Source organism: Helicoverpa armigera, chromosome 10, assembly GCF_030705265.1.
Source record: "Helicoverpa armigera isolate CAAS_96S chromosome 10, ASM3070526v1, whole genome shotgun sequence".
In the NCBI taxonomy this organism is placed as follows: domain Eukaryota; kingdom Metazoa; phylum Arthropoda; class Insecta; order Lepidoptera; family Noctuidae; genus Helicoverpa; species Helicoverpa armigera.
The window spans coordinates 8,093,821-8,382,178 of NC_087129.1; the positions used below are offsets into that span (position 1 = coordinate 8,093,821).

Here is a 288,358-nt window from a genome sequence, read left to right on the forward strand (position 1 = left end):
TTTTTTGTAAAGTATTTTTCATTAATAAATATTGAACATAATTGACTTATTATTCTCTAAAAGCAACTTTGTAATGTTACCAGTAAAACAGGTATGACAAAATCATAGTTATTGTAATTTCTATGGACAAAATTGACTAGATTAGTTCACCTGATGACCTGTTTCTAGTGAAAATTCAAAAGTTCCAGAGGTTTCATATTTGCAAGATCCAGCTGCAACCAGAAATCCTGAGACCTCAGGACAAATCCTAAGATATGGCAACCCTACTTGGATCGCCGATAGGGCTGCCATCTCGAATTTCGCCAAACCCGGACAAACATTTAAAAAAAACCCGGACACTTGGCATAAATCACATTTTTCCCCCGAACGAGAACGATTTTTTTTAAACAAAATAATACCTAATTTGTAATCCATTTACTATTAACATAATTACTTAAATTCAATGAGGTGCTTCCTTGTATGAAAAGTGTCCGGGTTTTCTCCGGACACTTCTTGAAACCCCGCCGGCCCCCGGACGGCCTCCAAACGAGGACAAATCCGGGGAAACCCGACCGGATGGCAGCCCTAATCGTGGATGAAAATCCCGCTTTTTTCTCAATAAGTTCAAAATAGTGGGTATTTTGGCAGAAAAAAAAATTATGTCCGTAACTAATAATTACGTAAATAAATGTGGTATTAATTAATTAATTCATTATTTAATTTCCCTTAACTTAATATGTATATTTGTAATATGTAATTTCTGTCGGGACTGATAATCCGTAGTCGTAGTAATTCAAGCTGCGAGTTTGGAAGTTCCACACTACATGGCTTGTTCTGGCAAAAACATCAACTTCTAACTTCATTCCGGGGGAAATACTTACACCTACTTTTTTTCGACTACCTTAGTCATGCATGCTCATGCATAATGCTCATGCAAGAGCTAGAACTCTTGCTAGCGTAGATAGAACTTAAAACATTCACCTCAATTTTCAATAATTATTAGAATCAATTAAATTAATCAAATTCACAAGCAATGAGCCGTACTAAATTGAATCGACTAATCGATTATAATAGTACTGAATTTAGTTCTGCTGTATTCATTCTCTGGATTTTCTGTCATTGTTTGTCGACATTTCACATCACATCATTCGTTCATGCGTACATCTCTAAAACGTATATTGTGTGGATTGTGTCTTTTTTGTGACTTTTTACTCTTCACTTTGGTTTTAAATAAATTAAATGCATTAGTATTCATAAAAGAAAAGTGAGCATGTTATTATTCTCAATACTGGATAATAATATTTACAAAAAATTGATCTGTAATAACCTTGATCAATAAACGTCAAGAATTCAAGTGAGAATGAATTGGTAAGTAAAATACTTTTTAAGTTGTAATTAAAATAGCTTAAATTCGCAAGTATCTTCATAATTTTTTTTTTATTTGTAATCCCGCCTGTAATAATCTAAATAAATTATGCGAAGCTTCAGGCTTCAGAGTACTTTATTGCAACTTTTAATAGTTGGAACAGATTTTATTTATTATTTAATTAATTAATAACTTCAACAGTGTCTTGGTACATCAGTTAAAGTTTCCAGATAGCGCAAAATTATGAAGTATTTTATGGAGAGCAATTTCCATAAAATAAATCCCTTGGTTTAAAACTAATTAATACAAATAATCTTGTGGGATAATTTCTTGTCATCTTCATCTCATCAAAGGGTTCATGCAATAAACAACCTATTATAAAGTTTTAGCTTTTAGCTATGGGTTCAAAGTAAGATCTTTTTTGAAGTTCTGTCTTAGTTCTGGTACACAAAGAATAAAAATCACAATAAATAAGGGTGATGAAATAAAAGTTTTATAGTAGGTAAAAAAATAAATATTCTGTAGTACCTATTAAGAAAAACATATTGTTTTTGTGAATAGATTCAAATATGAGCAAAAATGTTGGTGCTGTGGTTTAAGAATGGGTGACATGAAATATTCTGAATTAAAATGAATGCTCCAAGTGGGTGTGTCAGCTGCAGTGATGGGTCACAGCAGTTTGATAGCAAACACGATGCTGATTGCTCTGAGGGGGAAGATGCCCAGATCAGACTGGCACCACATGTGCAGGCCTACCTGGCCCGCAACAACCCCACCACCAACTGTTGTGGACTCACCATACCCATCGCTTTTGAGAGGGCAGCTACAGGAACATGGTGGAATCCCAGATTTGATTCAGAGATACTTGAAGGCCAATACAGAAGCAGTTCCTTTAGACAAATAAGATTAAGATTTAGGTAAGTGATCTCACATAAAAATCCCATGTGAGTGTATAGTATTCTGCATGAATGGAACATAAATTGCTTGTCACATTTTATTATTATCAGGTAATCATGTTTGATGTTTTTTATTTTTTCTTTTTTCAGATTTGCACTTTTATACATTTTGATATTTTCTATATCATGGTTTGTCTACTTTGTGGCCCTTGGTTTGAATGGCATAACAGTAAAATGGCCATTTTTATGTTCTATATTTGGTGGGGTTCTATTGATAACATCTGTTATGCTATTTGTGACATTCACAAATATATACAAAGTGTACACATTCAAGCTATCCCTGGTCATGGCACTCGCTCTGTGTACACTCAGCCTGTCACTGGTGACGCTCACCACACGGTTAGACACAGCATTGTCGCAGGCTGCTGACATCAGTCAGTCAGGGCACTTCACCATGTGCATTGAAATATTGCTGATTATATATACACTTACACCACTACCACTGTATGCCTGCGTCATTATTGGAATTTTGTATTCAATTGTGTTTGAAGTACTGAATATTGTGTTGCATTTGTCAGAGCAAGAATGGCAGTGCCCTGGAATGTTTGTGAGAGTTTTACTGCAACTTTGTGTTCATATAATTGGTGTACATATTTACCTAATGACCTTTGTAAGAATGCGTGGCACGTTTATGAAAGTAGGACAGAGCCTGTTAGTAAGAAAGCAATTGGAAATGGAGAAGCAGCTCAAAGAAAAGATGATACATTCTGTAATGCCACCGAAAGTGGCCAGCTGGCTGCTGGAGGAGCAAGTACTTGAAACTGAAACTAATATAAAGACACACAATCCGCTCAAACCTAGACATTCAAATCCCGGCGCATCGGACATCAAGTCGCTATTTAGGCCTTTCAACATGAGCTCAATGGACAATGTCAGTATATTGTTTGCCGATATTGTTGGCTTTACCAAGATGTCAAGTAATAAGGGTGCTGAAGAGTTAGTAAATATATTAAATGATCTATTTGAGAAGTTTGATGAGTTGTGTCAAAATCATGGGTGTGAGAAAATTTCCACTCTCGGTGATTGTTATTATTGCGTATCTGGTTGCCCTGAGCCGAGGCCCGATCATGCTACGTGCTGCGTAGAAATGGGATTGGGTAAGTGATATCGTCGTGGAAAATATTTTATATTAGCAACAGTAGTAGGCAAAATATTTATTTGGAAACAGGAAAATATTCGTATAGGTACTTTTTGATATGAACCATTTTGATATCTGATGGGTTAAATATCAAGTTACTGTCATTGGGCATGTTTATACCACATCTTGCGTTTATACGGACGTAGTACCTATACCGTTTACAGTAAAACCTTAGCGGGACGTAGGCACGGTTTGACCTAAGATATGTATCCAAACAAACACTGTATTGCAAGAAAAGCTTGACTGACGCTTTCAAAGCGTAAAAATAGCATGCACGCATAAACTCGTAAATTATATTTCAGGAATGATAGACGCCATCAAGGAATTCGATAGAGTTCGCGGTGAAGGAATAAATATGCGGGTTGGGGTTCACACTGGTACCGTCCTGTGTGGCATAGTCGGCACACGACGGTTTAAATTCGACGTATGGAGTAACGACGTCAGTTTCGCCAATAAAATGGAATCCACTGGGAAGCCAGGTCGCGTCCACATATCAGAAGAGACTGCTAAATTTCTTGGAGGTTCCTATATCTTAGAAGAGGGCGATGACGTCTTCGGTGAGTGTGTACCTTATAAATAGAAATACGATTGCACCATCGTTTGTATTGTTGACACATTCTAAAACCAATTCTGTTTGTCCAGGTCATAAAACCTATTTTATCGAAGGTCGTCAGCTGTACTCTCCTTATAGCCATGACAATTGTCTCACTCCCTCCAATCCTCTTAACTTACGCCTGATAATATCCCCCGCAGCATCTCCTCAGTCCGTCCTATCCTGCAACCATTCCCCACTACCGATGTCCCCGAGAGCCGATGATAGATTAGACTCCAGAAAAGTAGATACTAGAAATTTCTTATCCCCAAGTGCATTTCACTTCCGAACAAAAGCTAGTTCACTGCCCAGTATATTGGATTCGGACACCGAACTAGACGAAAAGAGAGAAAAAGGATTCCCTGAAACTAACGACAGCTCATCGAAGAGTCCAACCTCTGTAGGTGAGTGTTCATTTTTAATTATTTGGATAGGTACCAGTATCTTGCTGTATTTGAAACGAAACCTAACTTTTGTAAAATTGCTTTCGCTTAGCTAGTAACAGAAGTGTACCAACATTTGTACTTTCTGGAGATAAAACTGGATATTTCTTTCATATTTTAACATAATGTTATTTTTATTCGGGAGAAGCACAATATAGTGAATTGAACCGTGGAAAAGTGTTATTTATCACAAGAATAAGGCACAAGCTGATAAGATACAGAGTGACTTCATCACTTGAAGGTGCTCTTTGTCACTCAGATCACGACATCAGTAGGATGATTTGTGTTAGTCACTCTCGCGGCTATCTTCAATACTCTAGATTCAAATAAAACAGTTACACTGAACCCTAACTCTTAATAGAAGTCTAAACGCATGCAGCACATAAAACTAATCGTCAATACGCATTTGCTATCAGAAATGGCGGTAATATCGAGCAAAATAAACTGTAAACATGTAGCAGAATTCGATTTTATAGTCCAGCAATTAAAGTCGCTATAGATTACTACTGCTTTCATTGCAAACACCTACCTGGTAGGTACTGATTTAAGGAGAACAATGTAAAATGTTGCTGAGCCACTGACATACGAACATATAAATATTTTTAGATAACTCAGAAATTGATCCTCGATCTTCCATTTTGTTATTATATTTTGTTGTCAATATCTTAGCAATTTCCGCCGGCTTTGTTTAAGCCTGTTTTCCTTTGTAGATATATGTATCAATCATCTTGATGTCTCTCGAAATGTTTTTTGTACAAAGGTAATCTACTATGCTACTACTTACGTATTATCTTTCCAAGTTTAGAGATCTTCTCCAACGGTAGCTATTCATTTGTAGATATAAATTGAAAAAATGCTGTAAGGTCTGAAAATGCAATATTATAAAACCAACAAAATATTTCTATCAGACTTTATTTAAAGCTTTCGAAAACAAAAGGACAGTGATGCATATTTTTCCTTGAAGAAGATGAATGATCGCAAAGGCTTCATTTGTTTTTCTTTAAGAACAATTAATTGTTCATGAAGTATTTATAGTAATCACCATATAACTTATGTATTCTATTGGTAATGAAAAGATATCTACGGCATTCGTATTTAAATAAGAAAAACCAATATATTTTAGGAAGCTACGGAAAATATACGACTAAGCTGAAGAATTGGAAAGTGCCTAGATTTTTACGGAAACATTCAGATACGCCGCTTCATGAGATGAAAAAGCAAGAGATGGCTGACAAGTCTATAAATTTCTTGGAGCGGGGGGACGTAGGGGGTGGTGTGCAGTCCAGTAATGGTTACCAGCAAGTGCCTATTGTGATAGAATCTCAAGACAATAAGAGTAGGCCGGCGCAGAGTATCATTAAGCTGAACATACCGCCCCTCAGCCATGACATGGCGTCCTTCGAGAGAGAAATCATCGACATACGATCCTACTTGAGCCAGTCGAGGAGTAACATGTCACCCTTCGCAAGGAGTAGCAGCTATCGTTCGCAGTATGGCAGATCGAACAATATCGAGGTAAATATAAGTTACTAATACATAAACAGCACATAAATCAATATGTTTATTTCGACATGGGTATTCACCGAGACTGAGTAAAAGGTGTTTATGTGTCACACTGAAGTGCTTTGTCTCAAGTCACGGATCTTTACTATCGGCAACGTGTAACGGCGTCGGTCATTGGGACACGTCCAAGTGAATATACTCAGATAATACAGATTCTGATAAGAAACGTTTTAAGAAGATCTGCACGCCGAGGTCGTGTATTATCCGCGCTCCGCTCCGCCATATACAAAATATTAATAGAATCATATTTGAACTACCATCATGTTTGTTTTTTATAGCATCTTATCGCTCAGTTTTATATCTTTGCGAGATTATCAAAAGTTTTGGTTACGAAATATAAACTTTGTAACCTCGTCCTTGACTCTGGAGCAATGTGAGTCTCAAGTTACGTCTCACAGATATTGAAGTTTGCGCAACTCATTTGTAATAATTATTATCTTATTATCCGCTGGACGTCTAATATAATTTGTAGTATGTGGTGCACTCGTAGGTATCTATTTTTATAATCAGTTATTTCCATCATAATAATGATTTGTTGATCAGTCTATGTTTATGATAACAAATGCCAACTGGTTTTATACCTATATGTAGGTAGGAAAATAGCACATGAACTTTCAGTACAAATAAATGTTTATCATTTAAATTAGATTTGTCGTGAACGAGGGACTTGGAAAACTCCCAGTAGTCTATTTACTGTAGAAATACACTGGATAGCATAGAATATCTCACTGACTGTTTAACGAATACGCATGAGATATCCACAACATTTCAGACATATGTACCAATGTTTCTAACAATGTTCATAACGAATGAGACACATAAATAAACATTTTGTTTTAATTGAAGCAATAACTACATTTTTAAAAATTATAAGCCGTATTATAGGCCTGAATATAAAAAGTTATTTGAGGCTTAGCAATAATATGATCGGGCATGAGCCGTGCCGTGCGCGAATTTATTTAATTTCTATAGCACACAATATAAGCGAGAAAACTTGTGTACACATACATTTAACACGTGTTAGCGGGTAATGAGGAGTTGACTAAACACCAACCTATTTTCGATACATTGTTAAAATATGTCTGTCTAAATACATTGTAGGTGCCAGTTTGTCGTGCTCGCAGTTCAACGATCACGACGCAGGATGAGTTCATTCGGCCTAAAGAGCGCAAGTTGAACTTGCCGCTGCCGTCGCCGCAGGTGTCCCGCCCGCCCGATGACGTCATCAGCCTGTGCCCCTCCGTCAACAGCCGCAAGGACTCGGGAATCAGAAGCACCAGCCGCCGCTCCAGCATACAGCAACAGGTCAACTTTGATGTACCTATTTTTACTTATAACGTAAGTAAAACATGCATAAATTAATCCCGCATGTATGTATGTACATCAACCATTTTTTTCCACATAAATAAACTTGACGCAGATTTGAGTTAGTGCGCGAAGATTTTTGAGAAATGGTAACGCATCGTAAACATGCTTTTAATAAATTATAAACATGTTCCCTGTGCTGCAGTCGTAAACCATGCCCGCTATGCCATAGCACTGCAATTTGTAGCAGCTTTCCGCTTTATTTATGTTGACTATGGTTCAAAGCTGCGTGACTACCTTGTTTATGTTACTCTTGTGTATGAAAGCTTAGATTTTCTAGTTCATATTTTTTATTACTTTTGTCATAATTCAAAAATTCAACTTCACATTTCCTTGAAACTGTTATATGTAGTTGGTTATGTATGTGCTACACCCACAAGTCCATTGACGAAGGAGTCGGGTTACAAATCACTTAGGTGGTCGGAGTGGGTGCCAGTTACGTCACTGACGTAACCAGAGCAAATGTCACGTTTACTAGTGTCAGGGATTTTGTGGCGGGACTGACGAAAATAAAGTTTATAGCCAGTGGTAAACTTTAGTATCTATTAATTATCTTGAGGAAAATAATATATTGTTACATTTACCTACTAACTCAATTTTTGAAGTTGATAAGTGTAGTTCATAAGTATTTGGTTAGTGTCATTAAAAACTAGGAGGCTAATTGAAATAACAAAGTATCTGCAGCTGCAAATACTTAAACGTAATTTAAAATGATTTATATTTATTTTAATTATTACGCATGTAATTCGCATGCGCTAATGATAAAAATATTATTGTGGGATTTCAAAACCGCGTGTGAATCATTGTAATTTTACACCAGCGTCAGTCAAATGCGAAATTGTGTAATTCAATAGCTTTAGCAACTGTTGTAAATCGGTACTGACGGAATGTCGCCCTATCTTAAAAGGGGAAACCAGTAAATACTAACCGGACGCGATGCAATAATTCTTGATGTAATCACGCACAAGCTTGTATATTATACTTGCGCTTTCAACTTTCGTAAACACATGCGTCAATGCGCCTCGTCAGCCGCCTCGCCGTGTCACAGCCTTCATTACGTAATAACGGCGATTACACACTCCTTGCGCTTGCGCACCGTCTCTGACTGACCAATTCTTATCCACGCTACCTAAAATGCACTTGCGCACTCTTTGATACTAATAGACTGTCTAGCAATTATTAAAATGTGAGTGTAAAAATTACAGATCTACGCACTAAACCACATAGCGACGTCGCACCCCGACATGATGCAGCACCGCGTGTCGGGCTACTACACCTCGAGCCAGTCGTCACTGAACGAGCTGGCGCGCAGTCGCCTGCCGCCGCCGCTCAACGACGACCAGGTGCAGTCCCTGCAGAAACTGCGCAAGCAGTCCGACCTGCAGCTCATACGCTGCGTGCAGGACAACGCGCGCTCAGGCATCAACTACTTCGTACAACCGCCCCTCAACAGATTCACCCTCTTCTTCAAATCCTCCGAAATAGAACGACACTACAGAGATAAAGCCCACAGGAGCGACGACAGCGAAGACTTCCCTCCCACACTCACCACTTCCAGATTCAACACTGCTTTAGACATTCTAGTCTCAGCCATCATTTTCTTGGCGGTGACGGCTTCAATATTCATATTGTACAGTGACTGGAGATCTTCCATTAGATGGTTTGTCTTTTTTATGTGCATAGAAATTATGGCGATGGCACTCTGTTCCTATAGACATTACCTGAAATGGAAAACGAATCACGAAGCGATTACAGAGTCGATCTCTCGTTCTGTGAGAATATTCAGGAAGCTGTCGAACTGGTTCCCGTGGCACCTGTCGGGCGGGCTGCTCATCAGTTTGCCGATACTTGCAGTGCTCATAAACTTCACTTGTGAGGGCACCACGATGACGATCCTCCGAGGTGAACAGTCGTTCTATGTGTACCTGTTCTGTATAAGTGTAGTGCATTTCTGCAACTTCACACAGATGAACTGGCTAGTGAAAAATACTCTAGTGACGCTTTATGCTGGTTTGTTCCTATTTTTTGCTGTGTTAGGTTGTCACGAAGCTAATACTCAAATGCTGCTGGATGCTGATATTACCTTACGGCTAAGTCCACAAATGTTTGCTCAGAATATTACCGATTACGGGATTGGAAATAGCTCAATGATCGACTGGGATGACATCAACAATGGTACCATAGGCTTCGACAGTCACCAGCATAAGTTGCACTTGACGGAGCTTTATTTAGATATCGCATTATTGTTAATGCTCGTGTGGTTCTTGAACAGAGAATTTGAAATTAGTTACCGATTGAGTTTCTATAGTAATGTAGTGGCGAACCGCGACAAACAGAGAGTGCAGAATATGAGGAATCAGGCGGATTGGTTGCTCCACAATATAATACCGCGTCACGTGGCCGACCAGCTGAAGAATACTGCAAAGTATTCTGAAAATCACAAAGACGTCGCGATCATATTTGCCAGTATAGTGAACTTTAATGAAATGTACGACGAGTCGTATTTGAAAGGGAAAGAATACCTGCGGGTACTTAACGAGTTGATCGCGGACTTCGATGAGCTATTGGAAAGGCCAGAGTTTCAGCACGTGGAGAAGATCAAAACTATAGGCAGCACTTTCATGGCAGCGAGCGGCTTGAATCCCGACCTCAGGCACGAGTCGCGCGGTACATACGACCACCTGTACCAGCTGATGGAGTTCGCGTTAGAGATGCAGAAGGTGGTGGACAACTTCAACCAAGACTTGCTCGAGTTCGACTTTATACTTCGGATCGGGTATAACTTTGGCGACGTGACGGCTGGTGTTATTGGTACTTCGAAGTTGTACTATGACATTTGGGGGGACGCGGTGAACATAGCGTCGCGAATGGACTCGACAGGCGTGGCCAAGAGGATCCAGGTAGGCGAGGCTTGTATCCCGGTGCTGTCGGCGCGGTACGAGTTCGAGCCGAGAGGCAGCGTGTACGTAAAAGGCAAAGATAACATGAATGTTTATCTCGTCGTAGGTAGAAAAGATACGTAGATAAAAAATATTCATAATGAAATATAGAATCTGTGATTTAATTATTTATATTGGAGATGTGAATATATGAAATTCTTATTTATTGTGTGCAGTCTATAAGTGAGATGTAAGAGCTTGACAAAATACTCGGGGTGTTGCACAGGCTATTAATTTATTGTTATTTTAGCTTATATGGATGACATGTGAGAGAGTGTGAGTGAGTGGATATTTAATTTGAATGAGTAATCGAAACTATTAAAATCTCCTTGCCTATACCGAAATATCTGTGACCAGTGTTCTAGTCTTCTAAATTCAATGGGAATGCTCCAGTTTTTATGACGTGTTAGTGTATAGGTTTGTATAGAGCTGACGATATGCTTGATTGGAAAGTGAGCAGTTATTTTGATTGACGGCAGCTGTTTTTAATTTAAAAATTGGATCATTGCCATTTATATGACTTGTATATTCAAATTTACCTTCTTATTATTACGGAGAATAAATTTATATTTGTATATAAAAAGTAAATATTGACCCACTTGGGCTAGTAAATAAAGTTTTATATTTATATAATGTAATTAATGTGTTAGCGTTAAGTAAATGGTACTAATACTTTGTAGTGAGTAGATATGTTTATATTGTGTATGTAGTAACGCATCGCTTACCATTATACAAATCTTTTGTCAATTTTATAGATCGGGTTCCGTAGGAATTAGGGTCCGTTGCAATACATATTCAATATTAATATAATATGATCAAGACTCTTTCATAATTAATAATAAATAAGGTAACACTGCATGTGTTTTAAAATGATAAATTAAGCACTGAATGCGTAACTACTGATCAAATCGAATGATCTAGAATTGATTATCTCGTATGATTGCCACTACCAGATTACGTTGTAATCATTAAGCGAAAGTTTGCGATACGTAATGCTCACAGTACTGCTTCCTAAGGAAAATGCAGCTTGTATGTATACACGACGCGCCGTAGCTATTAGAATACGCGTCGGTTCGCTGCCAATGAATTAGCTATAACAAAACGTAGGCACCATAATTTTTACTCCTGTATATTATAAGTACTTACGGGACCTCTAATACTGTTTGCTCATTACGTGAAATACTTAGCGCGATACCAAAGTTGGTGATTTGATTTTACATAACTTTCGCCATGAATATTTGGCAACCCTTCAGGCGCATCTAGCATTATTAGTGAACTATTTTCCTAATAAATTTGTATTGTCCACGCGCCATATTCTAAATGTCTATACGAGTTTACACAATTCAATATTTGCCATTACAATGTTGAGGTAGTAGGTAATTTTCATACTTATGATGAAAGCCTTAAAAAAAACTATACATTCCACTATGTATTTAATCTATATGCCTTCAAAATGTCTATTTTTTACTTATAAATGGCGTACTAAAGGTTGGCAGTTTTGCAACGAAGTGAATTAGTATATTTACAGAATGTTGGACCAACAGGATACTAGTTAGCCTAAATAGCTCTCTTCGAAATTTACCTCTTCTTGAATACATTTTCAACTATGACGATTATAATAACTTATGTATTTGTGATATTTGTTAGAGGAGTGTTATATGATTATGTATACCTAGACAGATATTATATAATATTTAACATCGATTGTTCTCTCTATAGTGAAGATGTTAGGAGCCGTACAAATATTATTTACATGTGTTTATTTATGTCTTGCCCTGAGTGCAGGTTATATTGAGATAAACCGACTTTGTATATAATAGTAACCGCGTCAGATGAGCCCACTATTGTAAAGCAGGACTAATTCTTTCTGCAAACATGACTATTTAGCGGTCGTCTGATTGGAAAAGCATACTTGATACTCGCAAATGGCAGTCGTATCTAATTTCGGGAACGAAAACAGAATTGTACATTTTCAATACGTAATTAGCTGGTGGTTTCGGACGACCGCAGAAAATCGACATGTTGCGGTCACGGTAATGCCTCGTTGACGAATTGACCGACAAAACTGTATAGAAACATTGATTGTTATGATTTATATTACTTTGTAGTTTGTAGCACAATATTGTGCAAATATAGATAAGAATACATTTATACTACAGTTTGTTTACCTTATGAGTTATTGCATTAACTACTGGTGTGATGATCGATCGGTCGGTGTTTCTATGCGGTTTTATTTTATTTGCAATAATTAGATGAGTAGGTACACGTATTTTTACGTTATCGTCAATGGGGCTACCAATTTTTATATGCCGTCCATTTTGAGTGACGAGGAAATGGCTGGTTTAATTAATTATATTTTCTATTAACTATTTATCTGAATGATTATTTTCGCTGTTGATTGCATCTATTTTTCAATATTTTCACTCTGTCCTTTTTTTTTTGAATGATATTAATTTTCGATTTTCGGCGTTTAGTATTCTTGGTCACTCAAAATGGACAGTGATCCACCAAATAATAAGGCCTATGGCAATATGATGGAATGTTTTATACTTGGTAAACTTATATATTTTGTAATAAAAGCATTATATTTAATAATCGTAAGATCAAAGTGTTCAAGAGTTCCGACTTCAACAAGATTCACTATACCTATAACGGCTTTAGTTTTGAATAAAATAAAACACCTGAAATACAGTCACGTCTATTTATTTTTATACCTTGGACAATATTGGACATATTTCTATAATAACGCCATTTATAACGTTCTATTCTATGGGGACATTGATTAAAATGAACACTGACTAGATACAAGAAAGTTATGGTCTTAAAATATTCATTCTGTACTGAAATACTTTCTGAACAGTACGTTCAGCAACTACTATGAAAAGGTGAATGACCCTGAAGGAGCTATAGTGCATGTATTAAAACAAACAGTACCTACCTGTGTATGACTAATGACTTCTTCAGTTTTATAAAGTAGACTGAAGAATATTTTGTGGTTAGGCTTTTCATAATTAATTATTTATATCTACAACCTAGTACCTACACTACCTACTAATACGTTTGGCACACATATATATTTTTATTAATAATTCATACATAAAATCTAATGAGACAAAGTATTCATAGGGTTGTCACTCCAAGCGAAGTCATCGCTGGAGAACGCGTAGACCATCCAGTAGAACAAGTTGAGAAGAGCGAACGACGCCGGGAACATGACGCGGGCAGCTCGGTCGATGTGAGACACGCTGTTTATGTGGCCGCGGCTGCCTGTAATGAGAAAAAAAAACAAATGTGAGTTAAATAATAAAATATTATCTAAATTCAGCATTAGCTGGTCTTTTCCTCTTAAAATTGACAAGACTTCATAGTTGCGCGATGAAAAGTGAGAGGAACAAAAAAGTTCCGGCTCTCGCTGATTTCAGGGCCTTGGATAAGTTGGGAACAAGCCATCAGTAGGTAACCCGAACTACAAGCACATTTCGCATAGTAAGAAGGTAAGTAACATGAGTGTAGCGGCGCGTTCACACTAGCTTTCCGTGCGTAACGTGTCGCACGAATATGCTAGTTTTTTTCCACGCTGTCCGCTAATGTGAAAGCACTTACTGTTTTACTTTAATTTTAGTAGGAAAGTATGTCTTGTATTAGCATTTATACTATACCTATCACAAAATTTCATGCAGATACATACCAGCTTCCACCTGTCTCTGGCGCCTATATCGATCGTCTCCAGCGAGACAGTAGAGCAACTGACGCCAGCGTGGCACTCGCCTCTCGGTCTGCGTGGTGCGTTCCATCGTCAGACGAACTGCCGTCTGTTCTGCTGGGCCCCCGCTCTCATCTGTTGTGGTGCTTTGAGCGGGGAGAGTGAAGCTCTGCAATTTATTTTTTTACTGAATTAAATCTTAGTTCTACTTAGTATCTCTGACGGTTGTGGTACTCGCAGTGGTGGCGTAACAAGGTGTGCGTGTCATAGGCCCTGGCCTACGGCATCGCACTTTAAGGGACCTGGCGAAGTCCTTTAGACTAAATGGTGGAATAAGAGATACTGATCTACGAATTTAAGCGTGTTTGTTGGGAACTTATAATAAGTGTTTCTGTCCAGTGACCTTTTTTGATCTCTCTGGGTTGGAAACGAAAGGATAGGGGTCCCGTCTACGTCTTGTTTGGTCCAAGTTCTGTTCGCTCAAGCTCAATCAAGTCCTAACTTCTCAGAGTCTTCTAATTTCTCGGGTTAACTCCATTATGACCATAATCAGATCTGCAATAAAATTCACCTCAAAAGCATAGATAATAAATAATTTGAGTAAATTACAAAGTTTGTAGTGGATCGTGCTGAGCTGCGCCGGCGTACCGCGAGTTGTCGCGCGGCAAACGCGTCACCGCCCACTTCTTCAATCAGTTCCTCCCATTCTGCATCATCGATCACGATCTCCCCTGAACCGACCTAAAACACACAACATTGGTAGGAGTTAAAAAAGCGTCTAAAGTTTGATAATACCAACAGTCAGGTCATTTGATACCTTAGTGAAATAATGCACGCCAGCAAACTCCAACAGTGTTGCAATGCAATAGAAGAAACTCATCAGTAAGAACCAGTCGAGAGCGGTTGCATATCTCACTTTAGGCAAGTCCGTGCGAGAATCCAAACTAATAGTGGAAAGGGTCAACACTGTCGTTATACCGAGCCCGACCCGGTCCGAAGTGGCCTGCAAAGTGCAAAGCGAATGTTTACGAGCGATCCATTGTACATTCACCGAATAAATGTACCTAATGTGTTTACATGTTAGGTACCTCGCGATGAATCCAGAATGATACCCAAGAAAGGACCACGATGAGTATGCAGGGCACGTACACTTGTATGAGAAAATAGCCCGTATGTCGCTGAAGGTTGAAGGATACTTGAAGCACTGAGAATTCGCCTGAAAATATTTCAATCTTGAAAAAAATATTGAAATTTCAATGCTAACTGTATGTTATTATATGCTATTTACAGCCTAATAATATAATATACTTTAATCCACGTCTTCAAAAGATAGACAGCAATACGAATGAATACTGAAAAACTACGATCACTTCCGATGTTACATATCTGAAGCCATTTACGCGAATGTAAATTTCTTGGCGCGTAAAAGCCGATTCGTGTCATTGGCGCGACGCGCTACAATTCGTTTGACATTATTTTGTATTTGCCTTCGAGAAGAAATAAGCAAATCATATTTATAAAAAAGCACTTGAGGCCTATTTTGTAAGGCAATTTTAGATAAAATGCTAAAACGCGACATGTTCCGAGCATAGAAATTTTCGGTAAATAAGAAGCGGGTAAAGTCATTTGTGGCTGAGTGAGTTTCCCCTTCGATGTTAGGACACGCGAAATATCATTGGTGTTTTTTTGTGAGTTTGTTCACAGACACATTTACGAATAAATAACGGCGATATTTACTTACTCATTGAACAAATACAATATGCATTTCAGCGAGAGCTGCATAACGGAAGTTTTAATGAATTTCGAGATCTACATGAATATATTATTTATAAAGTTCGGGAGGTGTTTTCCATACCCAAACCCATGTGCGCGGAATCACATTAAGTGGTAAGCGGATAAAGCGTTGGCGGGTCGTGAGAGGTACGCTCCTGGCGTGATGATTAGTGCACATGAGAGCACTGCCATGAGAACCCACGCTCCATCGAGAGCGTCCGCTCAATACCAAAAATATTTATAGTGACATAATTCCTTTATAATAAACACATATCACATTAAAACCTCTTAATTTCCTCCAATATGTCTGATAAAATCAAACGAGGATGTGTCTTTCCGCGTGTAAATACGTTTCTGTTTGTATAGGCTACGTAATAAGGACGGTTATTCTTGTTTGCGTCACACAAACTTTCTTCCTAAATGAGTAGAAGTTCTTTGTACTTAATCCGTGCAGTCATGCGCAATAACTATTATAATGTTCTTATTTTGTGCGAGGAAAGTAACTTGGTAAAAGTGATGCATGACAAAGCGAATACAATCCTTAGGTACCTATGTTTCAGGCAGTACGTTTGTACATATAGTTTGATAAGTACTGCTTACCTTCCCGTCGAGTGAATGTGAAGTTTCTGTAAGGGAAGCTGATGAGGTCGAATTGTGAGAGGGTCATGCCAGGAACAAAGTTGACGCTCTGAGAATTTTGCCATTGGTATACCAGTTGTTGGTTTGAGTATGCATCTGTAAAAACATAAAATGATTAAGTCAAGATGTTAACAAAATATGTATTTTTTATAATTTATATTACCTATAAAGTCATACTTACAGCTGCCTAGAATAAGAGGACATGACTGTCTGTCCATTGGAAAATTGCGGAGTTCCATAGGACATTTTGCTTTGATGGTTAATCTGCAAACACAAGATTCAATTTAATAACAAACTTCCACCATGATGTCCTCCTAGCCGATAATCGGCTACGGCGGCTGTTCTCATGTAAGGAGATTAGCCAACTACGCAGGACATATTATAGTGCACGAGCATTTGCGCAGACACAAGTGCACTCACTATTCCTTCACTCTCATAACCCGATGGGACGGCAATCCGACACGACCGGTAAGAGATCAGGCGCAGGACCGACATTTACGTGCTCTCCGATGCACGGGTGTATCAATCACCAGCTTCCAGGCTCCGGGCTGCTTTGTGAAAGTCTTCTAAAACCCACAAAGCGATTTCGGCCCGACTCGGGAATCGAACCCGAGACCTCGTGCTCAGCAGCCGCACTTGCGACAGCTAGACCAACGAGGCTTCCACCATAAAACTCCACTAAACAAAAATACCGAAACATAGACCAGAGGAGTACAAAAAACTAGAATTTAGTTAGCAATGGTTCACGTATTTGCAAAGTAGATCAGTAAATAGCAGGAACTGTCCAAAACGTCCGAAGTAAGGCGTTTAGATTAACTAAAAGGATCCTCAGCGCCTGTATGTCGTGTTCAACGAAGCAATTCCGCTGCCGAATTTCGTCCGAACTAAACCGATTAACTGGTGACCAGTTGCATATTCTCCAAGTTAAATTAGATCTTATTTATTCAATTTTTTACGTATGATTCTATTTTATCAATTTGAAAATTAAAATACACTCAATTTATTCCATTGTAGGTACAATTAAGCCATTTTTATATTTTTGATCTAATAATATCTTCCTACATTTGGAAGAAGCATGAAAATTCTGCGCTATTTTTCTCCACACTAAGCTTGTCCAAACGCTCCTTTAGAAAAATGTTTGCTTCATCAGTTATCTACTAAACGAACACGACCAGATGATAGTGAAAAAGAATCTTGATAAATCCATACAATATCTCAATGGCACTTATTTAAAAAAACAAGAATTCCCAACGGATTTTACATTCGCTGAAAGCTCTCCTCAGTAATCGGATCAGGGAATATTTTTCACTTTGCCAATTAAAAATGTCGGACGCTTTGGTTGTGTAAAGGGTATGAAATTAATTATTCTCAAAAGTTAATTGGGATTTTCGTATTTGTGGACTCCAGACCAGTAAAGTTTTGTACCGTAGTTGATTGACTGTGACGCTGGCTTTGCCGCTCTATAAATATGTCGTTCCATGGAAAACTAATGCGTGCTCGTAAAAGGCTGGGTTGTGTTGCTCACTCTTGCATTAACGGGTTTAACTTTTTGTATGCTTACACGATTCATTCATAAAATGTATAGACCAGGTCAAAGATGTAATTTAATTGAGTAATAATTATTGTGAATACTTTTTTCGTCACTACACGGATAAGCTGAAAAATTAGCACAAAAAGGTACTTCAAATAAATTTTACCTCATGGAATACAAAATATCTCCATGCTGACTAATCCTGAGCAACTTATTGGGTACGGTGATAGTGTGCACGTAGGAATGTTTCCCGTTATAGAAATACGTGTCTGGCCGCCAAATCCTTTCGAGCATCTTGATAGAAAGTGACAGCGAGCGGATGGGACCCAGGAACGACAGCCGGGTGTCGCGCCAGTACTGCCTGAAGTAGCAGTCCATTGAATAATCCTGTTACGCAAAATATTTGTGTTACATAAAATTATGTGAATATTCATCGATTTATAATTATATACGAAATATGTTTTTGCGTTCTGTTAGGCTAAGCAGTAACATGCGGGAAAAACGCCTGCGTTATATTTGTATAGGACTCATTAATTAAATAAATATGGTTTTCCATAAAGTTATTGAGCATGGAGTATAATGTTTGAATTTATTACGACAATCAAAATACCTAATTGGAATACTCTATAGGTACATAGAGTTAAGAACAATAATGATGTTGTTCACCTACAATTGAGGAACTTGACAAAAAAAACACTGTTCAACTATGCTACATAATATCGAAGCACGCTCGTAGCGATTTCGTAGCATTTTTCGTAGCACGTAGCGTAGTAAGATTCCACAACAAAAATGTGTGCGTATTTTGAATTAAAAAATGAAACTCACCATATCAAGTTCAGATACAGGTCCCATACTTCGTATAAGGATATTGGTTTGGACGACAGTAGGGTAGCCTGTAACAAATCCAATAATTCCTATATTTTCTGCGAGATTTCTGGCGTACAAAAAGTGACACAATTGTGTCTATAAGTCTCGATACTTAGGTTGATTAACATTTTGTCTACTAACGGAAATGTTTGATGTTAGAATGTTCATCAAATAAAACTTTCTATATCACAATCATACATACCTTTACCATGCGTAGGCAACTGTGAATTTTCGTAATTTTTCAACAAGTTTTCGAGGACCAACGTGATATTCTTTGACACGGCGTCATTGATGCTTCTCTTGGCGTTTTGTTTTAGCGTGAACGCGTCAACTTCGTCGTAAGTGCCGTTGATATAATTGGAGAGTAACATTTCAGAGGCATCCCAGTAGTCGTGTTCCCTCTCGGAGGTATTGTGTGAGAGATTTTTAGCGGTCGCAGACAAAATGCCGGGAGTGTGTTGTGGTGTAGCATCGTCTCGGGAGTTCAGGGATGTCAGCGATATTGGAAACGTTCCATTTTTAGTCGTCAAGTAGATTGCTCCTTTCCCGTCAACTTGGAAAATGCTGTACACAGAGATTGAAATGTGATGTTTAATTTTGAAGAACATTATGGATAGCTTGAAAATAGTATACAATTGTGATGAAAAAATAAAGGCCATAAAAATCGATGCAGTCCCAATTAAATATACCGTGACGGTTGTTTAAAATGATTTAAAATGATCTCGTTATTGGTTTATTTATTTTGCTCCCTTCCTATTTCTGTTCATAAACAAAAATATTGAGTCGTTAAAGAAATGATGGACTTTCGAAAACTTCAAAAAACAGTTTATTTTTTTGAATAAAATTCTTTGTTATCAGATACGACCCTTTCAGATATCTAAAGTCGGTGGTTTAATTGCTTGAATATTAAGTAACACGGGCCGTGTCGAGACTCTTCAGGCAACGTCATTTGCTATGGAATACGGGTTTATAAGAACGATATCTTGGCATCCAGCCCGGGTCGCTATTTTTTGTTTCACTTTATGTTAAAAAGGGTTGCCTAAACGTCATGAATCTCAACTTATACAACCGCTATATTTTTCTCGGGTCTTTTGTTTTTATCTGTAGGTATCAGGAATTGATTGAAAGTGTATGATCATAATAAAAAATAAATTGCAGACACATAGTTCTAACACAAAATTAAAGTATCAAGGAAATATATTCATAAGCACGTGTGTGAAGTTAGAAATCCGGTGTTATCCAGGTGTGTAAACGCTATAGGAACACATCTCATTTCCTGGCGTCACTACGTCATTTTCGATACTTAAAAAGTCATCTGCCTAGCCTTTTCCTAAATATTCTGAGGTCACCTTCCAGTCAAACGCATGTAGCTGGCTACCAGTGTTTTACATGGGCAACTCGATACCCTTGGTAATACTGGTTGTCAGACTTTCTGACTGCCTATAACGACTGCTAAAGATGTTCAAATGATAGCTTATAATGATTATAGTTATGAAGTGATAAACAGTATTTCACATATTGGAAGCAATCAATAGCCGAGTATACAGTGACCCAGTCAACTCGGATGTATGTGAGTCTAATTGCAGGCTGACATGCAATGATTGCTCCTTCTCGTGCATGATTTGATTGCTAGTTTGCCGCCTCTATTCCGCAACTAGGATTCCATTCAATGCGAAATATTGTTTGGCTCATCAATATTATGGAACTGACATAACGATATAGTAGCACATAATTTTGAGCTATATATTTTTTTTATAACCTATAGATACTAATATAATAAAAAATAAAAACTTTTTTAGTTCCTTTGTTTCTTTGGCTGTTTTACCCTAAACTACATATTTCACTGTTGATAAGCTACACTTTTTCCGAGTAACATATCTCAGTAGGTACGGGCAATACTTCTCATGGCGGGTAAAACGGCAGGAAAATGCCTAGTCGAAAATATTTTTGTAATAAAAACTTTTTTAAAGTAATCAACGTCTCGCAAATTAGTTTTTGAGTGGAAACCTCATACTCGTATCATTCTGTTTTCCAATTTATTTCCAATCTAGGTACGAACGTTTCTATTTGAATTTATCTGTTTGATTGATGGCAAAAGTTATAATATCGAAATCGTCTTGATGTAATATCTTGTAAGCTTGTAAGTTAATTTCGGAGATTTACACATCTTTCTAATTTATATCGTGTTCTACTTTGAGCAGTTCTACTAGAAGTCATTATTGACTTTAAGAGCGTGTACGCTCGCCGCGCGATGTCAACTTTAGGTAATTCAACGCAAAAAATCGCGCAGACTAGCGTCGTGGCTGTGTGCGTGCCTATCATACTTCACGTATAGTCACACGAACCATTTTGATCCTTTCGAGTGAAATTAGTAGAACAAAAAATATATTATTTAGTAAATAGTTAATAGCGATAAAATAGTGTAAGTCTATGGATGACTAAAATATCAAGGCATGAAAATAAGTCGTTAATACTTACACTCTTTTGCAAAAAAATCTGACTCCTATGAAAATCTTGGTTTTGAGGACTTTCTGTATATTACATACAATTTTCAACAGTACGAAATAGTTGACTGATGATTAATGGCAATGTAAGAGTTTCTGTATTTTAACCGATTTCAAAAAAAGGAGGAGGTTTCAATTAAATTGTTTTGTGATTGTTCTCAATCTGATTGTTCTCGATTTCTCAAAGACGCCTGGACCGATTTGAAAAATTGATTGGTTATATGAATGGTCCAGTCCATCCAGACCGAAAAATTGTGGTCAAATAACAACAATTGCCGGAAAGCCAAATATTGGTGAAGAGCTTGGGTTTACCAAATAAATAAAATTAAAGTTTTAAGTTATCTATCCTATACGCTTCAAAAGTTATTCGGGATCAAAAGTCAAGGGTACATCCAAAATGAACATATAAATAGCTCTGCTCCTATCTAGCCTAAGGAGTCCGCCATATTGGATTAAGACTCGCGACACATTTTTTTGTTGAGTTATTCATATCAAGCCCTTTCATTTGATACCCATATCGTAAGAATGCATTAAAAACATTTTTGTCTCCATCTTGGGTATACCCCCATATTGGATATAGAATCATACATTGTCATTAAAACTGAACTTTCAAACAAAATTTCAACTCAATCGATAAAAAAATATGCTTCAAAATTGAGCTTTAAATAAAATAGTAATGTATCAAGATTTGTTGGTCGCGCTTGAAATGTACTCTATTCTCGGTATCCACGGCAGAGGTTATTCACCCTACGCGATGTGACGGAGCGACACGTCCTCTCTCTGTGAAGCCTTGCGGCGGTCTGGTTTGAGTTGACTCGCGTGCAGCGTTTTATAGTAGTTTTTAAATAATTTATAAAAAAATAAAAACGAGAGATTAAATTATAATGTAAAGTTTATGTTTAAAAAAAAGAGTTATATTACTATAGTAAATAATTGTTATATTAAATTAAGTAACATAGGTAGGCAAAAAAAGCATTTGAAATTCACAATTTTTCACATTGTTAAAATATTTTTTTCTGAAAGATAGAGACCTAAATCAAAAAATGTTTTCAACTAACTATAGGCATGGGGATTTCGTCTATGAGTAAAAAAATAAATATGATTAGATTTGCCACTATTTTCACATGAATTTAAGCTTCGAAATAGACGCTGAACGGGAATTTTATAAATCATCTGTTACGTTATAGGGGTTTTAAGTATTTAAACTACACAAATTGAAATTTATGTTCAATTAACTATATAGACAGTGAAATTAACTTGCGTTATTATAAATTAACATAGTTATAGGATAAGTAGTTAATGAGAAACAGTGGTTTGAAAAGTACCTTTTTAGGCCAAATGGCGCGCGGTTGACGTACACGCTCTTAATATGGAACTAGACGTTATGGGTACACTGAACTTGCGAGATTTTAAAATATAGGTAATAAAATTGTTCTATGAGCAAAATGAGCATTATCAATATTGTTTCCCATTACCCTGAATAGTAGGTAATTTATAATAGTTAGTAGTAGTAGTAGTTCGTGATTAGATAGGACCTTTAAAATAAATAATCAGATTAAAGAAATACCTAAGGTCCTAAGTGCCTGTAAAGTTTTCAAGAAAATTCAAAGAGATCAAACTTTTTAGTTCTGTCAGTTCAAAAATAAAGTTCCAGTGGAACTGTTACGTAAAGGGAGTGGTTTTCTAATATTCTTGCTCATTTCTCCGTCAGGTGACAGTGAGTTCTGAATGGACCGGTAATATTGCGCGGCGCTCTCCGTTCAGCTGCTTGTGGCATTAATGGTAATTAGCTCCTAGTCGAATACCTGAGAGCATTAATGAAGCATTTTTCAAGTATGACGTACCCACTATGGTAGGTACGATGCCGTTATGGTGAATTATGAATAAGCAGGCATATTATAATTGTACTACAGACGAAGATTTTGTGTACTATAAAGATCGTTAAATGCTTTATTTCGTTCTAAGGTCGATTTCAAAAATCGTTTAAAGTGTTATCGATACTGACTAAGATAAAATACCCATTCTAAAAATAGGTGTGACATTATATACTCTTAAGTACATAGGTGATGTTACGGTTTATCACCACTTACAAACAAGCGAGATAAGGGTTGAAAATTCATTTATCGGTCAAAAGGTCGTATTACAAAAGATATTGACCAAAGCTAAGCCTCAAATTGACAAAGCGTTTCATTTTCATCGTATTATGTGGGGTAGAAAATGGTTATTGAGCGACTTTATTATACGACTAGGTATAGGTACCAATGAAAAAGAAACCTTTGAAAATAACTTTCAACATAAAAACCATTTTTGATCATAGAAAACACTACTGCTTTTTAAATTATGAAACGTAAGTTTAACTGAAACTGAAATGTAGGTACTGTGTGAAATAAATAGACTCCTGGAATACCTATATTAACTGTGTTGGATTCGCGTGTTCGTAGTGTTCAAAGGGAGTCGCGTCAAAGGAAGCATCTTATCAATGTAGAGGGCTTGATACTCAACACTTATTGATTGAACCAATCTTAGAAGCTATTAACGCCGCAAAGAAACTATTTATATAGGCATATAGGGACACTGTTACCACATACAGTGTGATTATTTAAGATGCATATGTAATATATATGTTATGGACCATGTGATTAATTCGGGCATTATTTATAATGCCCGAGCATTATGAATAATGTCTAGCTTTATCGGGCCAAGTGATTAATAACTATCTTGACTTCATTATTTATCACATTGCACGGGCATTATTATATTGCTACATGATAGTTGGGCAATTTGATAATAAAGCTATATTTTATGCGGTGCGAGGGTGGCAGTTGTTCTAACAAATAAATCCTGTTACTTGCTACATATTTTATGATTATTGTTTTAAATTATATGTTCTATTTTAATGGGAAATTATAAGTCTAGCCACAAAATTATTAATTGGAAAATTGTCATCTAATTTACTAACTCGGCCTCGTTTTTTTATGGTAGAATTTAATTTGGATTCAAAACATTATATTAAGGCGAGGAAGTGGTCAACAATAATTCCATAACCGGCACGCGCATCTAAGGCGCCAAAAGGGGTCGGAGCGTCTGAGCGGGGCGAGGATAACAATACGCGCGCTAGCTTATAACTAAAAGTCGTAAGCGACAAAATGGTTTTGTAATTTTATTATTTAGAAATGATAATTTGATAAAAAATCCTACTACAATTTTAAAGAGTATGTATATACTCAACTACTAAAAAAGTTAAGAGGCTTTAATCGGTCCCGTTTGCCCATAATATGTGAATCTCTTTTTAAAAAGAGGTATGTTTGATATATTTTTCTCTGTTATAAAAGTTACCTAATCATGTTTCTACAACTAACAAAATAAGGTTTATATCATGAACTTTCAGGTAACCAAGTTGTATTTTGATCCGTTTTGTATTTACTGAGAAAAATTGACATCCTTGGCGCCAAAAATTCCAATTCGTCCTCTTAAAAACTGAACTTAGTGACGAAAACGAATCGCTGCAAAACCGACTCCACGTAGTCTTGTCTGCCCTACCCCTAGAGTGCAATTCAAAACCGCGTAGGCACGGAGGGGCGAGGCGGCCTGCGAGCTGAGGCGCAGGTAGTTGAAGCGCTCGCCGCCGCGGCTGAGGCTGGCCGGCTGGGCCGGCCAGCAAGCCGAAGCTGCGGTGGTGAGCGTGAAAACCATCTGCGACGATAAGCTCGCATGGGACCGCCGGAGCCGTGACAGAAGCCATGCTTGCTGCATGTTGCATGCTTACTTCTATGCTCTGTCAATTGATATGGGATGTGTTATATTTAGTTTATTTTAAGTTAAATGTCAATAACAATAAAAAAATGAAATTAAATATGTTTGTATTACTTTGCCCAAAAGGTCACGGGCAATATGTATAGTGCCCGGTCAATTTGATTGTTTGAATAATTATTATCAAATTGCACTCTCATATTGGGCATTATTCATAACGCCCGGGCATTATGTATACTGCCCAATTTATCACTTGGTCCATAACATATATATGCAAGCAGAAGAAGTTTATGATAAGTTTTTAGTGTCAATTGAGAAATGTTTTACTTTATTGAACGCTGCAGTACCTATAGTATGCATTTCCTCTGCTTAAAAAGTGCCAGGCTAATATCGCAAGGCATTATCACCAAGCCAACATATCAAGCGTCTCTACCATTTTTCTTAAAACCTTCCTCTGAATCCCGTTCCAAGTTCTCAGCCAGTTCTATAATCATAATGTATTGGGTTAAAACTTGTGTGCGGGGTTCTGTAAGATCAAGTTAGGTTGACAGCGATGGCGACCCGCTCTAATAGAAAGCTACGGTAAAAACTATCATTAGGACGAGAAGAGAAAACTTCGTAAGTTTTGTTTTATAACTAAATTCTTTGCACAGTTACAGTACTTAGCGGTATGACTAGGCGTTGGTTACCGGGATTTTTTGCAGCTGTTGTAATTTGTTTCGTTTGGTATAGAATATGATTATATTCGTAGATCCTGAATTTGTCAATCTGTAATGAGCTAAGATGATATATCATTTAGTATATAGGTACCTACTACAATTTGTCGTCCAGGTAAAACTTCCAGGGCTCACAAATGAGTAGGGTTTATTAATAACTTTCAAAAATCAAAGAAGTACTTTACCTACTTAGCTTTCTCATAAAGAAGCTTCAGACGACCTCCAACATAAAAAGGTTAAGTCTAAATAAAATAACGAAGTTGTTTCACATCAAGTGACCTTAATTATATTTTCTTTGTTGCAGCGATAAAAAGTGGTTGCGAGGCGTCATTGGAAGAGTGGAGGGTTCTCGAAGGAAGAAGGACTCTTCGGCTGGTACAAAATGTGCCAAATTGACAACTCAGGCCGCGATCGCACTTCTGATACTGCAGTGAGCGCGCCCTTTGATTTTTATCTGTCGTTACTACGTACTTGATGTATCATTTTTTTTATTCTTTAAAGGTCAAAGTGAATGAGAGAGAGTGTATTCCTGTAAAGTATCAAGAGGTGGATTTTTCCTATGTTGTTTGAAGTTATAAATATTTTAAAATTCATAACTTCACAATGTAAAAATAAAAAGTAGCACGTCAGCCCAAAATGATGAGCTATTATTTGGTCTCACAGATTTTTTGTTCGTATAGGTAATATAATTGCGAGTACTGGATCGTTGTCCAAGACCCAAGATATGAATGCTTCAGCATCGTAAATAAAAGATACAATATAGATCTGTGACTCTCTTATGCACACTCTATGAACTGCCCTATGTTATAAGTTTTGCTTACAAGGGGGAGTTCAAAGAGTGTAGGTAAGGAAATACATAGAGTTCATAAAGACATAGGGGATTTCATAGAGTGTAGGTACATAAGGAAATACAGGACCAGTAGTTCCTGAGATTAGCGCGTTCCAACAAACAAACAAACAATCAAACCCACAAACTCTTCAACTTTATAACAATTTCAAATTAATATTAGTATAGATATTTATCCATTCTATGAGGTTAGTTTTTGAAGTTCTAATATTTCTCTACCCTACATATAACACAACACACATGTCCTTATTCAAGCAGGATTTCTGCGAAGGCCTGTTAGATACTTGTTTCGGCATAGCTCGTTCGACACAAAGCGTTAGATGCTCCGTACATTTGCGATAAGCTTCACTATAAAGCCTCACATCGCTCGCCCTAATGTCTGATACTCCGTCTGCATAAGTAGTACTTCTCTCAATGTTGTTGTCTTCTCTCTTGTTGCCACTAATCTACAATGAATATGAAACCAATAAAATGTTGACTTAATGATATTGGTTATATGACTGTCAAAGTCTTCACCTCAATTATTTCAGGCAAACAATTTTACATATTATGTACCTACCTCGTCAAATTAAAGTTCCTAACAACTGTTAACGATAACTTTATGTAACAACTCACAACTAGGCCTTTCAAAATAAGGGTTCTCTTTATATTAAAAAAATCAAACGATTTCCAGGGAGTTACAAGAATAGGCTTTTAATATATCGGCCTAAGAAACTAGATTCGTTTTATTCGATCTTTGACAGATTGAATATTGGGAACGCCAATATTCATCTCTCTATTGATTGACTTACTTAGTATACTTTTTGATGTTAACCTCATACAAGTAATGTCAAATAACTATCCGTAGTAGAAATTGGGAAAGACCCTGAGACAAAACATAAACACAAGCGGGATAAGGAGCAATTTTTTTTTGTCTAGAAACGATAAGGAGTTGAATAAAACTGAATGAAAACTAAATAATTCATTTTGATTATTTCGACAACGTTCAATTATTTTGGCGGAAAATACTTGTTTGATTTATCTTAACACTTCCTTACTTAATTTACTTTCTGTTTAAGTTCTAAAATCCTTATTAAGTCTACTATAAGTGACAAGCTTCATTGTTGGCAAGTTTGCCCAGCTAGCCCGGAGAAGCAGTTTTAATTTTCTTATGCCAACATTATCACGTAACCAATTAAAATTCTGTTATAATACATAAACCCCTTTAATTAATTACCAGTAGCGAGAGGATTTATTAATTACTTTACAATTAGCGCGGTGCCATGTCCTTCAATGTGAAGCCGAAATCCGTAACAAGTAGTCGTCTAAATGTCTCTAAAACAAATACACTTTGCAAAGACAAGGTTTTTATTTATATTCATAGTTCCACATTAAGTAAACTATTAGTTATATACAGTTTAAAACCTTACCATTCATCCGTTTCATTATTGACTTGATAATCATTGTATTGCATTGTTATTACTACGTCGTAGAGGAAAACGAAGATATTACTTAATAGAAATACTATGTTAATAGTTTGAACGCTGGGTCGAGAGGGCGAGAGAGCGCGAGGGTCTGCCAGGACGAACAGATGTCCTAGCAGCACTACTGCGCTCGGCAGAGGAGGCTCGAAAGTTTCGAACTGTTCCAGAACATATCCTATAGCCATCAAGATGTGACCAATGTATGGCAAATATATTTCAACCACAGACTTGAGGTTAAACATTTGTAAGAGCTTGTGACTACCTGCACGTCATTGTTTGAGTGTTGCGAAGCGTTGTCTTCAACTCCTGGTATTCTCCGATGATGGAGAGTATGTTGGCAATCACGAAGAAACGATTCGCATTAAGACCACGGCGTAATTGTTTGAGGTAGAACACGTCTTCTATGACGGTCCACGCGTCGGATATCATGGCCAGGAAGTGCCCCAAGAGTATGAGCAGACTCGCCATGAGACACGGGTTGTAGTCGTCGCAGTACATCTTGCCGAATAGGTATCCGAGTATAACCAAGCAGTTTCCTACTACGGATAAATAGAAGTTTATTACAGACATGCAACAGTTGATGGCTGACGCTCGACAGTCTCCTATTAAACAGTTGCATTGCGTGAGAAAGTCTTTTCGAATGCAAAGCTTCATATTTTTTGGCCTGCGTCCATAAGCACATCAGACAATGGTACTTATATTGTCGTTACGTTATTTGTTTGGTAGCTTCTGTCCATTGCTCAAACCAGTCATTGTCTACATCTCCACTCTCTTTCAGTGCCCACGTTGCAGGTTTCTTCTTACTTTAGTTCATTTTCTATTATGTGTTCTGGGCTACTACAGAATTTAGTGATAATTTGATGCAAAGTAGGTTATGGATTTTGAAGTTTATTTTGACATTGTCACTGAAACGGTTTCATAAAGAAAATATTCATCTATATATTTCAGCGGAGTCTGACCTTCTAAGAGGATGTTGTATTTTAAATTAATATTTCTGGTAAGTAGACAATTTACAATATTTGGGACACAATATTGAATCTACAATGTAAAAGAATGTCTATGTGGAAAATTGTCCCCGAGACCCGTAGTCATCGTTGGCGAATATTATTAGAATATTATACAGTGGTGGCAAGCAGGTAGACCGGAGCACACAGGTATTTGTTTTTAGTGAGGAAAAGGGTAAATTCCTCGGGGAGGCGAGTGTGTCGAGCGGCTTCAGATATAAAACGCAATGCACACACGCGGCACAGTATTGGTATGTAAAATAAAATTATATTTTAGAGTACAGCTTCTCCAATCTATTCACCATAAACATTCAAAGTATTTATTTGTTCCAATAGCAAGTTTTATATTCAAATAAGTGATGAAGAAACTCTTGGAGGAGTTTAAAATGTCGCGTTCACATTTGGGTATGTTAGCAGTTCAATTTATTTGATAATTATTTTTTGGCTCACATAAAATTCTATTGTGAAGCTGAAGAAAGAAATCTCTAAATTCATTATAGTCCCCAGACACCTTCTATGTAATGAAATTATAAGGGTTGAATTGCAAATAGGCTGAAAATTTGTTTGTGCTTGATGAAATAAAAATATTTTAATATATTTCCAAATTGTTACAGAGATTATGATAGTTTGCAACGTGAAAAAATATGGCTAGATTTCTAAACTAAATCTATTTTTTGTAAATTTTGTAATATATGTAAATTGAGACCAAAGCTATTCAAACGAAGTTAAATAAATAACGTGTAGTGAATGAGTTTCAAACGTTTTCAAAGTTCTGTTATCCTGCAATTTTGAAACCTATTATTTCTAGTATTGGGCGAATTCAATGTTTATATTAAGCAAATAAGTAGATATGTATTTCGAAACAGAGTTTTGTTACTTATGCTTTAAAAAATAAATAATGGAACGAAATTATTATTATCGTTAAACACTATATACTTGTAAGTTGGCAATCAGCCATAAAATAGTGCGGTTTTATAAACTTTCAGCTTTCACCATATTTACGCCAAACGTGGTTACAATTGCGCCATAAATACACCATCATATGTATGTATAACATATTTTAATTAATTTAAAATGGAGAGTAAAGAATTCTTGATGTCTACTGGGCCACAAGAAGGGACCTAATTCAGCATTTTATGCGATAAAAAAAGTTAAAAGAGAACTTAACTGTCTGCATATCTCATAAAGGGTATCTGCCACATTTTCATGTTTGTGAAGACGTAAGTCCATCGCTCATAGCCAGCTAATTTGCAAGTTACTGGCTGTCCCGTCTACTGGTTATGTAGCGTTGACTGATCACTTTACCACTTTACCACTTTCTTGTTCTTCAAGTTTTTGAAGATTTCTTGACGGCTAACTTTCTATCTAATCCGAACTATAAGCTAACCCATTTACTCCCCTGTTGTTTTTTATCAACCAGTGCTGCGGTTTTGAAATTCTATCTTCATTTTCTATAAAGTATTATATTATATTATCCCGTTAAATTTTAAAACTACGTTTAAAAATGTCACTGTTCTTCCACCACTAACCGCTCAACAGGCTGTCTTTTAAACAAAAGGAAAACAAGACATTAATATGACGTTGCTTTGTAAAACATTTTAAAATTCCCGCAGTCTCCTCTTGGCTATGTTCCGGCGTCATTTTACACAATATTACGCTAAACTTTATTTTCTTGACAAAGGACGAAGTGGGTTGTATGAGAAATATGAAAAATGCAGTTGGGGTAGACGAGGGGGGTAAGATTTATTTCCTGCACTTAAATAAGCGGTGCTGCATTCAGGTGGCAGTGAGGTGTGAACGTGCGGGAGTTTCTCAAGAGCAGTTCAACAAGCTTCGCCTCGTTATGGCGCAGCTATCGGATTTACAAGAGATTTTAAAGTCTTCGGATTAAGTATGCTGAATGCTGGGCCGAGGAAAACAGTTGTCTGGCTCATCTGGCTCGAGTTGTCTGGATTTGTATTTACATTTTTAGTACCGTGATTGTGCTGTTGTTATATGAGAAGAGGTCTTTCACTTACTATACAAAGACCCTGAATGCCGAATGCAAGTGACTTAATTAGAGATGAAATAAACAAAATCAAAACTTTACAGTAAGGCCCAAGTCCATAATCGCTGGCGACTTTCAAGTCTGAAAGAAATCTAACCTCAGTTCTATAAATATGTAACCAGTTAAAAGTCAGCTAAGTGATAATGAATCGTTAGTAGTGGCTTTTGACATTGACTAACATCATCTCAGCGGTCGATAGTTGGCAGCCCGTCAAGTTTGCCTCGTTTTGCCCTTGCGATAATAAGTAGGTACTGAGCGCAGCCTCGATAGAGACGTTACCTTTACGAGGACTCATGTTTTCATACATTATCTTGTCATTGGCATATTTTGGACATATATCTTGGTTAGATTGATGAGTAGTCGATTTTAGGGACGGATGTGAAAGATCATATTAAGCTTCCCGTGAAAGTTGTTAAATCTGTTCGGATCTAGGCATATGCTAATTTAAGAAAAAGATAAGAATTAAGCTAGTTACGTTAGGCTATATAATGATGTAGATTGTCGTCACCTATTTAAATCCACTCAACACTCCAATAACAAGTCCATGTTTATTCAAAGAATTGATATTTTAGTGACACCTCGTTTCGTCACCGAGAAGGAAAGGGCTCTCGTAAATCTTCGGTCTCTTAAACATGTAAGTCGCAAGTTGAAAGGACCTTTCGACACGCATCGCCGGTCGCGATAAGCACGGTGGGATGCGATATTTTCACTTACCGCTTACCTATCTGTGACGGGAGATAGAAAGTGCTTTATTGAATCACCATGTAGTGCAATAAGCGTAAGTGACTTGGACATTATTTTTATTCCTTATTGCACGCAAAAATATGTTTCATTACACACGCAATACATAAGTAGTAATGTACAAAGGCGAGCTTAACCCAGAGTTGAGTTCTCACAGAAAACTTTAGAGTGATAGAGAGATTCGATAGGAAATGGTAGGGGATATTACTTATTATATCAACATAATAAGGCAATGAACATCTTTCATAGAAAATAATAAGGCGTTAGACTGATTGATAAACGTTGTAATTTTTCTATAAATATTATTATATTTTTTCAGCAAAAAGAAAATACGTTTATTGTTCACATGCCAGACAAATAATAATCGCTACGATTTGTTTGATTTAACTATCAAATAAATTAGGTAAATGTCTTGTGTCTTGATTTAGTAGACTAGACGTAGTTACATAGTGATTCAGAAGAAAGCCAATTATTATTCTTCTCGTATTTTTTTTTCGACGATGATGAATAGCGAAGTCTGTAAGATTTCTTTTGTCAAGATTTAAATAGAATTTAACAGCATTAGGTTTCAAAGTCTAATGATGGATTTGTACCATTAAAATCAATTGGAGATAGTCTCTCTTACGTGTCAATGTTGAAAAGATAATTGGAGATATCTATTACTTAGGTACCTAACTAAATTTATGAAAACTCTAACAATCTCTTCAAGTAGGTTCGTATTGAAGGTAGGCCCTGTTTGTGAACCGATCAGCTTCTTACATAAGAAGGGTACACTTACGTAGGTTCTTATCCGAAACGACACTGAATCGTTCAAACATGATAACACTTTTTATTCATTGGTTTCCTTGTAAGTTTTCTTACCTGTCTACACCTGAACAACCCTTTTCTGTTACCATCTATATTTAGCATATAGATGTTGTATATTGGACTAAAAACTGAATATTTTTACTTAAATGACCACTGCATTTATAAAAAAAAAAAACAAACACATAAGTCATATTATACCCATCAAAAGATCGTGTAATTTCTTGTAATAACACTATAAACTTTTAAGTTAAGCTAAACTAATAAAATCCTTTTCAAATTCATTTAAAAATCTATTCAGCTTTATAAAGCTAAAAATAAAGTTAAAAACAAATCTATTAGGATTTCCGCTCTATTAATTTTTAAGCCTGCATTTTCCGAGCTCCGGCGAAGGATTGTGGGGATACCTGTGTCCCGCGGCGACGCTCGTACACAAGCCGAGCTATGCAAGTTTAAATCCTGAACCGACTCAGTTTCTAATTCAAACACATTTCCGTTTCTAAAGGCTTTTACTTTATTCTTGTTGTGCGGTTGAATTTATTGTTAGAAAAATAATATGTTCAATGTAAAAAGTCTACTACCTATTACCTATCTATAAGTTAAGGACTACTTTAGAATTTCCAATAACGTTTGAAGCTACATTACATTAAAATCTGCATTAATGGCATCTATAAGTGGCAACATTTTTCAGTCAGTTTTGTATTAGTAAAATGCACAGTATCCTACCATATTATACACGTTTATACGCTACAGATTTTACCACAAAAAAGCTCCAGCTAGACTTTAATGAAATTCGCATGACGACCTCTTCATCCCCACATCATATTTTTAGTACACAACTAAATCCGGCACGAATATCGGGATTTGCGAAGCAATCAACAACAAGTAATGTAATAACAAATTACGTCATAATAAATCACGGACCGACGTATAAGATATACATGGGATGTGAGCTAGTACGTTTGGTAATGTTATTTCCCAATCTATCACCAGTATTGTGTCCGAGGGGGGAGGTACGTAAGGGGTGAGGTGCGGGAGAACGACGGGGTTCAATGAGCGATGTATGACAGAAGTAAGATTTGGGCATATACTTCATTTTACTCATAGACATTTATATATAGGAGATACTTAGGAGAAAAAAAAATAAAACAAAAGAAAATCACAACAATTTGTTCACTTGGACAAATTATAAAAAAAGGTATTTCTTAAAATTCTATAACTTTATACTTATTTAGTAATTTCAATGCAAATATATAATAATAAACCTGAAGGGGGATTTGAATCCAATGAATGAATTAGAATTAGTAATACAAACTTTACATGCAGTGACCTAGCCGCAACCTCGGCGTAATGAATTTCTTTATACAAAATAATTTCTTATACAACTTGTTTATAAGTAGTCTCATCTATTATTGTGATAAGAATGAAGATTAGACAATAATTATAGTATAGAAAATTCCCTATTAGTAATATATAGAGCTTCAAGATTATGATACAATTATGTGGCCACAGAGTTGAGGATTAAGGAGCATCGTTACTAAATTGCTTTGCTAACGGCAAGTAAACGGATTAGGGGGGTCCGTATCATTAAACAGACGCCTAGCATAATGGCTGGTCCGTGCTACTCGGGGTTTAGTCAGACAGAGCGACTGGGAGCGGCTGTATCTATTCGAATGTAGACCTATACACGAGAAACTCCTTGCGCTAAATCTGAGCGACATGTAACTTGTGACCTCTTGAATTGAGAACTGTAATTAAAATAGAGGGTTTTCAAATAAATTGGTCTATGTAATGTAAGACAGATAATCTTATTGCCAATAAATGCATTGGATACTCAAAATAAAGAAAATAATTGCAGATTATCGTATTTCGATTTCATGATCAACTGCTTGAAAATTTTCTATACATATACTATAAAGTAACTTGCTCGTAAAATCGTTTAAAGTGCATCACAAACATAAAGATAACTACAATGTTTATGTAGTTTGAAAGCAAAACATGAATACATTTTTATACGTTAAAATGTGTGGACACATACCGGAGATTGAATCTTCAAAGTAAAGGTTAGCCTTTCATACATTTACATGGCAAAATCTTCATCGTAAACAACCTTATTTTAGGAAAATATGAATCTTTATGTACCTCAAAACCTAGCAGAAAAGACAAAGTACGTAAATCAATTTCTATATAAAAATAATTTAGGCCAAAAGACTGTTAAAAGAACATTAACGAAAAATAAAATATTCTAAATGCGAAAATGATGTTTGCTAATTACATCAAGTTTTTTGGACCAAATATTAATTCAATATTCGTTACATTTTTGGAGAAAATTTTGTGGTAAATTATTGAGAAAATAACGTTGCCTTTAAAATTAGGTTACGTACATACATAAGTTGTCAAAGTATGATGTATGTTGATAGATAACTTCCGAAATGTCGGCTGACCGCAGTTTCGAGCGACATAATTCCGTGGTCAGCAAACAGTAGGTACCACTAACTAATGAAAAATTGACCACCCCAGGTTCGTGATCTGTCTGCGGGTTGTTCGAAAGAGGTACCGCGGCCCTAGCACATAAGGCCTACGACGGAACACGACGGCTTTTAGTCAGTAAGAGTCTGACACTCCCTCACCGCTGCTAACCCACAGCGGGAGGGGTCATTTGATGATTTTTTACGTCGTTAAAGAAAGAAAAAAAAAAAAGGTTCGTGATCTGTAGGTTACACATTTGCTCTAATAAAATTAATGTTTCTTTTCACCAGTTTTCTTTATTAAACGCCGAAGTCTTAAGATTGGAAAGCGTTTCCTTTTTTCGTCTACGGTTTTTCTAGTAACCCAAAGCTTGAATTATTTTTCTTATATCGAGATTGAACGTAGGTGACCGTAGTATAGAAATATGTATATTTCTTCCTCAGTAAAGCTAACAAGTCTTCCTCGTTTGAGAAGAGCCTGTGCCCTGAAAAAGGACAATCTAAATGGCTAATGACGACGAATGTAACAAAAATAATGCTATTTTAACCGATGTACAGATTGGTTAATGTTTGTAATTTATTCAATTAGTGGTTGCAAACATAATGTTTAGCGGTTAAGGGATGCGATAGGGTTACAGGGTCGCGTCCCACAGGCTATCCATTCGGAAACGTGATCATTTAACTCATGATTTTAATTCTAATTTTAGATATTCTTATTTGTTTTATGGTTGACGACAAATTGCTAGCAATCAATATAAAATATGCCTTTATGTACAAATTCATGTTTAATTTAAAGTTTGTAGGTCCAAAGTCTCAAAGTCAAATTGAATTAGTTTTGTTACAAATCTTTTCATTTCTTCAGAAATCTCCATCATCAATAATATAAAGCTGGCAGAAAACTTTCTTACAGACAATATTTTACATACATACATATATGCAAAAAAAAAACTTATATAATAGGCATACTAAGCCGACTTACCTACAACGCTTGAACAAATAAAATAAACATCAAAGAGGGAACTGCTGACTGTTAACAAATAAATAAATACAACGAAACGGGAAATCAAAATCAACCGGTAGACTACCAGATAATGAATCTGCAAACACTTTCAAACATTCTTTTATTTTTGTTTCGGTAAAGTCGGATACAACATATAGGTATTCGTATGTGCTAAGATTTTACCTACTTAGTTTGTTAGCTGTGTTCGTATAAGTACTTAATTGACTTGGAATCTCGAAATAATGGAATATAGGAGGAATAATAAGACTTGCGATAATCTGGTTGAAACAATTAGGAAAAGTAACGCCAAACAATTTTTTGCCAAAGCTTTTGATAAACTACGAAATGTGTCTGTTATGTTTGGTGTTATAGCTAGGACTAGAGAAGTTATGTAATTTGAATTTTAACAAAGTTTTATTGCTCTATAAAAAGTAATACGTTTTTCATTCAATTTCAATAAAATCCGTCGTGGATTTAAAATTGCGTTTTTTGCCTGAAAATTAAAACTAAGTTTCGGTAATTTTTTTCCTGTTTTTTAATCATATTTATTTTCTATTCAGTAATAAGATTTTCAGTAATTACTTGAGGTGAAAGGTTCAAATGGTTTAAGATTAAAAGGCGAAAAGAGTCACGTGTTTAATATTAAAATATATTAACGTAAAGGTTTGAGTTGAAGGGAGCAATTTTAATAACATTCGTGGCGTGTATACATTTTAGAAGATTTTCGCGTATAATATGAGGTGTAGAAAGATCTTTGAACCATCACTATAGCCTCATTTAGCAACGTGCTACAAGAACAACAAAAATACTTATATACAATTTTATACTTATAAAAAGTTTATATTTATATATATAAAAATGTATATATATTTTTGCTGTTTGTAGGAGATACACATCAAACACATAACTCATTTCATTTTTGGTGAACCCAAGATGTTGGTCACGTCCAAATATAAACGTCTTAATGTCGATATTTTTGAAACCTTTAAATCTCAAATACAAGCACGTAGAAACAGTTATGTGTCGAAGATAGAAACGTCACATTATCACGAAGCTTAGGCCTATAGGTTGCAGATCTATAGTAATATAATGAAGACGAAAAAAATCTGTTCGTTTGTACGAGGCTCCAAAACTACTGAACCGATTCGAAAAATTCTTTCACTGTTTGTAAGCTATACTCTTCCCAAGTAACATACGCTATATTTCATGAGGGTACAGGATGAAGTTCTCATGGGACGCGGGTGAAGCCGAAGGAAAACGGCTAATTCATTATAAGGTACATGTGTTTGAAGGTACAGACCTACATCATATCGATTATATTTTCATCTTCGAATATCTTATTCTAATTTCGAATTGAGCAAATAAGTAACAGATTTTCTGATTTGTAATCAAATATTTGTTAGCGATACGTTTCTTTACCAAATTACGACTACCTAAGTATATAGGTATATCATAATGATAAGCGAAGTAAGATGGAATCGTAATATAAACAAGAATATCTCAATAGATCAATATTTTGTACGCGAATACGACAGACAATACATTCAGGAATAGCATACTTAGATATAGTAGGTATGTACCTACATATACACTAAGCGGCACGGAATCTGGCCCAAGCACATTTGAGCCTTATAACCATTATTTAAATGAAAAATCTGAATTTTTATTTTAAATTTGTTTAATTTACTTTTTTACAAAAGAAAATGACTACAAACAACAGAATTGTGAGGATTTACATTGAGTTAGAAAACAGAGTCCTTTACCGCAATAATCACCATAAACTTTTTTAATTCAACATTTTTAACAAAACAGAAAGTTATCGAATTTTAATAATGGGTGTTTCTTTCTCTTGATCTGAAGAGCCTGTATACGATCTGGCATGCTCTGGATGATGTTTTTTATCTCCACCTGAGAGATCTCCTCTCAGGCTGCTACCAGCGCGGTTTTCAGTTCACTAAGAGTCCGTGGTGGGTTAGGACTTGCTTGGACCTGTCTTTTAAGCATGTCCCAGACATGTTCTACAGGATTCATGGCTGGGTTTCTTGCAGGCTAGTCCAATTTTTGAATACCGACCTCGAACAAGTAATCGGTTACGCAAAGAGCTGTGTGAGGTCGAGCATTGTCCTGCATTATACGAAATTCTTCACTTCCTATGAATCCCTGACAGGGTAAAACATGATTTTGAAGGATCTCTTTAATATACCGCACTGTTGTCAGACGACTTTTGACAACCAATAATTCAGTAGGGGCTTCTGAACTTATGCCTCGCCAAACCAAGATGGACCCACCATGAAAACCGACTGTTTGCTTGGTAGTGGTGGGAAGAAACCATTCTTCGCGCTTTCTCCATTCACATTCACGGCCGTCTGGAGCTCTTAAGACGACTCTGCATTCATCGGTCCATAAAATTTTACTCCATTGGTCATGCGTCTAATTTGCATGTTCTCTTGCAAACCTAAGTCTGGCTATGCGATAGTGCGGGAGAAGTTCCGGGCCTCGAGTTGGTCTTCGAGCATGCAGAACCCGTTCCTCCATCCTTCTTCTTATTGTGCGCTTACGGACGTTGACTTCTCTTGCTGTTTGCAAAGGCTGGCGTATCTCTAACGCAGTGAGAAACCGATTTTTCATTATTGCACATACGATAAATCGGTCGTCGTGCGCCGACGAACACCTTACACCCCCACTTTCTGGTCTTCTTGTGTAAAGGCCAGTCTGGTCATACATTTTCTAAGCATATCTTTAACTTGTACCCGGTGCACCTTAAGTTTCAACCATCTTCCGCTGCTTCCGCCCTTGACGTCTTAGCAACACTACTTGAGCAACTTGAGCTGCAGTGAGGGTAATTTTCAGATCAAATTGTGAAAAAAAGAGAAACAAAAAACGATCATAATCATAATTTTTTTTTGGAACGTGCTTAGTACTTCAGCAATTTTTATCTGAATTGAAACTTAACTTTCTGCTTTGTGTTCCAACAACGGAATCTGCTTCTAGTGTTACAAAAGTTAAACAGACACACATTTTTCTGTATTTTAATTAACAATTACGAAAGGACTGACAGTATGTCATATGAAATTAGAATTTACAACAGCTATCTGGGCTGATATCTACTTGTATTTGTTTGGGCCAAATTCTGTGCCGCTGAGTGTAGTCTAGTAGCTAGAAGCAATTTATAAGACAACCTTTATACATTTACGTCATTTATTTTTATTTATAAATAAATTGTGCCGCATTTATGAAAGAAAGTACGGAGGTCGGAGATACAGTAATGCCCTTTGAAAGCATGAAGTCCCGTCAATGTGTAGGTTGATACAAATATTCTAGAAAAGGATTCCAATTGTATAGTTGGCATAGTTAAAAATTGTTTGTTACGCAAACGCTAAAGGATAAAAGGAAATAACTTGCGGGGCGTATAACTGAGGCCGGTATTTCAAATATTTATCATCAATCAAAATTCCTTTGTTCAGAATACCTAAATGAAGAAAAGTTTTTCCCTTTGTAAGTACTTGAAGGAAAAATAACAAAACTAGATTTGGAACCCAAACAAGATTTAAAGTATTATTGTTTATTTAAATAATAGCGATCGTCTCAACAGACTTCTTGCGGGTATAATTTGAATAACTACTGAAATAGTTAGGTAGAATTTCCTTATGAATTTTTCTCACGCTTATGAGTTCATCACTAGCAAACATAAAGACAGACTCAGCAGAGGGATGTTTGGGTTAGGGGGAAACTCGCCCCTGGGCCGCGGCCCAGATTACACGGTATAATAACAGTCGGGAAAACTGGTCCGAATGTGCGGGCCAGATTACTATGTGAAAAAAGTAACGTAGGTAAATCGACCCATTGGGACTTAATTTCATAAAATCCGGTAGTTGTGAAATTTTTCACAGCTCAAAATCGTCAGGAGGCAAAAAGACTTAGATCTTTTTCATAATTTTCATCATAAATATAGTTATCGGCACGAATCTCGAGCTCTGACCTTCACCTGCGCGGAAGTATTTATTGGTATTTATTTGTGGTATGAAGTGAGGCGCTGGCGTTGGGTTTTTTTAACATGCTGTAAGTAAATAAAAATAAATATTATATCCTACTTATACACAAATATTCTAAATATTATGTAAATATCCCACCTAATCTAGATATAAAAAAAGGAAAAATAAAAACTATGTATCAATAGGAACTTCATTATTTAACGAAGTTTATATTAGCTACTAGGAGTCCAGTATTCCAGACAAAGTATTATATTTATGATGACCAATCCCGAGTGACGGCTATGACGCGATGCACTGCGGGCCAATCACCGCTTTAGCCCGCCCCCGCGCCTCACTTCATACCACAAATAAATACCAATAAATACTTCCGCGCAGGTGAAGGTCAGAGCTCGAGATTCGTGCCGATAACTATATTTATGATGAAAATTATGAAAAAGATCTAAGTCTTTTTGCCTCCTGACGATTTTGAGCTGTGAAAAATTTCACAACTACCGGATTTTATGAAATTAAGTCCCAATGGGTCGATTTACCTACGTTACTTTTTTCACATAGTAATCTGGCCCGCACATTCGGACCAGTTTTCCCGACTGTTATTATACCCTGGCGAGAACCCATAACACAGACATATTATGCACAATGCTGCTCAAATTATGATATCCCCATATTTTTAAACAAAAGAAAGCACATTTATTTAAGATCGTTATTTAATTCCACCTTTTTACTGCACGTACAAACTATTAAGTCCTGTACCAGTGCTTCTTATTCAGATGAGTTCAACTACACTGAATTTAGACGAGAATTAAAACGCTGACGCAAATGACTTAAATTAGTTTAAATGTACATATTTAAGGTACGACTAGGCGTAGGTGAAAGAGGGTATTTGAATAAGGGCAAAGAAATTACGCAGCTGTTTTGAAAGTAAAAAAAAAATATTACAATACTTAAAAAAGAACGTTGTTTTATTAGTATACAGAGCTTTTTCAGCAATAGGTATTTGAAACCAGAACCTACCGCTAAGTAAGTTAATTTCCTTAAAATTAATTAATGAATTGATTGCCGCTTGTAATGAAAAATAATACGGCCAACTTCTTCAGTATGTTATTTCGTGAATCTTTTAAGGTTTATTTTGCCTTCTTAATTAATGTTTACCGTGTAATATTTCTCAACATGTTTTTAGGGAGAATTTCATATTAGTTAGCACGTATGAGGTAACTTAGTGAATCTCTCATGACATGATACATTTAATTACCTGCACAAAACTAATCAAATAGTTTTAAACTTACAAACAAACTACTTTCAAATTGATTACAGATTTGTTGGTAATATTGTCAATAACTTGAAAGTTCCCCGGTATTAGGTGCCTACTTAACTATAGTTAGCAAATCCTTAACCGACAAGATAGGCCGTTAATTGTACCAAGAAGCAATTAAAAGTTTTGCCGTCGCTCAGCAAAGCATACCTGCGTTCGCTTGACGACAACTACCGCTCAAATAACTTTAAACATAGTTACGCATACATAGGACTTTGTGTAGTCAAAAGAGGTAATACTTACATTATATTTTAGTCACTTTAATATGGAACGTATATTTTTTGAAAAAAAAAGAAGCCTTAAAAGCGTTTTCAAGTGTCAGTTATTTTATTAACCTACAAGTTTAAAGTTCATAAGTGAGTAATTAAGTTCCATTTACATATTTGATCATTAACAGGTAGGTTATAAGAGATATATAGGAACAATTATTTTGATTTAATTTAGACATTTTTATTTACATTAAAAATAGTATACCTATAAGTCAAGTAGTAAGTAGTAGTAGTGGCAGTCCTAATAAATCAAAACGGTGACTATGTCCAACGAGTAGCTAATTGACTAATAATAATTATGTTATTTTTGATCTAATTATGATCTTGAAAAGTTCATGTTGTCAGTCTATTAATGTATTTAAAGCAGTATAGATTATTTTTGGGTAATTTAAGGCATAGTAATAATAACATTTGCGAAATTAAGTGAAAATTACGTTACATAAGACTTATTTTTGCCGAAGGCGTAGGCAGAGACTTTGGTATGTCATCATCAGTTTTATAAGTTAGAAAACATTGAGTAATAGAGCAAGTAAACAAGGCACGTGAGTTAATTATCTATACATAAAAGAAAATCAAGAAGTATTCTTCTCATCCTCTTCATAAAATCAAACGTAAGAACAAGGATAACACTTGACTTGTATTGTTAATTAAAATTGACGATTCAAAATGGCATTGATTTAATTGAACACTGTTACCATCTACTCTATTAGATTCTGCATTTATTTTTCTGTAGCATATCTGAGTAATGTTGAATAGTTTTAAGGACATGCTTATTTATTGGAATTGAGAAAACATTGATTTATTTGTTAGTGATTCATATGACAAAATAAATAAAAAAGGCGAATTGAAAAACACCATACGTTAAAAAAGTAAACAAAAGAACCAACACCTAATGCAGAAACTTTGTGAACTTATTCTAGAACTTACCTTAATGCAATAACAGCGATACAGGTGATAATCATTGTTGCAGTGTGTTTATATGTGGGCACGATATTCATGAGTATGTTTATACGCGATAATTAGTTGTGTTTGTGCGCGCGGCGTGCGGCAAGCGCGAGCGTTTTGTTGGCGGTTCGCGCGCTCCGCGGGAACGGCAGTCTCCGACAGCCAGCACGCATGCGTACTCGCAACGTAACGTACCAACTACTGACCAAATTACTTTCCAGTTTTTTGGCAATTCCACCATGTTTGAGGTCTGAAGTTTTAGTTTTGAGTGTAGAATATGAGCTTGTTTTAGTTTTCGTCGTACACGGCTTTTTAATTAGTTTAATAAATGGAATTAAATCTGCGAAAGAAACGCGATTTTTTTTCTAGGAGTTTTGAATTTAAACCACAAACAAGTCGTTCCTTAATTTTTACTAGAGCCTCATAACATCTAAACTATAATTGAAATTGAACATAACAATCACACATGTCCAAGATATGATATCTCAATAACATAGGTCGGTCTGATATCTGAAATGCAAAGCGGTCTCCTGCAGAACAATGGAGTCCAAATGGGGTGATCCCTAAGGCGCTGGCTGATTGCTCGACTGCTGGACGGGGAAGCTTCTCTTCCACCTAATAGGATTTCTCAATCCGCTGAGCGATAGCTGGCATTAAGAAAAGCCTTCGTTCGAAATGTGCACTCGAATAGAATATGTTGAAAAATGATTCGTTTGTAAACGTAAGCGGTGTGTGTCGATGTTACAGATAAATGCTTTATTGAATATTTGATGAAACAATTTGGGAATAATGAATTTTAAATGTGTTTTGGGTTTGTTTGAGACTTTTTTTAACGTAACCTAATATATGTTTTGTTTTGTAAATCTAACTAAATGAGATTTTCAATGTGATACCTACTCAGGCACACTGAATTATTTTTGTTGTTTTTTTTTTAAGTTGTTTAGTTAAGTAGTTTAGTGTTTAGACAACTATGTCTAAGTAAACTGTTTTATTACAAAGACATAAATATTTACTTCTACAGCTTAATTTAGTCAAGTCGTAAAATTTCAAAACATTTTACAGTTCACTTAAACAAAGATCCAATTTCATTTCAATTGCGAAGATTGATTGAAACTGAATTTTCATTATATTGTCTCAGTTCCAACGTTTTATTAATTTCATTTTAAAATTTTCGTATGCTCGTGTCCGTACCAAGCACTTACATTATTTTTTTAATAATAAAGCAGATTTAGATGTTAATACTTTCTACTATGACCCTTATAAGACTAACTTTTATGTGCAATAGTGTTAAGCGTATAAAACAAAGTATACAAGTCTCCATAAAAATCAAAATACATATCTCGAAATATTTTCTAAAATACACTTTTATTTTAAACTTAAAAATCTTTATTTGACGTCGTATTATGTTAGAAGCTTTATCTAGAAGTTCCATTAGCGCTAGCTGTCAAACGGCGTCTGTCTTTCGGCTGTTTTTATAAAGATTTATGCTGATCGGTACACTATTACACTATTTACATTCTTATAACAGTGTGTATATAAACCATGTATATTTGTATAACTAAAAGCATTACATGACATAGTTGAGATAAAAATTTAGGTAGTTAAAATATAGTTAACCCTATCGTCGTAGCACCCGTGCTACGAGTTGCTACGAAGTGCTACGCATGTGCTACGAACTATCTTACAATCCAAAAAAAATGGTAAGAAAAATGAACAAGGAAGTTCAATAGACTTACGTACGAACGAAACCTTCTATAAATTGCCATTCATTCGCACTCCATAGCATTTGGCACGGATATATTTATAAGGCCTCGAACCTCAGAGGCATTGCGGATGGCTGAGACGCCTATGGCCCACGTGACCTCAGAAATAACATACAGCGACGGCGATTTGAAACAAAACCAACGCATCTGTGTGTGTAATGTGCGTCAAGGGACCAACTACTAAGGAACATCGAAATATTCTCAATTTTCAATCAAAAGGACTTGTTAGATGAGACGATTAATTAAATCTATAATGTTCGTGTAATAAACGTTTATTGGTAAATTGAGTAATGGGAACTTATTCTGTGTTAACACGATTCTTGTTTGTTTCGTACTTAGAAATAAATTAACGTTTATTATTTTGTTTTTGAGAGTGAAATGTATTTAGAGATCAATATGACATCACATAAACCAAACAGACATCAGTGGTTCGTAATCAATAATATAAGGTTTTACGTCATGTTCCAGATTATATTAGAAGTGTAGTGAAAGCTAGATTTCTCCAAGGGTTGCCAGCTAGTCTGCATAAAACAGAAACTAACCATATGATGAATAAATGAGTTGAGCTTATCAATGCACCGCCGTAAAGCAAACACGTGGTAGCAGCGAGGAAAATTGTGTGATGATGAAGACTTCATATAATATAGATGAAGGTTCATATGTCGTGAAGATTGAGACTCGGAATTATTTCATAGAGCTGGTCAGTGCTTCAAAAGTCATATTAGCATAACAATGTTATAGAGAAGTATACAAACAGCAACTTATTTCATTTCATTGCTAACATTAAAAAATTACAATGTTTTACCCTGCATTTTTTTGGTACTAAATCCGAAATATATTCTAGAACCGCTAGTAGTGGTGAAAAACAGTGTGTATGCGGCACGTCTTCTTTAAATCACCATCATTACGCCGGCCGATCTCGCGGCTCAACAAACCACTACAACTAACATTTTTCAATCCTTGCTAATGGAAGGTACTGCTCATAACTTGGGGTCACGCGTGTGAGAAACTTCTTAGTGAGACACGACCAAAAAACTAACAAAGTATACCTAAAGTATAGAAGTGATATCCTATAGACATAGATGGGAAGCTAATGAGGGGTAAATCAAAACAGGGGATCATTAGAAGTTCGTGTATTTGGCGAAGAACATTTTCGGCAATCGCAGCACTTCGCAGCACTTTGTAGCATCTCGTAGCAACATCGTAGCACTCCTTTTGATTGCTCCACGATTCTGCAGAGGTCGGTCAGAAAACAACACTCATCATTATTATCAACACTCCTCTTGAAAGCAGTTTAAATACAGCGTCAATACTTGAGTCTTCTACATCAATTTCTTTACCATTACCCAAGGATTAGCGATATGAAAACATGTCGGTAACTCAGTCAATCTCTGATATCCCTTATTCGTAAACTTATTCGACTGAAAAAAGATGAGATCAAACGAGATTGGGACACGAATACCTTTAACGTCGATGTAATATGAAAAATACTCGCTGTGTTAATATGAATTTGTATTTGCTTCATAAGCGTTCATGACAATATGGCTGTTGAGACTTTTTGGAGTTATTTAATTTTGTTTTATTATATTGAAAGGATTTTGTAAGAAGAGCTCGCACTTGGAGTTAGATTACTTCTTTGAAGTTATTAGGTATTTCTTACACTGTTTAACCTGATAGAAGTATAAAGAATGAGTTTATTGGCTAAGTGGAAAATAACGATTTTTGAAAAACATACAGCTATTGTGAATTACATCCATCCCACATGACTTCAACATATATACACAATATGATGATGTGACATGCAACGTATAGTGTGACGTCAAAGTGTTTATCGTAGGCTGCGAGGATGGAAGCGTGCGCCGTGTAATCTGCAGGCGGACGCGGCGGCCGGCCTCGCCAAATAACTTCCGCACTCCGTCACCTGTGCCGACACCGTGTGCCACTTTCTGCACCAGGGGTGACGACACACTGTGCCACTTTGTGTACCAGGAGTACCACACGTGTGCCACTTTGTGTACCAGGAGTACCACACGTGTGTGTCGCCCGGTTGTGTGCGCCCGACATAATGCTGCGGATGTTGTGTGCTTGGTGTACGCGTATGTATGCCTGTTTCGGCTTGTGTATTTCGTAGGTCATTATGTGTTAAACATTTTTGGTTGAAATTGAATGTATTGTAATGTGTGATTGAAGGTGAGGTACAGCTAAACGAAAAAATAATCCCATACTGCAGATTTCCATTCACCTTCAATAACTGTGAGGATCACAGAAAACTTGTATGTAAATGACTTGTTAATTAGATGAAATATTGTATTGATGGAAAAAGTTCTTCCCCACATGTCGCAACAAGCCGCTTGTAACGGAAATAGAGAATGGGGAAATACACGCTCCGCGAAACCGAACAGGAGGGTTGCTTCGACAAGCGGGGCAGCAGTACAACCTAAATATACGAAGATGGCAAATACAATAAGCGACAATTATAAGTACATTTTTTTGTACTTTCTTATAGAATAGTTTGTGGCTGTAAGTTGCGAAGTAATTCGCGCCAATAGCGAGTATGTATTCGCGGCGGGTAGCGCACGCGCGACGCCACTCCGCACGCCGCCGCCGCCGCGGCCGCTCACGCCTCACGAATACATCGCAGATCGCGATCGCGATACCTCGCTACTTACGAAACATTGTCGTGCTACAATGCTGGCTCCATGGCCGCTGTGAGACGTGCGAGTGCGAGCGCGGCGCGTGCCGGCCGAGTGCGGTGAGCGCGCGATGCGCGTGCCCGTGCGTGCTCGCGTCCCCGTCGCGCGATGAGCGCGCCCCGCGCCACGCGCTGTTTGCACGCGCAAAAAGTTTTTCTGCTGCTGGTACAAGTTCTACCATTCGCGATTGCACAGTAAGTACCTATTATTTGCAGTTTACGTAGAAGTTTTGATTAAACTTGCTTTAATTTAACTGCCTAAATAATTATGTTCTAATTTAACTTCGGTAAATTAATAACTTATATGTACATACACGATCAATTATTTAAGAAATTAATTATATAATAATTACAACTTATCTTGACACAATTAATTCTTTAAAAGAAAAAAATGTTTTCATTTTAGTTTTAGAGGGTTAATTGATGTTAAAAGTTATAAAAGTTTAGTTATAGATGTAATCCCTGACAGATTTTACTGTAGCGTCATTAGGAGAGCCGCAAATGAGAAAATGATTGACACAAGAGATTCTGCAGCCGTCGGCCGCATGTTCCGACGCTCGATTATTAATATTTACCACTTTCCTTTCTTTGTTTGCGCAAACTAGTAATTGAGTGCTAGTAAACTGGTAACAGTTGCTAAGTTTTTTGGTATGAATGAATGTTCTGTTAGTCATCACAGCCCAAATATTTTTAAGTTAAATAATATTGTACACAAAATACTTACCACATTTTTCTATAGTTTAAAATAGAATACATAATGGAATATATAATACGTACACCATATTTACTTACACGTTTTTTTTAAATATTTTGCAGTAAATCTCCTTCAAAATTAGAACCATTTAATTCACATAAACCAAAAACATAGTTACAGCTCAACTAAAATCAGTTCTTTAGTATTTCTGGTTACGAATTAATTGAATGCGGGGTTGGTCCGACCCCGCTAAATGCCATTTCAGTTGAAACCCTCACAAATCTCATTTAGATTGCCTTAGTGCCCGTAATTTCATGCAGATAGGCAAATGTTTTAGCAATGTAAATATCTGGAAGATGGCAACACCCTTCGTATGGTTTATATGGAAATTAAATAATAATTAAGTTACAAAAATCTACCTTTCGCTACTTGTAATTCATGAAGTTTTTATGAAAATTTATCTTTTGAGGTAATTTTTCCAAGAAAATACCACAATATATTGTTCAGTTACATGAACTTTATGTATCCGAAAATGTGTTTCGCTGAAAATTCAAATAAAAAAAATTTAATTTGAAATTAAAAATTTAAATTGAAAATAATTTAAAAAAAAAGAAAAGGAGAAGATTCTATGAAATAATTTTGTTAACTATATATAATTTTCAAACGAAAAAAAAAACAAATAACCATGAATTCTTTTTCTACATTATAGGTGATTTAGGTGGCAAAATATACTATGGTAATGTGACGGCTGAATGATAGTCTAGTAACTTACAAAATAAATAAATATGTTTTGAAATGTGACTTTATACTAATGAAGATTTGAAATGGGTATAAAGAAGAAAGTAGATGTGCTAGTGTAATTTGCATACATATCTAACTAAAATGATCATTAAATCTTGTTAGTTATACGCAGTAACATTAGTTAGAGATCAGTTTAGCATACCTCTAAACGTTAAAAAGCCATAAAGTCGCCTTGTCCTTTGGGGATGAATACTTTTTTCAGTACGCACAAAATACTCTTCAGTCAGTCATTTCCTTCTGGGTCTCAAAGCGTGATGCTTTATTAAAACAAAGCTGCGTTAGAAATGGATGAATTTGTAATTGTACACTTTTTACATGATAGAAGGAATAGTTGTAGTTTTTATGAACATTTCAGTTAAGAATTGATTTAATCAAACAGTTTATACTTCGAAAGAAAACGTTAAGTTGTGTATGTGCTTTCCTTTCACGTTTTAAAATTGTCTTTCTTTATCTATATTACATTTATCTCTACCAAAAATCCATTTAATTGGACATTCTGATGTCCAGTCTTCCTTGTCCCAATGATGGGCAGGCATGTAATTAACATCTGTTGTTGTGCCAGGCACGAGCGAACCACCATCGACCGCCTGGAGAACGTGACGCACACCGTCACGCGGATACTCGACGGCTACGACATACGACTGCGCCCTAACTTTGGTGGTAAGAATATAAAAGAAATAAATCTGGAAAATTACGAGAATACTACTTAGGGAACCATGTTTAGTAGCACGGAATAAATAGTTATATCTTAAAAGTTATATGACCAACTTGACTCAATCTGCGTGAATCTTAATTTCTCCAATAGATAAACTTATTGAGTGAGAGTGCCTGTGATGTGTTTCGAAAATTACCCGTTTTGATAACTATACCTATTTCTGTCGAAATTCAATCATAACACAAATGGATTCTGACATCAACCACAGCTAGACCAGGGATATATAATATAATAGACTCCAAGCAATAAGGATTATGTGATCACATTTGCGCATTACCTATCTGCAGGCATACATCTTCATCCAATTTGGGACGTGCACTTAATAATATACGTTGTGTGTATAATGCATATGTTATGATGAGGCTGGAGACGTGCTCTCCGACTGCCACATATTACGACAACTGGACCATAATATTGCATATTATATTGAATTCTGCTCCGTAAAGTCGGCCCGGCTCGATTTGTCAGCGGTTCCGTTGCATAAGTGTGTTGCTTCGTTGCATAAATGTTATTGCTTTTCAGGAGACCCGCTGTATGTTGGCATGGATCTCACTATTGCTAGTTTTGATGCAATATCAGAAGTGAATATGGTAAGTTATTTTATTAGAAATTGAAATCAAATGACTGAAATCTGATACCATGAAAACCATTTACTATATTCTGTGTAATTTTGTGCTCATATTTGTTTGTATTGACTTCATGTGTGCATTAAATCTATCAGATGACCAAACACGTGTCAACACACACGCATTTAACTTATGTAAGCCGACGTCAGCAGATTGATTGATAACGCGATCCACTCGAGGATGCTTTACTTGCGGCAGACGTTCACCTCCGACACCACGACCTTGTCTGCACTTCTCCAGATTTGCTGAGGATGTTTTTTGGGTCGTATCAAGGACTTGTCTCTCGAGGAGGTCGTCCATCGTAATTCATTAAGCTTTTAATAGCTGTAGAAAGGGAGCAAGGCCGCGGTCACTTGACACACATCGAGGGTCGCCGGTGAAAGAGGGGCGGAGTGCTGCCTCAGCCAATCGATGCCCGCCTTTACTTTCTACCGCCACTCGCCGCCTGCCGACGCAGAGGTCACCGCCCACTCACCACTATCTTATACATACATCTCACATTTATAATCACATTTTCATAGATAATGATGTCACCAACTCATGTAAATACTACCCTTATATGTTTCGAACAGAAAATACCTACTCATATGATTTCTCAACACTAGTTTTCCTACCAATCATACAACGACATTTCTTCATATCATCTCCGATCATCAAATTATGTGTCTCTTGTTCGTGTCAAGTGGGTCAGGGTTGAATAATCTACAAAGGATTCCCGAACACTTGCAGGATTACACAATAACCCTTTATCTGAATCAATACTGGAAGGATGAAAGGCTGGCCTTCGGTCTTCCGGACGAGGTGTTGACGCTCTCAGGAGATTTCGCCGATAAAATTTGGGTTCCCGATACATTTTTCGCTAATGACAAAAATAGGTAAGAACTGTAATAAGTAAGTACTTATGTTACGTTAGCAACTTTCGCACAGATTGAGATAATTAGTATAAAAATTACTATAAAGCACTTTTTAGGAAAAGTTTCAGCAACTACTTATGATCAAGATTTCTTCTTCAATTTCTGAAATTATTTTTATTTGTAGTTTAAGCTATACGCTTTTTATTCATGAGTCACCTTCATTCATCCCTGAAAGATTAGCATAAAATTATGCAGTCATTGTTTCTAGTACTAGGTCAAGATATCTAGCCGCCATCCACGTTGTCTCCGATGCCTTGACCCAGTCATATTGGGACCACCAAGTTTCTATAGCAGGTTACGACACATTTCCAAAACTTTGAAATGAGTGATAATATGTTTGGGACTATGTTCATATTATATTTATGAATGTAATGTAAACATTACAGACATGTAGGCACACCTAAATTAATGTGTATGAGACATAGGTTCCCCGTACAAACAATATGAGTCATATGAATCGAGAGACTGTAATCTGTCAACCGATTTAATGGGCGCTGTCGGCTTTCGGTGGGTCGTGACGTACGATGATTTCATATTTGTACTAGGTGTTCCCCTCACTTTAACCGCGTCACGTGAAAACTAATAAATGCACGGAACTAAATATAATAAAATCACCTTCAGGGATCTATCTTCTTCATAAATACAATCTAGATATTTATTTAGCCGTTTTACTGCATACAATGCTGTATCCTGAGTAATTTATTGTGACGTATGTTGTCAGTTTCCTGCACGACGTGACGGAGCGCAACAAGCTGGTGCGACTGGGCGGCGACGGCAGCATCACGTACGGCATGCGGTTCACCGCCACGCTGGCCTGCATGATGGACCTCCACTACTACCCGCTCGACAGCCAGAACTGCACCGTCGAGATTGAAAGCTGTGTGACTCATACACTTGTAATACTTCACCAGGCTGAGCTTGCCGCTTCGTGCTCGAACATCTCCGTCCCACATCGTGTCTTGCCGCAGACATTACATTCGTCCATAGACATGCTCGAGCTTTGTACAGCCTGTTGCCACTTTTCATTGAACATTTGTGGGAATGTGCTCTGTAACAGCCAAATTCCTGCCTTGTCCATTCAAATCATGTCCCCTGGCGATGCAGCGCATTATATGTTTACGTTGGCAAAATTGGAATGATCGCATTGGCACGAGAAAAATGAAGCTATTATACGGTTTGGTAACTTCGAATGGTCTGTAGGGAGCTTATCACACCTGTTATATTTTTATAAAGTAAATTCTAATAAAATTGGATTGTTGCATGCAAATCTAACCTATTTGTTATCCGTGTGATAAGTTGCCGTAAGACAGACCAACCCGAGGCAGCATGCTAACATATAATTCTGTATGCAGATGGATACACGGTGTCAGACGTAGTGATGTACTGGAAGGAGACGCCCGTCAGAGGCGTGGAAGACGCTGAGTTGCCTCAGTTTACTATACTAGGACACGAGACTAATGATAGAAAGGTAATATATATGCTCTAAACTTTTGAGATTTATTTGGTTCAAACTTTCATTTGAAAACTTAGTTTAAAATAATTGTGTGCACGAATAAACCACGACACAAACTTCAAACTTAAACAAGTTGTTAGCGCTAGCATCCAGGTATTGGGGAACAATGCCAAACTTGCATTAAGGTAACCATGTAACCGCGAAACTTGGGACATTCCAGGAGAAGTTGGCGACGGGCGTCTACCAACGGTTGTCGCTCAGTTTCAAACTGCGCAGGAATATCGGCTACTTCGTGTTCCAGACGTACCTGCCCAGTATACTTATTGTGATGCTGTCCTGGGTCTCTTTCTGGATTAATCATGAAGCTACGTCTGCTAGAGTGGCATTAGGTAATTTAAAAAAAATATATATTATTAAAAACAAAGAAGTTATATTTTTTGTGGTATGCCTCAATTCTCATTTTATATAATTTTTAGGTATCACAACGGTACTCACAATGACCACCATAAGCACAGGAGTGCGCAGCAGCTTACCCCGCATATCGTACGTGAAGGCCATCGACATCTACCTGGTGATGTGCTTCGTGTTCGTCTTCGCGGCTCTGCTGGAGTATGCAGCTGTCAACTATACGTACTGGGGGGCACGGGCCAGGAAGCGAGCGAAGTTAAAGAACAGGGACCAGATGTCCACTAGCGCCAGTGTTGAGAAGGAATTGAAAAGTTCTGGAGGTAAACAACGTTCTCAGCGATGATGGCAGTATGAAAGAATTGTGAGGATGGCCAAATTGCCGAATCACTTATGAAATAACTACATTCAATTAAAAACTTTAAAAACTATAGAATCACACAAAACTAACGGTTTTAACTATAACTACAAATAAAGATATTGCCAGCCTACTTGTAACGAATGTAAACGAATTTATGCGAAATTAAATTATTAATGGGAGAAAATCTTTTTGGAACGTTTTAAATGCTCACGCACAACAAATACCATTTGGAAAATATACTATATAGTCAATATTATGTAGTTGGAAAAAAAGTATCTTACTGGGTGCAGGTTCGCGTTCCCCTGAAGAGATAATCGCGCTCCGTGAGTGCGCGGCCAGCACGGGGCGCGTGTCACCCCTGCTGGGGCTGCGCTCGAAGCCTCTGCCAGCCGCCACCGGAGCCCCGCCGTCCTTGCGACTACAACGCGACCACACGCAGCTGCGGTATCGGACGAGGCCGCATTCTAGGAACTCCAGAAGTTAGTAACATATTATTATATAGATAGATGTGTATTTATATGGTGTTTAAGTAAAGATGAAGCAAACCCTATGATATCATCAGGGTGATAAAGAGAAAAGCAAACACATTTTTTAAAACAAACTCATCAATTAGTTAGACAGAGGAGTCTTTTATGATCAGAAATTGACTTACAAGCTTGTCTTAAAAGCTTCTAATATATGGCCAGATATTAGTTGTGTATACAACAAGCTTGTTTTTCCTCCTAACGTCCTTCAACGTGACCCTAGTCACGGGTTCCGATACTAGGAACTCTAGATAGTAATAACCTAACCTTGGATGCAATCTCTTGTGATTGTTTAAAATGACGACTTCCTGGACTATAGTGTCAAGTAATCGGTATCTACTGTGCATTGAACTGATGCGACTAGCGCAATTGTTTCCTTATAAACAATGGAAAAAACCTACTTCTTCTTCTATACCTGATAAGCTCGCAAACGCCAAGTTTCAGAATAGCATGTTGAATTCTCATATACCTATAGAAACGAATCAATGGCCATTAAACAAAAAAAAACATGATTGAGAACTGAGAATAAGTCTATTATTATAACCACAATTTAAGTAACAATACAACATAATAAAAACAGTTTTCCCTTGCAGACGGATCAACGGGAAAGCCGAAAGTGATGCACGCCCTCCGGCGCGGAGCCACCGTCATCAAAGCGTCTATGCCCAAGATTCGTGATGTCAACGTCATAGACACGTACTCACGAGTCGTGTTCCCCGTCTGTTTCCTCCTCTTCAACGCCGTCTACTGGGTCTTTTATATTTTCGATTGAATTTTCAAAAAAAGAATGTGTTTTAACTACCAATAAAGATATTGTCACCCTACTTGTAACTAATGTAAACGAATTTATGGGATATGAAGTTATTAATTTTACGTATACGTGGAATTTACTTGTAGAAAAATTATGAGAATGAATGTTAATATTTTTGATGTCAATTATTTTTATTAAGTCCTTTTCTTGATTTGAAGAGAATTATTAAAATGTCATCTGTAGTTTCAGTGTTATATCTAAATGGACTGGCAACAAGCCGGGACTGCGCTAGGAAGAAGAAGAACTCCTAGATCTGAACAATAAATATTTGATGAGCACTGGCGACAAAAACATACCTACATATTGTCCTACTTAACTGCAGATTGATCGGAAATTAATTATACCCCAGCCTGGAAAGCATAGCTGACCTGTGCAATGTCATTGTTCGTTTGTTTTCGTATACTTGTGCGCATATTGACGTGCATCGATTTGAAAATGAATTAAATAGTAGTTTTGAATGTAATTAGAATAGAACGTCTCAATTTATTATAAAGAAACTGCCAATTTATGTCTATAAGAGAAAACTATATGAATTACCGTTGTTTTTATGTGCTTGGAAGACAAAAGTATTAAAGATGGAAAAGCAATATTTTTCCTCCGCCAACTTAACGAACTAAAACATAAATTAAGATAAGTGTCGTTAAAGTATTTCGGTGTCAAATTAGATAAGTCAATAAAAAAAACTTAATTTCCTAATTCAATTCTTTTTAGGATAATAAATGTAAAATAGCCATTTCCGAAATCGTTGTACATAAATTAAATATAGATTAAACGTGGTAAATTATGTAGTAGTAACATTGATGTTTATATTAGAGATATAGCAAATTATAGCTTATATAAGATAATGTTGTAAAATAAATTTATTTAAAAAAGAAACTGAATCTTTTTTTTACTTGAGAGGCCACGTTGAGAGAACCTTGAGGGGTGCATCTCTGTCTTCTGAAAACGAATAAGGACCAAATATCACCCTATGCTATTATCAGTATCAGAGTGAGAAAGGAAAGAAAAATTGTTATAGAATAAAAACCTGCGCAGGTAGGTATTGAGTAGCCAGCCGCTGGAAATTTCCATCAACGGATAATGGAAAAAAAAATCTAAAAAATAAAAAAAGGCTTCATCATAGACAATAAAAAGGTCACTTTCCTTTTTTTGAGAGGCTAAACAAGAATTTTGAATTGAGAAAACTATTTTTCAAATTATTTTTTTTTTGGTACAGACAAAAATCGACGTAAATAATTCTATAAAAAATAAAAAGATATTTTTAAACGTAGACAATGCCTCCGGCTGCACACATATGCCTACAGTACCTCCTTTAAGCTATGTAGTACTAGACTACAGTCAACAGTACTATATAGTGAACACATCATGCCAGCACTTTAAACCAGTGCGGGTATGAAATGTTACTGCCGTATCTGCCGTGAGACACCCAACAGCTGGCCGAAGCTAAGGTGGCAGACATAACGCCATCTCCCTGTATTTTGTAACACAACTAGTAAAACCTTTTAGGTAACACAGGCTTTATACCCCAATCGCCATCTAACGTCGAGCTTTCGAAAGTTTTCGCTAGTTCATAAAGGTCGAGGAAAGCTTTGCTCACAACTTCACAGAGCTTTTCTCTAAGTTTAGAGAAACGCGTTGGATGTCACTACTGTACTTAATACGTATGAAAACCTTCTTTCAATTGAATTTCGAATTAAAGTTTTTTTTTAAACTCAATTTATCAAAAAGGTTAGTACCGTTTGAAACTTTTACAATAGGTACTGGCCGTAAATAATTTGAAAAACGAAAGCAAAGATTTAAAAAAAGAACTTATCTAATGGGCGGCAAAATAAATATATATTAAATTCAAAAGGTACTAAAATACCGCCTTATTTTAGTAAAAATATAAATAATTCTTGTGTACAGAAGAAGAATATACAGTGTTCAAGTAAAAAATGAAAACTTTAAGTGATTGTCAGAGTTGTGGTCAAAGAATACATTTTGCGGACATGGTAAGTTTCGGTGTTGATAGAAATTAAAGACCGATTTCCTTCAGTGTTTCTTCATTATCTATTATTCTAAATATCAGAAACAGAGAGAAATGGTCGAGATTTTAATTAATATTCACTGTTATATAGATTTTCTCATTTGAAAGGCTATTTTGGTAGATGGAGTAGTAATCATAGCTAGTCGTCATACCATGTTACTTATTGTGTCTATTCGAGGAAATGGTTTTGTGTGAAAACAATTGAAGCCTTTTGAATATTACATTAACGCAGTATATTTCTGTTAGCCTTTAACGTTGAGCTAAGATATAAACCCAAAACGGGTTAACAGAAAAACTTTGGCAGTGATGAAATTACCAACTATATTTATAAGCACTTTATTTTCATAGAGCTTTATTCACAGTAGGCGATACAATACAAATGTAGGGGAGCGTTGAAAGAGATTTTATATAGGCAAGGTAGCAAGGGGCGGCGGGTTCCATTCATCGACGAGGCGCAGACTGCGCGGGGCGCCAGCGAGGGGGCGCGGGGAGGGACGAGGCTCCAGATCACCTAGTACCTATCCCAGTCGCGCGACGAGAGCACATCTGCAGGGAGCTCCGCGTATCAAAAGGAAAAATCAAACATTAAAACATTTTAGTGATTCTGGTGTTCACTGTGTTGTGTTAGCGCTGGTGCGGTGCCGATCTAAAGTTTCTGTGACAACTGTGCGTCCACTACTGGGATATGTCACATCCTTGCATGCGTTAAGGTACTAAATTATTTTGATTCTATATTTACGTGTGATAAAACATATGCTTGATGCATAGGATAGTCTAAATAGATGTGTTAATATTGATGTTAAATGGAAAGTCTTCCAAAAGATGAGCTTTCACGGGGACATCGCTGTTATTGTGCTGATATTTTCAATGATACTGATCTGGGCTGGAATATCGAAGGGTTTTCCACAGTATGGTGGAAGATCTGAAGGTTCTACATAGATTTTTCTCATTTGACGTCGTAGCCTGTAGTTTCATGGTCAGACCCGTGGGCGGTTGGAGGTGTTGAGTTTCGAGCTCTCGGAGGGCGCGGGGGGGTGCGCGGCGCGGGGGCGGGCGTGGGCACGAGCCTCCGCGCATTTCACCCCCTCCCTGTATTGATCGCTCAATTTTCAAACGTATTTCCTAAATACTGTCACTATAAAACATTAATATCTCCATGAATTGCAACTGCGCTAGAAAATAGATTCAGTGCTAAAGTTCTGGAAGGTTACATATCAAGAGAGGTGAGTGATACATAGTGTTTATGTGTAGACAGACTTCTTCGTTATATAGAACTGAATATGTAGTCGAGGGCCATGATGGCGTTGTTGTACTTCTACCCAGAATAGACCATATGTCTAAGATTGCTGCATAAAGTTAATCAAACTGTTGTCACCTATAAGCTTCTTAATTTAGGTTCAACTTGTTTAGCGAAATTAATGCGCCACCATGAACGGGATTAAGCGTTCGTTATTAGCGTGTGACAAGGACGTATCAATTCAACCTATTTATAGATCCAAAACGATTTTATGAGTTTGTTTGCAGTAGGTATAAACTTGTAATGAAATCCATTATCCCATATAATTGTTATCAGCCAGTAATATTATAGGGATAGCATTGATTTGGGAGATTGTGAGAATTTGTGAGACTTCTTGAAATGGTCGTTATATTTAAACGTTAATAGGATGTATTAAGAACTAGATCTCAGTATTTAAACATACCATAAGGGAACTGTATACATATACTTAAATTATAATATTAGTATTCATCAAATTCTGATCGAGTATTTCATTATAAAATTCGAAGAAATGGGTGTCAGAAAATAATTTTTCTAGGCTTAAAACAAAGCCCAGGACATCCTAACTGCGTAGAATGCGCGGTTTCGTGCGTCGTGAATGAAAACCAGATCAACAAGTAGCTAGTAACATTGGCTTTCTATAGCGCATGTGTTAGATTTTGATACATAATAGAGCAATTTAATGTATTATTTAATTATTGAAATCCCAAGAATAAGTGTAGAAAGCAAGGAATAAAACATAAAGGTATAAAAAATAAATAAAACATTTTCTATGATCAAAATCAAATCGAAATGAAAAATCATTTATTAAAACTTGGCTGCAAAACAGCACTTTTAGAACGTCAGGATTTTACAATAGACAGCCCCCAAAACGCCCACCCTTCACCACTTCCTATGTGTTTTTGCTGGGAAGAAGAAGTGGTGGAACAAACTCCCCAGCAACACAATTCTGTCTGTATGGTTATAACCCATTAGAACATAAATCATATATATCATAAAGAAATAATTCCATATGGTACCCAATGTAATACACAGTACTGCATAAATATATCTTAAAGACATGTATAAAGCGATAGATCACTATACATTTTAAACATCAGCACAATAATACATAAAACAACAATTACAATAATCACATCACAGTAAGAAAATATAAATCGGGAAGAATACTTAACTTTCGTGTGTTGTCTACACCTCAACGTCCACCAGAAAAGTGCCATGACTATTTTAAAACATTATTTCGAACAGTCATACTATCCCGCCAAAATTGACCAATCACAGACAAGTAAGCTTTATACACAAATAACTAAATTCACAATTGAAATAAACTAATTTAAACACACCAAATCTTATTTAAAACTTATAACGATAATTTTAATATTTATTTTATCATTAAACATGTAAGATTTTAGATATAAAAGGACAATGCTCATGAAGTATGAGAAAAAAACCCAGGCCCGGCGCAAAAGAAATGTAACTCAAAATATAGGTAATAATAAGTAATTAAATATTACATAGGGGGCATTATCGAAATCAGTGGCTATATGTGTGAAATTGCTATTCGAATTTTAACATCTGCGGTACATTGCTACTCAAGATTTTAGAGGTAACATAATGTATTAGTAAAAGGAACAGCAAACAGATACATTTGTGGTTTAAGAGTGTACATAATGACATGTTTATAGCAACTTCTCCACTATTCTACCTATGTACTTTTACAAGATAATAGGATGATAGAACTAAAATAGGATATGAATGTACTTTTCATTTTAATAATAACGCTTAAAAGTCATCGATTCTTTATTTCTAACACGACGAGATCCAAAAATGTTGCGGGATGCGCGAACTGTTCCTCATGTCTAGCCCACCCTAAGTAATGTAAAACGCTCATGACGCGATGACGTGGGCGCTGCAGCCTGTACTTCGGTATTGATTTATCTTTTTGGAGAGGCTTATTACTTGCCATATTACTTGTTTGTTGTTTCAGATAGCACTTTAATTAAACTATAAGCCCCAGCTGCTCATGTTACCCCTTTAAAAAATCAAATAGCAATTTCATACATTTAGCCATTGATTTCGATGATGCCTCCTATGCAGTATTTCATTACTTATTATTACCTATAATTTGAGTTACTTTTCGTTTGCGCCGGGCTTGGGTTTTTTTTGAGCATTGTCCTTTAATGAACATAAAACAATTACATAAAGGTACCCTCGTTTTCATGTGCGTTTACAGAGACAGTAAAAATATTCAATATTTGACATTTAAAGTTCGTTTACAGAGATAGTTAAAATCAAGAAATATACCATAATCTGACACGGCCATACTGACCTGTACTTCGCTCTCGAAGTACCTCTTTATATTATACTGTCTACAAAACATTGGTAATGCTTAAAACTTAAAAACTAATTCAGTTTAACATTGTTACCGCCTCACTTCTCACATTAAGTAGACGAGTAACAGAAACTTAAAAACTAATACAGTTTGTTACCGCCTGACTTCTCACATTAAGTAGACGAATAACAGAAACTTAAAAACTAATACAATTTGTTACCGCCTCACTTCTCACATTAAGTAGACGAATAACAGAAACTTAAAAACTAATACAATTTGTTACCGCCTCACTTCTCACATTAAGTAGACGTATAACAACTACAGCATAACATTGTTACCGCCTCACTTCTCACATTAAGTAGACGAATAACAACTACTGTATAACAATGTTACCGCCTCACTTTTCACATTAAGTAGACGAATAACACCTATAGTATAACATTGTTACCGCCTCACTTTTCACATTAAGTAGACGAATAACACCTATAGTATAACATTGTTACCGCCTCACTTTTCACATTAAGTAGACGAATAACACCTATAGTATAACATTGTTACCGCCTCACTTTTCACATTAAGTAGACGAATAACAACTACAGTATAACAATGTTACCGCCTCACTTTTCACATTAAGTAGACGAATAACACCTATAGTATAACATTGTTACCGCCTCACTTTTCACATTAAGTAGACGAATAACAATACAGTATAACAATGTTACCGCCTCACTTTTCACATTAAGTAGACCAATAACAATTACAGTTTAACATTCCAACCACTCACAGTAACTACACAGTATCTTGTCTACTATTTATTTATGTAATTACAATAAGAATTAAACCACACATTAGTCGTTAATACAATGATTTTATATATAATCGATTTATTCTTAAGCAACTGACAAAATAAACAGCAATCATTACAAACTACTATGCAGACATTATACTATTCAGACATTATACTATTCAGACATTATACTATTCAGACATTATACTATTCAGACATTATACTATTCAGACATTGTACTATTCAGACGCATTATCATCTACCCATTCACCGGTCCATAATCTTAATTAATCCTTAGCAATAATAATATTTCGTGAATTACCTAGACCCCTCAAAATATACCTATCATTAGGAAGAATACAAATTATAGTATATTTACCCCTTAATCTAGGACCGAGTTTGTCATGACGCCTAGATTTTTATTGACATATACCGTATATCCAATCTCAAAATTTATAGTATTTCGCCTATAAGCATCAAAACGATTTTGAAATTTAATGGCCTTCGATTGCAACCGCTGTCGTGCTAATTCTCGATCTACCCTGACATCAATATACTAGGTTCAGAAACATTAACATCATTAAGGCCAGTGAATTGATGGAATTTTGGCATTACAGCCAATAAGTAATCGAATTGGAGTAAAACCTGTTGATTTTTTAACAGTTAAGTCTGAACCTTCTACAAACCGCTTGGCCAGTCTGACAAACCATCACAAGCCGTATTCAACATAAACCACTGTAGACACAACGTTCGATTCAACCAAATCAAAGCAGACCCTTTAAGGGCCTTACCTGCCTTAGCCACTGTTTCTATGCTACTCCAGGTGAGATCCTTGGCGAGCGTTTCAATGTTGTTGCACCATTGGTAGCACCGTTGTCGTTTTTTTTTTTCAGATCAAAGACTGGAAGCGCCACATCATTATGATTGTCTCAGTATCCATCCTGAAACATGGCCATATGTTAAAAAAATATAATTGGAAGCAGGGCATCCCACTTCTGATGTTAGATTTTGATACATAATAGAGCAATTTAATGTATTATTTAATTATTGAAATCCCAAGAATAAGTGTAGAAAGCAAGGAATAAAACATAAAGGTATAAAAAATAAATAAAACATTTTCTATGATCAAAATCAAATCGAAATGAAAAATCATTTATTAAAACTTGGCTGCAAAACAGCACTTTTAGAACGTCAGGATTTTACAATAGACAGCCCCCAAAACGCCCACCCTTCACCACTTCCTATGTGTTTTTGCTGGGAAGAAGAAGTGGTGGAACAAACTCCCCAGCAACACAATTCTGTCTGTATGGTTATAACCCATTAGAACATAAATCATATATATCATAAAGAAATAATTCCATATGGTACCCAATGTAATACACAGTACAGCATAAATATATCTTAAAGACATGTATAAAGCGATAGATCACTATACATTTTAAACATCAGCACAATAATACATAAAACAACAATTACAATAATCACATCACAGTAAGAAAATATAAATCGGGAAGAATACTTAACTTTCGTGTGTTGTCTACACCTCAACGTCCACCAGAAAAGTGCCATGACTATTTTAAAACATTATTTCGAACAGTCATACTATCCCGCCAAAATTGACCAATCACAGACAAGTAAGCTTTATACACAAATAACTAAATTCACAATTGAAATAAACTAATTTAAACACACCAAATCTTATTTAAAACTTATAACGATAATTTTAATATTTATTTTATCATTAAACATGTAAGATTTTAGATATAAAATTTAATGAACATAAAACAATTACATAAAGGTACCCTCGTTTTCATGTGCGTTTACAGAGACAGTAAAAATATTCAATATTTGACATTTAAAGTTCGTTTACAGAGATAGTTAAAATCAAGAAATATACCATAATCTGACACATGCGTCTCATAAAATCTTAACAATTTCCAATATGGCCGCTTTATGGACTATGACTTAATTTTTATAGCAATATGGAATATAAACAGAAATATATCCCTATTTATACATAATCATATGTAATTAAACTATGATTTAAATATAATGACGATAATTAAAGTTTCAATAACGCTACGTGCCTACGTGTTTTCGTAGTTATGTAGTTCGTAGCCATGCTTTCGTAGGCGCTACGCCCTTGTCACAGAGTATGTGTAGGTAAAATAAACTAGTTGACTATCTGCTAAATCTAAGAAGGCTCAAATACAGCTTATACCTACTTACCAACCGAGCTTGTACAGGGTTTGCAATATAAGACTTCCGTAGTCGTAATAAAAACAATACAAGTTGCAAAACCAGAGACTTTCGTTGGAAACCATATTTTAAAGGGTGCATCTAGACATTGACTCTGAAAGAAAACATATTAGGTAATTTTGAATAAAGTTGCACTATCATTTGTAATGTCATTCAAACTGATTGAGGCTTGGCGATATCGTAGATCCCAGTACTTGATCATGTATGTTGTTAAGTCTTCTTAGTTTGGATGGTTTATATAAAATTATTAGTTAATATCTATTTCCAAAAGGGATGTAGTGTCGATATATGTTTCATGTCTGCCACGTTTCACTTAGAAGTTAGGTAGGGTAATAGCTATGTATTTCCAAGCCATTCTTTATATTGCTTATCCTGCTCATTGCTTATCCTACAGTCATTGTGGATATAAGCTTCTTCAGTGAGTTAATGAGTTTCTGAAAACCAAAGAATATGTAAGGTCATAGTGTAAGTTCTCATAAGCGCGTATTGTAATTATAGTTTGTTTTGTTTAATTTATAGTAAAAACTAGCTTTCCGCCCGCGGCTTCGCCCGCGTGGAATTTTCGGTTATATTGCGGTATAAATCACAACTATAAAAAAACTTCTCATTCCCACGGAAAAATCTAAGAAGCGCGATGTAACGCTGGATACGATTAGTTGTTAAACCAAAACTGAATGGTACACTATATTATACGTTTTCCCTTGTGGAGCAAAAACATGCAGATTTTGGGCACTGGAAACCCGGGAACACGCTACATAGAGCTGACCATGCGAAAAACGATTTTTTTCTAAGTGAACTCCAGCAACCCTTAGAGTTTGGCCTTGTGCTTTATTAATGGTCATTGCAAATGAAACCCTTATAGGAAATTGTAGTCTTTTAAATTGAAATGGGAGGTCTGTTGGAATAATCGGAATCCGAGGAATTAGTACACTTTCACCCTTTGCTGCGCCAGTTAAAATAGTGGCTGTAATAATGTTCCGCCCAAGCTGAGTGACACGCAGCCTGGTACCATTACACAGTCTAGGGGCATCAAGATTACGCATGAGCATCACCGGAACACCTACTTTTAGTTTTAATTTATGAGAAGGCACCCCAGATAATTCCAAAGAATTTAAAAACTCCACAGGATATGAGGCACTATGTTCTGTTTCTATCACTGTGTCTACAGATAAATATTCAGTATTTTCTTTCGTTTCGTTTGCAATATATTACCTTGTTTTAAACGACACACAGCGCCATCTACAATCCATCCATCAAGCAAACAATATTTTTGTTTTCCCTCGGGAATATCTATTTTTTTCGGGATAAAAAGTACCCTATTATTTAATCCGGACTTCTAACTTTACGTCTGCAAAATTTCAAAGCAATCGGTTCAGTAGTTACGGCGTGAAAGCGGAACAAACAAACAAACAAACAAACAAACTCACTTTCCGATTTATAATATTAGTAAGGATTAATGTTATTATACCTACTCTAAATTAATCATATAAAAACTAACCACGTGTTTCACTGTGTGCGAGCTTAATTGACTTCTCGTTGATCCTAATGAAAAAAAACTTTTATCTTGATTTGGTTCACAAGGAGGAAAACTAGCTCCACAACACTTCTGTAGCCTAGCTGCAGAGTTCATTGAGCGTAAATATGATAGATATTACCTCTATACATTAATTGTCTTTGAGATAATATGGTTGTGATATCTTTGCGACGCGTTATTTATTATTACAATACACATACATAAATTAAAGTAAGTCGGCTACTACGTACTGGGATTTCCAAGCAGCACCACTGTTTATGTTTTATTACATAAATAAATACATCATTGTGTTGGTCCTAATGGCTATCCTATATAAATAAATAAATCATCATCAGAATTATTTATCATCCCAGTGCTGGGCACAGGCCTCCTCTCACATAGGGATCGGATTGAGCATTAATGACCAAGCTTGCTCAATAAGGGTCGGTATAGAATATAAATACAAATGCATGTACATCTTGAATGAAAATCGGATTCCAGCAACAAATACGATATCAGTATACCGTCCAAAGAGTTATGAAGAAAGTTTCTTCGTTTGTTTGTTGAAATGTAGCTCAACATGCCTCTATAAGAACCTGACGTAATGAAGGAAATTCAGGAATAATGATCATTATCTAAGAGGCCATCATGGTGTTAAAATTTAAAAAAACCCAATTATTAAAAAGTGCGACTCTGGGTATAATTCATTACTTACCTAAGTTGAGTAACCCTTATCTTCTCTTCTAATACAAGAAAAAATATATTTATAAACACAATATAAGACAGAAGTATGTATCTCACAGCTAATCTAGACACACGGCAGTGTGTCCGCCAAGTTCGAGCAAAAAAAGCGACACACCGGCCGTGGGTTATATTACACGAACCATTTCGGGCCAAATTCGACCCCCCTGTAACTCAAAATCTATTTTATTTACGCATATCAAATTTCTAGTATCTGTTGAGACCCCCTCACTTATCTAAAATACAAAATTTCATTAATATACCTATTGTAGGTCTTGAGATATTGACGTCAGAAAATCGCTATTTTTACTATACACTCACTGACTGATTCACTGATTCACTGACTCACTCATCAAAAACCTAGACCACTTCCAATGGTCGTATTGACTTGAAATTTGGCATGGAGGTAGGTCTTTATGTCAAGGTAAAGGGAAAAATCTGAAAATGGCCAAGTGTGAGTCGGTTTCAAAATAATGAAGGTGTTTTATACCCGGTGTAAATTTATACCCCTAAAGAACTAAAACGAACTAAAATCTATATTTATTTATATAATATATCTTCGAATGGTACAAAGGTTTGTATTTAGTCAAAGTAAAGTAAAAATCTGAAAACGGTCAAGTGTGAATCACTTTCGAAAATAACGAATGTGTAACTTTGATCCACGAACATAATATATGATAACATGTCATGTCAGTCAGTTGGTAAATCTAGTCCATTTAGTTAATCTAGTTCATTTCTTTGTAAGAAACATAGTGCATATTAAAAATCTAAAAGATAGTATAAATGAGACATTTCTTTAACTAACTTCATCATAAGAAAAAAATAAAATAAACAACCTTACAAAAATAAATGAAATCCCACCCAAAACAAAAATGTGAAAGACTGCCAAGTTCGATAATATGGGAATGCTTCGCCTATAAAAGAAGTGAGATCTGAATAAGTACCAAGTTCCATACACATACCTCAGTTAGAAATAGTTACTTTTTAATGATGTTACTTGGCAAGTTTTAATAGAAAATTAAATACTTGATTCATTGCGTTTAGTAGGTTTATAACAAGGTGTATGAAAACTTGCCAAGTTAACATCATTAAAAAGTAACTATTTTAACTGAGGTATGTGTATGGAACTTGGTACTTATTCAGATCTCACTTCTTTTATAGGCGAAGCATTCCCATATTATCGAACTTGGCAGTCTTTCACATTTTTGTTTTGGGTGGGATCTTTCTTACTTCACTTTTATCATATTGACCTCACACGTTACGTACTATTTATTTATGTAAACCTGCATTTTACGGACAACATACATACATTTTGTAACAAACATACATAAAATGGCACGAGTTTTCACAAATGAAGACTTTATGCATGTAGGTTATACATATGTAGATATTTTAACTCATCCGCAAAACATGTACAACCTATGTACGCGAACATTAAAACCTGTATCCGAAATTAAACGACCTAGCGACAGCACAAAGGTCAAAAGCTTGCGGTGAGTGAACATGAACATGTGCATTTGTGCGGCAGGGTGAGCACGTTGCGTGGGCTGCGTGTGACACGTCATGGTGGCCCCGTCGCGGGTGACAGGCCGCGCGGCCAACCACGTCACCTAAGCGCCAGGTTACACGCGCCGCCCCCACAGCCATGCCTGCGCCGCTCCTCGTGTACGTCACCTGCATCACCCTCCTCTGGCTATGTGGTATGTAACACCATCATTTCCTACTTATAAACTAGATCCTGCAACATGGTTGATTTACCTGATCATCGTTCGATTATATTCTACTGGCATCGAAATATTTTGGCATTTGCTCCTTCCTGACATCCTGGAACTTTAATCGTCAAAAAAATTCTTTACATGCTTAACCTTATCTTTGAACAGTAGAAGCGGATGATACGTCGCCAGGGTTGGGGCGTGCGCGGCCGGCCAACGGTACTGCGGAGCCGCCCGACCTGCGCTCGCCCATGGGTCGGGTCCCGCCATACCAACCACCAGCTATAGGGCTCGGAATCATACCTCCGCCGATTTATGTGCCCCATAACCCGTATACGCGCGTCGAGACATGGCACCGTAAGTTTTACAAACATAAATAAAATTCAAATAAAATGTCGTTGGAACTTACGAAGGTAATATTGTCCATAGACCGTCCGCCACATAAAAACATGCACAAAGTTTCACCCGCTGGCGAAGATCCTGATATTGATGCTCATCATGAGCATGTCATAGAAGACGGTTGTCACCAGCCATGCCCGAAACAACACTTCTCGTGCCAGGTATGCTGTTATATTAAATACTTTGTGACGAATTAGGATTTACAACACATCTTCAATTAAATTGGTCATAACATGTCAAGAAATTGTTATTCTAACTTTTATATACCTAAACCTGGCCGCTAAGCAACAACGCACAGAAGCTCAGGCAGCGAGTGCTTGAGTGCTAGGCTCGAGGGTAAAGTCAAAATAAACTCTCGTTCTCCTTTTAGACAACGATTTCCTCGCAGATATCATGTACCTGTATACCGATGGACAAACGCTGCGATGGCAAGGCGGAGTGCGCAGGGGCGGAGGACGAGAAGGGATGTGCACCCGCTTGTGACGAGAACCAGAACAGAACGCTCTGCCATAGCACCAGCGTCTGCATCAAGCTGGACTGGTTCTGTGATGGCGATAACGACTGCGGCGACTACTCCGACGAAACCGGCTGCGGTAAGTTAATTAAAGCAAGCATTCGGTGTTTAAATATCTGCTATCTAAATCAAAAAGTGAAACAATACCAGCATGCCCTCCATATCCATGCCATGCCATATCCTGTATGAGGAACGAGTCGATAAACGACATGGTCATAATGTGATAGTCGTCATTTCCATAATTTTTTGACGATTCTACATCTTCGATTCTCAGGATTTAGAGCCGTGGTCGTCGGCTGATACTCTCATACATAGCGTGACCTAAGTCCGGAAATAGGAGAATCCTATAACTATTCTGTCAATTGACACATGTCATCTTAGTAGTATACATTTTGCTAACCGCAAAAAATTGGATTTTGTTTACGTTTACCAGTGTCTACGTTAAAATGTTTATTGCAAAAATATTTAGTATCCCAACTGTTGCATAAAACAACGCAGTTTTGATGGCACAGGTTTTTAAAGTTTTATACGCTTTGGTAGTTCATTTGATTCATATACATGTGCGTTACTGTACTAGGTGGTACAGCGAACTGCTCAGCGCAACAGTTCCAATGTGCCAACGGACTGTGCATTCACAAGGACTGGGTGTGTGATGGCGACAACGACTGCCGAGACAACTCCGATGAAACCAACTGCACTAAGGGCAAGTAAGTAGCAGAACTTTTAGTTGAATACATTTTAGAATATCATTGAAGATTTTGCACGAAACAAGATCCTCCGATATCATCGTTATCTGTTAAGAGGGACATATTATGTAGATGTTCCTATTTAAAAATAAGACGGAATGACTGGTGTACGAGTGAGTTGATAGTATTTTCTTTTGTAAGTAAGTGCAAAATCTAGGGCTCCTACTTTTCTCCTGAATGTACATATTTATGTTTATATCCATAACCACGTCATCCTACTACAAAATTACAACTAACTAATCTGAATAAGCCATCAATGTATCGACGCCATCACTTTGAATCTATAATCCCGTCATTCATAAGTAGATGTAAGATGTTCAGCGTCCCCCATAGAGCTACGGTAGTATACGTCTATGGCGTCCCCCACTGACAGATGACGTCACAGGGTATAAACTGCCAGATTAACTGCGTCATTGTCGTTCACAAAGCTAAGGAGACGTGACTTACTAGAACCACTAGAACTCAGCATTTCAGAAAACTTAGAATTAAATATTTGGGGCGTACCTCCGCAATGATTTTATTTAGTAATTATTACCATTTTATGCAGTAGTACCTAATATCCGAAATAAATAGTGTGAAAAATGATTTCTTACCTTATAAAATAATAAAATACCTTGAATAATAATGTAATCAGCAGGTTTGTAAGTATTCTGCGTTTTTCCGAGACAGTTGAGGTTCCGTGGCGTAGGGTTCATACCTTTTCTGTATGGAATACCGTCCACTAAACTAAGTACTAACAAAACGATACCTTTCGTTATAGTTTCGAAAAGAAAGCAAATGATGTTCTCGCCGAAAAACAAAAACAATAACAGATCTATTTACAAAAGTGTATTTTTAACCTAATTAGGTATCGAGTTAACCGTAGGCGGAAGTTTAGCTAGCTACATAGTATATGCTACTAAAGCTGGAAGGTTGGATCCCATCGCTCCACGGTAGCTATGCGTCCTACGTGCTTATGTATTTATAGCTCGTGATTGGTTTGCAGCCCACACAGGGTGCTACAAAGCTAATGCATTGATGTTGATCGCGGCGGATCGTGGCTTATTGAGATGTTGTATTGCATTCAATGGTTATCAATGGCTATAGTCTTTTAATGTCATTCGAATGTCTAGATTACAAACTATAGTTTCTTGATAAGCACGACTCTTTCTTTGAACTACTCTTCTGAATGGATTTTGGTGAAACTTAGCAGTAAAGTAGCTAATACATCAAGATTTTAGCCACGTGCACGGTTTCCTCGGGAAAGCGGGTAAAACTAGGGGCTTAAGCTAGTCACACCAATATTTGTACAATATTCAGTTCGTTCAGCTCTATCGGGAGATCAAGCCTGCGACTGGCTTATATTTTCGATGCATATGTGAAGCTGTATACAATATCTTATAAACTGAATTTTCTTCAAGACAATTTCCGCACACCTAGGAACATAATATGAATAACTTATTGCCAATGATGTACAGTCTTTAATAATATGTACCAGATTTCTTCAAAAACTCACGCAATAAATTATTTTGCTGGTTCGAGAATATTATGTTACCTACTTAGGTATATACTTTATCTGCGCTTGGTAGGTACCAACCGACTTCCTACGTACTTTTGAATAAACATCCGACTTATCGCTTTATTTTGATACCAATGACATAAATAGGACTCCTACTTATGATTCATAACCTTTCAATCAATAAACAAAAAACATGCCCGTATAGGTATATTTTTAGAACTTATTTTTCTAGATTTTTATAGAAACACTTTAATGTCCATATTTGTTTCTTCCATGGACATTAAGTCTTAAGCAGCATTTCTACAATTGCACTAGGAAAGACTCGAAACTATCATCTAGAATAGTCCCATAGACCATTTAAAAAGTTAAGGCGGGACTTTCAGGATTTTATTTTACAGTGCGCGCTACGGGCTGTAGCGGTCGGTAGATCAATACGTCGGGGCTGGCGGGTAGGGTGCGCGGGGCTCGGGACGCGACGGGGCTGGGAGCAGGTTACCATGGCGACGCCTACGCTCCCTGCGTCCCCTAGAAGGAGACTCGCCCGATATATCCCAGTTCCGTGGGCGGGCTCATTATAGAACAAAATCATCGACGTGATTAACATTACTGGTACACCTACAGCAACTTAGTGACGCTAATGTGACGTATGAACGAGAATAGGTTTTCTTTTTACTGATTGACAACAAAGTAACTGTCTACTTATAATAACCCTAAATGCTATTTATGGTTATCCAGCTTAATAAGCATTTACGAGATAGGTACACATTTTAATATTAGGTACCTAGTATGAAACAAAGTCGGACGTTCATAAAGGTTCTGTTCAGTAATCGCGGAACTTTCTGGATGTTGACACAGTTTCTAAAATTAACCACGTCTTGTCCGATCAAAGGTTTCCTTGTACCCAGGTATAGCTGGCAGTAGTTTAACATCGCTTCCTCCTAAACAATTTTAGGAAGAATGCCTTTTTGCGAATTTGATCTACAACATTAGGAAGATGAAACGCATGGTAGGTATCCATATTTATTTATTTGCGTTTTACCGAAATAATACCGCAGTCTTCTCTCATCTACTTTCAAAGAAAGTAATCTTAGGTCATCTTGATGATGTTTGAATTAATTTAGATGCTCAAAAAAGAATACCCACGTGTTTTATGACTTTTGCATTGTCGTTTGATAGGTCGTACACAACTACTTCATTTATGCACTATCGTTGTATTGCACAGTTTATCTCGTTGTACACAGATGTCGAGACAACCAGTTTATGTGCACGATCGGCGAATGCATTTCGAAGCACTGGCGCTGCGATAAGGAAGCTGACTGTGCTGATAGCTCCGACGAGACTGATTGTCGTGAGTATACGATTTAGTTAAACAATTATGTTTATTTATATTTGACATCTTAGCTAAGAAACGGATAAACCTATGAGATTTTTTTTCGAAAGCTTGTGTAGCTCGCCACGGATTTCAAAAGTTTCTTAGTAACTAAATTCTAATAATAATTTCGAGATTCTCAACTAAGCATATGCTTTTTTAACAGCCGTGGATCTAATCCGGTGTGGCGAGAATGAATTCCAATGTGACAACAAGAAGTGCATTCGTAAGGACTTCCAATGTGACGGTGACAATGACTGCGGGGACTGGACGGACGAAGACTCGTGTCCGATGCTGCCTGGTAGCTGCAATGCTGGGGAGTTCAGGTACACAACTTACAGCATATTGAAGCTTTATTTATGAATAGTAGATAGATATACTTGATTAGGTAAATCAATTTGAAACATGACTAGTTACCTATAAGATCTCCTTCTGTACAACACTTAAGGCAAATAAATTATTATTTTATTTTATTTATTTTTATTTTTACATGTTTGATCTTAGAGCTAATTAAAGAAGGTGACATAATGGGAGGTCTCTTTCAGACAACCTTAGAATTCAAACACATACCACCACAAGAAATAGGTGGCAAAAATTATAACATCAAAGTTATGCGTCACTACTTCTAGCCATTAGCAAAGAAAATAGATTTATTTACTAACAATTGAACTATGATCATTGATAATACAGATGCAGCGACGGCAAATGCATCCCGGATCGTTGGCGCTGTGACACCGAGAGGGACTGTGCGGACAGCGGCGACGAGCTCAACTGCGAACCGAACTCCATGCGAAACTGTACCGATGACGAGTATACATGTGCTGATCGACGATGTATTTTGGTAAGTAGCAAAAGATATAAAGGTATCTAATTAATTATACATGAAACTTATTCGAAGGTATAAGGAAGACACGGAACAAAATCATCTACATACATATAAACTCAATCTAACCCTCACGAATTTATAACAGCAAACCAATAAATTTAAAAAAGGACCGGATCTCTATTCTCTTGATGGAATCTTTTTAAATAATAAATAGGTTGAACAATATATGAGTGCTTTCTTTTACAAACAGAAAACCTGGCTCTGCGATGCTGTCCGCGACTGCACGAACGGTGAAGACGAAATGAACTGCGAAGTACATTGCGAAGAAGATCAATACACTTGCAAAACTCAAGACCACCTGATAAGCAGCGCATTCAGGAGCTGCGTTAACCGCAAGCATGTTTGTGATGGTATGAAAGATTGTCCCGAAGGCGATGATGAAGACAGATGCCCAGTGAAGAGAGCTTGCACTCCGGAAGATAAATGTGACCCTGATATGTGTATAACGACGTATGACGGACATCAAGCTTGCACCTGTCCTTTGGGATTCCTCTTGGACTATAACAATCACACGTAAGTAAACTGAGCAGAAAAATATAATTTGTTTGCTCAAAAAATAACCAGAGATTTGTTTATCTTGCTTTCTGAATTTTCAACACTTATGCACAGGATACATTTATTTACAAATGTTTTCCTCCCCAGTTGCCGCGATATAGATGAATGCATGTACGAACAAGACCCCGTGTGCTCCCAAACTTGCTCGAACACTGTTGGAAGTTTCAAGTGCGGTTGTATGACTGGATATGTTCTGAGGCCTGATGGAAGATCTTGTAAGCCTACCGGGGAATCACCTACGTTGCTCTTCTCAAATCGAGTTGGTATACGACAGGTAAGAAAAATGGAGCTTTGAAATTATAAGTTGAAAATAAGAAAATTTTACATAGATAGTTAAGTGTAAATGATACAAGTATACATCTCTAACTGAATATTTCACAGGTTTGGCTCACAGGAGATAACTACATGCCAGTAGTGAAAGGTCTTCATAACGCCGTCGCTTTGGATTACCATTACGAGAAACAGCTAGTTTTTTGGACTGAAAACAATCTTCGAGTGATCAGAGTGGCTCAAATGAATAACAACAATTTGACGGGTAATCAAACAATTCATAATTAAAAGCATTTAGAATAGAATAATAGATTTCTTTGGAAAGTTCCAGACTCCAGAAGAATATTTTCAATAAAAAACTATTTCTCCATAGATGTTATAAGATGGGGTCTGGAAACACCAAGTGGAGTGGCAGTCGATTGGATACATGATTTGCTTTTCTGGACGGATTCCGGCACTCGAAGAGTCGAAGTCACAACTCTTGAAGGAACTCAGAGAGCTGTCATTGCTGCCAATGATTTGGATAAACCGAGGGCTATTGCAGTTCATCCTGGGGATGCATTGGTGTTTTGGACTGATTGGGGTAAAGATCAACAAATAGAAAATATTTTCTTTCAAATTGTTTCGTATAGACAAACCTAATCTAAAACATAATTTTTTATAATGCTCCATGATTGCAAAATAAATGTATTGAATAATTTCTAGGACCCAATCCGAAGATAGAAAGAGCAGATATGGACGGTAGCAGACGCAAGAGCATTATTGTGGATAAAATCTTCTGGCCTAACGGACTCACTATAGACTACACAGAATCTAAGATATACTGGGCGGATGCTAAACACCATGTTATTGAGAAGTCTTCGTTTGATGGACGAGATCGGAAGAAGGTATGATTGTTATATATTCACTTGCTTTACTTGAATATTTTCGCTGATTACGACAAGTGCTGAGATTTCATTTGAATTGAGATCAATCAATACTGTTTGATGCACAGGATTATCGTTCCAAAGTTCCATTTTTTCATAATATGTCTTCATTATTTAGGTAACCAACAAAGGTCTCCCTCATCCCTTCGCGCTGACTCTGTTTGAAGACGCCATCTACTGGACTGACTGGCACACCAAGAGTATCTCCACTGTCAACAAGAACACCGGCATGGGCATCCAGACTGTTCATGCTGGCTTGAATGTTCCTATGGATATTCATAGGTAGGTTTCTTGTGTATTGCTTCAGTTTAGAACATTCGCTCGTTTGCTTGTTTTGTTATTTGAATCTTGACAACTAAATCTAATAGTTCTGAAAATAACACATCTATTTAGGCAGCCACAATTATGCTTTACTCTACTTCTCAAATGTTTATTATAGCACTTAAAAATATTTGAAATGTTTATGTTTTTCAACAGCTACCACCCACTGAGGCAGATCAAGTCCTACAAGAACCGTTGCGGTACCAACAATGGCGGTTGTTCTCACTTCTGTCTTCCAAACAGCAACGACCACTCCTGCCGATGTCCCGTTGGATTTAACTTGAATTCTGAAGGGTGACTAAATATTCCTTATCTAATATTAGTTTAACAAACGCTCTTGTGCAGGTTCTAATTTTTACATTATTTCTTACAGCCGTATATGTGAACAAACTCCAGAGAAACTTCTCCTGTATGCACGAAAGAAGGATATTAGATTAAAGCAATTGAATCCAAGGAAACAAACCGACTCTTTAGACATGGTAAGTAGTGGAGTCAGTTTTGCAAAACTGATTTCTTATACCACCGTAAATCTGTCATGTATTAACGAGGGCGTGGCCAAAACATGGCGACTTTAAATACTGCGTTTGATATTTACGCTTATTATTTCTATAATGTGCAGTTAGCTGCCTAGTTGCCAATTTCAGTCGTTGCAACACCTGATACTAGTACTGAATGTTATTTTTCTAAATACAGGTGATTCCAGTTGAGTCGATAAAGTCAGCCGTAGCGTTGGACTGGGATCACAACACCAACTCCATATTTTGGACAGATGTGGACAAGGATACAATCAACCATGCTTACTTAAACGGATCACAGCAACGTGTTATCGTGGGGTCTAATTTGAGTAAGTTGATGAAGTTTAAGAAGTTATTCTAGAATTTTGCTTAAGACTTCTACTTATAAAATATTCGTCAAAATTATCGTGACTAAAACTTTTCTTTTTTCACAGTCTGGCCAGCGGGCTTGGCTTATGATTGGCTGACCAACAAGTTGTATTGGACTGATGGTGGTACGAATAGGATTGAAGTGGCCAATGTTGATGGTAGTATGAGAACTTTGTTAGCATGGGATAATATCGACAAGCCGAGGGACATAGTTGTGGATCCTAAAGGTAAGCGAGAATTACCTGTATTTGTGTAAGTGCATTATGACAAATTGTACTGTGCTTATTAGATTCTAATGATAAGTGGGAAGAATTAAAATATTAAAAGGTTTGAATGTTTTGGTTCTAGGTGGTGTGATGTATTGGTCGGACTGGGGAACATCTCCTTGCATCGAACGCGCAGACATGGATGGCGGGAACCGACGCAGGCTTATTTTCGGCAACATGACCTGGCCTAACGGACTGGCTTTAGACCTCAAGAATAGCCGCATCTACTGGACTGATGGAGGGAACCAGACTATTGAGTATGCTAACTTGGATGGAACTGGAAGAACTATTCTGATAGGTAAGATATAAGAATATAAATATTGTATTTATGTGATTGTGTAGTAAGTAAAAACATCAAAAACCCGTAGTACAAGAGCTTTACCAGTATTTTCATAAAATATTACCCTGCATGAATTAGGTATATTAACCAAAATGTCCGTTTCATTCTCATACTGTGTCCTTCAGGTCAACATCTGCCCCACCCATTCGGGCTAGATCTATTCGGTGACGAGGTGTTCTGGACGGACTGGGACACGCAGTCCATACAAGCGGCTAACAAGTACACCGGAAAGAATCGAAGGACCCTCGGAGCAGGTGTGGCTGGTCTGATGGATGTACGCGTCTTCCATAAGGAACGGGTTTCTGGTGTCAACCGGTAAGGTTCTATGAGATATATTTAAACTTTTGTATGTTTAAATATGATTGAAGTATTATTGTGAAGACTTTTGTAATTTATTTAATTTGCCCTTTGAAAAAACAGATGCGGCAAGAACAATGGTGGATGTTCACATCTATGCTTGTTGAAGCCTATGGGAAAATCGTGCGCTTGTCCTATTGGAATCAAAATTGGTGTAAGTAGTATCAAAGACTTAATGGTCCGACAAATATTGCATTTACCATTGATAGAACTTTCCTAAATAAAGTATTTACATTCACAGAAGGACGGTAAAACATGTGCCGACGGACCAGTGAACTACTTGATATTTGCTCATCGCGTGGACATCCGAGTGGTGTCTTTGGATGTTCCCTACCTCATCGATGTGCCATTGCCGCTGCCTATTCTGAAGAATGCCTTTGGAGTTGATGTGGATCATAAGACAAGTTAGTTGTAACATCAAGAATCTATCTAGTGTGGAACAAGAAAAGAGCTGTATCCCTTGAATTATGAAAATAAATAACAATCATGAATCTAATTGCATTTTCAGGCCTTATTTACTGGACGGACACTGGCGAAAGGAAAATTCAACGAGCTAATAGGGCCGGCAAGGATATCGAAACTATCATCGGAAAAGGGTTGCATACAGTTGATGGAATTGTCATTGATTCTACTGGTCGCAAGGTTCGTGATTTTTTTTTAAATTGAAAATACAAATTAACTTAAGTAATAAAAACTGTTTTAGTCTTAAGGAATTTGAATCACAAGAGGTGTATGATTTACAGATCTACTGGACTGATGGCGGTAGGAACAGCGTTGAAGTAGCTGAACTCGATGGCAGTAACCGCAAGGTTCTTGTATGGACCGGTTTAGGTAAATAAATATGTAACTGATCATTAAATATTACCGTTATTTTATGACATGTTATGTACAACAGTTAATAACTAAATGGTATTGCCGCAGACTCTCCTCGCGCCATTGCACTGCACTACGAGTATGGATACATGTTCTGGTCAGATTGGGGAACATCAGCCAAAATTGAACGAGCCGATATGGACGGAAAGAACAGGTAAAACAAGTTTCTCGTAAATAGGTACCTGAAGCTTTATGGAAATACTGGTCTGAGTCAATAACAATAAATCTTATTGCATTTTTAGGCGTGTCATCGTCGACAGCAACATCAAGTGGCCAAACGGTCTTGCTATCGACAAAATCGAAGGTCGTCTCTACTGGAACGATGCTAAAGTCCTATCAATAGAAAGTTCAGACTTCAACGGACATGATCGCCGAACTATACTGAGCAACGTTCCGTATCCTTACGGTATTGTTATTGTGGGACCACATGTGTATTGGACTGACTGGAGGACTCAAGCTTTGCATAGAGCTGATAAAGTCAATGGCAAGAATTCTATTATCATCAGGAAGAATTTGGAAGGACTTATGGATATCCGTGCAGTGCAGGTTGGTACACCAAAAATTTTGATTTGCTTAGTTTTATTATAGACCTTTAGACATCACAGGTTTTGCTATTAGTAGTAGTAAATAAACCTATAAGAATACATGAAGGGGTTTTCTTTTCAGGGCGAAAGGGAACTTGAAAATGCTTGTGGAAATAACAACGGTGGATGTTCTCACTTATGCCTAAGATCCCCTCAAGGCTTCACGTGTGCTTGTCCAACTGGCTTGCTGTTCAATAGCAGCGACCCAAAGACTTGCAGGAAGTATCCGGAAAGTTTCTTATTCTTTGCCACGAAGACCAGCATTGCACTCATTTCATTCGATACACCGGAACAGTGGGATGTGGCTTTCCCAATCAAAGTGCAGAATGCTGTAGCTGTTGATTTCCATTGGGAACGCAAGCTTCTGTTTTATACTGATGTCGATATGGATGTAATCAGGTACATAGGTTTCCAAAATTTTAAAAGTAGGCATGTGCATAATTTAGAAATTAACCTAATGAATAATTTCAGGTCAATAAATATGATGAACATGAGTGAAACGAAGGATGTCATCAAAGGCAATATGGGCATTCCAAACGGGTTGGGAGTAGATTGGATTGCAAATAACATTTATTGGACTGATAACGAGTACAAGGTACCTAAAACATAAGACTGCAAAATTCTGACATGAGTACCGAATAAGAATGGGCATTAAAACCAATGTTTCATTTCAGGTAATTGAGGTTGCACGGTTGGATGGATCTTCTAGGAAAACTTTACTTAGCAATCTAAGTGAACCTAGGGCATTAGCATTATTCCCTGCTAAAGGGTGAGTAGAAATTACTAAATCATAAACCAAAAATATTGTTCAATCTAAAAATATGAGGTTCTTAACCTAATTATTATATTCTCAGATACCTTTACTGGAGCGATTGGGGTCAAACTCCTTGCATTGAACGAGCCTTCCTCGATGGCAGCCAACGGCAAGTTATAGTGATACAAGATGTTGGGTTCCCGAATGGTATAACGATTGATTACAAAGACCGGAGGCTATATTGGACGGACGCTTTGAGGCATAGAATCGATACTTCCGACTTGAATGGACAACATCGAGTGCAGCTCATACCAGAAGCTAAGAATCCGTTCGGAATGACTCAGGTATGGAGAACTTCATCTTCTTTTACGGAATTTGGTCTTATAGTTTCTATTTTTCCTGTACTTAAAGAAAATTTTAATTGCAGTTTAACGACTACATCTACTGGACTGACTGGTACAAGAAGGCTGTAATGCGGGCTGATAAGAAAACTGGGAAGAACGTAACAGCTTTGAGGACTGATTTGGAAATGACAATGGAAATAAAAGCAGTGTCACCTGACAAGCAACATGGTTGGAACCCTTGCAAAGAAGATAATGGCGGATGTTCTCATCTCTGCTTCTTTAGAGAACATGATTACATTTGCGGCTGTCCGGAAGATCCAGATTTAAGGCCTTGTTCAACTGGTAAGAATTTTGGACCCCATGACCTATTACGGGAACATTATGTACTCTTGTTTAGACATCTGAGGTTTCACTTTTTGTGTACATACTACATATTTTTGTTTTTTTTTTCTAGTGCCCAAGATACGTATAAACAACAAAATGCCGGCTCACTACCCCTCGTTCTACGACTACACGGACATACAAGAGGACAACGGTATACCGCCGCTGCCCACTGCTGTACCAGACACCAGCACTGGCGCCATCATCATCATGATCGCCATCATGGCCTTTATTATACTGGGGATTGTGGTCATTGCTTTCGTTTGTGGTAAGTTAAGAGCCAAAATGGTAGATTAGGTAAAATTGATTAACTCTTAGAATTTCAAAAAAGGGAGAGGAGAGATTGTTCTTAAGTTTTATTCTTTCCCTTTGAAGTCCCAACTACAACTATCAGAACAGGAGCTCATACATTATCTTCTTCACAGTAAAAATGAGTCGGGACCGCGACGGGGACCTGAAAGAGAACTACCGCGACTCAGGGGGCCACATATCGTTCCACAACCCCAACTACAGCTGCAACACCGGCGCTAGCGGCGGCAGCGCGGAACAGCTCGAGCGTCGACCCAACCGATTCCAAGGCATCTTCAAATATGACAAGAACCAGGTAACGTATAATATCTAGTCTGTTTTTTGACTCTATTTTAAAATTTGTCAATTTTCACTTTTTTAAATGCCGTCAAGTCTTTATAAGTCGTTTTCTTAACTCAACAACAAATAACTGAACCCCGATGCATATCAATTCGCAACTTACTGTGCATACTTTTTTATGATCCATCGTTATATCTCAGTTTTGCGAGGGAGCATTCCTAGCTCCCTTCCCTCTTCGAATTAGATGTAGTAGGATGAGCAAGTCCATAACACAGAAGTTTATCTCAGGAGCGCGTGACGAACGTGTATATCCCGGAGGGCACGAGCCTGCTGCCGCCGCCGCCGCCCCCTCCGCGCCCCGCCACGCACGACGACTTCGAACCCGTCACCTTACACTCGTACGCTTAAACTGACACCAACTCGCGACGGACTTATTGCGAACACCACTGACTTATGAACAAGATATCATCTGCCAATGTTCAATTTTTACACGGAGACGCGATATTGACACTACAAACTAAATAGCATGCCATTTGGTAGTCGTTTTCTAAACTCACGTTACAGATTGTGCGATGTCGACTTCAGTCGATTTCTGAAGCGAGGGCTTAGAAAATAATGCTAGATGACATTCTAATTCTCGCAAGCCGCATTTATCCGCGTGCCTCCGTTTACAAGTAAGACATTAGACGTATAACGTTAGGTGCGTCAATATCCACATACCATCAGTTTGCGTCATCAGGTTCATCGATTGGATTACGCTATTGGATGAAATATCTCCACGTGAGAATCCTACGCTGTAAATACTGTGGCTGTAGCATTAGAGTGCTAGAACTCTGTACACCTGATGACAGATTGATGGTGTCTTGATTTGTTGCTTTATGTGGTCATCGAACCAAATTATTTGTAGACAAAGACAAAGAAACAGCACAAATAATGACTTTAATGCTCCAAATAGCGCATAATAATGCGCGGATTAACTAATACCCTTGGACGATTTATGCCAAATCTACGAATATGATCTTATTAAATGTTAACATTAGGTTAGGAACATTACCATCATTAACAAAAGTATGTGTGAAAAAGCGATTTAAAAAATCAATATTTTGATTTTTATTCATCATTCTGATATATTTGTCAATTCCAGCTTTTATGAAAGGGATGTCAACTAGGTATTGTAAGATCACTACGTAGACAACTACATTGGGAGCTGATCTTTAAATATAATGATTATATTACGTATCTATATCTACTTAGATTAGATCATAGGTACTAGATGGTACAAGTGTAAAGTTACAATACGTCATGTCAACATTCCAGTCGTTCGATAATTATTCCGTCAAATCACTCATGAATGTTATTTGATAGGGAGTTACACATACTACAATATTTATATGAGATATGATTATTGTTATAGTTGATAGGGATAGGCAAATGTTTAGATGCATAGCAAGTCTGGACGATTTCTTGTCATATGTAAATAGATGTATCTATTTGTAATAAATTAAAGGGAATTTCCCTAGGTAATATATCGCTGGACACCACCCAAAGGGTGTTTGTAAAGTGAAACTGCGGTATCATGCTCCACCTGGCGGTACGGTACAATACTCGCATTTACTCAAAAGGGGTATTGTGTACCGCGGGTAGGATCTAATCTCAGCATGATATTGAAGTGCAAGAGGAAAGATAATAAATTCATTAATATTTATTATTTTTGTACAAGTCGACTGTCGTTCGTTTCCTGCGGCTCACGGGGAAGACCGATAGTGACTTTTATACTATAGAACAAAGTTATATCTAGTTACATCGTAAGGATACATGTACCGAGGTTTGGGATCATGTGCATGTCCATGTTGCTTATAAACGATATCCTAAATTAATGTTTACTCTATTATATATAACGTTTAATTTAATTTGTAACGTATCTTAAGGCACAAGCATACGTTTATAAGTAATAGGACACGACCGAAAGTTTCTTTATAGCGAGGGACTGATTGCTGTAAAGTGGTATCCTGACCTCGATTACGTTGGGTGCAGTTAGCAGTTTGTACTATAATAAATACGTAGTAATAAACACGGGACATTTATACTATCAAATGAACATTCCAATAATCTTTTGAAATCCAGTTCTTATCACGTTTGAATACAATCCGATCTTAGAATAAATTCACCAGGTTTATAATGGTGACAATAAAATATCAGTGTAAATAGTTAGTTTTAATTACCAATTATGTTGACCGACCGAAATGATATTGTAAATAATAGTTTATTTATACTTTGTACGTTACACGAAATGAAGCTGATTTTACGTTGAATGAACGCCTACTGACGCGGGCTCGCCTCACACATGTTCGTCTCATATCAGAGTAATTCATTTAGTACCTAATTAGAATTAATGTTATTGATTAAAAGCTTTTATTTTACTCTCTAATCATTTAACATCGATAATAACGAATATCGAAAGCCAATCTATTTACACGTTTTTATTGAAATTATATTTTATTCCGTTACATAACTGGCAGAATGACGACATACTAACTGGAAAAAGTATAAAGTTTCACAGGGTGTTTTAATCTAAGGTAGAATTAGGACGGACGTCAGCGGATACAAATCCGGTAAAACAAATCTCGATATTGATCTAAAATTCTTTTATCAAATTACTTTTAAAACACCAAATGTGCAAAGGAAAAATATTTTTCCGACTTTCTAAATACCTACATGTTTTTTGTCGATATGAAAATTGCGTATAACGAAAGTTCCTTTTTTTGCAATGATAGCCACAAACAAATGCATTTAAGCAAAAAGACTTTTAGTATCGAGTTTATGTATATTTAATTTGATATATGTATAATATTTATGTACTAATTTATTAAGTATACGTCTGTATGTGTTGTTATAAAATGTCTAAGACTACTCAAACAATAATAAAGTATAGTATGTTTTTATATTGAGGCGCATAACTTTCTTATGGGTACTAACTGCATATAATTGAGATATCATGCAAACAATCCGGCCTGTTTCAAGTTACTAGATTACCTTGTCATACAATGTGAACTACAATAAAATGTTTTTGACTCTTGCAATCCTCTTTTACGTCGGTTAGTTTTTTTAATATTTTATGTAACTATTTCCAATTATGTCTAGATGGAGACGATAAACATCCATTCCAATTCTCGAACGAATTAAAGAGGCTTGAAAGAATTATTTCAGATTCTTCATTCCTAATGTTTCATAATAGTTTTAAGATATATTTTATGTACATTGTTTTGTTACATAGCTTGTAAGGGATGGGAAACTAATATAGTGAGTGCTGTGATACCGGATGCTTTGAAAGTTGTAGTGTGGGTAATCAGCGATGGTTATAATATTATATACATATATAATTATTATTATATATAGATTATTTTATGTTACGATATCCTATCGTTTTATGTCATTGTAATATTATACGGACAACAAGACACCAAAGATAGTCAACAATAAGTGTAATGTCGATCCTCATGGTACAGTCTACCGAGAATTCTAAAAAACAAGTGCTTTGTGTGCCAAAATTTAAAATTTTCAGTATTTTAACAGGCATGATTGGTTCGGAAATTAGTATTATTAAATTAATAGTTAATTAATTAAACAGCTTTTACACCTTTGAAGCCTCCTTTTATAGAGGTGTTAAAACTGTTGTCAAATTTATTATTGTACTGACTTAAAGAATAGAAATTATCCCAATAATGTGTTTTTTATTTACTATACCTGCATGCAAACCTACGCTTAATAACTTTATTACGTACGTACGACAAACTATTTTTAAGAAAAAAAAAATAGGGGAATTTCTAACGCAAATTGAGCGATAATAAAATAGATAATATAAAATACATGTACTAGTTTATTTCATATTAACAGTACAGTTACATACATACTCGTCGTTACACTTAGTTAACAACATGAAATATAACACTTAATAGATATAGACAATAGGTTCACAGGTTACAGAAGAACCTTGTTTGTCTGATGTCACATTAGGTAAGTTTGGGAAGTGTCACAAAAGGTGACAAGCTAGCAACATTATGACATCGGCAAAACAGTGACAGTTCAAAAGGGTGACGTCAGATAAACAAAGTTCTCCACATAAAAAGGTATTAAAAATAGACAGTTTTACATAATACTTTACATGAAGTAGGTACATTATTAAAAAAAAACGCTAAAATATAAATTAGTTTATCATAGATAATAATTAAATTAATTAATGTCATGGCAAATAAAATAAGCAAGTTTTGAACAACACTTATTAATGTGATTTTAAGTCACATCTATTTAATTCAAACTTTCAATTTATCTATCCTAAAATATTTTTGGTAACATAATTCGATAATTAAAATTATTTTTTGTCATGAATTAATATTTACAAATTAATAAGACCTACTCATATCACTTACCAATAAATTCATAATTATTTTTGTCATTCGATATAATCTTACAACTTTTTAAATACTTTATGGTCACACTTTTATACGCATTTTCAAGCAAATAATCAAACCTTTAGCACTGACATTCAGAATGTAAAAGTACAAATACCAACATACATACATCATTATTCAAAGACAAAAAAATCTGGAATTGACGTAGTAAACGTATAAAATCTTAGACCTGTTTGTACCCAACTGCCGAAGAAGGGTAGTAATAGTATTAGTAAACGTATAAATTTAATAGTAGAAAACCTACGGCAAGTGTGTAACAAATAGTTTATGCTATGCGTTGGAAAATATAATGCTAGCACAAAATCAGTTTTAAACTGCTAATATCTATACTAATAATTTTAAATCTATCTACATTTATGTCACTTGGGATTACGTACATTGGAATTTAAATAAAAAATAACGTAGGACTAGAAGAGTGGGAGGTTTTCAAAGCTCCATAAATATGTAAGGGAAGCTAAAGAAAACAAACAACCTTGAAAACACACTTAGAAATTTCAGATCCATGAACCTGACACAAATTAAAACATAGTAATTTTTAAGATTTTCTGTATCAATATTTGAAAAAAGAAATATTGGAAAAACTAGATCATCACGTAGAATTCTAAAATGACGGCATTTATTGACGTTTTCAATGTGATTCCCTATCGAACACGTGAATAGTAGTACCTAACGAAACCTGAATTTAACTAATTATGTTTGTTACAACACCACAACCAATATAAAGTTTTTTTTCACACATAATGGAATGCACAACACAGGGAATGGTAATCCAACCAAGTCGCTGAAAAAATAAGTTCTAAAAGGAATGCCCATAAACATGGAATACAATATGGCAATTATGTGATATTTTCATAAATATACTTCTAAAAAAATGGCATTATGTACATAATGTAAAAAAGTTGTTTTTGAATTGATCACCCAAGTACCTGTACTGGGTATATTAAGAAAATTCAGCGACCCAAGATTCAGGTACATAAAATACGTTTTAAAGATACAGATTTGAAACATCGACATAAGTTTATTTAAGTAGACATTTATAGTTCGATGCATGAACTTATATTACCGCGTTAGACGTGCATTCTTTGGCACAACACTAATAAACAACGTAACATTCACAAAAATATAAACTTTTTTACATTTATCATCATAAATTAGCAATTAGCAGTAAGCTTAATTAATGTAGACTAAACTACAATTTTATAAATAAATCCGAGTATATGTTAGGCAGGTTAAAACTGAAATTCTTTCCTCAGACGTCACTGGTCATTCGAAAGCTGTTGATGTATTAAGCAGAAAGTATAAATAGTTATGAAATAAGAGGGATACAGTAGCGCTATGTTATCTTTACGTTAATCGAGGTATATGGAAAAAACATGAGATCAATACATTATTTCTATCTACTAAACTTACAGTTACTATCCCAATACGTAAGACATTGATCTACCTCTAAATGACCATAAAGACTGGCAATTCATGATTAATTACAAAACTGTATTGTTTAACATGCAACAACATTAAAGAGGCAACATTTTTGAAAGATAATAAAAAAGTTCCATTTTGAGAGTCACTTTTGGCCATGTTTTTATATGTCCTTCAAATAACGTTGTTACATAAAATGTATAATATTAAGAGCAACATTTTCAGATCTGTAAAGTTTAAAATTGGAATCGAGGTTTCAAAAATGGTGATATACGTTTAAAAAAGATATGTGCAGTCATTTCGAAGTATCCAACATGGTAAAGACTTATTCAAAGTTAAAGGAATGCCTCTTGAAGAGTAAAATATCGTATATTTTCGGTGTGGGTCTCCTTTGGATATGATCCCTGTAAGATTATAACTACACTTTGATACATCTATTGTCATGGCTAGTCTTACCTACAGAGTTATTGATAGCGTTTGAGCTCAGGGAACACTTCTAGAAGTACCAGTTCGAACAGCTCCTGAAACGAAAAAGAAAAACAATATATTAAATACTAGCTTCTGCCAGCGGTTTCACCCGCAACCCGTAGGGACCTCTGCGTGAACCCGGATAAAAGTAGCCTATAGACTTCCTCGATAAATGGGCTATCTAACACTGAAAGAATTTTTCAAATCGGACCAGTAGTTTCGGAGATTAGCGCGTTCAAACAAACAAACAAACTCTTCAGCTTTATAATATTAGTATAGATTGTGAGGCTGAAAGATTTGTCTGGCAAAGAGATGAAATTAGTCCGAAATAAGTTTAAAAAAATATGAACAAAACATCTCTTTACACCAATAAACAATTCTTTCAACCTTAATTTGGCGAAAGAAATGTTCAAACATACATAAAAGTCCGTTGTGGACGGGCTACACGCGGTCACCACGTCTTCCGCACACTTGTCGCGTCATTTCACATATATCAACTACAAGCGGCGACATTTTTAGCGTGGAAGGCGCACATTTAGCTACATAATGACACGCCAATAATTTTAGATCGCGCGGTATTTGTATGATACGGAGGCGTTTCGCGTCGGACTGTGGAGTTTATGCCAGTATTATCAGTCGCGGTTTGCAAGCTTGTTGCGGTTAATCTTACCGCTTTGTTTTACGAAATATTAAATCCGAATTTTATATGTGACTTATGAACAGTGAAATACGTTCTTTATTTAACGTGTCTATTAACATTTATATCAGTAGAAATGCCTATAGTATTCAGTGCAGTGAGTTATGACAGGAACATAGTTGCGAACTTTGCGTCCTGCGATGGCAACTTTACGGAGATAGCTGAGTGTGTGCTCTCTAAGTTGCCGCCTTGCAACAATAAGATGACATACTCACATGGAGTATATCTACTGCATTACATTGCTGAAGATAATTATCTGTATTTCTGCATAACAGATAAGGTTAGTACCGATTACCTATTATTACTTGCTTGATGATTAAATGGGCTTCAGCAGCAAAAATGCTGGAATGCTTAAACTGTGGCATGATAAGAATAAACCATTTAGTTTAGAACAATATCTTGAAATGATTGGATTTTTAAACTCCGAATATTATACAATGTCTTTGTTCGATTTTAAGTTTTGTTGTTTAATTTTTTTTTTTTGGATTGCGGGAAAAAGATTCAGGTACGTGCATCTGACAAACATCTGTGAATTATGTACCGTAATTTAAACACTGATTATTTTGACAAGCGGAATAATCAATAAAAGTCAACAATATTTTCGAATAAGTTTGAATTCATAAGATCAGTAATACGTCCGTACATTTTTATTAATGTTGTTTGTCAGCAAACACCCACTCATAATATTATAGACATACTCTATTTAAACGCAGCTCTATTTTCGTAACAGAAATCTCGATTTCACATATAATTTCTGTAATTTATCAATACTTATTTCTTTTTCGAAGCCATTTAATGGTTATTTGCTTCAGTTATTTATTTTTATAGAAAAAAGCTATTTCTGTTTATATTCATTCATCGCGTTGGTTCACGACCTTCCTAAAATAAATACCGTATGGTGAAAATATTTTCTTCTGTTTATGACAACCAAACTAATGTAGGATTGTTGAAACTGTAGAATAGAACAGAAACATTTATATGCCATAAACATGTGTTTACATACATACACACGCAGGTGCATGTATGTAAGATAGTTTAAACATTCTGCTTTACCAATCTTGTATAAAATTTTATTGGTAATAAACGAGCCCTCTTCCATTTAGACCAATCTTATCCAGTACACTTCTTACTCCGAACTCACCCATGATCGTCTCATATTCTACCCAACAAACAAAAAATCCTCTCATAGTGGCTAAAAATGCCAAAAATAAATTTCTTATAAGAGCCGTATTAACGCTAATAAGTGTGCGTTTGGGCACAAATTACAAGAACAATAACCTCAAACCCCCCTTATATTTGCTTTATTGTCAGCTTCTTTTTCTTATATGTACTTTATTATAGCAAGCGATAAGGGAGCCAAACTAATAAAAGCAAAAGGATTTGCTCTTAAAAAGCCAACCAACCTTATACATGTTTTATAATGGCGAGCAACAAGGGAGTAAAACTATTCGCCTTAAAATCAGTGTTTGAGATTCTGCAACAAGTGTTTTGTTGAGTGATTTTTCACAGTTTGGCAGCGTCAACGAGTATTTTAAAGAAAACAAGAACCATGATTAATTTCATTTTTTTTGTGTACCTGAATTCGAGAGTATATTGTGCTTGTTTATTGAGAAAACTGTGTGGGAATTCAAACGTATGATAAAATGTGGTACAAAAGTGTAATTATATCAACGCGCCCTTGAATTTGAGTAGTTTTGACGTAAAAATGTGAATAATTATTAAGGCATGTTTTTTATAACGCTTTTACAAGGGTAATATCATTCTCACAACGTCTATTAGAAATCTATAAGATTATAAGCTCTGTAATGGCAACATTTATTCCATCTGCTATCGCCATTTTATCTATCGTTAGGGTTCCTTTCATCATTCCGTAGCTGTATTAATATTAGCTATATTACATTTTAGATATTATTACAATGGTCGTATTTACGGACGTTGCCAAATTTTTAAAAAGAAGAGAAGATCTGACTGTCCAAAACAAGAGATGGCCATAGAATTTGACACATTTTATCGTACGAAGAAAATGTTTTCATTGCAAATATCAGACTTTGTCAAACATACCTTCACACTTTGTGATTGGTGGAAAAAATAGAAGTTTTGCTACTATTCACTTTCTTGTTTTGTCAAATTGTAAAGAGTATTTGATTTATGATCTTTATTGAAGATGAATGTGAATATTGTAATCCATAATTTTATTACACATTTCTCAATAGTAATCAAAAAATTCAATACCTAGCAATGAAAAATAATTATTACTAGGTAAGTGTAAATAAATAGATATTTTAATATATAGATTAACAAAAAGATTGTAATATTTTTAATAGATCATCCATTTAATACTGTAATATTTTTAATATATCATAGATATTCATCTTATTCAACTCAAATTTAGTTGAAAATTTATGTCTTCTTCACTACCACTAACGTTATATTCTTCTTGACTGATTTCCTTTTTTACTTCATTGTCATATTCCATAAAATCATTGACGGAACCCTCAAGTGATTTGTTGGTATCGGGTTGTCATTTTGTAATATTATACTCGTAGCAGTAGAAGTGGTATAAGAATACTTTAATATGACCATCTAGAGAATAAGACCTTTTTAATGACTATGTAAGTGATTATGGATTGCGTTCATTCTTGTAAAGACCATATAAAATGCAGAATATTGTTTGTTGGGTAGACATCTTATGAAATGCTCCTATGAGTTTAAAAGTATCATAGTTAGCTTATGCATTACTATTATAAGAACAGTTAGCCAAATGAAAAGCTTTTATAAGGTTTTGAATATTATAAGGCTTAAAAGCATTGTAAATGCGCTTATGAGAATAACACATTTTCAATCCTTATTATAATCATGTAATTTGGACTTGTTATGGTTAACCCAACCAAATTATAAGAGTAAAGGTAATATTAGCCAAATCTTCTTATATTGTGCCATAATAAGGAACATTGACATAATGAAAGCGATTTTAAAGCAACTATAAGAAATTAGACCTTAAACGTATAATTTTATAAGAGTAGCTTGTTTGTTGGGTATGAGATAATGAGCGTATCGTACCATGAAAAAGATTGAAAAAAAAAATACTAGGCTCTCTAAGAAAATCAAAATTGATACATCGCATAAGACACCAAAGTAATTAGTAACAGTTTAGACAATATTAATTAGTAGGGACAACAACCCGTGCAGTGGGCTAGTGCCAAATATTTGTTATTGTCTTGTCACTTGTCATTCGCAGTAGTACTAGGATATGGTTGATCTATGAGACAGCTGTCGATTACAGGCTCGGCCGAGCGAATCTTGTGCGGGTCATGTTCACAGATTACTAATTAGTAGGATATGCTTTTGTAACTACCGGTAATACGGAGACCACTTAATATGTGATTGAGAGGAATTCCTTGTTGACAGAAAATAAATTGATTGTAACCGACGGATATCGTAATCTATATTCGACCTTCTTAACCACCCAAAAAATATCGACATTAAGTTCATCCATCATGTTCATTAATATAGTATAAAAAGGGGGTATAGTAAGTTCAACTCAGTTGTGCGCGCGGCCTTATGTGTGGGTAACCCTTGTACATATACAGTAACTTTGTGTGCGTGACAAGAGGTACAGTCGGGTACAATACAGTTATTTAGGGGTTGTATACGGGGGTTTAAAGAAAAACAGTTATTACGTAATTTAATGTTTATTTATTTATAATGATTATGAATCGCTATTTGAAAAATCAAATGATGAATTTTCGGATTCGCTACTCTCCAAGGAGAATTATAAATTCTGACTCCAATGTCAAAATGTCTATAGTATTCTTCTTTTTTCTTTTCTACATGTCGACAAGTATTACGCCACATCCCTTCATGAATTTGAATTAAACGTTCATTTATGAGTTTCATTATTTTGTTATTTTGGTCGACATTATGCGAAGCAATATAACTTTTTAAAATTCCCCACACATTTTGTTTACATTATTATACGAGATTATACCTCTTTTTACATTTTTAGTCCACACTTTTATTTATTGTCCACGTACCCCGAGCTAGAAAATATGTACTTAAGGAGTATTCAATTCTTAGATACTGTCAATGTCAATTTGAAAAGACGTATGAAAAAATAATGAAAAACTATATTTAATAATAAAAAGCTTTGAATGTCGTTTTATTTTTTGAAACGCTTTATCTGACTCCTTAATAATTTCTCCGCGAATAACTAGTATTTTCGTAAACGACTGTACCCATAAGAAAAAGTGATAAGAACACGTCATGCTCGGACGACGTCACTGTCACACGAATGAAAGTTGTATATTTACAAGCCGACGCACACATAGGGCCGCGCGCAAATCTGAGTTGAACTATCTATACCTACATGTTATTCAATCTGCATACTTTCAATATACAGCTATGCCAGCGATCCAGAGCATTTCTGTTCCTCAACGAGATACAACGAAGGTTCATAACAAGCGAGCAAACCAAGGAAGACTTCACGACGGTATTAGCCAACGAAATGTATCGATACAGCGAAGATTACAGCACTATTGTCATAAGAAAAGGGGAGTTGGATGAACTTAATAGTATCGGCGTTGGATGCAGTGGTAAGACCAGTTTAGGCCAGCCTTATTCTAAAACTTAGGTACTTTAATTTGTTTTCTTTAACTGGCCAGATTTTGTTTGATGCTTGTCTAAATGTCCTTAATTACTTTATCGATAATTTGACATCAATGATAAGCCCTTCATTGACAGTATTTCCGCCTTTAGGCTGACCGAGGTCAAGACTATGATTATGTTTTTCAATTCACTTGCATACATTTATGTTTTCCAGAAAGTGTACTTGGAGAGAAGATTTTATACATCAACAATCCAGATATTATCTCATACAGCGTAAGTATTGCATCTTAAACACTAAACCTGTAATAAAATTCTGTTGATCGAATTCTCTATTTTATTATCTGAAGTGAAGAAAACTCAGTTTATACGAAGTTGCAGTCTACACAATCTAATCCTGATCGTTTATATTTTCAGACTGTGACGCACGTGAGCGCTACTCCTGGACTTTTGTCGATATCAGGCGTATGTCCGACTCCAGAAGGAATTAGCGTTGCCAACTCGACTTCACAAAGAATATCTGTAATCAATCCTGACATTTTGACATCAGAAGAAGCATCAGACACAACAAAAGAAGTCAGAACAAGTCTAACAACAGACAGAATATCAACTGCGCCTCTAAGTAATGGAAATACATCTTCATTAAGTCCCCTAACAGAAAATGTACCAGTGATCAGTCCCAGATTATACATAGTAATCATAGGTATGATAATGTTAGTTATAGCTATGTCTGTGTATGCTTTAGGACCAATATCATGTGTAGTTGTTACGGGTATCGGAATATATTCCTTGATACGATCTTATGCTAATTCTAAAGATAAATTGGAATAGATTGGATTTGTATGCGGAAAAATAAAATTGATGAAACTACTGGGTGTAACAAAAGATATGCATTTATTTTTAAGTATGTAGTTTGCACCGCTCAAGTGTTCCTGGAGTTCTTTTAATCATCTGTCTTCCCTGCTATTATGGGCCGTCCCCAATCTAATGTCCAAGAGGTTCTTTCAAAAATTTTTGTTTTGATAAGTTTGTGTCGTGTATTCATTTCAACAATGCTGTCTAAATAGTTTCTAAGCGACATTAAAAAAATGATGTCAACGAAAGGCAGTTTCTGTTTCAACCCTCATCAATAAAAATAATAAACACTGGACCTCATAACTAAACGATCGTACTAAGTGACTAAAAGAAAATAGGAAAGGCAAAAAACTCCAGCAATATTTTCGAAGGCTAGGCTAGAAAATCATAAATACTAAAATCTAAAAAAAATATTTAGAACAGCGAAAGCGACACGGGATGCATGTGAAGTTGCCAAAAGATCTTATTTAAGTCGGTCACTCTAGAGTGATACCTGTCTCTCTAAAAATATGATACCTTTGTAGTCTGACACTTATGAAGATTGATCTTACTCAAAATGTTAGTAGGTACAAAAATTTTGCATGGTAAGTACGTAAGAAAATCATTGCAAATTGCATGCATACAGATTACGCACTGTATGTTAACGTAACTAGTTCAGCTAAAAAAAACATCAACAACTGCATTTTGGAGCAAGTCTTTCATTTTCAGTGCGCTAAATAAAAAACGCATTTGTGTCATTGCGTCGTGCTCTCATTTGTTTTTTAACGATAACTGTTTATTTTTAGTCTTCACTCATAATGAAGGGTTGAGGCTCTTTAAAGAGGTTCACGGGTAAATAACAGTGTCACGGGTCGATAGGGTAAGGTTACGTTTGGATCAGTATAGTTATCGGCACGAATCTTGAGCTCTGACCTACATCTGCGCAGAAGTGATTTATTTACAAAGAACCAATCCCGAGTGACGGCTATGACGCGATGCCCTGCGAGCCAATTACCACTTACCACTTCATAGCACAAAAGGGACCCAACAAATTTATTCTGCGCAGGTGAAGGTCAGAGTTCAAGATTCGTGCCGATAACTATACTCCGATGAGTGACCATCTATGTGATGGCAACAGCAAAAAAGTGTTTGGTGTAGACCTATGTATGGTAAAGTTTGTTAACTGTGTATGAGGATGCATAAAGAAGCTAGACTTAGACGAAGAAAAAGAGGAGATGGAATGAATATATCGGCTGGCAGAAAGGAATAGAAGAGGAAACATATTGCTAGACCCAAAATGAATTGGTCACAAGAAAATTAGAAGAACTTATACGATTTAACACTTACATAGAAGAGCTGCTTGTTGTGCGTGGTGTTCTGCAGCGTGTAGAAGAGCTTGTGCGCGCCGCGCGCCGCCGCCTGCGCGCCCACCAGCGACGACAGCGCGTCCAGCACGCTCTCGCTCAGCTGCTGCAGCGCTAGCGTGCGCGTGTGCTCTGTGATGTAACACTTACATAGAAGAGCTGCTTGTTGTGCGTGGTGTTCTGCAGCGTGTAGAAGAGCTTGTGCGCGCCGCGCGCCGCCGCCTGCGCGCCCACCAGCGACGACAGCGCGTCCAGCACGCTCGCTCAGCTGCTGCAGCGCTAGCGTGTGCTCTGTGATGTAACACTTACATAGAAGAGCTGCTTGTTGTGCGTGGTGTTCTGCAGCGTGTAGAAGAGCTTGTGCGCGCCGCGCGCCGCCGCCTGCGCGCCCACCAGCGACGACAGCGCGTCCAGCACGCTCTCGCTCAGCTGCTGCAGCGCTAGCGTGCGCGTGTGCTCTGTGATGTAACACTTACATAGAAGAGCTGCTTGTTGTGCGTGGTGTTCAGCAGAAGAGCTTGCGCGCCGCGCGCCGCCGCTGCGCGCCCACCAGCGACGACAGCGCGTCCAGCACGCTCGCTCAGCTGCTGCAGCGCTAGCGTGCGCGTGTGCTCTGTGATGTAACACTTACATAGAAGAGCTGCTTGTTGTGCGTGGTGTTCTGCAGCGTGTAGAAGAGCTTGTGCGCGCCGCGCGCCGCCGCCTGCGCGCCCACCAGCGACGACAGCGCGTCCAGCACGCTCTCGCTCAGCTGCTGCAGCGCTAGCGTGCGCGTGTGCTCTGTGATGTAACACTTACATAGAAGAGCTGCTTGTTGTGCGTGGTGTTCTGCAGCGTGTAGAAGAGCTTGTGCGCGCCGCGCGCCGCCGCCTGCGCGCCCACCAGCGACGACAGCGCGTCCAGCACGCTCTCGCTCAGCTGCTGCAGCGCTAGCGTGCGCGTGTGCTCTAAGATATAAACATACAGGATTCAATATCATTTCCAAACTCTAATTAAACCTACATCTGTGAAAGCCTAAAATATTCTCACAAGAAAACTAAAAGAATGCATTTCAGATCTGGAAAATATCGTGCGTGATGTTACGCCTGCCCGATCATTGCGGTTCAATATACCATAGCGCTTACGCGCCAGCGGTTAGCCTCTAGGCGGTTTGTTTCATCGGTCAGCCACGACGAGACCGCGTTCAGCGGTCGAACCGATCGAAAACGGACGCCCTCGAGATATTTTGTGTTACGTATTTTTACTCCCAAAAGCAACGAAAGAAAAATAAAAAAGACAACGCACAAATTAAAAAAAAGACAATACCTTCCTTTCAGAGTTACAACAAAAACTTACAAATAACAAAAAAAAAAAACAGACGCCGTGGTCCATAATATAAACAATCCTCACCTTTATCTTGAAAGTTCCTATTAGAGGTGTTCTCCGACAGGGTCCCGCCCGGCCACCATGACTTCAGCACCACACTTATGTAGTAGTGCAACATTTGTTCAGAGAACAGCCACGTCACTGTCTCTTTGATTTGCCTGAAATATTACACCGGAGTAAAAATCATGTCTCATGAGGTGAGTTTATAAAAATCGATATCGCAATTAATATTCAAAGACACTTTTAAATCGATATTCTACTATCGATATGATCAATAAGTTCCAATAAAGTAGTAGTAGCTTATGGTTTAATTAAATCAAGTTGCTGGTGCTTATCACATTTAATTTTAAACAGCAAATAAGACCATCTACCTAAAATTACAGCACTAACCTAGTGTTGTGTATATGTTTATCGATATTAATGCACTACTTCATTATTTATTTAACCTGTTACGCTATACTGTCGCGTACTTACTTCTGCCTTGTACACTATATCTTAGTATTTATATAAGTAACCTGTTAATAGTCCTGCCGTATGTGATCTGCACGAAGGTGACGAGCGTCTTCCTGAGCCAGCGGAACACGCCGCGCATGTCGAACACTTCGCTCAGTAACGCGTACAGCGGCTCCGCTATACTGTCGCGTACTTACTTCTGCCTTGTACACTATATCTTAGTATTTATATAAGTAACCTGTTAATAGTCCTGCCGTATGTGATCTGCACGAAGGTGACGAGCGTCTTCCTGAGCCAGCGGAACACGCCGCGCATGTCGAACACTTCGCTCAGTAACGCGTACAGCGGCTCCGCTATACTGTCGCGTACTTACTTCTGCCTTGTACACTATATCTTAGTATTTATATAAGTAACCTGTTAATAGTCCTGCCGTATGTGATCTGCACGAAGGTGACGAGCGTCTTCCTGAGCCAGCGGAACACGCCGCGCATGTCGAACACTTCGCTCAGTAACGCGTACAGCGGCTCCGCTATACTGTCGCGTTCCTCCGCTATGGCGCCTGCACCTAACACGTTAAAAAATAAATAACTTTATATGCAGCCCTGGATAAACCCATAACCAAACTAAGCATTTGCTAAAGGGCTAGGCCGGGTCTAGGGTATCCCTACTCCTTATGCACTTCTTCTATATACAACCTTATGTACACCTTATAGACTCCCGTACAGATATACCACACTTATGTACATCCCATATTCGCAATTATGTACTACTCCTACATTCTTCCTTTATGTACTCCTATATACTCCCCCCTTTGTACCTACTCCTCTACCTGAATTTAATAAATGTGAATTTTGCAACCATAGTGGATATGATGGATGTGACCACGACATTTTTTGAGGGCTGGAACCACCCCTGCTTATCATTTAAGTTCACTAAATTCAGAAGTCCTAATTAGAATTTCAACTTCCTAAGTGCTACATCTGTTGACGAAATTAGTCAGTTAAAAAGAAGTATGACTTACCACGCAAAGAGGTAGTCATAGCTTTGCTAGAGTTATCAGCTCCGTTACCATCTAGGTACAGTGATATCTCGTCTTCATCCGCAGACAAATGCGTGAACTGTTCCTTCTCTTGTGAAGATCTAGTCGTCGCCTCACTACTCGTACTGTTGACATTACAATGAGATTGTAGTAATTAGAACAAGAGAAATAGGTACTTAATAATGACGATGTTCAGAATATGGATATACAAAAACACACACACACACACAACACATAAAAGTAGTAGTTTTAGTAGACCCAAACTAATGCTTTGGAGCGAATATGATTGTTAGCTTCTATTCGTGGTTTCGCCAGCTTCCTTGGGGAATTACTTCATTCACGTGGGTTTTTTTTTTTGTTTTGGGTATGAAAAGTTAGTTGAACCAATAAATTGGACCACATTCTTCGTGGAAGTTGATTATAAATCTTATTACCTCTTAAATAAAGTTGAGAATGAAAATTTATTCTTCTTTGGTAAGTCTCCCTGCTTCAGATACTCCGAACTAGGGTTAAGGAATGTGTATAAAGCTTCACTTTGGTTTAGTCTGTCGTCTTCTAAAACAAACTGAAAATAAATCGATTCGATTGTATTCATGTACAGGGAAAAATAATAGTAATCATTTTCTTCATAAAGTGTAAAAGTAAAAAGTGTTGAATAAGTGAAAAACTTACTTCTAAATATTTTTGTATTAAAATCTTCGCTTTTTCTAGAGAGTTCTTGTCGTTCTTTCCAAATAGAAACTTAAACGAATTCGTCGGTAATTCTAAATTCTTCAATTCTGCACACATAGGCCGCAATTTTCGATGTAATTCCTGAACACAAAATATAATATTAAATACATATATCATTTAAAAATAGGATATCTATAGCAATTACTTTTTATCGATATACCGGTCATACATAATTACACAGTATATAACAAAAACAGTAACACAGCTCTGAAAATACCTGAAATTCGTTCAAAGTCCTGAGAAGCACCCATCCTGTAGTAATCTGTTCTGGTCTGTCATCATCATTTGCAGCCTCTTGTTCGGCCATATGTACCACTATGACAAACTGGGGTGGTTTGGACTCATCTATAACCTGGTACAAAAATAAAATAGTATTAAATACATATATGAATTAAAGTACTGTTCAATGTGTGCTACTATCCTCACCTTTTGTGCTGGCTAGAACCAGAAAGGTGAGTTTCGTTTTAGTTTGAAGGAAAAGTTTTTCTAACGCTACTACTACTTATATTAATCGACGTTTAGCAAATTTTATTCGTAATAAGATAATATTTGGCGCTTTTAGACCGTCTACTAAATTGGGAGAAAATTATTTTAATGGTATATTTTGATGCAGAAAATTCTATGAAAAAATATAATCCCAAATGTTTTGTTCTGCATGCAATGGGGACAATCTATGGGGACAATATACTCCAAGGTGTTCGTCACTATTCAAAAATCCCTATACTATGTTTATCGAACTTTATTGGCCTGTTGATCAATCCAGCAATATTTCACAAGCATAAGCGAAAACTTTCTATAAAATTGTCTTACCTCAGCACTATGCACGGAAGCCCGCCACCGCCCGAGATGTTCGGCCCAAGTGTCAGTCCTCGCTAGATGCGCCTCCAACCTCATCTGTTCGCCCGCTAACTTCTCCACTTCATTCGCTAACATGGCCAGAGCTGGGGATTCTGGTTTCAATGATGCTCGGAGAGCTGCTAATGCCTATAGAAAATATGAGGTATAAATCAATTTGTGAATAAATAAGAAATCGATAAAATACTGTAGGGTACAATATCGATAGTTATAATTATCGATTAACCTAATAATTATAGAGATGTCCAAGATAAACTGAATAATTCATTTGTTTTCGGTATAATATGAAACAAAAGTTATCCATGTTCATTGCTGCCGAGAGTTATTAAAAGTAGAGCCGTCCATAGACTATATTATAATAATGTTAATTAAGAATTAAACTTGCGAGTTGTGCCAACAACAAATGTCGATAAAAGTTAGGTACCTAACAACTATACTTCTTGATCAAACGAATGTTGAACTTGGAGCCGATATCAACATAGTTGAAAAAGGCAAGGATGAGGAATTTATGTAGTAACAAAAAAAACATACCTGAATCTTATTATTATGTCGTTCCTGTAACTCATCGAGCTTTCGTCTAGCGTACGTGGAGTGCTCGGTAAGGTGTATGGTGCCGGCCACGCTTTCCGCTGATGACACCGACTCATTTGAAAGCTGTCGGTCTTCTATTGGCGATCTGTCTGATGTTATATCTGAGAAGAGGACAAATGAAGGTAAAAATGGGTCAATTAAGTTGGACGTACCGATAGCAAGGTTATTTTTTTGTTTTACCCATGTATGGTTATGAAGCGGTTGCAGTATGTTATGAAAGTTTTAGTGTAAGCAAAAAATAAGTCTCATTCAAAATCGACATCAAATATATTAATCTACTTGGATAAAGGAAAACTTTTGTTCTAAAAGATTCAAAACATAATTTTGAAACTGCGTTCGACAAGCAAAATTAAGGGGAGTAAACAGCGAGAACTGAAATATATCTTCAATACCTTTATTAGCCTCTTCAGTAGCGAGCTCGGCGATCAACGCAGTATAGTGATCGCTCAGAAGGAAAGAATGATAGTATTTCTCCTGTATGGTGTCCACTACAGTATCTTGAACTTCATAGAACACTTCTGGGCCCTTATCTCCTAGTAGAAATGCTTCCATTCTTTTTCTAGTGTCCTAAAATTACAACAAAAAAAAATCAACCAATAAGGTATTACATATGTATTTTTGTGCCAGTATTTCGCAATCCAATATTTTAAATTAAGAATCTTTTGTCATAAGAAACAAAAGCATACCTTATCAACTTTAATTTCCGCGCTAGGCGATCTAATGTAGGTATAAAATATTTCTGCGCCGAGCTGATGCCAGCTACTCCTGGGGCTGTGCCTCAACTCTTCAACAGCCATCCAGAAGCCAACCAGACCTTGAGAACACATCGTCTCCAGAAACATGGCAAGATATCGCCGACCAGTCACACTCTCCATTATTTTGTGTAAGGGAAGAGTCTGCAAGGGAAATAACGAACATTTCAGTACAAAACTCAAACTTAAATATGAGGTGATTTGATTTTAATGTCTAAGGCAATAAGGTTTAAATTTGTTCATCATTTCGTAAGCCTCGCTTGTTATAATTACGTTGTGCGGTTGGAATGCGAGCAAGTCCTTTACATTGTCAGGTGTAAATATGAATCATCGTCGGCTCTATTACATTGAATACCGCAATTCGCTATATATATCCTAATCAGAAGTATTTTTAATTGTTTATATAATGTAAGAGTAATAAATAGTGTGATACCGTCAGTATACCTTTACCTTGCTATCAGACTCCACGGTCGGAAACGCGCCATCCCAACCAAGCTTCCTAAGGGCAGTTTCACACTCAGCTTTAGCAATAGTCAGCTGATTTATATATCTCTTTAGCTTTTTAGCATCAGCAATTTGTTGCCGACTAACGTTCTGCGAACCGCTTTTTTCTATGACCTCTATGTCGACGCCTTTTGCTCGTTTCACATTTTGTAGAGTAGTAGCTTGCATTATTTGTGTGACGATATCGTAACTGCAATGGAGAATAAAGCTATTTACTACAGAAGCCGGATGAACGCTATCTGCGGTCTAATAAAGTAGGTTAGCTCTCACTATTGGAAACCGTTATCAGAAACAGATTTATTTTTATCTCATATGACGAATGCGGAGATTTGACCCGAATCGTGTTTCTTAAAAGTAAAACTTACATAGCAGATTGTATTTTTTTTAATTGGTGAATACGACTTAATTCGCATTGCAAGATGTAAAGTCATCAGTAAAGAGTAAAAAATTATCGAGCGTAACATATTCAAGTGTTGCGTAATGTAGTCATTATTTTTAAACAATTTCAGATAGCAGACACTTATATGATATTATTTATCTTAATATGTAAATCTATTTTGAATGAGAATCAAAAGCTTCGAAAAAACTACAAAGGTATTTGCACGATGTAATACCTACATTAGCAAATATACTGGTTTTACTTAGCAAAAAATTGAGAATTCGAAAACTAGTTTGGATTTTTTACTTAGGCGGGATAGTCTGCCAGCCGCTCACGAGTTATTTAAATGTTAAACGTGTGTATAATGAAGTTGAATATGCAGAGATAAATAATCAATAAGGAAGTTTAGCTGAAAATTATTATTGTTGTTGGACTCATTTTTAACGATTTAATTAAATGAACGAGCATAATGTATTCAAGAATACTACATAAATCATTATTACTCTTAACATGTGACAAAATAGACAAATAGTTTACGACACTACACAATCAAATCAGATACCATAGATTTTATCAGATCTATGAGTCCTTTGTAAACAAAGTAGTCCTTGACACATATAGTTCATTGGTCAGTGAAAGTAGTAAACATTATAAGTGTTTACTCACCGTAACCGCTTCAGTGTGTCGACATTATTGCAGCTGTTTATTAGACGGATGTAGTCCTCAAATGTTTTAGCGTACTCATGAGTCCGTACATGCATAGCATCAACCTCTTTTTGAGCCTCAAGATACTGGATAATCTTCTGGTTTATGTAGTCTGGTTCAGTGACAAGATCTATTGCTGGCTGTAAAACTAGAATGATAAAAATAATTCGTTTGTATTTCAGTATTCATATTTTTCACGATAGAGGACAAAATCGCCGCTCATAAAAGCTGCAAATGAGTAAAGTGTTTAAAAGGCTTGAGCCTTTTAAAAAGTACCATACTCTTTTTGTCAGAGTATTGTGAATGAAGATTGCATTCATTCATGATGTAGTTATGGGTAGCTTTTAATCTGATAGGCAGAAAGCTTGGTTTATCCTACTAGTTCAGTTGAGTTTTAAGTTTTCTAATGAAACATACCTTTGCAAGCCAGTATCTCTCTCATGAGGTGTGTGGCAGGGGCCAATGAATAGCACCGAGGCATAAGGAACATGATGATCAGTTCACTGATTTGCCTCAAGTAGTGCAGTTCCGTGTCTGCAGCCATCAGGTGCGGGGCCAGAGCAAACACAGGAGGTTGATTCAGTTCTAATCTGTAATATTGTAGTAATACATGGTACGTTATGCTAAAACAGCAACTTTACAAACCAATAGTAACACAAAATCTTCTACTTACGCACAACTCCTGGCAATTCTAATCCTTTCAAAGTGCTGTGTGATCTTAGTCACCATGTCACTGGCCAGCAGTTTCTCAGCATCCACACGTAAAAGTCTCTCGTACAAGTTCTGCACTGCACCCCACACATGCTCCTTGAACTTGTCTATCACTGGCTCAGGTTTGTGAGAAAGCTCTTTCAGCCAACGAGCCACAAAGTCTCGCAGCACATAATCAATTAGAAGCTGTAGCTGACTGTCTACAGTGCGCCCAAATATAACAGGCAAATGCGACTTCTTGGTCGCGTGAGGCCAATTAGACTGGTCTTCCTACATACAAGAAAAAATATTAATTTTTATTCTTAGTTGGATCTAAATAATTAAAATAATTTCACGAATTTTACCTTTAACGTCTCCTCGATTTGACGAACTTCTTTCTCGACTCTTTCCAATAAAAATAGGGAGGTTTGGTGTGGAGAAGATAACGATACATGACCCCAAAATGTAAACGTTACAGCTCCCAACACTAGGAATATTGTAAGAATAAACAAATAGACCAACTTCCATATAGGCGGACAATACCACAACACGCCCACGCACAAAGGTGCTACACAAAGTGAGATCAACCTATACATGATTTTCGCTCAATTTAAGAAAACATTTACGCAAAAAAAGTAAACAACTAATATTTTTCGTTTGCTCGTAATTTACAGTTCACGAAGCTACTGCTTCAATTAGAAAATGATGATCCTACTGCAAACTTTACAATTCATTTTGTAGTTTTATTTTACTTGTAATTCAAACGAGATTTCAATACAGTTTTTTAACAAATATTAACTCGCTTCAATCTCCCTTCCGTTCATTTTGTTATCAGAATTCAGAACTAAGGAAGAGAATCTGTCATTGTCATGCATGAAACTGTCAAAATATTCGATCAATGGGTCTCCCCACTCCCCAGCTGAAGGCGAAAGGGGCGAAGCGGGCGAAGTAACTATAAGGGTAAACTATGGCTGAAGGTTTAACTAGTTTTAGCTTTTGTACTAAAGTCCATTTCACGAAAGAAGTCCGGCGGAAAATTGTGGAACTGTATATTTTTATACGTATGTACATTAGCGCTGCGTCTGCGGGGTTCTGCTTCTTTTGTGAAATGGACTTTAGGATAGTTTTCTTTTTAATTGTAAATATTTGCAGTTCTGTAATTATAACAACATAATGATATAACTATGTATCTTGTACTGTATACTCGTGTTTTACAAATAAACTATCTTTGTCTTATAACTTTTTATTTATGGGTGATTTAATTTCTACGCCTGGTAGCACTCATCTGTCATCTGTCATGCATGTAAATGAAATTGTCAAAATGTCAACTGTACAAAATATTTGGAACCCCCCGTGCTCTTTCCTGCGGGTTTTAATCGCTTTGATTGACTTGAAGTAAAATATTTTATTATCCTGATATTATATTATCAAACGAATGATGAATCAAGAAATAAATAATGTTTAATTCGATTTTAAAATTGTAGCACTGATGCAATAGCATAACCTTAGTTATTGTTGTGAAATCAATCAATAAGAATTTGCAACAAATATGATTTAAATTGCAATCTGAATCATACTAAACTAATCTGTTGCGTCATTACAATCAGTGTATATCTTAACTGGAGCACCAACTGCTGATTTTATAATATCTGCTACAGTTTGTATAATTGAAAATGTCTGAAATCAGTTCTACTTATTTAGTTGTTGGCGGAGGAATTGCCGGTGTAACTTGCGTTGAAACCCTTGCCATTTTACATCCTGAGGAATCACTTACCATAATTACAGCTTCTTCTCTAGTGAAAAACGTAAGCAATGTTAGCTTTTTTGCCAAAACTATAGTAAAATTTGATGTAAATGAAACAGAGGCTAGTTCCCTGATGAAAATTCACCCAAATTTAAGGATTGTGTTTGATTCCCTCAAAAATGTTGACACTGAAAAACAAATTGCTTATACTCATGCAGGTGATAAGATAAGTTACAAAGTGATGTGTATTTGCACTGGTGGTATACCTAGACTAATCAGAGATTCACACAAAAGTCAAAGAATACTTGGAATAAGAGATACTGAATCTGTAAAAGAATTCCAGGAAAAACTGAAAATGGGACGGAGGATGGTTATAGTTGGTAATGGTGGTATTGCATCAGAAATAGTACATGCCACATCGGGAATACAGAAAGTTTGGGTAATCAGAGATGACTACATATCAGCAACATTTCTTGATCCTGGAGCAGCTGAGTTTTTCCAAAACACATTTAGAAATAAGGAATCACAGCCTCAAAAAACAGTTTTAAGACGGCATGTATTCTCAGAAGAAGATCAAGTTGTTTCTTTGAATAAAGATTTGAAATCTGCTGCCCTAGGCCCAGATTGGTATAGAAAGCTGGAAGGCATAAAAGATGACTGTGGTGTTCAGGAACTTGAAATTGTGTACAAAGTTGAAATTGATTCAGTTGAAGAGACAACAGGCAAGGAATATCCTCTTGAAGTAGTGCTATCAAATGGTAGAACTATTGAATGTGATTTTGTAGTATCTGCTACAGGTGTTGAACCAGCTGTAAATTTTGCATGGGATAGAGAGCCAGATAAAGGGCCAGATGGTGGTTTAGCAGTAAATGAATTTCAAGAAACCTCCATCAAAAATGTATATGCAGCTGGTGATGTTGCTCACGCATCATGGAATCATGCACCACATTGGTTCCAACTGAGGCTGTGGACTCAAGCTAGACAAATGGCAGGGATGGCTGCCAAAGCAATGTATGGCAAAATTATAAATGAAGAAGTACTACAAGATTTTTGTTTTGAACTCTTTACCCATTGCACAACATTGTTTGGATATCAAGTCATTTTATTGGGGAAGTATAATGCACAAGGTTTAGGAACAGATTATGAAATTTTGTTACGCATGACACCTAATAAAGAGTATATAAAACTAGTGCTTCAAAATGGAAAATTGCAAGGTGCAATATTAATAGGAGAAACAGATTTAGAAGAGATGTGTGAGAATTTGATTCTAGATCAGTTAGATTTGTCACCACTAGCGGACCAACTGTTGGATCCAGATATTGATATTGATGATTATTTTGATTAAGATTTATGTACTACAATATTTGTTATAGGTAGGATAAGTTTGGATAAGTCATTGATAAGGTTTGCTAATCTGTTAATACTATGATAAGCTAAAGGAACTAGTGAAAAATATTTATATTGAAAAATCTACTTTAAAAAAATATACCTAATTTTACCTAAAATTACTTAATTTTTCTTACCCCCTTAAATACTATAATCAAATTAATTAATGATTAACTTAATTAAAACTTTTTACATGCATGCATGACATTAGACGGTGTTGCCACCTTAAAGAAAATCACCAAGAAAACTGGAATTAAAAATATAGGGACTGTCCTTTTAAAAAACAAATTTTTATTTAGTCAAACTGCTTAGTTTTCTATGGGGATCGTCTAGGTTGCCCCTTTACGCCACCTTCAACTTGCAGGATAATTTTAAATTGTAGGTTGGTAACCCCAAAGTTAAAATTTAATGAGGGTTTTCTAAAATGGCGTCCACCAGGTGGCGCACTGAGTCGTCAGGTCCAGGTAACTGTCAAAGTGCTTATCTTTACTATGAATAGTGAACGATTTTAGTGGTTTTTTTATTTTATAATTAAAGCACTGCATTATTGTTTTACTATTGAGGTTGAGTAAATAAAAAAAACTAAATCATATTGTGTTAACAAATTTTTCAACAAGCTTTTCCTTAGTACCAGTGACTTTTGCACCCTCTCTCTTAGCTCAATTTTTAGTTCGGAAACCTTATTCTGACCGTAGTCCATAATAAAATCAATAACACTTCCAATATAACAGAATTTCAATAAACAATAAGTTCGGCACCTACAATTCCATACTATTTGACAGCTGTTTGGACCAGACGCATACGTGGCGCCACCCGGTGGCAGAAAAAATTTCAAAAACCCTCATTGGTGAGATTTGACGTGTTTCGTTCGTGTTTGATGCGCGCATTGTTTTTTAAAGTAAAAGGACATTTATTCCGTCTTTAACTTCGTTCAGTGGCTGTGTCTTTTGCAAAACCAATATACATTGAAACTAAAACCATTCTTTTTAAATTTATGAATGTATTGTTAAGTGCATAAAAAGTATCATTATATTATTTGTATCGTGTTCTTTGTTTCTTTTACGATTCATCGACGTAATAGTCCAAAATGCCTATATTATTCAGTGTTGTTGCCCGAGGCACAGTGGTTTTAGCGAAATTTGCAACATGTGCGGGAAATTTTACGGAAGTTACGGAACAACTGCTTTCCAAGATACCGCCCCATGATGATAAGTTGACATACTCTCATGGAAATTATCTGTTCCACTACATTGCGGAAAACAAATTGGTTTATTTCTGTATCACCGATGATGTGAGTATAGTTTGTTTATTAATTTACGAGTTCGTATCGTTTAGTTTCCAGTACATTAGTTTAATTACTGGTATAACTTTCCTCAGAAATTCCAACGTTCGAGAGCATTCTTATTCCTCAATGAGATCAAAAGACGATTTACGACGGCGTTCGGTGACACGGCTCAGACAGCTATCCCTTACGCTATGAATGGAGAGTTTGCACGAGTTCTGGAAACAGAGATGAAACATTACAGTGACTCCAAAGATCTTGACACCATATCAAGGGTTCACGGAGAGTTAGATGAACTCAAGAATATCATGGTCAAAAATATAGGTAAGTTTTACTCTACATACATTTGCTTCACAAAGAATGTTTTATAATCTATTGTTTATAATGTGGCATTATCTGATTGTTGTTCTTAAAAGCAATAGTAGGCACAGTTAGTCTGTCATGGTCACTCAATCAGAATGTATGTATTTGACAAGCTCGATACCTCAAAAACTATATTCCACTGTATTCAAAATACCTACAAATCAATGACTAATCCTACAGATGTTAATAACGGTTTAAACCCTCTATAGTTCACTAACACATGGCAGTCCCATTTAATTAATTATATTTGACCTAACAAAGCTAATAGCCCTAATTTATTTGCATGAAAACAATCAATTATTTTTTCTTCTGGTATTGATAACTCATTGTTTCACATAAATATGTTTATCAGCCCTTATCTTTGGTTTGTGCACTGCGTTATGTACCTATATATGTACTACATGTATGTCAATGACTGTTTATGTGTTGTGGCTGTTTATTTTTAAGTCCATACAATGAAAGTATTTTATCTATCCTCATTAGTTTACAGACTTTGTTTATTTACCTTTGTGCAGCTAATGCTAATTTCACCCATACTATCTATGTATGCTAGTATAGTAAAAACAAACTTGTTTGATTGTACCCTAAAGGCTCTGAAGCTACTGAACCAATTTGAAAAAATCCAAAATGAACAATCCCAAAGTAACACTGGCTATATTTACCAAGATAGGTGTGAAAAAGCGGGATAACATGTCTGTGATATATTCAAATTACAATAAACAGATTAAAATGGTCATGAAATGTGATATGATACAGTGACCTACTTTTTCCTGTAAAAGCAAGTAGATTTGTCTAGATTTCTCCTTGTAGATTCAATAGCAATACTTCATTAGAATTCATAGTTGCAAACAGTATTGTGAATTATGTATTTGTATGTTAGTATTGCTACTTTGTGAATGAATAGAGATGCTTCATATGATTGTTATATGTAGACTTAGTGGGAACAGATTTAAAATGTTTTAATCTTTGAAAGGACTGACCTTACAGGGTTTCATTCACATTCCAGGTCAAATCCTTCCCATAAAAAAAATGTTCATTACTCAGGCATAGTACAGCTTACTAACAGTGAAAGAATTATTAAAATTGTTACAGAAGTTTTTGAGTCATTAGGGTAAAAACAATAAAAAAAAGGGTTTCCTCTTTACTATATTAGTAAATATATAGGTATGAAACTTTTGTATCAAACATTACCATAGGTACATTTAAGGGAACAGAATATGAAGCGCATAATTTTATGCATCAATGTTTAACTAAGCATGTAATGCCCAGTAGGTACTTCCCAAGGTTCAACAATAATTACATATAATGATTCACTCAAACCCGAGTTAGGTATGATTAATGTAATCAGTTCTTACTAAAGGCATGATTCTTGTTTCTTCTGCAAACAGTAGAATAACGTCATATTGTCGTGTTATCTGCATTTGATGTTTAGAATGCATCCACTAAAACAATGGATTTGGGGATTGATTGTACAGTCAAATATACTATAGAGAATGCTAGAACAAAAACCATTCATTTGATTGATCTTATCATAATGACTCATAGCTACGTTTATTTCGTAATTAATTAGGATTCCGTATAATAGAAATAACGTGCCATTGAGTTCTTACAAAGTTGTGGTATGCTTTATAATTGGATATTTAAATTACTATTCTTTAATGATAGACAGTTAAACTAATGTCATGGTCATAAATAAATATTGACAAACACGTTTTATTTATTAAAAAACGTTATTAATAAAAGCATCATTAGCTAGATAGTCTTGTTAATATTGCTTTTTTAATAAAAATATTTTTCAAAATAATAATTTAAATTCCTTATGCTGCTATTAAATAACAAGACTAAACAAACTGGTAATTGTAGATACTATTATTTCTAAACAGCAAATGACAAACAAACCTACTTATGCAGATAGAAACTGGTTTTGAAAGGAATTTGAAATAATTAATTGTTCTCTAATTAATTTCAGATAACATGGCAATGCGCGGCGAGAAATTAGAATTACTAGTGAATAAGGCTGACAATTTAGCGACAGGCGTAAGTATTAATACATATTATATTCTAGTATGCAAATTATGGTTGGCCTTCGTTGGAGGGAGGCCCACTTTAGAAGGACTGACATTATGACGATTATCCAAATTATTTACAGACTTCATTTGACTAGGAACTTCGAAATAAATAGTAGTAATTAATTTGAAAAAGATTTGGATAGTCACACAAAAAAAAAATGCATATTCATTATTTTGCTAGAGCAGTAAATGCCCTCTTGAAGTCAATTGCCTCAAGTGAATAAATCTTTCTCTGATAAATTGAAGTTCAAATGAATGTAAATGTGACAAAGACATGTATATATTATATGTAGTTATTAACCGCTAATAATAAACACAAACACAAAGCTTGTATATTATTATACGTTTTCCTGTTCTACTCGTTTTTTATCAGCGTTCTCTAAAATACTATGTATTAAATTGATTTTGTATGGTTTTATTTTCAGTCCGTCTCATACCGAACAACATCAAGAACCCTGCAGAGGTCGCTATTTTGGAAAAACGTGAAGATGTACGTGATAATGGCGGGAGTCGCGGCTGTCGCGGTGTATCTCATCGGCGCCATGGCTTGCGGTGGCCTCAAGTGGAGCAACTGTGTCGCCTAAACAGGCAATTATTACTGCAGATATCAAATATCATCACTGATAAACTTAATACCGTTTTATGAGACAATTTTGACGTATGGATTGTTCTACGCGTGACGGTTCAAGCATCAATGACCATAAATAAATGACTAAACATGGGCGATAATAATACACTTTAGAAGTTTTGATAGGTGATTTAAATTATTTTTTAGTTCATTGATACTTTGGCTACATTTAGTTGTAAAAAAATGACTTGAAAACTTTTTTTATTCATCATTAATTATTCCATGCAAGGTTGCATATTGTTAAATAAAAATCAAGAAATATCACAGGAAAAATGTTTGGAACATGATTTATCAAACTAAAAAGATTTATAATTTTAATTCGAAAACTACATGATCGGTCTTCTAGTGATTTAATAAAATATATTATTTAAAATATTCAAGAATGTCTAAATAGCTGAAACCAGTATACAAAACTGGTTGCTTTTTTAACATTATGTAATATGAACTTCATAGTATCCTTAATATTACATTTTATGTAAAACTGACAGAAATTAAAATAGCTTGTGGGATATGAATTGGATTTACATGACAATTAACATAGTTTAAAATAAATCAAATTGTATCAGATATGAGAGATCTAAAGATAGATTAATACTTTAGTCCTCTTCTGAGCGTTGAAAACTACCTGAGCTGATTATTAGCTCCTTTTTCGCTTCGTAGTGTAAATATTTCGACCAATTAAGGCGTGTTTAAATATTCATTATGTGACATTTAAAACCATACTATCACATAAAACATCTGTTCCAATAATGTATTATTTATTTAAATATATTAAAATAAAAGGTCCCATTTAATACCTGCTTAGCAATTTTCGCGACCAAAATATGCTTTATCATGTCTGTTATCTAGATAAAATTATTTTATTCTTCGCAAAATCTACCTGGACGTCATATTATTTGTCTCATAAACCCTTATTAAGTGACACGTTAAAATAGATTGAAGAAAGTGATTCAAATATCGTTTGCCGTCAGTCGATTCTGAGTTGACTAACTAGCTTTAAAAAATACGTAAAGCAAAAACGAGCTGCAAGATCCAAAGTTTGAATTAGTTCCAATCATGTTGAACTAATTTGATTATAAAATAAACTTTTGGATTGAATTTTGTTGAAAGGGTCGAACTTTTTATTCCGAAATGAAAAATTTCATCGTCATTTAATATCTTTGGCAGTCGTTACGGGTAGACAGAAGCCGGTAAGTCTGACAACCAGTAACTTGGCTGCGGAGATGAGATATAGCAGTCGCTCCCTGTAAAACACTGGTACTCAGCTGCATCTTGTTAGACTGGAAGCCGACCCCAACATAGGCAACATAGTCGGGGCTAGGCAGATGATGACAATTTTAATCGTATTGGAATAAAACTGTGCCAATTGTTAAGATAATTAATTTTCCTGTGCGTTACACTACGTTTCAAATAAAAGGGGTCTTGCAAGTCACTGTTACTTGAATGCACGCCAGTGTTAGAAGTTGAAGTATTAAAATTATATGTTTTTGGGAATTCACGTGTTTCAGAAATCGCTTAAGTAGTGATATTTCGAAATTCACAGACTAGTTTCGGATTCCGGAACTCAGATAATATCGAAACATTTTGTAGATGAAACCTGTCCCTTTAGTAATTTCGAGTTTCACAATCGTTACTTAATAAATAAACAAATAAAAATAGTTTAAATGTTTGATTAATTAGCTACGACATGGGCTTATTTTGTCTCAATTTGTATTTTATTATTTTTATTAATTTACACGTTTGTAGGATAAGATCATACCAAAATACAATAAATCCAGTAATTCAGTTTTAATACCATAATAATATTGGTCAATTGTTTGTTGAAATTTTTAATAGGATTGGAATATTGTGCTTAATTAACTAGATTGAGTATTTGCCGCTTAATTTATCTTAAACATAGGGTTGACAAAATGTTCCAAATTATTTAAAGTAAGTTACACATATTTATTACTTGTTTTATTAAAATGTAGTTAAATAATGAACTTAATTATTATTCACGAGAAAATTATTTGGGACTTAAAACAACCCTAAAAGATTTAGTTCCAACAGAACAATAATTAAAATGACAAAAACGTTACTTGCATCGCATTCAGAACGATGTATCACATGCGTTTAATTAAAATAATATGTAGAAGATCTAATTATAAAGCATGTACTTGTACCTATATAATAGTTTGTAAACTTACCTACGTTCCATATACTTCACCAAACATGTAAACAATTATTGTTTTAATAAAGACTAAAAGTATTGTGATATTGAGTGTATAATTGAATTATGTAAGTATAATCACTTGTTTCATATGTATAGAAAGTATGTTATAAACTTGTATAGGTTACCATAATTGTTTTATTTTGAATATACCCCGCGTTGGCAAGTCGGCCGGCGCTAATCCCATCTAGTTCCTGTTCCGATAATGTAGTGAATGGCACCGTTTCCCGAATATCGTGTCCGGGTGCCTGCGAGATTGATCCCGCGGTGCGAGGGTGCATCCCCCGCCCTTCCCGCGAGCCGCGCTGCGTTCGCTGCGAGCGGCAATCGCGCGCCAACCTCTGCCGCGGGAGGGCGCCGCCGACGCCCGTCGCGTTCCGAACCACGCACGTGCTTACCCTAGTACAACGTTATCGTGTATCGGTGTGAGTGACTGCCCGTTGAATTATTCCGTGTCAATACGCCTCCGCCTCCGCCGGTGCGATGCGTGTCTAGCATACGTATCGCACGATTGGCTGTCGTGTGTAAATGAATATGTTTGTTCTTGGGCATTATTGTTGTTCCCGAGGGATCGGCGGCGATTGATATCGCTCACGGATGTGGTATTAATATTAACAATAAACGTGCCTTATCATTATTATCATTGAATACTGTAAGAACGGCCAACCGTTCGGCGCAAGATTCTTGTTAGAATCTATTATACTTAAAAGCTTTGAAATTGTTATTGTTATCAATATGGTCAGCAGTGCGTATAACAGGCTAAACGAGAGGTCCAAGGATGATTGATATTAATATTTATAATCCGGCTTGAACGTATTTGTTACTAACCCTGTAATTTATTGTAGCACTGACCAAAATAAGAGCTAAGATGTATTCGGTACCGGAGATACATATTCATAACTTACCCGCCATACAAAGCGGCAAGATTTGATTGATAGTACTTTCGGCCGTTTCGGCTGTCGTATAAGTCATTGAAAAGAAGCCGAATGCGAATACGAGTCACCGTTGGGAAGGCTGACGCACACAGATGTGTTAAACAGCATGTGGCGGTGTGCGTCGGTTATTAGTGGCACAGGAAGCGGTGTCGATTTTAGGGAAGGTTACACTAGGAACGGTTCACAGGTCATTGTTCTTTTTACGTCGAACCGGCATTTTAGTGGCGCGACAAGATAAATTGCTATTGTTTGTGTGCGAGCCTTTTTTGTTGCGTCGTAAACATTAGGGAATGTTTTTATTACTTTGAAAGTCCCAACAACTTAGTTTTAATTAATTATTTCCTATATTTAAGTACAGCAATAGTGCCCACGAATAAATTCTAACTTTAATTAAAAGTTCGACGGTCGAAAATGGGTTAATTGAGCTTTGGAAATGTCGCTCAAAGTGAAAGACGGTTCCGATTCTGCCTGACTCTATTCAAGTGAAGGATGAAGGAATAGTGATACGAAAATGGATGACAGTTCACCGGATCTGTCGCTGAAACTGCGACGGGGGTCGAGTGATTCTCGGGAGTCCTTTTATATGGACTTTGCGCAAGGTATCGACTCGGACATCGAAGAGGTGACTACGATAGAGCGCGTGATCCCTGAGCACCCGGGGGGCCGGACGGAGGGCGATGCCGATACACTGGCGACGCCGTCTGGTCTCGAAGAGGCCAAGGAGCTGGGGCAATGGTGCGTTTCTATTTTATATGAATTATTGTGATCCTCCCCTCCGTTTATTTGCCTATCTATATTTTATAGCACAGAGTTAGGGTGTGCAGAGTGTAACTAACTATAGCTGACAGCAAAACATTGATGGATATTTTATGCGTAGCTCTAAGATGCAGAACGAAGAATCATGATTCAATGATCTGATTTGAAATTTGTAGCCGAATTCATGTCTATCCGGAAGAGAATCAAATCCTTGTGCCTAAGATACCTACTATCCGTTTAAGGCTAGGTCACACCACCTACTAAATAGATTTGTTACCACCAGGAAATCTCCTCTGTAACTAATTAAACACCTGTCCTGTATTTTGTTTACACACTTAACACGTCGAGCGATTTGAAGAATGCTGCATAAACGGGATCTATTGGCTTCAAACTGATTAATTGAATGTGTGACTTTAGGACACACTCCATACATCGACTACTTGCAGGTTTAGTCATCAAGTTATATAAGAAGTCACCACATTCAAAGGATTCGGATAGTCACCCATTTGTCATATTCACACATTTGTGTTCACAATACTTTTTTTGCTGACTGTAGATGGTATCTATTACCTGCCTGTCCTATAATGTGTAAATCTCAAAAAGTGACTGTGTTGTTTTGTAATCACTTACCTACAGTCGAGTACCTACATTGGATTCAAATACATAAATAACACTATTTTTTGCCAGCGGTTTCACCCGCGACTACGCGAAGCTACACACGCCGAATTCAAAAGTAGTTTCCTAGATCCGCTATCTGACAATGAAAGGAATTTTAACCAGTCCAAAAGTAATAAAATTGAGCTTTCAAAGAAGAAAACCAGCGTTACAATATTTAAGTAAATTAGTATAAAACGTGACCCTAATTTCCTGAATTTCATGAAACTGTCCCAAACTCTCGACAGCGCAATAACACTGCTATGATCAGTTTGTTACGCACATTTGCATAATTATGAATGACTACCTTCAAGCCCCGTGTTCACACGCACGAATTATCGTAGGTAGCCATTATAGGGTTAAACCTTTATTTCTATTCATGCCCTACCTTTACCCTATTAGGCACTGAGGAAGGTACCTCATTTGTCTTCATCACGGGAGTTAAATTAAATAAAGTGGGTTTCTTATTTTGGTGACTAAGGTGCAATATGAAGTGGGTACCAGAAGCAACAAAAATTTTGTTTTTAAACATTACCATCAACCATTAAAAGCATTATTCTCGGTCTAACTTAGACGCCCAACCAATCTGTCCCCCTATACCGTTGTACGGACTTATAGCAGTTGCATACAGTTGTTTGGGCACTATAAACTTACCTAGATGTCTACTAAATACGCCCTTACGTTAGCAAACAAAGCAGTGCAGTAGGAAACCCGAGACGGTTTGTCTTCAGACGGTTGGTCGGCGTGTCCATTTCGACCGCGCGGCCACCTCATAATTTTTGATGAAACTTTGCCAGGAATTAGTAGTAATTTGTTACTTTTCACTCCTCTTTTCCTGAATTTGTTACAAAAAAAACCAAGACGCTATGACAAAGAACAGTTGGCCGCTAGTACCGCCACTTGCCGTAGTCATCGCCCGTGATTACTCAGAAACTATACAATGTAGATAGACGAATGATACATCAAAAGAAAGGTCTTAATTTGTTAAATTTGTTACAAAAATAAAAAAGGTCAAAACGTAGATAAACAAAAAGTTATGCAATGTTAAGTTTTCAGGTTATGAGTAGGTAAGTATATCACCGTAGGTATCAAATTAATAGAGGCTAATGTGTATAGAAAATTAGTCTTTAATTTGTTACAGCGAAAAAAGACAAAAAAATACTAGAAAGTAGGTTCAATAATATGTTAGAGTCGATTTTAGTTGGCCGCGCGGACGGCAATATGCCTAAAATACAATTTCGTTTTTCTCGTTATTAAAAGTAGGTTTAAGCTTAATTAGAGTACTAATCGATGGGTAACGTAACCTAGTTTGAATAAATATAGCGAATTTAACTGCAGCATTCATATTTTAGGAGATATTTACAAAAATACAGTGGTATGAAACTGTATGAGAGTAGGGTGTCCATGCATTTTTACATATTCGAAATTTTCGTTATTCACGTCTTATTTTTTTAGGGAGAGTGCATACTTTATAAAAATCAAAGTCACAAATAAATTAAAATTTCTTTATTTACAATCAACACAAAGGCAAACAAATCAAGTAATAAAAGACAACCAGTCCTTACGTACAGTTTATTACTTTATACAAGTCATCATAAAATTGAAAAAAAAAAAACTTACCGCAGTCAATTTGGATCCCTCTGCAATACACTTTTTGGTGGTGAGTTCCAACAGACAGTGGGCACAACTGATAACTAAGCACTTGTAGACACTTCTGGATTTATAATGATAATTGTCTCAGTAACTTAGAAGTATGAAAATCACGGGAATTAAATTCGTACGAGTACCTATACACTTCAAAATTCAGCACAGGAATGATATTATTTGCAACAAAAAAATATCGGTTTTTAAACAGCTTGCGACAAATATTTTTAACAATAGATTGAAAACAAAAGATATTATTTTTCTGCAATCGTTCCCATCATAAAACACCTGCGGAAAGTCAATGAAACTAATTTTTTATCAGTAAATGGGTGCTTTAAAGAATTAAGAATAATGGACATCAATATGACCGCAAAACGAACCGCATATTTGTTCAGAATACAAAATTAACAACATGCCTTTGTACTAATGTAATCATGGTACTCTACTTGTATGCACTCTCCCTAAAAAAATAAGACGTGAATAACGAAAATTTCGAATATGTGGAAATGCATGGACACCCTACTATCATACAGTTTCATACCACTGTGTTTTTGTAAATATCTCCTAAAATATGAATGCTGCAGTTAAATTCGCTATATTTATTCGAACTAGGTTACGTTAGCCATCGATTAGTAATTTAATTAAGCTTAAACCTACTTTTAATAACGAGAAAAACGAAATTGTATTTTAGGCATATTGCCGTCCGCGCGGCCAACTAAAATCGACTCTAACATATTATTGAACCTACTTTCTAGTATTTTTTTGTCTTTTTTCGCTGTAACAAATTAAAGACTAATTTTCTATACACATTAGCCTCTATTAATTTGATACCTACGGTGATATACTTACCTACTCATAACCTGAAAACTTAACATTGCATAACTTTTTGTTTATCTACGTTTTGACCTTTTTTATTTTTGTAACAAATTTAACAAATTAAGACCTTTCTTTTGATGTATCATTCGTCTATCTACATTGTATAGTTTCTGAGTAATCACGGGCGATGACTACGGCAAGTGGCGGTACTAGCGGCCAACTGTTCTTTGTCATAGCGTCTTGGTTTTTTTTGTAACAAATTCAGGAAAAGAGGAGTGAAAAGTAACAAATTACTACTAATTCCTGGCAAAGTTTCATCAAAAATTATGAGGTGGCCGCGCGGTCGAAATGGACACTGGTCGGCTACTAACTGCCAAGTCAGACGTCTAGCCTGCAAATGCCGTCTAGTTTAGTTTCCCTCACAATAATTATGAGATTCGCTTAATCTACGGAACGGGAACAATTAATCTAAGTTGAGCTAAACGCTGTCTTAAGTTTCAGGCCTTAATGTCGGCAATTAGAAGAATCACTAAGTAGGTTGAGTTATAAAGCAATTAATTTGTCTTTATCTTGAAGTAAATCTACCTAAAAAGTGTTTTGTAATGAGTAGGTTGACTAAGGTTGATAATATTGCAGATGTTTCGATCTTATCAGATTTCCGAAATCGTCCGTTGAAACCAATTTACGAATGTCAATAATTGGTTTATAATAAGAGGATTTCGTTAGCGTCACAATCAATTAATTCCGCCCATCCAATTTTCATCGTATGATTTTAAGGCCTCGTTTGATTTGCGTTCGCTACATTTGATTGCCATACATTTTTAACTAGGTAGTAACACTCGCTGACACTAGGGAGTATCAATGACGCTCTATTTATTCAAATTGCTGCGAGGGTTACCGTTGTTGGAGTATTACCTATAGGTAGGTACATAGGGTATCTCTGTTAGAGCATATGTACCTACGCATTTGTAGTAGGTACCTATACCCGAATAATATTTGAATGCGTAAGTTATCCTTAACGCCTTTATTAATGTAGGTCATATGTAGGTGTGTGTTTTTCTATTCTGCATTTAAGAATTCATTTCTACTATCGCAGAACAGCAAATAATAAATAAGCAATCAATACATATCACGCATGACGGCATTTAATTAAACTGAATAGCAAAATGTTAATTATGACTTAATAATTGACATTATGCTCTTTGCTGCAGCACTGAACCAAATTAATGACTGCTATTTGCATTGTATACGGTTTATTTTGGAACCAGACAGTATTATAGTCCTACATACCTATATGTTTATTACTGCATTATTGTGCAGAAATGTTCGCCGTCAAGTTTAACTGGTGTAAGAGTGTTTTGTATTGTGTCTTCATAACGATTAATTATGATACTGCTAGGTGCTAACTACGTATAAAGTTAAAGGAATGTACCTATACCCTATAGCGAGGTTGGAGTATTTATAAAACTCACCCAGCAAAATCTTCAGAGTAGTCTCCCTAAACTTGTGCGCAATTGTTGAACATCTACCTACCTAACTACGAGCAAAAAGGGACCGGGATTTCGCGGGTCAAACATTACATGTACGACGCAGTAAAGTACAAAGAAATGAAGCGGAACACAAAATGTGTGTCAACGGGACCCGTCCGACGGGTTACTATGGCTTTCTCTCGAACACCCCGGGGTCAGATAACAGAGACCACATGTCGTGCGGTTGCACCCGGCTGCCTCAGTAATCTGTCAAGCATCGAGTTCTTAGAAACTGGGAAGTAGTTGCACAACTTATAATTATGTAGGTGGCATTGTCTAGTTATTGCTAGATACGTGCCTGTTCTGTGTTTATTGTGACATGTTTGACACATTTTGGGAAGGTTGGCAAGGATGGTGCGATATATGCGTATTGTTTGTTAGAGGACGGTGAGCAGCGATAGGATTTGTTAAAGATGATCAGTGCCTAGAAAGGTAAATCATCGAATCCAAGGTTGAGCTAGAAGGATGTGACAACAAATAGTATTAGGTAGTTTCACAGAAAGAGAATCCTTACTTAGGTAACTTAGTTAACAAGGAAAAAAATCATAGCGAAAAGTATAGAATTCCAAAAGCATCTGAGTCTGATTGGGCCACTTATGTTTGACGTTATATTAAACGGATTGTAGTAACCTATTATGAATGTCTTTTCGATTATGGAATAAACTTTTATGGTCGAATTAGTCTCGGCAGTAAAATGTGATGATCATCTGGCTGTTTCCAGAGTAGGTAAGCTGGCGCGGCGGGTTATATTGGGTATTAGAGGCTTAACCTTGTTATATTTTGAATTTAACTTACAAAACTGTCTTATGATTAGAAAGTCTGATTACTAATAGTAAGTAGCCTATTACTTTCATCTCTTTATTTTTCTTTTCAGGTAAGTAGATATTTTCAGAACCCATGTAAAGTTCTGAAAAGATCGTAATACTTATGTGTTTTCTCATTTATCAGATGTTATGGGCCCCATACAAAAATTGCCGAGTATAGGCACCTATACGAATGAATACGCAAAAGAACTCATAAGTACATTCATATAATGTTCATAAAATGTAACGGTCGGAGGTGGCGCTACCACCAAGTTTGGCATCAAATTACCGTCGTAACGGGAGTAATATACTGCCTTCACGTATGAAGGTGATGATCGGTCGGACATGCCTCATATTAACCCAGTTTTCATTAGATAAGTATCTGAAACATTATATTTTGGAGTTTATCACTCGAAAAAATAAGAACCATGGCGGACAATTTCGCCAAAATGGAACTAAGTAAATATTACAAAATTAGGAGTGGAGAATCAAACAATTTCAACTTCAACTTCTCTTAATAAAATGTAAAGCAATATCTACGTCTCCAATTTGCCAGGAAAATAAAATACAGAAACTGCAATATTAGTTATTCTGACTAACAGCATTGTGCTGTCTCCTTTCCATTTAGACGCTTCGCGCCCGTCGGCTTCCCCCACAGAGCACACTGAATGAAACCACTCCGCGACTCCGCAGTTACAATACTTTTAACACTTCCATTCCCACTTTTCGTACGGAACCGTAATAAAGATACAATGCTCCAAAATAGACAACCGTCGTCGCTGGAATTAAAAAGCGTGAATGCCGTCCTTTAATGACTTTTTTACCGTCGCTCGAACTGAATAATTTTGTCGTTTCGTTCCAATCATTCGAGAAGGGTTTTATTAGGGAGTCATTTCATTTTATTTTCGAGCGGTACCTACATATAACTGCCAATTTACAGTCCTTTTTATATGAAAAAGGGACGAATTTAATGAACAATACTATGTGAAATATCGTCTGTTCAAACCCCTTGTTCGTTCTAGACCGAGTTCAAAGCTAGTTATGCCTTTGTGCTTGCTTGCTTATAGTGCCTTCAGACTGTCATAAATATGTGTAGGTATGATAGTACCTGCTTCCTTTATAGTTTACGCTAAGAACGTTCGAATATTCGCTCAAAACACGGAGCTTCAGTGTTTTCCTTTGACTGATTTTGGTGTTCGACGATGCTTAAAAATTTTCGCAATAACTTATGAAAAGATTTTTCAGAAGTTTCAAGCGATACCCGATAGTCTAACAATAGTCTGCAAAAAAGTTTTAAAATTAATTCTTTTCATGTTTTTGTATAGGTACTTTCGAAAATATATTTTGACGTTATTGAATAAACAAGGATAGTTTCGACAACTTTTGTCCAAGACACACTAGACGCCAGCCAGTTTGACTTTGGGGATAAGGGTGTTACAACTTTTTTCAATGTAAGCTTTGTTAAAATATTGATCAATCAATTCTTTGCAACAGGGGTAGATTTAAACACGTATCGCTAGCCATAAATCATGTCTGTAACGACGAGGGCACGTTCAAGGGAACATGTCTGTTTAGCAGTATGACGACGCACAAATTGTTGTTAATGCGTTTTACATTTCAAAATAGTTCACGAGCCTACACGTGTAAGGATTTCCTCAAGTTTTCTGGGATTTTCAAAAAGTAGCACCAAAAAATTTACAAAACATGATTATTTATTATATAAGCAAACTAAGTGATTCACACATTCGCACTCTGTGGAATATTTGGGCAGTACGTTATTAAAAGTAAAAGTTAAAATACTTTTTATCCCATGAGTTACTTTTAGGTATAAAATATTTTATTAACTCAAAATTAATAAAGTCCAACCGCAATGAAATGGTGTTACAACCACTAAAAGTTGCAAACACGGTGGCTACCACGCACTCGATCATTTCAACCAGCAACGGATCGTAACCACAACACAGCAAACAGTTGTCAGTTACCCCGTCAGTCGTCTGATTCCAGTCATTGACTTTCGAACATCAAGTTTCGCGGCTCTTTTGGTTTGTGTTACACTGTTTAATATGGAAATAGGGGTTTATTTGTTGTCATATATTTAGATAGCTTTGTCCTCCGCAATTGAAACCTAGGGCCATTAAACCATGGTAGACCATTTAGTAAATGGTGTCTTTATGATAGTCAAATGTCCAGAGGGGCCAAGTTATTTGAAGTTTTAATAAAGTATGAAGAAGGACGTGGCTTTGTTATAGTTATAGTAAGTAAATAAAGTACACAATCTGTTATTGGTAACAGTTTTCGATGAAGCCTATTTACAAAGGAAGCAATGGCTAGTGAACAATTGCTTTTGCCTACAGAACTCTGCACGATTATTCGGCCTTTTACAAACTTGTTAGTGACGGGTCGTTACTATTTGTGGTGTACCCCCGACTGCTAGCTAGTTTCAGTTTGTGGCTTCGCCCGCATGAAACTTGTACTTTTTAACTGCCAGTTTATGGTAATTAGTTTACTTACTTACATGCAAATGGTCGACGAAATTCTCGAGCCTATAAAATTGAAGTCGGCGAGGAAAACTTGCATCCGAATTGAGAATTTCTGAGGCAATAATTTGGACTGAGTTTCGTGTTTTCTAAGCAGACTCAGGCACAGAGACATTTAAATTAAAATTTCTTCTTAGAAGCGTGCAGAGCCAGATGTTGGATTTCCTTTTAAATCTAAGCAGGTAAATACTTACATTGCCCTATGAATCTCATGATTAAACAGATTCGAGGAACGAGGAACTACATAGGAGTATTTTTATTTACGATCAACACATGTGGAATTGGAAGTATATTCTTGGGTAGGTTCTTTAATTTTATATAAGTAGAAGTTTATCCAGAACTTTATTAAAAGTAGGTACATTTTCAGAAAGGAATGTTTTATATGTAGTTCAGGAAATTGCAGTCTAAAGGTGGATTTACATGAGACGAGCGAATGCTCATTCTATCCCCACTATGTCAAATTATTTTAGTGTAAACAGGCGTAGAGCATTCTTTCGTTGTTCTGAGTGCGTTCGCAAAGTTTCTATGGAATATTCTAAGAATGCTCGCTCGCTTGATGTAAACGCCGCTAGAGCGCGCGAACAGTTACTTAGAGCGTTCTTGCGTGTTCGAACGTGCTCGCGCCCCTGAGCGGTCTTTTCAAAGCGTTCTTGTGTTCTAGCGAAAGAATGCTCTTGTTCTAGCTCTAGCTCTATGTTCTTTTCATGTAAATCCACCTTTAGGGTGCGTCCACATCTGGCGAATGTGCCGCGAATGAGCAGCTCGCGAGCCGTTTGCGACCTGCCCGCGAGCTGCGCGCGTGCAGTCACTGCAACAGCTTGGTGCGCCTCTTTAGCGCAACTCATGCAAGGCTCGTATAGAGCGCGCGAGCGGCGCGCGAGCGCCGCGCGATCTGCGCGCACTCAGTTCTCGCCCTTACAGTTCCGTTTATTATTTAATAAAGAGCGCGTCGCGCGCCGCCTGCGCGCTGATTGCGTACGGCGCGTAGGTCGCGCGCGAACTGCGCGCGGGCGGCGCAGAAGCGGCGCACGAACAAAAATGCACGCGCGCAGCTCGCGGGCAGGTCGCAAACCGCTCGCGAGCTGCACATTCGCGGCACATTCGCCAGATGTGGACGCACCCTTATGGTGCACATGACAGTATGGCTATTGTTTGTAGGTACCTAGTTAGGCATGATCAACGTAAGCTGTCCCCATTCCTACAAAAGCTTTCATGCTATACTACAACATCCATACAATCAAGTAATTTACAGACATCGGAGACAGACTAAAACGTATTTTTTAATTTTGTTAACCAGTCACCGCTGTGACATATGGGCAGGCACGAGCCTAGGCCTTTGTTTCGCTCGTTGGAAACATGAAACACACTATTTTGTTTGTATGCTTTAGTTCCACCGTAGATAAGGCACAACTGCTTCAAAAGCGCAGGAAAATAAGAATAGCCAACTTTTGGAAATGGAACAGCGCTGCATTCGTTTGTTTGATACAAAGTTTTTAAGTTTCACAATGGAAACGAGAGAATTGAAGAGCAAAAAGCATCCGGATTAAAACATTGTTATAAATGGAGTCACATAATTTCCACTGCATTTTTCGAATAAACGTAACTCAAACAGCGAAAAATTCTGGAAATGTGAAAAGGGCGTAAAGGCCGGTGTCTAAGCTACTTTGTTGGCAGTATATTTTTTAAAGGGAAAATGAGTAGACAAGCCATCGACAGAGGCGTCATGAAAAACTGCCATAAACCAGTTTCTGACATCAGAACATAACAATAACCCGAAATTCGATCTTTATATCCCCAAATATCACTTCTCACCTATCCATTAATTGCCATGTCTACCACAACAAACATCAACAACATCCACCGTTCAATTACCGACACATGTATCCGCCAATAGGCAGAGCATTGTCAATATCCGCGCAAACACTTGAGCGCGTCGTGCGACTAATTTCACGGCGGTCCGCGCCGATGAGAGCGCTTTAAATCACCTCGTTACGGCTGCCGTTTGATATGAGTTACGTGCTAGCTTTAATTAGAGCTGACTTATCATGGGTTAGTAGGCAGTACTTTACTAGGTACTGATTTTAAACCAAAATTGATGATGGCCGGTTTCAAAATTTGGGATTAGCTTTTGAAAAACCCTCTGAAAATTTGTAAGGTCATAGCAAAATTACACTATTTCTTTACACAATATATTCTCAAAATCAAAGGGTCAGTTGGCTCATTATATACGTGCTAAGGATTTCTAAAGATGACGGAATACTTAGCTATACCTATCAACGATATAAATGGCTGGCTATTATTTCCGCAGACTAATAGTTCAAATTAAAATCGAATCCGAACCGTACCATGAAAATTGAGTAATTACAGGGATATCATCTATATACCTACCTTTATATGTACATAGAACAGCCACAGCTATCCGAAAATCCAATGCAATTCTCGCCTATACGCAAGCAATTTGCATCGTCAGCTTTTTCACACCGATCCATTTCACCGTATCGCTGACTAAATTGGAAGGTGAGTACCGAGCTTTATAATCAGTCAGTGGGAGAACAGGTTCATTTACATGACGAGCTAATTCCGCGCTGTGTACACGAATAATTGCTGTAGTCAACTTTAGAACAACTACGGCGCAAAATTTCGTATTGTCGTGGAAGCTTGCAAATTGTTCCTGTATTTTCTTTGTTCGAATTTCCCCTGTTTACGCGACACGCTAGGAAGTAGAGGGGCGGAGGGTGGCGAGGGGAGGCAGGAAGGTTAGACGTTAAAAGAAAGAAGCTCGGGATTGCAGGTGTTTTATTGCGGTCCGGCGCTTGTTATGTGAAACCCTACAGGTTTTCCCTTTGCATTTTTTGCGATACCTTTAGTTACGCATACAATTTCCCTTTCGGTGTCCTCAGGTGCACGTGTCCAGTTACGAGGATCACATAAAACTTTTATTAACTCGAGCTGGACTTTTATAGTTGGAAATAAAAATGTAAATTCCACTAATCCTACTTTTTAAACTTACTGGGGCTTAAACCCCTGCATTTGCATCTTCCACTTACAGAGCCATTAAGAAATCGCGAAACTTCCAAACAACCCTAATTGTCCATACCACAAACTCACCTTCATTAAAAACTGCTGAACCCTACAGAATTACGGCAGCATGAATATTTAGCAGTTATTTGCCTTCCGCACTCTGGACTGCTCAAATTGCACAAATAGTTGCCAACGCCCGCACCGATATTAGCATAAAATGAGCTTTTATTATGAGCATGCTAAGTTAGCAGACGGCCGCGGTAGACCGCCACGTTGCCTCCAACACATTATAAATCCTTACTAATATTATAAATCGGAAAGAGAGTTTGTTTGTTTGTTTGTTTGTTTGTTTGTTTGTTCCGCTTTCACGCCGTAACTACTGAACCGATTGCTTTGAAATTTTGCAGACGTAAAGTTAGAAGTCCGGATTAAATAATAGGGTACTTTTTATCCCGAAAAAAATAGATATTCCCGAGGGAAAACAAAAATATTGTTTGCTTGATGGATGGATTGTAGATGGCGCGGTGTGTCGTTTAAAAAATGATACGATAATGAATCCTCGAAAATGAGGAATTCCCGAGGGATGATGTACAATTTGTTTAATCGTCTAATAAACTGTTTTTTTTACATCTATATATATATATTGCAAACGAATATGAACATATAAATTTAGAAGCTAAATGATACGATAATGAATCTTCGAAAATGAGGAATTCCCGAGGGATGACGTACAATTTGTTTTATCGTCTTAACTGTTTTTTTTACATCTACTTATCCTGAAATAACTATAATTCAACGAATTACTAATTGGTATAAGTATTAGTTAAGTTATTTAGTTCTTGAGGTATGCGATAGATGGCGCTGGGTGTTTTTAAAACGTGGTAACGATGTGTTTTTAAAATACGTAAGAATTGGAATGATAGCTTTTTAAAACGTGGTGACGTTGTTTTTTTTAAGATACGTAAGAAGTGCAATGATATCTCGCGCTTTAACCTGTAGCTCATTGTTCAATCGCGAGCTTCCCGATAGCTCGATAGATGGCGTTGTGCTTTTCTGTATCGCGGTGTTAAGGTTCGCCGCGAATTAGTCTTAAGGTGTTTTGAAATAAATATTTTTTTTTTGTACTCGCTCTAGAAGCAGTGTCTAACACTCATACACTTATTCGGTGCACTTTTCGACTCATTTACTTGCTGTTTTATTTTCGCTTTTTTTGGTTCCTACCATTTTACACTGAATTGTGTATTTTATAGATTTTAGGTTTTAAGCAGTAGCTGTATAATAGTTAGGTTTAGTTAGTTTAGTGCTTTTTTTCTAGGTAGATATCTAAAGTAGTTATTGTTTTTTCGATAGGTTAGGTTAGGTTAGTTTAGTTTTTTTCGTGGTTTAGATTCTTATAGTTTAGTTTGGGATTTTAGTTTAGTTTAGGTTTATAGTTTATACTCATATTTTCACAATGCCTCGCAAACGCAAATCTAATTTGTCGAGCACCTCATCTAAAGCTCGGGCAATGAAAATTGCCCGATCTCAAGAATCGTCTCTCCATGCTGAATTAAGAAGGCGCGAACAAGCAGAGCGTCAGGCTGCTTCGAGAGCTGCTGAGCTACCATCTCAGCGCCAGCAAAGACTTGAGGAGCAAGCCGCTCGCCAAGCTTCTTTGAGGGCTTCTGAGAATGATATTCGTACTCAAGTCCGTTTATCGCAACAGGCTCAACGTCAGACAGCACTAAGGGCGTTAGAGTCACCTCTTCAAACGCAGCTACGTTTGGAAGAGCAAGTAGAAAGACAAGCTGTTTTGAGAGCTAACGAGACGCCCCTTGAAACACAGCTTCGTTTAGAGGAGCAAGCAGAAAGACAAGCCGTTTTGAGAGCTAACGAGACGCCCCATGAAACACAGCTTCGTTTAGAGGAGCAAGCAGAAAGACAAGCCGTTTTGAGAGCTAACGAGACTCCCCTTGAAACACAGCTTCGTTTAGAGGAGCAAACAGAAAGACAAGCTATTTTGAGAGCTAATGAGACGCCTCTTCAAACGCAACAACGTTTAGAGGAGCAAGCTGGGCGACAGGCAGCTTCTAGAATGGCGGAGACTCCAGAAGAGTCTCTGGCGAGAAGAACCGCGCATGCAGAAATGCAAGCAGAACGGCGTCGAGCTTTTATGAAAAATACTTGGTCTGTGTTTAATAATACTGCATTTGAATACGATCCTTTGATCGATTACAAAAACCATTCCTTGGTCGTCATCGGGTTAATGAATAAAAAATGTAGGTTTTGTGATGCCCTTAAATGGAAGGACGAAACGGCAGGTCTCTGTTGTGTCAATGGGAAAGTACGTATTCCTACATTGGATGCACCAGAAGAACCCCTCAAAACTCTTCTTTTATATGACTCCGATGAGTCACGGCGCTTTTTAAATAGGATTCGAAAATATAATTCCTGTTTCCAGATGACATCTTTCGGGGTAGACCGGGAAATAATCATGCCCGGATTTTCACCAACTTTTACTATCCAGGGCCAAGTTTACCACAGGATCGGTTCTATGCTTCCCGCGGCCAATGAACAACATAAATTTCTTCAGATATATTTCATGGGAGATGAAGATAATGAAGCAGATCGGCGATGTCAGTACATTCAAGGAGTTGAGAGGGAAATCGTACTAAAAATCCAAAGAATGTTGCATGAGCACAATCGACTTATTAATACTTTTAAAACGGCGTTAGACCGCATGCCTCACGAACAATACAAATTGGTTATTCACGCAGATCGCACTCCGCATGGAGAACACGAGAGACGATTCAATGCGCCTCTCATCAATGATGTTGCTGCAGTGGTTTGTGGTGACTTTTCTTCATCACGCGACATCGTTCTCCGAGCGCATGATAATACTTTGACACGCGTACCCGATACTCACAAGTTCTATGACGCCCTTCAGTATCCCTTGATTTTCAGCAAAGGCCAAGAAGGTTATCATTTTGAGCTGCCATTAATCAACCCAACTACAGGTCAACCCATGCCTAATAAAAAAGTAACCTGTATGAACTTTTATGCTTATCACATGATGTTACGTGAGAATGATTTTAACTTGCTGCCCCGTTTCAGGCAAATTTTCCATCAGTTTTTAGTGGACATGTGGGTTAAAACAGAGAGCGAGCGCCTCCGTTATATAACTCTTAACCAAAAAAAATTACGAGCTGAACAATACATTCACCTGCAAGATGCAGTAAGTAACGATGCCAATGTAAATCCCAGTGATTTAGGAAAGATGGTTATTCTCCCATCAACTTTTATCAATAGCCCGCGCTACTTACACGAATATACGCAAGATGCTTTTGCATACGTACGCGCTCACGGCCGTCCCGATCTCTTTGTTACATTCACCTGCAACCCATCTTGGAAGGAGATAACCGATGAGTTAATGCCAGGTCAGAAACCAATTGACAGACACGACTTGATAGCGAGAGTATTCAGATTAAAAGTACAGAAACTTATGGGTGTCATTACCAAAGGTAAAGTATTTGGCGACGTGCAATGTTATATGTACTCCATCGAATGGCAGAAAAGGGGGCTGCCACATGTTCATATTTTGATTTGGCTCAAGGAGAAATTGCGACCTACCCACATTGACAATCTGATTAGCGCTGAAATTCCTGATCCTACAGAAGATAAGGAGTTGCACGACACTGTGGTTAAAAACATGATGCATGGTCCCTGTGGCATTCGTAACTCTACGTCACCGTGTATGAAGGAGGGGAAATGCACAAAAAAGTACCCGCGATCACTTATAAAAGACACTATCCACAATGAACAGGGCTATCCGTTATACAGAAGAAGATCACCTGAAGACGGGGGCCGAACGGTTACTATCAAAACCCGCAGCGGAGCTTTTGAAACTATGGACAATAGTTGGATTGTACCGTACTCGCCAATTTTATGTAAAATATTTAATGCCCATATAAATGTGGAGGCCTGCGGTTCCGTGCGCGCTATCAAATATATTTGTAAATATATTAACAAAGGAACCGATCAAGCCGTGTTCAATTTTATACAGGAAGCTGGATCGTCTGTCTTAAACGAAGTGCAAGCTTTCCAACAGGGGCGTTATGTGAGCAGCAATGAGGCAGCATGGCGACTTTTAGGATTCCCATTACATGAAAGGCACCCCACTGTCACTCACTTGGCCGTGCATTTAGAAAACGGAGAGCGTGTGTATTTTAATGAAAGCAATTTTCATGATAGAATGGCGTCTCCGCCAAAGACAACACTGACCGCATTTTTCCATCTTTGCCAAATCGACCCATTTGCAAAAACTCTTTTGTATTCAGAGGTTCCCCGATACTATACATGGAATGCCTCTAGAAAAGAGTGGAAACGTCGCATTCAAGGCACCCCAGTAGAAAACTGGCCCGGGGTAAAATCAGGGGATGCTCTTGGTCGTGTATATACTGTTCACGTGTGCAATTTTGAGTGTTTTTGTTTAAGAATGCTTCTGCACCATGTTCGTGGACCAACTAGCCACAGGGACCTTAAAATTGTGAACGGTCAAGAGTGCGCAACATACAGAGAGGCATGTGAAGTTCTTGGTCTGTTGGAGAATGATAATCATTGGGAGGAAACCATGATAGAAGCAGTTCAATGCAGATCACCTACAAAAATAAGAGAGTTGTTTGCAACCTTGATCTCAACCTGCGGTGTTGCTAATCCTCAACAGCTATGGGAAAAATATAAAAATGATATGGCAGAAGATATTTTAAAAAGATTGCAGATGACACATCCGGACATCACGTACAATGATTTTATTTACAACGAGGCTCTCACTAAAATAGAAAATAAAACTATGGAAATAATCGGTAAAAAATTGAGTGAATTTGGAATGACTAGCCCACAACGATCAGAAGAAAGCGTAAATGACATCGCCAGAGAGCTAGATTATAATGCTACTATACTGCAACAACAAGTAAATGACATGGTCCCACAATTGTTACCCGAGCAAAAAACTGTATTCGACGAAGTAACACGCTACGTAGAGTCAGGGAATGGCGCACTTTTCTTTCTTGATGCTCCGGGGGGTACTGGAAAAACTTTTTTACTGAATCTTCTTCTGGCTCATGTCAGAAAGGATAAAAACATTGCAGTAGCCGTTGCTTCCTCTGGAATTGCTGCCACGCTGCTCACAGGAGGACGAACTGCGCACTCCGTTTTGAAACTGCCTCTAAATCTTGCTCAAGAGGAATCCCCAATCTGTAATTTTAGTAAAAATAGTGGTCGAGCCGCGATGCTGCGCCAGTGTAAGCTGTTAGTTTGGGATGAGTGTACCATGTCGCACAAAGGAGCTATTGAAGCTCTCAATAGGACTTTGCAGGATATAAGGGACTGCAAGAGCATAATGGGAGGATTGGTAGTTTTATTAGCAGGTGACTTCCGGCAAACACTGCCAGTCATACAAAGGGGGACTCCAGCAGATGAAATACAAGCTTGCCTAAAATCTTCCAAGTTGTGGGACCATGTCATAAAGTTTAAATTAACCACAAACATGCGAGTGCGATTATTCAATGACATTCAATCGGGTAATTACGCGGAAACATTGTTAAAAATCGGTGATGGGAAAATGACAGTAGATGCAGAGGGAATGATAACTTTAACGGAAGAGTTTTGTAATGTTGTGGGCAGCGAATCGGAGTTGGTAGCAAAAGTTTATACTGACTTACACGCTCATATAAATGATGATCAATGGCTCTGCGAACGCGCAATATTAGCACCAAAAAATGAAACGGTCACTAAAATAAATGAAAATATTTTGAATGAAGTTATGGGAGAAAATACTGAATATTTATCTGTAGACACAGTGATAGAAACAGAACATAGTGCCTCATATCCTGTGGAGTTTTTAAATTCTTTGGAATTATCTGGGGTGCCTTCTCATAAATTAAAACTAAAAGTAGGTGTTCCGGTGATGCTCATGCGTAATCTCGATGCCCCTAGACTGTGTAATGGTACCAGGCTGCGTGTCACTCAGCTTGGGCGGAACATTATTACAGCCACTATTTTAACTGGCGCAGCAAAGGGTGAAAGTGTACTCATTCCTCGGATTCCGATTATTCCAACAGACCTCCCATTTCAATTTAAAAGACTTCAATTTCCTATAAGGGTTTCATTTGCAATGACCATTAATAAAGCACAAGGCCAAACTCTAAGGGTTGCTGGAGTACACTTAGAAAAACATTGTTTTTCCCATGGTCAACTCTATGTAGCGTGTTCCCGGGTTTCCAGTGCCCAAAATCTGCATGTTTTTGCTCCACAAGGGAAAACGTATAATATAGTGTACCATTCAGTTTTGGTTTAATAACTAATCTTATCCAGCGTTACATCGCGCTTCTTAGATTTTTCCGTGGGAATGAGAAGTTTTCTTATAGTTGTGATTTATACCGCAATATAACCGAATTCCACGCGGGCGAAGCCGCGGGCGGAAAGCTAGTGTGTTTAATATTGTGAAGACACGTTGCCAGGGTTTGGTTTTGATGCACGTCTCGTGTGGTGGCTTCGGGCTTGCAATTGCAATATGATAAACCTAAGGGAAAATAAACGATCGTAAGCTTTTGAAAGCGGTGTCGGTTAACAAAAATATGTAGCCGGCTAATATACTCTTATACCTAAGTACCTATGTAACACTTTCTTTCTTACAAAATAACTTTTTCCCATATCTTTTGTAAGGTAGACTTGACACTGCTAAGCAGGGGCATATTTCTGTGTACGGTCTATTTATTTGGGAGTATAACAAAAACGATTCCCTTGAGCGACTTTTACGATTTGCGTGGGATGAAAAAACCGCTAAAGGTCTGTTCTTTATATCCCAGGTCAGCGAGGAAGGAAGTTATTTACGACGTACAATACTTTAGGACTTCGTTCAATGGTTTTCCGGTGGACCATAAGGATACAATTTAGGAATCTTGTATAATATCTATAGTTACAGAAATAAACGTAATTAGCTTGCAGATTTGAGAAGATTTTTTTGATAAAAAACTAAGTCGAACTAACTGATCCATAAGAGCTTAGAGAAGTTTCCAAAGTAATTCTCAGAAAACAATTTCGAAATCAAGAACACGCTCATGTCCCTTTTTTCCTCACCTTTTCCTTATCCAGCAAAAAGGAAAAGTCCACCAAATGAATCTTAATCATTGAACGATCCGTCGAAACGACGACGAAGTTAACTTAGGGGTGGAAACTTTTGTACAAACTAGACACAACTTCTTGGTCATCGCTCTTGGATTTTCTTACCTTTTCGACGGCGAAAAGTTAGTCAAGAAACTGTACAAAGTCCAATAGTCCCACACTTATAGAATCAAGATGGCGTTTGAAAAAATACACCCATAAACATGACATCAAGTACTTTTTTATTTTGCATGAGAGCCTACTTAAAAGCTGAATAACAAGCGGGAACAAAACAAGAAATTCGTGGAAATGTTCTAACTTTGCTAATAAAGCCAAGTTTGCCAGGAATTGCGTAAACTAAATTTGTTGGAGCACCGTGACCGCATCATATATCTCATTTATTTCATTTGCCACGGTACCCAAATAGCTTGAAGTTCTCAATGTGGTCCTATGGTTGCCTAGGGAAGCGTTGCTTGTTGCGACGGAATAGGATGGTCGTAAAATGTCTGCGTACAGAAGGACCACTTTAATAATTCCACGAATGACCTGAAATCTTGGTAGTGGTTAACTCTGCTTTAGTGGTTTACAGAACAATTTTATGAGTCTGTCTGGAATCTGCTGGGTGCATCAGGTATTCATAATCATTATTGGCAGAACAAGCCTTCAGCTTAATAATTTTCTACGAAGAGATTTATTGCTATTGATTGATCTACTATTTGTGATATAAGGATTTAATGACTCGGTGATAGTGGACCTTCTACATAAATCTTATGCAGTGATATCGTCTTCGCATCTTGCTTGGGGCTCACTGGCGGACGAAGGAACACATCGCAACAGCTGCTACTGCACCGACGTAATATATTATTTACCTTATATTGGACGTTTTATTGGACACCATTAAAAATGAATCGTTTATGTAGCAGATGCCTTTTACTTTCTTTTGAAATGGTGTTTGTTTTATCATTACTCGACTTCCGAGTGTAGAAAGGTTTATAACGACTGAAATATGCGCTTCAAATGTGCATTAAGCAATGTATCTTTATTTACAATTAATACAACTTAATCCTAATCTTGCAGAAAGTATTTAAACCTCTAGCATTATTCCTGGGCCCCGATTCTCCTAAGTTAATAATGTCAAAATCGAATAGAAATCTAATCGCAATATGATCGTAATAGCAGTTTTAACCATATCGGGCATTCTGCTACTAATAAAAGACCAATCGTATTCGATTGACATTTGATTGGTGTGCGATTGGTCTGCTATTTTGATGATTTTGGTCTATGCGGTAGTTTGCTGTACAATCATTTTGCAATCGTAAATCATTTGCAGACAAAATGATTCATTATTGAATGACAGAAAAGGATAAAAACGTTTATTTCAAAGAAAAAATAGCGGAATGCCACATACGCTTCAATCGTAATCGAGTCGGGATTGGATCTCAGTCGAATCGAGTCGAACGTCAATCGAAGGTCGCTTAAGTAAAATTAGGAGAATCGGGCCCCAGAAATTATCATCAATTGTGTTTTAATCCAGTTTCCGTCAAAAGCTTCGAATTAAAAGCAGGATTGTGTGACAAAGGCGCCGTTTATTCAATCTACTCTTACATTAGGATTCCGAGTTGATCTTGGCAGCTTAGCTTACCATAAAGCGATATTCTTGGTCGTCGCTTGCACAGCTGCCGTTGTGATTATTCAAATTTCTTCGGCTTCACGTTTAAGATGCCGCGAATAAATAGATATAAAACCAATGTAGCCTTTACTGGTTATTTTGTTTCGCAATAAATTGTGCATGTTTCCAATTCCTGTTATGCTACGTCTTTTTAGCTTTACTTTTTTGTCTGTTCGCTATTTAATACCCAGATTTTTTTTGTCTTATTATGACGAATTAGATTCTCGTTTATTATATTAAATAGTAATCAGATAACTTCACGATCAGAGCGGTAGGTAGGTATACAAACGATTGAAACATCAAATTGAATGTATACAATTTTAAAATCTCCTACTTATAAGCTTCCATAATCTTCTACTTACCAAAACACACACGTCGTTTCTATTGAAAAGCGATTTGTCTAAATCATTACGTACCTACTACTAAAAGTCACGGCACCAAGAGCCGATAAGAACTACTAAAGAACCTTTTACCAATGGTTATTTACTTAGTCAACTTTGTAAGGTATTAAAACGTTCATCATGACATAGAAAAAAGGTATAGTAAAATAAATTGGAATAAAATCATTCATTCATATTTTCAATCAGGTCTGAATTGTGTTGACTATCATCCATTTTTAGATTTTATTTACGATTCGCGAACTCTGACCTTCTCAGCTTAAAATATTTGTTTTTCGACAGTCGGAAGCTTTGGCTCAACATCTATTTTAAGACAGAGTCTTTAATTTGTCAAGACATCTCTTCTTAACAAGTTATTTACAGATGGGTAATCGGAGATAATTAAATGTTGTTAGAACTGTTTCAGTGATTAAATTTAACGGCTTAGCAACAAAAAAAAATGATGACACATGCTAAGCCAGGAAGGGTGTGAGTAAAAATTTGGATTTCAATGAGTCACCATTGATGAATCATGCCGAATAGAATATTATTATATAATGTATTCACAGCTTTATAGGAAGTGCTAGACCGGACGATGTTCCGTTCGATTAATAAAATTTTGTTTGTATGTTTCTGTAACAAGAAAGTATAATTTATGTCTTGAGCGTTCTACTTTTATTTCCTACAACCAGTATCCGGATTGGTCTTGATTTACTTACATGTGCATACCAAATACAAGTCCTTATTTGTAAAAAATAGATTTGTTTGGAAACTGTCCCCAACTCCGAAGTTGCCTACAATTTGCTCAAACTTTAATGTTGGTCCTTCGACCCGGAAATATCCCAACGATGCATACCCCCAACTATTCCCGATACAGTCAAAAATAATGTAGTTTCACGCTCAAAAATAACTTTTCGTACATCCTCCCCTATCATGTGCCGCCTCCATATTTTAGTCAACAGGCTATCAGCGTCATAAATCAAACATTGTAACGGCGTACCGCAGGGATCTATTTATACCAAGTGACTAGGCAAAACTGTCCCTTGTATGGTAATCCTGACTTCTTTTGAAGCGAGATTCTGTAATTACCGGTAAACACAGAGCGCCCCGGTAATGTCGACTTTGCGCTTTGCGGTTTTAATGACGACACAAATTTATGCCCAAATCAAGGAGGCAATGGATGGAGCGGTGTTTTGCGCTGTTGTACAATCAGTGAGAGAGTACATAAATGTGATGTTGTGTTTAATTGAGTTTTTCGAGATAGATAGACAGTTTGTGAACACTTGAATTGAATTATTGACTGTAGCTTCTTTATAAGCATGTAGATAAACAATAAGTACTAATAAACAATAAAATTCAGTTCTTAAATAAATAAAAAATAAATAAGATAGTCTGAGTAAAATAACAGAAAGATTCGGATATTCTATTGCTTTTCTTCCACTCAAATTGAGGTCGGTGTTATTATTATGAAGCGGATAACATTCGCCGTGTTTATCTGTTATCTTTTCTTCGCTTGAATGAATAATGCATTGCAAACATTGAGAATAAACAATCGTTTCACAAAGACTATAAACCGGCAATCAGCAACTATAGAAAGAAACATTCGTCATAAACCCGCTTCGAAACTTAATTTCGGAACGGAAGTTTTCCAAAATTAAAAGTTCAGAAAACCTGTTTACCTAAAGTTGATTTGCTTACTAGGTAGATTTTTGACAATAGCTATACATGTAATGTTAAATCCCTATCTCTGGTTAGTAAAACAAGTAGTAGATATATTATTGGGATCGGCCATAAATGGATGCAAAGAGTATTTAATCCTATTTATGCCTCACGGTAGCCCGATATTTATTCCACAAATAAAATTATTATATTCCCGTATAACTCTTCGAATCTACTTATCCGGAACCAAATGTTTACGGATAACATAAAGTAGAATGTGGATAATAAAATGTTGCTTTAGGACCAATTTTATGTTATATCAGATGTGGGATACTTACAGGATCATTTTGTGTCAGGGTTTTAGCATACGAGTATTAGCTTTTATGATGATAAATGAAAAGATTAAAAGCTTGCTACTTGTAAATTATAAAACTGGCTAGAAACTAGAAACATAATCACTTTTTTTGGCTTCCAAAAAGGGGAAAGATTCTCAATATTTTTTTTAAATGTAATGTAGTTATCATTACCCACCATGAAACTTTAAGCTAGTAAGCTTATCAAATATTTTGGCCCATGAATGTTGTGTCGTAATGCAACTGCGGTGTCGACTGGTTAACCTGATCATCAAAACCGAATTGATAGACAAAACATATTGACCCAATCGGTTTACCAATTAACTGTGTTGCGCAGTTCCTACTATTGTGTGGTTTTCATAACCATATAGGTAGGATAGGTACTGGATACAATGGACAAAGTACAAGAATTGTATTCGTCTGACCAACATTGTCGAACAAACAGAAATATTGAGGAGGGTGATGTGAAAATCTGACTTGAAGCGACGATAATGAGAATCTAATTCAATTTAATTCCTTAATTCCTTCCCAAATTTCTTCCAAAGCATTCATAAATCTTCAGGACGTATCTTAAAATTTCCCCGTTTTTAACATTCTAGTGACGTTGATGTTTCTTGAGAAAAATTACGAAATTCCTGTCACGTTGTAATATCATTTACATATAAATCTTTCTTGAGAAATGGTTGTCTTTTGAGCAGCGGTAACGTTTATTAGATTTTTCTCGCTTGAAACAAAAGACGACTCGGTATTTTGATATTCCGTTTGATACAGACGCGGACATTGTTTCTTATTCAAGGACTTAGAAACAAAATTGAGGAGATTAATTGGAAAAAAGTTTAATGGAACTCTTTAAATAGAACTAGAAGTCAGTATTTGTTTTTAACTGATACAGTACTCCACTGCTTTAAGTAATAACGAGTATCTGTTTGGTAGAGTCCAATAAAGGTTTTCTTAACTATTTTCTTTTGGCGTCCTTGTTTTAATTTAAGATTTTTATGCTATTTTTAAGGGACCAATGAAATCAATTTGACTCAAAGGTATGTAGAGAATTAACTTAAGGACTAAAAACCGCTGTCCTATTTAAATGCAATTTATATATTTATATTCTATTCAACTAGGTACACAATACAATGAAACAACTATATTATCAAAGTTGCAGACCAACCTCTCTCTTTATACCACTTAGAACAATACCTTAGCGTATAGCGTGGTGTATAATTTAAACTTGGGGGTGGCAACAGTTAGATCTGCATTGTTCACGTCCAGGCCAGGCTATCTCGTTTATGCTAATACTTTCTTAACAGATTAAAGCTTCGGAGAGAATTTGAATAGCGTTTGTATTAACTTTTGGCTGTTCGTGTATTATTTGTGGTTGGGTATTTAGAGGTTTAGGAAGCTGCGTATGTATTTTATTGCGACATATTTTATGATAAATTGGCCATTCCAATTAGTTTCAAGATACCTGTAAGTATATTTAAATGTAAATCAAAATACCGTTCAATTTTGTCACCAAAACAAGTTTAATGTTTAAAATATTTTCAAAGAATTAAAATTTTCTGTTTATTAAAATTCTCCACATAATTGACGTTTCGAACCTCAACATTTTATCACATTTAGAATAGGTAACATTCTTGTGTTAGGGAAGACCTCGCCGATCGATGGAGGCGCCCTCTCGCGGTTTATGTAGCGGAAACCGAGTCGCCCCACGACTTGGCTGTGCTGTGCCGTCAGCTAACATTTGCGTGTAGAAGGACCACAGCTTAAACTTTGTAACAAGCTCAACTGCTTTAAGTCAGTGTAAACCATTTATTTGAACTTGCCAGGAGACGGTTAAGGAAGAATTTCTCTTTTCATAATTTCTTATAGTTTGCTATATGTGGTAACTAATTTCGAGTTGTAATCCCAATTTCATAATTCTATAACAGCTATTTAAATACTTCAAACTAAAATAATGATATACTGTCAATGAAAAGCATGACCAAAAATGGGAGATGAGAAAACCTATTCAACCAAAATATGTGTCTAGTGATTTTCTTCAAAGGTCGTCCGTGACGGTATATTTATTAATAGACTGATACTTCTGTTGTTTTTATTCATTGGGTTCACAAAAGGAATACCCGCAGAGATATAGACAATGTTCTATTGTTGGAACATTGGCTATTTATAAAGAAAAAAGTAGCTTTATTACTTTATGATAAATTTTGTTTACAGGAAAACTTGCCTATTTACATTTTCTTCAGCTTTGATTTTTATGTAACATTTATATTTACTGTGTCGTATTGTATTGAGTTGGATATTTTTTTAAAATAAATCGTTTATTTTATTTAATAACCTCTTTCGATAATTAATCGCGCAAGTAGCTTCTGTTTTTTTTCTCGAATCAGTATACTTATAAATTAATAATGCTTGCACAGCACACTAACTTTTAACAACAATTTCCAATAATAAACAAAAATGTAAAGGTCATTTCAAATAAAATCAAATAATTTCCAAAAGCAATGTAGATCACAGCAAGCAAATACATTTCAAATTGAATTTTCCAATTTGACGAGTACGACAAATTGGTTCGTAACATCCCCCGCTTGAGATGGTTCGGTAGATAAGGTGTCAGAACGACTCACCCCTACACAATGATTGGGTCAATGTTGCTTTACAGTAAAGCCTTTACTTGCTTATCTTCGCTTTCCACGTGACCGGTGGAGATCGATTCAGTCTGCACTTTGATAAGGTTAGGTGCTCTTCGGGTTAAAGGTATCTGAAAGATTGGGTCGTCCAGATTTAAGTTATCTAACTGTGGATCCGTGGTCTTTTGATTAGAGATTAGAATTTGACAACATTAGCTTTATATAAATTGTGTACCTTTATACATCAACTGATGTAATCCGCAGTATGGATGTATGGATGTTCGTTCCTCTTTCGTGCAAAAACTACAAGATGGATTTTTATAAAATTTGCCGATAATGTAGATTAGGTATATAGAATATGACATAGGCTTTTTTATCCTGGTACGGGAAGTAGAAGCGGGTGAAACCGCTGGCAGAAGCTTGACTAATTTCTGTATGAATTTTAAAGCATATATAATGAAAAGGACCAGGATCGTAGGACCAAAGGACCATTTTATACTGACTTCATTAATATGATTGGGTTTGGGTAGACAATTTACATATAAATAGTTCATAAGTCAACAGAGCATTAAATTGGTATCATACCTTCTTGTATGATAATTTTGTTTTAAAATATTCCGATATTTATGAACTAGCCAATGTAAACGAATTAGTTTTACTATGGTTCTTTATAAGCTACCTTTAGGTACATAAATGGGAGGGCCAAAACAAAAATTACAGTGGTCATCGATGAACCAAAAATAAAGTAGTTCGGAATACATTCATAAATGCTATTGACTTGCAATATATCAAAGATAAATTAAAAAGATGTCGCCTCCTCTATTCACGTGAACAAAAGGAATGTAATTAAGAGCACATTCTCATAAGCGCTTAAAGATGCCATTAATTCCTTTGATACTAAATTCCTTAGCATAAGGAGACGGAATAGATGCTGAGATAGTCCGCATTCAAGTAGCGGTCTATAGATTTTAATAATTGACTGCATTGGAGCTATTGAAAGAGTTCTTGAGACATAGTTGATACCTACCTAAGTAGGTATCGATATGAGACGATACGATTTTATTTTTTAACTAGATATTGTCCTATTAGCTATTGTCTTACCTAATAGGTACTACCTAATGTTTTGAACGTACGGATGGTGATAGTGTTGTGTAAAATGTATAGGTGGGTACTAATATTATAAGACTGAAGTGTTTGTTTGTTTGATCGCGCTAATTTCAGGAACTACTGTTTTCTGGTCGTTTATGAAATATATGAAAAATTCTATAAGCTATTTTATTCTGTGCTTAATGGTTCCCACAAGACACGGGTGAAGCTAGTAAATGATTAAAATGTGTAGGTGTATAGACAAACATGAGATGTAGGTGAGTAAAATCTGGGAGGCCATGTGAAGGAATTAGATGTGAACGATATGAGACGTTTGATTTCACGTTCACTGGGCTGGAATCTAGCGAGCTTATGCTTCGGAATATTTTGTCGAAAGGGGAGACTTTCAATTTAAAACATGACTTGAGATGCGCGTAGTATATTTTGATATTTTACTTTGAGTAGTTGCACGCGTGTTAAGCAAAATGAGAGAATTTTGAAAAAAAAACACATAAATACTATTGTTAAAATTGAGTATAAACACCAAAGAACCCCTTTGCAAACGTGTTGTTAGTTAGAATAAGGGCGTGCATTTTTCGGAACAGTCCAATAACAGGTCTGGGCAGACAGACAGACATGGCAAATTATACGTCATGGTATCTTGTTTTACTACCAAAACCAAAAAACTAAGCCTTTGGGATAGCGAACCAACAATATGGAGATTGTTTTTTTCTATATTTTTTGTTGTGACGGCTTGTAATATGTCGCTGGTGAGGATTTGTAAAAGGAATGGTTAATCTCTCGTTTGGATGGTTGTTTTTGAAGTGGGAACAAAAAATCGTGTTACATATGCATTTACTTATTTATCAACACACGGGTTCAGTAGCTGTGTAAGCCAGCGCAGTAATTCCAAGTAGGTAGGTACATACTTTGTTACACAACAGAAAAAAAACAAATGAATGTTACCGTTCCATATTTTGGAAGTTGATAAAGGGATTATAGAGTCAAGCATCTACATAATATAGACCCGCTAATAACCCAGAAATCCGGGGAGTTTAAATTGAAAATTTTGGCCGAGGGACACGAATTTGATGGGACACAGAAGCATTCGTATAATTAACGCCTCGTACTTCATAAAGCGGAGATTTTTTTCCCTTTTTTCACCCTTATCCTGCGTACATGCTAGTGCTTTGAGAGCGTAGTTATATTTTCATACGTTAGTTGAGTGAACATTTTCAAGCGCTTTTAATGTTCATTTGATTTAATGCTTCTAATTCCTTGCTGTAATACCTGACCTTTTGTGCCCATTGATCTGTTCAAGGTACACTATCCATAAATAATGCTTTTAATTTATTTTATTTGAACATAAATTCTGGACATAGGCCTCTCCAAGTGCACGCCACTGAGATCGATTTTAAATTCTGAACATTTCTACTTAATAAAAATTACTTTCATTAGGCTGAATACACCTTTCGGATACAAATTCATCTGCAGTTGACACTTTACAGAACGTTCAGAAACGAATTAACGGACCATTATATTCGATATTCGTTTTTATTTCTTTGACAGCTTTCAACGAGAGAGCAAAGGGCTGACAAATCTAAATAAACAATTAGTTCGACGTGGCATGGGAGTGTTGACACTTTACGTTTACAATCTGTGAGAAATTGAGGGGTGTGAACTTGTGAACTATGGGTTGCTTTTGAAAGTTGATAACTGGTATGCTCCGACTATAAGACCAAAATATTAAAGTCCTACGCAATAATATTAACTGAATACTTAATCTATGATACAAATACAGCATGTAAGTAGGTATTTTAATATAAAAATCATATGAAGATGTGTCGTTAAAAAAAGAAAACTTTTTTCATTTCATCTTTTTTTCTAGTTATTGAGTAAAATGAAGGCTATACAAATATGTTAATGTTAAAAATATCTGTAATACGTACTTTTCAATAAGTGTTACGAGAAGACATTTCTTTTCCTGAATCAAACATCTTACATTCCAGTGCAACCAGCTGCAAGTGTGAATGAATTGGAGCGTCGCATCGTCGTAAATATTTATGGGGTCAGTTAAGATCTCGAAAACTACGCTGTTAGTGGGTTTAAAGTGTTAGTGGCGCAATCAATGTCACTTCACATTACGGCTGATGGCTCTCGACGTGTTTGCGGTCGGACACTGTATTCTGAACTTAATTGGAACTGAAGCAGTGAATAGTGAATGCAGAAAGTATTTTATTGCGTGGGAAATAAGTAAGGTTCTGTAAGATCTATATTTTTAATAGGGTACGCGTATAAGATCCGTTGTGTAGTAGGTGTGTGGTACTTTATTTATTTTACTAGCCGTTTTCCCGCAGTTTCACCCGCGTCCCGTGGGAGCTTCTGCCCGCACCGGGATAAAATATAGCCTATGATACTCGCAGATAATATAGCTTTCTAATGGTCAAAGAATAGTTAAAATCGGTCTAGTAGTTTTTGAGTTTATCCATTATAACCAAACAAACAAAGTTTTCCTCTTTATAATATTAGTATAGATAACTCAGTGCCTACTTTACTAAACATCATGAGTAATCAAATTACCCTGAATTAAAAAGATTGCAAACCATAAAATCTCATCGTACTTTTAACATAAATTAGAAGCAGTAAAGTACAAGAATTTAATTAAAGATACGATCTAAACTTATACAAGTTTGGCTTCGCAAAAACGAAGTGGGAGGAGACCTTTACTAAAGCATTTCCTTAAATTTCCTCGTTTTATCTACAAGATCGCGTTGATTGATTTTCGCGAAAAGTACTTTGTCTTCCAAATCTTGTATAGGCAGGTGCTTTTTAGGGTTCCGTAGCCAAAATGGCAAAAACGGAACCCTTATAGTTTCGTCATGTCCGTCTGTCCGTCTGTCCGTCTGTCCGTCTGTCCGTCTGTCACAGCCGATTTACTCGGAAACTATAAGTACTACAGTGATGAAATTTGATGGGAATATGTGTTGTATGAACCGCTACAAAAATATGACACTAAATAGTAAAAAAAAGAATTGGGGGTGGGGCCCCCCATACATGTAACTGAGGGATGAAATTTTTTTTTTCGATGTACATACCCGTGTGGGGTATCAATGGAAAGGTCTTTTAAAATGATATAAAGTTTTCTAAAAAACATTTTTCTTAAAGTGAACGGTTTTTGAGATATCAGCTCTCAAAGTCGTAAAAAGTATGTCCCCCCCCCTCTATTTTTATAACTACGGGGTATAAAATTCTAAAAAAAATAGAGGTGATGCATGCTAATTAACTCTTTCAACGATTTTTGGTTTGATCAAAGTATCTCTTATAGTTTTTGAGATAGGTTGATTTAACTGTAATTTACGGAACCCTTCGTGCACGAGTCCGACTCGCACTTGGCCGGTTTTTTTTATTACTTGACTCCATTTATCTTGGTCCTTCTGTTATCGGGTCGGTAACTATTACCTAATTGACATTTCGACAAAGGTACACACAGATGTCTTGGCCGTGTCCATGAACCTGATTAATTGTCCGCACATGTGTGTGACAGACCTTCTGTGAGAAAATAGAGAATACTATGTGAGGGATAATATCGTAGGACCAGATTCGAAGCTAGTCTATTTCGGTCCCTGTGATATATTAGCGCCTGTAAAAATAAATCAAGTGAAATACGAGCTACAAATGTAAGGGGTTCTTCCTCCATTTGTTGTTGTGGAAACCACTTTAGAAGCAATATGTTGTGAACAGCGTATCGCTTGAGAGGTTCTTAAGTTACACGTTTTAAATTAATAACGTAAACAGTTTCTCAAGCAGTTTGTTTATTTGATTTTGATGTGGTTTATCGATAGTTTGATTTATGATTTTCTGCACAAATTTAACACATTAAATTATTTTACGATTTATAAAGTTAACATACTTAGGTACAGGAAACCTTGTGAGAATTCGCTGATCAATATTTTTTGTAAACACTGAATAAATTGGTCTTGTATTTTTGTAGAAAGCAAAGTATGTTTATTTTTTACTAAGATCTATTTAATACTTTGACATTAATTTATCACCATACCACATCAACGTGCTAGAAATCACTTAAAACTTTGTAAAAAATGATAAAATATTAATTAAAACACATTTCAACATCGTAATATTTAGGCGTAATGATGCTTCAAAATTAAAATTAATTAATTCCGAAAGATCAGACACACGCGACTCTAATTAGCGCTAAGGCTACACGTAATTAGCTCTCGTAGGTCGTCATTAGTGCGATATATAGAGGTGAGTGTAGACAGTCTGGGTGTCGGGCAGCCATTGTATGGTCGAGGGCCCTGGAGACATCTCGAGCGTCGTGTGTGCTACGCCTTATTGAGTTGTACGGTTGTATGCCGCTAGTTTTGTGGAGTACGTGAGGCGTCTGGCCCACGTTTGGGACATAAATTCCGGATTATGACCCACCACTTCTGTAGATTAGGGCTTTAAAAGGGATGTGTTTGGGTCTTTATTGATAATTTTATAAATTATGAGGGTGACATTGTTTACAAGATATGAATTGATGATGAAGTTTCCATCCTATGTTGGTTTTGAATTTCGAAGACTGGTTGCGACCAAGGAATCCTATTGACTATAAAACGTTGAGGAGGATTTACTCAACATTGATTTCTGGTCAAAGACAAGTACGGAAGTTCATCGCACATCTACACGAGTAGTGGTAATTTGCTGGGACGCCTGAACTGGATAAATCATTATGTAAATATCCACTTGTATTCGTAACGAATACATCCGTCCGTTGCTGCTAAGCGATTTATGGGAACCTCGCAAAATAACCTAAATAGAATAATATCAACCTATACACTGAAGGAATAGGGTTCAGAATACATTAATGGTGGTTCAAAGGATACCCCGTTTGAAGCAGGTCGCTTGTCGCCCTTTGAGGAAGGACTCAAAGTGATAAATACAGCAAAATACCTTCACAAATTCAATATCGAATGTTTTTCTTTGTGTATGTTTCGATATAGTCAACTGTACGCATTGAAGTCAGTTCTATGTGAATATAAATAAATGGAGGAAAAAGGGCATGTACAGTTTTCTTATGAAAGCATAGTAGATAGTTCTTACTGGATGCAAAAATGAGTAGGTGTAGGGGCAGTTAAGATAGAAAGAAGCGAGTGATACCTAGGTTAGCACCTCTTTTCAAACCAACCATAATTCAAAATAATCTATGATCAACACCTATAACAAACCATACAAAACCAAAGATTAAGACGGCTAGACAAGCGGCAATCTATATTTAAACGTAGGCACTAACAGCGGCATCCTCTTACATTGTACACTTCCTTGCTCACGGCAGTTACGTCGCCTCCTGCAGGATGCATGAGCTCTATAAAACATATATTGACATGATGGAGCACCTCTATTCTGAAACAGCGGTAAAGTTTCGCGAGATCACAGTAGTATTTGAGGCTGCGTTCGAACCAAACTGCGAACATTACGCGTTTATTGTATTTCCACACGTTTTCACTTTTTCGTTCACATCTAACCGACGATATGAGATAATACCCTATGCATAGATGCTGACATTCGGCAGCTGATAGTCAGTTTCGTTTCTACGCAGCCTATGATCTGACCTTTTCTGTGCAGTTGACACTTGCTCGCAGTCAGTGCAAAAAATTATATCATCTCTTGAAAACTGACAGCTGTCAATTGCAGATAATTCGTGGTGAGACCTGGTGGGACCATACAGTGGGATAATAATGTAGGTATAGTTCGGTAAATGTCAGTGGTGCTGAAAGCTGTCGACCCTCTGTCCAGTGATGATTAAGAATTAACTATTTACCTTCTGAATAACTTATGCCTTGTAAAGTTGCTTACCGATTGTGGTAAGGCAAATAGACTAGTGCCATGTAGGCAGGTACATTATTTAGTCAAAACCCTTACGTGTCTATAAATAATAGTCAGCACAACGTTTCTACTAGAAATATTGAATTCAAATAGAAAGAAAAAGTAAAGGTACCTAAACATTACTTTCATGCTCTTATTCCCACCTTCCAGTTCCACGCATAAAAAGATAATTTCCCTTCGCACACAGAATAGGGCTCTTCTGTCCGCTACAGTCGTCGCGAACATCTGCGACTTCGTGTCGTTATAAATAAGATTTGTAGCGGCCAACATCTCCCACTTTACAATATGCAAGCAAAGTTAGCTTTGCAGGAAATTACCTTGTTCTAAGGAGTTCGTTTTATATGAGTATTATGTTAATCAAAAACGATATACATAGGTACTTATCGAGTCATTAGCACAAGTATATACTTATGAAATAATGTTTGAAAAAGTTGTACGTATATTTTTTGTAAGGACTAAGATCCTTTCCAAACTGCTCCGATTCCTTGCCAGTTTGCTCAGTTGTCATCAAAAATAAAAATAATCAATATCAGGACTAGTCATTTCCCTTCTTCACCATGAACTAATAACTTCCGAGCCCTTAGCTGCACGTGCCCTGATCACGGATTGCGTTGTCTCCGGCGCATTGAAATCGACAATATCCTCTGCGCTTCCCTCGTCCCCCTCCGGCCTTCGATCGACTCCGCGTGACTCCGACATGTGACATTCAACCACATTCCAACTCTTCACGAATTTTCCATGACGCGATGTGCGAATTTGCCGATATTTCACTACGTAAGCTCGAGTGCTCGAGTGCTTTTATCGATTACTCGATTTGGATACATGATTGATATTTTGAGAGGTTCTGTTGCTTAGCACCTACGTGTTTTCTATATTGAAAGTTGTTGCTGTGTAAGTATTGGTAGAGCCCTCACAAACTGCTTAGTAAAGTGTCGGCCAATAGTTTTTCGATGAAGCACGAGCACGAGGGTGAAACTGCTTGGGATAGCTCGTATCTAATTTAAATAAATGCCTATACGAATAGAAAACATTCAACAATAAACTTTAATTAATTCAAGGCACCACCTACACGCCATGCTTTAAGGGAACTTAAGGACTTTATATAATTACATTCTAAGTACCTCTTTAAAATTGATTAATCTTATTCTCACAATACCGTACCTTTCCTCCCAAGGATTCGGGCGTACTTGTGTAGTCTATATTTAGTTGTCAAAGGAACAAGAAACGTCCCATAACCCTGAATAATTTTAATTTAAATGCAAAATACGATCCCTAAATACGTCTTAAAGTTTACATATGCGTAGGTTGATGAAGAGCAATTAAGTTTGCTATAGTGTGATGTATTTTCATTGATGGAGATTTAAGAGCACCCTTTTGAAATGGAAAATTATTATTTAAGTTGTTTAATTTTAAGATCCAATACAAAATTACCGAATCTTTTCAACTTATATGGGGAAACCACACTCAAGCTTTGCAGACTCCTTCTCGGCTTTCAATGTAGAACATGCAAATTGCATTGTTTTCCTTCTTGTTTCAAGAACTTTTTGTAAAACTTAAGGAATCCTAACATAGCTGGCTTCGAACTTTTCAAGTTACATACTATTATATACCTATATCATGCACTTCAATTCAAAATCAAAATTGAAAGTTATCACATGTGACAGCTTAAAATCATTGTATTACACAGTTTAAATTGTAAGTATGTTGCTTCAACTTTGATAAAACATGTAAGTGCTAACCACAACCAGTGTACCCTACCATCCGTCAGTTTAAGTTAACAAATTGATATGGTATTATCGTTCGCCGCGGGCACTGCCCATTTGGCCCCATCAAGTGTCTATTTACTAATTTCGCCAGAGAGCCGGTGTCCTGCCCTCATGGCTGCAATAATAGCACTACGAAATTGCTGCAACCCAGCCGAGTATCATTGAGTTAGATCAGTTAATCCCCTCGGGTCGGCGGTTAATTCAGTGTCTGCACTGCGCTTGCGACGAATTTGCGTGCTTTGATTTTTTCTATCACTCATATTTGACACTATGAAAGCTTGTAACTAAAAATGTCGTATCAAATAGTTTACTTAGAAATCATTGTTAATAACAACAATGTACCCAAAAAGTTGTAAGTGATTTGGTTGCATGGAGATAGTTTCGACAATGAAAATTACGGAAAATGGCGTCGGGTGTGAGGCGGGTAAGAGCGACGTGGTGGTCGTTACAGTTCAGCCAGACAGGTTAGTGGAGGAGGTTAAGATAAGGAGTTCGTGCTACCTTTTTTTAGTGGCGAAATTGCCTTTTGGAGAAATAAAAAAAACATACAAATTAAGCGGCATTGTTAGACCTTTGTATTTTTGAAAACTCGAAACGAACAGACGAATGCACTCACTATTTTTGAAATATGTTTGTCTGCTTTGCATTCACAAATAGGATAGATCTAATCTCGCTTCACATTCAAAGTGAATCTGAGTTTCAATGATAAATTGCTAGTATCCCTTTCCGCGCCATCGTTGGTGATACAATACAACTGATACAAATTCTATCTATAGCAGACAAAACGACAGTTCAGTAACATCGATCGGTTTACGGGAATAGTTTGCATTATTAAGCGCTTCAACTGTTCTACAAACTATCGATTGTTTTCGTTTGAAATAAGAATAGTGTTGATAATCCTTTTTTAAGTGGACAACACTAATAAAAAACAAACAGCTTCGAATTTCGAATAAGAGGTTTCAAGTTTCGAATACTCTAATTAATGCTTCTCAAAAAAAAACAAAACATTTGAAATTGGAACGTGCGTTCCGACGCCCAAAAAGCATGCATGTGTATATTAAGTGACCAGCATTCCCTGAGGGCTCGTTCCGTACCGTCGACTTTTTAACGAGTTCCAACCTAATTTTGTAATTATTACTCAAATATTTTCATGTACGGTCGCCATCCGTGCCGTAAACGGGTGTAATACGGAAATTCTACGTGCTCCGAGGCGTTAGTTTACTCCGTTGTTTACTTTGCTATGCTCTGAATAATAAGTTATGCCGGGTCTACGTATAAGTTAGAAACAAAATAATGCTCATGTTTGTTGGTATAAGTTTAAACTTGTGTTACTATTTTAAAGTGTAACAAGTAAGAAAGTAGAGCGTGTTAAAATAGTACCTAACAGCATGCATTTTTGCACCTGAGTTTTATTACACCTGCAGTGCTTCCTTAGGACTTTCTTTCCTTAAAAAAGTTTTATTTTTTATATAGGGTTTTATTTAGTGATAAACATCAAAAGTCGTTCTAAATTGTTACAACAGTGATACAAAGCTGTACAATGATCGTGTCCCTTAACCTACAAAAGATATTAAAAACATTTAGGTCAAGTAGGTAACCGGTACCCACTCATAAAACATCCTGCGCCTACACTATCCCATGAACCATGTCACCTCCTTGTTTCACTTACAAACGTGATAATCTGCGTCCAAACTTTAGCCTCCGACACGCAACATTAATATGTCACTTGTTAACTTCGCTACCCATTATACTAAAGCTGACTTATGACTGATCCCAATATTCTATCCATCTGTGGATTTGCTTACCAGGGATAGGAATTTGACATTACTCGTATGGGGCTAATGTCAATTTCTATCTCAGAAAGTCCGTTAACAGATAGGTACATAGATGCGTGTTGTAATTCAAAAACAGTTGAATGTCGGATTACGGCCTCCGACTGCCCCTCGCCCTATTTCCTGCTATTCCTTTAACTTTATAAACATTGTTCGTTCTAAATACGCGGGGTTATTGACCTCGGTGTTGACAGGGGTGGCCACGATTAATTTTAAAATGCAATGGTATGTGAGCGTGGCACGCAACCCTACGTGAGATAGTGATAATTATTTAATAACGCATGCGAATTTGGTAAGCCTTGTTAATTTGTGTTGTTTTGGACGATTTGTGTTGAAGTTGTAGCATTTAATTAAATTTATTTATTTATTTATTTATTGCTTAAAAGGTACATTTTACATTATAGAAAATATAAAATGTCCAACAAAACTGTATACACAGTTTATCTGTTGGATCAGACAGACGTCAAATTATCATAATACGTCATTTAACATGCGCAGACATATGATAATGTACATGAAACAATTTGTTTCCTTTGTATGGGTTTGACTTTGTTAAGACAGGATGTTAATAAGCATTATAGCTTCTAAAAGACTACTTATGGCTTGTAGGGATTTCGATAAAACAGACACATGAGTCAACAAAAAACAAACTGTCGGATAAAGATGCAGAGAACTGAGCAAGTCAAGAAAAGTTTGTCACAAAAAGGACTTGCACAGGTTTCCAGCCAGGAAGTTAAAATGAAAAAAAAAAAAAACTATAAAAGATAAAGTTACCAAGGAGTCTCGTGTTCACTGAGAATCTCTTTTGCTCTATTTTTTTAGATCGTTTTTGTAGGTAGAAGCTTATTTCAAACTTATGAATATAAGATGATGCTGACGGTATAATAATGTAGGTAACGTTGGATATAAAAAAAACGTTGCTATCATATGAATACAAACTTCTTTTAAAAATAAGTAGATGTACAATTCTATTAGATCAATATCTTTTGGCAAATCTCTGCAAAGACCAGACGCCCTCGTCACGCAGTATGTTATCTTTCGTCAGCGAATTTCACATTTCGTATACTAACTAAGCCAAAAATTTCCCCTTTTGCAAGAAGCTTCCTTTTATAAGCGTTTTATATTTAATTGGGTTCTTTAAGATCTTAAGTGGGATGCTAAAAGGCTCCAAGCTTCTGAGAGTTTGCAGCGAGTCCAGAAAGCCCCTTTCAAATATTTTAATATTCATAACATGGGAAGGTTTTACCTGGAATTAGAAAAAAGAAAGTTTAGACTATGTTTTCTTTCAGACGTATTTTTTTCTTTATACATGTAGAGCACCTTTCATGCTCATTATCGTGCTTGTTTTCTCCAAAGGCATAAGTAGACGTCTTACCTAACATATTCAGCTACAGCTAGATAGACCACCTATTCATTTGATAGGTTCTTACTTCTTTAAAAAATAATAGGAAGTTTCTTTCTTCAGCTGCCGAAAAAATATTGGCCACAATAGAGACTATTAACTCAAGACCTCATGCTGACACGGAGGTCTTTACAATTACTAGACCAACGAGGAAGTAGAGCTTTACATAGTTTACTACAACATAATGTATTAATAAGCCTAAACGTAAGCATATTAAGCACGCTACGTATGAAATATATACAATAAACAAGACTAATGTTTTGTTTGCATGTTTAACGGATAGGAAAAGAATTTAAAAGCTATTAGCTGATAGGCATATCTGCAATAACTCACAGGTTAATATAAACTGTGTGTTAGAACATCAAACCTTCAGGAACCGCCATGAAAACAAATCTATGCGAAAATGTCAGACAATTTCCGAGTAGAGAGATCACATCAAACTCGTATATTTTACAAAACTTTGTATAAGAAGTTTTACAATTGGCCCCAAACTACATAATCCTGTATTATGGGAGCATTGAACACATGATGAAATTTAGACAATCACGCGCATAAAGACGTACGACAAATGTACATAGGTACTATTATGTGCGGCGCTTTCGCACCCTTGGCAGATAGAAAGGCGTCTCCATGTAGTAAAATTCTCTAAGGCACATACCTACCTTCCTCAGATAAGTATGTCTTCAAGTTCAAAATAGTTAGTAACGTTCACAAATTGCCTTCATACAATCGTGCTGGTTGAATACAATAGATCCATCAAGGAATAGTTAGTGCCTAATCCATAAATGGCTTCTAAACGTTGGGAACGTGCTTTAACCTTGGGTCACGGCGTGGATGTCTTCAACCATGTGTGGACATCTTTCAAAGGATAATCATTAGTTCATGGAAGTCATATTAATTCAGTAAAGATTTCCTCAAGATACTTTTCTTTACCTTTACTCAATTACAAATTGGCTACCAAGATACAGTTAGAATGTAAAACATATAAGTTTGAAATTGCTCTGAACTTGGCCTGAGCTGCTATTGAAACAGCTGCACACCTAATGCTTTAACTTCTGGGGCACCAAGACTCTAAACTCCAAGCATACCTTTATTTACCTACCTACCCAGACAGTTTTATTATCTTTGTCGCAGCCATCATCATTCATCTGCATACTTTTATATAGTTTGCTCGTTCTATGCTAAAATTTCAGTTTTTTGCTTTTTTTCGTGATTAACTCAGTACTATAGTGTAATGAATAATAGTTACTCCACCAAAGAAATAAATGAGAATAGTGTGCTGTACTCCAATCACAGAGCAAGATATCGCGACTTTCTCACCACAAAGCTTATCTGCGACTGTCTTCTAAAAACACATTCTTTGTACTGTCTTCGGTACAAACAAGACAGGGTTGTGTGGAAATAGAAAAACGCGGAAAAATGTGTGAAATGCTCTCTCGGTGTCGCGCGACGGGATTTTTTATTTTTCTATTCTGTGCATATGAACAGACGTACTCATGTTGCCAACAATTTATTCAGGATTTTACGGATATATTTTTTTTATTTATTTCGAATGGACGCTGAATTCTGTTGTGGGATTTGTCGAGTTTTGAGAGTTTTCGGTTTATTTATTGTGCTCCGAATATTTTATAGTCGTCGGGATTTTAAATTTTAAATGTAGTGTTTCATGCAAATATTGTGCATTGCGACTTTTTTAACTTTTTCATTGAATGAAAACAATTTTCTATTAGAATAAATGAAAGTGTTTAAAACTGCAGATAAACCAGATTAAAAACACTCGATTAACCAAGGATAGAATTCCAGCAGATCGTCTATAAGCACTCCGCTTCGCTTTTGTAAACAAATCTAAACACCACTCAGCCCTTATTAGATATTGTTTAAAAATTCAACTCAGAACTCTTTTATATTCTGACTCATGGACGGCCTTCTGTAAACAATCTACTTAATGAAACTGGCCGGATTACGTTAACCTTTAAAAAGGAAAAAGCGTTCCAAATTCAAAATACGTTCAGCGTGAAAGTAGTCTGGTTGTACAGACGTTCATTGATCACCGGGCAGTCGGCAACTTGCCAACGAAAGGGAACGTATACTACGATCCTGCTAACAATTTCACAGGTCATAAACACCTCGAGGTTACCACTCAAAATTAGACCAAAATTCTATACCGATAAGGTATAGAATTCATTGTTTTGATAGTGGCCGTTTAAATGGCTTGGAATTGGAAGGTGTTAGTATACAGAGTGTACACATCTAGTATCTAATAGTATTTGTAGCGGTGCTGAAAGTTGGGCGAGATTTTAGATAGCATTGTTCGGTCCCATTTATGGTTAGAACTTAGGAGTTTCTAATACGCGATTAATCATTGTTATTGTTGTTGTTTCCTTTGTAGATTAATGGTTTAATAGATAAGTACAATAAAGTGTATTTGTAAGACATTTAATAAAATACGGAGGCAATTTTAACTCTTGTTATTGTGTTTCTTTGGGCGAGGTGAAAACTAATTAATTATTTTGCAGGAGTTCTGTCTTGTTCTGAAGTTTCTTGTAGTATCAATACCGTTTTGTCTACGCATCTACTATCTACACATCATCTGCTATTATATCACATCTACTACTATTATCATAGGTATATACAGTGTCAAGTTGGTCCATTGATGCTGGTAAGATTCCATATAGACTTCCATATAAGCATTGCTTAACAAATTAAACTGCTATCACAGTTGTTCCATATTTTATCTGAATGTATAATCGGACTAAGTAAATGTGACTGATAAAAGGATAAATTATGACGACCCACTGATATTTGTATGCTTTATTATGATCTTGAAACTAAGATTTGCAAACCAGAATTTTATTAACACAGAAATCTTAAACGTCAAACAATAATCGCTGATTACCCAGAACTCTGGCGTTTTGAAAGCGCCCAAATCCGATTTCAGTTTAATAAGACCTCTTGAATTTTATTGTATTAGAAATCGATACGGAATCGAGTCGGAAGGAGGATTCGAGATGCTGAGACACCAGACTATGTAATGGTTCCGTTGAGATTCTGAAATTAGTTTGACGTCGTACACTGGAGAGCAGAGAATGAGGGACTTTTAGGAATGAAAACTAGATAAATAAACATTCTCTGAAATTGTAGTATATGTAATTGGTAAAACGAGTAAAAATACAGTTATTTGGAACACTTTTTCAAATATGTCTGGATCAAGGTTTTTAAGTTGTTTATTGCGATAAACTTCAGACGACTACTGAGAAATATCGTGGTAAAAACTCTGGAAATATAATCTAGGATAAACTACTTATCTCAACCAAATCAAACAGCTGCTAGGTTGCTGCTGATAGGTTCAATAAGATTCATAGTTTCACCATCAATATTGTCGCTTTGGGTCCGTTTTTTATGCTCTCAAGTGGAGTTAACCAGTAGTTTCTATCGTCCATCTACCATTAATATTCCAGTGTTAATGGGATCCGTTCTCCGCTGGTTGTCTTGCTCCAATATAATAATGTAAAATACGATCATCGGCTTGTTTTGAACTTAGATTGAATTTGAATTTACGGCACTGTTTATTATGGACGTGATAATTACGACACATTTACCAGACATGATATGTGATCTTGATTACGATTTTAATTTAAATAAATATAAAACTAGAGCTGGCCATTGACTAGCTCTATTCTGCGGTGCTGCCCGCACTGTGTGCAAACACGAAGTAAATAGACACCCTCATCAAAAATGTCTTTATTTCTATTTTATTTATTAAGGAACGATTAAAATATTTTCGCTGTACCATATTTTACACATTTTTGCAACCCTTTTTCGTAAGATTTTACCTATATGTTTTTTTTTTGTATGATTTTATATATAAGTACTTACGTATGATATACGCACTCCCAAGAGCAAATACACACACACCTTTACATGACGACGACATTCTTTTGTTTACATCATATAAAAATCACTTTCGTTGTCTTAACCCTCCAGCTCTGCCTCAAGGTGAGCAAAACACATTAAATCATGTCTTACATCATTGATATTAATATTGTGATAGAAACTGGAGTATTATGGATGTCAGGTAATGTGAGCCGAATTTGTTCCGTGTCATAGTTTGATTGATGAGGTATCTGAGGTTAATACTGAAGAGTTTGTCTGTCTTTCGTTATTTATTTTTAATAGGATTAAAAGAGCGTGATACAAGTAAGTTGTAAAAGTTGATAATTGATTTTCTGGTTTATCAATATTATTTACCTACGTTCATTGTTTTATTCCAATGACATTATAGCTCGACAAAATTCGTGCCGATTGAAATCCTCTATTTGTAAGCATAAATCAAAATACACACAATAGGCGGTATCGGAACACGGATACAGAGCTATTTTTAAATGTTGGTAAATAAATTGGGATCCAACAAAATAACTCAAACACGGAGCTTTTAGTCGAGCGCCATTACAATACAAACAAAAGAATCTCTGAAATATCGTTATCCGTGGCATTCACGCAAAATCCAGATGGTATCATATATTTGATGCACAAGCAATTTATTTTGATTTACATACGTCACATTCACATTTGAAGCGTACGGCGTACAGACCAGATGGATGCAGGTATAATCTCGTGATCCACAAGAGGCGAACATTGGTTTGATTAAAATAAACGCTGTATGTAATCCGAGGTAAACCATTTACGCGGGAGACGGGACAGGAAATCGAAAGCGGCCATATTGGATGCGGAAATGTGCGACTGGCGCCCATCTCCAGCCGGCGACCGGCGGTGATTCGATTTGTGGCACTTTCGGTACAGGAACGAACGATTCTTGGAATTATTTAATCCGTTTACATATTCGATGTCGCTGTGTGGATTGTCCTATTTCCATTTCTATTATTCTATCATTTCCATTTCATTGAACGTGGAAAATTTTTAGTAAAAAATATAATGGCAGGAAATATTGATCAAGACAAGCTCATACTTTAAGGTTATGGAGGGTTTAAAGCTAAGTCGACAATCGGATGATAATTATAAAAAGAGCCGAAAGATTGTAAGAACAGTAGAGCTGAAATTAGAAGAAGTCTAAAAATAATATGACTGAGTACGGAACAAAACGTACCTGATATTCTTCATAGGTAGGTACCTGGATATCTTTATTAAGTTCCGAGCAAATACAGGAACTATAAAATGCCATAACGGCTTTAATTCAATTCAACTGCACAGTAAGATATATTCATATGCCAAGAAAGTGCCTTCGGAACTTCCAATAGGAAGTCTGAAGAAATTGAGATTCCATACAAGTGCTTTGGAACTTCATAAACTATAAAGTTCACCCGTATTCGCTCACGTTATCGGATTCTCGGCACGTTTGCAGAACGTCCATTTGTGAATATTATGTACCATTATTGCTTAATACAGTTGCAACGTGAAATATGCATTTTCTATACAAAATGAAAGTGCTACACTGACAGTATTTTAACGATGTCTAGAAAAAACAATCTGTAGAGCAGCGTTTCATATAAGTATCTACTTATTGTAAAGTTGAGTTAATAAATATGAACTTTAGAAGTGTAGGTGGGTTTGTACTTGCACGGGGATTAATAAACTAAACTGGCAAAAACTACGCTTATCGAGATTTAGATCGAATTTAATTTGAAAAGTTCGGAAAGAAAACGTCTGCAGTTCCAATCTGATATCCCACCTAATACCTGCAGAGACGCCAATTTCAGAGTGTAGAGATTTTATATAAAAAAAACTTACTACAAAATGTCGCCAGACGAAAACAGAAAACTGTACTCAAAAGTTCATTGACCCCAACGTTTTCCGGCCAGAGACAACTGTAGGTGCTTATCCCAAACGTTTTCGCGTTTAATAATTCACTTAGGGAAGGAATCTTCGCGTACCTACTCTTGATAACTCCTTGTAAAGTTATCCTTCTAAATTCCGTAGTCAGCATGATTCTTCATGAAATTTGAGCCGCGGGAGCTATCAATTTTTGTCGGATTTTCCTGTACCCGTATTTGAGAGTACATAGAGCGGCGACGTGTCGTAATGGTGATGAATTTGGAGGATTATGTCTCCATTTTGCTGACACGAGCACATAACCGCGAGGTACTGAGTTGTTCAAAATTTACACTAATAGCTACTTTACATATCCATTATCTACTTACATAGGTACTGTAACACTAATGTGGTGCTGTTATCAGTTGAAACTATAATGTAATAATTGAATTATTTTCATAATTTGAGACATATAGTCTTAGATGTGAGCTTTAGTATTTCTATAAATAACTGCTATTGATACTATGGTATGTGTTCTTTATGATCGTTTTTCGTGTGCATGTGTAAACAGAACGATGTAGTAAATTATCCCCAAGATATCTTATACTTGTAAGTTGTAGAAACTTTCTTGGTAGTTAGACGAAAAGTTAGCTTTTAATTAAATGAGACAGGAGCTTCCTTAATTAAAACAGAGAACTCGAAGAAGTGGATAACTTAAGTTTTCGAATGTTTTCCACATAGTTTGTATTGTTCAGTGACGTAGTGGAACACAAGTTTTTTCTCATTAGTCTTTGTTTAGAAGAAGAGCGAACTTTTATGGTCAAGACAAGTTCGCGTTTAAAGGAAGTGCAAACTGGAAGATTGAATCTGTGTTGCTGACACAAAGTTAGAATGCGATTATTTGAAAAAAAAAAAAGTGATAAGAAGCATACCTATTTATATTCGGGATAAGTTAATACGCTCATATGCAAGCATTAAATATATCTACATATTCATGACAAACTTAAATTATTTATTATTGTAGTCTTCTCGACAATATTTATTGCATACAAGATCTGGAAACTACGCACTAGATTTTGGCGGTAATTTAATTCCGTGTATACTAAGAAACCTTTTATCATTCGAGACTTCATCTGTCTAGCTGAGTGCTGGCACAAAGATCTAAGTTAGCCAACGTTTAGTGCATTAAGACAGCTAAAAGCAAGACTCCGCCGTAAGGAATACCATTAAGCTTCAGACTGGCATATTATCATACATTAACTGTTCTGTGAGCTGCGCGCATTGTTACCACGTTTAGAAACGGAATAGGAACAAGAAAAAGATTGAGAGTTGATTCACAATCTTAAACTTAATGTTATGAAAGACACTTGTAAATTAGTTCGAAAGGGAAATTAGGCCTTTTTGAAATAAAATTATTTGACTTTGACTTTTAATCAATATTTTGAACTGTCTGCATTAGATTTGAAATTACTAATTAAAAGTAATATTTGGAGCCAATAAACACCAATAAAATCAAGAATGTATAATTTAAAAAGCGGTTTTAAGAACCGCATTCTCATAAAATACATTGGGACAAGGAACTTTTAACTGATTCAATTTTAAAGAAATAATGAGGTAGACCGTTGACCAAACTACTCCTTGCGGGGAACAACAACACCTGGTGTACATTGCTAATTAAACTGCCTCCGGGGTCTTGTTGTCGCAAGGACTCCACTTCTGACTCTCGTCGTGTACGGACGTGTCGCTCTGCGCTCGCCCGTTTACGACTTTTGTCTTTGTTACGCCCGACGTAACGCTCACCGTAGTCGCTCTGCCGACTACAAATATATCAATCTAAAGCTGCTTTTTTCAAAGCGGCGGACGATTATCCTGTTTCTAAAACGTTTGTGTCAAGTAAATTCAGTTGACCCCTTCTGGGTAAAAGCCACAGTTTCGTGGTTCTCGGTTGAAACCATACGGTGACAACGAAGCCGAGAGGGTGTTGACCCAATCACACCCGCCGAACCCCTTCAGGGCAAGGCAGTCAATTGGACGGGAGCTCGGATTTCGGCCTTGGGGGATCTCCTAGTCGTGCCTTGCATCTGGTTTGCTTTCACAGCTACACACCTGGTGTCGGTTGGGTATCTCTATACCCTTCGCACTAGACTGGCTAGGGCCCGTTCGCACAATAAGACTGGCGAACGGTTTACAAGCTTAGGGCTCACCAATAGGTACTCACCTCCCTGCCTATACCCAGCAGGGAGGGTTACACATCCCCGGGCCCATCCACCCGGGGAGATAGGAGATAGGTTGTTAGGTTTTTATAATTAGGCCCCCACCTCTTTTAGCTCGGTAGCCCTCTTCCCTCACGGGAAAATGACTACCGAAGTAATTAAGTTCTTCTTTGAGGTCCTCCTCAAGGACCAAGACATCGTCGCCAAATATGGCGACATTATTAGTAACCTTGATATCAAGGACCCGCGCCTAGCGCTATTGTGTTATAGATAACGGCTCAACAAAGGAGGCCGGCGCAGCTGTGCCGCGCCCCATTGTCGAGCCTATAATTGTCTCTTCGGGGAAAACCGCCGCATTAGCGGAAACGGTAATCCCCAATACAATGGTCGATGCCCAGCTGCACTCGACCATTGTTTCTAATCCCATTGTCTCACAGACAATGGAAATAACTCAGGCGAGTGCACCTGCGTCAAACGTCGACGCCGAATGCATGGACACCTCGTCCTCCCGCTCTGCCTCACCTGTCCCTGAGGATGCTCAACCCTCCGAGCCCTCTGACTCCTCTTCCTCCGACGAAGACTTCACCGTCGTACAGGGAGGTAAGAGGAAAAAGAACAAAAACAACGACAAGGCGCGCAAGACCATCGCCCTTGCCGCATCTCCTCTCCCTAGCCCGCCCGCTGTGTCTACAGCATCCCCCGCCCCGTCACCCTCGACCTCGCAGGTCGCTTCCTCCCAAGGTGCCGCTAAGCCCAAAAGCGCACCTAAAAGCAAACCTCCGCCGCCTGTATACTTACAGGACAAGGCGAAATGGACCGAAGTGTCCAAGCTGTGTGTTGATCGTAAGATCAACTACAGATCGGCCTCCAATACCGGCAACGGTATCAAAATCGTCCTCCCTACGTCAGACGACTATAGGGAAATAACTAAAGCGCTAAGAGCGAGGAACATTTCGTTCCATACGTACTCCCTCCCTGAGGAAAAACCTCTCCGGGTCGTCATTACCCGTATTCCGAAGGAAATCCCTTCGGATGACATTTTAAGTGACCTTAAGTCACAAAACATCCCTGCGACGCAAGTCCATAGGATGCACCGCGCCCGCAGCGGCCACGCCTTCGACATGGTGCTCGTAGTATGCGAGCCGTGTCCTTCCAAAATCCACCCGATTTTTAACATCAAATCGGTGTGTAATTTAACCGGCATCTCAATCGAGAAGCCAAATAGATCTGGCATTGTATCCCAATGCCACCGTTGCCAACTGTGGGGTCACTCACAGCGCAACTGTTTCGCCCAGCCTAGGTGCGTGAAATGCCTAGGCCAACACGGCACCTCCGACTGCCCGCGACCCAAGGACCGCACTCTGTGCACCGAGCCTCCGAGCTGTGTACTCTGCGGCGCCTCAGGCCATCCCGCCAACTACCGCGGCTGCCCAAAGGCCCCAAAAACGTCTCCCAAGCTGGCCAAGCGTGCAAACGCCCGCCAGCTAAGGGAAAGCCCATCAGCGAGGCTACCTACCGCTCAACTTCCCGAGCGTCTCAGCCCACAACGGCCCTCCCCATGGAACCCTCTCAACCATCAGAGAGCCTTTCCAACCCCGAGGCCAACTCAGCCCCAGCCAACTCCCGCCCCGGTGAATAATTCCACCGCGGCGCCCGCGAGCTTACCTCGCGTCCCTCCCGTCCTTCCCTCCGCGCCCTCCGCGCCCTCCGCGGCTCCTATAGCCGCCAAGCCCGCGCAAGCGCAAGCGATCGCGCCTTCTTCTAGCCCAGTATCAGCGCTCAGTTCTATGAACGTTATACTGAGCACGTTCAGTGTATTTACGAGCGACAGAGCTCAACAACTTTCGAGGGAGATAGTCGCCAGCAATGGCGACCTTATCAAACTCTACTCCGTTATGCAGGAGTATTCAGACGTCGCCCAGGCAGTTCAAAACCTGCCTCACTTTAGGAAATAGAAATGGATAATACATCCAAAATTAAACCCCATTCCCTTAGGCTTGGCTATTATAATGCCAACGGTATTCTCGGCCAACGCGACGAGATTTCCGCCTTCCTACAATCCCATAAGATAGACATTCTTCTCGTACAAGAGACCTTCCTAAAGCCGCGTGTACGCGGCCCTAATATAGCCAACTATAAGTTAATTAGAAATGACAGGATCACACGCCACAAAGGCGGCACGCTTATCTATTATAAAAGATCGCTACATTGTGTAGAGATCACTCCCCCCGACTTAAGCTGCATTGAAGCCTCGATCTGTCGACTAGCCATGTCCCAGCACCAGTCGATCACTCTCGTATCGGCCTACTGCCCTCCCACGTCCTCATCCTTTCAGTCCTACGACCCGATCCTTTTCACGAACGATCTCAGAGCCTTACTAGGCCTGAGCGACTCTGTAATAATAGCAGGCGATCTAAACGCCAAACATCCCGCCTGGAATAGCAACACTACTTCTCCAAGAGGCAGGTTGCTATTCAATCAGTGTGAATCCCTCAACTTCGATGTCATCGCTCCGATGCATCCCACTCACTTTCCTAATATAGTCGACCACCTTCCCGACGTTCTCGATGTAGCGCTCCTCAAGAACGTAAACTTACGTTTACATTCGATCGAGGTACTACACGAGCTCACCTCCGACCACAGACCGGTTCTTGTGGAACTAGCCTCGCGCTCAGGCCCACTCGACCCGGATCGCCCTCCTCCCACCCAGATTGTCACGGACTGGAGAATGCTAAGCGAAAGCTTGAAATCCTCCTCCGCCCAGTTAGAATCAATTCCCGATGAAATCAACTCAGTCGCTGACATGACGGGCGCGATCGGCTCGTTCACCGAGCACGTACAATCCACCGTGGACAAGTGTTCACGAAGAGTTGAAGCGACGAGCTTTCATCGCTTCAAGCTCCCGGATGACGTGCGTGCTCTGGTGACCGAGAAGAACGCGGCTGTCCGTGCCTACAGTACTTTTCCTGCGACGCTAACAAGTCTCACATGCGTAACTTACAGCGTGCTGTAAAGGAACGCCTTGCTGAGATGCGTCAAACGCGCTGGGACAAGACGCTGAGCGAACTCGAGCCGACTCATCAAGCCTTCTGGCAGCTTCAAAGGAAACTCAAATCCGATGAAGTAGCTTCCACCCCGCCGATCAAACGCCCCGACAATTCCATCGCCTTCGAGGACGATGAAAAGCGGAATGTCTGGCCGACAGCCTCGAGGCTCAATGCTCGCCTAGTACCCAACCGGTCGACCCGGCTCACCTACTAAAGGTCGAAGCCGAGGTCGAGCGCAGATCCTCCCTACCACCGCAAGAAGACCCCGACGATCCCTTGCCTCCCGTCACTCCAGACGAAGTGGCAGAGATCATCAAACGTCTCAAACCCCGTAAAGCTCCGGGCCCAGATAGAATAACCAATAAAGTGTTCAAAATCCTACCCGCTTCCCTCGTAATGCTCATGACCGCGATCTTCAATTGCGCCATGACCCATAACCTGTTCCCACAGGCATGGAAAGAGGCAACCGTAATCGGTATTCCCAAACCCGGTAAACCAAAATCAGACCCGTCCAGCTATCGCCCTATCAGTTTACTCAATGTGTTCGGCAAGATCTACGAGATACTTATCTATAAGCGTCTCAAAGATTACGTCGAAGCAAAGAGTCTTATTCCATTAGAACAGTTTGGTTTTCGAACCCATCACTCTTGTGTCCAACAAGTCCACCGCATCGTGGAAGGTGTGAGCCACGGATTCCAACGTGGCCAACTCACCGGCACGATTCTCTTCGATATAGCAAAGGCATTCGACAAAGTCTGGCACAAAGGCTTGATTTACAAGCTTTACCAACTCGGTGTCCCAGACCGTCTCGTCGTCATCTTACGAGACTTTTTGTCGAATCGCACCTTTCGCTATCGCATAGACGGCACTCTTTCTTCGGCCCACCCTATAAAAGCTGGCGTCCCACAAGGCTCGGTACTCTCCCCCATCCTCTTCACGCTATACACTAGCGATATTCCTAAGAACAAGCATGTGCAATTAGCCCTATTCGCCGACGACACGGCAATCTACTGCTCAGGCCTCAGCCCAGCCGCCATAGTGAGACATCTCCAAGCCTATTGCAACACCCTAGGTGTCTGGACTAGGCTATGGAGAATCGAACTCCACCCCGACAAAAGCCAGGCCATACTCTTTTCGAGCCCCGCCGTAGGCTTCCTCCCGCGCCCCGTCAGTCACCATGTTTGGTAGGCCGATTCCTTGGAAGGAGCATGCCAAATATCTAGGTGTAATCTTAGACCAGCGCCTCTCATTCGCCGAGCACATACGTAAGGTGCGCTCTAGAGCAGCCTTTGTGTACGGCAGATTGCACTTCTTGCTCAATTCAAAGAGCAAATTATCTCTTAAATCCAAGTTACGCCTCTACGGATCGTGCATACGCCCCATCATGATGTATGCTTGCCCTGTGTTCGCACAGGCAAGCCATCGCCTCCTTCACAGAATGCAAGCCCTTCAAAACCGTGCCTTACGGAAAATCACAGGAGCTCCCTATTATGTTCGAAATGAGATTCTTCATGTCGACTTAAAATCCCTACCATCCGCCAGTATATGAAGCGTGCCGCCATACGGTACTTCGAACGCGCTGAGAAACACGATAACTCACTTATCGTGTCAGCCAGTAATTACACTCCCTCCCGCATCAGTAGGATTCGCCGCCCTAGGCATGCCCTTCTAGAACCTGACGATGAGATAACTGTCCTCCAAGAGAGTAGTAAACTCACTAGCACCCTATACAAACACAAACCGCGTTCGTACAAACCTCGCCGCCGAGGTCCGCCGCGACGTCCCGTTCTCTGTCCTCCCGACCCTTGCTCATCGAGCCAGCCCGCGAGCTGAGCCAGTAGCTTTAAATTCCCCATTTAATAATAATGATCATATGATCCAGCCTGTCCCTTTGCTGCCTCCCCAGCGACGCCCTAAGCCGAGGTCCGACCCCACAGGGGGTACCCTTAGCGCAGTCGCTTAGTTTATAAGTTGTTTTACGCCCCTGGCTGGAGGCCTTAAATTCTAGGCATCCACAGGGAAAAGTCCGGTTAAGCAGTACACGGCCTCCTAGGCTGAACTGCGAGATGCCATACCAAAAAAAAATTGTTGTCGCAAGCCCGGCTGGCCGACTCTGTGCCAATACACACATCAACGAGCTACCTAGGCATCTGTAAGGAAACCTGCGACGTAGTAATTCATACATGGGGAAGCACATTGTGGAGTACCTAGACACACAAACAAAGTTTCATGCGTACAAAATCGTTTTCCTAGCGGGTATTGTTAACGTAACTTGTATCAATCTCCACATATAGGGAAGTCTTCCCTTTGCAGTCTTGTTCGTATGTTTCCAAATCCCCCACATACTCATCATCATCTGCTTAGCCTTTTCCCAACTATGTTGGGATCAGTTTCCCCCATATTCAAATTTGTATTATTAGGTACTACATATATGCTGACACTTCCCCGGACCCAAACGCTGGCCTCTATGTATTTCGCACAACGATTAAACATTGCCATCCAAAATGCTCAAACACCAATTTTTTGATGCTGTTTATTAGTTTTAAGCTGTGTGTATATGAGGTTATTTTTAGGTGTTTATTTATGTAAATATGTGTCAAATATAAATATATTTAATTGTTAAATATAATTAATATTTCCTAAATGCTGTGGTTTTAAAAGTCTTTTTCTTACATTGTTACAGTTGCTACTCAATCCCCGCCAACAACATGTCGGGAGGTTCTCACGTGTCCCGCGCCACATTCGGCGGGGCTGACTCCGAGATATCTGGCGGCAGCGCTCCGCCACTCCCGAGTCCTGCCTCTGCGGGGGCTGCGCTGGTGTCCCCGGAGACGCTAAGCCGGCACAGTAGCCCTCCGCCCCTGCCGCCGCACCCGTCTCACCAGCAACCAGCACCCTCTTGCTCCTCACATCGCGTTCACCTGGAATCTCCAATGAGGTAAGAAAACCATTCTTTACTCTTCGGTACGCTTACTAATCACAAACAAAAAAGACTCAAAGATATTGAAAGTAAGAAATTGATAAAGAAAGTGTGTACAAAAAAGACGCATCGACACTTCTATACTATTATTACAAAGAGATTTGCCATTCGATTAGGTACTTTCTTCATTAGAATGCTGCATTATTTTATCGATAACTACAAGAAACAGCTAAAAAATCATATTTATTTACTTTTTTGTTTTAAACTTATAATTTTTATTGTAAATGCAATATTTGCCCGTAACTCTTAACAAAACCATGGTGCCTTGCCACGTTCTCGAAAAATGTGGTGTTATATTCCATTTTCGTTTTGATTTACGAGTTACTTACCTTCAGCGGCAGTGTTGATAAACTCGCCTTAGAATTGAAAGGACATATTTATGGTGAGAACATGCAGCATATATTTCACATGATTTACTAATAAAATTATGTTGGCAGCGCCTCTTCATCGGGTCGCAGATGCCGCCTTGATAAGTTATTACATTAATTAATTTTGCGCGAAGTAATTTCCGTATAACGTGATTTTATGTCCAACCTTCTAAACTAGAGCTTGGAACATTGCTGGTGTTTCAATATCCTAATGAAGGTATCTTTACCTGTTTCGTTTAGTTTTCTTTGATCTATTTCCTGTATAACATTTCTCGGAAAACGTGTAAAAGCTTGTTCATATTTAGAATATCACTTCCTAGAAGTTTGTTCATTCGTGGCGGAACTGTATCCGTTTTATGTATCCAGTTGATACAAATAGACATCGTGCCAGATCACTTTGAATCCATTCACGAAACTAGAGATAGAATTTAAACTCAAAAGCAGGAATCGCCCTCAAACTTCAAGTTCAAATAATGAAGAACGGTTATCTCAGGAATTGTTGGAGAAACTTGTCTGTAACAAGAACTATTTAGTTGTGAAGTAATTGTTTGGAAGCAATGCATCTTCCTTTACCGGTTACGAAGTTTTAGAAACGTCAAAAGTTCTTGAAGGAACTGCTGGATGAGAAAAAGCATGTTTTAAAAAGAAAAATGCATCGGGAAAATGCAGCATTTTCCAAAGCAAATTCTGATAACGAATGATATAAAATGAACGTTGCGCTACCGAAAAAGATTAAAAGAAAATCCCAATTGCACATTTATAAGCGTTCCCGATACCTATAATGCAGAATGGCTGCAAAACGAAAAAGAAATATGCACGTAGGAATTGTGTACATAATGAACATGGAACAGGCCCCAGGGGATTGAAAAACTGTAACCCTTTACTGGCCACAAATACTGTAACACGAAACTGCGTGTTACAGGCGACCGTACGATTAATGTTTTAACTTTAAACAAGGATTTCGGGACAATGGTCTTTCTTTTGTTTTGTTATTCAGTGGACCAAGTGTTGTCTACCTTAACTACTCTCTCTGGTTGAAAATAGGGAAGTTGGCAACGAGGAGAAAAAAGGAAAACAAATAATTTTATGTTAAAGTAAAGTAATCAGAAATGAATATTTCTTTAACGGATCACCATGGTGATTAAGCTGATGATTTGAAAATTTTCACGGAAATTGAACTAAATAAGTCTTTTTATTTTCCTTTTAAATAAAATTGGACACAGAATGAGGGTGGAAATGTACCAAAATACGCCTTAATTTGGTCAGTGGAAGTATTATTTGGTTAGTTAGTCGGGTTTATTTGGAAAGTCACTGCGTTATTTGGACAGCAAAGAGGGGTTCACCATGGAGGGTTAACATACTTCCGTGGTAGTTCTCATTTTGAAACCTTTTGTTTTGTGAATGAAGGTAGCTGTCGGTAGTTAGAAGGGTATAGAAGCTTCATGTCAATTATGCCTTCGACTCACGTGAAGAAAGTCATATGGTCTGTTAGAATGTACAGACTGTTGCCATTGTAAGTAAGGCAGTCTAAACAGTAAGAATGAATACGACAATTGTTTTCCTACATGAAACAATTATATTTTTCGCATCATGAGTTATTTCATACAAGTATTTACAGTACCAAAACTTGAACTGGAAATTGTTACCAAAACAAAAACAGTAAGAATGTATTTCTGTGTAAAATTGAACACGGTAACGTTCTAAATATAAGTATATGTTTAACTTTGTCGGTATCGATCGCGGTTACCATAGAAGTTAAATAATTAAAGTGCTGTTTCCTAGTCCTACTTTAATAAACTGGGTTGTTTTGTTTTCCTTGCTTGTAAGTGTTTCATTTGAAAAGCCGATTCAATTTCATTTATTTTTGACGATCTGTTCTGAGTACAAGTTTATAACTAATAAAAAGCAGAAAAGATTGTTCGAACGAGTTGATCTTTCTAATAATAATTGATGCTTCAATTTGAATAAATCATTCAGTGTTTAAAAGCCGATGTATCAAGGAAGGCTACTTTTTATCTGGGTGTGATAGGAAATTTCCGAACGGGATGCGGGTGAAACCGCTGGCGGAATATAGTATGTACAATGTATATAAGTCTGGTGCTGAAATGAGTGGTCTGCTCGTGAGTCAGTTTATTACAGGCGCAATTGTTAAAAGCTTTCTATATTGAAGAGCATTTCCATAAGTACATTTTATTGCAGTATACCTAATGTGGTAAATTCCTACATGATAACTCAAAGGTAAAATCGGTATGAGGATCAATTTAAATTTTTGGTGGGCCTAATATTTTTTTGATAAACTTACTAAACTTCAGTCTTGACTTTAAAAGAGACCACTATAATTTTCTGTAAATACGTACCTCAAATATTTCCCTACAATAGTTACTTAGCACTAACTGCATTATTCAATAAAAATACAAATATACATACAGTCCTACTTCATGAAGAACGTCCTGGAATAAGTTTAACTCCGTTGCAGTAATCCGTGCGATGCTGTCAGAGATTTACTAGCTCGTAGTATTTCGCTGTCGGATTTGGGGAATAAGCTGCGTATACTTAATTGTATAGTTTCCTCTTTATAGTCTACGTTGGCGGTCTCTAAGTAGAGTATTCTACTTATAGGTTTTTTGTGCCGGTGCCTGTTTGGATATTTGCAATTCCGTATAGGAGTTGCATATATGTTGTAGGTACTTATTAAAATCTGTTACCGCACTTAGAACGTGGCCAGTATAAAATTGATTTATAGAGTATGTTTCTAGATACATTCGAGGTTGTCTAAATAAATAAGTAGACATGTAAGGACACCTCCAGAATCTCAAAATATTATTCGTTTTACTTTGTCGTGTTCTTGAATTGTCTTTTTTCAATCGCCGGAAGTTCAAAGATGATTGATTATCTCATAGATGAGTTCTTAATTATAATTACCTAGGCAAAATCCCAATTGTTACCTCAGAAGTATAAATCTTTTACGCATTTTATCGCGGTTATATTAATATTATTGAATCCTGATGTTTCGGATCCTTTAATAAAGCATTCATGGTCACGGGCAGACTATAAACGATAAAATCCGTAAAAGTAGTTTTATATTGTAGTCTTATATTCGCGTAAGTGTCAGAAATCAGTACCTATGAATTTAATTGACATTTCCCTCCACAGATTATCAAGTCCACCATCAATGTCCCTGGGCGGGTCGCTGTCTCTGCAGCCTGTGCTGTACGGGCCGAGCGGGGCTGCGCACGCGCCGCTGCCACCGTCCCGGAGACTCTCTCGACCTTCGGCCGCTATACAGCATATGCACGTTATAAGCGCGTGAGTTTGTAAATTAATTAGTATTTTTTTGATTGTTTGTTTAAAACTAAGTGCTGGCCGGGCTGCGGGATTGTTCGAAAGAGTTTAGTTTAAACAGCCCTGGTACATAAATGGCTTAAGAAGGAACGCGATAGGTTTTTGTCACTAAGAGTCTGACACTCCCGCTGTGTGCAGCGTGAAGGGTCATCTGATGATTTAAAAAAAAACACTATGCATGTCTATCGCCACGGTAGTTATTTGTAATCTATGCTATCAGGAGCATTTTTATTTTACTCCAAGCACAATATATACGTAGTTTTTAACGTGTAGTAGGTACCTATGTTTGTTATTTAGGCAACACCGTATTATTAGGTACAAGCCAATATTATAACGCTATTAACAACAAACCACAATTTTATGACCATAAGCTACTGTTTGTTAGAACATACAACATTATGTGACATGAACAGGTTAATAAACTTAATACAGAAATTGCACTTGTCTTGAACATTTCATCCTGACATTCCACTAGCGCTCCATTTGTTAATTCTGATTTACGAGACACAACAGTTCGAAGTTATATTTCCTGCAATAAATCAGTCGTGTTCGAGACGAAGGAATTGTATTAATTAAATTATAAGCATTAATTGTAGCGGGAGCGCTTCGGGAAACTATGTAGTGTACTAGGGAACTATAGGAGCTACATGGCTAATCAGGACTGTTTATAGGAAGGAGGATTGTTCAACTGAACTGCATTGCCTCAACTTATTTAAATAGAACTTTACGATAGCGAACAAAACAAAATAACAGAGAAAAATTTAAAACATAGAGAACTTTTTTTGGTCTGAAATATACATAACTCTTTTAGTTATTCTATTAGTCAATTCACAGTTGACCTTTTCTTGTTGCACCCCATCTCCACATCATCCTCACATCGCAACTCGTAAATAAGTTTCTATCTCAAATATATGAAGAGTCTGATAGCAGTTAATTACTTTAAAAATCAAACATCAAACAAATTATGTATATTTTCCATGTATATCATTACATTACTCTCAGTAGAAACTAATGAAAAATCCAATAACGCGAGTCCTCCCAACTATCGCAGCTAGAGGAAAGAGGAAATTATATTAAGACGCCATCGCCAATTTGCCGCGTTCGTTCCACACAAGAAATTCTCGCTTTTACCCACGTGCAGTGTACGAGCTTGCATGCAATCAGTGTCCACTATTTTGTATCTTTATTTCTTTTTGTAAATTACAATTTTCTCGCAGTACGGGTAATGAGATACTATACTACATATTGAATTAATTTACTTTGAATGACACTATTGTCAATTCCAAATTAGGTTTTACCACCATTGTTAATCAATCAAAAGTAGATATGGATGGTGCCATTTTTCACGAAGGTATTCAATCATTTTATCAAAAATGTATAGAGTAAAATTTCCCCACAATTTCACACCACTCTCCCATGTGCTGCATTTGAGTTAATAAATGACCATTGAATTCGAAAGCTAGCGAAAAAAATGTGCTCGAGCCAATCATTGGTAGGGCGTTGAAATTACCACAATGAAAAATGCTGGTGAGAGAGGGAGTAATAAATTACAAGAATGCGTAAAAGCTGGCAACCCAGCGCCCATGGTGTCCCCCCTCAGAGACTTAAGTGCAGACAATTTTTTCGCTCAGGTAATATCGGCGTTTCTAGTCGGAGGATGGAGGTAATTTGTAAAGTAGCGCCCAAGTTTGGGAAGTAAAGTGCTTATGGGTCTGAAGAATTCATGACTGGAGCGATCAGAAAACGTATATAAACACGCTTGATTCGGCCAGTATTATATTGTATTGCCCAAACTTCTCATTCAGAATGAATATGCTCGCAAAAGTGGAGCGTGAAAAATATGAATATCGACAAATTAAAACATATTTCTCGGCACTAGATTCACGATTCGCGCTCGCAAGGGAAATTGCATTTTCCCTCTGAATGTGCACTCTAATGAAAAGCACTCAGAGCGATGACACAATGTAGTCTAGTGCTTGGAAATTAACAGAGGTACACATTTACATAGCTGCCATCTTGAGTGGCTGTGCTTATTTAAGGACTCGGTGTTTGAGCTCTGTGTAGCTGGAATACGTTTCCGTGTTCCGTGTAATAAACACAAAGAACCGCAACGTTTTGTAAATTCGCGCCGAGTTTATTGAAACAGTGTTTGTTTAACTCAAAAGGCTGTCGAGTTTCGTTGTGTGCCAATTAACAACATTTTACATTGAGGTAATATATGTATGAGTGTTCAGTTTCCAACAGCTGTGTTTTTTCAGTTTTCATTTCGTGATCCACCTGTGAGCCAATCTTCATTTTGTTAAATTTCAGATATGCATGTGTGATTGATTAAACTCGTAAACGTCCAGGCATAACACCTAACATACTATGTAACATCAACATAGAAACAAACACACACATAAACCTTCTCTTATTATGACGTTTACAAGCTCATTCTACTGGTATCTTGATTAAAGGGAATAGAACAAAACAACGTTTCGCCGAACAAAGATGTCGAAAACCAAAGGGGTGAGCTGTCTGTAGTTGACCTAATTTGCAAATTGACTACGACGTTTGGGGTAATTGGTGGAAATTCTTTTGTTGTTCAACAGATAAAGCTTTTGCTAAATTCTTTTGACAGCAATTGTTGTTGCTTTATTCGCGTATTTCGGGAGTTATTACATCACAACGATGGAATGAAAACGTATCATAGAGTTTTGTACGATTCAGACAAACTGAAAAACGAATTTGAACGTCAACTTTTCCCATTTTCCTACATATTTTATTGCCAGATGTCTGTCTATCATTTGAATGATGTAAATATACGAAAACATCTCAAATAAATAAATATGTATTAAGACATCAAGAGTTCAGAAAGAGGCGAAACTTTACCGCAAAATGTGGGTTTAAGTTTCCAGAATATTCTAATGTTCATTACGTAATGTTCGAAAGATGAAGCAAAGTTCTGGTTTTATTAATTAGGATTGTTGATAAGCTTTGCATAAAGGGTTTGTGTGAAAACTTGGTGATTGCAGAATCTCCTGTTGTTTGAAATGGGAGGAGCTTAAAAGTTTAGTAATTATCGCTCCTGTTTTACCGCGGTAGTCACACAAGACTTTGCAGTTCATTTTTCATGAAGATAATGTTTGTCTTCGTAAAATGTGCGGAATAAGTTTTCGCACACTGTGAGTGATACCGACGTCATTTATATCTTTAGAAAATTACACATCGCCTTTCCCGATACTCGTTATGTAGGTACCTGTCTGTTAACATATTTGTCATCGGAGCACAAACGTGCTTCATTAACTACACCTTGGTATAATTTGACATTAATTTGCAGTACATTGACCATAAGAGTCAAAAGCAATCTTCTAAAGTGCATTGTACCGTAAAAGTCAAGACAATCATATACGCAATTCACCCCCTACGCTAGCTAGTATATCCGCCTCCGCCTAACCCATGTCGTCATAATTTTAGCAAGTCTATAAACAGGAGGCATATCATTGTCGGGCGCGGAACCGTTGCAACAGTAAGTAGGCACTGACGATCGCTGTGGGGAGCCAATAACACGCCGTCACCATGGCAACCGTGCGTGCTCGAGAGGGTCCCCTTCCCCCTCAGGAGCGAGCGCTTACGGAAACCAGAACACCGAGACATCTCCTTCAAAGAGGAAAACTTGAAAAATCTTCTATCTTAAATCCCAAATCAGCAACGCGAAGGGTCTTACTTTTTTGGTCATCTATTATTTAGTACTTTTGGTACCTCAACGTTCTTTTCTGAGATATATTGGTATCACGATTATCGTTCGTCAGCTATGGATTAGATTTGATTCAAACAAAGTTTAATGTTTTGACTTTGATTGGACCAGGATTGTTGGATTGGAAATTCAATTTATGTTCCGATTTGAATTTGTGATTGCTTTTCATATTTATCGGGTTTTCGAGAGCTGTCCTATTTATGAAACTGTAGAGTCCATAAAGAAGTATTCCAATACCATCCAATATTTCCGAGATATCTAGTCGAGTCACAATTCATTAAACGAGTGCCTTTCAATTGTACGGAGATGAAAATCAATTTAATAAATGAATATGGAAAATTCTTGCAAATATCCTTTAGAATCCCATGGAGACAAAGTAAAAGCCTTGAGTGACGCTGTTTCGATGTTATTAAGGGAACATTTTTTGGTAAAATCTTTTATCGTTCTTGATGCAAATGGAAGCGGCAGACCTTGAATTAGTAACGTGATTTCACGTCAACTTCACTCAAATAAATACATTTCTCGTGTAAAATTTTGGAGATTATTTTTCCGACCCAAATATCGACCAATAGAATTGCACCATTCGACGTCACGTGGTACAACCTACATGGTATTATACTGATAATTTTTTGAATATTTTCTCTGGTCGTTGCTACGTCAAACTGACAGGTTGTGGCCGACATTTGGGACGGAAAAATAATCTCCCGAATACCACACGAGCTTCATAATTATCTGGCATTTCCGATAATTTTGAAGCTCTTGTGGTATTATAAGTGAAAATAACGATAAACTGAATTTCATACGCGGGTATTCACATAACGCAAAGATATTCTACCTACTTAAACATACTTGGCTTAATATTTGGGATACAGACCCAAACAAGTCTTTTTTGCAACTGAATTACAGCTTTTATAGCAGCAATTACAGTTTCTGTTGTTAGATATAGCAATACATGATGTAGGTGCTTACATAATTGTTTTTGAGAAGAACTCAAATTAACGTATTTTACGATTTAAAAGCAAAATTATAAGAAAATCTATATCTAAACAAGTAAGCCTTATTAAGTTCACAGAACTTGTAAGTAATACAAATAAATTGTTACCAACTTTGCTTATCGCGTGCTAACAGCTGGACTAAGGCCAACTCGCAAGCCTGAGATTTCCAATAATTAAATTCAGCAATAGTCTACCAAAATCAGTCTGGATTTTATTTATTTAGCTAAAAAAATAAGCTGTTATTCGAGTTAATATGTCTATTAGACCCATTAAAATTAAACGGAAAAAATGTCCGCCGCTGTTAATGAAAGCTCAAATTTTAAGCGAATGTTAAATTTCGTTGTAAATATGAAGTAATTAGTGCGCCGCGCCTGATTTCAACGTGCCACGACTGTGCATTTCTATATTAGGTAAATTGAAATGTTTTTCGCTTTTAAAATATTAAAATAATTAAATTTCGAGACAGGTGTAAAGCCCTATCTTGCTGAATACTCGTTATGAAATACGTAATGACTACTAATTGGTTTCCAAAATGGCTGCTGGAAACCCTGTTTTATTTTTTGTATGAACGAGTTTTTTATTTGCGTTCCAAAATTGATTCGTGACCCTTTGCAGAAGCATAACTTAACTTAACTATGACCTAATAACTGTAACCCATAATACATATAGGTACTCACATTCAACGAAAAACCTTATTCTTATTAGATATGTACCAGTGACATAGATGCTCTATCTATGTATTCTATGTATCCAAAAAACCCACCTAAACCAAAATTATACCTGAACGTAGATAATAGAACTAGATTAATAACGTTGCTAACACGCGTCAACGCTAATATAAGCGGTCATTGTCTCGACAAGACAATATCTATTGCCTGGCTATATGGATTATCTGTCTGTTCCTAATAGATTATCAAACTTGAATGATCCAGTGTAGAAACTATAGTAGCTTGCTCGAATATTTAGAGCAAACAGTATTTTTTTGGGATAAATTACAGCCATTCTCCCTCTTAATCCTTAGGAGTTATTTATCTAATGGTCAGTCTTTAGTCCTTTTATGTGTTATTTGTTATCAAGTTTGTTTTATAAGGTCACTACCTAGTGGTGTCTGAATAAACAGACAAAGTTGCATATTATGGATACCGCAAGCGGTTCATGTTTTCAATCCCCAGAAAACTGACATACCTTCTAAAATACCGTAGATATAAAATGCAAAATATATGGAAAATAAAACGAAGAAAATGGGTCTACGTCCGCGAAAGTTACGATGCTCCAACAATTTCCTTATGTTATGTGTATGTGACTAAATTCTGTTGGTGTGTGTTGTTAAAGCGAATGATTGCCCGAACGTTTATTGGACGTAATAATGTTTCAGCTATTCTAGCTTTTTACGATACATGCGTTTTATTGTTTTAGGCTTACTTGTTGCTTGTCCCTCTCTCTGCGTTTGTTTTTTATGTAAATTTTTTAAAATTATCTTAAATGCAAAAGTTTAAAAAAGGAACAGCTAGGCATATAACAGTAAGTAGACTTTTAGTGCAAAGGAATTTACTTTTACTATATCTTCGTTTATGTCCGGCGATAACATGTTAAGAATTCTTCTTTTTCTATTGAATCGCCTACAAAAAGTAGTTTTAACGTCGGCGCCCTTGCTAATGTTAGCATTTGTGGCAAGAAATGGGTAAGATTAGTTTCTATCACCCAACTATTTCCACTACATAGCTTTCCTTCTCCCATTTAGTATTACTGGATTTGCTTCAGCTTTTCGAAATCTAGTGAGCACATTTCGGAACGTTAGTTTCATTAGTGAATTTCGAGTGCACTAAAATTGATTTGGAGAGATAGTAATCAGTTAATGGCTGGAGTTTCTGAGCTAGAACTTTGCGATAAATCATGTCTCCTGGCTTTAAGCTGACCACATAGATTTTGAAATGGGTTTACTTATGAGCGACTTAATCTCGTGACTCATAAAGGACAATGGGCACAAATATATGGGACCTGGTATACCCCACCAATAGGAATGTCATATATATCATTGGATAGGCCTTTTTATGTAGAACAATATTTACTATGACAGCTTTGCTGAAATGTTTGTCCGTTCTGAGATATAGATCAAAAACTGTGCAAAAGTTAGAACTAAGTAATCTATTGATACCTCAAGTTTTTAAAGGAAAATCTAAGTACTAATAACTTTAAGTCTTGTAAGTACTACTGTGCCCGTTAGGATCCATAATTGTTACTATTATGTAGCATTTCAACCTTTTATTGTACCAACTGGATGTTGGGCGTAGTGAGAAACCGCACCAATAGGAAAGTCATACATATCATTGGATAGGTCTTTTTAACTGGAACAACATTTACTATGACAGCTTTGTTCTATTGTTTGTCCGTTCTGAGATATAGATAACAAACAATCTTAAAACTGATGCTAATCAATACTGTAATCTGATTATCTTTCATACAAGACTTACACTTAGTAGTTCTTAGATTTTCCTTTAAAAACTTGAGTTATCAATAGATTACTTAGTTCTAACTTTTGCACAGTTTTTGATCTATATCTCAGAACGGACAAACATTTCAGCAAAGCTGTCATAGTAAATATTGTTCTACATAAAAAGGCCTATCCAATGATATATATGACATTGCTATTGGTGGGGTATACCAATCTGCCCATTGTCCTTTGCTATTATCAGGCTTTGTCTCTTTGTAACTTGCAACCAAAATTGTGTTATGACATGATTCCTATATTTCATTAATTCAATGAAAAAGTCTAGCTTTAAAATCTGAGCTCTAAAAACTTAATTTACAACGCTTGAACACTCCACCCAGTTTTGAATAGCCCTACAAAGTTCAGTAACAAAGGCTCTAGCTTACCGGATCTCCCAGTGACACCGTCATCGCATCATCCATATTTATACCGACCCGGTTAATCGGATTCACCGGCTCTACCCGGGTAGCCGCTAAGTACTAGTGCTTCAGTTGATCTGGGTAAGCTCTTCAATGATGGCGTTATCTTTATGGTCGACATTAAGCGTGGTGATGATGGTCTGGTTTTAGTGGATATAGGCCTAGTTCCTTATTTGAATATGGTGTGTGGTGTATGGGATATTATGTTATGAAACGTATGTTAAAATTGAGATAGCAAATGGCTGGTGGTACTCATCTTTAGAATTTTAGCAAAATAAATAATAAACACCTCCACTGTTAGGCTGGTTGTGCTTTCAGATTTTTTGATATGTGTCTTTGTATTAGGTTTGCTGCTTCATAGTTAATATTTGACTTGGAGCAAGCCAATGCGGGCTTGAGATTCTGCCAGTACCAAAGTGACTTCTGTAAAGTCATAAAATTTTTAAGTTTGTCTGAAAAGTCTTCAATCAGTGCGTCCTACCTGTCATGACTTACGGAGCCGAAACGTGGACACTGTCGGTACGGCTGGTTCACAAGTTTAAAGTCGCTCAGCGGGCTATGGAAAGGGCTATGCTCGGCATTTCTCTGAGGGATCGCATCAGAAATGAGGTAATCCGTCAGAGAACCAAGGTCATCGACATAGCCCACCGAATCAGCAAGCTGAAGTGGCAGTGGGCTGGCCATATTAGCCGAAGAACCGATAACTGTTGGGGTAAACGCGTTCTAGAGTGGAGACCACGCCTCGGCAAACGTAGTGTAGGACGTCCTCAGGCACGGTGGAGTGATGACTTGCACAAGGCGGCTGGCAGGAGCTGGATGCGAGAAGCCGAAAATCGATCTCAGTGGCGTGCACTTGGAGAGGCCTATGTCCAGCAGTGGACTGCTATAGGCTGATGATGATGATGATGATGAGAAGTTGAAGTTAAACATGCATAAACGTAAGTCTAGATTTGCCAATCCGGCTTAAGTGAGTGTGCTGATCAAGTTTTTTCAGCAGTGGGAATTTTTTGTCTTCCTTATTATATAATTAAAATGATCTCATTCATTTTTACTACATATAATAAATCTGTCCACCGCCATCACTTTAATTATGACAAGATGTTACACACCCCAACACTCCCTATCACTGTAAACGTGTTTCTTTTTAATATTATTTTTAGTGTAGCGTCCCATAAATATTCTAAGATAAATAGTTCCGTATCTCCATTAATTCTTGTCTACGATGCTTGTGGGAGTCGTGCGGTCTGGACAAAGACGTTGTTCCCGAAGGTCCTTGCTCGTAAACATGGAGTAAGGAAAGATGCGGAGATGCTATAATGCAGGTAGGTCAGGCGCGTTCTAGGGCAAATTCGTACGGTGAACGTGATCAAAACTATTAGTTACGACTGAACTAATGAGGCTCTCGGGTTCTTTGAGAAAAATATCAACGATTTTTGGTATTACATAAAATTGTCGGGTCCAAATAAGGCGTATAAGGACGAAAATAGTAACGTTCCTAGTTCCCCGCTCACTCTCATTTCGGCGCGCTACTTTCTTAGGCGATTTTTCGTTATGGCATCTCCGCTAGTCATTTTGTTCTCCTTGCTCGTAAAACAAATAGAATGTGTGCTCGCCTGTACTGCATTGTCGCCTTCTAAATTCGATAAACTATCTTGTGTTATGGCGGGACTGTGTTTGAGTTTCGTGTTTGGGTGTTTGGGTATTGCTCGGTTCTGTTTTAGAGAATGCGTTTCGGTTTTACAATATAAGTAAGTACGTATGTAGCCAATCTTAGGAAATATGTAGGGGTCCTTAGAAGTTTTGTTCTGTGGGAATAATATTAGCACAATTTGAAGGCAGTGACTATAGCTAGTAAATACAATAATCCAAACTGGACTTACAAAAATACCCTACAAAGTGTGGGAATTTGTAGCAAAGTGGATACTGCAGAGCAACCCAGTCCTATGGGAAATACAGGTGCTATTTTAAATATGCATCCGTATCTAAACCAACCTTATTTATGTATGATCGAAGAAAATGGAGCTAAAAATCTAAACTGATGCATTTTCAAGTTCCTTCTTGTTCGCATGGGAAATGCGGAAGTTAATAATGTGTTTATCTAGACATAGTAAGACAATACGGTACTGTTTATTACTAACTAGGTTAATTAAGTCTAGGTATATGTATATTATTTTGATGTACACGCTTTGCTACTAGTACTACCAAGTTTTCTATTCAGCCACGAAGGCGTTATCAATTAACTATATAGGTAATACAAATAACCAAACCAACAAACTTATACATTTATAAAATTAGTAGGATTTGTAGCATCATTATAATAATACTGGAATTACACAGCGATTAACATTCATACACTGATGGATTATGTTATTGTACTGTTGATTTGCCTGAAACTTTCAGTACTACGGTAATTTGAATTACAAATAAGCATCCGGTGTATGAAGTGGGGTAGCCTTATCTTAGCCGGAGGCTGCATTGTAGAATTAGGAACCTTTTATTAATATTATGTTATTGCTGTTTTGAAATTAAGGATCACATGAGAAGGGAGTGAATTGTAGTATACTAGCGACCCGCTCCGGCTTCGCACGAGATAACAGTATTTCCCCCACTATTTAATCCATGTTATTATACATATAAACCTTTCTCTTTAATCACTCTGTCTATGTAAAAACCACATGAAATCGGTTGCATAGTTTGAAGATTTAAGCGTACAAAGGGACATAGGGACAGAAAAAGCTTGAACTTGAACGAAGACTTCGTTTTATACTATTTATTTTAGATTAGAATTGAGGCAGGGACCAGGAAAGGGCTTAATTGAATGGGTATTACACAATTATTTCTAGCAAATCTTCCAGGTAATTGCTTTACATGCAAAGTAATTTCATTATTTAAAAAGTATTTTTGGGTATTCTCATTGCGTATCAGGTTCTTACTGAGAACAAAGCGGAACAATTTAATTGCGCACCAATAAACGTATGTTATACAATCTTCCACAGAAATCTTATATCACACGTGGAAAATTATATTGTTATACATATTGGTTTATTCAACAACCAGAAAGAAAACTTTGTCACGCGTTCAGACAAAAACCTATCTCTCGTTGATATCTAACCCCCCGTTACCTATGTACATTTCCATGCCCTATTGCAACTCAATCGGCTTAGTAGTTTAAGCGTGAACTCCTAACAATCACACAGACAAACTCACTTTCTCATTCTATATATTAATAAGGAAGTAAGTAAGGATGGTTTTTATCAATGTGTATAAAGTCGAACAAACAAACATTTTCATCTATATCTAAGCAAAGATATGTAGTGTTGGACCTGTCTTATAGGCACTAATTATATTTTATTTGTCCTACCAGGAGCGATGCGTTAGCAACAACTCTGTCAGCGCTCTACGGCAAGCTGCTCGTGGTTATGGGGATAGCTTTCCCCATGGCTGAGGTCATCTCCACATACATTCCTCCCTCATTCTACGAGGTAAGTTATGACGCACTGCTCAAGTGCCCCCCTTGTCCAATAAAGTTTTAAGAAGCTGAAATGTCAAATGATGTCATGCAGACCTATCTATATTTGTACGTCTGGTTTAGTAGAATTGTCTAAATGTGTTTTTGAAAAAATGTGAGTCATTTTAATAGTTCCTAATAGTCAGGGGTTTATTTTTAATTACTTGAGGAAATTGCTGGGATGCTTGTGACGTAATAGAAATATATTTGGTTTTGTAAACTACAGTTTCTATGTACTCAATAATTACATGGAACCAAATCAAACACTTCATAAGTACCTAATCTAAAATCAATTTTCTCAGTCCACGCTTCTCTTCAAATATTACTTCCATCTTATGAACAGAGGTTCGATAAATGTTTTATAGAATTCTACCTATAGGTACAGCACGAGAACCCATGATTATCGATTATTATAATTAATTACCGCCCCATTTTCCTACCGTTTATTGTAAGCTGGCCATAATGGCGGGCAAAGCTGAGCGCCCCTGTCCAAACAGTGTGAATATAAGTTATTCATAAAGGAGGTTAAACGCCCCAAAATATATTATGATAAGGGCAACACTAAACACGTTGCGAAAACACAATGTTGCCATGTTGTTGTTTGCTAAATTAATGTTATTTTTTTTTCTGGCAACGTTTAAGAATTCATTAATTGAAGAATGTTTTGTTTTATAAAAAGAAAATGAGAGTCTGAGGCGTAATAGGCTAGTTTCCTAAAAAATAATAATTAGTCCGTCTTGTAGATTGTCCAAAATTAAGCGATACGTATTTTTTCTTTTTTAAATTGGATCAGAACTTGTTAAGATATAGCGTGTTAAAGTTGAGTGTGACGTCACAAGTTGCTACAATTTTCAGGAGACTGTGACGTAAAAGGCCCCCACTCCTAATTTTTGAAGTGTATTATCTTTGTCATTTTATGTTTAATTAAAAAAAGAATAAATACGTATCCAATATTTTTTGATTATCTAAAAAGCGGACTAAATATTAATTCATTATTTCGACCCTGGACACTACCCTATTGGAAGATCGCTTTTCATTAAAAAGTAATTAAACTTGCAATCTTCGTAAGTTTTAAGTTACAATTAGTAAAGTGAAACCTAGATTAAAATTAAATTTTCTTACACTAACGAGACTAATAATAATTACGCTGTTAAGTTGGTCTATATTATGTAAAATCTCTGACGTCAAAAATAATTGGGTCGCTAGTTCATTGACCTCTGAGGCTGTTTACTTGCTTTCGTAGTCAACAGGTGATTCCTTCATCAATATTACTAATGGATATTACCTACCGGATAAGTTTGTAGTAAATATTATTTGTGCGACATGATAAAATATAAGCAAATACATGATAAATATAAGCAAATAAGTACATAGGAATTGGTGAATGGTGGTCGTTCTGGGGGTCGGCTTAAAATTGAATTTCGAAAACATCAGATTCTCAACTCATTTTAAATATAGAATGTTTGTTCTTTTGTTTGCTTTTGGAGTAAATGTAAGATGTTTTTTTTATTAATTTGTGGTTTATGTTGTCACCAGGGTTTCTACCTATACCTGTACATCGGCAGCATGGTGTTTCTTCTCTACATGTATGCTGCGCTCGCGAGGGATAGATCTAAATCTTCTGCTGCGGATACTGCTGTTGTTGCAAGTTAGTAAAACAGTACTTTCTTTTACACGATATAGTTCCCATCAAATGCGTTTTCTCATGATTCCAAGAAACAAAATGGCTGATTTAAGACCAGCGTAGTTATATGGCGAGAGTTGGCGAAGAAACCATAATTTCATTATCATCCAACCAATACGCAAAAAACAACGGCTTTGGTTCAAAAGTACCACCAGAATCTAAAATTACAAAATTATTGTACAATTTGAATTTAGAAGTGTTCCATTTTTGAACACAATAATAATTTTTTAAATGCCTTTTACTCCAGTTCCGCGCTATTATTCAGAAATGGAACAGTTCTCAATTCAAAATCATGAATTTTTGCTATTGGCTCGTCAAGTGGCGCTTGATTAGACACTGGAAAGCCTTCGTTGGCTCAACGGCGTCAGGTTTAAATTGCATCATTACCACAGAGAAATGCTCTAATAGAAAGAGGGAGTTCACAATGCCTCGGGCGATTCACTCCCTCAAAGACCAATTTGTACTTTTTTGGTTTTCTTTCTGATTTTCCAAGTGATACGTCGAGATGTGGAACGCTAGTTATCCTGTGATAATAAACGGCTTTTGTTTTTATACGAGGGTGTGTCATCGAAGTGTTGTTCCCCGTATTTGTGAAGAATTTGTGACTGTTGTTGCTTGTTGCATAAGAAATCGAAAGTGATTGCAATACGCTGAATAGCCGTAACGCAGTAAATCTAAATGAGAACAATCGTGAACATTAGAAACAATAGCGAGAAAGATACCTTCGAATATTTTTGCATTATGTAAAAAATCCTTTTGATTCGAAAAAGAACCAAATGTTTCATACAAACAAGCTTTATCCTAAAAAACAAGCAAATATAAAGCGGATTCGTAAAAGCTGAAATCGGGTAATAGGAACACGGGGCTATGTGACGTAAGCGCACTCGATTTTTAAAACTTTTCCTTGTTTTTGCCGTGTATCCTGCCTTTATTTTTGCTCCTTCACGATCCGTAGCCTTGGAAACAGACGGGGTGATTTTTCTTTTTTTTTTTGCAGCCTTGCGATTTCACATTTTGTTATTTAAATGACGCGGAAAGCTTACTAGAGGGCTGACAAACATGCTAGCTAATGCGTTAGAGTGGTGCCTGTTTCACGGATATTTTATGCCGCTGTTATTTTTTTGTTGTTATGATTTTTTGCACCATTCCTCTTATGACCCGACCCTTTTTGTGAATTTGTTATAAGAGCAAGGATTTCCATTTTTGGCGGAGACTCGTTAAAATATTTTTTGTTGGTACTTTTACCTACATACTGAGTCCACTTCAAAAAACACTTGGAAAAATAAATAAAAAACATCGTGCATTTTCCTTCATCAAAACAAAATATATGCAGACACTTTAAATCAGAATCTAAAGGAATATATTCGTGCAAAAAATAAAAATATTAGTATTCTCTCCTAACTGAATTAATGTTTTACCTTCAAACGCCGGTTATACACAAACTCATTACTCACACACAAGCATCCTCATTGCTTTTTATTCCATTAACAAGCAATCTTCTTTTCCAGAATCAGACTCCAGTTCATCCCCATCAGAGTCAGACTCATGTTCCTCTCGTACGGAGCGCAGCACAGCCACCACAGCACACATACCACCTCAGCTGGCTGCCAAACGACTGTCTCTGGGCTTCGCGCTGGCAACCAGGACCCATCATTATGGCAGCTTCTATTTGAGGATGGGGGCCGTTGGTGAGCTTTCTTTAGTTTTATTGAAGGATTTTGGTTCATTTATTCGAAATTCTTACGTATAATACGAAATTTTGTAAGAAGAAATATACAAATGTATACTTTTACGTTGCTTACATTGTCGGATACCATATAAGCTTGCTTTGAGTACACCAATTATTTCATTTTTTTTATCTTAGATCTAGTAGGTGACATAATAGGCGGTCGCTCTGCGCAATTTCTTCCTTACGTGTTTTTATTTTAATTTGTTATATCTGTTCAAATGAAGGAACAGAATTAAACAAAAGAAAAAATATTTTGCTCAAGTAAACAGTAAAACCTACATTAGCCCAGAATAAAACAAATGAAAACTATGTTCGACATTTGTGTAGGAGTTAGTGACTTCAAATCGACTTGCTAACTTATCTGTTACAAATGATAGGTACATGTGGGAAGTTCGCTAACACCTCTTAATTCCCTACATTAATCCAGCAAGCACACGTTTATATCGATAACATTGTATAATTGTTTTGCTAAATCGATTGGAAGTGTTGAAGCAAATAGGGCCGTTTAGCGAGCCTTTGTCGGAGTCACGGATTACTTGCTAAGTAAGTTTGTACGAAGCCCAACCACAAAATACATAGGTACAGAAGTCAATCTCATGTATGTACTTCACTTTTCATGCCTAAACTCGGCGGTCGCGCTAGGGTTGTCAACTTTTTTATGCGCATAAAACTAACGTGGTAGTGGTACTCGTATCTAATTATTTATTTATTGTTGAAAATAAAACAGGAAAAATGAAATATAAACCAATAATAATAAAATATTTGATGTGGCATAGGTACAAGAGGTTAATAAACACTTTCAACGGAAATTAGTTTGAACGAGATACCGATCTTTTTCAGAAACAAATTTATAATTTTGTTATTCAGACGTATATACCATAAAACACTATGTAAAACAAAGTACCTCTTTACTTGCGAACATTTTTTTTTGTATGTAGGTAATTGGTTGGTACAGTCCCTAATCTAAGCTTGCTTCTACCTACAGAAACCTTGAATGCGAGTCCGACTCGCACTTGACCGGTTTTATTTCGTCTACCTTACAACATACTCTCGCCATGATCACAAAAATTATTAACTCCTACTACCTAGTAATAATCTTTGAGGGTAGGTTGGCAGGTTCGCCTGGGTCGACACTAGCAAAACTTATTACGGCATTGGGCCAGAGACCGCCGGGGCTTACCTGCCCACCTAATTGTACCTACTGCGTTTATTAAACGAACCATCGAAATATAAGAAAATAAGTAGGTACATTACATACTAGGTATAGGTACAGTCAACGTCAGGTCAGTGGTAACAGTTTTATAGGAAAATCGTACTTATTACTATTGAGTTAAGGTGCATGACAGTTACCACTGATGTGCGGTCTACCGTACTTACCCCTCTGAATCAACCGGCAGGCTAAAAAACGACAGTTCACTGTTTATTATTGTATTAAAACAACCGTCCACTGAACAGTTACAATACGACATTTTTGTTATTACTTTTTCTTTTGTTATTAAAATTAAAAATCAAATTACAGTTAGATATCACAACGCGTGCACATTTATCTACCTTGTGTGTGCCGCGCGTATCTCAAGAAAGCGGCAGCCGCGCTCGCACTGTTTTGAGTTGTTTTGAGACAGCGCGTCTGTGAACACGCACACATAGACACCTATGTCTGCGTGACTCGAACGCGCTTTGTATGTAGATTGACTTCTGTACCTATGTATTTTGTGGCCCAACTTGGTGTCGGGGCTTATCTTTGGAGCAGAAAGTCCCTAGTCGTAACTAGGCCGGATAATCTCGTTGTCTGTACGGCTGTCCTGATTATGTTTGACAGTTTCGCTGATAGTTTTAGTGCTATGCAGAAGCCGATTGTTGTTGCTGAAAGTTATACAAACTTAGTTATAGAAAGTTGGCTTGGGTATTTTTTTATGAATATTTTTATAACTGTATGATACAATGTATTCGATTATAACTTTAGAATGTCTAGGCTACCTAAAAAGTTTCATCCTTTTTACTGGGTCACTAAACTTGCCCTTTACCAGACCCACGTCATCGCGGCTGTGACGTCACAGACAACGTCGAATAAGTATATAACGTCATCCAGCTCGTCATATTGGATATTCAGGACCGACTACCGAGAGCTGAGACTGTTACGTCACAGAGTCTAATGTTCAGTCAGATAAAGATCGTAACTTGATAGTGTCCTAGATATATTATATCAAGTATGATGTACTAAGAGGTATTCAAACTAATAGAATCAGCTATACCCATGACTTGCCTACATACGTATGGGAGGTCGAATAACTCCTGCGTTACAAAATTATCTAAATAAAACAAAAGCTTATAGCCAGGTTCATTTTTCAAGTTTTCTAATTAATAAAATAAAAACTAAACTGGTATTCTATTTTTGAATAAGACCTTTTTTCTCTTCAGCTTTCGGCATCGGCTCGATGATCTACTCGGGCCTAGAATTCGGCCAGTACTGGGAGCTGGAGAGGAACACCAACTGCCACAATGTGCTGCTGGCGCTAACTCCGGCCACTAGGATGGCCTTCATCTTCATACAGATGTACTTCATCTTTCTGAACAATGAGGTTTGTAAAACGCCTGTTGTTATTACTATAGCAAACTGTTTGCGTGTTGTTGATAAAAGACATCATGTAAAAATATGGGGTCTAGTTAGATTTTATTTACCAATTTTCTTTGATAACTTGCACTTTCAATATATAGGTGGTAGTTGAGACAACACCACGGACTTCCGTGATAAAGTATCCATAAAAATAATAGTACATATTTAACAATTACTAGCGCCTTAAGAAATATTGCATAAACTTTTTGATGCTCAAATCAAGTTTAACACTTTTACAACAAATCTTCTAGAGCCGTTCAGAAAAAAGAATCACTTTCCGAAACATAATTTTGGCACACATAAATTGTACTTTTATATTTGGCAAAAGTTTGGGATAACTTGCGGAGTTTGCGGCTAACCTAAGGTTTCAACCGCGCGCTGTTACACAAGTTATTTCAGATTGTTAGTGAAAAGTTCTCTTTGTTTTTTCGCTACTGAACACTTTAAAGTGTGAAAAGAAAGTGAAATTTGAGGGTGTTAGGCTTAAATGTGCCAGTTGCAATTGGTATTATGACATTATGGTAATGACAGAAATTGGTATTATGACGATATACAATTCAGCGCTGCTTATTTATATAAATTACATATTACATTGTTCAACAAAAACGAAAAACCGAGTGACAAATTTTGTCTTTCGAATAGAAATGAAATGAAAATTTCGAATAGATAGAACAAACTACCAGCAAACATCAAGCAACAGAACTACCCATAAATCATTTCACACACAAAAATCCCATACATAGAAATAATCCATCAATTAAAACCAACCAACCACAGCCTAGACGGGCCATTACCATTTATCACCATCGCTCACGTTTCAGATGAAAGTTTACAAGCACAAGATAGTAGCGCGGTTCGGTCTGATGCATATGGTGGGGACGAACCTCAGTGTGTGGCTCAATGTCCTCGTTCAGGAGACGAAGCACGAAATCCTGACGTTTTATGATCCGGAGAACAAGACTATTGGACTGTCGCATAGACTTGGTAAGTTGAATATCATTTATCTCTTGTTATATGGCATTATGGTAAAAATCTAGATTTTAAATAGAAGTTAATGTATATTATTTTTTCATACATGCAAACAAATAAAACGTAAAATTCATAATTATAAAACACAATAATAAACTTTTTACGTGTTCACTCTCTGCCATCTGCCATACCTACTCTATGGTCGATTTTGTTTCATATTATTTTTCTTTATAATTTTTCTTTACATGAAATCGGCCACACTTGACTTTATATCAAGAAGTTTTGACCCTATTACATTCTATTCATGTGATAATACAAAAGTGTGCTGTTGCTGCAAGGAAATTAAATTATATGACTCATCAAATTATTCAAGCATCAGGAGTCCCCTTGGACGCAGGTGTTTTTACAACATTAAAAGAATGGCAGGTGGCTCTCGTTCTGAGCTTAAGTTTAAAAAAAAAACAAGAGCTCCACGTTCTTAATTTAGTTTGCTCATTAAATCTGTGAAATATTACCGTTACTTTAAAAAATACATGCTGCTATAATTTTATTTATTTGGGCATATTTTTCGTACTTAACACCCTTACAATTCGATTACAAAAAATGTCACATGTCAAAAATAGTAGATACAAAATGCGAACCCCAAATACTTTCCGAGTACAACATATTCAATAAGGTGACATAATAAACATATATAAAAGTAAAATGTCCCGTCGAGTCGTACATTGTCGGTCCGGTGGACACACTGAATGAAGTGCTCTGCCCTGCCTATACTCACGCATTGTGGCGCCAATCGATATTGTGTACCCGGCTTTATTTCTACCTGTTATTGTGTTAACTTCGTGTAGCTGTTAAACAAATTGTTTTTGTTGTGGGTTAAATTGTAATGGGTGTAAATTAAATGAGATTCATTAGGGATAGCATCATTGTTGAATATACCTATATCTACCTTAATAATATCTCCAGTCAATTTGAAAGTCTACTAAGACTACATTCAATCTATTGATTTTATTTTCGTGGCAGTTCTTCTGAACTCTATACGTCTCTACAGAAATGAAGTATTCTTTACAGAATGAAGTACAGAAATGAAGTATATTGAACACATTTTCTGTTTGAATTGTACAATATTGCTTCATAAATGGTACCTAGATAAGTTAAGTAGTCCATCATGCGGGCTCATTGTGGACTTCGAAATTTTGGGTCTATTGAGTGACTTATAAGTTCTCTTGATAATACAGGACTATTCAACGTTGAAGTGATAATGATTAAATATTTCCTGAATCGTATCAGCATCTGCCCAGCTTTTTCCCAAAATAAGGGTCACCTTCCAGTCCGAATAGAACTAAACTTCATTTTTAATTATAGGTACAAGTTATAAATACAGTTTAAATAATGTGTCTAGTTAGTACCACAATCAGATCATTTATATCGATATCGGTCGGCATTAAAAAAAACTCAACATAGGTGTAATTTATGATATCCCAAAGTCCAACTTACAAATCGTAAAACAAATGAAAATCAATTCTCCATTGCCCAGTTGGTCACTCAAAACACCTGCAAGCCTAACACAAAATTTCCATAACCCAATAGCAGCAACACTAGATCCCGTGATAACATTATCCCCTTTGCCTGTTTTCCAATAATTTCCTTTGTGTCGATATAATTGGATTACTCATTTTCACTGAACACTCGTTCCGACGGAATGCCGTCATCAGCTTCACTTTGATACAAGTGTTGTAGTCAATTGAGCGATTCTGATTTGTTTGTGTTAGTTACGTAGGTTTGTAGTGTGCGTGTAGTGTTACACTCGTTGGGTTAAAATATTATTTATTAATTTATGTAAAATCAAATTATGTTGCGTTTCCACTAAGTATATAAACTTAGGATTTGATAAAGCAAGACAATCATTACGCTTCTTATTGTGAGGTTTCCGCCTAATTTGAGATGAAGTTAAAGAGCCCGATGCTGTATTTAAGACTGATTTTGTTAGATGATTACTACAAAACAATTGTGTCATAAACAGCCTTATCACTACATAAAGTTCTTCAAACACAAATAAATTCGTCCATTCTAGACAACAAAAGTAACAAGACCTATGCCATTGTCGATTAGCAAAAGTTCAGCAAACATGTTCGTTCTGCAAACTAGATTAAAATCAGTCTAGCTGTCCGTGAAAACCAATTGTCAACCGTCGAGTCACACGTTCTTTTGTTTTTTCGCCAAAGGGTCGTTTTGGTTAGGAATTTCATTTTGCAGACCATTCAGCAACCCGTATAATTTTTATTTTAAAGTCTAATAAACTTCAGCAAACGATTTTTGAATTAAGTCTAGTGTATTTCTTCTAAAGCGTTGTTAATTACATTATCAATGAATTTGCAAAAATTGTTCGGTCGTAATTCTCAAAGGATTTCGCCTGAAGTAATCCTTGCAACCCCGACCACCGCGGGCTTTATTATTTGTGGCCTAATCATTCCTTTGTTATAATTTATCCACTTTTAACCCTTCTGCAAGTTTTTACGGGTATTTTGTGATTATTTTATTATGTATGGTACTGAATCGTAATTTTTTGGCTTAGCTCTTTTTTCTTTTTTGATCACGGAACTCTTTTACGAATAGATCGAAAATTAAATTGCTAGTAGATATTATGAGGGAAAAAATGTATAATAAAAATCAATATTATCTTGAGATTAATATTTTCTTTTTATTATAAGACACCAAAAAGCCACTTTATTATAATTGAAAGAATATTAGGCACGTAAAGCAATCGCAAGCAAGCTCAGAATGGTACAAAAACCATCTTCTTAACTGTTAAACCAAATACAAAACACCACAAAAAATATGATTGATTCTATTCAATTTACAAAACAAAATATAGAAATACCATAATCCTAAGCAGATGGTACAGATTTTCAATTAGAATTTCCCTCATCATCGGCAGACGTCGCAGAGGCATGTTGATTGCGTTCCGTTCCACGCGACCCTCCCGGAAGGCATAGTGACCCACATTCCTCAATCGCCGATCGAAGATAATAAGTATTGGATGATCTAGCTATGTCATACCTAATACCGTTTGCTCTACTTAAGCCGGTGTTTGTTTCTGGGAGGATCTATTTGGGCTATCTAATTTATTAGATTGTCATGAATATGTAGGCCTTATTCATTACGACTACGAAAAAGTCGTGGTGGCCTAGTGGGTAAAGGACCAACCTCAAGTACGAGGGCGCGGGTTCGATCCCAGGTCAGGCAAGTACCAATGCAACTTTTCTAAGTTTGTATGTACTTTCTAAGTATATCTTAGACACCATTGGCTGTGTTTCGGATGGCACGTTAAACTGTAGGTCCCGGCTGTCATTGAACATCCTTGGCAGTCGTTACGGGTAGTCAGAAGCCAGTAAGTCTGACACCAGTCTAACCAAGGGGTATCGGGTTGCCCGGGTTACTGGGTTGAGGAGGTCAGACAGGCAGTCGCTTCTTGTAAAGCACTGGTACTCAGCTGAATCCGGTTAGACTGGAAGCCGACCCCAACATGATTGGGAAAAGGCTCGGAGGATGATTCATTACGACTGATGCCTTTTAGGATTAATAGAAAATGTTTGGTGGTTTAACCTGAGAGTTGTTTATGATCTAGGGTTTGATTTTATTAAAGAGACGTGACACAATATTACTCAGCACCTGTACTAAGTATTCATCACTGTTTGTTTCTGATTCCAGCATTCCAAAAGGCGTTCGCATCATTTTCGACCGACGTGCCTCCGTCTCACCCGGCTGCCGCTCACCTGCGCGTGCCAAGAGGACTCAAAGGCCCTCACCATATCTTCGAGTGCCGTCGAACCAACATCATGGGCTCCCTCGTACAGGACGCCTCTCCGTTCCTCTTCCCTTGCACCATCGAGTATTCTCTCATCTGCGCTGCAATCCTCTACGTCATGTGGAAGAATATCTCCAAGTACCCGTCGAAGGACGTCGCCGCGGCTATTGTAAAAGCACGTATATTAGAAGGTCTGGCCTACAAGAAATCCCCACATTTGTACAGCGTAGACTGTGCAAGAGCTCACAAAGGCCTCTTCTTCGGAATATTAGTTTTGGTACTAACTATAATATCGTTGATATTGTTCTTCGTTTTAGTATCAAAGAAAGATTACGCGACTCTAGCAGTCGTTGAAGTCAACGTTTGTGAATTGGCATTGTATGCAATGACAACATTTGCTAGTTTAGCTGGAATGGTTTGCGTGAGAAAACTGAAGTATGATGGTAACCGAAACCTTGAACTGGATAACATTCTTCTCGTTGGAGCTCAGACTGGAATGTTCATCTATGGCACATTCACCATCATTGGAGGACATTTCACGATAGAGAAGAACACAATACTAATATTGATTACTGCTCTATCGTCTTTAATCCAGACTACTTGTCAAACCATGTTTATTCTCGATGCGAGCCGAAGATCAGCGAAAACGGCTGAACAGTTACGAAAGAAGCCTGGAAGAGAGATAGTGACGTTCCTTTTGGTAACCAACTTGGCTATGTGGGCGATAAATACTCTTGAGAAATCAAGAGCGGAATCTCATCCAGTCCAGCTTCACTTCTACGGTCTATGGGCGTGGACGATCATTACCCACGTGTCAATGCCTCTGGCAATCTTCTACAGGTTCCACTCGACGGTGTGTTTGTGCGAGATATGGAAACGCGCGTACAAGATGAAGCCCGCTTACATGTAGCGACCGGCTCGGAGGTACTGGAGCACAGCACTGTCTTTCAGAATGTGAACTGTGGTACTTTCGGAATCATACTCGTAGACAAGTGGTAGTTGGATGTTAGTGCCATAGTCTCAGATAATCTGTGGAAACCGCTGCAGTAGTTAGAGGATCATAACTCATACAGTATCCTACCTACTCATTAGATGTAGATCTGGTTTCATCTCTCCGGTTTCCACATTAACCGCATCGTTTGAAAGTTGACTGCTGTAATGTTAAGTTATTGTATTAAAATATTTTAATGTGTTATTTATTTGTAGCTTTATTATACGCTTTAACTATCATAGCGGAACTGATACGTTGAGTCGCAGTATTTCACAATTAAACGGGTTGGATTTTATTGATTTTAGCGCTTTATATTTAGATGTTAATTTTTCAGCAAGTTTTAGTGTTAAATGTATTGTTAATATTATATGTGAACCTATTAATGGATAAGTTATGTGTTCATATTTTCATCTTGTTTACATAGCTGTATGTAGATGTAGATAGTGTGTAAGTATTAGTAGAGTCTGTATACCACATTCCACTTTATAGTAATCTCTCAATCGCCGAGGCATAATGATTATATTCACGCACTTTGATTCAAAATGAATGTCTTCCATTAGGTTACGTTGTTTTATACGATTTGTTTTACAATATTTATTCTTTTTCTGCTACGTATATCGGGTGTGTCGTTCATAATCACATTAAATGAAATGCGTTAATATACTGGTTAATATATGTCGATTAACACAAACAAAAAAGAAAAATACGTAAAAATAGAAAAATGCTTTTTTCAAACAAAGTAAATAGAATAAAAATGTGCGAAAATTAGAACACCATATAAAAGTCAGTCATTACAAACAACTGAAATTCTCCCTCGAAAACTGACAGCTGTCAACTGATTAAATCATTCGATAGTCCTAACTTTATCTCAGCTTTACACATGATGTTGTAAATTATAAAAACTAAAAATGACTCCTGTGGTTAAACCACTGAATTGATTAGGTTATTTTTTTTACAATTCGCCATAGAATATCATAAAGTATATGCGATAGGATTTAATGTGATTGTGAACGACACACCCGTTATACAGCGTGTATTATTCCATAGTACAGAGGGAACAATAAACTCTATCGACCTATTGATATTTTTTTGAGGAATTTTGACATAAAAACAATACATTGGTTATGATAATAAAGTACTTTTTACTATGAAACGCGTAATAGTCTGAGCAGATATTAGAGATTTTGTAGCGGATATTTTTGTGACGAAAATGTAGTAGTGTCAGTAATTTTGGATACATTTATATCTATGTAGTAGCAATACCATGGACCCAGTAGTTAGGCAAAATGTAACACCAAAGTCGTAAGAATAAGAAATTTTTGGAGCTTATAACGTGAGTAGTCCATTAAATATTCGTAATACAATAATGTTCGCCAAATGAATGGTAATAGATGAGTTGCATGACGTTCGATAGTCTATAGACATAGACTTAGTGATTTCGTCCACTTCTTATGAATATTTCAATAGGTTTTCAAAGACATTTACGATGATTTTGTATAAATATTTTCCTTTTATATTATTTATTAGATATTTGAGCTGATGAGATGTATTCATCAAAGACTATCTTTATAGATTTTTATAAATATTTTATTGTACACTGATTTTTAGACGCATAATCTTATGATGTTGACACGCCTGATGCAGCAGTTTCTGATATTTCACATAATATTGATATAAAACAAACTAAACTTTGATATTCAACCTTTGTTGATCAGTTGTTGATTGCTCAAGTGTTGTATGTAATTTGCTTATTTAGACTTATCTAAATATTTTATCTGGAAGTACTTTTGATAGATAAAGAACGTTTCTACTTCTTGCTTGCGTTAGAAGAAATAATAATTCGTTTTGCAGGCTCTATATAAATGTTTCAGAAATAAAAAAAAGTTGCAATACTTTTTTTACTACCGACTTGGAAAGATTTTTATTTAGAAATTGTATCTAAAGTACTTTTTCAAGTAGTTTGTTGAATGTTGTATGATATAATATTGTTTCACTTAAACTAAATATTGCTTCGCATAATAAGTCGCAGTTTCTAAATGTTTCAGGAAACGAAACAAATAATTTTGAACCTTTTGTATATTAGTGTTAGAGTCCTTTATACTTTTTATATAATACATATATTGTGTACCTAGCGTGAAGTATGTCCTAGGTGCATATTTTAAGTACATTGAATACTCAACAAGAAATTTTTAGCTTTAAATAATAAATGTGACATACCAAATTTATACCTACTTATAAATTATTGTAGAATAGGAGCGAATGATGCGATACGATGTACCTATTTTGGAGGAACTAAACAATATTTTTAAAGAAACATTGAGTATAACCGCATTTTATGGTAGATCTATTTTGATTTTTCTCAGGAATAAAGATTACATGCAAAGGTATATAGAAGTATATATTATGAAGACTTTCTTTCAAATTGCATAATAGTTAATGAACTTGTCAAATTTTATGAGAGCTGTATTTTCGCAGTAGTAAAACATGCATTCATTTTTCAACTTGATACTCAATTTTTCATATTTATTTTGGCTTAGATAGCGGTATAGCAGAATAGACCAGATATTGCTCGCATTTTGATATTTAAATGTACAATTTTAGAACAGTGTCTATATTTCTAGCAGTTAAAATCTTATGAACTTTCAGTTTAATCGTGTAATAACGCCTATTTAAAAAAAATCACCCACAACACCAACAAAGGTATGTAAAAAGTAAAATAACTGTGTAGAATAAGGTACATAATTATATACTTGTTTTAATTTATATTTAGGATAGCTATTTGACATTTTCACCCATTATACCAAATATTCGTTGAAATATCCTTTATGTTAAGACGGGCAGCGGCATTTTGTATCAATTTTTTCCCCAAATTATGACATGCCTTCATGAACCCATTTAATTATTTAATATGAATAATCCTCACAAATATGTATTGATGAATTATTTATCATTCGTATTTTTTCAATCCGTCAATTTCTTTATATCTTAAATTCAAGGAACTTATAATTTGTGGGAAATCAGATTCAAATGTCATTTTGTATAAATAAAATAGTGATACTAGAGTATTGTTTTTAATTATATATTTGCTATTTATTTGTTTAGGAGAAACTGTGAATAGTTCGGGATAGCGGTAAGATTGTCTCCTTGGATGTTTAACGTTTACAAACAAATAAAACTTTCTCGAAATTATCCTGAATATTGTTGTTTTATTGCTTCATATAAGTTTTAATGCAATTGTGTATCTATACTTAAATCCTGCTGCACAAAGGTTAATCTTCAAAAATATGTACATGTTTCATGTTCCTATCTGTAGATTGGACTTATTGTTAGACCATGGCTGACCATGGCCAGTGGCTTCCTACAAGACACGTTTACAGACAGTGTAAATGACGGAAAACGGAATGAAAAATATATGTGAAAAGTACATGGCATGTAGGTACGTGTCAACGTGTGTAATCAAAAGTAATTTTAATTAAAATGCAAACCCTACCAAACAACCCTGGGATCAGTTGTAATAAAATAGAGTAGTAAAATGTAAAACACATACCTATGCATAATTCATGTTATCGACATCCTTACTCCTACAATAAGTCACAAAGGTGGTGCGTGCTTCTATGAATGGTCTGCGTCTTCAGTGATGCTTTGGTTCTTGACAACCTTGACTGAATATACAAATCGTAATGTATTGGGGTTGAATCAGTTGGTTTAGACACTATGTGAATGGAGTGATCGCTGTGACATTGACCATGCCATGGCATTACAATGTTACTGGTGCTCAAATGTGTCCATGTGAAGGAACAAATAAACATCATTTTGTAGGTGCGTGGTATATCTCGTGCTTTAGAAAATTTGTTATGTGTGTTCGTTACCAATTGTTTAGGGGTGTGCCATGTAGTCTGAAAGAATTATTAATCCTGTAAGGAATTAGGTGTAAGTAGGTGCAATACTTAGATACTACCTACAAAACTTCTTCAAATAGCATGTCTGAACTTTATCAACTCAAATACATAGAAAATGACACTAAAATATAGCGCACTTATTTCTTCACCACTTTGACAGTGTCTACCTACCAAAGTACCAATCTTCGCATAACATTTGACAGGCCGTACCAGTCAACGAGTGAAAACAGCTCAAGTGGCGACAATTTGCTGGCTCGCCTTATACGCCTCCGTTAAGTGGCTTGCCTTACTGAGAGACTCTCACCGTCCGTCAGGTTTGGTACACTGGATATCGCACCAGTTTTTGTTTGTTTGTTTCTATAATAGACCGATTTCACTGATGTTATTGATTGGTAGTGTTGAGGAAAGTGGTGTGGATTAATATGGCTAGGACTTTTTTATGTTCCTTCTTAAGCACTTTATGTACCAGAGCCGCGGTAACTTTTCGACCAATCCCGCAGACTGGCCTAAGACGGCTAAGTCTTTATTCTTTTTCAACATGAATGCGGAGAGGAAACTGTTAATGATTACTATACCCAGAGACGGGGGATGCTTTTGGTTACAAAATAACTTTACCTACTGTGGAGAAGCGCATTTTTTTTAGGCAGGTATTTTACAATTTTGCTGTCTTTTCCCAGGTGAAACAGGATCACCTTATTTATCCTTCGTGAACGAGTTGCTAATGATAGAGTTCATGACGTAGTGAATGCTTTTTTGGTATGCATTCACTACAAACCTATATGTGCATGCACAAAAAGAAATATACCTGCCTAATGATAATTAATGAATGAATAAAAGAAAACGCACACCCATAGTACTGTGTACCTTCTTATATTCGTTTGCGTGTCACCGATAATATCTTTATTCATACAGTATTCATGAGTTTGTCTTCGCAATAAATATCCTATTACGACAACATAGTTATTTGTTAATGGCTATTGTCCACAGTTGTCCCACAATTAGGTCACATAAAACGCACATAATATGAGATAACGATGTGATAGTGATAATTACGTGAAAATGAATGGTTAATTATGTGTTATGAGTAAGTAATTATTGTTACTTAAGGTGTAATTCAGTTGCTTGTATTTTGCATATCGAGGACGAAGTAACACTCAAGTTTCTATGGATATTGTATTGTATTGACATGATAAGATATTTTCATTCCGAAAAAGACCGAAGAAGATCCGAAGAATGTGTTGTCCGAGGCTTTATTTCGGCACACGAGAGTACCGAAATAAAGCCTCGGACAACACATATAGTCTTTTTTTTATTTCTTTTTAAAGTCATGAAGCACTCTACCGATTTGAAAATTATTTCAGTGTTAGATATGGCTATTTTTATCCAGATTGCCGGAGTTAATCCCTTGAGACGTGCGTGAAACCGCTGGCGGAAGGTATATAGACTTCAGCTTTAACTATGCAATGCAGTTCTTATGACATCATGACACAGGACCTAGACAAAAATATATTTTTCGACTCAAATATCTAGGAAATAAATTCGACCTAGGTCCGTTCAAAAATAATCCGTCTAGACACAAATAAAGACCATTTTTTTAATGTAACAAACAATAGGTACACAAATAGCAGCAACTACTCAATGTCCAGTAAATTGGACTGTGACGAAATAGGATAAATGAAATGCGTGGCGCATCCAAATGATGTCAATGTCGAACTAGTCTTGGCTATTTAGGAGATGCAATTGTTGTAGGAAAGACAGTTTAAAGAATAATTGTCTAGACTGAAGTGTCGCATACGAGATACGAAACCAGTTTTGAAGAATACTAAGTTAACTTCTGCTCATTCGAGGTGGATGAAGCCAGCTTTGAAAAATACAATACCTACATAGGTATTTCGGGATGGTGTATCTTCAAATGTGTGAAATGGTTATCTTTGCTTGCTTTGGATTCGGCACAAAAAAGCTCTTGTCTGAAATCTTATTTTTTATTAGGTTCCTAAGATATGGTGTGTGTAGACAAAAGACTACCTTGATTAACATTATCTTGTAGTACCAATAAATAACTAAGTAGGTACCTACCTTGATTATTTTTTATCGCTAACTTCATCTTTACAGATGTGATTTTAGAGCAATTAAAAACAAAAAAAATCACCTACTCTTAATGCTTTGTTTATCGGTACACCTAAAATTATGTTTCTCTATTTGTATTACAGTTAAAAATATAACAACCTTGATATTGAACCGTCTATCGAACCGTATCGAGTGGTTCAATAACATCGCTACACAACTTTAATTATTTTAAAGAATATTTATTTATGCTTTTCTTTTGATGTTGGTTAAAATAACAAGGCATCTGGTACAGTGTAAATAGTAGTGAAAATTTACCTTAAATAGTGAACAATAGGTAGACATAGGTATATAGTATAGAGGTAATAATATCTTTATAATAATGTAATATCCACAAGAGGTCTTATATTTCTACTCAATTTAATTTTAATGGTAAATATATACGTATAATTTCATACACTACATAGCTTGAGACCAAAGTATACAGAAGATTGGATGGGTCTTGAAACGTAGGTACAAATGAGGCTTTATGTAGCTTTACTCTACCTGTACCTTCCACAGTATGGGCGTGATGTCACCTAAGCTATAAGCCACCATTATGATAACTTGCGTATTTACTTAAGTTTCGCGGTTAATTACTGTTGGCAGTCGTTAGTTGCTGCTAAGTAATTATTATGTGTTTAACATAGATTCTTGTATGATTACTGACTATGCTCCTGCATTCTTTAAACAGACCGAGTTATGAATGAACGTAAGATAAGTGGCTTGTAGGAACTAATTACTATTTACCATCTTCTATCATCTATTTCTTGCAAATTATATCTTAATTAGGATTATTAGGTCTTGTAACTATAAGTATATCTCAGGAGATATACTTAGGTATCTATCTAGATTTTAGTGAACATAATTGACGTATAAAATATTACAATTGAATAAATCACTGCTTTTTAAACGACTATTGTCCACATTAATCAAACCATTGCGCAGACACAGTTGGTTTTGATTCATTTATTACTAACCAATTCTAAAAGCCGCTTTGATGACAATTTTGCTAGCATACCGATACCAATTTAGGATACTGAAATTGACCACCGCATGTCACAAAATATCTGTCTCTATTACCTTTGTGTAGTCTGGTTGTGGTCATTCTAGTGACGACCACAACTAAAAGCTACCTGCGTTTAATACATTGTTTTCATTATGGAGTCCATTGGTTTTATTGATGACAGGCAATACATACATACATTCTTTGAATAGGGTAAAATGTGGCTGGGTATATTTATTTCTGCTTCTAAAGTTTTGTATCATGCAATCCAATAACAAAAAGAGATTTCGTTTGCAACTTCGTCCCCATCATGGATTAGCTACTTACCACATCTAGCTAAAAGCAGCCCTTACACCGTCGTCCGTCGCTCGTTTCTGTGTCCACTTAGTTTTGCATTTATACATATTAAGGAGTAAGAATGTTTAATCATTGTATAATGTTCATAATTAAAAAGCAGTTTTATTTTGCCTCCGCAATCTTTAATGCAGACAAGTTGTAACACCTGCTTAAAATCGTAATTAGTGGGTATTAATTTGGGCAGGTGTTGGCGGTGAAAAGTTAATTATAAGTACATGTGCTTAACCGGATTCCAGCTGACGTTAATTCCTTTAAGACTGCTTAAGTTAGATTGCGAATTGTAATCTTAATAAGTGAATAAGGCTTGTCAGCTAAAAGACAGGTATTTTTGGTAGGTGAAAGGGGTCATTGTCATCGACAGGACTTAGATCAGTATTTGTTAAATTTTCTCCCAACTCCTCTTCTCAAAGCTTGCCGTGGACTTACCCTATTATCCAAATTGATTCAGTGGGGTATAATAGTAACATTATAAATTGTTTAATTAAAATTATACAAAGACAGATCTGTTACTAATTAATAAGAGGGTGACATCTCTTCCCCTCATCCTTCAAAAGTGAAGTTTATCTAATACATATTTCATGACATCACGTGCCACTCCTTAAGTGCCTAATTAGCATCACCACTTCTGCATATTTTATCAATAGTTAGTGCTCTTCACCGAGGAAATCAGGAAAATTAATGAATAGAACCAACGTTGAGACACCCTCGTTCGTCAAAGCTACTCATAAGGAAGGTTATATAATATTTTATGCTCCTTATGTATAGCTCCCCTGTTTTGGGAGCGGACCCTCGTTTTGTGATGCCGATCGATATGACACGAGGTGCACGAGGAAGTGCAATCGAGGCAGTTTGCACTAAGAGTTAGGAATTTATTTGTAAGGAGCTACGAATTGGAAAAGACTAAGTCTTGTATAAAAGATGATAAATAGGTCAATCAATCAATCAATCAATCAATCAATCAATCTTTATTTGTGAACACAGGTACAAATAGGTCTTATAAAATTACAAATAGGTCTTATAATTATTAGGTTTGACTTTGTTTTCATAAGGACTTTGTTTTTCAAAGTATCTTTGTCTCAAAAATGATGAAAGATATTCCTACAGAAGGTAATTTACTTAGGTATATCATGAATTATATACAAATCGGCATGTGTGTGTAAGAATAATGTATTCCATTAATATGAACCCACTATGGTAGTACCGTACTCGTCCGAAATAAAGCTTTTTTAAAGTGTCTATGTAAGTGCTGGATTGAATTGATATATTGCAGGATTATACTCAGTATTCACGGAACACAAGGAAGATTCACAAGGCAGCTGTTAATGATAGAGTAGTAATTATTCTGATGATAACATACGATGATGTGAACTGTTATTTTGAGACGGCATTGACAGCATGTGCATTATTGTGCATACGCAATATCCAATGTCGTACAAAACAATAGGATTGGAATGCCATCTTACTTTACCAGAAGCAATCAAGATGCTATGGAGTTCTTTTGACTTATTCCCCAACTATCTAAATTGTTAATGGAAAAATAAGGTAGCTTGATGATGCTTTTGCAGCAAAAGAATCGCATTACGTTGTCAATTACCCATTCGAATTGACATCTTTTTTCTAATTGACAAGTCGGAAACATTAACATCTGATATTATTGGCTTATCGTCTTGTGGCGACATGTAATTACATAAAATTATTCTCTTATAGCTACTTTTTCATTTCTAAAACAAAGGGTAATTTTGCCACCTTCAACATAATCTAGTTGCACGTCTGTCTCGGGTCGCATCGTTCCCCTCGGAGTTCACCCTCGGCGCGTGCGGCCTGCAATTAATGACTGCCTTCTATCAAAATACCTCGCCTGCTAAACTTTTACTGCACCTAAGGATAAAACTTTACTTAGAATATTACTTATTTACTGATCAACACAATGTATGATATTCCATAGAGACAGTAAAGGACCTTTTTATAAAGAAAACATTTGACTTGGTCTGATGTCTCCAAGTTGAACATAGGACAAAGGGTTTAAGGAATTATGTGACTGTTGTGAAATCTATACTTTTATTTAAACAGTGATACTTCGATAATTAATAGCCTGTGAGATATTAGATAATTTAATTCTTTACTGATAAATCGTGATACGTTATTATTTTTTAAGTTAGTAGAGATTCAACGAAAAAGTTTGACAAACCCATGGAAGTAACATTAACTTATCTAGCCACCCTTCCTGCAGCAAATTGCATCTGCAAGGCTTATCAGGCTCGTAACAAGCCCTTTATTTACATTGATGCAAAAGTAAAATATCTTCAAAAGAGTTCAAATGAGGTCTTATAGAAAAGGTACAAATTCGAATTTATTATTGGGCTTTTGAAAAAGGAACAATTTTTATAATAAAAGCAAATGCACTTTTTTCTCACTTCATTATTTCAATGCTCATTAAGGTATAGGTACTTAACTAGTGTGTTAAGTACACTAATACCACATATTATGCAAATCATGATCAGTTTGAACTACGGCCGGTGATTGCATTAAGGTCTAATAATAGCAAGCCAATGACATTAGCACTTTCGCTGGCTTCTAGGCCATGATCCGGTTAACACGTTATTTTTAAAACTAAAGCATGTGAAATAAAAGTCATATGCTATTTTTGTTCGTATCCAATTTAGTCTTTATTTTAATGATATATCTACCTATTTATTTTTGGTTAATTTAATATATTTTATATTGAAAATGCATATAAGTAATATCTATATTTTATTTGCCTTTAGTAATAAATTAGTGCATAATGTATGATATAGACAAATCCTGTAAATAAAATAAATACTTAAGTATATTAACGAAATTGTAAATAAATTGTTTTAAAGCTATGCCTACAGACATATGAATGTTAATACGATTTCTAACAGATATTATCCAAGAGTTTCGAAGTGTTAAGTAATTTATGCTACACCTACGCATGCCTTTCAAATAAAAACAGTCAAAGCCAACAAAACGCCCACATTGCCGTAATTTATTGAGACAGTAAAAATACTGCATTTTCTATTCCATTCTATGTCAATACGGGTTTGTTTACAAACAACTTCTAGAGTTCGTTTAGTCAAGTTCACGAAATTCTAGTTCAATGTTCGCTGTTCGCTTAAAGCGGGGGAGGCCGGGCTATTCGTATAGCTATGGGTTTTGTGCGAGACAGGAGGGTTCGCGTGTCTGCCAGCCAAGGTACCGAGGCACAATAGACCCCGTGGTTCATAGCTATGGCTATAGTGAATGAGCGGCGCGCCATTCGCGAGTCGCTTGCGAGCTTCGGACTTGATCGGCCGTTTGCATTTGAATTTTTAAACGCGGTTTGCTAGTTCTTTTTTTAAAGAATTAGAAAAAATCCAAATTCAAATTGCCCGCGCTTTCTTTTAAATTTGGAACACGCTAGTTGTAAACAGTTGACAAAAGAGTTTTGGACAGTTTTTGTGAAGAGGCAGTGAGTGCTCATCTTTAGAATTGCTGAATGGACACAATGGGACTTCTCTGCAAGTAATTTTCGTCACGGGAAAATGTAAGCGTAAGCATTGTGTTCTGTTGTTCTGTTCGGACGAAGCGCAGGAGTCCGGTTTGCGTCTGTTACTGTATATTTATTTCTTGGTCAGCTCGCCGGTTTAATATTATGGTTTTTATTAAAACAGTCGTCATGTCGCGAAAGCCGGTTGACCGCATGACGGAGTAAGTGGATAATTATTTTAACAGTAAATATCTGAGCGTTCATTCATTACATAAATTATGTAGTTTCGCCATTTTCGGATGAATGAATTTTAATTGTAAAATACTTTTTATTCTTTCGAGTAATATAGGTAAGTGTGCACGCTGTGTCTCGTTCTTCGGTTCATTTCATTATTGAATGAAGTCGTTCAAGGCTCATATTGCGCGGTTAGTGACTGCATAAACCCTGCTCTACTTACCGCAAAACTTGTAAATCTAAGCCAACTGTAATACTATACAAAAAATTCAACACACTCGTAACACACTTCAATTAGTTATTATTGTTCACGGCACATTGTATTTGATTGACATAATATTTTGTAACACAGACAATTGATTGAACGTTTTAGTACAATCGACAAAAGAGTTCGGTATGCAAGCAAGAAATAGACCTCTTTAGACTAGGTATGCACGCTGTAAAAAATGTAGTTGTATCTGTAACGGTAATTCTAGGTTTTTGCTTTTATCGCTGCTAAATCTCGTGTAAAATTAGACGCGAATTTATAGTACCTACATGCATATCGCTAATACTGCATATTGATGGTATTTATCCTACTTACATAAATATGCAGAGACCGTTAAATAAAGTTTTTGTTCAAAATATAAAAGTTCTGCAGCTCACCATTGACACGATAATTATTTAATTGATATTAATTCGGACGTAATTGCTGTTAATTTATGAATTGCATTAACCCACGTCCGCGTTTCATTTTATGGTGGTAATTCGCATTTTTATAGCTTCTTTGGCTACTCCATTAAATGGGAATTTTCTCTCCTTAATTAATTACCTTAGGATATAAACATACATCATTATTAATTTATCCACAAGCCCACAAGTAGCTTTTAGGCATATCATACTAAATATTTTTCCTTATTTTCTAAGGGTTGGAACCCATATTATTCTTACTTACGTAATTAAGAATGTCTATTTTACTGGCACACACGGGTTTTTTAAAGTTTCAGACTTTTTGGACTTTAGGTAGGTATGCATCAGTTAAATTATTATGTTATGATTAAATTTACAAAAGGCAGGGGACTTAGCCATTGTGATGAGAAATGAAACAAATAAAAATGTTTCAGTGAATTAATTTCATAACAATAATTTTCTACCTACCGAGGCGTGCAATTCGTTCATAAAACGCGCATAATTTTGCACATTTCGGGTGCATTCAGTGTAAACTTTGTTTGAGGTTTGATGTGCTCTAACTAAACGCTCCTGTTTTTTCATTATTATTCTTCAGTAATCCTTAAGGTAAGAGTACCTATATTATTATATTGTCTCTGCATTGATTTTTGAAAAAAATAATTTTGTATCAAAGAAGGATTTCCTTTTTCCGAAAAGTGCAGTTCCCGGCTTTTTAATTGGCTTCCTCAATCTTTAAATATTCAATGAACCTAAAATTCTGTTCTTTAAAATGCTATTTGTTTTCCTTTACGACCAATATTTCGGCTAACAGCAATTATATCGAGTGACAGTCAATTCTCTCAATAGTCGAACAAGGCCATCTTATCGTCTCTCAGTTCATCTCATGTGTGACAAGACGCATCGTTTCTCGTTTCACTAATGTTTATAATGCCAATGAGAGATTGCTTGTGTTATGTTACATCTAGCAGCGCACTACACTACACTAGCACATTTAAAATAGCAGATTTTGTCGCGTAGGTATGTAATGGCGGGTTTACACCATGCCAACTTCACACAGCAAATCGGTGCATACAAAAGTCTGCACAAACATCTTTTCATCATATTCCACTTACATTTTCACGTCTCTAAGTTAGTACAGACAATCTGTATCGTGTGGACCCATCATAAGCGCGCGGTAAAAACCCCGTCGCGCAGTTTCAGATGTCATTATTTGTACGGGTAGTTGTCAATTGTTTGTTGACACCCGTATGTATATGCGCGATATTGCCCGCATCTGCCAATAGGTATCTACGAATCGAACGTTGCCGTGCGGAAAATTCACGAGTGTGTAAGCGATGTTAAGATCATGTTAGCTATACCCGGTAAACTGGCTTAAACTGGTAATCATAATACCAGTCTGTAATCCTCTGATCAGATTAGAGGTGAATGTGATAATACATTATAAGCAGACGTAGACGAATAGAGGTAGGATATGTTAAATGATAAGATTGTATAACTTGACAAGGCATATTGCAATGGTTACGGGAAACGATAATTTTGCATGTAATATTGCATATATTTTAGCATTGAAGGTAGTAGGATACAAAGGATAATTAACTGAATGATGTATGTTATAGATGTTACCTTGAGACTGTAAAAATAAAACCAACATAAAAAAAGACACATACATACAAACATCAGTCAATCAAAATGACTTTCAATTCAAAAGAAATACAGTCGGCACCAAAATTACTCGCCGTAACGAGACTGACTCCCGGACAGCACCATATATTTACGTAAAATACATCCCAAAATGGTGCATTGTCATACTCAATGCGCCCGCGTCGGTCGATCATGGCGGTCATCCATTCAAGGCCTGCACGATTCACACGGGGCCAATAAAACAGCAATTTAACTTCGTATTGTATACAGAAAATGACAATATGTAAGTACTTATTGAAGCACGTAGTAAGTCGTTGTGGAACGATTAAATTTTTTGATCGTTTCCCGGTTGATAGGTTTTCCGTGTTGCATTTGCGTAGTTAGTAACTATCGATCGAAGTAAAACAAAAAACGTCCTCTTTTCGTAGTTCAAACTATACTTCTGAATATCCTACATAGAACAAAGATATTCGTTTTTATGAAAACTGATGTCAACTTCGAATGTTGTGTCCACTATTTGAAATGCAACAAAATATGGACGCTTTCAAGACGATATAATTTTGCTTAGCGTCACTAAAATTCCTAACCCAAAAACCTTGTTTTGTACAGTCTAAGCTACAGTCTGTTACTGTTATTCTGCCTCATATGAATATTTACCGGTGCACTGTTTACTTTGTTAATTGCAAACATTTTGCACGCTTTGTACTGTTACAAGCTTTATATGCATCGTCATCATCACTGAATTTGATCTTGAAATTGACAGACAAAAACTCAGTACAGTAGCTCAATATAACATGTGAAATAGGCGTATTGATCATGATTAGTGCTGTGAATTTGAACGTTCTCCTTTCAGATTAAAGTTCAGTTTTCAGTAGCAGGTTCAGTTACTTATGCTGTTATTGAGCTGTTTAGTGATTGTTAATGCCGATGATTGTCAACATGAATGTTCCCACAATTAACAATGTAGGTACGATTTAATACCGTTAATTATACCGGCTTCTCGTTAAACGAGATTTCGTACCGCGGGAGATTGGGGCTTTGTTTAATAATGAATAAGCTATTCGCAGTATCAATATTTATTGTGAAATGTTGTTTGTTTAGATGTCAGCTTATTACTGTTGGTTTTACGGTTATCGTCTTTATTAATTGGATGCTACTACGACTGCTTTTCCGTAGGTATGTGTTTGTTCATGGTTTGAATTAATATTAATAGCAGAAGTTGAATGTACTGAGTTATAGGTTTGATATTTCATAATTACCTATTATCTAACCAAAAATATTTAAAAAGCAAATGTTCAAAATTTTCTTACAGTAATTTTACCAGGCTTTACGATTTTTTGAAAAGACAGACATTTTCAGCCTCCCGTTTCATAACCACAGCGAGTTTAACAAAGCTAGACTTTCGCAAAGCGTTCTAGCAGCTTGCCTTTACTCAAGGCTTAGTTCAAGGCTTTTGCCTCGCTGGATGACATAATGACGGTCTTGCAAATCTTGAGAAATAAACACGAACGATAATGACAGCGTATTCAATGTCTTTACTAAGAGTATGCGCACACTATGAACTTTTAGTCGGCCGATAAATTGCTTAAGGGTTCTAAATCAGTATGAAGATGAATGGAAGTACGCACGTAACAACGCTTAAGTTTTTGGCCGGCATCAGACCGACTAAAAAATTTTGATTGAATTCACGATTTTCTAAACAATTTTTTTTTTCCAACCACCAAGTCAACAGTCGGCCGACTGTTTAGTTTTCCAGTGTGCACGTAGACTGAGTCTTTACTACAGCTATTTAATTTCTTACGTAAACTTCTTTATATAGACGTGATTATTGCTTATAAATTGCTTGGTATACTATTGTGTAGGTGTCTAATTTGTGGTTAATTTCACGGATTATTTCTAGGTAAGACATTAGAGGAAACGCGTCGTTGAGCACAAGTCAAAGTCCGTCTCTGGGGGTCTACTCTAATTCAACGAAAAACGAAGTTTCGTACGAAATTTCGCGAACTTCTTACCACGGTTCCATTTCGTTCCGAAATTTCGTACGAACGAAGATTGTTTGACGTTTATTGTCTATAACCCTACTCTAGTTCGAAATGTCACGAACGAATATTTGAGTTTGACAGACGAAACTTCGGAATTTTAACCTCAAATTCAACGAAACCAAAAGTGTTATCGTTTGATTTTCGTTTTACTTTTTGTTTTGTGAATTTTGTGTGAAAATTGTTGGAAATGGCTACAAGAATGCTTTTAATCGAAGCAGCTTTACGTGAAGATCGTGTAGAGCGAAGAAGGAACCGGCGCCGCTTGCGCAATCAATTAAATATAAACGAAATTCCCGACGTTGAGTTTGTAGGAAATTACCGACTCAATCGGCAATTATTCGAGGAGTTGTGCCAGGAATTAGTACCTTTATTACCTCCAAAGGCAAGGCGTCATGGAATTGAGCCTACAATTAAGGTGATTTTTTTTGATTACTATATATTTTCAATTAAAATGAGCATATCAAACTTCATAATCCTCGTCTTTTTCAGATCCTTACAGCCTTAAATTTTTATGCCCGAGGTTGTTACCAAGGGTCAGTGGGTCAAAACTTAGACGGGCCCTTGGCACAACAGACTGTTTCTCGTTGTTTGAAGGAAGTCACAACTGCCCTAAATGCACCCCATATAGTAAGGAAGTACATCAAATTCCCGCAAAATATAAATGAAAGGAATCTTATTAAGCGACAGTATGTACCATATCAAACATGATTATTTTATTACGTGTTTAGAATGAATGCCATATTATCATTATTATCATATTGCAGATTTTATGACAAATATGGACTTCCTGGTGTGATTGGGTGCATTGATTGCACGCATATTGCAATTGTTAGACCTTCAGAGCATGAGGAACAATATTTTAACCGAAAACATTTTCATTCTCTTAACACCCAAGTTGTAAGTGTAAGAACTAAACATTAATTATTTAATTGAGGCATTGACTGTTGTTTATATTATGATTCGATCCATCTTTTATTATTTTTCAGATATGTGACAGTGATTGCTATATAACAAATGTGGATGCGTCATTTGGTGGAGCAACACATGATGCTTATATTTGGAGAGAGTGTGATATTAGAAGCCACTTGGAGGGTCTCCAGAATGAAACAGTTTATCTGTTAGGTATGTTTGAGTGGATGGTATTTTGAATATATTTGTACAAGTTGGGTTAAAAGTGTTACCCCAAACTTTCACATTTATATTATATTATTAATTAAGTAGTGTTATTCACATATTATTTATATATTTTAGGTGATTCTGGGTATGCTCTAAGGGAGCATATGATGACACCTATAGACAATGCTGTTGAAGATTCTCCTGAAGGCAGATACAACTTTGTCCAGAAGCGTGCACGATCCACCATCGAACGCACATTTGGGATCCTAAAAGGACGATGGAGATGTCTTTTGTCAGCTCGGGAACTGCATTACTGCCCTGAAACAGCTGGTAAAATTGTAATAGCTTGCTGTGTTTTACACAACTTGTGTTTAAGGGGTGGCATTGATGCTCCCGAAATGACAGAAGATCAACTCCAAGTGGAGAGAAGCCGACAGGTCCCCCCCTCTCAATCAGCCACTTCTTCAGCTCAAGCTCTACAGGCAGGTCGAAGGGCCAGAGCTTTGTTAGTTCAAATTTTAGAAAGGAATAGGTAGGACAAAGTTCTACTCAAGCACATCATAACATGCTCAAGTAGAACTTTATCCTACATATTTCTTTATTGAAATCAATAAGTATATATTTATATACCTATTGATTTCAAGAATTTGACATATTATTTCTTTGCTTTAGAGTTTAATAAAAGAATAAAATATATACTTAAAGTTTTATTTACTTTATTTTATTTATTTATTTATTTTGTACACTATGGAGAACTTACAGCTAAACAAAAACTAAACAATAAAAGGAAGTCATAGTCGACACAGAGCCAATTAAAAGTCCTCGCTTATAATAATCCTTAATCTAAATCTAAAATAAATATAATAATCATTAATCCTATGTAAACATAACAAATTAATAACAAAACACTAACAAAATCTTAATTCCTATCTACATATTCCTTTATTGTATTATGCAGCTGCAACAGGGTAGCACTGATGCCTGCCAATTCTCCCCTGATGCCTGCAAGCTCTGCGTTTGTCACCGTCTCTCTCTGTGCACGCTCCTCTTCATACTGATATAATCTGCTTCTTACATCTGTGCTGGCAGATCGTCTCCTTGTAGAGCGTGTACGTCGTGAGGCTGCAAAACAACATTCCAATTTTAGTCAATAGCTCAGAACAACAGTGTAAACAAAATATTCCTAAGACACTTGAATGGGTTAAGTAACAACAAAAGTTCTCAACTCAACACTTGACCCCTTTAATACCATACATGCAAACATTTTTAAAAGATGCAATCATTATTCAATCGTAAGGTTAATCTCTATTCTTTATGAAGAGTATTTTATATAAATACACTCAATTTTTTTTTATCTATATTGTGTATTTTTTTTTATAATAGCATTACTCAATAAACCACAATAAAATACTTACAAGGTGTGAACGTTGGGCATTCTTGTGTGAATGGTTGTGGTACATAGGCAGCTGTTACAGCTGGACTCTCAGGTTGTGACAGCTGCCTATCTTCCTGGCTGGGTTCCACATACTCTAGAAATTCCTCTGGATTGTCCACATCAAAGGGCTGTGGAATTCTCACAGGATGGCTTGTTTGACTGGAGGTTGATGGAATTGGTTCATTGATCTGAAAATAAATATGTTTTAATTAACAAATGAAAGACTAGAGGAATTCGATTTGATGACATTAACTTCCTTTAAAGTAAATTGATGTAAAAAAGTTTGGGATGTAATTAAGATTGTGATTCACTTATAAATCAAAGACTAACCTCCATAAAGGCTGGCACTCTGGCACCTGTTTGGCGATCACCAAACCCAAATCCCATTATTGAAAGTATTTTCAACTGCCATTGGGACAGTTGGGGTGCCGTCAATGGACCACCTCCAGTCGCTGAAGCCAACCTCCGAGAATCAGCAGCAGCTTTCTTCGCGAGATGTTTGCGATCAAACCATACCTGCAAAATAAAAAAGCATGAGTTATTTATGTAACTATATTATTATATGTTTGTTATGGAGAAAATACTAGGTACCTTTTGCCACTGTTGAACAGTTTTAGTGCAACCACCCATCGAATTAAGATTGTTACACAATTCTTCCCACAGCCTCTTTGCGTGGGCACTCCCGTCACTACCTCTCAATCTCCCGCGAGCTAAATCTCTATGTTCGTCCAGGAAATTGAGAAGGGTTTCGATTTGTTCAGGAGTTGCCGAACCCGTTTGTGGAGCCATTTTAAACTGAAAATATAAATGGTTATTATTAGAAAAGGCAATGGTGCTAGAGCAAAACCAAATATTACATTTGTATAATATGATATCTACTTACAAAGTTTTTAAATCCAAAACAAAACTTGTTGCGAACCAAAATACAGCAGACGTCGTACGTAGAAGTAGGTCTGTAGTAAAGTACGACATAATACTTCCTTAAGGAACGCGTACCTTTGTATAAACGCACTTGGAAACATGATTTATTTAATACGACACTTGAGAAACACACTCCAGAAAACTTTACAAAGTATTCAAACAAAAAATTGTAAGTTGACATGTTATGATTAGATTGTATTATGCAGCTATTTTTGGTTGTCATACGTGATTACCCATTTTTGGTATGAAATAGTACTCTTCAAATTAGTTGGTTAGCAATGACTGTCAAAGGGTTTTTTATAGTGTCGAGTCGAAAGTAGTTGAAAATATATTTTTTATGTAAAAGTTTAAATTGTTTGCATGAATATTACAAGAAATATGTAATGAATCACATTTATAATGTTACATGAATAAGTAAAGCTGAAAAGTTTGATAATTTCAAGTTAAAGTAAAAACCGTAACTTAGTTTAGTCGACATCATAAAAGCCCCACACAATATTATAGATTTCATTCGTTCACGAAAATTGTCTATGGTTCCGAACTTCGTATGCGCATCCGAAAATGAAATAGAGTAGGGTCACTAACGAAACTTCGTTTGAATTTCATTCGATATCGAAGTTTCGTTTCGTTGAATAAGAGTAGACCCCCTGTTCCTTCCAATAGTTTGGACTAATGAAATTAGTTAAGCACACTTGCATATGCCTTGAGAATTGACGGAAGTTATAGGTATTCCATTAGTATGAATGGAATGAAATGCAGACTTAAAAAAGAACAATGTTTTAAATTTGTAATTTTAAGAAATATAAATATTATTTCCTTCATACAAAGTCCAATCATCAATACTCATATTTTCTGTACCTGTCTCGTAATTACCTACCTGTGTTCATTTCCTCCATAACAATATGTACATAAATAAACAGACATAATAATATCATTCAGCAATAAGTCGTAAAACAAACTGACAGACGTAAATAGCCTATAACAGTGCTATAAACGTTGCCATGTGGGCAATAGTCGTAAGCTTCGTTTGTGGAAATATCTACAATGGAAACCATTCACTTCCTCTCTCTGATTATTTGTAGGTTAGATAATTGTAGTAATAAGTTAGAAAACAAATTGAATATTGTGATTTATAGACAGCTTGGCAGAAAATTAGTTATAACTGTTCGCATAGTGCTATCAACTTTTGATTGAGTACCTACTGTGAAAGAGATTGTCAGAAGAGTTACTGCAGCCTTGTTACATAAAGAGCTTAAGAAGGAATATGGTCGCTCATACCGGGAGGGGTTATTCGATGATTTCCCAACCAAAAAACATGCTGGTTATGTATTGTCATCAGAACTCAGAGCGTGTGCAAAATTTCATCCTAATCGAAGACCGGGAAGTGGGTAAAATTAAGATTCCAAGATTTTCTTACAAACATTGTTATAAGTGAAGTTAATATTATAAGCGCGTTAAATAAAAAAGATTAATTTTTGTTCTGCCTCAACACAAAAAATCTAAAAACACCTCAACCACGTAAACTCCTAATTAATCATTAAAGAAAAATGCCGTAACAAAGTGCGTCTATAAATATACCCTTATAAATAGCGGGCCCCTTCTCATGAACACAAGTGCACCATGACTATCTCCTATCTTCTAATTAATCTGGTTATTCGTTTGAGAAGGGGTGACTATACTACGTTCACTGGAGAAAAATCCTGTCTGTGGTGCTGTGTTTATTTTTCAAGATGATTTATCTGAATGTAGAGATTTGTTTTTAACACGTGTTTGGTGTTATCGGTACATTGGAATAGTTTGAAAAGAGTATTGTGTGACAAAAGTTTTTATGAAATTGTGGGAGAAAGTTGAATGGAACTGGAATATAATGTATAGAAGTATGTAGATGCCTATTTACATTGATAAAGTTACTTGATTGCTTTTTACAAGCGTGATATAAAAAGTTAAAAAGTTTTTCAATTAAGAAAAATTGGAAAAATTTGGTTGATTAAAATACCTTACAATTATACTTTGAAGCGATGTTTCAAATAGAAGAAAAACAAATCGCCGTTTTTTTTCATTTTAACACCACCGTCAGAAAATCCCACACACAAAACAAAATTCACCTATTTGTCACTTACACAATACAAAGCAAGTACCATAAAAAGGCACTAGGTATAACGTCAAAGTGACATTATTAAATCTCCACGTTCTGCCATCTGTGTCGGCGTCGGTTCGGCTCAGATTTAATGCAATTTCGAACTGCAGTACCGTTTAATTCCGGATCAAATTGTAACCGTATTGTAACTGGGGCTTAGTGAAGCCGCAGGCGATGAATTCATCTTGGAGGAAATATTGAACTAGACAAGCTTATACATATAGGTTTTTGCGTGGTGGTGAATGGTATTATCGGAATGTAAACCATGTTCTTTTTTTTACAATGAATATCAGAAAATCACTGCTATTTTTTAAATAGCATAATTTGTATGAAATTTGAATGAATGCTACACCATGCAAGAGTCGGTTCATTACCAATCATGGATAGAATTATTTAACTACGTTATGGTTTCGAGCAAGATCTTCAAAATACTTTAGTAGTTAGTATCATGAAAATATTTATAAATTGTGTTGTGCTAAAATCAAACAAGAAAATTAATCAAATATAGACTCAAAGAGACCTCCCAAATTATTTATATCTCCACAGCACCTACGTGCTTGTTACTAGAGACATAAAAATCATGTTGTTTTTCGGTTTGAATTCTCTAAAAAATACTCGTACCAGTGTCACAATTATCTTCATTCGTACAAAGTTTCAGAAGAAACAGACTTTCGCAGTAGACGAACAATAGTGCTATAAAGTAAGTAAAGCAAGCATTGTGTTTGAACAACAAGTCTACAAGGAGATCCGATCACTTTTATCTTTTGTGAAAGAGGGACGGGTCAAGGTTATCATTGTATGATAACTTCTTTGCTGTCATTATTTTTTCTTGTATTATGGATACGGAAAAAGAGAAAATAAATCTAAAATATCGCCATGAACACCATACATACCACACAAATATACATCGGTTTATGTATCCTTATTTATTATTTGATGGGGTCGATTTTTTTGTGCCACTTGATGCAACTGAACTTCAGTTTAATATTTGAGACGGATTAGGAGACTGTCATTTGTTTTCGAGAAAGTTCATGTACATGTACGAGGCGTAGAGCATATAATTATTCGTTACTAGCTTTTGCCCGCGGCTTCGCTCCCGTCAACTGACTTCCCTACTTTACCCTATTTTTTTTTCATAAGAACCTTCTCTTGACAATAACAAACACAACAAGAAAAGAATTAGCCAAATTGGTCCAGGCGTTGTTGAGTTATGCGCTTACCAACACATTTTGCGATTCGTTTTTATATTATAGATAAAGAAGGTTACCTAGCAGTTTTCTATTATTTCCTACGGTGTCGTCCTAGCCTGTTCTAGTATATTAATGGTGGTTGAAACTAGTAATTACCCCCACCACGTCATCATCATACCCCAATGGTAGTTGTCATAAAGAACATATCGATCGCAATAATTCAGTGGTGGCCACAGGTGGTGTTCTTTGTTTTGGTGCGGTCATTGACCCCGGGGCGGCTCACTGTCTACCGCACCCCCGTTGCATGGAGCGAGCATGCGCCTTTACGTGCACGCATATTAAATAGGGTACCCTTTAATGTCTTTTATGCTGACGCTGTGTTTGTTTTGGTTTCTGGCTTATTGTGACAGGATTTCAAGCTTCCGTCAGTAGATCCTGTTTAAAAAATGTGCACGTGCTCAGGTTTTGCCGCGTCAACCATTGATGCCCAAGCAAGGCCGAAAGTGACAATTTGTATGCCAATCAGCTTGGTATAAAATCGGTTTTATAATCGATTGTTACTTTAAAGTTTGGTGCGATAAATTAGCAATTCACCGAAGTTGATCAGCCTACGATCCGTAATAGTAACCTTGTATTATCACCTCCGCACAAAGGCATATTAAAATCACCCACATCATCGATTAAGTACTACTGCACGAGTTCACTCGTGGGTGAACCTCACTCGCAATATCCGGACTTTAGAGTGCATTTGCGTTGCATAATGAGCCCTCAGCGACCCCTATGTCTAGGACAAATTTCAGACGGCGCGGCGTTATGTCGAGATAGGAATGGCGGATAAAGGAATGGAGTGGAGTAGGTAGTTATTTTCTTCAGCTAGAAAATACAGGGAAATATTATTGATTCTCACGGTGTTGTTTTCATGAGAGTTAATGTATTGTTTGTTAGAAAAACACATCTTGGCTAATGTCAATTTATTCTCACTCACATACCTAATTTTAATCTTTCCCAGCTTCATCCAGGATAAAACTAGCTTGTAGGCATAAGCTACGTAACTGGCAATTTGTGATATTATTAGAAGTAGGATTACATGAATGTTACTATTCAGAAGAATTTATAGGCTGACTCTAACTAGCTTCATTGCTCTAAGATGGAGTATCGTTCAGAACTATTTCCCGTAGGTGTCGTTAGTTCATAAGAGGCGTCTAATCGTGCTGGGACTGTTAATGGCTCTGCTAGCTTCTAACGTTATAGTCATGTCCTTTGGGACTTTTAATTGTAGAGCTTTAATACAGAGAAGAGGACATTTAAATATAGGTAGTACATTAAGTAACTATGAAATCTTTTTATTATACATACTCTTCTAGTCTTTGGAACAATACATTGATGTAGTTACAACGTATTTACAATTGTATGTATGTTAGACAATTTTAGTGAAGTATGTGAGCTTGAAATCAGCCGAAAATCGATCTCAGTGGCGTGCACTTGGAGAGGCCTATGTCCAGCAGTGGACTGCTATAGGCTGATGATGATGATGATGTGAGCTTGTATGTACAAATACCTGCAATAAGTACCCGACTGCCAAGAAGGTTTTTTTTTTATATAGTGTTTTTTTTGTAACCATGTGATAGATCTGCTGCATACAAATATTATCGATATTTCACAATATCATTCAGACATGCAGAAATTAATATTACAACTTTTGAAGTTTGTGACGCGTTAAGAGTTGATGTCCAAACATACGTTTGTTCTCTATAATTTTGGTTGCAATGAAACCAAATACACTACGCCACAGTTTCATTCATCATAGTAGTAAACCATGTAACAACAACATATAGCTAATAACTGCACACGTGGGATGTGTAATTAGGGAAAGTCTACATTATTCATGGACGAATTTATCAGGGACGCCGTACGCCTTGCACTCTGATTACATTAAACGGGCACTGAACCCGCTTCCCGGTTGCATCTGAAGTTCGTATGTTGTCTGAGAAACAAACAATTAACAATCGTAGGAATAGATAATTATATTTTTACAGATGATTTAGAATTAAAACCGATTTAGACTGAAACTTTCCTAAATCTTTGGGAGGACTGAGTTTTCTAGGTCATCCGACAAAATGAATGATCGTCTTAAAGCGCCATGAAATTGCTCGAATCTTTTTTTATAACTGTCTTCGCATAATAAATCTGACATAGAATAACACTAATAATCTAGCCAATTTAAATTAAAATCTCAGCTCACAAAAGTTCGGATAGATATCATTATGATTAAAAGCGTGTATCTCATAACAGAAAATGACTGGTCAATTTATTTAAATTAAAGAAACGGCTTATCGAATTAGAAGCCGGATAAGACTCGTAAATCGACTAATTGGTATAATAATGTTAGAACCGAAAGTGCATGTCACATCACTAAGACTGCAGACTAATTTGTCGGCCGACAGTTGGCCCGCGGGTTAGAAAAAAGTATATTTTTCAGGAAATCGAGAACTCTATCCGTCGTACCACAACAACTTTTAAACGGCAGCTTAACACTTGTCTAAATACAAAATCAGATTATGACGTTAAAATAAGGTCCATTTTGTAGCCACACTTATTTTAGACGAGTGTTTGACAGATGTTTAAGTTCTTGTAGTAAGACCAAAAGTTTTTAGTTGGTCTGATACCAGCCAAATACCTGATAGTTGTTACATGCGTAATACCATTAATTTCCATTCCAGATTTATAAGTCCTAACAAACAATCGGCCGACTACAAATTTTGCAGCGTACCTACAACTCTAATTGGCATAATAATGTTAGAATCAAAAGTGCATGTCACATCACTAAGTTCCGCTTTTCTCGTGCAGTTGAATGACATTTCATTCTTGTTTACACAGGAAATGACGTATAATGTTAATGTGTGTATAAGGAACCCGTTATTTTCTTTATCATTTTGAAAGTAGGTCATAATGCAGCGGATGTTATTTGGTTGTTTTTTTTAACTTCGTAGTTATCTCTGTAGGAAGAGGAACGAATGAAAATGAAAGTAAATTAAGAAAGAGAAGCTGAATTTATTGTGGGAGATTTGTCTTGTATTTAAAATCTTAGTTATGTTTTGATTAAGTACTTGTAGTTATGTTTTGATTAAGTATGTGTATTAATCAAATAAAAATAAAGATGATTTTAAATGTTTTATTGTAATTTAACGATGGAAGCGATTAGTTTTACCAGTCATTAAAATAAACACTTATTACCTGAATTATTTAACAACTAGCCAATAATTATGAAAGGCTGTACATAATTTTATTGGCATTCGTGTTACTTAAGTCAAGCATCTTGACCTCAACCAAAGTGGGTAGTCAGCCATGACAGTTAGGACCCACTGAATATTGACATTTAATCAGCACTCAGTATTAAACATAAGCTTTATAAGTAATGATTTTGTTTACTTTACAATTAGTTTTAAAAGGTTCACGGTCATTGAATATTATTCCTAAATGACGCAATTGTCTGGCCCAAGTCTCAGTTTTTGTCTCAAATTGGAAGGCTGTTTGCGTTGAACATGTAGAAAAACTGTTGCCTTAGGTAATCCGTAAAGCAACTAAACATTAATTTTCTTAATAACATGACTGCATACTGGCCAATTATTTTGTTAAGGTGGACAAAAGTGCATATTTGTTAAAGTGCGTAAGATTCACTCGGCTACTTCTAAAGCCAAATACCTACGAGTTAGGTAAAAATTGCAACTAAAAAGAAAGCCAAGTGCATTGTTTTCTGCGCTGTGGAGGATAAGTTCCTACTGAACTTTCCAAAAAAAAAAGGTGAAGGTATCAACATACCTACCACACAAATATTTAAAGAACAAAAAGATGAAATCTCTCATACAACGGCTACTGTGTAATGTTATGACAGCCGGTCACGTAAACAGCTCGGCCGTGCGCACGCGTCGACGATAACGTCTGTTTGTGCTCACCGCGGCCGGTGTATGTGCGATTATCATTGAGTTGTGAATCGGGTTGAAGGTGTGGCTGGTCAGATTAGGATTCTGGTGGTACATTGCAAGTAGGTTTGGAGAGTTTGAAGATCAAAGTGCACATGTCAGAGTACAAAAAAGTTTTGTAGCTTATGATGGTAAGGTGTTAGGTTAACTAAGGTGACTGAAGATTACTATGTTTGCCTTTGTAACAGAATATTACTACCAAATACTTATGTACTGGCAGACAAATAGGAACTTTGGAAATTATGTATATCGAGAATCGATGATACAATTAAATGCCTTTTTAACTTAGCATTAGTTATTTTAAAGGGACGAGGAAAACTTTGAAAAATTCAACTTAAATCTCCAAGTAAACAGTTCAACACTTGGTGTTCAATCATTTTCCAAGCAATCTACTCGTCTAGTACCTAATCGTAGATCTCGGTTGAAGATGCCTGCCTCGCGGCGAGAGACCACAATTTGCTGAGTGCAGCAATTCCACGAAAAGGATCTATGGACAGTTTATTTTACTTTTAAGAAATAATCAAATTTTCTTAGAAAAATTAACTTTATTTTCAAGTCAAGTCAAGTCAAGTCAAATCATTTATTTCACTTAGGCTTTCACAAGCACTTATGAACGTCAAAAAATATAAATAAAGTTGATTCTAGTTGCCCATTCCAAAAGTAGCTTCCTATGGAGAAGAACGGGCAAGAAACTCCATGGTTACTCTTTTTAAAAATAATAGGTATTACAGTTTGTATGTATTGATACATACTATAATAACATGCACACATTTCTGTTGTGAAACTTCACTTTTCCTGTTATGGTATATTTTATAGTCCCGAGATCTGTTTTTTTTACGTACGGGGATAAAATATAGCCTATGTTGCTTGGAGATAGTGTAGCTTTCCAACAGTGAAAGATTTTTTTAAATCTGTCCAGTAGTTACGGAGCCATCAGGGTACATAAAAGTACCTATTTGTTTGGTATACATTTTCGTCATCAAGATAACTTTGAGACACGTGTGCGTCGTTTCTACGAATTTATGTAATTTGTTCCCGGGCTTCCCGTATACTTACATCATGAATGAATCTTCCATTCTTATTTATATCCCCATGGTGTGAAATGTGGTGTGGGACAATAGATACCCGCGTCACCCACCCCCATGTGTGCACTATAGACTAAGGACGATAGTAGACCATTTAACGTCTCACGGATATAAGAATTGTATGGACAAGTCAATAGCATGCATGTAAAATAAGTTTTATTTAAATCGATGACCACATTTTAAGCTGATGTCATACATTTTTTCTGGATAATTTAATTGCTTTAATGAAATAATTGGCTGCCATTGTTTTTTTTTATTTTTTTGTTACATTACATCTTCGCAGTTCTTCTGCCTTTATTATATTACAATTCAATTTGTATTTGCAGTTTGCTTGCAATTCCTGTGTGTGTAGTTGTGTTTCAAAATACTGGAGTTTTTTCTATACGAATCAGGTAAATAAATAATAGATATAAGACAGTTTCAAAATTACCTTTTAAAAACATCATTAATATACCTTTAAACTGACTCGTGGTAAGTAAATAAAAAATAGCTGTTGGTCACGAAATCGTATTCCCTTGTTACCGCTACCCCAGCTTTTTAACGTAAGTGGGGGTGGTGATGAATAGCGATGTAATAGAGATTGATACGAGCCTACTTTTTTGGATTAATATGAAGATTTTGGTTTTATATTACAATAACATTATTTTCCATTATTTTATTAGCATTCTGTTGTAATATTAGTATAATATTACTACTACCAAGTAAGTAAAAATTATTGTAAAATATGTTTCTCAAATATGTGCACTGATTTCTTTTTTTTTTTCTTAATAATGTTTATGTAACGCCATGGTATAAAGTTAAAATATCTCAAAAGAGTTGATTGCACGTGACTCCGCATAATCACAACATATCACACACACATTTCACTCTCATAAAACACACGTGCGTATCCATACTATGCTGTCTTCCGAAGTCGACAGCCGAACACAACGGAACAAGCCGACGTCACCCGACATTACCCGAATGTTTATGGTGCTTTTTTTGCTCCGTCTCTCTCTTTCTCTATAACAAAAACATAGTTCAAAGCTCAAAGCTTCGCTCAAAGTTCGCCGCGTACAACGAACGTGTCCGATACCTCTGTTTATGTTATAAAATGTTTTAAAAACATTACAAAGTTGCGATACAATAACAAATCAGTGTTTGTAGTGTACACTATTTTGTTTCAGTGTGTAGTTATTAATAATTGTGTGTTAATAGTTACGGGATTTTGTTAAAATGTGAGTATTGTAAATCAGGGTTATTTTATAGTGTTATTGTTTCATGAAGATGTGCTAGTAAGTTGTTCGTGGTAGAATTATGTATGTCGGTTTGTTTGTGGGTACGTAGGTATGACTTATTTATGTATTCAGCACAGATGTTTTAGTTATTCGTGATAGCTTCCTGTTCCTTTTATAAAGTTCGACTTACTAAGCGGTTTATTCGACTCTCATTGATGTTGTTTGGTTCTAAGAATTTAAAATATGATTCAGGTTTTAATTTAATACAGTAGGTTCTGTTATTGCTAATAATTAAGTATTGCTTATGAACAATTTTATACACAAAAGTTCAATGAACATATGAAAATACTTTATTAAAATCTATTATATATTCAGAACCTAATTGAATGCTAAAATTAGCTATTGTAATAAGTTTCGTATCAAGCTTCGTAATTCAAAGAATAATTAGGTAGGTAGTAGACGTTATTCGTTTACAATTAGTAATAAACCGTGTAGAGCTAAAATATTCACATTGAGATCAGTAATTAAGTCTTAATAATTAAGTCATATTGTAGTGGAAACATTTAATTAATGCGGAACCAATTGATTGAAGACCGTAGCGACCTTTGTCGGTCTTAATTAAAATAGGTCATAATAATTTACTAACTTTAACTTGATAAATTGATTAATTCACACTACCTACTTGCTTTAAGTCAGTAACATAGACAAGAATCAATTATTTTTCAATTATTGAGAGTGATTAGAAACTACATAAATATAATAAAATACGTTATAAGGTATTACATAGGTATATTACAAATTGGAGGATAAGTACTACTTTATATTCATTTCTAAATAAATAAATAAAAAATGATGTTAGGTACTCTCATTCATATTTGATTAATTAATATTGTACCTAGATATTTCGAGATATCGTATAAGTAGCTACCTAAGACCTTTACTGTATTCCTCTGTGGACTATGGCTAAAAATCCTAATAAGACCTAGACATCACTATTACTATTCAACAAGTCGTCAACCTATAAAATCTTAAACAATCTTCAATCACAGTACACAATAGAGAAAATTACACCTCAAACACATTTTCTAATATTACCAAGTTTAGCCAACAAACCCACGAACCTATTCCACAGTTATTACCTTAAACTGTTGTTACACAGCCTTTTATATTCACGCTGTTACCAGTGACAGGTTTGGCAGTAGGCCAAGTTGTTACCACTGTTACTGTGCAGACTGCACTGTTTATTTATTGTAGGCGACTAGAATATTACAGTAGGAAGAAATAGTAAAGGTCGACTGTGAATACTTGAGTTGGTTTCTTGATATTTTATGCTCTTAATTTTTACGAGAAAATATGGATTCATAGCGGCCATGTACTTAGGTTTTATTAAGATTAACTATTGTATGCCTTTTCAAAGGAGAATAAAGTTTTATATATAAAAAAAAACTCCAATAATATGCCTGCTAATAAACCTTCTCCTAAGTATGACAAATACTGTGCTGAAAACCACATCAAATCGGTACAGTTAGACGTGAGCTAATCGTACTAACATACATACCTACCTACATAGGTACATACAGGTCAAACTAAGAATATCCTTTTTTAAGGAGGTTAACATTTGATTAATTTGAATACCTACCTAGTTCTTAACTTTTGACTTACATTTTCTCCAATCACATTAGACTGATAAATCCCGTATACTTAGAAATTCGTTTCGAGATTAATGTAGATTGCACTCTAACATTCTGTCCAAACCGGTCAAGCAAGAGTTTGGCATGCGTATTAGTGAATGTATAAATTATTTTTATGACACTAATAGTTGTGAGATGGACTTTTAGCTACACGATTCACGTCTATTATAGAGCTATAAATTTTGGGGACAGGTGAATCGATTTATCTTAATTATCGTTTAAGAAACAATTTGATTTTCAAACAATAGATCACAAGCAAATTTTAAATTAATATGATTTTCTGCTAACTAATCTTAGGGCCTAAATACGTAATAAGTGTCTACTGAACTAATTACAAAAAAAAAAAAACAGTGAAATTAATTAAGTTTACGATTCACAGTTAAAGAGAAAATAATACAAGTTCCTTCAAATATGAATTTTTAACAGCTTTCAACATTCATTTTTTAGATTTAATAAATGAAACGAAGAACCCAAAACTGAATAAATGAACTCCAAAACGAATAAAAACAAAATTATTCCCAAAGGCATTGTATAAACGAATTTCACGGCCCCGTTACCAACAGGAATTATTCGCGAAATAGCCCGCAGAGCATTATGACGTTGTTCAACCGGGTAACAAAACTCCTTACAGTCCTTACTGTATTATTTTGTACACGAATGAGCTAAGACAAACAATTTATTCATGCAGTACATTAAACTTTTATGTCGCTTTACATCTGTGCATGGCTGTGTTTGTAGCCGGAGAGCTAGCTAGACATTTTTGAGTAGGTATTTCAAAAACATGGAATAGAAACATGTGGCCCCAAATAGGAAATTGGGATTAGGGCAGAGGGATGATGATTTATGACGTTTAAACCTAACCAAAATAATAGTGACTCAACACAGAACTACACCTAAGTATGAAATTAAATTATACAAAGTTGATCACGCCAATACTCGACAGCCTCAAATATTCTAAGAGAGGTAGGTGTGGAAAAGTCCCGCTTCCCTTAAATCAGAGTTTTCCCAATTAAATTATGAAATTACGAATTAAATTTACAAAGTTGAGTAGGCCCTTAAAGAGGTACAAGACAAGTATTTCGCTTACCTCAAACACCTACTCAAAAATGTGTACGAGCTCTTGGGCTATAAGTAAGTGTGTGAAAGTCGTACACATAAAATACTTACTACTTGTAACATATTATGGGTATTACCCATGAATTTGTATTCTATTCTCCAGTAAGTTTTACGAATTGTAAACTTCGGGCAGATTGAAGTAAAGAGTGCATTAATTTTCCATCTTCTGATAATTGAATTAGCTGTTCTTGTGGTATTTATTGATACATTGCATATACTTCTTTAATAAATGTAGCATTAAAAATACTACAAAAGATCCATTCTCTCCACTAATTTCAGAAAAATAAAATTTATTAATCTTTCACTAAAACCGACGATTCAGTATATCAAGATTTTTGACCAATAATAACTGAAGTTACAGTGAAAACTCAAATCATATAAAAGAAATATCCTTAATCTTGGTAAAGTTTAATGGAAGTGCGCACCATGTTCTCGGATTGCAAGCGGAGAATCCCAGTTAATTCTGAAACCCTAGGCATTATCCTGCTGTAATCCAAGCCTTTCAACGCCGCGTTGCATGAAGTGTAGGTCTATACTTGCTGTACGAAAACTATCAGTAACTAGCCATAGCTTTTCCTTTCGACATAAGAAGTCTTATGAAAAATAAAACTAGATATCAAATAATATTAAAAAAAAAGGAGTTACAAGTCTTTAGACAAAGAAACTAAGCAAGTCTACTACTTATCATAATTTCTACGTGAATCGAGGCATAGTTACATGTTTATGGACCACAATGCTCTAATATACATCCAATATTACACAAAAGAAAGTTCCCTACAAGTAAAAGCAACACGTTACATTAATCTGAATATTTCACGCTTACAACCCTGATCCACGACAGCATCACTCCTCATTATGCGCCTAAACGTTCATAACAAATGAATATCGGGCCCCGCCAACAATTTGGTTTGTAGCCAACCGCTTATTCACCAAGTTCGACACTGTTTGGCGTCTCACCAGACCCAATAATTATTTGACACATTTATTTTAATTAAATATGTATCATACATAATCTATTTCCTTTAAATTAAATGCAAAATATGAGGAGGAAATGTTATTTATTGGCAATGGCAAAATGTGGATTAGTCCAGCGGAAATCTGTGTAAGCTTTGGCTTGTTATCCAGCTTGCAAAATGATATGTAAATTTTTATATGCCAGTATGTTTTGAATAATTTTCCATTTACAATTCACACAGCTGGTATAAACATGTTGATAAGGCTTAGTAAACTGTAAGTAAGTATAATGAGGGTTTAACAGGAACGTGTATAAATTAATAAGTAACTTTTTAATTGAAAATGCTTATTGCCACTCCATCGTTTTAAAACATTATTATAACAAAATACTACATAATAATATAGGGTACTATTTGTTCTTATTAATTATTTCTGGTAACGCTTCGTCCATCTTTCATTACATAGGGGCAATTTCAAAAAGCAATATGATGTCCTAACATGACAACATATTGTCAGCACGTTATGTATGTCATGTAAGTAAACCCATTACCGTGCATCGGGGGCATGCATCGATCATTACTGGGAACTCTTTGTTTGCCGAACGCGTGACGATTGCCTGCTTACGTGTTGATTGTTTGCCCAACGATTGTCACTTACCCTTTGCATTCTTCGAGTAACTGGCACGTCAATTTCCGTTAAGTTTGGTACTTTGTTGCTAGGCTTTTGGCAATTAGATTGCTTGCTTGTACTGTTTGTGGGTATTTGATTCCTAAGGAGGATATAATGAAAAGTATATTTGAGCACCTATGCTATAATATTTCATAGATAGCTTCATAAATAAGTACAAACTAATTGAATACACTGCGACTCCTAACAGAGAAAACATTTATAAATCGTATTTTAGAAAAAAAGCGACCATAACATTTTATCTCAGCAGTTCAGTACCCTAGTTTCAGTTAAATAAATTGCCGCGAGACTCAAATCAAGGTCAAACGAAATAGGCATTCAGAAGAATGAATTCAAGTTACGCTTAATAATACTAAAAAGAAGGCCGTTAATTCTCTCCGACAGAAAAAATATAAATCGAATGCAATATGCAGCGAAACAATCCCACTATAAATCACAGCCAGAATAGGATTGTGTAACAGCCAAGGCTAAACAGATTTTTTTAGTGGGCGCAAGTGAAGCGAAGTTGTTCGCGCTCGGAGCGGGTACAGTCCGCGCGGCGCGCTTGAAAGGCGCCCATCTCGGTTGAATAGCGGCCCAGCCCTCAGCTCGCTATTTGCAGAACAATGCAGGCTTGATGTGCGCACGCCGCTACCGGGAAAGCGCGGAGGGAAAACGCGCGAAGTCGCCAGTCTCGGCCCGCAAGTGCGACCGGCCGCGCGCCGAAGCACGCACCACGCAAGCGCCCTGGCGCTCGACGCCACGCGCCGCGCTCGCCGCGGCGTTACGTTTTCCGAATCGACCGCAGACGGCAACACTGCCACCGTGACAGAATTTCAGTGTCAAAAGGTTGGTGACCCCACTCTAGTGCAACCAAAATACCACCCAAACCCAAGGGTGCACAGCCTGGTTTCCTTCCACCCGCCCGCCTGACATCTGCTACTATGTGCAGTAGTAATTTCCTCGTGCGCCGCAAATGTCAAACGCTCTCGATTGAGTAGGAAATGCTGTTATGATGGACTGATTTATTTCCTATTACTGAGGTTTGAAAACTACTGATTGCCTAGGTGATTGATTTGACTAGTACACTTGTAAACCAAAAATTACGAAGCAAAATATTTTCCTATGGCGTTTTAATTTAATTAAGTAATATTGCATGTTGCTTCTAAAATTGTGTTTATTTAAATTATTAAATTCTTGACCGTTATTTGAAGCTTACTAGTTTGAGATAGGCACCTACGTGTTTTCCGCTTTTATCTCCGTCCTTTTCTACCCCATATCTTGCATCTCTCTCGCACATCGACCAGTTTCACTCCCCACCAGGCAGGAGGCGACGAGTGTTCTCGGCGGCCACAGTTCGTCATTGGCGTCTTGTTTTCCGCCCGAGAAGGTTGGTCTAACCAACCGCTGTAGTATTTCGTTGAAAAATAAACTCAGTGCTCTCGCAGAACACAGGTGAGTTTATAATATTTTATACAATTTGTTAACGGTTTTACCGTTCGATATTCGTTTTTGCGAATATTTTGTAATGTAATGTGTTAATATTTTGTACATCTACCCCTTTTTTGTCACGAGTTTCTTCCGTGTACTTTTTTTTTTTCAGTAATTTGTTTTCAGAATGAGTGACTTATAAAGCAAATACAGATGCGGTAAATAATAAAGCTACCACAGCCCGTGCACGTGACTATGGAAAAGAAAGCAAGGCCGAAGTTCCTAAGGCACCTGTGGCCCTAGTTCAATCCTGCAAGGCGTTCAACGGTTTGACAAAAAAGAATGGTGTGAGGTGCGGTCCAACCAGCATCTCCTTAGTTCGGACTGATCACTACCGCACTTGAAGAGGGCTGATGGTGTCAAGAAAGCTTTTCGGCCTTGAAAGACTTGGTACGCTCCCCTCGGACTACCAGTAAGTCTGTTAGCCACTCCCCATGGGGGTCGGCTCATTATGACGGCGTGTGATGGTTTTCGGCCTTGAAAGACTTGGTACGCTCCCCTCGGACTACCAGTAAGTCTGTTAGCCACTCCCCATGGGGGTCGGCTCATTATGACGGCGTGTGATGGTTTTCGGCCTTGAAAGACTTGGTACGCTCCCCTCGGACTGCCAGTAAGTCTGTTAGCCACCCCCCGTAGGGGTCGGCTCATTATCTCGGCGTGTGATGCTTTTCGGCCTTGAAAGACTTGGTACGCTCCCCTCGGACTGCCAGTAAGTCTGTTAGCCACCCCCCGTAGGGGTCGGCTCATTATCTCGGCGTGTGATGCTTTTCGGCCTTGAAAGACTTGGTACGCTCCGCCTAGGACTGCCAGTAAGTATGTTAGCCACCCCCCGCAGGGGTTGGCTCATTTTCACGGACCCGCGCAGGGTACCAATCTTGCATGTTGCGAGACGCAGCATCATTACAAAGTGGGGACCAGTAAGTATACTAGCCACCCCCCACAGGGGTCGTTTCATTATCACGGACCCGCGCAGGGTACCAATCTTGCATTTTGCGAGTCGCAGCATCATTACAAAGCAGGGACCAGTAAGTATACTAGCTACCCCCCGCAGGGGTCGGCTCATTATCACGGACCCTCGCAGGGTACCAGTCATGCATGTTGCGGGTCGTACCATCATTGCAATCTACCCTCGCAGGGTGGCTATTTGGATCGACTTTCGAAGAGTCGCCATTATAACCTTCCCTCGAAGGGAAATGGTAATCACACTCACGCTGAATGGCGTGTGACGCAAAACTCTAAAGGCTCCCTTGGGACATTACGAGTAAATTACAATAGGAACCATGTCCAACAGACGAAACAAAGCGTCCAGGACCGCAGGCGGACTTTGATGCGTCCAACAAGGCACGTAAGTTATGACTTTCGAGGCGGGTTGCCTAACATTATATCAAGACCAATGGAAAGAAATGGGAGCTCCGCCTTTCTTGTCAAAAATAATAACTGGGTATCGGATACCATTGGCCAAAAGCCACCTTTGTTAGATAATGCCAGATTTGACCAGAGAGTCCAAAGAGATGGATGTCATCATATCCCAAATGATAAAACAAAAAGTTCTATTGATAGCTGCAAATTCTGCCAGCTTTCTTTCCAATATGTTTTCTTGTGCCCGAAAGGCGACGGAAAGAACCGTCCAATACTCAATCTCAAGGTTCTCAACAAGTTCATAATTACGGAACCCTTCAGTTTAATAAATGTTTTTCGGGTGCTAAAGTTTCTTCAGAAAGACGAATGGCTGTGCAAGTGGATCTCGCCCAGGCTTACTTCTACCTTCCGTTAGCCGAAGGTCACAGACATGTTCTTCGACTAGTATACAGAAGAAGACTGCTTCAGATTACGTGCCTACCATTTGGCTTAAGCACGGCACCCAAGACCTTCGCCACAGTGACCAATTGGGTGGCTCAAACTTTGAAAACTCAAGGGTTACTTATAATTGTGTACCTCGATTTTCTGGTGGCTCACCAAGATATATTCGCCTACTTTGGGATCATTTGCACCACGTTTTGGATGGCAAGTGAATAAATCGCAAGCATTATCAACAAGATAATGACAAAACGCACTACGTGACAAACAGCACGACAAACTTAGAAGACCTGCATAGCTTGATAGGACTTTTAAACTTCGCAAGTTTTTGTTGTCCCATACGGCAGACTGCATTACCGGGCTCTCCTCATTTTCCTCAATGCAGTGTTGAACAGCAATCTATACCTACCCTATTCATGGAACCGTGAGCCAAACGGTGAACAAACCATAAAAAGGGTTCTTATAAGTCACGATTGAAGTAATGATCATATTTTATAAAAATAACTACGAAAGTAATATACTGACAACATTAGAAATTATATTTTAGAACGATGTCTGTGGAACTTATGCAATCTTTTCAAACTTATTTGAAATCAAATATAATAAATGCCGTAAATTGTTTTCTTAATTTTAATTAAATATGTAGTAAATCGTTTACATGTAAAAGGAACCTAGAAGTCTTGACTGTCATACATAGAACCCTACTTAATTGAAGAAAACAGATACTAAGAACATTTTACATAAAAATGTGACGTTTTTGTCATCGGTCGGGTCATACCCACCATTTTGAAAAGTGTCATTCTTTGGTTACATTGTGGGCTCACGGCTCGGTGAATGGAGTTATAGCAATGTTGAACCTACCAACAGATGCCTTAGCAGATCTAAAGTGGTGGCTGGTCAGCTGCCACCAAACCTTGGATATTCATACGCCACTTCCCTGTCACCTTATAACCACGGACGCCTCCGATGTAGGATGGGGGCACAACTGAACGGAACGCCCGTAATGGGTTCATGGAACAAGAGAGAAAAAGGCTTTCACTGCGATCTAAAAGAGATGCTTGCAGTATTAACTGGATAATCACGGCGAGTTGCTAAGGAGATCAACAGCCATTTTTCAATGCAAAAATGGGACTGTAGTGTCATATCTAAGAAATCAAGGTGGCACCCGATCAAGGAGCCTACCGAACTTGACGTACAAAGTATTCAGTTATCTCGAGCTGTATCAAATCTATCACGTCGTGAATCATATACCAGCCCTATTCAACAGTCATGCAGACCATCTCTCCCGACACAAACCTCCACCGGAGGGGCATCTTGTATCAGCAGTGGACCTATTTGCCTCGAAGCGAGCCCAGGGATACATAGTTGTGTACTACGTGCCCCTAGATCTGAAGGACCCGAAAGCGGGGTTCCACGATGCCCTTTTTCTCAAGTTTGGTCTTACCCGCTAGCATGGGTATTACCGCCACCTTACCTTATACCGTAGGTCCTCAGTCATCTCAATTCAGGAACGGGAGTTAATCTCATAGTAGTTCCTTCGGTGGCACCAGGTATTTTGGCGAGCATATTTGAAGTCCCGATCATTAGCAGTACCCTACACACTGATGAACCTCGAGCAGAAACCGATAGACACAGCAACGGGGATACCCCCTGCCAAGGTCAAGGAAATGGGGAAGGGGAGGGACAAGGAGTCTCTCCGACTGAAGTCTTCTTCAATCCACACGCAAGACTTATCAATCAGCTTGGAGTCGATGGTTAAATTGGGGTGAAAAGTATGAAATTGGATCCTATGAATCCTTGAATCCCTATTTGGACCTATACTTACCCAATTTTTTTGCGGACTTACACATAGTAAATAAACTAGCATACAATACTATTTTATTACACAAGTCGGTTATAGCTACACTATGCAATGCAGAAACCACTGGAGAGCTAGGTTCACACGTTCTAGTCGGACACATTTTAAAATCAATAGCGCTGAGCAAACCTGTTCCCCGGGAAGCCGTCCATCTGGAATATTGACCAATTGGTAACCTACTTTAGTGCAGTAAACGTAGACAAGAATAATCCTTTTGCAACTTCCAGGCACACTGCTGCTCTTTTTTTTTGCTAGCTTGTTTCGGAAAGGCGAGTCCATGATCTTTCCTTGCTTGCAATAGACCCAGAACATTTCAAAAACAACAAAGATAATTTAATCTTATGGCCAGTCTTTGGCTCTAAGACCGACAGTTCTAGTCATAGGCAGTCGGGTTGTTGTTTGATGGATAATCAGGAAAATATAAATCTAAGTCCAGTGTATTGGGTCAGAAAGACTAAAGCCTTGTTAGAAGATAGACGGACATCGGCTAATTCCTTAAATTTATTTATATCCGTTAGAGGCCAACCAAAGGCAGGCACCCGAACGATGATTGCGGGTGGATTAAGACATTGTTAAAAGAGGCAGGAATAACTACAACCCCAGGAAGCTTCCACTCGGCGGTAGCGTCAAAATCTGTGTTGACAATATACCTTTGGACGATATATTAGCCAAGGGTAATTGGCGATCAGGCAATACATTTGCCCATTTTTACAGAAGAGAAAGATACCCACTAAATAGAAGTAGCAAGTTATCTCGATTATTTAATTAATCCAGCTGATTAATGTCTATATTTTGTTACTATTGTTATTAAGAAGTATCGCAATATTTTTGTTAATTACTATTAGAAAATGAAATCAATTTTGCTTTTGTTCTTGCATCTCTCTTTTAATTTTTATTACTCATCCTCCGAGCCCCTTTCCCAACTATGTTGGGGTCGGCTTCCAGTCTAACAGGATGTAGCTGAGTACCAGTACCAGTTAACTTTTATTACATTAGTATTCCAGGACGCAATACACATACTTACATGTGATTACTCGTGTACCTAAGTACCTATTTACATACACAATTTCATTGTGCTTTTGCTCACATTGGCGTCCACTTCCACCAGGCGATAACAAACACGTCTCAAACTAGTAAGCTTCAAATAACGGTCAAGAATTTAATAGCAGCGTTTTACCTGAAATAAAACGCATATTAAATACTTACCTTATTTGAAGCTTACATTTAAATTTCTGCCTGGTGTTTTCGACTCAATGACGAACTGTGGCCGCCGAGAACACTCGTCGCCTCCTGCCTGGTGGGGAGTGAAACTGGTCGATGTGCGAGAGAGATGCAAGATATGGGGTAGAAAAGGACGGAGATAAAAGCGGAAAACACGTAGGTGCCTATCTCAAACTAGTAAGCTTCAAATAAGGTAAGTATTTAATATGCGTTTTATTTCAGGTAAAACGCTGCTATTAATACGTACAAAAAACTTGATGTAGGTAAGTGCTTTAATTTCGCACACCTTTTATGACTACTGTTTTACGAGGGTTTGCGCACTTCCAGAGACCCCAACGTCCTTGACACACTTTGAAAGGTAATGTCAGAAAACACAAGGGGATATTGTTACATGCTACAATATTTTGGAGAGAAGTTCTATTTAGATAAATATCTCATAATTTCTTTCTCTGCCGTGGTATAACTGTCCGATGAAGTCGCGCTAATAGGGAAATCTGTGACCCATCGATGACAGCCGTGACGCATCAACTTATTCAACAAACTCTCACCCTACTTAGGTATCGGAAGATCATGACTCGCTACTTCGAAAACTTTTACCGTGCTCTTAACCGTATAAAAGGGCTCACCGATAATCGATAAACACATCACCGATCTCTTCCTAGAAGATCGAGAATCGAATCGTAATTCAGCTCCAGTGTTTGTGAAGCTCGTAAAAAGAGTTTGAGTATTGCGACCTATATATCGAGTCTTAAACTGAAATTAGATTGCGTTAATGCGTTCAGTAGGAATATAAACTGCGTACCAAAACACGCCAAGGGATATGTCATGCCCCAGAAATAATAGCTCGAACCATGCCACGTACCAAACTTCAGATCGATGAGATCATCGCTGCAATGACATAAGACAACATATTTAAATGCACATAATTGTGAAATTAAAAGCAACACGCAATTTGCGTGAGAATTGTGAGAAGCAGTTGCTAATGTTCAGTTCAGCAGGTGCCGTTTAGACGTAATTATTGGACCCAAGGGTACAGTGGAGTGTGTCCTAAGTATCGCACCTATTGTCTTTGTCATGACTGTGTTGTAAAGACATAATCATTGAATAGGGTTGCGTGGTTCATACAGTAATAGGCACGACTAACGTATCATGTACGTTAGTAGATTTTGTGCATTGTGCAGCTACATTAATCCATTTACAATGATTCAAACCTTTCAAAAGAAGTCAAAACTGAATCGAATTTTTAATTAAAATTATAAAACAATGATGAGAATTGAGTATTCATTTGTAAAACGATGTAGTATTGACAACTTTTATTTCTCAGCTTTTTCAATATAGTGAAAACACGTGGACCGTAAATATTGGCGTTCAATTTCTTGGAAGCATTTTGATACATATCTACGATGGGTTTAGGTAAGGGAGGGCTAGTTTCTTCAACCCCAAGACAGGGGGCCTTATTTAGCTTCGGAGGGTGATACCTACAATAGTGTATTTGATCTAATTTTATTCCTTGAGAGGTTCGCGGGGTATTCCGACGTACTAAGAGTAAACGGGATATATATCGTACCCTTCACGCGATTCCAGAGCGTGCTTTTTTTGTCTAATTTCCCTCTTCTAGTGCCATACTAACAAAGTTTAAGATACCTATTTGTCATGAGATACTCTGTCAACAAGATCACATCAACATGTACAAAAACCAACTTAGTACCTTTAGCTGTAACCTTAAAATATCTAAAGTTAATGAGGAGCTTCAGTCACATTACATGGTCAGTTGGTCATTGTTAATCGATTATGAAAACAAATTATTTTGTATAACCCCAATAAATTATATCGACATCAAACCGCTTATTAAAAATTACTACAGCAAAGTTATACATAAACAATTAATTAGTAATAATTTTGACGATATATTTAATGAATTACTGAATACACTTTGTTTTGGCTTTCATACATTGCGTGACAGAATGAAATAGCATTACACAAGTTTTGTTGATATGGGTCAAACGAATACAAATAAAAAGTCAAGTTCCAATTACGTAATGTAAATAGCCATTTAATTTATGGCTGTTTAGGCGAAGTAACACGCAACTTGTTCACACCATATTACTTAGAAAAATAAATGTTGCCAACATGAAAAAGGTCTGAATCCAAGAAGTCTAGTCTAGTATACTTTTGGTGGAGAAAAATAATTTGTATCTTAACGTCATACCTGGCTTAACTGAAAGTTTATTAAACAGATGTAGAGGAGATACGTGCAAAAGTTATTGATATCATGAAAGTTAATGAACTGTAGCAACTTTATCTGATACATACATACTCGGTACGCAGGAACCATTAGTTTTACGGCAGAAGGTTGCACCGAATAAAAACATCATGCAATATGAAAACATATCAAAAATAGTTACATAAAAACGGCTCGCGTGGGATTCGCACGCGTTTCAACATTTTTTTTTGTAAATAAGGCCTATCCAAGTTCCATTATTAAAGCTTTTGCGTGGGCTGCCCAGTGATTATAACAGTTTTGCCACACAATAGTGAACCTTAGTGCTGTCTCACACAGTTCGTTATTCCTTGACGGGTGAAACTAAAGGGATGATCAACAGGCAGGTGAATAAACGCTTTGAAAAATCCTGGCTCGGCTTTTCAACAGCGCCTGCAAGTTTTATAAAGGTCTGGATTAAAAAATGTAGGCATAGTCTGCGTTTGTTATTGCACTAACTTATTTACTATGAATTGCACGCCTGGGAGTTCTGGGCGGAAAATTCTTTCCATCTTTTGCTTACAATTTGTAGAGCTGAGATATTTTTGAATGTTTGAAAGGAATCCTGAAGCTAGATATTTATTGTAGCTGTGGTTTAATTAAACATTTCGTTAATTTTAACTTCCACTTTTGCATCTTTTGAACACATACCTTTTGATTTATTTCTCAAGGCAAAAAATTACATGCAGTTTCATAAAAATCAATATTCTCAGACCAGAAATTATTTATAAAACTTCTGAAAAAAAGCCATGCTGACCTCGGTTTTATTCCTGTCCTTACGGCTCTGTCACCCTTACATACGTGAGTAGCTTTGTACATAGACTTATTTACGTCGTCCAACATAGTCCTTTGAAGTATCGTGTCCAGACAGACAGTACCTGTTATATAGATATAGCCTTGTATACCATGTCCAAGCCTTTTATTTTTCGGCGCCGTTAAATTGCCCTTTGATACAGATTTTAATTAACAAGACATTAAAGGACGTAAAGAAGTTTATGTCAATGTGGGAAGGATGGTTTAGGATATTTGATCTTAGTAATGGAGTCAGATTTTATGGTGACGTTACAGTGATATAAATAAGTAAAACGGTTATTTTTGACCACTTTGATGACGGTGGAGTTTTGGATAAAACAGTAGATTTTATTTAAAATCTAATAGAAATTACTGAAGGTTTAAACTAGGGTTGTTACTAGGTACTATTATGAGCACAGAAAAGTCATTTGAGGACTGCAGTTTTTTAGACGTAGTGATATGAACTACGTCTTTGAAGCGAAAACCTTTACGGTTGAAAGGGTTTTCTTAAGTACCTTAAAGGTTTTGAGGATACTGGTTTGTTGTAAGTGACCAACCTAATGTACAACATTATTGTTTAGGAAAAACAAAAATAATGAGTCAGAAACATTTTGGTAGGTATTTAGCATCTGGTGTACCTAAGTCTAAAAGAAAAGAGCATTACAGGTACATGAATGAAATGGAATGGAAAAATACAAAAGAACCCTTTTAAAAAGAGTAGAAAATATCGAAGGGGTTCTAAGCTCCTTAGTACTATAATACTTGAAGGGATGAAGGTTCTTTTGAAATCACAAACAATACTCGCTACTATTTCATAATATAAAATCTCAAACATCTCTGAATGAAATACGAACGCCTTAAGGCATGGATTTCAATAAATTATTCATAGTCCAGTAACGACGTGTAGCATTAGGTGTTAATACTATTTATAGTCAGGAAGTTTGGAATGAGGCTGGTCATAAACAAATACTATCTGATGGACGCGAACCACAGGGCCGGCACATTTGCGTTTCTAAGAAAATTAGTTCAACAAGAATTAGAACAACTTTAAACTTCCGACTTTTGTGATATTCAGGTTATTAAACCTGCTTTCATAGATAAATTAAAAAGGTATAGTTTTTATCCGGTTTTCTTCCTACGCAGGTATTGTTAATGGAAATGGGCCCTTTGTGTGGGCGATGGTCTATGGGTGGGTTGCGATATTGAAACCCGACACGATTGTAAGTCTCTAATGAGTTTTATTAAAAGAGCAATGTTTTCACTCGAAATGGGAGCAGAATTTTAAAATAATGTTTGTTATGTTTCTAAAGGCAATTAAACAAGAAATAATATGAGAGATACCTACTCATAGAAATCTCAAAGCTGACGTTGTGTCAACTTGCAAAATCTAGCACAGTTGTGCACACTGTCCAAATATTGTTGGAAAACTAATAAAACTGCACAAATTTAAGCGTAGCAGATGATACGGTCTGACATTTGACCTATTTTGCGACGAAGCATCCATTTATTTTGCTAACATTTATTAGTTTTTATTGAATAGAAAACAAAACAGTGAATGTATATTTTTCTGGGAACTTCATTTATTTATGTCTTACTCAGCAGTCAGCACATGTCCAAATAAAAGTACATTTGTTTATTAAAATATTTTAATAATGAAAGAGATATATCCAAAATAGTATGTTACCTATCATAACCACAACGTATGTTCATGTACTATCGAAGTAACTGTTGATTCTTCTTTTAATTATTTATCTGATGAAAACAATGTCACAGCCGTCGCGTCGTTTTATTATATTGCTCCACTTTTCCTAACTAAATCTACAGCGACGAGTTATAAGATCATTTCATTAAGTGTTTTCTCTTCAGTTACCATGGAAACGTGAACAAGAATGTGCGATTCTATTTTGTTTTTCAACGCCTCTTTCTATTGTATTTCTCTTTGATTTTGCATTCCAATATTCAAAGTGAGGATCCTAATTTTTATTGCCGTCCACTGCACGTTTTGTTCGTTTTTTAGTTTCTACGCGTTACCCTTTTGGTAGCGTCCGTATATTGATTTTTCACAAACTGGCTGCATGTTTTCATGTGTGCTTTTTAGGTTTTATTTTGTCAGGCAAAATATCGGTATCCGGGCATATGGTGGAGTGATGTTTAATGTTTTTATTTTTTATACCAGCAAAGGTTCTATACATTCAACAACCAATTTGTATTCTATGAGAGAACAGCTATGTTCTGTATTTTAGATATTCTAAATTTGAAACCTATTTAGGTAAACAAATTCTAAAATCAAATGTAGAAAACCATTAAAATTAGAATGCGGGCTACCTCCGTGGAGTCGCATACAAATTATGGCATCTTCGATCTCATTGTTATGCAAATGCCTGAAGGCACAGCAAGCACACTAAATTACATTATCGGTGACTGGTGGCAACGTTACAGTCTATGGTTTGTTGCCAACCAGTATGTTATCAGTTTTGTCTGGTGATTTACTAGCCTACGTCTTTTGTTTTTAAGTTAAAGACAAATTGAATGTTGATTCACTTGTAGCGTGTCTGTTCATGTTCGGTAATGTTATTTTAGATCATTATTTTTCGTATTGCTATTGATTTCTGTGTTTCTTTGGTCCTTATGTGGTTTTGTTGTCATTATCTCATATTCATTACGATACTACTTATACTTCTTTATTCTGCGAGTGTCGATATTTGATTTGTTTTCCCTCGAGCTTTAGGGACTTCTATTAACCTCAATAAGGAACGCTGTTTTATATCTACCTACTTAACTACCTACTGCCTAACTAACATTCTCAGCCCAAGTCCCATTGACAGTCTTCCAAACATTGCATTACAAAGCAAAATTAAAACAATCGGAACTCATTTCCCTCTTTGCATAAAAACTCCACTCAAAGGGCCCTTTGATGTTATCAGACATCAGTGTCCAGTCTTTTCTGGCCACGATCGTTATCAATGGCAGCTGTTGACATAGCCATTTAGACGGCCTTTGTGATAGCGAGCCAAACGACCCACCGTTTTCGTAAATATCCACCTGGCTTTAACTAAGTTCAGTTCTGCTGCCTTTTTTTTTGGCTTTGTGAGCAGAATTTTGGCTTTGAAAGTAAATATTGAGTGGATTTTTATTGGAATAGTGTATGTTATATATTTGTATAAAAGATGTCATTGAGTAAATTATTGTCCATGTTGTAAATAAGCCTTATTTAACGTTGGTTTCTTATTCGTGTGATATGTACTCGTACGTTTAAGAACAAAGTTATTCCTCCGTGTTGTTATAGTATTTAAGTATGGCTATTTCCATTTACTTTCACTTTTGTGAATCTTTCCAAAAATACAGATTCAACTTTTTCAACTTACAAACTCTTTCGCCACAACACAAGATGCTCGACCTCTCAGATGTCTGTTTCCATCGTCGCGTGTAATCCGACCACTGCTCTAATTAGACCAACATGATCAGCAGAATTGGGAACAGTTCCACCGTTTCTGGAGCAACGTGTGAAGAACATTAATTTCCTCGCTCCGATGTAACGTGACTTGTCATCCAGTGGAAACCAACCTAGTTTTGTTTCCGTTCCGCTGGGAGCCTATTTGTGTCCGGATATAGGATAAGATCTATTTGTTTTATCTGAAATTGATGGCGTGTTAGTTGAAATTGGTAGTTGAAAGCATCATCGGTCTTTACCGCCGTTGATGAAAGGTCTGTTTTGTCCACGGTAAATTGGCGACTAGCTAAAAGTGTAAGACTTTGGTCCTACTTTTTATTGACTTTTTTTTTCCGACGTTAAAAATCATCAAATGACCCCTCCCGCTGTGGGTTAGCAGCGGTGAGGGAGTGTCAGACTCTTACTGACTAAAAACCGTCGTGTTCCGTCATAGGCCTTTTATGTACCAGGGCCGCGGTATCTCTTTCGAACAACCCGCAGCCCCGGCAACTTTTTATTGACATAAGAGTGATATTCTAAGCCAGTCCATTAACAGATTTAAAAATCCGTAGAATAAACAAAACAATAAAGAATTCACGGTCGAAAAAACACATTGAACATCCTTGTCCTAGAAGCGTTCTATGGTTTCATACATAACTTACTTAGCAAACCATTTATCCTTGAAACTTGTTTGTTTAGGGTGTGGAGCGCGCTCAGGGGTACTTCCAAGTGATTTATATCTGTGGCATTGGCCAGCATTAAACCATGGTCTTTCACACGAGTAACTGGCGCAAATAAAAGACCAATTATATTGTTACTTTCGAAATTAGAGATGGCTTTGAGATATTGTAAAAAATAAAAGTCATTAATTCGTAGTAGACTTGCTTTTTGAAGGTCAGATTTATAAAAGACAGCTCCCAAAACACCCGCCCTTCACTACTTCCTATATGTTTTTGCTGGGAAGAAGAAATGGTGGAACAAACTCCACAGCAACACAATTCTGTCTGTATGGTTTTCTCTTATTCTTTATAACGCTCAGCTGTCATATAGTGTTATCTCATCTGTCACACGAAATTAGAAGCTTTTAGGAACTTTCGAAGTAATGGGCCCTACCTGTTGAGTGTTGATATATTGTATTATGATATTACCGATGTTATAAAGATCAATATTTATTATATAAAGTGTTAATTGAAGGTTTCACGTTTGAGTAAATTGACGGGAAATTAAGATGAATGCCACCGAAGAAGGAGGTTTGACCCCGTCATGGCTGTTAGTATCACTTGATGTTATAGGTAGGAGCAAATGTTAGTCAAGTTTTGATAGCAATTTCATGTCACACTATAAGGCCTTTGATACGAATTATATTTAGGTACCAACCACACCGCTTTACTCACATTTACGAATACTACGTACCTACGTACCTATATCGAGAGTTTATTGTTTTTTAACAACTGTTGATGGGCACAAAACAGGCGGGTTTTCCGCACTGTTTACACCGCGATTGCTTTAACCTATTAAATGGGGATCGTAGCAGCTCCACGTATGACCCAGTTTATAAGCCACGTGCATTTATAGCGAGCGCACACTACAAAGATTTAGTCGGCCGATAGTTCATTTTTAGCCCATAAATCAGTATGAAGCCTGTCATTGAGCATCCTTGGCACGTTACGTGTAGTAAGAAGCCAGTAAGTCTGACACCAATCCAACCTAGAGGTATTGGAATGACAGGGCAACTGGGTTGAGGGGGTCAGATAGGAAGGCATTCCTTGTAAAACACTGGTACTACTGGAAATCTGGAGACAGGTTAGACTGGAAGCCGACCCCAACATAGTTGGGAAAAGGCTCGGGAGGTGATGATATCAGTATGAAGATGAATGGACGTATACATGAACGATTAGGATCAGCATAGTTCTTTAGATTTTCTTCATTTCATTTTTTTTTCCTACCAAGGCCCGACGAAATAGTCTGTAGTGTGCTCGCAGGCTTATTTAGCCGTTGTAAGAGAGCTATGGGCTCGTAAAAATTAAAATTGTTTTACTACCTCCACGTTCATGGTTACGGTGCAAACATAAAACTGTTGGTAATGTGGCGTATGAATCACTTGTTTTGTTCTAAGGGGAGAACTGTCCTGGGATTCTATAAAATTCGATCAACAACTCGCATTTCACTTCGATTCGTAATGTCATTTCATACTTTAGGGGAGGTAGGGGAGGGATGGGCACTTTTTCACAAATAAAACCGTTTAAAAAAAAAACAGATTTTACAGATAATCAACTTTTATTGCCATTTCTTATGTTTGGCTAGATAAAATCAAAGAGCTATCCTAAAAATTACAATCAGTTTCAAAATTACGAGATATTTAAACGGTTTAAATAAAACCGTCGACACGTCAAAATTTTGTTTAGTCTGACATGCTTTAGTTGGCACTTACGTAGTGTTTAAAGTTATTTTTTGCTTTTTATAGGGTTTATCGTTTATAACATTTTGTCATAATAATTGCGTACTTTTTTTTCGGGGGTTTTTTTAAATTTATAATTTTATTTTATTTCATGGTTTTTTAAAGGAGCTCCTTAATTTTTCCTTCTTTTTATGATGGGTTCGCTATATGCGATCTCAGCCAAAGGAAGCTGTTTAACAATCCTCATGACAAACTGGCTCTGGGAGAATTGCACAGATTGAGAAACAATAAAGATGGACCTTTGTTGATCCAGGGTTATATACCATTCTAGGGTTTCATCCGCCACATCCCATTTCCAGCATTAGGTTCTCGTCAATTAGAAACATGAAGAAAACTAGTCAAGACAAATTAAACGAGCCCAAACTCGATGGGTTTACTAAAAGGCAGTTCAGGGTTACGTCTCCTATCTTCGTGTCCTAACAGCAGACCAGCTCAGTGGTTCCAGAAGACATTAGTATTTCAAATTTTAGATCCCACATATGCTTGCAAGTAAACTGAGCGTGTAACATTCCTATCACACCTAACAAACGAGCTGATGACCTTGAAGACCTGAACCGATTTCCACCAAACATAGCTAAGAACACTCCCGAATGACATTCCTTTTAAACAAAACAAACCGCATTACAATCGGATTATCCGTTTGGGAGCTACGATGCCACATACACACACACACACAGACACGTCAAACTTATAACACCCCGTCGTTTTGCGTCGGGGTTAAAAAATGGTTTGCGACGGGAAATTCCTAAAGATTTAATATAACGAGCAATACAAGAGGTATCAAAAGGTTAAAAAATAAAATTAACAGCTGATAAATATGGAGTCCCTAGATCAAGTTGGCAACGGTACCTGAAACAAGATTCTATAAAGGATTTTTAGCGCAGATTTATAACCTCACAAATTTTCACTGAAGAAGAAGAACAAAAATTTACAAATTATACATTACATGGTATGTCCAAGCCTCCCCTACCATAGGGAGCATTGGACACTTTTGACTTAGCTTATAAAAAAAAAAATCGTTAAAAAAACTTAAGTAAAACGGTTTTATCTTATGTGCACTGAAAACTAGAAAATAAAAAATAGTTACTTACCTGTCAACCTACATAGGTGGTCCCGGTCATATCAGACTAAAATAAAAACGTGGGGCCCATAAACTATTGCTGTAGTACCTCTTCTAGAGGTATAATAGGTGTGGATTGCATCGACTTACTAAAATCGTAACTGGAGATTTTGACAATCAATCATTAATAATAGAAAATACACATACCTTTCATTAGTTTTCTCTTTATAACGATCCGAAACCGCAACAAAATATTTAAGTACTTTTACGAGTGTTTGTTCTTGACAACTCACAGAAATGACAGATAGTCTATGGATGAACACCGTTACCAGTCGGTAACGTAAACTACCCAATAAAAAAAAACTATGATCAAATCAGAATAAAAGGACCCCCCCTTTTATTCTGATTTGATAATGTCTCCCAACTGCCCATCTCTCCCCTACCTCCCCTATAGATAGACAGATTTTGGCAGATCTGTCAAAATCTCGACTTTAATTTAGTTCAACTTGTCAACACGCTCGATAGTGTAGCGCTAGTGTAGTTTGACAATGTCAATCACGAAACTTTAAGGTAGAATTCCGTGGGTCGCGATTGTCGCAGCCGCGCGCGACAAAAGTTAACCTATGAAAATGTATGGCACCGCTGCCGAGGGCCGCGACAGTCGCGCGCGGACGACGAATTTCGTGAGCCGCTCGCGGCCGTACGCTTCTCAACATGGTCTAGCGCTTAATAAAATCTATAGAATTTTAGTAAAACCAGAATTAAATTGTTGACAATGCCGCGAGCAGCTTACAAAATTCGTCGGCCGCGCGCGACTGTCATGGGCCTCGGCAACGGTGCCATACATTTTCATACGTTGACTATTGTCGCGTCCACGGAATTCTACCTTTAGATCGAAGTCGAAGTGAGAGTGATGTCGAAGTGAGTTGTGATATTTTATAGAATCGACATGCTGTTATTGTTTTGAGTCGTGAACATTATTTGTTATTTGTAGTGTAAGTGTACTTTTAGGTCCTTATTCTGATATTAAATTTATAACCGTAAAATAAGGGTTGTTAAAACGCCAACTAGTGTATCCATTTCTTTGAAGGCCAAATTAATTAAATATATGTATATACTAAGTTATGTATATCTCACCTTTCAGTAGCTTCCCACATAACATTTATATATTAACACTACACAAATAACAGAAAGCAACGCCATAATCTCAAAACGAACTTCAGCAAAAAGCTAAGCTAATGCTTCGCACATGACTCAAGTTATAAATACAAATCCATCAACTTACTCGAACTAACCAATGGAATGTAACATAATGAAGATCAATTAGCCACAGAACCATTTAGAAAGCTACCATACAATTAGCGACTATTCAGGCATTTGTGACTATTTTCTCACCGTACGAATACAAAATAAGCGAGCAACGAATTGTTCCAACGTTCGCACACTTAAATACGAAGAAAAGAGCACTAACAAAGAGGTTTCGCCTTAAGCACTCGGGAACAAGTGTGGACTTTGGAGTATGAATGTAAACTGTATAGCGCTTATGCAAACTTGAGAAGTCGGTGGCAAAATAAATACAGCAGTAAATTCGAGACACCGACTTGTAGATAGAAAATTGTAATGGTAAAAAGCTTATGGTACAATTACCATAAGCTTTTTAAAGGAAAGTAGGTATAGTTGTTCTGAATATTTTTAGAAGTCGGTTTCTTTTTGTTACCCCACTGCTGGGCACAGGCTTCCTCTCACACATAGAGAGATTGTCATAAGTTTCATAGAATCAATAGGTGCCTTCGATTACCATCGAAACTTAAATACTCAATATTAACGTACTTAAAATATCCTTTTTAACTGTGGATTGTTTGAATGTTTGTCATATTCATACTTCACGTTACCCAGTGTTTTAGTTCCTCGAGTCTTGTGAAAGAACTTTAGTGTTACATTTTCTGTGCAAAAGAGATAACAAAAAAGTCTTTCTTGAAATGTAAATTGGCACAATTAAGCGCTCCGACATTTGCATAATTAAGCAATTTCTATGTAACTAGTGTGTGGCGGCTCCTAACTTAGGTGTTCTAGAATATTATTTGTGACTCGCAAAGCTCTTATAAAGAAGCTAACTCATTTTTAGCAAAGATTTTAGAATGAAAAATTCTAAGAGTTAATTAGTCGTAATTAACTCTTACAATTTTTCATACTAAAATCTTTGCTCATTTAAATCTGGGAATATTATAGGTACCGTTTTGAGATTAATTTACAACTATTTATTTGATAAGCTTGTGAGTCACATTGATAATATTCAGGACACTTTTTATCAATTTGCACATGCAGGGTACTTCTAAGCGTAGGGTGGGGCATAGTTCCCTCGGGACGCGGGCGAATCCGAGGTAGGAAACTAGTATATATACTTCCTAATTATTTATTTTTATATAATCATAATCCATGCTGAAATTAAGATTAAAATAAGGTGTCCACTTACAAAACAAACAGACGTTATAATTTACATTTCATTGAGACAAATTAGGCCGAGTGTTAAAAGCAATATGTCTATGGCCATATCAAATTCCTTCCCTTGAAAGACGCCAGTTCAATGTGGATCATAAACTATACTACAAACTATTTGGTGTCAAATTACTTGTAATTCGTCATACTAGGACCTTGTCCTAAATCCTCTTGCGAAATAAGGAATTTACGATCACTAATTTGAACCGATTTTAGCTGGAATTTCGGTCAATTTACGGTTTATGCGATTGAGATTTGTATGCAGCAATCAAATGTTTGATTATGGTTTTGTATTTTGGTCAGTGATTGCCAAATAAATGGTGATTTTTACTGTATATTACAAGGTGCTTGTGTTACTCGATAGCAATTCCTCAAGCTTCCCGAGGGAACTACATACATCCCATACACGAGTAAAAAGAATTATCGTACCGAATATTACTGCGAAGTTTCATATAAATCTATATGTATAGAGCAAAAAGTCGCGTAAAGAAGTAAAAAACAAAAATATCGCCTTTATGATAGTGACTTAATGTTGAATAAATAAAACCTGCGTCAAACAAAAGGTAACTTCCAATGAACACCGATGAAAAGAAAACATTGAAAGTAAACAAACAGACAATAACATAACTTAATTGTACGCCGTGACTAGTTCGCGAAGTTCGTTGACCCCGTGGCCTAGTTACACTAAATCGATGGTACTTCGTCCTTAGAAGTGCATTACGAGTAATGCGCTTTTTTTTCAAACAACTTTTTTTCATAAAGCTATTAGTTTTTATAGTTATTAGTTTACTGAAAAAATCGTGCGGTTTTTAACGGTTAGATATCAGGATCGATTTTGAGAATGTATTTATTGGTTATCTACCTAACTTGATTTACATAAAAGGATAAAATTTAAAACATCTAGTAATTTATCGATACCTACCTAAAACTAAGTTACTTACCACATCTAGCAGAAGTCTAACGCCAACAAATCAACTTCAAACCTTTCCTGTTACCTACATCAAACCGTATAGATTACTTTTTCGCTCGATACATTTGTCACATAGACACAATTCAGCCATACATGGTCAGACAGGCTCCAACCACACAAATTGCTGCCAGTATTTTCCCCACATAATGGCAGTTTCACTCGGCAAAAAACGTTCTGCATTCAAACAGCTTTCCGAGCCGCGAGGCCAGAATTAATTCTCATAATGTGGCATAGTTAGAAATGCACCGTCTGTTACTTTTTAATTTGCTACTCTGTGGATTTTTAATTGAGTTCCTTGGTTGAAATGTAGATGTTAATGAGGGTTTTCTAAAATGGCGTCCACCAGGTGGCGCACTGAGTCGTCAGGTCCAGGTAACTGTCAAAGTGCTTATCTTTACTATGAATAGTGAACGATTTTAGTGGTTTTTTTATTTTATAATTAAAGCACTGCATTATTGTTTTACTATTGAGGTTGAGTAAATAAAAAAAACTAAATCATATTGTGTTAACAAATTTTTCAACAAGCTTTTCCTTAGTACCAGTGACTTTTGCACCCTCTCTCTTAGCTCAATTTTTAGTTCGGAAACCTTATTCTGACCGTAGTCCATAATAAAATCAATAACACTTCCAATATAACAGAATTTCAATAAACAATAAGTTCGGCACCTACAATTCCATACTATTTGACAGCTGTTTGGACCAGACGCATACGTGGCGCCACCCGGTGGCAGAAAAAATTTCAAAAACCCTCATTGGGCAGCTTCTTTGTGGTAGGCTGTGGGTTTGAAGCGCGTTCTATTTTTGAAAATGGGAGCCATTTTGGTTTTACTACTTATGTGCACTTTCTATTTTAGTATTTTTATTGGTTTTGTACTTGGGACTAGTAGTAAGTAAAATTATTGTTTATACAGTCATTAAATGAACATTTGATTACTCTAATTCATAGGCAGAGTCATAACATAAATTATGTGCTAAATACTATCCACATAAGTAAATAGGTATCAAGTATTCTCACGAAGTTCATAAATTGAAACTTTCTCATAACTATAAATAAATAATAACTGCATTACGATTGCGTATGAAAATTTCATACGCATTGTTGTTGACAGATTTATCGCGAATTTATTCTTGCATTAAAAAAAAGTAGATTTATGAAGGTACTGACATCTGTCATTGCGTTTCTTGAACCGTCCTCTCTCCTGTACGTTGACACATGGAAATGTTTCGTAAGATTTGACAAAGCGTCCTCCGTCAGGCACGTCTATTGTTCCCGATAGGAGCAGTCATTTACATGTCTCGTGGTTAGAACGCTAATGAATGGTTTGCCCAAAATTAGCAGTTCTCTGTAAAGGAAACATATTAAGTAGCTTTTACCTTCTATATTTAAAAATATGGTGATACGGTTGTGTATTAGCAGTCGTTCTAAATATGACTATGATTTTTAAAAGGAATTTAAAAGATTAGAGAAATAAGATTCAGTAGACTTCCTACAGACTTTGATAGCATTGACAATGATAATTACATTAAAATCCGAAAAATACATTTATCAAACGACTAATCCATACAAGCAATATCACATAATAACTATCAATTCAATAAAGCAATTTATTCTACAAAAAAGTCGATTTAAAAAGGTTGAACACTGCATAATAGGAACGAGTTCCAACGCTGCCGCCTACAAGTCAGTAACCCACTTTCAAGGCATTGGAACTGCTCATAAATCTTAGCTGGTAGCCATCTTATAGTTTCATGTGTAGGTACAGACAGGCACATCAACCTACCTTAATGTGACAAACTTCAATCTGCTAGATTTCATCATCATCATCATCAGCCTATCGCAGTCCACTGCTGGACATAGGCCTCTCAAAGTGCACGCCACTGAGATCGATTTTCGGCTTCTCGCATCCAGCTCCTGCCAGCCAGGGTAAACGAGTTCTAGAGTGGAGACCACGCCTCGGCTAACGTAGTGGAGGACGTCCTCAGGCACGGTGGAGTGATGACTTGCGCAAGATGGCTAGATTTCAACCTTATCACAATAGTGGAAGGTTAATGTTCGATTGGTAAAATTTGACAGATTCTGGTAGGTTGACCTGCTGGCGTCTGTACTCCCTTCGCATTATTACCTTATAGACAAATTTCGCCATTTGTAAAGAGCTAAACTTTGTCAGTTTGTAAAGTTGTAGGAGGTAGTAATCCGTTGATCTATTGAACCGTTTTTGAAAACTCTTTTACTAATATAAAACGACTTTTTTCTGTATGATTTATTTATTTAGTACGATGAGATACATTTTATCCTTGTATACGGCAAGTAACGGGTGATTTTTTTGCTGGTATCTTTTTGGCAACACTGTTTTTGGTAGATCACGCGTGAATCGTGTCTTGTGTCTTTGTGAAACTTGTTCAGTATGGTCTATAATTTAACCATGAATCAACTTACGAACGAACAACGCTTGCAAATTATTGAATTTTACTATCAAAGACGACAATGGCCAAAACGTTACTGTGAATGGCGGGCGTTACCGTGTGATGATTGGCGATTTTTTTTGCCCAAAATGGAAGAATTGGACATGCCTGACATGTGGTACCAACAAGACGGTGCCACATGCCACACGGCACGCGAAACACCTAATTGAGAGCAGGCTTCGGTGAACAGTTTAACTCACGTTTTGGGCTCGTCAATTGGCCGCCTAGATCGTGTGATCTAACGCCTTGGGACTATTTCTTGTGGAGCCAGCAACGATTGACGCACTGGGAGCCAATATTGAGCCATTTATTCGTAATATACCGGCTGATATGTTGGAGAGAGTGCCGAAATTGGGCCTTGCGAATGGGCCATCTAAACCGGAGCCGCGGCCAGCATTTGCATGAAATCATCTTCAAACATTAAATTATATTGATCGTTCCATCGATTCCAATAAAGATTTCATCAAGTTTTTCAAGTTTTTTGTGCTTTTTTTGAAAATAAAATCCTATACCTCTTAAAAAATCACCCGTTAGAAGCGGGTGAAACCGAGGGACTCAGCTAATTATTGCTTCATGCACTTTATAGGTCGCCTGTGTTCATGCAGGTGTGATTTTCACACTTTACCGGTAAATAAGCACCTGCAGTCGATAACTGCACTATGTCAGTGCATACTTAGGTATCATTACACATGTATAAGTACATATATTTATATATTGGTTTATGTGTAGGTAGGTTATGGAATAAATAAAGGCTGATGTTTATTCGTTGATAGTAATCGACAGTGGTGTCAATGTCGACAATTATACGGTTGAATGCGTGTATTGTAATTAATACTATGTTAATAGTTCTTGAATGAAACGTAGATTGTTTAGTTTGACAAGTGATAAAATAAGTACATGTGATGTTAAGCTATTGATGATTCTGTTAATGTTATCATTATATCAGGTATTAGATGTTACCCTTGTGGTTCGCCCCAAAGTGGCAAATATTCCGATAAAAAACTCTAGTCTAGTAGAGTAGTTTCGGAACCTCGAGATTAGAACTTTGATCACCTCATTAAATTTTCCTTTAGGTAGATATTACTTGTGTAGGCTACGAAATGAGAGTAACATTACCACTCATGGCCTTAAAAATGTGTAAAAATGAAGAAGTAGCAGAACAAATGAAAATAATGGTTAGTGAAAACTGCAGTAAGTTAGAAGTTACCTTACAAGTATGGATAAACCTTTAAGTAAACAAGACGCCATCAATCACAAACTGAAAGTGTCAAGTAGGTCACACCTGTTGGAAATAAATCTATTGACTGCGCTTCACACATTTACTGTAGGCGTTTTCTTTTGTTCTTATTACTTTTTGTCTTGAGACTTCGAATAATTCTTTGCTTGACAGTTTTAAAGTAACGGTCTGGGAAAATTATGTAGGTACATATTACGTCAACTTACTGAGTTATTTTATTGTAAGAAATAGGTACCTACTTATATTTATTTAATAGTTGTAGATTGTAATAGGTAGTAATTGTTTTTGTATTTTCATTGCAGTGTTAAAGAAAATAGATAAAGAAATCCAGTAAAGGGCTTGTATGTATAAGTCTGACAACACCTGAGAACGGGGCTTGTCTACTAACGCTTTATTAAAAAAATATGATATTTTCATAAATATTAAAGAACAATAACATTTCTCTATAAGGTAGAGAGATTAAGTACACACAAACGAATCCATCCAAAATGATTGTCACGATTCATCAATTTTCTTACGTCAGTCACCAAAGCGGATTGCCATAAGTTACACAAGAACCTATTTAGTATTCGACTCTCATCTTCACTCCATATTGAGGGGTAATTCATGAAGCGTAGACATTAGCACTACGATATGGGAGGCGTTTGTTCCCATGGCGGTGAGGGTATGAACTTTGTCTCTGTATGAATTATTCAGTCACCTTCAGTTGTTTTGATTTGGATGGATTAGATTTTTTTAAGAATATATTGAAAAAAAAAAACTTCAGAAATAAACATGCTCGATAATTTGCAAAGTGCTGTAAGAAGAATCCAAATATCGCTACATTAAATTGTTTAGACAGAAACTTTAACAAAAACACAAACAAAATCTATCCAAACACCAAGACACCCCTTCATTTAATCAAGCTCAATTATACTAGACTTAAATATGTTTGTGTCTGCTACAGACCAAGTTTGCTCTAAGCCAAAATTGCATTAAAGCGAGTAAATTGGAAGCTAATTGGAGCAAGACTGGCAGGCGGAGCTCCTAGCTTACTCAAGCTTCTTAAAGAATATGAAAAACTTTATTAACGAACTAGAAGATGCAAGTTTTATATTTTTAAAGACTGCTAAGATGAAGGACCAAGACGCTAATGTACTGTATAAGCAAGATTTATTAAGTTAGCCGGAAGACGGTGTCTTTGTTACTCGAAGCATACAAAGATATTACATTACTCTGCTTACTCATCCTTTCTAACGTAATCTTTTAGTAACTTGATACGGCAGTAATTGCGTTATTGTATGGCAGTTTGTTTATGAATGTTCCAATTTATAACTCTTGCTATACTCCTAAGAACAAGTCGTAAGCAAAAATAAAGTTTTTTCGGATGATCTACGCGGTTCAGCTAGTATTGCAACCTCATGCAGTTGATGACTTTTATCTCCTAACAGCCTTTTCACGCTGGATAATTTTCTGAGCGATACGTATCACCCGGACTGGGCGATGTCATCTGATGTCGAAAAATCCGCTAGTATGGAAAAGTAACAAGATTTTTAGACTATTTGCGAAGCTTTTTAATTATTCTTTTCTTTGCATTCTAATCTATTTATTCCCAAAATTAATTATATATTTTTTATTTTTCTCAGGTGCGCGTTCGCGAGTTCTACATCGCGATGCAGCGTTGCCCCTACATCCACGAGATGAAGGAGCGGCTGCTTGGCGCCCCCGTAGACGCGGAGACCAAGGACCAGCGGGCCCCCATCGAGCGACCGCTCGAGTCTCAAGACAACCAGGTCGGCACCATCGTCAAAGTGAGCTCATCTTCATTTCCATCTTTCATTATAACTGTTATGAATGTTCTGAGGAATTGTAGACTATTTATTTATGTATCTACTGAACTGGCTCTAGGGCATCTTGGGTTGAGACTATCTTCAATTTTCTAAAAGCGTCAATTCGTAAACAAACGAGCATTTTGGGAACATTGATTCCTTTAACAGTTAAGGATCTATTTTTGAGCTGGGAAAATGTTGGCTCTGAGTCCAAACATAGCTAAGTCCAGTCGATGAATAAAAATGTCTTGTGTATTGAAATAATCAAAGACAAACCAAAGATATTCCTTATATCTGGAGACCACCTTAGCTGGTTATTGATTGGAAAAGGGCTGTTAAGTCCATGACCATTTCCAGATGATTTGAAGTTATTTAAGAGACTCATTGAAACTCCGAAACCTTTGAAGCATTTGCTTCACACCTCATTTCCCAGTTGGGTAATGTGTCGAATTCAGTAAACATTGAATTGGGTCCAATTGGCTATGTATGTCAGACTTACATTGATATCAGAGTTTTGAACGGTACCTACTAAGTAAATAGTCTTCTTTGAATGCCTTAAATAAAGAGATTACCAAATATTGCTTTAAATATGGAACATTCATAGCAGTTGACATATTTAAATATGATTTATTATTCTAATATATGATTTACCTATTTTACTATTGACCTTTTGAATTTCCTCTCAAAGAAAATGGTTTACTTTGAACTTCTGAAATGGTGCTCATCTGACTATATCTTCTATAAACTGATTACTCAACAGAATCCTTTTCGTTTGAAAACTAACGTTTGTTCGTACAGGTATGTTTTCCTTTAGACATTTTTCTTCTTTCTATCTTTTTAGTATTTCATGAACCATGGGTAGCCTCATTTTATTGTTTCCCAATCTTGTAGTTATCATAGTCATGCACTAAAATAGTCAAACAATGCACAGAATTAGATAAAAGTCATAAAATCAATTGGCATCTGTTTTGTTACCATGGAATTATTAATAGAGATTTTATAGCCGATGCATGGTATTCTAAAATGGATGCTAAGATTGCTGTAGAGGATAAACGTCATAAAACGTAGACACACTTAGACTTAGACATTAGAGATACGAATAAGGAGTATACGAGTTACAATCGGTCTGTCTGAAAACGGTAACAACAAAATTAGTGATGCACTAGGCATTGTTAGTGTTCTATGTAGCATAAAAATCAGGTAAGATGTTAAGTATGTTGCACATGCAATACCTAGGTATGTGTCGTTTTTTCGTCCCTGACAACACTTTTACGGTGTGTGCTAGCAGTAAATGTAGTAAATGATAGACTTTACTAAATTAGGATTATAATGTAATTGCCGACTACGATGCTCATTTTAATATGGGATATGAAATGAATCCAGGCAGAGCTAGATTAATCATGGATTTCGACGAATCCCGCGGTTCTGTAGGTTCTGAAGTGTCAACCTAGATATATTTTTTTGCTAGGTCGTTTAATTTGGGATTAAAAGAAGTGAAGGGTCAGAGATAAAAATCACTATACGCCTGTTTGATGCAAGAGATCTATGTACCTAGATACCTATTTAGTAGATACGCCTACCTATTTAAGTTACCTATGATTTAAACAACTTACCATTTAAGCACGTTCCATTATTTAGGGAGCAGCTTTGCACTTGAATTCACAGAATGAATGCTGTATTTAGTTGCTATTGTGAAAACAAATGACGAAATTAGACTCGCATGTTATTGTTTATTTCTAAATACAAAACATTGATGTGTTAGTCTGTATCGAGTTGTCAGGCAGTTACACCAATCAGATTCATTAGAAGGAATTTTGTACGAATTAAGTGTTCAGTGTAGAATGGTGTAAAGAATTATAGTAATAATATATAGTGTTATTAGTGTCTTAATCTTAGTTATTTCAAATGAAACGAAAACGTAAAGTGGAAGTTGTGGACATGTCAATGGAATTTATGGTTTCTCTGGTATTGGGTTTGGATTTAATCGTGCTAATTCTAGTTATTTTTAACATTGTCATATAAATTAACAAAGTATGAATTCTAATAACAGAAGGCATAGTATCTTCGAGGTAAAATATATTGTAGCTATAATGTATTCTAGCAGTTTCTGAACGTCTCTCGTTCGCTCATGACCCCCAAACAATAGCTAGTTTTTGCATTGTGTCTGCAGCGTGTATTTCAGTGTCGTGCCGTAGGTATACGTACTAAGTAGATGCTTAGATAGTTTTGGTACGATCCTTAACTACTTAACATTACCTGGTCTCAATGTAGTCTCAATGTAACTATTACCTGCTGTTCAAATACTTGTAGAGCTAGATGTCCTGCAGTTTTGCAACTTCAGTCATACTTGTAATCAGAAAGTCCTTAGATTCTCACTGTAGGTAGTTAGAAGACGGAACTAGTTGACTAACTGGCAGTCATCTACAGTTCATGGACTCTCACAGGTAGTCAGAAGGTGGAAATGGTTGGCTAGAAGTCCACCCAATGGGTTGTTCGTTCGGCCCTCACATATTATATACTTCCCTGCTGATTTCAGCTATGATGACTGCTTTCAATTATATTATTGTTCACAGAGCAGCTAAGGTGGTCAGCTATATTATCAATTAGCTATGGTTATGGTAGATAGATAGAGGAAGACGAGTGAAACAAAACTCAATGACTGTTCAAATGGCTAGTTTCTAAACCTTTTCACCAATGCAACGTAATATTAGAGTATACTGTCACAATTCCAGCTGAATTCCGACGGCTACGGGTCGCACACGTCGCCGGCGCGTGCGCCACTCGTCGCGGACGAGTGCGATGCGCCGCCGGACGAGACCGAAGCCCTAACGCCCACTGAGGTGGTGCTGAGGTACAGGGCCTGCTGCCAGCCTGATTCTACGCCTAAAAATGCCAAGTGAGTATTGCTTTGTTATACTCAATTTTATTACCATTTAAGAGTCCCGGCACATTGCAGACTAAACAGTCAGTTCACCCGATGGTTGACATGTTTTTTACAGAGTATCTTGATTCCAAAAAAGGTTTCAGTCGTTCTGCTACCGGCTGAATACCTGATGTTAGTTATGTGCTACTGCTCAAACAAACTTTCAGCTGACTAAAAGTTTGCAGTGTGCGAGTGCTCTAATTTGTAGTTTTTATTTTTAAAAGTACCTAGTTATTGAATTCAATATTTCAGTACCTACGTAAGAAATGATGATTGTACAAGAAAAACTCGTCTTTAGATGCTACTATGCATCTGCAAATCACCCGTCTCAATAAACGTAAATAAATATAAGTGTACTCATCTTAGAATACTACGTCTAATTTAATATGTAGGTACACGACCATAGAAACCAGACGTCTCACTATAAAATTATCGTCTGTTTACTGTTTAAAATCGCAGTAATTATGCACATACGTAACTGTCTAGACTCTCATTATATTCTAAGCTATATTTAGCGAAGGTTTTACCTCCCATAAATACATGTAATAAACAGCAGCCTAGTTAATCTTAGTCTGAGATCCGTCAATGAATTATTTATGTTTTGATCCTACAATAAATCGCGTGGAAGGTGGGTGAAACAATGGAATTTTATATTGCCTGCCTACATTTTGATTAAGTGGAACTAATTTAGCAGTTGTAGGTAACTATGGTAATCTTTTGCATTGTTCAATAATTATAATAAAGCCATTAATTATGATTATTACCTTTATTAACTTAGCTCTTCCTTCAGTTTTATCCACGTCCGTAGAAAACTAACTTGAGAATAATCTTTAGAGCGTAGGCAATAAAGCCTTTAGTTACCTAGTCGACTAAAACTAGGCCATTTTCATTTATGATATTTTACGTCTGAAACATTGATGGATTGGTCTCGTAAAACAAATAAACACAATTAAACAACGTTTTGTCTTAGTTAAGGTGTATATTGAGAAAGCTCATGATTTATAATAAAGATTTTTATAAAGTGAATTATTTGTTTAAGTGAAGACTTGAGGCAAAATATAATGCTGTATTTTAATAATTTGCCATTACTAGAATCTTTATAAGTAATCTTGAAAAAGAATGTTTCTGAATTGAGAAAATGAGCAGAATTTAAATCACAATAAAAAGTCCCCATTAATGCAACAGTTGCTTAGATACATCACATGACAAAAACTTAAACTCAAGTTAATGTCATAGTCAAAACCCAAATCTGTTTAGGTGTTATTTTATTTTTAGTTTTTTTGATTTATATTGAAAACCTTTACGGTTTTAAATCTGGTCAACAAACCAACAGTGCAATAGCTATCACGGTACTACATGAATTTGTTTAAATGGCCTAATCAGTCTATTTGTACCAACCAAATAGATCACTTCAGAATGGTACATTACAGTCTATTTAGCTCATAAAAGATGTACTGACCAGGACAAAAAACTCGATGAACAATTTAAAAATAAATAAAGGGGAGGAAGCGGTAATCAAAGCACTTCCATGCCGCATGGATGGACAATCGATTAAATGGTTCCGTACCACGGAGTAAGGAAAGATGAGCGGAGATGCCATAATGCTGGTAGGTCAAGCGCCTTCTTCTAGGTCAAATTCGTACAATGGGCATTACCAAAACGAGCAGTTACGAGTTAACTAACGAGGCGTGCGGGTGCTTTGTGATATTTGTCTACGATTTTTGGTATCACAAGAAAGGTTGGGGCCAAAGAGGGCGTAAAAGGACGAAAATAGTAACGTTCCTCGTCCACCGCTCACCCGCCCTTCATCGCTTTCATTGGCGATTTTTCGTAATGGCACCTCCGATACTCATTTTGCTCTCCATGTTCCGAACCTACCCATTTGAAGCTAAATAAGGACACTTGTGAGGATAAACTACTACTCTAATACCAACCTTATCGTTGTTGAAATAGGGTATGATTTAGCTTAGCGGTTGACCAACAGTAGGATTTAGCTTAGCAGTTGCTGAAAGGCGACGCTTTTGAGACGGTTAAGTCATTGATCGAGGATATCGATACAGGATGAAATTGTTAGTAACTAATTGAGTTGGATATTATTAATCTCTGGTTAGTTTTCGTTGATATGGTAACTATCTTATATTTGATTTGATAAGTTTTATCGGAGGCAAGATTCATTTCTTTTCTGCTGAAAGTTAGACGAATGCAAGTAAATAAAAGCTAAAGTAAGTCTGTTTTGCCTTTACACCAAAATAACTATTTCGATTTGATACTCGATTAATAATTCAATTTGTAATTCGATTTGAGTGAAATGTATACCTACTTACAGACAGTCAAGAGCCTGAAAAAGGACATAGGCTATTGTCCGGCTTTTTTGTGGGGACCCACGAGAAACCGCTAGTTCAAACATAAGCCAATTCGTAAGCAATGGATTCAGGGCAACAAAGCTACTCATGGAAATGAGACACTAGCATACTTCACCATTCTGCTCCTTGCATTTTAACAAACCCACAGTTATTTTCTTAGGCCCACAACCGACAACTTAAACGTCTGTTTTTCTTAAAACAACTGTCTGCTTTAAAAATTGAACGTTAAACTTCATAGTAAATAGTTGTTTTACGAAAACTGATGTTATGTTGTGAGTGAAATTGTGCCTAATGGTGGGTCCAAGCGATAGTCTTTAATCTGAATACTGAGTGAAAATATGACTTTTTTATTACACAGACTTTTGTAGGACCATGCACCGATTTTTGATAGCAGACAAAATTCTATGAAAGACTGTGCGTAGTTGGTATCGTGTGAACCCACCGTTAATGTCCTAGATAATCTTCAAATACATAAATATGTATATTGTATGTACCTAGATACATTTCAAATCATATTCATATATGCGCTATGGGAGCTCCTTAACCTCCGAACTGCGATAACCACCATACATCTCCATTAAACTATCTTTACAGTGATATAATCGGCGATCGTTTGCCAGACACATTGAAGTATGTATTTATTCAGCCATATTACTTAGAGTAGTTAACTATCTGGAGCCGCCATGATTGCAAATGGCTTTAAGAAAAGGTCTGACATACCTATAATGAAGCGCTAAGTTGTAATAGCTAAATCATGCTTTTTGATCACAACTTAAGGCCAGTCTTACACTTGTAAATTTTGCTCACGTAAAACCCCTCCGAAAGTCGTTTATAATAATTTCTTAGAACTTTTTACTTCTTAAGAAAAATAAGAAGTTAATTACTTATTTTTCTAGGGCAACAACTTAAATGTGTAAGGTCGGGGGCACACGAAAAAAATTACAAACACAAGCTTGACGCACAATATGAGCTTGACGCACTAAGTTTGAGTATGACCGGAGGTCTCGCACCTTTGGCAGAAGCGCTTTGATGGCGTCCTTAGTTGGTTTAAATACTCTAAGCCACATAATGATGTGCTTACCTACGTATTGTGACTACAAGGTCGATAGAAATAGAGATTATGTCATAGATAGTTTTAAATGCAACTAATTGCTATGACGTGTTACACAATGTCGTGTTTATTGATCGTACGATGCACATCATAATTAATTAGGGCTATTTGTGTAATAACTAATTAGATTAATTACGCACCAATTATTGCATATTGTGTATATAATCTGTCGATTTGCATATGGAAAAATAAAATGCCATTGATATGGAAAAATAAATATATTTAATTAATCCAGTAAATGCAGTGGAAAACCCAGTTTCCGTTGGTTGAAGCCGATTTTCGAGTACTTTGTGGGTTGTAACATAATCGCAGGGTATTGAGTAAAATATGTCCGAATATAATTCTGACCAAATAACTTTGCCCCTCTGACATAATTTGACGTCTTCCACTTACGCTCCAGTGTTTCTTCATAGATTTTGACTACAGTAAAAGAGTTGTGCGAAGTGGCAAAATTATTTCTCGACTTTGCACTTACATAAGATCGAATTGCGCTAAGAACCTCTATATTAAGAAACTAATAAAAATAGCCAATATACCCGCATTTCACACGTTACTATAGAAACATCTAAATTCACTTACCACAGTTCGCAGTCCAGTATATTTCCTTGACACGCTGTATTTGAAACTGCAAAGCAATTGAAACAGCCATTAAAAGCTCGCGTATATTGAATTATTATTTCTCTTACAATAATCATATTTTATAGTTGGCGTCGTATCTTGCATTAGTTATTAAAGTCGAGTGCAGGAAATGAAGCTATTTCAGGCTGTTAAACTATGGCATTTAAGTAGATATATTTTATGTTAAGTAAACTATCATAGCATAAAAACATTTTGATTTTAATTGTGCATCTTTCTCACAAGCAACGTAGAAAGTTCAGAATACAATGCATAGAAATAACTGTCGTTACCTATCAGACTAATTACTACTACCTGAATACCCACAAAGCGATTTCGGCCCGACTCGGGAATCGAACCCAAGACCTCGTGCTCAGCAGCCGCACTTGCGACAGCTAGACCAACGAGCCAAGGAAGCAGCCCGGAGCCTGGAAGCTGGTGATTGATACACCCGTGCATCGGAGAGCACGTAAATGTCGGTCCTGCGCCTGATCTCTTACCGGTCGTGTCGGATTGCCGTCCCATCGGGTTATGAGAGTGAAGGAATAGTGAGTGCACCTGTGTTTGCGCAAATGCTTGTGCACTATAATATGTCCTGCGTAGTTGGCTAATCTCCTTACATGAGAACAGCCGCCGTAGCCGATAATCGGCTAGGAGGACATCACTACCTGAATAGTTAAATGGCAAAAAATATTGCATTACAAAATTCCATTAAAAATCATGAAAACTCAAACCAAGTTAGTATCTAGCTTAACTCCTTAAAAATCAATTTACCTACCTATTAACTTTCACACTAGCTCATTTCACTCTCAGTTTTTCTGCTCCGAATGTGTCGCCATAGCTCGGTTATGCGTCGCACGACAAAAAAGCACTAGTATGAAAGCGCTATAACAGCAAAATTGAAAATGAAAACAAAAGAAAACCAGCGTGACGTCATCTCTTTATTATTCCTCCCAAGTGGAGGAAAGTCGACGGAGAAAGGTTTACTATCATACTTAAACCAATGACCTGGCAGCCAGCCACTAAGTACCACCCGGCGCTGCATAGTGCAATTTTACTAGCTTTTAACCCACAACTACATTACCCTTTTAAATTGCATTTTAAGCGCATCATTCTTCTTTTACGTGGGGGTTCCGTCTATTTTACTTATTAGTACTCCTTACTAGGGTACTTTATTTGATATATTTGTGTGCCTGTATGAAATAACCTACATCACAGATGATCTTATTTAACTCAATCTAATTCGGTCAGAAATCTCCTATATTGCACTATATCACGCTGGCTATAGACCATGTTACCCATCCAATTGTTTACCATTGGCAATGAAGAACGCAAAACATGGAAAACACCTACCTAAATATGCACCCATGATCTCTGAAACGTGTAAAATATTCAGCACCCATTGTGCCTCATGTCGCTTACAAAAAAACAGGGTCGGGAACAAAGTGACACAATATTGAACGCTCTAAACATAAGCCCAATAATATCGTTGCCACTGAACCCTAATAAAAATAGCATTTTTACACAAGCGGCTCAAAAAATGGGTCACTGCGTTCAAATAAAAAGTTGTACAGTTTTTTTTACAAAGCTTTTGAGGAGACAAAGAGTGGAGTTATCATTCAAACTGGGCTAGCATTAGTTCCCGTTTCCCGGTGGAAACTGTTATTCTTGCTCTGCTCTAGAATTTCTGAGCGCAATTTCTAAGAATCCTGCGAGATAGGATAGGAACTATTTATATAATTTAATGTCGCTGTTGCCTTTTAGTCTTTGATTATTTCGCGTAATAGACGCAACAGATATACCTACCTACACATTGCTTATATCTAGTTTTACTTGGATTTTCTCACGATTTAATTTTAATTACCCAAGTAGTTTTTCGCAGAATCGTGATACTTATTTACTCTCTCTTTTGTAGAATTGATTTCTCAAACTCAATTCCAGTAATAAGTATTTATTAAACGGAATATTTATTGGTATGTTTCAGCTGCGTATAAAGGAAGCTATTGAATTGAATCCAGGGCCCCGATTCTCCTAAGTTAATAATGTCAAAATCGAATCGCAATATGATCGTAATAGCAGTTTTAACCATATCGGGCATTCTGCTACTAATAAAAGACCAATCGTATTCGATTGACATTTGATTGGTGTGCGATTGGTCTGCTATTTTGATGATTTTGGTCTATACCGGTCTATACGGTAGTTTGCTGTACAATCATTTTGCAATCGTAAATCATTTGCAGACAAAATGATTCATTATTGAATGACAGAAAAGGATAAAAACGTTTATTTCAAAGAAAAAATAGCGGAATGCCACATACGCTTCAATCGTAATCGAGTCGGGATTGGATCTCAGTCGAATCGAGTCGAACGTCAATCGAAGGTCGCTTAAGTAAAATTAGGAGAATCGGGCCCCTGGTTCAAAAGGAGGTTAATATTGCGCCAAGAGTGGTCTATTGCGTCAGTCCTTCGCTATGCATGTGGCGATTTTAGCGTATGTCTCTGGGTCACCACTAATTATAGCGTCTTAACTAAAATGACTTAAATCAGAGCTTGGCAATCGTGGTTTTGCAATTACTGAGAGTTGCGGTTGAATGTCTGGATTAGTTTTTGCCTTTAAGTGGCTCGTTAACGTTAGAACGTTTGATAAGTGTTTATTTTACAGTTTGAAAGTAAATAACATCATCATTTATGTTTACTTTAATGTACCTAATATATTTCATCATAGGTAGGTGATCATTTCGCCACTTAAAATTTTTATGGGAGGTATGGAGAAATCTATAAGAGAAATAAAAATACTACTAATCTGGCTTACGCTTATAATTGTACCTAGTAGTCCAACATAAATTATGCAAAAATAAATAAAGACAAAGTTATCTCATGCTATGATTTTGAGCGGTAATTGGTAGTACATAAGTATTATAACTAATTTGTTAGCTGTAGTTAAGTAGTTAACATCCTTTGTAATGAGGAGGTTGAACCTTAGGGTCACTTTACTATTGCCTGTCTTGCAAATACCCTGTGCATCATCTAATAATAGTCTAGTTCTACAACTACCCATTAACATAGCTATAAAAATAACAAATAGTAAACTTGGCACTACTTGAAATGGTTCAATGAACCCGCGAGCTTCGGAGCATCGGTTCGCGCATGCGCCTCACTGATCTCATCCGGCTATTATAAACAAAACATCTTTTAATAGTGCTCTCTTTAAATCGATTAGGGGAGATGTTCCCAAAACGGGTAAGCTAAGGTAAGATGTTAAATAAAATAACCAAGAACATTACATGCGACTTGTATTTGTACTCATAGGGTTGTTTATATAATAAACTTTGGAAAACATAAGATAGTCTTAGTAATCTTCTTCAAAATTCAGAAAAAAATCAAAAAAAATAAACCCCTTCGAAATACCCGCTTTGCCCTCGGGGGGGTCCTAAAACGGGTAGCGCCTTTGGGCAAAGCAGGTAATGAATGAATATATGTGATAAATGAATTAGTAAACGTATCTTAGCCTCCTGTTATCCAGGAAATCTTTATCGTTAATCAGTCTCCTTAATTATGTTAAACAGTTTTCTTATTTTGATCAGCCTAGATCACTTTTTTACTTTATTAAATGTAACTTTTGAAATTATAATCCTACCAGCAGATAATTTTGTTAAAAATCAGAGAAAACATATTTTAATTTCTTTTTCACGCTGTTCCTGTACTTCTTCAGCTCTCTGTGGCTTCCTTTGTCTTCGATTAGCTTTCTGTGGGATCAATTGAGAAAGTGGCCCCTTATTTCAAATCGGGTAGTCACCCGTTATGCCCCTACCCGTTTTGCCCAAAAGCACGTTTTAAATTTCAACTACCTTAACCTTAAAATAGTAAACAAGGAGACCACTAAGTATTCACAATTAATAAGCATATAACATGCAAAATGATAATACAAAACTGCGGAAACCGTATCTTGCACCATATTTGAGTAGTCAGCACTAGCATAATCCGATTTTTTTTAATAAACTCTGCAAAAAACTTTTTTTACACCTAATCTCGAAAACGCTCGCTCTAGGCGCGCGAGCCAACTGACCGTGATCGACGGGGTGGTAGTGCACCGCTCTACACTCACAGGTTCACACTAAGACCTATAATATACGAATGGCAAAGCCTACCCGTTTTAGGAAGGGTACCCGTTTTAGGAACATCTCCCCTAATTAATGTTATTTTTTATCGCATCAACGAGGTAGATAGTAAAAATATCTGAGATTATACACTGTTTTAGCTCCATTAGCCAGACTACAATTTAATAAAAATAAACTACAAACTATTCAGAATTAAATAATATTAATAGGTATAGCATTCCCGATCTAAAAAATTAAACAAAAGATGACGACAGAAATCGCTTTCATAAGACGTCCCCTTTATTTGTTCCCGACTGATTCCTTTGTTTATAATGTACCTTCTCTATAGGTACACCTTCTAGTACACGTGCATGTGCAGTATTAGGGTTGTCAATATAGTGGTGGGGTGTGTTCGGAGGTTGGGGCACGCCGGGTCAGTGGGTCGCTCGCGCAGCCTCCCGAAGCTTTCCGGGAGAGACGCGCCTCTATCGACCGCGTGCCGCCGGCTTAGGGCTGCCCAAAATCTTTTTGGGGAAATAGTTCCTGGATTATGGTAGGTTAGGAATGTTTAGTGGTATGGTCAACTCATGTATGGCATATTAGAGAAAGGCAAATTATATAAATGAGAAAATGGTAATTAATTAAAGCGAAAATTGGGTGGTTTCTATTTTTGAATAAAAACAATACATTGCTATCACTATTTGCAAAATCAAAGTCCAATATTAAAACATCACTCCGGTCAACATTACATTCACACTCCTCCATAAAAGCGACAAAGACCCTCTCGCCATTAAAGAGTGCAATTTACACAAAAATGGGGTGCGCACGGAGGGTCGGTGACGCCCCTGTTTTGAGCGGAGAAGCGTCGCGCAGCATCCATTACTGCGCAACTCCCGGTACACTCGAGCCAGAGGCACGGTTCGGCGCCGCACCTCAATACTTCCGGAGGTCTTTAAACGCGTTCCTCGGTCCTCTACCTGTCCTTAACCCTGAGCACTCCATTATGGGCACTCTGTAACTCCTCTTGTTCCCTGAGTGTTGAAATAAGTGATGGGGAAAGATAAGCATCAGCCCACGGAGGCTGAAGTGAAGGTGGCGACGGTTGAACTGGAGTCAGTGGATAACATGGCGACGTTGCCGGTGGGGCAGCACCGACAGCAGGGCAGTGACATCGCCATCGCGGAGAAGCACAACAATGCGAACAAAGAGATGGAGCTCAAGTGCGTCCAGCCCAAGCCGTCTAAGAAGTATGTTGTGTAGTGATTTTATCGATTCGGTTTTAAATATTTTTTAAAATTTTAAATATTTTTTTTGTAGTTTTATTTCGTTGTAAATAATTAAATAAACTTTCGTATGTGCATCAGAACTCGGTAGTTTACGTTTTAAATAAAATTATTTCACAACTTTCTAAAAACGAAATAACGAAATAAAAAACTAACAAATGGAATCTCAAAAATTATTAGTATAATTTTTTAAATTATTTATTATTAAATAAATATATAAAACTGTATCTAAAACCAATGTATTTACTTACTAGCGAAAATATGTAAGTGACTGTTATATTCTGCAAATAATTAAATACCTAACTATGAATTTGTAAAAAACAGTATCATGGGTAAATTCTATAAAAGCATTTTAAAAAATATTACTGAAGTTAATTTTTTAAATATTAGACCCAAATATTAGGAATATTAAAATTCCTAGTTGCTACAATCCACAACCCACGAATTTCCCTTCGAACGGTAATACTTGGCGCGACATAACGCTTTTCTATTGTTTGTTTACAGAACTTCACTGTTCATCATCTCGAGTTTCATCTACGCCAAGCTCCTGGTTGTTGTGTGCATAGCTTACGTCATCAGCGATGTTATCACACACAACCTCCCTCTTTACTACTACGAAGGGTTCTTCACCTACCTGTATGGCATGAGCATTCTGTTCTTGTTGTACGTCTTCTGCTTCTTGCTCCAAGGTAAATATTTTTGAACATGGATATATTTTTTATCCAAGTAATATCACTATTGTTCTAACAAAATGAGTGACTTTGTACAGAGAGTGCCTGCTGCAGTGGAAGCCCGCCAAAACCGAAGCCCCCGCCAAAAGAGAAGAAGCCCAAGAAAGAAAAGGAAAAGAAAACCAAAGATAAGGAAGCAAAGGAAGGCAAAGATGGAAAAGAAGGCAAAGATAAGAAAGATGGAAAGAAAGATTCCAAGTCTAAAGACAAAGGAAAGGATAAGGAAGAAAAGGATAAGGCTACCAAAGAGGCTAAGAAACAAAGTCAATTCCAGGTGAGTGGCACTTCACATCGCACAATCATACACAGCACATCCATTATTTTTGTATTTAACATTCCACATTCTCTTGTCGCTTTCGCGTGTCGTCCTGTGTTAGTTAACCATATACTTATTTTGTTAATTTCAATTATGTGATTTGTTTATTAAAACTTATTGTGATACGCACTCGTTCGCAACTTTATTTTTGGCCGTTCACAATTATCATGGTCAACGCTTCGTCCGATCACATCAGGCCGCATGAACCCTTTTTTGTTTACGCTGCCTACTTTTTTGTTTTTTCCATATCATTTGGGCAGGAGGTGTATCCCCGTAAGATGCGTGATAAAGTTCGTCAACAGCAATTGCAATTGCAAATGGCGCAATTGTATGCGTCTGATCAGGTGAGGTATATTGACGCATCCTGCTTGAAGTGTATCATATCATTACGGAGTGCTTTGGATGTGCTGTCGTAGTTCGTCTGTTTATACTGCTTCTGTTTTCGCTACTGGATCACCTTGCTTTCATGTAGGCTTCGTAATCACACTTGGAAGTCAACAGACTTAACTTTGTCATACTAGAGTTGCATCGTCAATTTCCTGAGTTGAAAATAACATACAATTCCTGTTTCATTTAGTTTTACTAATTGTATCTAAGCTAGTTGCGATTGGCACCTTGTTTTCAGAAAATGATATCAACATCAAATGTAATCTTTATGCGATCAATTTGAATTAAACCAAGGCATCTGGTTGGTCCTTTACTTGGTAGCATTTTGTGCGTTTTATTAAAATTTTTACATAAAAATTACAGCAGCAGCAACAGCAGGATATTGTGGAGCTCGAAGCTGGTCCAGTTGCGAGACCAGTCCGCAGGCGCAAGACTTCTCAAAACGATCACAGCCATGGCAGCTTCTTCCTGAGGATTGGTGCAATTGGTGAGTATTTTATTACTAGTTTATCTATAGACCAAGACATGAAAACTGAAATATGTGTTCTCAATGCATATATTTCTTATTCCAGCATTTGGTCTCGGAACAATGATCTACAATGGTTTGGAGTTCGGAACATTCTTCGAATTACCTCTGGAGTCACCTTGTTACTTGATCTTGAAGGGAGTTAATCCTGTCTTACAAATGGTCTTCACTTTCATGCAAATGTACTTCATTTTCATGAATTCACGGGTAACTATCTCATATTGATTATTCAATCAAGACTTCATACTGATAATTTTTTCTTATTTTCACATTTTTTTTTCTTTTAGCTAAACATTCATCGATTCAAAGTGATTGCCCGATTCGGTCTGATGCACGTAGTTGCTACAAACATCTGTGTTTGGATTCGTACTTTGGTACTCGAGTCACTGAAGGAAATTACTGATTACCACGTCAAGAACCCTCAGGGTTACTCCGGCGAAGGCGTGTTGGGAAGTAAGTCAATTTTTCTTTTAATATGTTTTATTTCCATCTTAAATATTAATGTTTTAATTCTTTAGTATTCTTTTTTATCTAGAAGATTAGCTAAAGTCCACTGCAACTTACCTGCTTATTTGTATTTAATATTTTTGTTTTTTCTTTAAATCACTTTTGTAAATAAAACTAATAACTCATCCGTCTTCAGAAGTCATCCGTAAGCACACTCTGAGGCATTCCGGCAAAGTGTTCGGTGCAGCTTCCACCGCCGCTACCTCTATCGCATCCACCGTTATAACCACCGCTAAGACCACTGGAGAGCAACTCATGAACGTTGTCACCTCCACAGCTGTTCCTACCACTACTCCTACCACAAGTTAGTATTCACACCCTTCAATGTTTTTCAAATCCCAGTTTTGCTAACATGTGCATGTGTCTCAATTAAAATGTGTTTTGGACTAATTTTTCAGCAACTATCTCATCATATCATAACGTTGGTGGTGGTATATTCCCTAAGTCAAAACTGATCGACACTATTAAGAGTACGGTAGGTTACGACAACGGGATGGGATATGGTCGTGAGTTCAGAGAATGGCCTAATGACAATCCTTTCACTACGACATCTTTTGCACCGCTAACCACGGAGTCCGATAAAGCGACTCAGACCCAGACGGCCATGTTAGAAGTCTTCCAGTGGCTTCGTACTTCGACTCTGAAACCGATCCTTAGCGCTATATCGACTATGATGCCAAGCACGTCTACGGGACAGATAGTAACTGATAGAGATGAGTGGGGCAATAGTGTCGAAACTTATCGCGTAGATGAACCGCCACATTCGCCAGGTTGGTCGTTGGAGTGTCGCATTGACTTATTTCCAAAGTAAACGCCGTTGCACTTTTTATTTGCGGTTTGACGAATATTGTTTGTGTTTATTACGTATCCCACGTTCGCGTCCGTTGCACATGAGTTTCCTCATAATTTTACTTTTAGGATAAGATTTTGTTGCGTCTTTTGCATGTTAGTACTTATAATTTATGTCACTGGTCACTGGTTGCTGTTCTCAGATTTTAAATTGCAAATCTTCCTTTTATTCAAATCAGTTGCACAAAATATTGAATTACAACACTGGGTACTACACCAATAAGTAGTGACACCAATCTTAGAATAGCGAAGGATGGCAGTTTGTAGTTTCTATGTGTAGATTAGTTTTTTTCGATCAACATGACCGTACTGTGATCAAAATATTTTACCATGTTATTTTTTTTTCAGTAACCAACTCGTCTGAGATCTTCGAGTCGTTCGACGGCCTGAACCCAGCTGCGCTGATCGCCAATATTGATAACACTACGGTGTGCGGCCGCAACCCAATTATGGGTACTATCGTAACCGACTCGGCACCCTATCTGTATCCGTTCATCATTGAGTACTCCCTCATCGGGGCTGCCGTCATTTACGTTATGTGGAAGCACATTGGCCGCTACCCCAGGTAAAATAACTGTTTTTTTATTATTCTTACTCCATATTCCAATAGCCAGCCGTAATTTATAACAATTTATTCACCATTTAGTCATCCATTAACGCGAATGCTACCTATAACCGAACATTATGTAAAATGTAACATATATTGACAAATAACTTCCAATAATAGTCACGCTCCTCATAGTAGTTCCCTAATAATAGAGCACAATAGATTAGACTGAGAATTAAACAGTAGCAACGCGTCCGTGACATTGCACGCGTTTGGTTGCAGCGTGGCCAACGACGAAGATCTGGAAAGACGTCTGGAGGCTGTTCTCTCCCGCAGGGCGGCGGCGCTCGCGGCGGCTCAGCGTGGAAACCGCGTCGATTGTGCTGGAGCCTCCAAGGGACTCTTCTGTGGACTTCTGCTACTCGTCGCCTCTCTCATCTGCTTGATACTCTTCTTCGTCCTGATCAGACACCACGAGTTGAAGCGCCTGTCGATCTATTTGGCCGATGTGTCTCACTGTGCTTTGATGGTCCTTTCCATACTGGCGATTCTGATCGGATTTATACGGTAAGATTTTTGGAATTCTATTGGTTGCACATTTTTAGTAACTCAATTTAGTTACCATTATGTTATTACCTGTTATGTTTTAGTTCTTAGTGTCTGTTAATTATTTTGTTTTTATTTCTTCCATATCCATTCATGCACCTTCTCCTATTCCTATTTGAATCCCCTTTACTCCATCAATGGCTCCGATTTATTTTATGTTTGCACATCGACCGTGCTAACCCCACTTTGTCACCCATCACTATTACCAATATTTTACATTGCATTTTTTATTTTCTTAACACGAATCTGTTTTTGTGTTGTCGTTTTGTTTACCATTTTTGGTTTAACTCACTCTATAATTAGTGGTCGTGTAATGAAATGGAGCAATACTCCTCCCTCCTGTACCGAGCCTCTCCGCAGGGTGCAATCCTTGAAGTTCCGCTCCGAGGAACAGTCTGACCTGAACGACATCCTGCTCCGTGTGTCTGCGTTTGGCCTCTTCGTGTATGCCGTATTCAGCGTCATCGCTGGTGGAATGGGAGCGTTCACTCACGAGCCAAACCTTCTCGTCATGATTACTGGCTGCTTGAGCGTACTTCAGGTAACTTACTCTGACATTTCTCGTGCTATTTGTACTATTAAGTACCTGACTTCTTTATGATAATACACGTCTTACTGTACAAAATAGGTGGTGCTGCAATTGCTGTTCATTGCCGATGTTTCTCGCCGTCGCGTCCACCTGCCCGAACAAGAACGCAGCAAGCCCGCCCGTCAGGCTGTCACCTTCCTCTTGATCTGCAATGTCACCATGTGGCTCATCTACACCTTTGAAGCACAAAAAGTTCTGGCTAACCCTGTAAGTTTCTTTTATAATTATACTTACTTCTTTGACTAATAAACACTAGTAGCCTTATTTATTCTTGCAATATCGTGAATTTCGACTGTACTTACATTATGTACTCTCGTTTTCAGGTTCAACTCGATTTCTACGGCTTCGTAGCCTGGTCTCTCGTCCAGCGCTTCACTCTACCGCTTTGTATTTTCCATCGCTTCCACTCAGCTGTCACCCTGGCCGAAATATGGAAGACCAGCTACAAAGCGCGTCTGGAGTGAGCGCTTCGACCTCACTAAGGTGGAGACCTAAGTCCAATCAACAACATCCTAGTCAAATAGGATGAATGCTACGGATTTCGTCCTTGTCCGGGACAGCAATTTTTATGTAGGTAGAACGGATAAAATTACTGCTAGTTTCAAAATCATCTCGCTATTTCAAGTGTTAGTATAGGTGTGACGAATTTAGGATGGTAAACATTGCATTTTACAATGTAGAAATGTCTAAGTAATTGCTCTCCCGGAAAGTATTGTAATTGACACGACATATTCACCTGGATCTACCTACCCTATGGATCATCGTTATGTTGGTTATTATTTGCTACGGTTCTTTCATACTTCGTTTATCTTTCACATTCCATTCTATTTTTACAGATTCAATAAAAATTAGGTTTCTTGAAAGACTGACTGTGGAGACTTTAAAGCGACCAAGCATACATATTTTCAGCTCATTTTCTTTAATAGATACGTAAACAGAATTGCTCAGATTTCTGAATTCTATACTTGCAAAATTTAAAAGTTTGAATGAGAGCGTTTTAACATGATTCGATCGAAACACGATAATAAAATAATTCCCAGTTGTGAAAAGTTCCCTCCTTTGTTAGAAATAATTTGTGTGCCATGGTTTTAGGGTTAAGGCTTGATTAAAATTGACAATATTTTAAATTTCTGGAAACATTTCAACCTAAATTAAAGTCTATCTTCTCTGCGACTGGTTCTTCGTTGTTATTATTGATTGTAGTAATTAATTGACTTGAAAAAATGTTGTCGATGAATTTAACATTTCAACACAAAATGGGAGCCGTTTTGTGTGTTTAAAACCGTATCTAATATATATATTAAGATATAAAATTAATTAAAATAAAATTAATTACTATATTAAAGTTTCAGAAGATTTATTAGCCAACATAAATTTGAGGTAAACATGTAGGATTACTATAAAAGTTTAATATAATGTGGTATCATAAGAGGGTAGTTGACGTGTCGAAAACTATATCTGATTAAACGTACTTAACTTTAGAGAAAGAGTAGACCTGCCGCTTAAGCTGCAGAGCGCCGCTTCATACGGATCATTTGGGTATTTGAGTTTAGGAGACATTTTTATTGCAAAGGGGCCATAAAAATGTAAAATTTTTATCACTATGTAACAAGCACATTTTATAGCGCTGACGTTAGCATGTTTGGAGATGTGGTAACACTAGATCTAGAATTAAGAAACAATTACTGGCAACATCACTAGTGATGTTGTTAAAGCGTAACTTCTACCTATTAGACATTATAATCGATTACAATTTGCGAAGTTTTAACATGGGACTAAGTTCACAGCGTCAAAAATATACTTATACGCAAAGTACGATAAAATTATTCTCAGCAAATATTTTCATAATGATTTTTGTGCAATCTATTTTTATAGGCTGACTAATTTACATACCTTTCTATTCGTGTAATGCAATGATCAACCGTGATTTACACGTGATATCATTTCTATGTTATGGATTTTGTATAAAATAGTTCATACTCAATTATTTATATTTATTAATTTTGTAAATTAACTTTTAAGGTAAAATCGTAACTTATTGCTCTAGAGTCTGAGAGTAACGTGTGCTTACAACGTGAGATTTCGAGTGAATGTAGTTAGTTTTCTATTGATTTAAAATATTTTAATGTTTACAATTAGTAATTTATTATTAATAAACAGTGGATGTAAAAAATAAGAATTAAGAGCTCAATCGTATTGATTTTTGAAAAGTTTAACGGCTTAACAATGACAGGTCTCGGCTTGTTTGTTGTTAATGCACCAACCAGCGTGTTTGGCTTGTTTTATCACTGCCGATATTTTTAACAATAGATAATTGTTAGTAAGTCCTTTGATAAAACTATACTATTTCTAACTTGTTCAATTTTGTAGGTGATATTTAATGTGTACCTTGATGTTTGGAACAAAATGTACCGATGTTTGTAACTCTAGGTTTTAACATTATTATCATACCTATGTGGATACTCAATCAGTGTTATATAGATACCAAAAATTTGGAAATTCTACTTTAAAATATATAATTAATATATGTAAATGTCTATTTGAATAAATTAAATAATACTTATACGTGATTGTTCGTTTTATTTATTATCAAGTAGCTTCTGCCCGCGGTTTCACCCGAGTCCCGTAGTCGGATCATGACAAAAACTATCCTATCTCCTTCTCCCGGATCTAAGCTGCCTAAGCAAATTTTTTATTGACTTTCTTTTACATATAGATACGTACAGAGTTACGTAATGACGGTTTCTATTCCTTCACTCTCATAGCGTGATGGGCTAGCAATCCTGACGAGTGAGATCATAAACAGTACTGATATTTACGTGCTCTCTAATGGAAGGGGGTAAGTATCTTCACCAGCTTCAAAGTCCCACAGTTTTTTTGAAAGGTTCTCAAAACCTATAAAGCAATTTCGGCCCGACTCGGGAATAGAGTCCGAGACTAGCTTACCTTAAAAAGGTTTAAAAAATACAAAACTGCTATCTAACTTCCTGTAAAGTTGTTTTGTTATAGTGAGTCCTTAATAACCACTTTCCTCTTGCAATCTTAACTCATAACTTGCAAAATTCGTAAAAATCCTGAGAAGAATTTGCATCACTTTGTGAGTGAACATGAAAAACACTAAAAAGTAATGGATAATTAGTCGATTAAGAATGTACATCACTAAAATCTATTTCGCCGCATTTCATTCTTACGTCAAACTGACATGACAAATAATTGACTGACGTCTGTCTGACGTATAATTTGACAGTTTGTTACATCAACCTGATGCGTTGCGATTGCGAATTTATCAGAACTATCCACAAGTTTAAATTATAATTATGAGGGAGTGATTCACCTCAATTAGTGAAACAGTGGTATCAGTTTATTTCGAAGGAATATGGAGAAATCTAACATGCTTATACGTTGTGGACTGCTGTTGTTGTGTTTGAACTGTGTGAGGACAACTGAGTATTTTGGTAGTGATGGGTTAGCTGGAGGTCGTGTTGCGGAGTTCAATAGAAGATTTTCACTGTGGCCATCAGTGCACAACGCCGCGAGGTTACTGAGGGTGAGGCGAGAAGCAGAGGCCAGTTCTGGACTCCAGAGCGAGGGCGGTAACGTCGAGGTTCCTAAGGATGATAAGTCACCGAAGCCAGGAGATTCACAGCCCGCTCCAGCGGCTGATGTCAAGAGCAATGACGGCACTAATAAGGTTAAGGATGAACCAGTCACGACACCACCAGTAAATGGTCAGTATTATTACACAATCAATTCTTGTTATTACATTTTTGAATGTAATTTCCTGTAAGACTTAGCTTTTATCGTTTTTAATTACATCTAGGTTTCCTTATTGGAATAATGTTGAATGCCTGTGCCCACCAAATACTGATTATTAGGTTGCATTTAATATAAAACATTCCATATGGAGTGTTTCACACATGTAATTTGCAGAAGCTCATCAGTAACTTACTTCACATTTTAAAATCCTTGACCTTCTCATATACAATAGTTTTATTACAAGCAAAGATATTCAAGATTAATTTTATTCTTAATTCTTAATCTTTTAATAAGAATATTACTAAGTAAAAGAAACATTTTTTAAGTGTTCATTTTATAATTTTTGTTTTGGAATGCATAAGAACACTTTCAAATATTTAGACTAGAACAATACATTTTGAAATTCAATAAATGCCATGTACCTATGTACATATCTTCTTTTTCTAACTTGTTGAGTGCACATAAATAAGCAATTCAGCATGATCTTACAATGATTCACTGAAATAAAATAACACAGTAAATAGTTCGGTTTATATCCATCTTGTATTACATGAATGCAATCAAATAAGTTTTCATTACTAGTGTTCTGTATTCAAATAATATTTCATCACTTTCAGTAATAAAATTGTAAGTTGTTTTATTCAAGATTTATTATCTTATAAGTTGGGAACTTTTATCTGATTTTGTCTTGTTGTCTTAATTGTTTACTAACTATAAACATATAAGATGCAATGAATTTTATATTGTTAAACATAATAACAATGTATAGTACTCTATCATGACTGTGGTTACAGTAATGTCTATGTTTTTGACAAATTGAGAAATATTGACCATTTTTAATAGATTTGAGAAATGTATAGAATATGTGTATGAACCTATTTATTATCCCGCTGCTATGGGAGAATGTTACTACTATTAGAGGCTACAGAGAGTCTGTGCATTACCAAACTTAATATGATGTTGTTTTGCTCCACACATTTGTAACATAGATATGCTCTGAGTTAAATGAGTAAGTACTAGATATTATCTGCACAATACAACACAATTTTTACAATATTGTGTAATCATAGATTGAGCAATAACACTAACTAGCAGCCTGACAGCTAAGGTCAATGATTTTCTATTGAATTGTTACATCACTATGGTTACATGCATGTTAATGCAGCTGATGTCAAGTTGTGTAAGTCATAAATAAATAAAATCACACATATAATTGAAAATTTAGGTACAACTAGCTGTTGCCCGCAACTTCGTCTGCGTGGGCAATATAGAATAGTCAAAATACTACTTATCCCGTAGGTGCATTCTTTCACGTGACAGTATAATTAGGATTAGCACTTAGCAGTCGCATAGATTCATTGATCAAGGTTGTGTTGTAGATGTGACCATTTATCTAAACAAAAGAAGTAAAGCTTGTGACGTTGTGAATATCTCTGGATCTAGTCAGCCAATTTGGAAAATTATTACGTATGGTGCGTAAGTAATTTTCACAGGAAACAGCTATAATCTATGTCTATATGCTTTGAGTCTGACAAAGCTGTCATTTGTACAATTTTTTGCAGCTGCTACGACTAATCAGAAGCCAGATAGTCTGTCAGTCTTAGGTACCATGGATATCGTCTTGTGTAGTTGACTGGATTGAAGATAGGTAGATAGGTAGTCGCTCCAAGCAAAATATTGGTACTCAAACAGATTCGGTGACTGGAAGCCCAACACCAACATAGTTGGGGAATAGCTGGATGGATGATAAAATGAGTCATCATCATCAGCAGGCGCATAGGGTAGGATAGTTTCACTACTGGGGAGCAACACTTGTGTGAGACGTATGAATTGGGGATTTTCTGTGCACTTACTCACTATGGTATGGCTGACCCCACATTAGGCGTGCGTGATCCTCGGGCGTGTGAGTAGCGCGGGCGTCGCGAGCGCGCTGCGTGAAAGTCGCGTTTTGCTGCCCTGCGGCATGTGTGAAGAGTGCAAGCGACGCGCTCGCGGCTAAACGCCTTAGCAGTTAAACGTCAAGTCGAGCGCGCTGCAAATGCCGCAGGGCAGCAAAACGCGACGCTCACGCAGCGTGCCCGCGACGCACGCGCTACTCACACGCCCGAGGATCGCGCACGCCTAATGTGGGGGAGGTCTAAACCGGGGGGGACTCCACCGAAATGTTTGCATTAGTTCACGAATAGGCAAAATGCACGTATCTGTGAGAGTCCACTTCATGTGTTCGTACTTGAAACCTGCAGTTTTGCCAAGATTTTCAAAATGTACGCTCGCAATTTGTCATTTCTTGGTGGAGCCAGCAAATCAAAAGAAACAGAAGTGTTGTATACTGTGCGTCACTACCGCACACCGGGAAAATTTCGCTCTTGCGGAGGACGTTTATATACCATATTTTGTGTCACACGTAAACATGACGACAGTAAGTATCCACCGAAACACTTTCAAAGATCTGATGAACGAACAAATCAGACCTCACTTGGTCACCTGGGGCCAATCAGAGCTCTATGAAGCGATCATACGCTTTGGCTCCTATTGTAGTTTCTGAAAATTTATTCACCTCATTCAACGATGGATGTAATTCTGATGGTACTATTAAGAACACTTGCTTAGCGCAAAAGCTGACGTTGGCAGGCCGACTCTTTTGACTTCTCGAATAGGATACCATTGGTTTTTGTGCAATGCACACCTGCAATGCATGCTGGATTAGGATAGGATATAGGTGGATAGGATTTGCAACAGAGAACAATTCTGTCTTTGTAATTGAATGACATCAAACGTAGTTTTATATAAAAGGTGTTTTTTTAGACTTGGCTCGGGTCTTACTGAGACTGTTCGTAATCGTGAACAGTGTATTTGCGATCAGAAGTTGAAAGTAAGCATGTCTCTGGTATGCGACGCGTAATTTGTACGTTTCCAGACGCATAAAGCATTTTACGTGTGTATGGTATTAAATCGAGAAAGCTCCCATTTCTTATCTGCACTTTGTATCTGGGCTTGTTTTTAAAGCTACAGAAGCCTACATTACCTACCTCACGCTTAGCAGCGCTTGCGAGAGATAGATCTTCCTTTCTTCTAGGATTAAGTTTACATATTTTGCATCAGAAAAAATAATTAAGGTCTACTTAATACTACTCACTCAAAGTAATTTGTTTTAAGGCCACCACATTAGTGGAAGATAAGCTAAACTATGTTTATGAAAAAATCCTGATATGAACTCCATCTGTAACTTTAAATGATAATTAACTGTTCCACTAAAGTCATCATTTTTGACATAATGTTCAAAACATAATTTAGATGGCACCGTTTTAAATTTGGCTGAGAACTATTAATTTTCCTTTCATCAAGGTAATAATTATAGTTGGATTTTGATGTGGTACGGCAAACTGACAAACACTATTGAAATGTCTATCGAAAAATTACACTACGTGTTTAAATATGGTGAATTACGGAAAATACACAACTCCATCTGTTGAAATAATAATCCTCTATAAAGAATGTATGGTAATTAATTGTCATTACCATCACCTCGCTCCTTTGACAAATTTGATGTATTTTTACCACAGATGGAGCTACTTTAACCTTGGCTAAACAAAATATTCATATTTTTTTTTCTTCCGAAGTTACTTATAAAGGTGTGATTTTCTGTGTTAAGATTAATAATAGGCCGATCAACTAATATAAGTAGAACATTCAAATGTACAGTTTTGACAAACAGATTGCGTGTCGTAATATTTTACATCTTGAATTCACAAAATTAATCATATCTTTTGATAGAGTGAATCGATTTCGATGAAACAAAAACTAAGTAATGCCCCAAGTTACGTAGAATTTTTGTATATAAGCATTGTTTGCATTGAATTCGTAGATTTTACGTGAATCCCGAACGAACAAACAGATAAACAGACAAAAATGACAAAAATGATGGAAATGGGTTCTGTTAGTTATCCTTTAACATGCCGGCTATTTTTTTTGTCAATTTCTTCAATGTACAAAAATTACTTTTCTACAGATTTATTATATGTATAGATAATATCCAGTACACCCTAATGTTCAATAACTGCGAATTTCAATTACCTAGCTATCTGTTAATTTGCTTACCAGACACAGATTTTTGACATACACCCCATTGAAGTAATGCCCATTTCCTACCCTACTTACTAAAAGGAATGTATTTACTACCTACCTACCTAAATCTACAGAACAATGTTATTAAAATCCATTGTTAGGCAACAACCTCACAAAAACAAAAGAACCACAAATATTCTCAATTTAAATATTAAATTCTGCAATTCCAGGCACTGCAACTGCCAACAGTACAGTAGTACCGCAAGTAGCAGCCAACGCTACTAGTGCCAACACAACAGTTGCAGAGAAACCGGTGAAGCAGATTGATCTGAACAATCCCGGAGTACTGAAGAGGGGTTTCATAGTCTTTGGAGGCTTCACGCTACTGGCTGTCGCTTATTTCATATTTTACAGGTAAATATATGTTATCTTTATGAATGCTTTGTATTGTTATCTGAGATTAGAATGTTTTTTGGTCAGTGGGTTAAACATTGCTGTTGATGATTTATCATTAGTTTTGGCTAAAGTTCTCAAATCAAAAATATTTTTTTCAGCAAAATTCCATCTATAGTTCTTTATTTTATTGGGGATATAATTTCAAAACTTATTCATCTACCTCTATTTCTTTTACCTCTATAAAACTTTGCTGTTAATGTTAACCGTAATGTCTACCAATTAGGTATTGTATTTATGCAATTATGCAGTAGGTACTTGGTATCAACTTTATATAGATGTTATTTGACTTTATTAAAAGTGACATTATCTCGAGGAAAAACTGAGCAATTATTAGGTGTATTAAGTACACTCTGATAACATACAAAAACCAGATGAGATTACTATGTACAAACAATTTCGTGCTGGTTCACATTCCTTATTGTTCTGTGTGATCAAAAGAGAATTCGGTATAAATTTCTTGTGACCACTAAACTAATATAATTTCAAACCTCTACATTCAATTTTGTAATGGAGAATTAATGTTTATAACAGTTTTTTTTTAATCTAAGAAATACGATGTTATCAGTTAATACTATGAGTAATGATAGCTATCTTACAACCGCATTTACTTATAGTATTTAATGATATTGTAAAGATACTAGTTGCACCCCGCGGTTTCACCCGCTTTCTGTGGTTTCACCCGCATCCCGTGGCATCTACTTCGCGTACTCAGATAAAAAACAGCCTTCTTCGATAAATCTACGTACTTAACACTGAAATATTTTTTCTAATCGAACCAGTAGCTTCGTAGATTAGCACGCTCAAACAAACAAACTCTTCTTTCTGTATAATATAGATAGATTCCATATTTATATTTATGTAATGCATATTAACAGTAAGGTCCGTACTATCTACGCAATAAATCAACGTTATTAATCAGAACTAGAGTTATACAAACATGAATGTAAGTACACAAGTAATAAATCGTAAGTGATGTCATTCTCTTCAGTATTTGCACAAGGAATAACATTGTATCGAACTATTTGATGATGTCATAGGCATAAGTTTTTTTTTGTAGTTATGAATCTTGGATCCTATATGGCTGGTAAACAACTTGGATGATAAGGATTTCACCTTAAATATTTTGTTTGAGTTTATACTGTTATTTATGTACATATACATTCAGAAGAATTTAATGTACCTATAGGTCAAGATTTTGTAGACTACTTATACATATTTTTTTAAATAGGCATAGACAGATATTAATTTCGTTTTAGTTTAATTGGAAGAAAGTCCAAATCTAATTTATTAGCAGCTTATTTATTTATTGCCAAGAGTTTATTTACTCCTTGCACGACTTGCATCCAGTTTTCATACCTTTAGTCCTATGATGCAATATGCTATCTCAATTAAACTTGACCTCTGAGACAAAGTATTGATTTCTGTTATCGCTCAGGTTAATTGCCTTTAATTGCATACATCAAGAACTTGTTATTTTAAATGTCTTTCTGTTAACATAGCTGTATATATTTTTCAGGAAAAAGAGCAAGAAGAACGACACCGGCAATACACATAGTACTATTGATGCCAACCAATTCCGCTACGGAGTCCTTCAGTCAGAAGACAGAAGGGACAATTTGGAACTGTCCCGAGTCCCCCTTACCATGGAATCTGATGATGACGAGGACGAAGACTTGGAGATCTTTGACCTTGAGCAGAAGAAGAAGTCGCTGTCATATGTCAACCTTCAGACTAATGATGAAGATGTAGTTTTCTCCCCAAAGGATAGCACTGATAATGATAGAGACAATTTACTCTTAGATATCGAAGATGGCACCTCCGATACACTTATCAATTGGAGCTCTAACGGCAGTAAGTCGATATTATAATTCCTGGCTAGTATTTACTTGTATACAAAAAGTAAAATGCGTCTCGCATTAATCCGCCATATGTATGTTGGAAGTTGCAATTTAAGTTTGGTTATGATTGGTAATGTAAGCCCATAAAACTACTGTTAGGTTGTTGAATATGGAAAATCATAGTTTCTTAGTAATTTAGTATTATTTTAGTTTGATATTGCTTATACTATTATGTAAGAGATATCATATTTTTTGATAACCTAACGGTGGCATTATGATGTCATTTTTATTAAAGTTTTATGTTTGGTATTACTAAAATGTACTTATTTTAGTGAGCCTTTGTGTACACAAAAATGTATGTAGACCAGTGAAAAATATAGACCACATTATTTCTCACAAAGAACAAAATTAGGATGTTCACGTTGCTGTTATGAGAAATTTTCGCCAAACGACTGCACCACTAGTTTTAATATAGGAGATGAATATTTCACAAGGCCTTTTAAACACGCAATGTATGTAGCATTTTATTTTGTCCATTAGTACTTATGTAGATCGACCTTCACGACTGCTAACACTATGTTATCTGTAACACGAGTTTTGAGCAAATATTGAGACAACAATCTCAGAGTTCAAACGAATGTTACACTGCATTTATTGAATCAGTTCAAAAGAATGAAAAAAGGGACTTATTTCTATCGGATCAAGGTGTTAAATAGCTTGCTTAAAATTAGATATAGATTACTGCCAGTAACCTTGAATGGTTCAATGACCAAGAACCAAGTTGTCGAAATAATTCGATATTTCAACTTCTGGTGTAAAATATGTCGCCATTATTACACAGTTGCATTTTCTTCTAACCGATTCCAATTAGTTGACCCTTTCAAAACAATTGTAGTTGAGGAGTAGTTTCTTAGCAAATCTGGTATCAATCTCTGTCTTCCTTCTTGTAAGGTATTAAGTAGATGCATACGAAAGTTCGTTGAGTATTTTTAATGTAGGAGTATGCTTGAAAGGGTATTTGTCGTTTCATGGGATGTATCTGCTTTAGTGCGTGGACCCATGGGAAATGTGAGGTAAAATAAGTAAGGTGAATTATGGTGGAAGCGCTTTTATAAGAGATAAACACGCCGAGAAAATCGTTTTGATTCCTTTTACCGACGAGGGCAAGTTTGAGACGTTTCATAAGACTTCCTGTAAGTAGTTTCGTTCGGCTCCGTTAAATGTGCTTTCACTATTAACATCATACCTTCAGAATGGTCAAAAGATCCGAATTTGTACGATGCACTACCATGGGTTCCACCACAATTTAAAATTATTGTAAAAATTAAGGCCCTATGTAAGAGTTCAGTTTGCTTTTAATTTTCGCGTTATATTCCAACTATATTTTTATTTAAATGAAAACTTAATAGATAAGGGCTTTATATCTCATATAAGTAAACATGTATAAATATTATAATATTATTTATAGTTTTATGCATACATTACATTACGTTTAAAACGTTTTCAAATCTCATGTCATAATTTTTGTTATATTTTTATACCTATGTTTTTTAGTCTATTTATGTACCTATCACATTTCTCATTGTAATTTAAATTATTAAAGTAAGAAATTTTTATTTTGTTTATTTCGCAAACTCAGTTGCACATTATTTACATTCATTAATGAAAATTGTTCTGAAGAAAGTGCCATTAGAAATTATTTTTTCTACTAACGAATTAAAATTATAGTTACGTACTTATATTCTGTAAAGGAATTCTTGCGATTTCTTTTATTTTTGGATTCAAATTCGAAGTAGCTAGGATGTTAATAAGTTATAAAGTTCTGCAAAAATTGTAATTTAGTCGATTTATGCATTTGCCTTGTCAAGAGATGTAAAAATCTACTAATCATTTCAATTTCATCTATGTTGCTGGATCAACATATATGTGAAAAGTACAGTCATTGTAACCTGTGTACTTATTTTTTAAATTTGATTTTTATGTGTTTTCCATAGATACACGTCGTTTTAGTCGAATAGTTATAAATTGAGGAATTTGTCGTAAATGCAGTACATTTTAAATATGTATTCTTGTAGTTACTGTTAATTCTTTCATTAACATATCAATAGATTTAATCGGTTCATGTGCATTGCCCTAAAAGTGTTTATCTTATTGCATTTTTTTTAATTACAAAAATATATTAAATACCTAAACATAAAGGCAAAAATGATTTAATAAGATTTTAAGGTGTAAATTATAAATAATTATTTATCCATTTATTTTCATGCATTTATCTGTTTTTCAACCTAACATAGCTTTTTTCCTAAAATTATTTTCAAACTTTAAAAAGTCTTCATAATTTGGATGTTATACTACCAAATATCGCATTAAGTATTATTAATTATAAAAAAAAATAAGTTTATTAATAATTTATAGCGAACTGCTCAAATTGCACATTATGGTTCATAAAATTCATTAGTTCGCTTTCAAGACAAAAAAAAAATTCTTGAAGATATTTTGGCAACATTGTACATTCATAGATTAAAATTATTTCCAGTAATTTGAGGCACTATAATGTTTAAAAATTGAAAATATTCATCAAAAAAGAATTACAATAACAGTTTGGCAATGGTCCTCAAACTAGGCTACGAACCTGTGTATTGAGGGTCCGAGTTGCGATTATTATTTCCATATTTTTTATTTTATTTTCTTGGGCTTTTGAAAAACAAGTTATTTATTTATTTATCACACTGTTGAAGCTATGGACTGTGATAATAGAAGAGAGAGTAGAATATATAATATGATATATTTTCAGAGGATAATAGTACTGTATGCTATGTACGTATGTATAGTTTGCCATCGCTCTCTGTCACTTTTCTGTACTTATGGATGGCTTGTTAATTTTGATCTTTATAGATTAATAGAATGGAGAGAAAAAAAGGCCTGCAACGATTGAACTTGAAGAGAGAAAAAACAGACAGGGTGGGCCCACTGTTACTCACTAAATATATATCGATAAATGTATAAGCGTTTTGTTGTCACTGAGACTGTTTATCGATATGCATATTTAGTGAGCTTTGGTAGGCACTAGACTTAGCTCGAGATGAATAGAATTTACTTGTGTTGTTGTTCCCGTATTTGATATTGAACTGTAACGAATGCAAAAAGACAGCTTAGCCAAGGCAAATTCTATTTATCTACTATCTTGATTTAAAAGAGAGCACCGTTTGTGTCTAGAACATGGGAGATTGTCGCAAGTGTAGGCCTATTTTGGAATATTTGTGAAATTGCTAATTTTGCGAAGTTGGAGTAAGTCAGTAATGTAACTAGTGTAGAAATTAATTGTAATGTTAAGGTTGTTTCTAATTTAATAAAGATATATAATATTTTATGGCTGTATATTTTTTATTCCTTATCCTTTTAATTAATTATTTAAAGTATTTTTAAAAATCTTGTTAGAAAAAAACACGAAGAGAATAGCTTGCTTTGCAAATGTAATTTTTATACGAAAGTAGTACCATAGTGTCAGTAGGATGTCATTATTAATGTTCTGAAATTATTGTATTTACAAAAAGAGATTGGAGGCGCCGGGTATCGATCCCGGTACCTCTCGCATGCTAAGCGAGCGCTCTACCATCTGAGCTACGCCCCCGATTAAATTTGTGGTGAAATACTAATTCACATTGCCTAGTTGAATCGAGGAGTGATGCTGATATGCCTTTCATTGCTTTAGTTTTAAAATAGTTACCAGCAGCATTTATAATAATAGCAATGACATTGTGTAAACCACTTAGCCGTGAGATCTTCCAGTGGGTAGTGAATAATAATAAGTTTTTGAAATATTTTAACTATTTTTGTTAATGACTTAAATAAAATCATAAACTTATAGTAGATATAACATCAGTCTGAAAGCTACGGGCTTTGGGCTATGATAACTTGAGTAGGTATATATTCATGCATTCAATAAAAGCGGTCTACAGTGACCTATTTCACCGAGTTCCTTCCCTGGTATTCTCTAAATTCAAAGCAAACACTGAACCAGTGTTCTGCTCAAAATAGAACTATTTCGTTAAACCTGTACATTTAAATTTCGCTGGTACGGTTCGTTACAAAAGTGTTTTACCTATTTCAGTCTCGTACGGATCTGGCAGGCACGTCCGCTTGTCCGTCTACGATATTGAGATAAACGAACCGGCACATTGGCTGCGACTGTACCTACCTATTTCCTAGATCTTACTGCTAGGCGATTTATTTTTATTCGTCTCTCTTATTGGTACAGTCGGCGACAGTCATTTGACTGCTGCGATTCGTATTTTTTGACGAATTTGGTTTTTGTTTCGAGAGCCTTGTAACGTATATTATGACCAAATGTTTTGTGCAGTTGACAGCTGCTGTTAATTTTCAAAGGAAAATTTTAGTTTTTTTTATTGGCTGTAAAAAACGGATAGATCATAAAAACGTTTTTCATTTCACCACTGACACAAAATTAATTCAGCAAAATAAGATATATCGACGCCTCCTACGCATAAGGTCGTAAGGCTAAAAAACCGTTTTTACAGGAGAGCGTTTTTTGTATACGGTGATGATAATTTTTTTTCTGAAAGGTTTTCAACAGAGATTTTTGCATTATGCTGTCAATTAACAATTAAATAATTTATTCCCAGGTGCTGGATAGTACAAAAAATTGTAGTTACCGAAAAAAACCCGTTTTACTTACTTACGACCTTATACTTGATTGAAAAAGGTCGTATCTTCTTGTTACGACTGTATGCGTTCATAAACTTGATTTAAACAACACGAATAACGACGTAAGTTTTGAATTACGACTATATACGACGAGCAAACTGTCGAAATCCATTTAAATAACAAGTTTGAGGCTAGAGAAATAAAGTCAAATGGTAAGAAAGAAGCATTAGAAAGTGGAGGAAAAATAGTTACAGCGTATTTCTAATATTCCAGATGAACAGTCACTTTATAAAGTGTATTTACCCAGTAGTGGGAATAGTTGAAATAGGTTATTTACTTAACTCTTAACACGAAATTAAAATATTTGAAATCGGTCCCAGGGGCTCCGAGGAAAACCAGTAGCCGAGTAGTGAGAGTGGTCAAAATAGATTCTTTATTTCACTCATATCACGAAATTAAAATATTTAAGATATTGGTCCCGAAGGTCTCCATGAAAACCGGTTGTAATATTCCACATGAACAATCAATTTACAAAGCCTGAGCCCTTTGCCCAGTAAATGGGAGTGGTTAATTAGGATCTTTACTTCACTTTAACACGAAATTCTAATATTTTTAAAATCGCTCCCAGGGGTCCTGACAAATTAATCGGACAAGACTTTTCTGACAAATAAGTCTTGTTCATATTCATTATCATTCATCTCAGCATCTGGCTGTCAGGATCCAGTACTGTAAAAAGTTGGAATGAGTAATTTTTTTACTGTGATTTTAAAATAAATTCTAAAAGCATTAGTTTTTAATAAAAACTGACCCTGATTTCCTGAAAAATAAGGCAATTACCGCAATATATTTGAATTCTCGGTTAAAATCTACAAGACCCCTGCGCTATGGGCTATCTACTGGAAAAATCTTATCAAGAACTCTCTCTCGAATACGAGCTAGATAGTAGACACCGTTGAGGAATTCCCTCGTTTCTCTGTCGTCTTCATCTTCAGGTCAGATCTTAACCTCCACTGTTTTGTGGTATCTGAGACATGTCTATAATTTTCGAGAGTTGCAACCGATTTTTTTAGGGTTTCCATATCTAGACCGGATGACAAACGAACTACTTAGGAAGTAAACCCTTTCAAACAATAAAATATTTGTTTAAATCGGTTGGTAACCGACGGATTCATTTTGGGAAGTCGGTTAAAAAAAAGTTGTCATATACTAGAACTCGTATTTATCAATTAATATAATTAAATTAAGGTAATAAAAGTGGAATAGTTAAGACTTCGTTTGTAAGCATATTTTTCAGAATATTGAATAAGATTGAAACCAGTTTATCTCAGGACTCCTGGGGTAGATTTCGAAATGCTTTGGTCTGAGACCTAATATAAGCCTATGGAACATTATACACTATGCAGTTACTGTGGGCAACACTTGAGCCCGACTACTAAACAAAGAATAGCATTGTCCTTTACACATGTTACAAATACATAGATAGAGACTTAGAAAATTAACATAATTCAAACATAACATCACGACTTTTATTCCTCAAAGGGGTAAGCATAGGTTAGAGAGGTAAGAGACAGGAGAATATTACAGTCCACTCAGTTATTAATCCCATTTTTGTGCCTGTTGTCGAACATTAGGCACTATTCCAGACTCCGTGTTATGAGAATTTCGAAATTGAAAAATCCAATAATATATTGCCCGATACGGGAATCAAACCCAATACCTTGTGGCGGGCAGTCATATTCGCGGCCCCTAGAACAACGAAGCAGTTCGAACGTTAATTTTAATGATTTTTCAACCATAATTGAAAAGCAGAGAATCGTATCTTATTTTTTTAACGGAGCATACGGCCGTATGTCTATGATACGTCTTTATACTTTTATTTATTGTTATATTTAAACCTCGCATATGGTCTTAAGAATAAGTTACGACTCCTAGAATTAAATTAATGAGTAGTATAAAGTCGTAACTGAACACAGTAAACGTATGATTACAGCGTATAAAGTCGTAACATAAACGTTTCGACGTTTTGCGTGGGACGGCTGGAATACGACGATTGACATACGACGTCGGTACTGCGCTCTGATTGGCCGTCCTCGCTCCAATCAATCGGAGCATACAGTCGGAACTATCCGCGCGACTTTATGCGCGGGAGAACATTGTTGTTAAGACCATTATCCATTAAAAAACTCGCTATTTATAGAAGATATTAAAATTTGGATTTTAGTAATACGTAATAACATTTAAGATTATTGTAATGGTGCAAAAAAACGATTTTTGTAAAAAAATGTGTTCCGACCTTCTGCGTGGGAGGCGTCGATATAGGTACCTTCACCCAAAAAAAAAAAAACAAATATTTCATTTTCCCCACGGTAAAGGGAACGTTTAAAAATAATAAAAGAACGCATACTTACCCATAATGTCTGAAATAAACACGTGAAAGGGCCCGGTGATGAAAGCAACACTGTTTGCAATTTTACACCCGTGCTTGTGATTATACATACGTACCCAACTGCTATATTTTATAGGCAAGTGTTAGGGAGAGTGGGGGCTCTCCAACTATAGATATATGTATGAAAATGTTAACGTTAAAGTGACTTCTCAGTTATCAACGGGGATTTACGGCTGCCATGTGAATAGACGTAAATTGCGAAGCCTTTTACGTATTAGGGTTAATAGTAAATTGTTAGGAGATACCTACCGTTTAAGTTTATTATCCCTACTGTATCAGTTTATTTATGATTATCTATTTGAAAAAAAATGGAGACTGAAAAATAGAGGCAGTATCTACATCGATGGTAATACCTAGGTGTGGGTTTTAGTTGACCATCAAAATATAGTTATAAGGACTGTTAATTAGAAAACCACAATGTACCTAGCGGTTTGTTATAATATTATTATTTTAGTCCGTTCCGTACTAACACAGCTCTATAGAGCCATAGAGTCATGTTTTTATGTGGCACAAGACATAAGCGGAGCGGGGTACAAAACCTTACCTACCTACTCTATATAATTTTACAGCCAGATACCTATCATACATGAAACGAAAGAAAATAGAAGTGCATAAAATGCGTTGGAAATTGGTTGGCGTTTTTGTTTCCTCTAGGTATACCTATTCTTAATCTGCACCTATAATTTCATTCCTGATTCCTGAGCGTTTGCTGAGAGAACTCAAAACTGACTCACGATGAGTTTTTGTTGCATTAGATAGCAAGAAACTAGAATCAGAAAATGAGTGACCTTAAATAACGATAGTCGTTTATTTACCTGTCATTAATTGAAATTAGTGTCAACCAATCACATTGATTGATTTTAAGTTGCTTGATGATTGGTTGAGTTTTTCTAAACCCGCTATAGCTTATCCCTTACTCCACAACTCAAGGGCCACGGGACCATACCCCGAGCCTCGAGGGCCGAGTCGGTTGGGGCGGAAATGAAAAATAAACACGTTCGTCCGTCGCATGGCGCCGGCCGCGGAAAATGAAGGGCGTCGCGTCACTATGTTGACTGGCTATCAGATATGAAGGTTATGTGTTGGGGAGCTAATAAAAGATATGTATCTATTGTATGTTTAATTTTTTTTTATAGTTTACTCGTTGTTCATTGAATAACTAAGCTAGTTGTTTTTCAGGATCTAGTCTAAAAATCTTCATCGTCTTGATTGGGTATCTTTTTGTTTGTGAAGAAACATCTTTTTGTTTGTTTGTAAAGCCTCCGAAACTACAGAGCGGTTTTGAAAAATATTTGAGCTGTATTCTGTTGGAAAGCTTCACTCTTCTCGAGTAATATAGGCTAGGTATATTTTATCCTGGTAAGGGCAGTTGTTTCCACAGGATATGGGCGAAACCGTGAGAAAATGGCTAGTTGAAAATAAAGTTATTAGTTGTCTGGAAATCGACCTCTAACAGCGTGTAAGGTTGGTGACCAAAATGCAATCTAAAACGTAGTAATTTTAAATCAAAGATCCAATCTCTGTAATCAAATTAGTCCAACGATATCGCAACCCATTCATCACTGGACGAACTAGTCAAATACGAGATAATACCTGGCAGGTATTCCAATCAATCGATCCTTGGATCCCGTACATTTGTGTCAAAGCAAATTAATTACAACTATTATTCGATTGATTAGCGACACGGCATGTTACTGATATTGAATTAATTACGTCTTTATGCGAATGTTATGTTGTGTCTGCATTATATTGTTTTAGTGGTATCTACTGATAACTATGTAGGTACGTACTTCGAAAGGACCCCCAGATTTTGTATTACCAGAAGTCCTAGGTATATAATTGTCAATGACATAATTTGTCTGGACCGGTGCATGTAGCTTTTGACATCCCTTGACTTTGACTTACATACTACCGAAACTATGGTGTACTGACCGAGAAAAATATGTGGTAAGAATAAGACCTAGGTATCATTTGAATCATCATCATGGTGGTCATTTGAAAACTGACTTGGAATATATGCTGCATTTTTCCAAGTTACGCGCTTCCGTTACTCCCAAGTATTATACATTTATATTAAAATTACTACGCTTATTCCTTTCCCAAAAACACTCTAGAAACTCAAAGTAATATGTTCTGCATTTAAAATAAGCATACATTTATTCTCTCATGAATTCTCTGTGAAAATGTGAGAACACGGCAGCGCTCCTTATCTGATTGGAAGCTGCCAGCAGCCAGTGTTTGTCGAAGGTGTACGCTATACTCCGCAACTCCTTTAGTTTGTGTTTCAAACAACTTTGATTGAAATTCACTTTATTCTAGCAAATTGGTAAAACTTCCACAATTGCTTTTCTTTTTCGAGTTTCGAAGTTTTTCGACGTATCAAACTTAGCGCTTAAATGTAAGTTGTTGTTTTGTGATTTTAATTTTCAGTTTGCTTGTTTAATACCTACTTTTAATTTTGTTTTTAAATTTTCTAGATAACCCTTAAGTATTATTAAAAGTTATTAGCTCATCAAGATAATGAATAGTATTTTTACTTTGCGGGTAAGAAAAACTTGCTCTTAAAGAACAATAGCGACAAATAGGATCATACTTAGTTCGGTTTACCGTCTCCAAAGCCAGTATTGAAAACCCACTTCCCGACGAATACCAAACTTTTATTTGTACTCTAGCTCAAAAGCATAAATACGTACTTTAGTATAAAGAATCTGTGGGATCCAATTCGTCCGGTATTGCGAGTATTTTAATTATACGCCGACGTACGAGACGCAGCCAGTAAAAACGGCTCGCAATGAGAAAATAATAGCGGCAGAGGGATTAGCATTGCGTTCTTACAAGACTACATAATGTGGAGACAGAACTAGGCTTTCTATTTATTTTTGTGATTTTTAATGACACAAATAATTATTTAAAAGTTTACTTGCGAATGTATTTTTCATCCTCCAAAATTGCAGAAAGAATGATGAATGCATAATAAGCCGCTATGTAGAAATATAAGAGGTCGTATAGTCGTATATCACGTCAAGCAATTTCAATTAAAAACTCAGCCGTCACAGACCTGTTCAAAACTTCCCTACAATATTTGTCGTTAAAAATAGCAGAAGTTTCCCCCCTAATTATTAATTGGCCCTCAATACATTACCGATCGTAACTTTCGGTCGACTTCGACGAACTTGGCCGCACGTTGCGACTTCGTCCGAAAAGTTTGCCTCCATACAAGCTTGCCTTGCCTGAAGATCAAGGCAATCCTTTTAGAAGCATCGACCATCCAGATAACGAGATAGGGCTGCATTAAAATTAACTTTGCATTTTGCTGGCCTGTTAAGCCTCCTGTCTTTGAATGAGGTCCTGGTTTAAGTACAGCTGGGCCCATTATGGATGTAGATTTTCTTCGTCGTTAGATTTTTTTGAGCCCTTTGTCAACGTTTGGCTAGTTGGGGATTTATTTTGAATAGAGGTCCTATTTACGGATTCTTGGCAAGTAATTGGAATTTATCGTTGAGTTCTAGTTTTCTACAAAAAAAATAAGTTCTACAACCGTAATACAATAATTGACGTTTCCGACGCTTGCTTTGACTGTTTTTCAACAATACATTCTTTGTAACCGACTTCCCAAAAAGGAGGAGATTCTCAATTCCTAGGGATCTTTTTTTAGACTAACCACGTATTGCGCTACTTGATACCTACTCTAAAACATTGCATTCTTATCTAGTTTCCTAACATCTTAAACACTACTCAGTTCCTAGAAAGTGCTGGAAATTCAGCTCCATTTTAAAGCTGCCAGCAAAAATGAATGCAGGTGTCGAGTATACATAACTACTTGAAATAAATAAGTGCAATCTTCCTTCGCTTAGTTAGAGCAAGTTTTCTTTTATCCGGCCAAGTCGCGACCAAGAAAAATAGTTGATTTTACTGAGAAAACCTTGTGGTCCCACTAAACCGATGGAAATCCTGACAAAACGCCGTCTGCGAACTTTGGCGAAGAAATTAAAAATCTTTCGTGTTTTTTGTTTGTATTGTTATTAGTTCGAGGTTTCGATGTTGGTTTTTGCGAATTATGGTTCACTATTTGTTATGAGTCGTGTACCTAATTTTATGCTGTATTTGTTCTACCAGAATTTCTGAACGAAGACCTTCTGTATTCTTTTACAATTTCACTTTTTATTGTTGAGAGTATTGATATAAAAAAATATATGTTATTTTGCCATAATTAATTAAACAATACAATACTTACCTAGATAAATACGAATACAATAACAAGAAGGTAACAAATATTCCAGAAACTATTTATTTACAGTTCCCGCTCAGGTAATGGGTAAAAGATTCATTCGCCGTGGGAATCCGAATCGCTGTGCTAATGACAAAATGATTTCTGAGATACATATCCTTTGTATCAGGTGTACGATACGAATTCTTATTATTGGTCAATTACCTGTAGATATTATTTATAAGTAGGTGAATGTTACATGTATTTATTAGTATTTCTTTGTTAGTTATTTTTGAGGCAAGGTGTCTCGGAAAATAGATGATAATAGGAATACACGGGCTTGTATTTTCATGAGCAGTTACCAAATGATATGAAAGAAAAAAAGGCTTATTTCCATTTACAAGGAAGCACTTATTTTCCTACATAACCACAGGTACAGTCTTCGTGATGCTACAAAAATACCCTTTTAG

At 36.7% G+C, this 288,358-nt stretch overlaps 13 protein-coding genes, 1 long non-coding RNA gene and 1 other non-coding gene across 36 annotated transcripts; 10 read left to right on the forward strand and 5 right to left on the reverse strand.

The window, feature by feature from the left end:
* Positions 1–1,091: 1,091 nt before the first annotated feature.
* Positions 1,092–13,032, forward strand: LOC110378429 (adenylate cyclase type 9). Of its 2 annotated transcripts, none has more exons than XM_021337671.3 (8): positions 1,092–1,347; positions 1,907–2,262; positions 2,392–3,398; positions 3,742–3,996; positions 4,082–4,435; positions 5,598–5,989; positions 7,139–7,375; positions 8,608–13,032. In XM_021337671.3, exons 2-8 carry the CDS (start codon positions 1,976–1,978, stop codon positions 10,423–10,425), a joined length of 4,350 nt encoding a protein of 1,449 aa, XP_021193346.3. In that variant the 5' UTR covers positions 1,092–1,347; positions 1,907–1,975; the 3' UTR covers positions 10,426–13,032. The 2 variants fall into 2 exon arrangements, with proteins under 2 accessions (XP_021193346.3, XP_021193347.3); XM_021337672.3 differs by having other exon boundaries at positions 1,093–1,347; positions 7,139–7,342.
* Positions 13,033–13,443: 411 nt separating this feature from the next.
* On the reverse strand, positions 13,444–42,859 carry LOC110378439 (gamma-aminobutyric acid receptor alpha-like). The gene is made up of 11 exons (XM_064036466.1): positions 42,696–42,859; positions 19,057–19,418; positions 18,813–18,880; positions 18,154–18,374; positions 16,638–16,720; positions 16,418–16,552; positions 15,133–15,260; positions 14,862–15,047; positions 14,654–14,785; positions 14,030–14,213; positions 13,444–13,608 (listed from the first exon to the last, which is right to left on the reverse strand). The coding sequence occupies exons 1-11, from the start codon at positions 42,764–42,766 to the stop codon at positions 13,445–13,447; spliced, it is 1,734 nt and encodes a 577-aa protein (XP_063892536.1). The 5' UTR covers positions 42,767–42,859; the 3' UTR covers position 13,444.
* Positions 42,860–46,963: 4,104 nt separating this feature from the next.
* Positions 46,964–55,290, forward strand: LOC110378440 (gamma-aminobutyric acid receptor subunit beta-like). The gene is made up of 10 exons (XM_021337691.3): positions 46,964–47,363; positions 49,226–49,323; positions 49,901–49,968; positions 50,734–50,879; positions 51,640–51,797; positions 52,271–52,386; positions 52,592–52,760; positions 52,848–53,099; positions 53,428–53,616; positions 54,255–55,290. The coding sequence occupies exons 1-10, from the start codon at positions 47,278–47,280 to the stop codon at positions 54,431–54,433; spliced, it is 1,461 nt and encodes a 486-aa protein (XP_021193366.1). The 5' UTR covers positions 46,964–47,277; the 3' UTR covers positions 54,434–55,290.
* Positions 55,291–56,990: 1,700 nt separating this feature from the next.
* Positions 56,991–83,219, forward strand: LOC110378435 (low-density lipoprotein receptor-related protein 4). Of its 4 annotated transcripts, none has more exons than XM_064036483.1 (35): positions 56,991–57,208; positions 66,935–67,106; positions 67,290–67,475; positions 67,548–67,678; positions 67,888–68,110; positions 68,609–68,738; positions 71,517–71,623; positions 71,811–71,970; positions 72,335–72,485; positions 72,721–73,043; positions 73,173–73,359; positions 73,467–73,620; positions 73,729–73,938; positions 74,061–74,242; positions 74,400–74,563; positions 74,759–74,896; positions 74,976–75,081; positions 75,296–75,446; positions 75,552–75,713; positions 75,835–76,050; positions 76,218–76,407; positions 76,513–76,603; positions 76,691–76,853; positions 76,958–77,091; positions 77,193–77,280; positions 77,371–77,476; positions 77,565–77,868; positions 77,989–78,305; positions 78,378–78,501; positions 78,581–78,675; positions 78,761–79,004; positions 79,088–79,346; positions 79,459–79,653; positions 79,811–79,989; positions 80,262–83,219. In XM_064036483.1, the coding sequence occupies exons 2-35, from the start codon at positions 67,052–67,054 to the stop codon at positions 80,379–80,381; spliced, it is 5,745 nt and encodes a 1,914-aa protein (XP_063892553.1). In that variant the 5' UTR covers positions 56,991–57,208; positions 66,935–67,051; the 3' UTR covers positions 80,382–83,219. The 4 variants fall into 4 exon arrangements, with proteins under 4 accessions (XP_063892553.1, XP_021193358.3, XP_063892554.1 ...); XM_021337683.3 differs by having other exon boundaries at positions 56,992–57,208; positions 67,287–67,475; XM_064036484.1 differs by having other exon boundaries at positions 56,992–57,208; positions 67,287–67,475; positions 67,906–68,110.
* Positions 83,220–83,832: 613 nt separating this feature from the next.
* Positions 83,833–94,076, reverse strand: LOC135117374 (uncharacterized). Its single transcript, XR_010276859.1, has 2 exons — positions 93,810–94,076; positions 83,833–86,382 (listed from the first exon to the last, which is right to left on the reverse strand). It is a non-coding gene; the product is annotated as an uncharacterized LOC135117374 (long non-coding RNA).
* Positions 86,642–92,515, forward strand: LOC110378436 (vesicle-associated membrane protein 7). Its single transcript, XM_021337686.3, has 4 exons — positions 86,642–87,306; positions 91,426–91,618; positions 91,846–91,904; positions 92,046–92,515. The coding sequence occupies exons 1-4, from the start codon at positions 87,103–87,105 to the stop codon at positions 92,457–92,459; spliced, it is 870 nt and encodes a 289-aa protein (XP_021193361.3). The 5' UTR covers positions 86,642–87,102; the 3' UTR covers positions 92,460–92,515.
* Positions 94,077–94,418: 342 nt separating the features above from the next.
* On the reverse strand, positions 94,419–102,772 carry LOC110378437 (sorting nexin-25). Of its 4 annotated transcripts, XM_064036488.1 has the most exons (16): positions 102,257–102,772; positions 101,875–102,182; positions 101,619–101,791; positions 101,163–101,349; positions 100,064–100,307; positions 99,548–99,757; positions 99,254–99,428; positions 98,802–98,962; positions 98,226–98,399; positions 97,633–97,767; positions 97,356–97,496; positions 97,118–97,248; positions 96,666–96,808; positions 96,059–96,209; positions 95,216–95,349; positions 94,419–94,773 (listed from the first exon to the last, which is right to left on the reverse strand). In XM_064036488.1, the coding sequence occupies exons 1-16, from the start codon at positions 102,485–102,487 to the stop codon at positions 94,589–94,591; spliced, it is 2,883 nt and encodes a 960-aa protein (XP_063892558.1). In that variant the 5' UTR covers positions 102,488–102,772; the 3' UTR covers positions 94,419–94,588. The 4 variants fall into 4 exon arrangements, with proteins under 4 accessions (XP_063892558.1, XP_063892556.1, XP_063892555.1 ...); XM_064036486.1 differs by lacking the exons at positions 94,419–94,773; positions 95,216–95,349 and adding an exon at positions 97,842–97,853 and having other exon boundaries at positions 95,896–96,209; XM_064036485.1 differs by lacking the exons at positions 94,419–94,773; positions 95,216–95,349 and adding an exon at positions 97,842–97,853 and having other exon boundaries at positions 95,896–96,209; positions 100,058–100,307.
* Positions 102,773–103,214: 442 nt separating this feature from the next.
* On the forward strand, positions 103,215–105,123 carry LOC110378441 (pyridine nucleotide-disulfide oxidoreductase domain-containing protein 1). Its single transcript, XM_021337692.3, has one exon. It carries the CDS (start codon positions 103,565–103,567, stop codon positions 104,978–104,980), a length of 1,416 nt encoding a protein of 471 aa, XP_021193367.3. The 5' UTR covers positions 103,215–103,564; the 3' UTR covers positions 104,981–105,123.
* Positions 105,124–105,437: 314 nt separating this feature from the next.
* On the forward strand, positions 105,438–111,699 carry Vamp7 (Vesicle-associated membrane protein 7). The gene is made up of 4 exons (XM_021337688.3): positions 105,438–106,312; positions 106,399–106,627; positions 108,636–108,703; positions 109,161–111,699. Exons 1-4 carry the CDS (start codon positions 106,109–106,111, stop codon positions 109,317–109,319), a joined length of 660 nt encoding a protein of 219 aa, XP_021193363.1. The 5' UTR covers positions 105,438–106,108; the 3' UTR covers positions 109,320–111,699.
* Positions 111,700–111,865: 166 nt separating this feature from the next.
* On the forward strand, positions 111,866–191,370 carry LOC110378445 (proton channel OtopLc). 7 transcript variants are annotated; one of them, XM_064036490.1, is made up of 10 exons: positions 111,866–111,997; positions 112,905–113,242; positions 163,771–164,025; positions 167,589–167,741; positions 178,780–178,897; positions 180,460–180,571; positions 182,116–182,295; positions 184,755–184,915; positions 185,772–185,934; positions 189,631–191,370. In XM_064036490.1, the coding sequence occupies exons 2-10, from the start codon at positions 113,019–113,021 to the stop codon at positions 190,635–190,637; spliced, it is 2,373 nt and encodes a 790-aa protein (XP_063892560.1). In that variant the 5' UTR covers positions 111,866–111,997; positions 112,905–113,018; the 3' UTR covers positions 190,638–191,370. The 7 variants fall into 7 exon arrangements, with proteins under 7 accessions (XP_063892560.1, XP_063892561.1, XP_021193375.3 ...); XM_064036491.1 differs by having other exon boundaries at positions 111,899–111,997; positions 112,861–113,242; XM_021337700.3 differs by having other exon boundaries at positions 111,904–112,174; positions 112,861–113,242.
* A 9,986-nt stretch (positions 191,371–201,356) lies between these two features.
* LOC110378448 (proton channel OtopLc) lies at positions 201,357–269,025 on the forward strand. 8 transcript variants are annotated; one of them, XM_064036524.1, is made up of 16 exons: positions 201,357–201,633; positions 248,823–248,987; positions 251,738–251,901; positions 261,902–262,086; positions 262,167–262,402; positions 262,705–262,788; positions 263,195–263,318; positions 263,404–263,564; positions 263,645–263,810; positions 264,001–264,168; positions 264,263–264,634; positions 265,062–265,278; positions 265,543–265,827; positions 266,170–266,407; positions 266,495–266,662; positions 266,779–269,025. In XM_064036524.1, exons 2-16 carry the CDS (start codon positions 248,850–248,852, stop codon positions 266,917–266,919), a joined length of 2,847 nt encoding a protein of 948 aa, XP_063892594.1. In that variant the 5' UTR covers positions 201,357–201,633; positions 248,823–248,849; the 3' UTR covers positions 266,920–269,025. The 8 variants fall into 8 exon arrangements, with proteins under 8 accessions (XP_063892594.1, XP_063892591.1, XP_063892595.1 ...); XM_064036521.1 differs by having other exon boundaries at positions 201,357–201,627; XM_064036525.1 differs by having other exon boundaries at positions 201,357–201,627; positions 248,823–248,969.
* On the forward strand, positions 206,213–207,864 carry LOC135117390 (putative nuclease HARBI1). The gene is made up of 5 exons (XM_064036590.1): positions 206,213–206,571; positions 206,646–206,842; positions 206,921–207,053; positions 207,143–207,278; positions 207,408–207,864. Exons 1-5 carry the CDS (start codon positions 206,344–206,346, stop codon positions 207,806–207,808), a joined length of 1,095 nt encoding a protein of 364 aa, XP_063892660.1. The 5' UTR covers positions 206,213–206,343; the 3' UTR covers positions 207,809–207,864.
* Positions 207,916–210,266, reverse strand: LOC135117454 (uncharacterized). 2 transcript variants are annotated; one of them, XM_064036744.1, is made up of 5 exons: positions 209,591–210,266; positions 209,299–209,502; positions 209,038–209,223; positions 208,688–208,895; positions 207,916–208,394 (listed from the first exon to the last, which is right to left on the reverse strand). In XM_064036744.1, exons 1-5 carry the CDS (start codon positions 209,849–209,851, stop codon positions 208,192–208,194), a joined length of 1,062 nt encoding a protein of 353 aa, XP_063892814.1. In that variant the 5' UTR covers positions 209,852–210,266; the 3' UTR covers positions 207,916–208,191. The 2 variants fall into 2 exon arrangements, with proteins under 2 accessions (XP_063892814.1, XP_063892815.1); XM_064036745.1 differs by having other exon boundaries at positions 209,299–210,266.
* Positions 269,026–269,672: 647 nt separating the features above from the next.
* Positions 269,673–279,940, forward strand: LOC110378442 (uncharacterized). Its single transcript, XM_049840829.2, has 3 exons — positions 269,673–270,183; positions 274,507–274,690; positions 276,249–279,940. The coding sequence occupies exons 1-3, from the start codon at positions 269,832–269,834 to the stop codon at positions 276,598–276,600; spliced, it is 888 nt and encodes a 295-aa protein (XP_049696786.2). The 5' UTR covers positions 269,673–269,831; the 3' UTR covers positions 276,601–279,940.
* A 188-nt stretch (positions 279,941–280,128) lies between these two features.
* On the reverse strand, positions 280,129–280,201 carry Trnaa-agc (transfer RNA alanine (anticodon AGC)). Its single transcript has one exon. It is a non-coding gene; the product is annotated as a tRNA-Ala (tRNA).
* Between the last annotated feature and the right edge of the window lie 8,157 nt (positions 280,202–288,358).

What these genes read in the sequence shown, in the direction of transcription:
- LOC110378429 (XM_021337671.3), top strand. Translation starts at nt 1,976, where the DNA reads ATGAATGCTCCAAGTGGGTGTGTCAGCTGCAGTGATGGGTCACAGCAG. An exon ending in CAAATAAGATTAAGATTTAG is followed by an intron (nt 2,263 to 2,391) that starts GTAAGTGATCTC and finishes TTCTTTTTTCAG; the next exon opens with ATTTGCACTTTTATACATTT. An exon ending in GAAGAGTCCAACCTCTGTAG is followed by an intron (nt 4,436 to 5,597) that starts GTGAGTGTTCAT and finishes AATATATTTTAG; the next exon opens with GAAGCTACGGAAAATATACG.
- LOC110378439 (XM_064036466.1), bottom strand. Translation starts at nt 42,766, where the DNA reads ATGAATATCGTGCCCACATATAAACACACTGCAACAATGATTATCACC. An exon ending in GTTGCCTACGCATGGTAAAG is followed by an intron (nt 18,881 to 19,056) that starts GTATGTATGATT and finishes GATTTGTTACAG; the next exon opens with GCTACCCTACTGTCGTCCAA. An exon ending in CATTCTGGATTCATCGCGAG is followed by an intron (nt 15,048 to 15,132) that starts GTACCTAACATG and finishes TGCACTTTGCAG; the next exon opens with GCCACTTCGGACCGGGTCGG.
- LOC110378440 (XM_021337691.3), top strand. Translation starts at nt 47,278, where the DNA reads ATGAGCGCGCCCCGCGCCACGCGCTGTTTGCACGCGCAAAAAGTTTTT. An exon ending in TTCGCTAATGACAAAAATAG is followed by an intron (nt 50,880 to 51,639) that starts GTAAGAACTGTA and finishes GTATGTTGTCAG; the next exon opens with TTTCCTGCACGACGTGACGG. An exon ending in GCATTCTAGGAACTCCAGAA is followed by an intron (nt 53,617 to 54,254) that starts GTTAGTAACATA and finishes TTTCCCTTGCAG; the next exon opens with ACGGATCAACGGGAAAGCCG.
- LOC110378435 (XM_021337683.3), top strand. Translation starts at nt 67,052, where the DNA reads ATGCCTGCGCCGCTCCTCGTGTACGTCACCTGCATCACCCTCCTCTGG. An exon ending in TTTAACTTGAATTCTGAAGG is followed by an intron (nt 74,897 to 74,975) that starts GTGACTAAATAT and finishes TATTTCTTACAG; the next exon opens with CCGTATATGTGAACAAACTC. An exon ending in TCAAATATGACAAGAACCAG is followed by an intron (nt 79,990 to 80,261) that starts GTAACGTATAAT and finishes AGTTTATCTCAG; the next exon opens with GAGCGCGTGACGAACGTGTA.
- LOC110378436 (XM_021337686.3), top strand. Translation starts at nt 87,103, where the DNA reads ATGCCTATAGTATTCAGTGCAGTGAGTTATGACAGGAACATAGTTGCG. An exon ending in TATCGGCGTTGGATGCAGTG is followed by an intron (nt 91,619 to 91,845) that starts GTAAGACCAGTT and finishes TATGTTTTCCAG; the next exon opens with AAAGTGTACTTGGAGAGAAG. An exon ending in CAGATATTATCTCATACAGC is followed by an intron (nt 91,905 to 92,045) that starts GTAAGTATTGCA and finishes TTATATTTTCAG; the next exon opens with ACTGTGACGCACGTGAGCGC.
- LOC110378437 (XM_064036488.1), bottom strand. Translation starts at nt 102,487, where the DNA reads ATGTATAGGTTGATCTCACTTTGTGTAGCACCTTTGTGCGTGGGCGTG. An exon ending in TAATACAAAAATATTTAGAA is followed by an intron (nt 97,249 to 97,355) that starts GTAAGTTTTTCA and finishes ATTTATTTTCAG; the next exon opens with TTTGTTTTAGAAGACGACAG. An exon ending in TTCTCAACTTTATTTAAGAG is followed by an intron (nt 96,809 to 97,117) that starts GTAATAAGATTT and finishes TAATGTCAACAG; the next exon opens with TACGAGTAGTGAGGCGACGA.
- LOC110378441 (XM_021337692.3), top strand. Translation starts at nt 103,565, where the DNA reads ATGTCTGAAATCAGTTCTACTTATTTAGTTGTTGGCGGAGGAATTGCC.
- Vamp7 (XM_021337688.3), top strand. Translation starts at nt 106,109, where the DNA reads ATGCCTATATTATTCAGTGTTGTTGCCCGAGGCACAGTGGTTTTAGCG. An exon ending in ATTTCTGTATCACCGATGAT is followed by an intron (nt 106,313 to 106,398) that starts GTGAGTATAGTT and finishes AACTTTCCTCAG; the next exon opens with AAATTCCAACGTTCGAGAGC. An exon ending in TATCATGGTCAAAAATATAG is followed by an intron (nt 106,628 to 108,635) that starts GTAAGTTTTACT and finishes AATTAATTTCAG; the next exon opens with ATAACATGGCAATGCGCGGC.
- LOC110378445 (XM_064036490.1), top strand. Translation starts at nt 113,019, where the DNA reads ATGGATGACAGTTCACCGGATCTGTCGCTGAAACTGCGACGGGGGTCG. An exon ending in GGATACTGCTGTTGTTGCAA is followed by an intron (nt 180,572 to 182,115) that starts GTTAGTAAAACA and finishes CTTCTTTTCCAG; the next exon opens with AATCAGACTCCAGTTCATCC. An exon ending in TTTGAGGATGGGGGCCGTTG is followed by an intron (nt 182,296 to 184,754) that starts GTGAGCTTTCTT and finishes TTTTCTCTTCAG; the next exon opens with CTTTCGGCATCGGCTCGATG.
- LOC135117390 (XM_064036590.1), top strand. Translation starts at nt 206,344, where the DNA reads ATGGCTACAAGAATGCTTTTAATCGAAGCAGCTTTACGTGAAGATCGT. An exon ending in GAATTGAGCCTACAATTAAG is followed by an intron (nt 206,572 to 206,645) that starts GTGATTTTTTTT and finishes CGTCTTTTTCAG; the next exon opens with ATCCTTACAGCCTTAAATTT. An exon ending in TGAAACAGTTTATCTGTTAG is followed by an intron (nt 207,279 to 207,407) that starts GTATGTTTGAGT and finishes TATATATTTTAG; the next exon opens with GTGATTCTGGGTATGCTCTA.
- LOC135117454 (XM_064036744.1), bottom strand. Translation starts at nt 209,851, where the DNA reads ATGACAACCAAAAATAGCTGCATAATACAATCTAATCATAACATGTCA. An exon ending in GTTTTGGATTTAAAAACTTT is followed by an intron (nt 209,503 to 209,590) that starts GTAAGTAGATAT and finishes TTATATTTTCAG; the next exon opens with TTTAAAATGGCTCCACAAAC. An exon ending in ATGCCCAACGTTCACACCTT is followed by an intron (nt 208,395 to 208,687) that starts GTAAGTATTTTA and finishes GTTGTTTTGCAG; the next exon opens with CCTCACGACGTACACGCTCT.
- LOC110378448 (XM_064036524.1), top strand. Translation starts at nt 248,850, where the DNA reads ATGCAGCGTTGCCCCTACATCCACGAGATGAAGGAGCGGCTGCTTGGC. An exon ending in AATTGTATGCGTCTGATCAG is followed by an intron (nt 262,789 to 263,194) that starts GTGAGGTATATT and finishes TAAAAATTACAG; the next exon opens with CAGCAGCAACAGCAGGATAT. An exon ending in CGGCGAAGGCGTGTTGGGAA is followed by an intron (nt 263,811 to 264,000) that starts GTAAGTCAATTT and finishes ATCCGTCTTCAG; the next exon opens with AAGTCATCCGTAAGCACACT.
- LOC110378442 (XM_049840829.2), top strand. Translation starts at nt 269,832, where the DNA reads ATGGAGAAATCTAACATGCTTATACGTTGTGGACTGCTGTTGTTGTGT. An exon ending in CACGACACCACCAGTAAATG is followed by an intron (nt 270,184 to 274,506) that starts GTCAGTATTATT and finishes CTGCAATTCCAG; the next exon opens with GCACTGCAACTGCCAACAGT. An exon ending in GCTTATTTCATATTTTACAG is followed by an intron (nt 274,691 to 276,248) that starts GTAAATATATGT and finishes TATATTTTTCAG; the next exon opens with GAAAAAGAGCAAGAAGAACG.